Source organism: Polypterus senegalus, chromosome 3, assembly GCF_016835505.1.
Source record: "Polypterus senegalus isolate Bchr_013 chromosome 3, ASM1683550v1, whole genome shotgun sequence".
Taxonomy (NCBI): Eukaryota; Metazoa; Chordata; class Cladistia; order Polypteriformes; family Polypteridae; genus Polypterus; species Polypterus senegalus.
In genome coordinates, this window is record NC_053156.1 from 218,056,266 (window position 1) to 218,344,623 (window position 288,358).

Below are 288,358 nucleotides of genomic sequence, written 5' to 3' on the forward strand. Positions count from 1 at the left end.
ATAACTTCCTCTGGAGTTTTAAGGCAGGACCACTATAGACCTGCAGTTGGCTGAATTGTCAACAATAAATTGGTCTCTGTGTCTTTTTGGTGTGCTTGTGTTTGTGTTCACCCTGTCATGGACTAGTGCCCTATAAAGAGTTTGTTTATGCCTTGTGTCCTATGCTGGCTGGGACAAGCTTGAGCCATCCCCCAGACTCTGTTCTGCATTACGTTGGTTTAGAAAATATGACATATTATGTTATAGAGTTCTAGCATATTATGGAGCACACCTCACACTCACACTCTCACACTAACCACACTCACTAGCACTTGGCCAACATACAGTTACCAATAAACCTAAAATACATGTCTTTAGGGAAAAAAAGAATACTTGGAGAAAATTGCTGGTACACACTTACTTGGCTGAGATTTATACCCTGGGTATATTATAAATCTGTTAATCTGTGCATTTAATAAACAGATTTTTCTTTAGTAAAAGATTATCGGGATAATATAATATATAATATAATATAATATAATAAATTTCCGTGCCATTCATTCCTGTTCTAAGCACTCCATAATATCGTATCAAATCAGTCTCTTAAAGAACATATTACTTGTGTATTCCAGTTTCAGTTCTCGACAGTTTCCTACTTTTTAGAGACCTTTTAAACTAATGAAACCCAGTGGAGAGCGATCGCACCGACGAGCGGGCCGCGGAGATGCCCCTTTAAGTCGCTTGTTTACATTTCTGTCGCTTGCCCCTTTAAGGGGAGGTGGACGGAGACGGTCTGGAGAGTCAGCGAGCGAGCTGAAGCTTCACGATCCCGAACGCTTGTTGTGAGTGGCGCATCGGCGGTGACCGCACGCGAAGCTTTCCTACTGGATAATTCCCTTTGAACCCGTGCGCTAACCAGGAAGCACGAGAAGCGCACTACTTAGAAAGTAAACAGAGGCGGGTGCCATCAACTGTCTGGAGACTCGGGGAAGAGCCGCCTATCAGTGGTTGCAGAGCTCAGGAAAAAAAAAAACAAGAGAAGAAGGGAAGGTTGCCAGCTGAAGAAGAAGCAAAGCCGACAAGAGTTGTTTTCCGAGTCGTGGTGAGTGGACAGTGTTGGTTTAAACTTCATCCAAGCGGCAGTTTAGAGTTACGTTTTGTGCTTTCCTACTTTGAATGCCGTAGAAAGTGAAGAAATAACCAAAAACGACTTATTTCTGGCACTGCCCCCGCTTTTCCTTTAGATATTTGTTTTCGTTTTTGTGACTCTACTTTAAACCGGGCGCGCTGGCATTTACTGCGATTACCGGCCGGCGATCACTGGGAACCAATTTGGCAACGCAGACTGTGTGCCTGGGTTTCCCTGTGACCGGAATGTCGCTCTTGAGACTTGAACGAGTCGCGCGTGTGGGCACTCGCACCTTTCCGTCTCTTCCACTCACACACGTGTGATGCTTATGTGAGGCGATGGTTTCTCGTCTGCGCTTGGGCTTTTACAGTATCCACGTCAGTGCCGAAACACTGCCTGCCTAGCAGTGTGAAACGTGCACTTTATAACGACATTGCCCTGAAGGTCTGTCACACCTTTTATGAAGGTGAGAGCTAATCATCTGGGATACTAAAAATGTAATACAGTATTTTAAACTTTTCATCATAAGTATTTTGTCGTGGTTCTGTATCAATATAGCGCTGAAGTTTCTTTATGCATTTCCTTCCATTGGCACTATGTAAACCATGATCAACTCCAGCTCCTTAAGCAGCAGTACGCGAGGCTGCCTAGTGAATTTTCCGAAGACTCACTAACTTTGAGGTATTTATTTGCCTTTCTAACTTGTAGGCTTAAACAAATTAACACTTACATAAGTAGAACATACCTTTTATTATCATCACCATGTCAAATGCTTTTTATGTGAGAAGTCATGCATGATTTAAGAAACCTTTATTTATTTTCCTTTGCGAATAGTACTGCATGTCACAGAAGTGAGCCTATGATGAGATTTCATCTTTGTCATTTCTACCTCCGCTCCTTTAACGCAGCCTTTGTATGTATACCCATCTGAAAGATCCAAACAAACTGGACAATTGTTAAACAGGTCTATTGATATGAGGACATGTGCTTGTTCTCTGCTAATGCCTGCATAAACTACACTCGTTTTTTTAACATACTGTACATTTCAGTGAAGAACACAAAGCATCCCTGAAGTTCAAGAATTAGAAGAGCTCTATTTACTGGAATATTTCCAACTTTAGCACAAATCCCTTCAGTTGAATGACCATGTCATAAAGATTGCACACATTGTTCCCATTTTAATATTAATGCTCTTTTATAGATAATCAGCCTGATTAGCTTTTTTTTTTTCAATTTTTCATGTATTACAACAGAACATTCATGATAGGCTTTAATTTGTAATGTAAATAAAAGTGCAGGCCATTTTACAAGTGGTACCACGTCAGTCCTTTCAATGATGTTGGAGAGACCTTGATGTTACGGGTGGATGTGATTCAGCATATTCTGTCTCTTTGATTCCTGATTAATGTGCTGTCTAGTTCTCCATTCACTGGGTGGTGCATCGTTCATCACATACTGTAAAAGTATTGTACATCAGATGATACACTCTTGCTCAAGCTCTGGCTTTCCATGCTTTTATATTCTAAACACTGTTTGTAGCTTTCTCATCTTTCAAAGTGCCTGCTTTTATTTTGTCTAGCTTGTCTGGCAACACAGCCAACCTGTCAAATAAGGCTTTGGTGTAGATGGCAATGTCAGCCGCAGTACTGCTTTTGTTTTTATCTGGAGGACTGCATAACAATAGACATGTTTATGCTATGGGTAACCCCGGATTTTATATTGCTGAGTAACTGCGGAATGAGTGCTGCTGGATAATCCCAAATTGAATACTGCAAGGTAACTCTGGACTGAGTGCTGCTGGGTAAATCTGGACTCAATGCTGCTGTTGAACTGTAATCTGAAGTGCATCCACATCTGGTGGCTTGATTTGTACTTGCACGTTCTGGCATAGAGCAGGGGTTGATAAAGTGAAGCGTATGCTACAGCAGACATCAGTGAGGATGGATGTAAAGTCGTTGAGGTTTATTGGGTCATTATTGTAACATGTACAGAGTATCGTGAAATTCTTACTCGTATGTAATAATTAGTGTGCAACGTGTCACCTCTCCCATATTTAGTGAGCATAACACCTTTAAATTGAAACTACTACTGTCTTGGCCACTTTTTTCAGCTATTATATTGAATTTATTCTATTCATTCTTTCCCTAAAGGGGACTGTTTAACCTGTATTTGGGCTGTATTGTCATATCTCAATTTGTAACCCTTTCTATCTTTTTGTTTTGGATGTGTTCTGTCTCTGGGAATGTCAGAGGAGTGGGACTTTTGTGAAGCATGGTCTAGCCTCACTTGGGGAGGCAAATTGGGGAGGGCTGGTAGAGATAAAAAGAGCATGTTTTTTATTTATTTTTTACATCAACAACTGTAAGTGCCAAAATAATGATAGGTTCCTTAGCCTTGCAATAATATGATACCAAGGTTGAAGCTATTGTATGAAACAATGTACTACTACCTTTATATGAGATTACAACATGTCCTCAGAAACTGTGTCTCTCTGATCAAACCGTTAACTTTGTAAGCTGGAATGTCAAAGGTCTCAATCATGATATAAAGAGAAAATAAATATTTTCTCACAAAACAGGCCTAAATGTCAAGATAGTATTTTTACAGAAAACTCACTTAATAAGTAAAGACCAGTTTTGGTTGCAAAGTGATTAGATTGGCCAAATCTTTCACTCCATCTATACAAAGAAAAATAGAGGTTTAGGAATCTTAATACATAAAACAATCTCCTTTAGTATCAGAGGTAGTATCTGATCCTGAAGGGTGATATGTCATGGTGATGGGTAATTTATATTAAATCTAAAATCATTTTGATAAATATCTATGCACCTAATGTGGATGATAGAGATTTCATCCAAAATGTATTTGCATTTATTCCTAATGTAAACACTCATACAATTTATAATGGCTGGAAACTTTAATTGTGTTTTAAATCCAGACATGGATAGGTCTTCAACTACGGTGGTGATAACATCTAATACTGCAAAAATAATCAAACAATTTGTAATGGATCATAACTTATCAGACCCATGGAGATTTTTATTGGGTGGGTTGAATTCTGGTTTATTAAGTTTGACTTGATTTTATGTAATGTTATTTTCTTTGTTGTTTAAGTTAGACCTGATCATATGGGGGGGGTTGGGGGAATAGGAACTCCTGCCTTCCTTACCTGAATAATCTCGGAAAAATGTATATTACATATATTACGTTTTACTTCTTTTTGCATTTTTTAGCATAACACTTTTTGTAATCCAATTACTGTGCCTGTATATGGTGTAAACCAGTGGTGACCAACTCCAATCATGAAGGGTCATAATGGCTACAGGTTTTCATTTTAACCAGTTTCTGAATTAGTGACCAGTTTCTGCAGCTAATTGATTTGCTATTTAAGACTCAGACCCTTTAGGGGTGATCAATATTGGTCCTGCATGGCCACATTGGCTACAGGTTTTTAGTCTAAACCAATTACTTCATGAGAAGTCATTTATTGCTGATGAAGCACTTATTGCTCAAGCGAAATTATGCTTCATATTAGTTGTCTTGCTTGTTAAGATTATGACCCCTTAACTATTTATTTTAGCTGTAAACAGCTGCATTCATTGTTTTTAATTGCTCATCATTAGCAATAAGTTGCAAATGACAAAGAAACCATTTCTCCGTCTAGCTTATTTCCATTTTCACCTATGTGAATTTATCTTGAACCATTAGGTTTAATAAAATACTTAGAAGGAAATGGAAGACAAAGTGAAGAACTTAAAATTAGTCTTCTGTTTTAGGCTTTATATCATTTGGATGGTGATATTACAAAAAAAATTATATAAATATAATAAAATCCGTGATTTAAGAATGACTTGCCTTTGCAGAGTTAAAATGCTAAAAAGACATGAAATTAAAGAAGACCTGTTTCTAATTAAGCAACTGGTTTGGAACAAAAACCTACAGCCACTGTGGCTTTCCAGGACTGATGTTTATCATCCTTGGTGTAGACGTTTTGTGGTGACAATCCTTTAACTTGTGGTATTACTACTGACCGTTCCTCTAAATATTTAAAATACAGTGACCATTAATGCACACCCAGCTTACCTTTAAGGTCAGTTCATTTTATGCAATACCAAACATTGCTACAACCATACCTTTGTTGCCAATCCAGATGACCACACTCATCAGGAGATCTGTCTGCTCAACCCCTAATTTCTGCGTCTGTGAGTTCATCTTGAAAGTGACACATATAGTAAGCTCCAAACAGAAATGTCTGGCTGCTGTAGGAAATAATTGAGATCTGTGGCCAGTACCCTAAGGGCTCCCACACATATCAACTGACATGAATTACATGTAAAACAGATGGTTATCTTTTCATACAACATTTTTGAGTCTGCGGCACACATTGTATGTACTTGTTTCTCTCCTTGTTATGTGCATCCTTTTATAGGAGATGTGCAGTCAAAGTGCAAAAGTTTATACTAACACTAAAATATGGTGATGTACAGATTATTGAAAATAAGTAGACTCTGTCTGCGTGCACAAATGCATATTTGTGCACATGCAGGATATGAATTGTGGTTTATTTGATGTGAACAGTCTCTAGCATATTAGAAGAATATGGACAGGACAAATCACAGCAAGCCAGAATAGTAGCATCAGTTTGAGAATGGATGGCCAGTTCTGGAAATAAAACAAGGAATGGAAATACTGTAGCAACTCTATATACTTTCTGTGTTCTTTCAACTTTTTTCAAAATGTCTTGAAATCAAAACAGCATGTAATTTTCCTAATCCTTGTTCAAAAACTACTAAATGTACTTTATTTTCTTTCACAGAAATCTGCAAAAAAAAAAAACACTTCTTCAGTCTTCTCTAGTGCAGGTTTTTCTTTCCCACCAAACCACGTTGGCCTTGCTAAAAGTCTCTGATATCATATTTGAACTGTGGCCAAGTTTTTTTCAATTGGTCAAAGGGACTTGGATCGTCTTATCTGCTATTTAAACCTGCCCTTACCAGAGTGAGATTTTCCAAAATGTCATCGCGGTACCTAGTTTCAGTATCAGGAAGACTTCCTGAGAAGTACATCACTGCTTTCCATCAATGCTGGTGGCACCAGACCAGACCACTACATCTTCTAGCCTATAGTAACTCTTGCTACCTTTCCTACTCGGAGTCTTAGACGGTCAAGATGGATGATTGGTTATAGCTCTGGAGAGCTTTCTATCTCTCTGTCTCCTGTGACAAGATACATATCCATTCAGTTTTTGAGTTGAGGAGGGTACTCGGTGGTTCTCTGTGTGTTGCCAGGTTTGGCATTCCCAGGAAATTTTTACTTCAGCTACATTTGTGAGTGTTGAGACTTCGGCTGTTGCTCTTACCTTTTTGGAACTTTCACTTCCATGCCCAAGAGCGGCAACTAACAGTACATAATTTCCATAAAATTGGATTACACAACTTTCACAAACCCCAACAGTTAATTTCGGTTCATTCCAGAAGGTGGGTGGTCTCGGCAGCATTTATAGCAAAGCAGAAACAAACTGTGAAAAGGGAGCTAAACCATTGCATGGCCCACTCACCTAATACCAATAGTCAATTTAAACTAACATGCAAGTCATGCAAAGAAGTTCTGAGTGTCTGGAGGAAAACCTTACAGACACAAAGATAATGTAGAAAATCCATAAAGACAATAACCAGGGCACTGACTTTGAACCTAAGATGCAGGATGCATCACCAGTCACCATTCCATAATGCTATTGATTTCCTCAGTAAAAATTACATGCATAACAGGAATAAACTAGAGTACTATTGAGTAACATCAAAGACATTAAACAATTCTTGGGTACACAGAATGAATTAATAATATTCCACAGCTAAGGATGTTGGCAAAAGAGATCCATCTGGTATTTCAGATGCTTCTGGAGCAAACCTTATTCCAAATGGCATTTGCCTCCAACAATATTCTCCTTAGAATGTAATAAAAGTCGCAAAGTTTTATATATATATATATAAAATACCGTATATATAATATTTCCATTTAGTTTTATCACCTGCTGCATCAGTCTAAACCAGTCTGTGGGTTTTGTAACTTTTTCTGTTGCGCCATATTCTTTCATTCTGTATAATTCTCCTTTTGGTAAAAATAGAAAGGCTGCTTACTTTACATTCAGAGGAAATCGGAGTGTTTTATTTTCATTTAAAAGAATCTTGACCAGTTCAGTTTTTGCTATTCTAAGCTCTTCAAAATCTGCACAAACTTCCTTTGTTGTCAGTAAGAAGCTAATGCCTCATGTCATTGCTCTTTTGAACAACTACTAACCGTAAGGCTGATTACTACATTTATAGGAAATCAGTAGTCACTCTCTTTGTACTGTTTTTTCACCATAAAGAAAAGCTAACAATTTAATTGGCCTCTAGACTGTTTAACAATTAACCCATTTTGTCTACACTTGAGTGCGATAAAACATTTCTCAGTCATTACAGTAGTGTCAGCACCAGTGTCTTTACTCCATTGTTTTGGTAACCACACTGTGCTAGTTTGTCATGTCATGAATGGCTTTAGCATGGCAAATCTATTCTCTACATCCCTTCTTTCTGCAGTAAAAGGCACCTACCAGATCTTCCACAACGGCTGCCAAGTAAAACTTTATCTTTCTATGAATCACTCAGCTGCCCCCTTTGCTCTTCTTGCCCGTCTGGCTTCTTTCACTGTGCTGTGCTTGGATCACTTGAGTTACCTGCTGCACACTGTAGACTGCCTCCTCCTGCTGAGTGATCTGCTGTGTGAAGCTCATGTCTTGTCGCACCATCTGTGCTGCCTCTTGTTAGGTAAAGTCTGTTATCACATGCGCTCTTTTAGGCAGCTCTTTATCCCTAATTATCACAACAAAAACTTTCGGAATGTGTTCATTCCTCTACATTCGAAGGTGCACTTTTCTGACATTTGGAAGATTGTATGTTTAGGCCTGCTTATTAGGTGTTTGGATGAACATGTTTAGTCAAATATGATGATAGCAAAAAATATATTTTGGATGATAATACTCCAAGTTGAACTTGTTCAACCTTTTCTCCTAATTTTGGAGCAAACAGGTACCTCTCAAAACATTGATGGCATGTTTACAGTTTAAGGAGACTTTACTAGGTGAATGTATTCATATCAGGGATATGTATACCAATATGCAAAATGACAAAAGTAATCAATTAAATCAATAAACAAGATAATGTATAGTGATACATACATTTAATAATGTCTGAATTAGAAATGGTGAAGAAATCCAGTCTAATGTTGGTGGTATTAGCATTGCATGGTCTAGTTGTGGCCTGAGCATTTACATGCACATTCAGATTATGTGGAAGGTACAGTGGTGTGACAAACTATTTGCCCCCTTCCTGATTTCTTATTCTTTTGCATGTTTGTCACACAAAATGTTTCTGATCATCAAACACATTTAACCATTAGTCAAATATAACACAAGTAAGCACAAAATGCAGTTTTTAAATGATGGTTTGTATTATTTAGAGAGAAAAAAAATTCCAAACCTACATGGCCCTGTGTGAAAAAGTAATTGCCCCCTGAACCTAATAACTGGTTGGGCCACCCTTAGCAGCAATAACTGCAATCAAGCGTTTGCGATAACTTGCAATGAGTCTTTTACAGCGCTCTGGAGGAATTTTGCCCCACTCATCTTTGCAGAATTGTTGTAATTCAGCATTATTTGAGGGGTTTCTAGCATGAACCGCCTTTTTAAGGTCATGCCATAGCATCTCAATTAGATTCAGGTCAGGACTTTGACTAGGCAACTCCAAAGTCTTCATTTTGTTTTTCTTCAGCCATTCAGAGGCGGATTTGCTGGTGTGTTTTGGGTCATTGTCCTGTTGCAGCATCCAAGATCGCTTCAGCTTGAGTTGACGAACAGATGGCCGGACATTCTCCTTCAGGATTTTTTGGTAGACAGTAGAATTCATGGTTCCATCTATCACAGCAAGCCTTCCAGGTCCTGAAGCAGCAAAACAACCCCAGACCATCACACTACCACCACCATATTTTACTGTTGGTATGATGTTCTTTTTCTGAAATGCTGTGTTCCTTTTACGCCAGATGTAACGGGACAATTGCCTTCCAAAAAGTTCAACTTTTGTCTCATCAGTCCACAAGGTATTTTCCTAAAAGTCTTGGCAATCATTGAGATGTTTCTTAGCAAAATTGAGACGAGCCCTAATGTTCTTTTTGCTTAACAGTGGTTTGCGTCTTGGAAATCTGCCATGCAGGCGTTTTTGCCCAGTCTCTTTCTTATGGTGGAGTCGTGAACACTGACCTTAATTGAGGCAAGTGAGGCCTGCAGTTCTTTAGACATTGTCCTGGGGTCTTTTGTGACCTCTCGGATGAGTCGTCTCTGCGCTCTTGGGGTAATTTTGGTCGGCCGGCCACTCCTGGGAAGGTTCACCACTGTTCCATGTTTTTGCCATTTGTGGATATTGGCTCTCACTGTGGTTTGCTGGAGTCCCAAGGCTTTAGAAATGGCTTTATAACCTTTACCAGACTGATAGATCTCAATTACTTCTGTTCTCATTTGTTCCTGAATTTCTTTGGATCTTGGCATGATGTCTAGATTTTGATGTGCTTTTGGTCTACTTCTCTGTGTCAGGCAGCTCCTATTTAAGTGATTTCTTGATTGAAACAGGTGTGGCAGTAATCAGGCCTGGGGGTGGCTACGGAAATTGAACTCAGGTGTGATACACCACAGTTAGGTTATTTTTTAACAAGGGGCAATTACTTTTTCACACAGGGCCATGTAGGTTTGGATTTTTTCTCCCTAAATAATAAAAACCATCATTTAAAAACTGCATTTTGTGTTTACTTGTGTTATATTTGACTAATGGTTAAATGTGTTTGATGATCAGAAACATTTTGTGTGACAAACATGCAAAAGAATAAGAAATCAGGAAGGGGGCAAATAGTTTTTCACACCACTGTATGTTGTTGTTGCTTTTTTTTTTTTGCTGATGCTCTTCAGTTTTCTATTTTAGATGCAGAGCTAAATTTCTAAATGTGCATTAAGGCATTATATGTTTTCTGCCATGGTTTTCATTCAGAGAACAATTTGGAAACACAACGGGAGTCAAGAGTGGTGGGACTGCATTTTTAGCTGCTTTGATGACTCCTGGTGGCTGAACGACTTTTGAATGAAACAAACAGCATTCAAATATCTGTGCAGTTGTCTCTTGCCACATCCTTGAGTGAAAATGTGCTCTGACTGTTTAAACTCGGATTGGGTGATCAGAATTTAATCGGAATTCAGTAAAAAAATATAAAAGAACCCTATAGTCAGCTCCGAAATCATATACAGTGTGGTTGTTGGATGGTTAAACTAAAATCGGATCTGTGTCAGATATGTGGGATAAATAGGAATCTGGTCACACAAGTATTTTTATTTATGTTTTTGGACATATTTTTATCTGGTGTTTCATTTAATTTCCCTTTTACCAGTGTTCTTCTTTTTCTTGTCCTGAACTATTGTTCTTTTTGTTCAGTCGGAATTTCTTTCCATTATAGCAGTTACATACGTTTTCATTTATTTATTTATTGTGATGTTGCTCATATTGCTGTGGTTGGATGTGAAAATGGACAACCTCTGCTGAAGCAGATTGGTTACAGCAAAAAACTGCCCACAACATGATCTCAAATGGGACTGAATGCTGTGCAGAGTGGAGTCAGGACCTCTTTGTTTTTCCCAGTTGATTCTGGGGTTCATCAGGGGTGTGTTCTTGCTCCTACTCTGTTAATGGACTGGGTGTTGGGCAGGGTCATGAGGTTCAGTGGCTATGGGTCATCTGTTGGTGAAGAAAGATTCACTGATCTTGACATTGCTATTAATGCTGTGATCTTCGCTGAGTCAATGGAGGCTGTGATCAGGTCATGAGGTTGCCAAACAGGGTCCCGATTTGTTTTGTCGTGTGGTGGGTGTGGCAACGAGCTGTACCAGTGCATGCTCCTCAACCTGAACCTACCCGTTCTTTATTGGTAATGATATAATCTGAACGTTTTCATTTCAAAATAAACACTGCTGCAAAATAAGTTTATACATTTTTTCTTCATATCTATAGGAAAGCATTTATACTTGGGGTTAAGTCCAGCTTTATTCTTGTATGTCAAAAATGCTTTGGAATCTTTACTCTCATTAAAGAAAATAATAACAAAAATATCCACCAAAACAGCCTGGCTGCTTGCAAGAAATGTTTGAATGTTTTACACATAGGGCATAATAAAATAAGTAGTCAGCCAAAGGGACAAACCAAGTATTAGTAGTGTGTTTTGTGTTTCATCAATCAGTTTCTAACACAAAACTTCTTTTGCCTGTGTTGAACGTTGTAGAAGCCCCTTTTGGATTCTTTTTACAAGTATGAGGTTGAAAGTCAATAGGTGCTACCTAACCTTGACTGATGTTTTTTTTTTTTTTTTTCTCTCCATAATCGTTGGTGCTTTGTAAGCATTTGTACCCCAAATTAATGCGTTGGACAATAAGAAGCAACTGTGGTGTAATTTCATACATGGGCTCAAAATTGCAGACAGGCAACAAAATAAGAGGAAGTCATTAGAGGTCCATACACACAGAAAGAGAAATCTAGTCTTCAAGGGTTAAGACAAAATTATAACCTTCGGCCAAGTGAAGATGTTAGGAAGATGAGGCGTTTAGAAGTTCTGTGTGCTTGATCACTATCCATCCATCCATCCATCCATTATCAAAATGTGCTTGTGAAGTGTGGCTAATTCTAATACTTGGGCTGGTATGTTCAAAATGAATTGTTTTATCAAAGAGCAAGTGCATAACTAGAAAAAAGCATGAGATAAAGAGAACATGCAAGGGACGTTCAAAAAGTTTCCTCACTTTTTTTAACTCTATTTATTAAGAATTTCAAAAACAAATTACATCACTATTCTACATCGTCACCTTTGTTTGTGATGCAATTTTCCCAGTGATGTACAAAAGTTTTTTTAATGCTCAATTACTACTTCTCCCACCTTCACTGTTTCCAACGAAAATATAAAGGTGCAGAAACATTTTGAATGTTCCTCATACATTAGTGAAGAAAAATAAACTTGCCACCCCTCCTACTCCTTTAAAGCATAACTTCTGTGAGCAACCTTCTTATTTATTTGACAAATGACACTTCTAGCTGAAGAACTCCGATTATTCAGGAGACCTAATTTGTCATGGTCATCAGAGCTTGCTTTCTTTTGATGTTCAAAATTTGTTTATTTGGCCATATTTTGCCATAGAACACTAATTTTGCATATAAAAAGTATTCACCCCTTGGTAGTTTCCACATTTTATTTTAGTACAACATTAAATCAGTGTGGATTTAATTTGACATTTTCTGTTGATCAATGTCAAAAAAGCCAAAATGAAAACAGATCTCTTCCAAGTGTTCTAAATGAATTACAAATATAAAACACAAAATAATTGATTATATGCATTCAATCACAGATCAAAGGCCTAAAATGCCCCAAAAATGAACACTTACAAAAGTATTCTCATTTGCTACATCACAGTATTTTCTCATTCACACATATTAAGTAAGGGAATGGAGATCCTGAAGGTCACATAAAAGGAGCATGTCCACCATCATCTTTTTTTTTCTAAAAAAATATTAGACAGAAGGAAACATTTTACTAAGTGCTTTGCTAATTTTTGTAGACGGATAATAGTATTTGCATAGTTTACTTGAACTACAATGGTGCATTCAGGATTTAAAGAAAGCTATTGTTGAGAAACTAAGAAACAGCAGAGCCCAATACAAAGCAACAAGGATCTGAAGATATGTGCTACTGAATCTTTAACAATACCCAGATAGTGATATAAAAACACTATTGCCAGATGCTGTCCGTTTCATTCCTGTTCCACTTCTTTGGCTTATAGAAGAGGGTTTCATTTTCTGTCATGCATCTGTGATGCAGACTACCCATTGCTTGTCTGGTAGGAATGGCTTCACAGTTATCTCCTTGGCTTACAGAAGAGTGGCCCTTATACTGTATCTTAGAATGTGTCTGTTATCCGGCATTTTAAATAGCTAGTCAAGCCTCAGTCAAAATAAAAAAAAAGAAACTTTTATTTGTGAAAAGCATGAATTCAGTTCAGTTCAGTTTATTTTTGTATAGCACTCTTCCTGGAGTGCAGACGCAGAGCTCTGTGACAAGTTTACAAATGTAAACTTTAGTAATTATATACTGAAGACACATATTTGTTTAAACAGATAGTAAAAGGATATACTCTGAAAATGATTAACTTAAGTTGAGCCCAGCAATATCTGTCCATTAATTAATTCTTGAAATATAGCCAGTCGACAATGGAGGAAAGGAATACAAAAAATCCATTCATCAGCATTCCCAAAAGAAACTCAACCTCTGGGGGTACACTTTCAGTTATATCAGAGAAAGTCAAAAACAGAGGCAGACTCAGCCACGGTCCTGGAGATTTCAGCCAACTGTCTGTCCACACTGTCCTAGACATTTTCCTGTAAAATTGCTGCTGGGCTGTCTAATCTGGCCACAGAATCTGTAAATTCTCTTGATTCCAATGTTCCCAGTATCTCAGTTCTCTTTAACAAAGGCAAGTGCCCCAACAGGATACTGGGAAGAGAAACAGATAGAGGAATGTTTGTTGCAGTTCATAATGATTGTATTACTTACTGTAAACTTTTATACAAATGAGCAATAAACAGAGTTTCAGTATGCCTTGAAAATCAAAGGCCCCAATTGGGATATACTAGACTAAAGTAGTGTCCTGAACCTGCATTTAAACGCTAGACTGAAGTGGCATCCATTAAGCTGATGTCACACTGTGCCTCCCTCTAGTCATGGGGTATGTCTGGTTTTCTGACTGCAGTTGCTGATATCATCACCGGAGCATGTCAATTTATGTTACTGAAAATTGCTGCCCATATCACATTAAATGAATGAATGCTGAACTGTCAGCACAGTCGTGCTCGCACCTTTTTATGACAGCCAATATTGTGACGGAGCTGGTGCCATAAAGAGAGTTAACAGGTTTGTAGGTACAGTAAGTTCAGCAGATGTCTTTGCACTTTTTTTTCCTTATTCTGTTTTAGTACATAAAACACAAGACATTAGAAAGACAATCCTTTCTTCTTTTGCTAGGTTCAAAACTAAATATTTTTGATTCCCCATCACTACATTCTTTGCATTGTACTTCCAGATAAGCCTTCATTGATTGACCGCTTTCATGCACACAGAGCCCACCCCTATGATTAAAGATAATTAAATAGTTGCATAATGTGACATGAGCTTTACGTAAACAGGCAGATCATTCCAAAGCTTTGGAACCCAGTACCGAAAAGCTTGAGCTCGCCTTCTTATTTTGTTAATCTTTGAAATATTTAGTAGGCAGACATCTTGAGATCTTGATGCACACTCTGGTTTGAAAGTAATGATAAGTTCAATTAGGTATGCAGAGCTTTGTCCATTGAAGGCTTTAGATGTAAGAAGAAATGTTTTGAAATCGGCTCTAGGCTTACCTGGAAGCAAGTGTAATGATTTAAGAACTGGAAGTATGTGGTTGTCCTTTCTAGTTCTTATAATAATAATTCTTACTGCAGCATTTTGAAGCAACATAAGCTGCATATTGACCGATTTGAGTAGCATTACAGTAGTCAATCCTACTAGATATAAATATATTAACATCTTCCATTTTAAGAATCCTAATTTTCCTGTATTTTTTAAAATGGGGAAGAGACAGGTTTTAGTTAGCTTTATAATGCGTGATTTAGAAACATACTGATATTAAAGACAATAACTTGGGTGTTGATTCAATAAAAATAATGGTTAGTCTAACTGACTTAAAGTGAGATAATATTGTTGCAGCCTACATCACTTTGGGTCCTAATGTGCGATCCTGAGGTAGTTTGTCATGTGGTGGGTGCGCCACCATCACCTACATCATTCCTGCAAATAATCACTGCTTTTTCTGCATTCACATGCCAGAAGTTCCCATCCATCCACACTTTTGATTTACTTACACAATTAATTAATGATGACAAAATGTTATTTGGCCTTAAAGTAAGATATAGCAGGGTATTTTCTTCATTCAGCACCACTGCTTGTCTCTTTTATGTCTTAAAAGCAGAGCAAGATTGCCTTGAATTATTGTGAGGTCCCATAGCAGGAGACAAAATAAAGGTATTTTAAGCTGCTGGAGTGAATTGTCTTTTTGCAGGCAAAAACCAAAGAAATAAATTTAGGAAAAATCAATTTCCAGGGCCAAAAAAAAGGCAAAAGAAAACTTGTCAGGTCAGGTTGGGGAGCATGCATTAGTACAGCATGTTGCTGCACCCACCACATGATGAAACAGAACAAGATCCCAGTTGGCAACCCTCTCAGGCAGACATACTGTCCAGTCTCACCCTCTGGAAGTGACCATCTATCTGCTGCAGCCACGTGTTATGCGGCAGTCCTCTTGGTCTGGTCCAGCTGCTCGGGTCCTCAGCAATGAGGATCCTGCAAGCCAGATCACCCTTGGGAAATTGCGCCTCATGGCCTTAATGTCGTAAGTGACGCTCCCACACAAGGCAGGTAGTGTGCCTCATTTGGGACCTGAATCTTGCTGCTGATTTAAGTAAACCTCTTGACAAGGTCGATACTCTCTCCACAGACAGACTTACTGCTTGTGGCTGTGCCCAAATGGTCATTAAAGTTCTGGATCTTGGTTTTTATCCAGGAGACTTGCAGGCCCAGACACTCTAGTCTCCTCGCTGTGTCTTTCGAAAGCCCCCGAGCAGATCCTCCATTGACTTCACCAAGATCACAGCATCTTTGGCAAAGTCAAGATCAGTGAATCTCTCTTCACCAACAGATGCCCCACAGCCGCTGGACCCCACGACTCTGCCCAGCCCCCAGTGTATGCAAGAATTGAACAGAGAAGGAGCAAGAATAAACCCCTGGCAAACCCCAGAGTCAACTGGGAAAAACTCAGAGGTTCTGCCTCCACTCTGCACAGGTACTGGTACTGCGAGTGCTGTGCAGAGTGCAAAACAAAGCATGAAGTCCAAAAGACAAAACTAAGTTGAAAAATCAACAGCTTCAGATAAGAACTGTTTACTTTAACTAATTTTAGAGTCTTTTTTTTTTTTTTTAATGTATTTGTGATACACAAAAGAACACCTACAATGCTACATATCACCATTTTATAGAAGAAAGTCCACTGATCTGCTATTTAAACACATGTTAGCAACAGACCTCGCAAGTCAAAACAGCATGGCGGTGTTGCACAACAAGTGGACTTCAAAATGGCAGCCAAAACATAATGATAAAATATTTATGCAATATCAAATATAATATTAATTGCACAAATTCATAAGAATAAGAAAGTATAAATATCACTATGATGTGTTCATTTGAATTAACAATGTATTAAGCAATGTCAGTAAATTCCTTGAAATTATACGATTTTAGATATAAGATTTTCTTTTTCTTTGGAAATTACCAGGGTGGGTGTCCTGGGACACCTCACTTCCTCTTTGTTCATACATGCCTCAGGCTGAGCAATTCCTAGGAAAGCCTGCATGTGTGAAAGAGGCTCATGTGATGAGTTTGGTGACTTCCGTCTGACCTAGACAAGCATCGTATCACCATGGTTATCTGCAAATCTTATCGTAGAACAATGCTTATTGTTCTGTGCTTGGATCACTGACATACAAGGTAAACAATAAAGGAGACAGAGTATAGGATTGAGGGACCCCTATGTTTGATTGTATGCCAATTGACTTTGACAAACAGCATATGGCTAACTGAATATTGATATGGCCTTTCTTCTGTCAAAGTTTGTCTTTCTCTATGCACACAACATGAATTACAGTGTCTGTCATTGGAAAAAAGAGCACTTTGTACTGACTTTTACATTATTGTTTACCTTGGTGTTTTCAGTTGATCCTATGGGGAAAGCTGGATTAGTTTGTCACTTGGTAATGGTTTCATTCAAAGCATATGATTTTATTTAAGTCCACACCAGCCTGGATTGGAGAAAAGCCTTCACATAGCTTCACGCTGTGGGATAAAACATAGTTTAGAATGCAGAAACACAATGCTTGTGTTATTTGAAAAGCAAACAAAGAGAGCTGAATGTTCAAAGTTCAGAACAGAGAACAATATAACAATAAGACCATAAAACAGAAAGAAGACAGACATGACTGTCAGGTATTTGAACAGTAAACGAATACAATAGGGAAACAAAGCCTACCATTTTCAGTGTAGCTTGCAACAGGCTTAGAAATAGTTGGGATTCCAGGGCTGTCCAGCATGAGAGATGGAAAGAGTTAACTATTTCCAAGTTTTTCACAGGCGGCTGTTAATGTCTGTTAATTTTACGCTCTTGAACAGCAACAAATTAGCAAAAACAGTACATGCTAATTTATGACATTTTGGAATAAACTCATGCAGTGTCTACAAAATTGAAGAACTATCTGACTCATGCCAGTTTATCTGATGCTGTCCTGATTATAACTTTGTTCATTTGTAGTACAGGCAACAGAAAAAATAAGCAGAAATAGAATGTATTACACTTACTATAGCTTTGAGGAGGTTATAATGAAAAAAATTCTGATTTTTAGATTTGTAATACTGCAAATTTCTAAAAATGCCAAATGTTTCACTTACTGCACTTGTTTGCTCAATTAATTGAAGAAGTTAATGAACATTTGTGGGAAGAAGTTCTTCTTCTTCTCCATCTTGATTCTTCCTTCCATGTTCTTACCATTACTGCCTTTGTGATTTTCTGTATGACTTAAAATAACTTTCTTTTTGTTTCCAGCAATTATGCAATTTTCTTTGAAATGTATTTCTTTCTGTTCACTTTTCCCCTGTAACAATCCCCCTAAACTTGAGGTGCGTATACTACATTGTCAGTTTAGTCTCACATGAAGTTCTTTTTATAACAGTGGCCATAGATTGTTTCTGACGTTCACCTCTCAAAGCTTGCAGTCACGTAAAGAAAAAACAAAATGTCAGCAATTGCATTGCAATATCCAAAAATACAAAAGAGAATGTTAACTGATCATTTTATGTATAGCCTCCATAAAAATAACATACAGAAAATTTTGCATACTTTCAAACACTGTATAAATTTTACACATAGTACAAACTGTAAAACATTACATTTAGCCTCCACACCAATATGTTTTTCCCACCCATATATACATAAACAAACCATAAAAACACTCAATACAAATTTACTTACAAAAGATACCTGTACAGTTTACCCCACATATACTGTATACATACTGTACATATGCACAAAACATTCAGTATGAACTTAGTGTGCGAAAGACTCATCTGATCAGTTAAACCCACATATATATCCATAAATATACACAAAAAACATTCAATTCAAATGTTATCTACATGGAACTCCAGGCATAATAATTCAAGATTAAATGGCGTATTGTCCAGGTAGGGTTGAGGAGGATGTAGGAAGATGACAAGGTGAAAGTTGCAAAGGAATGATGATAGGAAGACGGCACTATCCCAAAGATGAAAAACGTTCAGATCTCACCTCTCATTATCAGGTAGCCAGGGCGCAAGGACAGTCCTAAAAAGGTGTGCAGGTGGCCACTTTACCAACATTGTCCACGACAACAGCAGGCCAGTTGTTTAAACTTTTTTGGTTCAGCATTGATTGTATGTTTAATTCTTCCCTTAACAGAAAATGATGCCTGGATGTAGATTGGCCATCCTCTCTCCTTCTCCTCTTTTGAGTTTGAGACAGTCAATATTTGTCACATACAGTCTGTGTAGTATACTCCTATAAAATTTATGTGGTGGTGCTACACCACAAAGTGTTTGGTTTCAAAAGTTCTTGCAACTTTTTGTCTTCAAAATAGTTTGAGACCTAGAGAGATAGAGATCCTGCTGCTATGTAATTTGACAGCCTTTTCTTTGCAATACATGTTAAGAAACAGAGTGCCAGGGCCCTGAGCAATTTATTGCCAGTGACAACTTTTAAGGCAATAATTGAGTTGTTATTCCTTACTATGATTAAGACTATGTCCACACTAATATGTTTTTGTTTAAAAACACAGGTATTCGTCTCCATTTTGGCCTTTTGGCCACACCATCCGATGTTTTTAACCCCTGGAAAACAAGACTTTTGAAAGCACTCTTGAGAGGTTTAATATTTCTGAAAATGGAGGCTCAGTGTTATTATGTGAACAGGATAAAATGCAGGATTTTGAAAACACAAACTCTAATCGTGCTCTGGTTGATTCATCCTTATTACATGGTCAGTCCCTTGATTAGATTCTGCTCATTACAATATTCCATTCCCTAGCTGGAGTTGCATTAGTTTTGTTCTAATTTGGTTGGTATGTAGTTTTAGTGCTTCTGTCCTTTATCATATTTTTTGCCAGATTGTCAGTGGCTTGACCTTGTTCATGTTAATTGTAAGCCTTGACCATGCGTATTCTTCAAACCTGAGTGCAACTGCTTTATTAGCCAACTAAATTTATACATTCAAGGAATTTCACTTGATGCTTACTTATATTGACACATTAAATATAGGCAAATGAAACAAACTAAGGGCATTTTAATTAGAAATTATGATTATAGTTCAAGTACCAAATGCCAACAACACACAATCTAGTATAACTTGATATGAACTTTTAGAAATAGATCATAGGTTAATGAACCTTTGAGTGGAAATAAAAAGCAGTTTTTATGCTGTGTTGTTTTAACCTTCAGTGCCCTGTATAGTTTCCCAGAAGGGAGGGCTTGAAAGATGTGATGTCCAGGATGGAAGAGTCAGCAAAAACCTTGTTTGCACACTTCCTGGATCTGGAGTTCTATAGATCTTAGAGTTTGGGCAAATCTGCTAACCAAAATATATGTTGAAGCCTGACCTTGTCCTCAACACTTCTTGTTCCAAGCCAAATGGTTATTGAGGATGTAAATATGGAGTTAATGACTGCAGGTTTTAACATTCACAAAATAGAAGCGGAAATGAGTTAAATCTACTTCTCATTCATTAATTTGAAAGTGCTGTTATTTTCCCAAAACACTTAAGAACTATCTGATAAAGATCAAGCAAAACAGTTGATTTTATTTAGATTTTTGCTTTATAATGTGGATTGAACTAAAATGCAAAAATTCTAAATTATCTATTAGAGTATGCATTCTTTTATAAGTCTACACTGAGTGAATTCATTATGTTTACTGCATTGTTGCTTGAGTGATTGCAATTGACTACACAAATAGACAATATATGTTTTCAAAAAAAGTAAAAAAAAAAGTTGTCAGCAAGTTGATGGTTTCTGTGCAGTAGGCAGCAGAACATCAAGTTGACCCCCAAATCTTAATTCTTGTGATCAATGATTTCATGACTATCTGATGCTGTAACGTTTGACCTGGCATTGACTACAGAGTAACTGCTCCAGTGATTTAATTCCAGTAGGCTTTGTAGAGCAAGTCCAAACTGTTTTAATTTTGTTTCATTTTTAAAAGAATGTTGTTTTTTTTTTGTTTTTTTTTTTTTGTTTTCCAAGTTGAAGTTGCAACAGCATTAATCTGAATGACAGTTTATTCTTTCTTATGCAATAGAACAAAATATACGCACAAATATACAAAACTACGTGTTGTTCTACTGTTCTTTCTTTTTTTTGATTTTGGTAAAAATTTTTGTTGACTACATTTTATATTTTATTAATCTTATGTATTTGCATTTTCTTTTATTTTCATGTCGTCAGTTCGCACACTTCTCGAAGGTCTGGGATTTTTTGGGTGATTTCCTATGTAGTAAACTTAAGTTATAGCATAATGAAAATTACATAATTAGATTTGGTTCATGCGTATTGCTGTAGCGATGTTACAAAGCTTACAATATATTAGACTTTCACTGTGCAGGTGGAGCCAAAGCTTGGAATTATTCTAATGAAGGCCGATAGCTTTGTGATATTTGTTGAGATAAAAAGAGCCCATTTTTTTTCTAAAACATTTGATTTGTATATTCCCAAATCATCTTTCAATATAATTTACTCACTTTCCTGAAGATAATGCTGTTAATCTGCCATGTTTCTATTTGCCGAGGGTTTATATAGAAATTAAAACCCTTAAATATTATATTTTTTTAAAAATTCAGTTTAATCATTGCTGGTAAACCAAGGAGTGAGTACAATTGTTTTCCCTGAAAAGCACTGATACTAACCTTTACATACTATTCTTGTTTTTACATTTAAGTTTCTCTCTCTCTCTTTTTATAAAATATGCACACACAAAGTCCACTCACTCACCAACAAACATACCATTTCTAGTTTAGTTGAAAATTTGCCAGAACACTTCATCTGGGGCATTAGGTATTTGCTAAGAATGGACATTTGAATATTTTATTAGGGGTAAAAAAAAAATCTAACAAATTCTTTGATTGATCTAATTGAAATTTGGTGGCATTATAGAAAAAGAAAAACAGCTAACACTTTTTTTTTGTATCAGGCAATAATAATACTGTACTGAGTAGACTAACCGCGCGCTGTGTCCTTTTTCAACTCGGTGGTGAGACAAAGTCAGACAGTCAAAGTGTCACATATACGACGTGATTAGCAAATGTGCTGTAAAGCTCGAGTCTGGGTACCAACAGCTGTGGTTGTGAATAAAAGTGTTGTGAAGAGGACGCTACAATACATTTACAGGGACAAATAACCCCAAAATTAAAAATCTTCAACTCATTTCATAGGCCATCGTTTCTCAACCTTTAAGTATTTGCGACCCGAGTTTTCGTAACAGTTTTAATCGTGCCTCCCTAACGTTTTTTTGAAAGGAGCCCACTAATACCAATTTGTTCTTTTTTAATTAATGATAAATCATAGATGAATATTTTATTATACCTACTTAACGTTTATCGACATTTATCTAACTCTATATTTATTTTTCTAGTATCAGAATGTAGTTTAAGTTAATTTGTTTTGGCTTCAATAGATGTATTTTTCATATTTTTGATTCTTGTTTTCTTTTTTTCACATCTTTGTGCCCGCCTTTTTGTTACTTTGCGACCCCCCTAGGGGGGCCCGCCCCACAGTTTGAGAACCATTGTAAAAGGCCATGTAAATCTCCAACCTGTAAACTTTATTACTGTTTATAATAAGATAAGGTAAAACACGATTCAGTGTTAGAAGTTTATTGTCTGGCTAAGATTTTCTGGGTAAAGCCACATTCAGAATATTAAAAATAAAAAAGTAGGAGCTTTAAACATACAACTGATGAAAAACACAAAAATAAATGCATGAGTGAACATTGTAAAGAAATGAAAATCATAATTATCTAATCATAATAATAAAGGTAACTCTATAGTACTTCATCCCCAAGTTAATACACGACTGGTGATAAACTCAGAAACAAATCCTTGAGTGAACAAAGTAAACACCCACATCAGGAGCGGAGTTTGGTTCATTTGGCTTGATACCGTTGTCTAATAGGTACGTAGTACATAGTTAGATTTGTACTTTTTTATTTGACTTCTCATCATTTTCGATGTAATTTTCGTTGGAGTTTATTTTAGTTCTTGTTGTTTGCAATTTCTAGTTGCCCACTTATGTCAAAGTAAGCTGCTGTGCGCATACACTAGGCCTGTTTCAATTTTTATATTTTCATCTAAGCCCTAAAAAAAAAACTTTGTAATAGCACAAGGTTACAGATCAAATTATTATTTACATTAAAATCCAATTGAAGCTGCCATTTTACAAGATGCCCTGTAAATTTTTACCTAAAATTCCCATTATTCCTACTAATTAATAGTTTCAATTATAAAAAATGCAGCTTCCTGTAAAACTTGAGTTTTGCAATGACTATCAACAGAACACAAGATCAGTCACTACAATAAGTAGTGGAGAATTGTATGTAGCATGTTCAAAAGTGAGGAGCTCCAGGGAACTAATTATATTAGGCTCTGACTTAAAAAAAAACCAAAAAAAAAACTACAAATATTGTATACAAAAAAGAACTTGGGTAGGTACATAGTAATTCTGATACATCTGATTAACTGATGACACTAGAACTGAGACCCATTGTCTTAGAAAACTCCCTGGTAGATAACAGCTAGTTTTTTTAAAAAAATGCTCTCTTGGTGAAATCATCATAACAACTAGTTTTGTAATGAGGGATGCAAAAACTGGACTTTAGAAGCATAACCCTAATAATAAAAGAATGCTAAAGAAAAACAATACACATAAAAAACACTATCACAACATGTATTTTCAATAAAGTAGCTGGTTTGAGGGAAGAGTCATAGTTATGTTTCAAAGAATGTTAAGCAGAATTGGTGTATTTATTATTTTTATTATTTTAGTTCAAATGTATTAATGTGGGATGTGTACATAGTAATTAAAATTTCAAATGTGCTAAACTAGTTATGGTTTTGAAACAAGAAAATTAAATTCACTTTAGCATCTGGCAGAGTTTTTTAAAAATTTATAATAATTAAATATATTCAAATCTATATGCATATGTTCAGATTCATTCCGATTGTTAACAAGAGAAATTATGAAGGAAAATGGAAAACTGGAGAACCTGTAGAGGGCTTCAGTGCTGTGCACCATATGTCAGGTCCCAACACGTGCCCAATTAATTAAGAAACCATTCAGAAATGCACTTTGCAAGCTGCTATGCACCCAAGATGATGATGATAAATTCATCACAAATAAAATCATTAGAGCATGTGGGGATTTAGGCAGGTGTACAGAAAATGCTGCTTGACTTTTTCAGTATTAATGTTTCATCACATTAGACATGAAAATACTCACAAATCCCAAGTCAAGGGTTCGAACACTGAGCCTGCTTGTTGTCCGTGTAGAGTCTGCACGTTCTGCCCATGTCTGTGTGGGTTTTCCTTCCACACCGTCAAATATGTCTGCATTAGGTGCCCTGTATGAGTTCGGTGTGCCAACGAGGAGCTGATATCCTGTCCACAGGTATTTCATCCTGTGTACCCGATGTTGCCTTAATACTCTAAACTCTCCTGCAGTCCTAAATTGTAAATGGGAGTGTTATGCTATATTGTGTTATGCTTTTTGAAATAACATCAGTCAAACAGCACTTTTAATAAAACACGTCCACTGCTCTTGAATTTCATTGTATGCATGGGAACAAATAAAACATTTTTGGATTACCGCATGTTTTAATTTTTAAATGCCATTCAGTTATTTTCCCCCTTAGTGGTTGATGTTGAGATATGTGCTGTGTATTAAATATTTAAAATGAAAAATGATAGCATTGAAGTGCTAGCATTGGCCAGTTATACAAAGTAGATACCAGCATGCCTCCTTTAATGCCAAACTTTCAAATGCTGGTATTTAACCAGATGTTCCATTAGGACATGCAATATAATGGCAGATTTTCAGATTTTTTCAGATTTTCTAAATGGATGAATTCAAAAGAATGCATGCTTTATATAGTTTACATTTGGCCTCCACACAAACTCAAAATGAATTAAATGTAATTTCTAGTGAACACATTTGAACAGAGATAACTGTCTAAAAGTCATGCTTTTTTTTAATTCTATTTATATAAACTTTGTCTATAAATTTGAGGGAGTCTTCCAATCCCAATTGTTAGATACAAGTTCTTCATCCTGGAGTCAGCAGTTAAATGGTAACCACACAAGCTTGATTTGCGATGTGACAAAATGATTGTAATCCGTAAAGTACAGAATTACTGAATTGTAAAGTGCTAAAGTGAGTGAAAATTGTGAATGATTGCAACAAACACTTTTTCAGTAGTCAGAATTTGAACAACACACTGATATGGTAAAGTACTGTAAATACGTCGAATCAAATTACGACATAAAGGTTACTTCAGAAATTAACATTTTTAAAACAGTATTTTGGATTGTAAGCTGATGGTCCTAGTGACAAAATATTGGACTTCATTTGGCAAGGCTGCTCACTCACTCCTTGCCATTTACTCACGGTATAAGCAAAGCTGACACTCACTGATTGCGACCAGTCACAGAGGCTTATTCTCTTTTCTTCTCTCCTGGTCCTGAGACTGTCTTTTTTTTTTTAATGGGATGTCTTCAATCTTCTGACGAGAAGAACACCAGGAACTCTGCGACTATTACTGAACTTGATACAGATAGCTCAGTGACATGCAGAGACTGCTTACTTTTCTGTGGAACCTCCTTGTGTTAGTACTTTTGGTTAGAGGAAGAAAAGCCTAGCATGAGGCCAGTTAACTTGCTTAGATTTTTTTTATATACCTCAAAGATATTAATCTTATCTTCTGAATGGCTTGTGCTGGTGTTTGTTTGTTTTGCAACATGGGGAGCACATATCACATTGATCTGTGGTTTACAGAGTTTACTGTAGGTATGATGTAGTTTACACTTCAAAGAGCTCAATTAAATATGGACTTGTATTAAGTTTTATACATGGGCAAAAGGAACATTGCAGAGACAATGAGAGACACTGAGCTACTGGAAGTATATTATGAAAAAAAAAACCATTTGCTGAAAAAATTATTTAATGTAATATATTGTTATTGTACATCTGTGTTCATTTAATATAACTCAAACTCAACAGTGTTCGTAGGCTCTCTGCATCTATTTCTTTAAATAACTAACATAACATTGCTTGAGTGTGACATGAATTTGTTAATGCTGAAACAAAGTTAATAGATATTTATAGCAGTGTTTCTAAACCACCAGGTCATGGGCTGCGGCCGGTGGGTCATGAGTTGTCATTGTTGGGTACGGTAATGAGTTACGGTGGGTCACAGTTGGTTGCTAAAAGAATATACTGTAGCTTGTATTTGAATATCTTTTATTATGTATTACTAAATTGCAATTTCTTTTTGAATTACTACAGTCATTTGCAAGGGTCTTATTGACACATGTTGATTAACTAACTTTTTAGTATTTTAGTTTTTTAAATGAATGAACCTGAAGAAATACTCCATTCAAAAATTATACAGGTGGTCATTGACTTACAACCACGTTCGTTTCTGACAGACTAGTCGTAAATCGATCTGGATGCAAGATAAACCAGTGTTTGTACAGTATTGAATCTTGACCATATGTATAGTACTGTACAATAAGTCTTTCGCATAAAGTGGTACATCGTGAGTCAAAATGTAGAGCTCTCGGAGGTTAATAGTATTCAATGCTAAAGCGCAGCATTATAATGTGTGCAGTGAACACCAGTTACAATGAGATAACTGAAAGTCACATGCGATTGAATTTGCTTTCTTTAGTCCCTCATACAGCTTGATCACCTTCATTTTTGTGTCGAGATCAAGTGCCTTTTTTCCTGTAATTGTAATTGTACCTGAATGTAGACAACACCACTGCAGATGATAAACTGTGATTGAGATGAATGAATCATGACATATGGAACTGGTGTGGCGAAAACTATCGTTTGCCCGTGAGACACGGTAGCGGCCGTAAGTCGAACAGTTGTAAGATGCATAGGTCATAAGTCAATGACTACCTATATTCTTTTTTTTATCTGATAACTAACCGATGTAATTTGTAATTTTATCCGAGAACAATTTTTAATGTCATGTTTTAATGGAGAAAGGAGGTAATGAAGTTTCTGATAGAATGGGTGTCTATGGAGATCAATGCTGGACTGCAGCAAACGATATGAAAATGTCAGTGAAAAAAATCTCATGTTTTTCATCTCACTTAATGCACAAGACTAGTTATCCTGTCTTATGCTCACAGTGGGTAAAATATGCTAAAGTATTGTTAAATAAATACTTCCACAAAATCAGAGCAGTACACATAGAGGAAACCTGTTCACACTAGAATAACCTTTTGAATTAAAGACGGGAATCTTGACCAACGAATAGTGGGGATGGTGGGTCTTCTAAAGCTCAATCCTGAGTGAACACGTTTTAATTAACTCCTTTGCCTTAATTTTAATTAACTTGCTACTGAAGCCTTGGACCTTTAATTATTTATTTCTTCCTTAATTAGCAGCCAAACAATATTAAGATACAAAATGAGCCAGTATCCTATGTCGTTCATTCAATGTCCGAAAATAAAGAAAGGTGAAGGACTCCATGATGATGATCTACTCAGATCCACAATACATTTTGGCAATGCTCTTAGAAAACATAATATTAATAGTTTTAGAAATGTCTCCTGTGGCAGAATGAGAGCACTAACAAGTCATGGAATTAAATAACAGGTTTAATTAACAACAAGAACCAATTTTCTAATTAAGAAAATGGTTGAAGTGAAATTGGATGGAGTTTGAGGCCCCAACTTAACTGGTCATTTGCTGGCCTACTACATATTTCATTTCTGTTTGGGTGCAGTTTAAGGGAAAAAAAAGCAATTCAGAGTACTGAATCTTAAAAAACAAATTAATTAAAATGAGGGGAAATAAGTTATTTAGCTGGAGAAATTGGTCATTAATTAAGAAAAATGTTACAATGAAAACCTGGGCCACAGTACCACACCAGGACCAAAGTTGGAGCCCTTTGCTTTAGGGTATTCACTATTCCACTTAGTGTAGTGTCATCTGCATACTTTACCAGCTGGCTAGTTATATTTTTGTTACGATTTTTATTCAGTAATCTTGACAGAAGGATGCTCATCTCTTCCTTGAAAGTAGACTTTATCTATGAGATAATCAAGTGGAGACATTTCTCCAAATTGTTTGTTCTCCAAGTTATTGCCCATCCATTAAAAAAGGATGGACAGGAAGTTTTGATGAAATGAGTATAATAATGGTGTATGGATGGAAAAAATTGCTAAGGTAAATTATATATATTTTTGGTTAGCATAGTAAACATCTTTTGATGTCATTGCCTGGGTATATATTCCGTTACCATTGCGCATATTGGTTTGTGCTGCTTGCTGTGATGCACTGCAAGGAGATTCTAGATACCCATGATATGCCTGCTTATGATGGCTGGCTTTCAGATTCTAACATTTAACTTTTAAAGATGTGCTTTTTTTCTTCCTTTGGATGCCCAAAGCTTTTAAAGTTGCCGTATGCTTAAACCTAGCAGGTTATGCATTAAACCCCCACTGCAATGTGAGCTGGAAACCAGAGTCTTTCTGCAGTTCTAAAGAAATAATACAAAACAGTAGTGGAGGTGTCTTACCAGGCATGTATTTTTTTTTCCTTTTTACACTTAATCATCTATGTAATCTCTGTATAATATCCCACACACTAGTGTGATCAGAGTTTTTTGCTAATTGTGATCTTAGTTGTACACTACACCACACTAAGTCAAGCTGACCTATACTTTTGCAAAGCAATTCAGTCTCCAAAGCGGAAAACAGTATTTAATGAGTAGCTGTATGAATTCAGAAATTATAATGCTGGATTTGGTAGTTCCCTGGCATTCAGGAGTTCCTGCTCCGTTTCAGTGAACATTGTTCTTAATCACATTGTAAATAAGTAGAATCTATGGCACCTTTTATTTCTATGCAACAATGTGTAAATAGTTCCAGGTATTGTGGTAATTGTTTCCTCTCCACTGTGGATTTAAATTAAAATGTCACAGAACTTGCCACATTTTAGACCAAATGGACTAAATTTGCTGTATTTTAATCATGCAAAGTTAAAATTATTTTTGCATTTGAGCATTTTTAGAAATTTTGACACAGATTAGGTGAAAATATATTTTCATGATTGATAGTTTCATTGTAACTGAAAAATGTAGATATATACAATAGAATACTGTGCAAATATGTTTAATATACTGAGCATTAGAAAATACTACATAATGTACAATGAACGGAGTGCCTCAAGTTCCTTTTAAATTCTTCTGAAATGTACTTGCATTCAAATATAATTTAAGTATTAATCCAGCATTACTTAATTTATAACTCTTGGCTTTTATATGTGAATCACAACTTAATTTCTGTAAATGTTACCCAAATATCACTATTTAACAATGCCGTGATTAAATAGTAGAGGTACTTTTATTCTACGTATTTGATAACATTTCCCCTATACGTTAGGCCATTTTATGACTATTCTGATAAATGCAGAAAGAGTTGCAGTTTCTAGAAATGGTGTGCTTGTGCAGTTTCCTTTACATTTAAAGGCTATCAACCTTTATAGACAGATAGATAGAACTTTATCCCAGGGGGAAATCTGTCTTTTTACAGAATCTCTTTAAATAAATAAATACATAAATAGGTAGGTACTAAATATGCACACATGCTTTGGTCTGAACAAAGAAATTAAAAAGAAAGAAAACTTCTGACTTGGCAGTCACACTCCTAGTGAGGCATTATGTAGACATATTTTTGTTGAAATAAAGGAACACAATGAGTATTTCTTGACTCACTTCTGCTGGATAATTTGCTGGTTGAAAGTCCTCAGTGTTGGTGGGTCAGAGAGAGGATGTGCAGAATTGTTCATAATGGCACTCGGTTTGCTTTCATTCTCTCCTTTGCTACCTCCAAGAGTGCTTCTAACGGAACCATAGCTTGTTAATTCAGTGGAACTCTCTTGTAGTAATTTTACTGGCCCGGCATGCCACAGTGTAGAAAATTGCATCTGGCTATAACGGAGTTGTAGATGTGAAGGATGTCACTTGCCAGATTAAAGGAATGCAGTCTCCTATGGAATAAGAGCCTACTCTGCCCTTTCTTAAATAGCTCCTTTGTGTTCTGATCAATGTGGACCCCAAGTACTTGTAGTACTCCTTGAATAGTGAATGGACATAGAGACTCTTTGATGTGGCGGAAGTCGATAATCAGTTCCTTAGTTTTGCTGATGTTAAGATGAAGGCAATACTTTACACTAAGAAACAAAATTCTCCACCTGACTCCTATACTCTGTCTCATCCCCTTTATCAATACACCCCATAAATGCAGAACCATCTTTGAATTTCTGCAAGTGACATGACCTGGTGTTGTATTTATAGTCTGAAGTGTACAGAGTAAAGACAAAAAGAGACGGTACTGTTCCTTGTGGTGCTCCAGTGTTGCTCACATCCACAACAGAGAGACAGTTCTTGAGTCTCATAAACTGCAGTCTGCCTGACAGAAAGTCCATCATCCAGGAAACCATAGGCTCATCCACCTATATATCTCTGAGTTTACCCCTTAACAGGGATGGCTGGATGGTATTGAAGGTGTTGGAGTCAAAAAGCTTAATCCTTACAGTACTCTCATCTTTTTCAAGTGAGAATAAACCATAAGGAGCAGATAGGTAATATCCTAATTTCTTAATGTCCTCGCTTTGTGGCAGTACTTATTTTGCCAAAACCTTAAGCTGTTCCTGTAATAGAAGTGAGACCACAGCCACCAAACCAATTCTGCTATAAATTCTAGTTTAAATGATTATTAAATGTATCAGATCATGGTAGATATTTCGGGGGGGAAAAAAATCACGTATTGTTTTGAAGGTTTAGTTTTAAATTAGGAATCAGCAATTTGCTTGAGGAAAAGATCTGTAATATAGAAGTAAATTAGTTAAAATATTGTTACTTAATGCAAAATTACTTTCTAATACAACAACAATTTATTTCTTGTGTAGCCCAAAATCATACAAGGAATGGCTGAATGGGATTTAATAGGTCCTGTTTTTGACAGCCCTCCAGCCTTGACTCCCTAAGAAGACATAAAATCTAATTAATCTAAAGATTAAACATCATTTATCTAAATTAGCGTGCCTGCTATTTTGTTTTGTTTCCAGGATGCCATGTTCATTTTTTACAAAATCCTTTATTTTGTCTTTTGGTTTTGTTTCATGAGAGTTGTGATTTTATTTACAGTTTTTCGAGATGATGATGAGTATGTGGGCATTCCCTATAAAAGATGGCAGCACCTGTGCTTCCAAGATTTTAGATAAAAATAAAATCAAAAGTGATTTTCAATTTTGGCTGGGGATATTTTGCTTCTAGTTTTGATGCTTATGGTGAGTTTGCAGTCAGATTGGTCTTCTCTCACACGCTAAGCTTAATACAGCTAGAAAGACCCCCACAACACCGACCCTGTCCACTTAGGAATGGTTTATGAGTGATGTGTGCAATGCGTTTCACTCCTGAGTATTCCACATATGGACTGAATGTCTTCAGCATGGACAGTTTATAGGAGTCACCGGATATAACAGAGACTTAAATGCCACTTTTTTTTATCTTCAAGAATATCCTAGACACATGCAGGCTCATGCACCTTTTAGTTATATGCCACTTACCAACCATCAATGTGCTATTTACCACACTTTTCTTTTGGAAATTTTTTGGAAATTTCAGCCCGATAACCCTGCAGGAAAAGAAAAGCAGCAATCACCCCTATACTGGGCATCCTGTATTTACTTTATTACTTCAGTCGCTCTAGATATTAAGACAAAGTTGAGAAATTTTAAAATAAAATAATAAAAAAAGAAAATATAAATAGATAAAAAGAAAATATAAATAGAGAGCAAAGTCTGGAAGTAAATAATCTTGGAAAGCCTGCTGAATATTAACAGCAATGGCAAAAGAGGATGCTCTCATTTCTGGTTTTTAGATTTAGCAGTCTGGCTGATGCATGGATTGTGTGGCTGCATTTGTCCCAAATTACCAAAGTTGTGCTTCATAGAACAGTCCAGGCAATAGTGTGATGTACGTTCAAATAACTCATCACACCAAATATCTTTGCTTTACATGTTTTAGTAAAAATTTAATCCAAAACCGTTCACACAAAAATAGCGAAAAAAATCGAAGGAAAGAAAGGAAAAGTTCTTGTTCAAAGAAAGTTCTGCTTAAGGCTTTTTATCTTGATTCATTTATCTGTAAGTTTGATCTTACAGTTGTACTTTTAAATGTTCATATCAAAAACAGTAAGCATGTTACGCATGGTCTGAAAACTGTATGCCAATCTCCTATTTGCAAACTTATGTAATAGTCTATGCTAGCAGTGAGACTATTTCCTAACAGGCTTAATTAACACTCGGTTATACAGGTATAACTAAGAAAGTTATATTTTGTGTTAACTTAAAGGGGGTAAAAGACATACCATAATGTAAGTAACTATGAGAAACTGATATTCTATTGAAATTAAATGTGAATTTAACATTAACACTGTCTTTGTAAGATTGGCTTGTACAGGTTGTGTTTTCCAATGTCCAGTTGAAATGGTATCTCTTTCTCTGACACATCCCTGCTTCTGATGCTGCTATTTGGTCTCTTGGATGGGCTGCTGTTTGCATTAAAAATTCACGTGGTGTTATGCACATATGATTGGCTATCTAACCTGATGGTGAGTGACTCTACCTAAAACTGTCGATTCTTGTACTTTATCTGTGCAATTTCTTGCCATCTCCAGTTCTTTTACTGTTAAGTTATAAATTGTCTGATCATTTTAAACATAGAATACCATAAATTATTTAGATAACAATAATGAATGTACAAATGTATTTGAGTCATAAATGATTGGCTGTAAGAAAGAAAGATAAAGAGGTAGCTAAATTACTTTTAAAAGTCACTTAAAGTTCATTGCTGTCTGAAGAAAAACTTGTAATTAATGCATGTTTAGCTAGTTTCTAATATAGCATGTGTATTTCCAAAATTTATGTTTTTATCCGTCCAGCACATATGAATTAGGCTTTTTGGCCTTCCTTTTGACTCTTGGACTTTTTTTTTCTAACCTTTTGATTTTAGTAACCGCCTTTTCTTAACTACTGATAATGACCTTTAAGCATTTATTTAGCAACTATCCTTTAGCCTAGCCCTCTCATTCTGTCATATTTCCAGTATTATTCTTTTTTCGTCTTTTGGGGTGTGCCTGCCATCACATAAAGTACATTCCTTAGGGAGAACAAGCCAGCTCTGCATAATGATCAGGCTAAAATTTAAATCTAGAACTCTGTAGCTTACAGCTGGATCACTGAAGATATGTAACTGAAAAGTCCTATTTAAATATGTTTTTCTTTCAGTTTAGTACATAACAAATCACAAGTCCGAATACTTTCTGATGTTTCTCAATATATACTTGTTATTCTGTCCATTTTCATGCAGTCTTTGTAATTTTCCTAATTGGTGAATTTTTTTTTTTCTTCAGAATTTTGCAGAGGTTGAATTCTTGTAGTGGTCTTTAATGTTCAAATCAAAATCAATTTATTATCGCACTTCCGTAAATCTCACTAAATAAAGTTTATTAAGTGACTGCCTGCAAATATTCTGTCCCTGTAAATAATCTTTTAAAAATGAGCTTTTTAGTGACCAGCACACTGTTAAGTGTAGATCTTGTGTTTCTCATTTTTTCATTGCACAACACCCATCAGAAGGGAAAAAAACAACAAATAGTAGTAATAGTCAAGAATATCGGTCTTTAAGGACATACTAGAGTCTAAATGCTGGGAGAAGTCAAAATATTGATTGTCAAGAAAAGGATAGAGTCAATAATGAAAGAAGTCAAAAATATTGATCATTGAGGAAGGGCTAGAGTCTAAATGCTGGAAGAAGTAAAATATATTAATCGTCAAGGCAGGCTAGAATGTAAATATTGGGAGATGTCAAAAATATTGACTGTCAAGGATTGGCTACAGTGTAAAAACGGGACAGAAATATTGATTGTCATGTACAGGGCAAGCAAAAGGTTCTGAAACTAATTTGTTTTAATTTTAACTAATTTACTAAGAATGAATTTCCATGTATTTTGTAGTAAATCCAGTCTTCTAATGACAGAAGCTGTACACCACTACCTTTTACAGGTGCAGTGAAATGACATAGTATGTCATGTGATTTCCACTTCATATTTCAGGCAATGGGCTTATCCGCTCCAAACAATATTGCCACAGCTATGCAATGTTCTCATAATGGCAGTGACCGTAACAAACAATTCCATTTCCGGAATGTATTTTAAAATTTTTAAAAACAAAATTTGCAAACATAAGATGTATGTTCTAGCCACACTAACATTTCAATTCTCGGGTGATTCTGTATCACTGAGCTCCTAACCCTAAACCCATTAACTTGACTTTGAACTTCATTTCATCAGCTTGTGCTTGCAGTTTCATTCATTGGGTCACAACCCAGATCTTGGGATCATGTGGGCCCACCATCTGCAAGGTGATGGGTGATTGCTAGGCAAAATGCCATTTGAGGGAGACAGATCTACTGAACTTTATTAAAGAAAGCTTATCCCTCCTTATGATAAAAAATCCAAAACAAATAATCTAATAGATTTGAAGACTTCTGTTTTTTAATTTGACATTTAGTCCTTTTTTTCTGAGTACATATACTTTAAACAAAAATAATCAAATCTTCTCTGTGTTAACTCTGTGCCATTTAAATTATCCTAATTTCTGTTTCCCATGGCAGTTTAAAACAGGAACTATGGGCTATATTTTTATTGCTGAGGCCTGTGGGTTTTGCTGGCTGCTTCGGACTATTGATTCTGGTTCATCTCACACAGCTTTGTCTTGCTGTTTATCAGTGTGCTCACTGCCTTTGATCAGTATATTGCTTTACTCGATCAATTAATTAAGCAGCCTGTCTCTTTGCCTTCAGAGACCACCCGCGGAGCTTACTGCTGTGACTAGGTATATAAATGCAAAAGTGGTGTTAGCCATGTATGACTGTCACTGTTGCCTTAATCATTTCAAATAATCTTTTTTTTTTGTTTGTTTTGTTGGTTGCATACTTGGAAAGATCAGATATTTATCTAATTTCTGAAGAGCTGAGCTGACTGCTGTTAATTCAGTCCGTTGTGTTAATTACTTCTGTTTAGATTGCTTAGTTTTCGTGGATTAAAGGTGGGAGAACATGAGCAGAGGGTGGTAAGCTTTTGTATTTAAGTGCAAACAGCATACCAGGCAGCCACGTCTCCTCCTCTAAAGATTGTTTTACTACCTGAGGCCTTTCACTTTTGATGTTCCCTAACTTGTTTCTGGGTTATTGTAGGAGGATTTACAAAGTGACTCAAATGGAGGTTTCACAATGCCTGACTTAGACAATAGTGCTGGCCAGCGGGGAGTGCCTGACCTCTCTCTGCCTTCTGCCAGCTTTCCCTCTCTCTTCCTGTCACCTCTCCTCATTTGGGTCTTCTGGCTCATCAAACGGATGTTCTAGAGAAAAATGCGAGCATGAAGCACAGCATCTTTGGATTTATAAACCTAATCTGCATTTCCACTAAGTCTTAGCTGTCAACGCACTGAAACAATAGGTGGAAATGAAGCCTTTGTTTTTTTTTTTTGGAATTTATATTTTGGACAGGCAGTTTCAGTTCAGCATGTTGAAGTATAAATGCCATGTTGTTTACTTAGAGGTAAAACTTACAAGTTTATTTATAAATTTACCAAAAATAAAATGTACAACAATATAGACTCAATCAGCACTTTTGATCCATCCATGTCTCCTGAAGATGAAGAGGACAAAATAATCAAAAATAATAAGACAAAATTGTCATATAAATGAAGGAGTGTGGTACACAGAGTGTATCAATAAAAGAGAGCCCTGTTGCATGTTGGGGCTATCTATATGGTTCTGAAGCCACACCGTTTCCTCTCAATAACCTGCTACGTTAATTGACTTTTAGTCAGAGGGCATGTAAAACTTAATGACTGCAGTTTCTTGTGTTTGTGGCTTTGAGCGTATCAGATTGCATTGCTAGGAGTCCAAGGGAATGACAAACTACACATCTCCTTGCAGACTTTTCAACACAATTTCAAATTTTCAAAATATTTCGACCTTGCCACATGCTGATGAGCAATTAATGTACTAACCTGATAGGACTGTTGCCTGTATGAAGGCTGTCCAGCTACAAACTTTGCCCCTTTTTCTATTCTGTTGTAGTGTGACAAACTTGATAACCTGAGAGGCAAGCCTCTCTTCTGTTTACATGGTCCAAAACCACCGTGTTCCTTTGCTCATTATACTTCTTTATGAGAGCCCATTAGTCGTCGGCTCTCACACACATCTGACCCCACCCTATAACTTAAGACAAAGTCGGGCTTAGTTGCAGACTGAACTGAGTTAAACTATACGACTGGAAATGTCAGTTTTTCTTTATCATGGAGAGTGACAGACTGGTTGGAGTTTGTCATCTTATGCGACTAGGTTCACAGGTGCACAATACCGACTGCCTCTGGCTCAATAAGATTAAGTAAATGAAGGCTATGTCTGAAAATTGATAGAAAAGTGTCACATGGCCTTTAGATACTATAAATAAAAGAAATCTGTGACTGAAAATTGTTGAAAAGTGAAGTGTGATGTAGGCTTAACATATCTTTTTATTTTCTGGTTTGGTCACCCTTCTTCCCATCAGATCAGTCCTTGGCTACTGCTCAGCCCCCAACTCCAGGCTCATTTTACTGGAGCTCGGATGGTCCTTCAAACCCTGGCCTGTCTTCACTTCCACTTCCTGGTGCTGTACTACTAGAGGTCCCAGGTGTTCCTATACCTTCATAGCACCGTAGAAACTTACTGATGAGAGCTTAGCAAGCTGTTCTCCTCAGTATGCCTGATGCATCATAATATATTGTGCTGGTTCTATATAGCACCTTCTGGTGGTTCATGGGTATCTTTTACACCAATTTATCGTCTCAGAGTTTTGCATAAGCAGTTCCTTGTGGGAATTGCAACATGCTGGCAATAAAAACTGATGCCTACACAGCAGAAAAAAAAAACAAAGCACGGAAGTATAAAAGTAGTCTCAGTACATACCTAGATAGATGTTAGACTAAGATATTAATAACAATAACGCAATAAAAATATAACACTAAAATTGCCTCATAGTCCCGCGTGCTGAAACTTGAGAAATAAGTGATTGACTGTTGATTCCTGCTAATGCTTTAACAATTTTGCATGCTGTATCGGCCAAATGGTTTAGGCTTGCAGTGCTTGTTTCTATTCTTACTTCTAGATTGAGTTCTTTATTGACTTTCAATTATTCTGTCAAATTATTTTCTTAATTGCATAAATGTTAAGTGTCTCACACATTTTTTGGTACTGTGCAATTAAACTACAATTAACGCTTTTTTTTTTTTAAAGTGACTGTCATTCCCTTCTTTGTACTTTGTTATATTTGATAAAATTTCAGTGAAGTTCAAGTCATTGAATGCTGAATGACTGCTATCCATAGAAGATCTTGTTACTTAAGAATTACATGGCTGACAAAAGACTACAGACTATGATATTGTGTTGTCATATGGAATGGGAATTTTTAGAATATCCAAATTTAATTTATTAAATGTTGCTGTTTTAATTGAGGATATAATAATAGTACTAGTACATGTGTGTAGCACCTCAGTCTAACTGACTAATAATTAATTGTGCCCAGAGAGGATGAAAGTTGCACAACCAGGCAGGGAGGGCACCACCCAAATGATGATATGTTGAATAAAGGCAAAGTTTGCATATTTGACTGAAACACAGTGAAGTGGACAAATGTTAGTTGAAGCATTTGATGTGAAGTGATATCATTGGTGGATCATAAATCTTACAAATGAATGTTAGCAAAGGATCTGCTAGCCTGTAATTGGGTTGGGGGTTTCTGTTATATGACCTTTGTACTGTTTGTGCACGTTGGAGATGTGTGGGGAAAAAACAATCACTGCTTACATATATAATGATACATGATAATGCAAGCTTTGAAATTTCAGTGAATATGAAGCCCGTGTTTTGAGAGTATTTTCCACTTCTGAATCAACAATGGCCATACACTTTAGGCTATGTCCGCACTACCCTGGGATTTTTAAGCCCCAAAAAACATTTCAAAAGTTTTCTCTAGAGCCATCTACTTTTGAAAATGACAGCTCAGTATTTTACCACAAACATCACCAAATTCCATTTCTCTCTCCATACTGCTGCTTCCTAGTGTGGTCAGTACAGCAGTATTGTGTGGTAAAGTTGCATGGTGTACCGGAACTGAAAAAGTACCAAAAAGTCACATTTTGAAATGGCACATTACCAGCATTTTGGTAATTTCAGTACCAGAAGTTAATAGTAATTTTGAAGCACCTTCGGCTTAGTTGTTTCTTTGTGCAATCGCAACTGCAGACAATATACAGTATATTAATAAAAAATATGCTTAAGACTCCAAGGGCAACCAACACCATGTATTGATTTATGGAGTGTAGCAAGGAATTGAGGAACATGATTTTGTGGTTGAGAAGGGAGGCAGCAGTGAGATTTTGGAGTTTAAGGAGCTTTCTATTATTTGCTTTGACACCGAATTGTTACCAGTACCGAGTTCCAAAAGCTGGTATCGATGGAGAAGTTAATTTTCTCACTGATCCAAGAATATTGCAGTGTCACAGTCTTCTTTTTATTACATTTACATTTATTTGCTTAGCAGACGCCATTGTCCAAAGTAACTTCCAAAATATGGCAAACATAATCGAGTAAATGTCTACAGAAACAGATTTTAAAACTATTATAGGCGAGTGGTGTGTGGTATTTTCTTCATGCTAGCCTCCAGCTGAATAACTCCCTAAAAATTACCTCAGTGTTATAAAAAGTATTTTAATTTCTGAGTTCCTCTTATAGACAACTGTTACAGGAAAGAGTGAGAGCCACTTCACTCACATTCATCTCTGTTGCCAATCCCCAGAATTCCTTTGGGAGTCCCTGTGTTCAGTGTCTGTCCTGATTAAACTCTCACTGGTGCCAGTTGGCCATTGACTTCCCCTCAGGAGGTCGAATGACTGATCTAAATGCTCTAAGGAAGTCACCAAGATTATAGCTGATAGAGTGGCTGCTGAATGATTTCAGAGTGGAACTTTAGGAATGGATTAATTTAAATGAATAAAATTTGTAATGCCAAGATTTAAAAACATGGATCAGGGATATCAAGTAGAGGAGCAGATGAGAAGGTGGCAAGAGGCACAGAATGGGATAAAATATGTATGGGAGAAACAGTGTAGAGAGATGTATGAAGATTTTTACAGAGAAAGAAGGGGGCAAAATCCTAAATGAGATTTGAACTTGGCACTCTCTACTGCTATGAGACAGCAATGCCATCTGGCACTTCACCATCCTTTCCTGTCTTTTATTTTTCAGAGCCACATTTCTCTTGATCACAGGGCCACACTGCAAACGTAACAATTTACTGTTGTCCGAACTTTCTGTTACTGGCTTTCTTGGTTGTGACAGATTGTGAGCATTCGATTGTCTGTCGGTGAGCAAAATGTCCTTTCTGTATATTTTGTACATTTCTAAAAGAATCATGTGAGCTTTCTTTCCAAATAAATAGTACTTACATGTCCAACCAACATACAAGATGTTGCCTGTCTCACACACTTTGATTATTATATTGTTCTACTTGGGAGGGATTTGAGATTGTCTGTCATTTTACTTTTAATTTCTCTTAAGACTTCCTTGCAGAATACACATTGTCATGTTTGGGTCACAGATTTGCACAGAAACACAGGAGGTTGTAGAGACAGGAACTTTATTCAAACACTGCAAACAAACATATGCCTCTTTTTTTTTTTTTTAAGATTTAAATGGACTCCTTGATAAGATGGAGATGAGAGTTCCGTCTCACAATTTAAAAGAATGCAAACATATCTTCCTCTTCAAAGGAGTGCGCGTCAGGAGCAGGGAAGGTCTGAGAGAGAGAGAACAGCGACAATCAAATCAAAATCTGACAGGTGCTGTTTGGAGTTTTAAGTCTGCGAAGTACCGCGCAGATCGCGTGATAGATCAGCCACAAGTAAGCCCAGCAAGCAAGGGAGCAACGTGAAGGTAGCCTTACAGCATCTTTTTTTTTAAACCTGTAGGGGTGCGATCAACCCCCCAGCTCATATTTTTACAACATGGCGACATCCTGGCAATGCTGTTTTGGAAAAAAGTTTCTATATTACATAGCTCAGTTTGTCACCACATTAATATTCATGCATACACAGAAAGCTGTGCATTTTAAGTATTTACAAAGTTCATAGAATGGAGAAATATTTTATTGAACTGAGATTATTTAAGTGAAATCAATTTTATTTTGTCTTCGCTTATCAAACAGAGGACATGACAGTGATCGTTTTATCAGCACCACTGCCTCTCAGGATCAGTGTTGGTTCTGAATTGTGAGGAATTTTCACATTTTCTGGTTGGATATATTTTGTAATGCTCCACTTTTCCTTCCTCAACCCAAATACGTGTGTATTACACAAACTGATGACTTAAAATTTGTCCACTTAGACTGCCTATGGGTGTGTGCAAGAGTGTGCCCTGTGGGTGACTTGCATTTGCATAATACTCCAGGATTCAGCCTCCACAGCTCTTAAACTGAGTTAAACAGTGTGAATTCAAAAATAGGTAGATGATTGAATAATTCAGTGTTAATAAAAATGTATTCGGTTTTTTTATATCAGTCTCCACAGATAATACCTGAACACAAATGGATGATTTTAAAGAGTATTTTATTCACTTGACAAATTCTTCTTCACAGATTAAGTTCAATTAAAATGATGGACATCCGTATTACTAGCAACAGAATAACATTTACAATTTTAACATAAAATAAATATTGTCAGTTTATTAGCTTTAGAAGAAACAGGAACATAGGGAAAAATTCACCCCCACTAACGAGTTGTATACATTTTCTACAGCTATAATTGAGTAAAAGTACAGATTCCTGAGAAGTTCCAGAAGTAAAAGTAAAATTTGCCCACTGCCTTAATTAACTCTTAGCACTTTGAATTGTATTACTGTCACCAAAGTATGAGCCAAGTAACTGCAACTTGAAACAGTGACATTCAGTCTGAGTGTGTATTTTAATGAGTTTATGCTAATTTGGTGACAAATAGAAGAGGAGTAATGTAGTGTAACATGAACACCTGACTACAATGCATTTAAATGGAAAACAGTGCTACCTGGCCCAAAAAATGACTCGCGCTTTTGTTCAAATAACACTGAACTGCATGAAATTTGACAGAATTAATTTATTGGCAGCATTTGTCATCAGAACAAATCCTAACAATATTAAATAATGTGCTTCATCTAGTCTTCAGCACTTCTGGTTCAAAGCATTCAAATGAATGGCTTTTAGGTTTTCCTTGGACCTTTCCAACTATCTCACGATCTGCTTTGAAGCTGGGAGGCCCAGGATAATGTGGGAAGATATGTGAGCAACACATATGTGACAAGGTGAGTGTAGCACAGCACGTAAATGCACAAGTACATCTCACTGCAACATGCGTATCAGACCTGTTCTGCAGGCTGCCATGGGGACAGGGCCTGAACAGAGCAGCATATGCTGTGGAAATAAATTACACTGGAATTACACATCACTGACACTGAAACCCAAGAGGGCAATGGTCAACTCTGCTTCAGCTTTGTGAATGACAGAGACTGAGACTGCACCGTAGCATCTAGCTCCACTCCAAATATCTAGATCCATCCTGTTTGGAGGCAGCCATGAGAACAGTATCTGAACTTTGCATCAGCTTTGCGAATAAATGAGACTAAGACAGATGCTGCACCTCACTATCATCCAGCTCCACCCCCAAACATCCAAACCCATCCTGTTTTGGAGGCTGCCAAGAAGATAGTGTCTGAACTTGGCATCAGTTCTGTGAATGACTGAGACTGTATCACACTAACTTCCACCCCCACCCCAACACCCAGCCCTGTCCTGTTCTGTGGACTGTAGTGTGGACAGTGTCTGAACTCATCATCAGCTTTGTAAATGGCAGAGACTGAGACTGCACCTCACCAACATCCAGCCTCACCAAAACATCCAGTCTTGCCCTGTTCTGTGGACTGTAGCAAGGTGTATTTAATGATTTTGTACATGACCAAGTGTAAACGCCAGTGGTTCACAGTTGAAAACTGGCACAAATTCTTTATGTACTGTACACACATTTTCTCAAAGTGGAGAAGCCTGTATTTTAAATAATTGATTGAGCAAAGTATTGTGCCTATTTGTGTAGCCTGTCTCTGGATATAGTGTAACAGTACTTTTTCTTCATTACTGTACATCACTGACTTCTGTACAAGCATGTCATAATACCTAAGCAATCCATAATGTTTAAAAGCAGTGTGTTGAAAGTGCATGACATGCTATCATAAAAGGTAATTTATTTTCAAAACAATGCCAACGATTTTTGCCAGTTTTTAAAGTATACAGCGAGACAAGACAGTTAAATGAAGGCTCCACCCATGAACAATATTTTGTTTTAATTTTAGTAACACCATGTGCATTCAAGTGATTTTTAATCTCATGTTTTCATGCCAAAAGAGAAAATATAGTTTTTCATATAATGCAGCCTATTGTTGACCAGTGCTAGACAACAGCAAACAATTAGAAAAACATCCAAGGGGAAAAAAAAAGATTTCTCACATTACTCATGTCACATAATCCATATATCTGTTATCCAGTCAAATGCTTAAAATATTCAAAATGTGTGTTTTTTTTTTTTTTTTCTAAAATACTATTACCATTTAGCACCAGAGAAAGCTGCATGCTGTTTAAACAGTTCAACACATTTCCACGATTCTGTGCTTTTGAATTGAATGCAGGACTTTTGACCAATGAATGAGGGGGAGAGGTGGGTCTTCAGTTCAGGCGCTCATTTGGATATGTGTTTGTGCATTCATTCTTTGTTCAAAAGGGTGTTTTTTGGGAGTGGTTTATATAAACATATTTTAGTAAAAATACATGTTTGGGATGTTGTGGGCAAATTAGATAGATGTCTTTGCATATAGATTATGTGATATGAGTAACATGAGATTTTTCCATGGGCCTTTTACTGTTGCGGCCATTGAATAATAAACTTTTTTACTTCCATTCTGAATGAAAACATGAGATTAAACATTTTCTTGGCTGTCACTATAAAGCACATAGGGCAAGTGGTATTTAAACAAAGTATCATCTTTGGGTGGAGTATTCCTTTAAAGTGTTGTGGTTTAGTTGTGATACTGGATAATTTAAGTTCGGTAGTGAGTGTTCACCAGTTTTCCATCTGGGTGGCTTCAAATTTGATCCAGTTCAGGGCCGCATGGGCGGTAACCTATCAAGGCAGCATTGTATGGGCAGGACCCCAAATCACAGTTTTCATAATAAAGAAAATTGCTCACGTAGCAGTTGAAAATTTATTATGTATTTAGCTAATGTTTTAATCCCATGTGATTTTATAATTTTTCAGGGTTAAACTGTGACGTATGTTAACTGAACCAGCAGTACGCCACATGGCTCAGTTAAAAGAAAAAGACTGAGTAAAACAAAAAAAACAATCATTATGGTGCTTTCTTTATATATGGCGAATTTTAGATAAAAAAATTGATGTACAATGACTTTTGTTACCATTCACTCCTTTTCCTTGCGTAGGTGCTTTTCATTATATAATTAAATACAGCCAGGGCCTGATCTGACAGCTTTGGGGCACTGAGATGGAAATCCATCTGTACATACACTGACACCAATTTTCTAATCACTCATGTTTTTGTAATGAAGAAGGACACTCAAATATCCATTGAAAATTCACATGGACATTGACAGAACATCCATGCTCGGCAGGGAGCTGGTAATCGGATCATGGTTCTTGTTCTTTTGTTATTTTTTTTTTTAAATATAGCAGAACACGATTATCCGAGGTAATGTGGACCAATGTCACCTCAGATAGCTAAAACTTTAGTGCCAATACTGTGCAGAGATGGTGGGCTCTGATACAAATGAGTGAGAGATAGCTGACATCAACTAGAAAAGTGCACCGCTCACAGTGGTCAGAGACGGGGCTCTGCATGGCTGTCTTATGGAACGCTCCAATTAGCTCATGCCACAAAGTGCACATCTCTGAGCAAGAGACCACGGTTTCACAGCTCACCACAGCACACATGTTTGAAATTACATGCTTTGTGGTGTAAGACTACAGCAGTTCAATTGGCTATAATGGGATTTGCCCTGCGGATCAGTGGAGTGTAGTGATGACACATTGTAGAGAAAATGGGGGCTGACACAGATAGAAATCAGCAGGCATCACCAGGGAAGTGTACTGGCCACATTGGTCAGAGTTAGGCTGTGTGTGGCTGATGGATAGAACTCTCAATTTAGCTCACGCTGCAAAGCACTTGCCTCTGAGCCAGAGAACGTGGGTTTATAGTTCCCATCTGCAGTTCAAAACAGTGGTTTGAAATGTATAAACACAAAAATCATAAATAAGCAAAACAGTACAGCTTGTTGGCACACGGTCCGCGCTGGTGGCACAACGACAGTGGCTGAAGGAGAAGTGAATGAGTCATGCCCACATTCCCACAGTTAACAGCTCCTCAATCACTCGCTCTGTACCATCCTGTTTAAAAGAATTTACAACAAAGCTTTTATGAATTCTAAGAAAATTTAGTGTATTACACTTACAGGTTTGTTTCGGATTACACATTGGTAAATCGAGGTATGGATAATTGGGGTTCAGCTGTGTGAACAATTGTGACTGGGTTACTCAATTAGGGTGGATTTTCCAGGGCAACGTCAGGACAGAAAAGACAGAAAAAAGCAGTGCAAAGTTCTACACCAGATATCCAGGAAAAAACGGCGACTCCGATAGTAGAAAGAGAAAACCTGTACGTGCCATTTTGGAGGCACTAAGGTGAAGTACATTCTGTATGAATATAGCATGTCCTGGGAGAGCATAATATCTGTGTATGCAAGAGAAAGAGAGTAAGAGAATGGGTGGAAACAAGCAGTTCAACTCATGATAAATGAGAACAGGCAAGCCAGGAGTGGTCAGGGTTGCCTAACTGTCTGATGTAAGTGAAAATTAGGCAACACCTCATGCCTGGTAAATGGCTTACAGTCCCTGAAGGGAAACTATGGGATTGTGCAGTTCTAACTAAGAAATCGGCAGCTAGAGAACTGCCTTGCAGATCCAGGACACTAAGGGCAACTGAAACTGAGGAGTGCAGAGACCCCAGAAGTCACCAAGAGAGCTCTGGTATTTTTTCCACAGAGAAAATTAAGAGCTGGCCCTTACCCCTGAATTAATTTTGGGGCTTTGCCAAAGGTGACCCCACAATGGGATATAAAGTTGACTTACAGCCAAAGTGATGAAGAGAGTCTGTGGCAAAGACCCAGCTAACCGGAAACACAAAGGTCAGGGTCTACAGAGAAATATTGAGACAAAGAGAGTTGTGTAGTACTTTGTGGTGGGAAAGCGGAGCAGCCAAGTGATAGACAGTGGTTCAGAGGCCCTTTGGCCCATCCAGAAAGGCTGTGCCTTTGTTGCTTTACCTCTGTCTGTTTCTATTGTCCACTCACTTGAATGTTTTAGTTTAATTAAGGCACCATTTTTGTTTCTTTGTCTCTTATGTTTGTCGGAGTGTGGAGGGCTTTTATGAGACAGCCCCTCCTCACATACTTGTCCACAATATTGTGTGCTACTATTTAGTATGCAGCTGACCAACATCTTCCTCTGGGTGTTACTCTGCCTTTATCTCACTAATAATCTCTGGCCCTACTGACCCCAATCGCCAAAATTCAAGACTGCAACATGTTTATTTATATTATAAAGGATAGTTCTAAAATACCACTTTAAGATCCCTAACTGCTGTAACACTGAGCCACAAAGCTACTTCAGCTTTTTCATATAGTGTGTTTCTCAACCTGCCTTTCATGTCATAATCTCTGCTTTTGTTTGTGTTTTTCCCAATTCTGTAGTTATCTGGAAATCTGGCTTAAGGTGGGGTAGAAGACTTAGATCTTCATGCAACCTGCCTTTTATTGTTTGGTAAGCAGTCCTATTCTGTTAGGTCACATTGTATTTAAATAATGCTTAAAAACTCACCTTATGTTATTGTGTCCAACATGTAATCTGTCAAGTCCAAAGACTAAAGAAAAACAAAGACCAGGAGGTGAACAGACCCTTTAAAGGCTACGTCACATTACATGACTATTTACATTTTTGACATTTTAGTTTCTAGTAGCTTTCATTTGCATAATAGTGAGTTGGAGCAGTTGGCGGTGTGCTCCCATGGAGCCAGTAGCACAGTGCAACATCCTCTATGACTTTTTTCAGGTAATCTATAACTCTCTCAGATAAAATCAGACCTTTATGATTTTGTGTTTAAATCGTATGGGCAAGCTCTGTGGACATGAGTACTGTCAGCCAATGAATGCTCATCCAGAAGTACAATGCATAGAATGTAGTGATGAGGAACTAAGGAACATGCGTGTTTTGAACCTGATGTTTCATGTTTTACATACTAAAACAGAATTTAAAGCGAAAACAACTGAGACGGTGACTGACTTTGTCTATTAACCTTTGGCACAGCACTGGCTCCTCTAGGCACCATGTTCTTGGCTGTCACAAAAAGAACCAAATAGGACTGTGCTTGAAGGTCGTCACTCAGTTGGTGAATTAGTCATGTAAACTGACATGGGCCATTGATAATATCAACAACTGCAGTGATGGCCATTCTTTTCAGTTGTTTAAATGTCTAAATTGACATGGGCTGGTCACAGGATCAGGGACTATAGTTGGCACATCTGACATACCTCATGACTAGAAAATACATAATGTGACATCAGCTTAAGGAAAAATCAACAGGAGAATATATACAGTAAACCGAACACAAAGTCTAATGACACGTGTGTCAATCCAAAATGCTGAGTCAAAAGTTGGAATGAAAATATAAGTGCATGTAACTAAGTAAGCATCCTTTTCATAACTAAACTAGAGTCGCTTTAAGATTCGCTGTAGATTTTTGTTATTTACCCAAAAACTTGGATATTGAAAGAAGTATGACATGATGTTGTGTCTCATAACATTTTAGTCATTTGACAGCATCCAGCATGCCAATGAAAATAATGTGAAACAGAAAGGCATTATGATACCATTTACAGAATTAAGTTAATAATTAATAGGAACATCAGGAATATCATAGAGTTGTATTTTAATAAATCACAATGATTGTAATACTTGCATTTTAACTGATTAACTGCTGTATAATTTGAATCATCTGTACTGATCCCAATTCTGCATTGTTATTTCATACCATCCATCTATTCCCATTTATTATCAGTTCATGATTTCTGATGTAGACACTCCAAAGTTATTTTGCTTGCAGTTTCATATTGTTACTTTTAATTTTAAACGTGTGTTTGATTTATTAACTTCCAAGTGTTGTGACACTCTGCCAAGCATGCTAAATAAAATAAAGTCTGATTAAGTTCTGATTAGCTGGGTGTGAACTTCAGTTACACATTCTGAATGCAAGACGTTTGACGGAATTAACCAGCCTAGGACTGAAGTGTTGTTCTCTCTTACAGAGGCACATGGTAGATTATTTCTTTTTCTCAGTTTATGTTAGAGTATGCCAATAAGTGTTATAATTTATTTGTTTATTTCCTCAGTTTATCTTAAAGAGTATATCGGCCTTTATTATCCTTTACCCAATCAGCACTACAGACGTATGTGCACAGCAACTTTTAGTTTCCATTTTACAGTATAGCCTTTCATTTTCTTATTTAAGAATATTATGTTAGAAGTCTTGCCTCTCGCCCAGTTTTCCTGAGAGATGTTTATATTTTAATTAGCCCTGTGTTCAATTAGCCCATTGTGCTTTTGAGTTGCAGGTGCCAGAGTGATCTGAAAGTGATTTACACCTGGGCACTTTACTGTGCCAAGTTTAGTGAATACACCTGGTTATCAGCATTCTTTAATTTTTAAAACCTGCATTAGATGTGTTTTCTTTCTGCTGCATTATGTGGATCTTTATTTTGCAAATATTGGGCATAAAGAGCATGCAGAATTGGGGCTCAATACTGAATCCTACGGAGTTTGGATTCCCATCAATAATGTCTATTCAACATCATTGTCAATGAGACTACGTTTAATTTATGTGTTGTTATGTATTTTTTAACAACAACAACAACAACATTTATTTATATACCACATTTTCATACAAACAGTAGCTCAAAGTGCTTTACATAATAAAGAATAGAAAAATAAAAAACTATTTCTTTTTAAATCTACAAATGTTCACACTCACTGGCTACAGACAAGTAGACAGCTTTAATTTTACATAGAACTATCGGAAATAACCAGGGTTGCCTGGGAGTATTTGTAGAATGGGTTAGGCTCAGGTTCAGGTTCCTTTATTTGTACCCATATATAGATTTGGTTTTTAGTAGACCGTTACAGATGGTCACACATTTCACAAACAATGCAAACAATTGACATACATAATAAAAGTACTCAAAGTTCCAATCCACTAAAAACAAAACAAATAAATAAATAAAACTGGCTTGCATTAAGGAAGGATAGCAAAGGTTTGTGTGTTTTTTAAATGGTGACCCTGTTGATATTGCTGCCTATCCACTCGGTCAACCACACTGCCGCTCAATGGCTCCGCCCTTGTGACTCGAGAATTTGTTAATTCTGGGTTCAATTGGATTACAGAATTGTGGTGACCTCATGCTGGGATATAACCATAAACACTATCATGTCTGACTTGTGCTATTAGTTCAAGGTGTACAGTTTGTAGTGCTTCAATTATGAAGAAAGGGTGACAAAGCATGAGATAAAAAACAACCATTTCCTTTTTGTTACATTACACTTCCATCACACCTCTGCAAAACCTAAAATGTTGGGATCTTCCATTCAGCACTTTTCGCTCAATAATTAAGTACCTGAGGCTTCACCTTATTGCCCAGACACTACCCTCAAATGGATGACCTAACTGAGCAGAAATCATCCTGAAAGTCTTTCTGAGTTTAGTGGAAACTAATGGAGTAAATGGGCAACAGTCAATTATAGCAAGAGCTCTGCATACAGTGGTCTGGATGGAAGAGGTACAAGAAAGAAGCTATTAGGCACAAAGAAAAATCTGAATGCCTATATTGTGATGGCCATAGTAAGCCAATTCAATTTTGGGCAATTGTCTTGTGGTCTGATCAGACCATACTTGATCTTTTTTAGGGAAAATTTAAGGCACAAACCTAATTTGTCCATTTCCCACAGAAACAATATATAGTGACGGCAGCACCATGTGTTGAAAATCCTTTTCATTTGCAGGACTTAGACATGTTAAACTAGTCCTTCAACTCTTTTTCCCTTGTTATAGCTGATGGAAAATAACTGGAGAAAAGTACCAGAAAATATTGCAAGATAACTTCTTTCACTTTTCAAAAATAAAGATCTGAGGTTTAGAAAAAGATTACATTTTCTGTAGCGCAATGACGCCAGACTCAGAACCAAAGCTGCATATCATTGACTGAAGAGCAAAAAGCTTCACATACTTTGTAAGATCCACTCAAAGTGCCTACCAGAACCCATTCAGAAAACTGTGGCATTATTTAAAAATATTGGTCCGTAAGTATTGTCTCTGTTAATGCAGTTAAAAACTGCTTGACTGCCAGTGGTGCAATTACAAGTTCAGAGACTCACCACGTAATGTGTCTGTCTCCCAATGGTTGATGTGGAGAACATTTTAAAACCGGCTGCTGACTTCGCCGTGTGCTCACTGCTTGTCGTCTCACTTGTGTTTAAAAGTCTGTCTGCACTTTAAATCTGAGAAGATAGTGAATACAGGATAACATCAGTGTCATTGCATATGTGCTGGGTTTCTGTGTGTGCTCCTGCTTGGAAAACTTTAAGACAACAATAAAGCTGATTTTGCCAGAGATACACATATATATATATATATATATATATATATATATATATATATATATATATATATATATATATATATATATATATATATTATAGAGAGAGATATATTAGTGCTGGGCAGTGATTAATTGCAAACAATCTCATTATGTGCAAAATTCAATAGTGAACTCAAAAGTAGTATATTGTGTGTATTTGGTTAGAAAACACTTTAAACAAATAAGGTGCTTTTTAACAGCAGTATTCCCTTTACATAGTAGCAGTTAAAATATTTCTTGTAAATCTCAAGTTAAACATTAATGTAATCAAATCAAATATAAAACCAAAGCTATTTGCCCCTGCCAGGGCATTAACGTTTTATCTAGTTTGTTATAGAAAAACAACTTATCCTCAGAGTCCAGAGCCATGATCATAACATTATAACGGGCACCTTCAGAGCAAAAGCAAGTAAACATTTCAAAATCTGTTTTCTTTTTCATCTGAACAGATACTAGCAGAAACATTTTCCTTTATCAGGGAGCAGCATAAACAGTCTATGTTCAGTAGCAACTCATTTAGGGCTAATATTTTTTTCCAAAAAGCTCAGTTTTCTGAAAAGCACACAAAGCAATGGTTTCACACATAAATCAACATAAAACGTCTGTTGCTGCCTGTTGTGCCTGCTATCGGCGCCTGTTTGCAGTTTGCGGCAGCAACTGCAGCACAGAGGGTTGCTCGACGGCCAGCAGGAATGCATGATGGGCTGGCTGCCAGGCTGTCTTTGTGAAACAGGTGCGTGGGGGTAGTAGTTGCAGTGAGACACAATATTGTTTGTGCTTCCTGTCATCGTAAGTGTCTGTCGTCCTAGGCGATCATTGCCACAGGTGCATCAGCTACATGAACGTGTTCAGCAACGTGATCAGCTGATGCTGGTACCTCACTTTCATTTTTGATCTACATCTCCAGATCAGTTGCATCAAAATCGGAGTCTGACAAATAGCGATAATATATAAAAAAAAATCATCCACGGATTATTTTACTTTCAGCACTCACTTTGGTATCTCTCCACATGCCATTTTAGAAGCTGTTTGCTCTTCGCTGCTCATACATACACAGAGAATCAAGGTCAAATCAACAAAGCTAACTTTCCTTCTAGCAAAAGTGTATTGAATAACACTGTAACAAGAACATCACTGGTCTCTATCGATTGCTAGCAAGATTTGAAGCTTTCGAAACAATAATAGTAATAACAAAAACTGTGTTAACGCACAATAAAATGATTGTTGGCATTAATTAATATGTTAATGCAATTATTTATATATATATATATATATATATATATATATATAGTAGAAATTAGGGGTGCCAAACAGACAGGCAGAGACATGAGGTCCAGCACAGTACACAGAGAACCAAATACAGTATACAGTTCCTTTTCCTTCTACTTCTCTCCTTCATGGTCAAGCTTTGTCCCCCTTCCTCCCGACTCTGGCTAATTGAATGGAGTCAGGCGGCTCCTTTTATGTTGGCCCTGGGAGTGTTCCAGGTGGCTTGTTAATCAGGCCTGGAATCACTCCCAGGTGTGGTGAAAACCCAATGTAGGGTTCTGTAGCTTCCCCTGGTATCCCCCACAGAACTAAACAGAGCTGTGCCAAATTCCAACTCCTAGAAGGGGAGGTAGTGTCTTGTAGATGTTCTCTCCCCTGGGTCTTCCATCCAGCTGGTTGTCACAATATATATACACTCTGTGTGTGTGTATGTATGTATATATATATATAAGTATAATATTTATAATTTTATATATATATATATATATATATATATATATATATATATATATATATATATATATATATATATATATGGATATATATATATATATGGATATATATATATATATGGATAGATAGATATAGTGGGTAGTCCAATGGTAGCACCGCTGCATTGCAGTAAGGTTACCAGGGTTCACATTCTGGGTCTTCCCTGCATTTACTTTGCATGTTCTAACCCAAGTCTGCATGGGTTTTCTCTGGGTGCTCCAGTTTCTTTTCACAGTTCAAACACATGCAGGTTAGGTGGATTTGTGACGCTAAATTTGTCACAATGTGTGTGTTCACCTTGTGATGGGCTGGAACCTTGCCCAGAGCCTGTTTCTGCATTGTGCCCTTTACTTGCTGGGTTAAGCTTTAGTTCTCCCGTCCCCCAATCAGGATTAAATGGGCTTAGAAAATGATATGGTATGGTATATACTTTGTGTGTGTGTGTGTGTTCCCTCAGCTGATAAAAGACAAAAAAAAATAAAATTGATTGTTTTGAATGTTTCATTTCAACAATAAGTTGATATGCCTGTGGTACTGTTAAAAACCCATCAGTTCCTAAAATTATTCCGTTATTAAAATATCTTGTTTTCTGACATTTCTGACATATCTGGTTTTGACCAACAAAATGCTTTCTGGGAACGGCAGCACTGCAACACAATATTGCACATCTGTTATTTATTTTTCTTAAATAAATGTAAAGCAGTCATCAATCCCACCAGTTACTGAACCTTTCTTCTTGTCTTTTCTTTTCTGTACCTGCTGTGGCGCATGATGCCATATCCTAGCTACTGTTCCTAATCATAGAATGTCACAGGTGACTGATCTGCCAGCAGTCTGCCATATTATACAACAGTTACAACACCATAACAACAGTTATGGACTTCAGCATGTGCTGAATAAGTATTACTGTTATTATTATTATTTTAGATTTCCCTGACTCTTTAATACAAAGTAGCACACAGGATCAGAATGCAGCATGACTGTTTAGATGCTATATATATATTTTAAATTTTAGAACATGTGGGTTAAGTGACTGGCAGAGGGTCAAATGGTAAGTGAAAGACAAGAATCAAACAACAGTCCTGTCTCAAGTATGAGATGTTTTACAAACAAGACCAGGCCATTTAGTCCATTTGGTTAGCTGCTGCTAAAGTTGTTCCAACACCTCATCCAGATACTCAGTTGTCAGTGTCTACTTCATTTTCATGACTTGGTAGGGTGCCCAGAGAGTGAGAGACACTCAGCTGTCCAAGGTCAGTCGAACTCTGGCATAGCTTGTCAAAGGACCCAACAGATTTACTTTGTTCAGGAACACCATAAATAAAGTTTTTATTGTTCACTCTGAAATTGTCAATTGGCCAGATCTTCTATTAGCATGATTTCTATTACATTTCAGCAACACTTTAAGGCTGCTTTAACTATTATTGTTCTTTTAAACAGACCAATGGTATAGATGGCGAGGGCACTGGACCTCTGCACTTCTAATTCAGTGCGACGAGAGGATAGGATTAAGTGGGTCTGAAGGATGGATGGCATATAAAAGCAGCAGAAGTTGGTTTTGTCCTCTGTTTCATAATAAACTTATTAAATAACACTTTGTGAATAACACATACAAAAATGTATTTATGTGTTAATGGGCAAAAAAATTAAATAATAACTTTAATAAGAGTAGAATGTATATGTGTTTCCTTACAAAAGGATTCTTTCATTTTACTGAGGAACACATTATTCAGTGTAATTTTATTCTCACGATATTTTTATTTTAAAGCGTTGAAACTCAGTTATTAAATTACTTTCCCTGTATTTCATATATGGAGGAAGTGTGTTTTTTACATTAAACTGACTTGGATTTTACAAAAGAAAAACACATTTTCTTATTCCTATAGCATGTTTTATGCATTTTTGGAAAATGAGTGAACATGGTGTCCGTGTATAGGTAAAATTTTGAAGAGAAACAATGTAACACGAGGACAAATGGACCGATTCTTTTGAAATATTTTGGACAACTTGAGCTTGTTATTCTTATATGCTGATTAGATTTTGGGTGAATTGCAGCTATTCATTTTTGAGTTTACATTCTTAAAGCCACTGGAAAGAAGTTCACAAAATTAGACAAACACGTTTAGGATTTTGGAAAAAAAAATGGCTTCTGGGACTTTGAAGTTCAATCCATAGCTCAAACTTTGAGCTTTTTAAGTTCAAGATTTTCAAATATGGTAGACACAGCAGATAAACTTTAAAATTAAAGAAGAAACATTGTTCAGATTTTATGCCTGTATTAGATTGCCATCAGTCTGTTTGTGGCAGGCACTTAATGACTTTAGAAGCCTAAGTTTACAGAGGTACAAACATTTGACCTCCACCAGTGAAGAATTAAAATAACTGGCACAATTTCTGACTCTAAACACCCCAATTAAGGGGTTATTATTCCAGTTGTGAATCTGAAGGAGCATTACCAAAGAAGTCAGAGGTAAAATAATACAAATAAATAAATTAGGAAAAAGTGTGCAATACAAAGTCTCAAAGTCCCTCTGCTAGGTCAGCTATCAGGCAGTGGAAGCCATGTCAAACCACCTACCTAGATTTTGCCTTGAAAATATTAAAACTCTGAGGACAAACAGAAAGACGTATAAGAGAATTCACAAAGTGGTCAAGAATTACTTTGAAAGAGCTGCAGTGTTCAGTAGCTGAGACCGGAGTAAAACTGCACCAGCCAACCATATCAAAACCTCTGCATAATTCTAGCCTATATGTGAGTGTGGCATTAGAAAGCCATCACTCAAAAAGAGCCATGTGAAAGCACAGCTGGAGTTTGCCAAAAAGCATGAGCATGACCCAATTGCAGTGTGGGAAAGGGTTTTGTGGTTGGATGAAACCAAGATAGAGCATTTTGGCCAAAGTTCAAAGAGATATGTGTGGTGCAAATGTAACAATGCAGACACCTCAGAAAAACACCACACCTACAGTAATGGTGGCAGCTTTAGGGTACGGGCCGGGAAAGTCCTGTAATTGCCCTGATGTAAGACCGACTGAGAATCTTTGGCACTATTTAAAAATTGCAGTGTGTAAGAGTCATCCCACTAATATGAACAGCCTGCAGAATCCACCTGTAAGACTGAGCCAAAATTATTTCTGAACAGCATGCAGAGCTGGTATCTGTTACAGTGTGGGGATTGAATAATTATGCTAAAACATTTTTTTTGTCATCTTTGGATTATTTTCTAAATGAAAACAATTTTACAATTTAAAAAATGAGAACATTGTAATAAATGAGAAAATTGTATTAGTGGGACACTCTCTTTTTTTTTTCAGCATAATCTATACAGTACCAAAAAAGTAATGTCCCATTATGTTTGTTCTTTGCATTTTCAAAATGATATACTTTGTCAGTATGTGACGAAAGTCTCGCCAAGTACTTTGCACGTGGTGTTTTTGTAATTTTTTTTGGTCTACCTCATGTCACAAATTCTTTTAAACTCATATTTCTTTTTCAACTGAAATTTTAGCAAAAGTTATTATAGCATTCATTATCTAATTATATATTTTTTTTGTATTTCCTGCCCTGCAAAGAAGTAGAAAAAAAGTGGGTTAATCTTAACATCTCTTTTGGTTTATTGTAAGTGCTGATAATGTGGAATAAAGTGGTGTAAAGATTTTGGATTTGATTAAAAAAGTTAACGATCAGCCCCACTCCACTACCTCCTGTCACCCCTCCCCAGCTCATGTAGTTTACCGGATGTTTAAGGCAGCAGCAGTGCATTAATAGTACCTGATGTGTTGATACTACACAAGCAAACAGAGGAGAAGAAAAAAACAACAACCACCCCAAAAAAATAGACTTCATCTTATTGTTGAGGAGACAGCATCTCATTCTTCCCTGTTGTTATTGGGTAAGCTGAAAGCAGCAGCTATTAATTGTTTCTGTGGATTTAGTGATTGCAAAAAAAATCTGCCAGAAAAGCTGTTTATTAACTAATGCATTTACTCAAACACAGTGTAAACATTAGTTCTTCTAATTTTAACCTTATACACTTAAGAGGAAAATACAGTGTATTTCTGTGTGTGTATGTGTGTGTGTGTGTGTCAGTATGTATTTGTATTTAGGTCACACACACTTTTTACATTTTTTGTACATATGTGTAAGTGTATGTGTTTATGTGTATCTATCTATCTATCTATCTATCTATCTATCTATCTATCTATCTATCTATCTATCTATCTATCTATCTGTATATATATATATATATATATATGTATATATATATATATATATATATATATATAGATACATACTTACACACTTACATAAATGTGTATATAATACTAGCAGTTTTAAACAATTTCTTGTAAAACAACTTTAAGATTCACAAGTAGTAAACTCATATTATACCTATCTATCTATATATAAAATGTGCGTGTGTATATGTATTATATGTGATTGATAAACAAAAACAGGATTAATTCTGATGAATCTTAAAGTTGTTTTACAAGAAAATTTTTAAAAACTCCACTAGTACGTCTTACTTGTGAAAGGAAAAATAAACTGAAAATAGTAACTTAAAATAAAAAAATTACTGTTCCTGCCTGTTTAAAATGGTAACAGTTATTAAAGATTTTATTAGCATTTCTTGCTTTCAAATATGTCATGATTCCATTCTAATTAAGCTGTAATGTAAAATAGGACCTGAAGTATACTGAGCGTTTCTTGCGGTTTTTGCCTTTTCTTTAACATTAAACTGTAGTTTTTTTAGTAAATGCCCATCAATAAAATACCACCTGTAAAGTCTGCAAGGTCTGAGATGTTTATGTCCAATGATATTTTTTTTTATTTAATATAAAGTAAAATATTTGAAGAGGTCACCATCAGGTATTTTTTTTTTATTTCTTATTTCTAAGGAGTTCTTCTTTTTTCCTTGATTAACTTTTGAAGCACAAGACAGCCCATACACATAATACCAATTGAAAGTTAAAAAAATACAGTTCATAATTAGAAAGTGAAATACTGCCTACAAAAACCTTTGTTTTCTTGTGTGAATTCAGTTTGAAGATTTGTTTAATTTCATACATTTGTTGAAATCTGTTACCTCTGATTGAAAATTTGCCAAATTCTAAAGTTGACGTTTTTTGTAAGACATTTTCAAATCCTATTATATTCAGGTTTTTTTTATATTTGATATTGTTTTTTTGAAATTTGCTTATGCAACAAAAATCATTTTGTTAATATGTGCATGTATATTTAACATATAGTATTTACTAGCTTAATGCTCAGAGCCTTTATTGTTAAATAATTATACAGGATACATACAATTCAAATAATTTTTTATTTTGTTTTTTAGATGTATTTTTTCACCTCACATGGTAATCTATTGTTAAGAAACATGCATGTTTTTATTTGGTTTCACTCATATTTAAACAAAATAAAAAGGAACACGCTTCATTTTAGAGTGGATAATTAATTTGCTTTATTTTTTGTTCATTTATATAATTTCATCAAGGCACCAATCTGTATATCAATTTATACCCCATCTTTTTAAGTGAGTAAACCAGATCTAAATCAATTATTATTTCAATATGAATAAAAATGTTCCGTAAAATAGTTGATATCGGATACAACACTGCATTAGTCTACGAGAAGAAGTGAAAGCAATAATGAGTGTGTGGATAGGAATGTCTGTAAATAGAAATAGGTTGACAAAACTAACTCAACTAACTTTATCATCACATAAAGGAAATTAATTTGGTTTGTGTATCAACAAAGGTTACTTAGACACCGGTTTTGAATATAAAAAGACAAGGAAGGAGAAATACAATATAAGAAACCCAAACATGCATACCTAAATTAAACATACATGCATACATATGCAATTACATGGACTAAAAAACTTTACACCCATCTATACAGTGGCACTTAAGAATCTTTCAAGTCAGTGATAGTCGTGTATTCAAGTTACCTGTTCTCATTAAACAGCCTTATTGGCACAAATGATTTTTTATATATAAATGTTTTTGTTCGACATTGTAAGAATTGAATATTACGTCTGAGTTTTGATAAAGACAAAAATAATTAGTTAAGAAATGGTAACATTTTCCTTATTTGCACCACAAATGTTAATGCACACATTAGAAAATACCCATCTTTCTGCTTTCCCTTTTAGAGGCCATTTGAACTTGTAACCTACAGCTTTCTGTGCTGGATTTTCAATATTTAGCAGCAGGATAGACCTCAAGCACCCCCACCCAGGTGATTTAGCATAAGCAGTCAACCTGACAATATGCCTTTACACTGTGATAGGAATCCATTGTGAACAAAGACGGAGACGTGCAAGAAACACACAGGCTGCATGACAGACCAGATTACATTCTGGGGTTGTTTTACTGCCCTATTACTTCTACAAACCTTTAAATGTGACTTGGAATGTTACTTTCCTTTTATTACCCACCCTGCTGTTTAATAAGATGTAATTTTTATTAGGCATCTACAAATTATTATATTTTTGAAATGCACCCCTTGTGCCAGTGGATTTTATAAAAAACTGGGTGTATATGGGAATGTCTGTAGGAATTCATTATTATTCCAAATAATTTAGTCCAGTTGACACATTACTAACAAATATACTTTAATATTTGCTGTAAGCAAATATACATAAAACTTAATCGCAGTTGTTTACATTTTTCAATTTTTAGAAACAATCAATCATATCAGTATTTTTAAATTGGTAGAATATTAATTTAGTACACTCCTATGGTATTTTGTCCTTGGATTCCTCTCATGTCTTATGTTAATTACTCATTAGAGTGAGTCTGTCCCAAGTGATGGATCTTGAGGGGGTTTCCTACTTTGTGCCTGAGGATACCAGGAGAAAATCTGCTCCCCTTAAACCTTAACTGGATTAAACATGGTCGAAAAAATGAATGAAGAGATGTATACAATTTTCTGACATTCTATCTAATTGCATGCTGGCTATGTAGTTTGTATGGTACAAAGAAAGTTTCATTTATTTAAAAAGTATGTTTAGTGCCAGTGGTTTGTAACAGTATATAATGAGAGTTTGTGTGTTTACACATACCATATTTTACTCTTAAGTGTTCTGAATTTAACAGAGAAATCTTTAACATTTTATTGTATCAGCTTCCGATATGACATTACATGCTGCTTATTAATTTCGTTTCACTTCCTTTTGCTTTGCCTAAATATAAATGAACGTACAATGACACAATTGCTTACTTTTAACGCTATAATTTTTTTTGTACAACTCTTAATCCACTTTCTAAATCACACCAGGTCTTTTACTATAATGTGTAAAGCCCCCACTGTGCAGGGTCAAATATCTTGCAAGCATTTGCTGCTGGAATTTTCACTCCTCCAGTTGAAAGCGATTTCATCGTTTGCAGGGCATGTTACGGCCTTTGTCTTGAAGTAGCGGGTTATTGTAGTCTTCCGTTTTATGTCTTATAATTTTCCATCAGTGTACACTCTGTACACCACATTAACTCAAAATCAAAGTCAAATAGACATGAAGGATTTCAAACAAAGAAGCAGCCCCGGGGTGTTTTGTTTTTGCGTATGGCAACAGTGAGTGTACCATAGAACAAAAAGAAATGTGACTAGGAGGAACATGATAGGATATAAAAATATTTTTCGTTTTTTTGGAATTAAAGTACAGTTGGGAAGTTTTCTAGCTCCTGTCACAACTTCTTAAGCTGTAATTATGACTTTTAGCTTTCTTGGTGTTCTGTATTTCTTCATATAGAAGTAATATTTAATAAAGTAGTTAAAAAAGCAGGAACTAAGCCCGTCCTTTTATTACCTTTAAATACACATACATGTTGTTTTTGGTTATCTTTAACATATGGGAAGTGTTAGTAAAGATACTGCTTTGCAGGTTTGCATATATTCTGCTAATGATATAATTTGTGCTATGGCACAAAAGAAATCACTATTCAGTTATACATATATGTTTCCTTCATGCACAAATATGAATATTTAAAACAAAATATTTCCAGTATATGAAGAAGTTGCTATCTTAATATTAGGGTGTCTGAGATTCAGAAAATGTACAGCTTAACAAATTTGTGAAATCCACTTAATGATTCCAAGAAAATAGCAAAGTGTATCACTGTGCTGTGCCGCAGAACTTCAGGATTTAACTTGCTGCCCTGGTCGTGGTCTGTTCTGGAGTCTGCATGGCCTCTCTGGGATCCTGATACCCTCGATGTACTTTTATTTACCTTATAAATTCTAATATGTTTGCATTTAAATGATTGGGCTTTTGTGAATAGGTGTGTGTGATGAACTAGACATCTGTGTCCAGTGCTGCTGGAGTTGGCTGTAGCGTACTAAAACCCCATAACAGATAAGGAAGGATTGGAGAAGATAGATTTGGTAAAATTTGTAATATGTGTTCTTCTTAAATATAAATTTAATTGACAATGCTCAACAAGGCATGTTTTGGATGAGGGTCCTGTCTTGTTATTGCTGCTTGCCTTGTGTCCATTGATGCCAGGATAGATTTTGGCACTTCACAGTTCTATAGTGAATGAAGTGGACTGAAAATGGATGTCTACATTTCTTACTCTTTAAGGCAGATTTGTATTTCCCCAACTCTATACACGATATGACCTAATTCAGGTAAGTGAGTTTTGACAGTGGATTAATGGGAAGGCATTATAAGCTTTTTAGGAAATATATTTTTATAAACCAGCCTTCTGTGGTTTTGCACTTAATAATTTGATTCTGCCTTTTGTTGACACTGCTGGAATAGATTTGGCTTGAGGTTTAAACAGGTGTAGCAATATTTTGGTAGAAACCCACTAAGGATGAATTTTGCATAAATGATGGGAAGTTTTTTTTTTTCTTACCGAGAACTAAAGATATATTGCATAAGTTAGCAATGAGTTTTGTAGAGACCTTCAAAGCTGAACTGGATGTTATTTTTGGTGGAAGTAGGTGAATGGAATGGTGAGATTTGATGGACTTTATGGCCTGTTCTTATGAAACTTGTTCTAATATTATTTATTCATGGCAAGAAATGCATGACCTTTTACTTCAGTTGCATGTGAATGCATTGTAGGATTTTTACCACACACTTAACTAATTGGACCCTCAAGATATTTATGGTTTTTGAAAATGCTAATCATGCACTCACCCATACAAAAGTTGGGTTGTTTTTATACATGTTTGCTTTCTTGTGATATTACATTTAATGGGTCCTCCTCCATAAGCTTTAGAAAGTGGGGTTTAAGATCAAAATGTTTTTTTTATAACTACCATGATCTATCTTAATTTGGAATTTCTTACATGCGGTCATTTAAAACTTAATTGGTATCACGTGATTTTAGGATTTTTTTTTGCTTCTTTAACCATCTAGATTTTTCATAGCCCCTGAGCTAATATAAAAAACTTGGATTATTTGCATCAGTTTAGGAAAAAAAATGTTTAAATATGGAGATGCATGCATTTATAATGCAATTATAATTTATTAATATGAAACAATAAAGCAAAAGATTCTACAAGGTTTTAGGCTTCAGATTAAAGAATGATATCCCACCCATAGCCCCTTCACCATTTTGTGCTTCAGAGGAGACCATGCCGTTTCTAGCGGTTCCAGTCCCATCTCAAGCAGTACACCACTGCATGACTGGAGGTATTTTAACTCCTTGGGTTTCAGTGGCTACTGGGACACCATCATGCTCCAGTCCCAGTTCAGCTGCATCCTCTAGTTTTCCTCCTGAGTCCCCCTTGTGTAAACTGGGGGTTTAAAGAGATTGGGTGACACCAGGCTGGTCCTCCACGAGATCAGCACTGAATGTCTTTAATCCATCCTAGGTCGAGACAAGTCTCATAGAGTACATCTCACGTGGCAGCCGCAAATTGGTAATCTCTGTGAGATGTTGTAATGTATTATTTCAAAACTGTTAAGGATATGTCATGTTTCAAAATACTCATGGGAAATATATGTGTGCTAAATTGATTGGTAGCGCTGAATTGGCCTGTCTTTGAGCTGATGTTGGCTCCCCATGTTCTTCAAGTTGAATTCACAAAATGGTGGGGTGATTGTAAAGTTGGTCTAAGATGTAACTCAGTTTATTCCAGATTGGCTTGTGTTTCCATTAAGCTTTGCAATAATGCAAACATATGGTTTTTCTGTAATGTGAAATCATAAATAGAATCATTTTTCAAAGTTGAATGAAATCATGAGATTGAGTCTGTCTGAAATTCACAAGTTGTTAAAAGAATGAGACCCTCTTACTCATGGCTGGAGAGTGATGTGTGAAATCTGTTTATTAGTTGCTTCTATTTTTGTTTTTGCTATGAAAATTAGATGGCTAATTCTGAGAGATCATTGTTAGTGTTTTAGGGCTTTTATTTAATTTTGTATCATTCTTCTCCTTAAAAAAAGCTTGCAGTAAACAGAACAGGTGCATATGTTTTTTGATTGCTGCCTGGTTTCTTTCCGTTTTCTTATTTTCTTTTCTAAAGGTTATTGAAGTTATAAGATTACCCAGATATGAAACAATAATTTTGAGTGGAAATGCAAGCCATAATCTTAGATTTGATATAGTGACCTGACCTGTGATGTGTTGATTACTACAAAAATAAAACTCTCTCTTAAGTAGAGTTCTCACACAAATACTGAAGCTTGGGTTTCAGCACTGTTTTGGTTCAGAACTGTATTCACTGCCGCCCACTCTCAAGATGGATTATCAAAAGAAAAAACCCTGGAGAACCATTTCATGTCACTGAAGTGGTTGATGGTAGAGAAGGAACAATGTTACTTAATTTTAATGAGCTCTATTTGTCCGCTGGATAATGATCAATTTGCACAGTATTTGGAAGAGTCTGCTTGCAGGTGCTTCTTAGACATAAGAGCAGGCTGTCTCTTTTGATATTGCATTTATGCCCAATTTGAATGTAGAGTGTACAGTATTATATATATATATAGTCCATATTGTACACTATATTTTATATATATATATATATATATATAATATATATTAAAATATTTTTTTTACTTTTAGGTCAGCATCACATCTTCTTTGCAGTGTATAGCCATTCATATCTGTGCACAAAATGCATCTTTTTACTAAAATTATTTTGTATTCTTCATATTCACTCCTGCTTGAATAATTGTTTGGTAGGTTGGTAGTTGGTAAATTAATTCAGCATACCCTCAATTCGAGTAAGCAAGTTGGATTGAAAAAAAAGTATTGACTGGTAAAGTCATTCATGTAATTTTGTTGTTTATAGTTTATATATTTATTTCACTGTGTTTAGATGTTTTGTGTGCATATGTTTAACTTATTTAGATAACTTTTTAACATATTGCTGTTTTGCCAGCATTGATTATGCACAGTGTAGTATGTGAACCTTAACTGTGTACGTAATCTCTGTCTCAATCTGATCTAGTTTATAGATTTTTTTAGAATATATCTTAGTGTAATGACTACCAAGTAAGATTTATCTACTGGAGCATAATGTGTGTCTCCTAGAAATGAGGCTTGGGGCAGGGGAGTCTTCTTTTTGTTTTCTATGACGTTTACCTGCGGTTTTTTGGTGAAAATTGGGTTATCATTTCGGTGGCCAGTGTGTTGATTTGTAGCCCTTAAATTATCCCGATATTTGTGAGTGATGTTAAGCATGGTATGGAATGGACTGGGACCCCAGCAAGTGAGTATTTGTGTTTTCTTTGTGACCATTTTCTTCCCATTCAGGCAGGTGCAATATACATTCTTTTATATGCTCTCTTCTAATTGAAGGCCTAAAACCTTTTAAAATCCTGGTTAAGCATTTTATTTCTAAGAACAACACTCTTAGTAATATGTAACAATATAGAAATGAGGCACGCCAGCTGTATTTTTAAAAAAATTATGGATTGAAAATAAGCGTGTGTGTGTATTTCAAGTATGCTTAACAGATTAGTATTATTTTTATAAAGTTGTTTTTTCTTATTTTATAAATGCTAATGTGATCTAAACTTAAAATATTTTCTAAACCTTGTCTCAGCAAAAATTTGTTTTGAGTTTAAACAAAAGCTTCTGTTTTCTCATTATACTGCAGTAGTCACCGTTTTACTATTACAAAGTGTAATTTATAAAATGCATTTTTAGAAGAAACTCCAAGCTAGGGCACAAAGGAAAGGCTAAGTTAATTATTTAGTTATGAGTTTAGCTAAAAACCCTTACTTTCCTGATAATAAAAATAACAATTTAAGAAAAATATTTAATTCATTTTCTTTAATTGGTTAAAGTATTTATACTGTAATTTTCCTGAACTGGAATTACTACTAGTTTTGTTTGCAACATACAAAGTTTCCAAAGCGTGTACGTATGATGGTCATTGCCATCTGGTGCTGTACATTTAATTTGTTCTACAAAAGCCTTTATTTTCACCTACACAACTAATGAATAGTTGAGAACTTTAAAAATGCTGCCTTAACCACTTTAACTCATCTTCCTTGTTCCTGCTATCCCGTTTCTTGTAATGAGGGAGTAGCCACAGCAGTGCATTGAAGCTGTATACTAACATTCTAGAAGCCAAGAAGTGAGTATGTAACACATTTATTGATGGTTATACGTGAATATCTGATTCAACTAGTCATAAGGCTTTGTAAAAGATTTTATTTCTGTGCAATTATTTGCATGATTTATTGTGTGCTTAAATATATGATTGAAAAATTGCTGGTCATTTTCAGGTTTGCCGGCATATCTCTTTGCCATGCTCTATTGAGTTGCACAATTTTCCTTTTACAAGAGCATATTCATTAATGACATGTTACATTCTTGTAATCATAACTAAACTGGCAGATCAGCAGATGTTAATCTTTTCAAAAACATTTTAAAAAATGGAAATGTCCTTTTTTTATCTCAATTCGAACAACTAATCTGCTCTGCAGATTGAGGTTGCGTTCGAATTGTTGATAAGTGGATGATCAGGCAACACTAACTATTTTGAATTTGAAATACACTGTTGTAAACTTGCCTTCTCATATTGTCTTTTGAAAGAATTTTACCTTTGCACGTGTTGCCAAGCTGTAAGTGTATTTTTAAAGGCACTGGCTTATACGCTTATTGCCTGCAACACCCCTGAATTATCTGTGAGCAGTTCTGGAAAGCAAGAGGAAAAGAATGGAGAGTGAATGTGAGGCAAAATTACACAATGCATCCTGCAACTTTTGTTTGTACAGTTAGAAATTAATTAAAATAGCTCTGTGATTGAAAGTCTCAGGTCCTAGCCTGCAATTCTCAGACGCTGCAGTGAACTGGCAGCCAGAATGTGTTACTCAGCACTGAGCATTATAGAAGTATAAATATGTTTACTAGAGCAGCGCAGTGGCTCAGTGCTGATACTTTAAACTTTCCGAAGCACTCTTTTTGTGTGCTTATTTTTTCCCAAAGAAATCATGACAAGATCTGGTAGCATTGGTGCTCATTTGTGATTTGGTGCCGTTGCTGCGATTTTGTCCTGTTTATTTGTTCACTTTCCTTGGTTTGTGCAAAATCACAAATTGCTTTGCCATAAATTTTGTAAACAATGCAACATCATAGGCATTATGTTTATTGAAGAACTTACTCTTGTGTGCTTTGTTTCTTGAAAATAAGGAACTTTTATTTTATGGCAAGTCAAGAGGCAAAAAGACGCATGATCTAGATTTAAGATTTGGGGAATGAAGTACCTTTAGGTGGGTGAAATTACAAAGGAAAAATGTAATGCATAGTGGGGGGGTGTCAAGTAGAATTAGTGTTTGGTGGCATAAAGAATGGATGAAGATGTTTTAATTTGCAGGAAAGAAAAACAAAAAATGTTTCTTATACAAGAAGAACCAATAAACTCTACATTTTTCTTTTCCTCAATCTCCTACAAATAGTCAATTTTTCTTTTAGTGGGAGTAAATGAATTTTAGAGAAAAAGAGTGGGCAAAATCAATATAATGACAAATATATTTTTTTAGGAAGGGTGAAGAACATACTAGCACCTGTAAACCCAGGTGTTTTGTGTCAAGAGGTAGATGCAAGTATGAAAAGAATGGGGAAACTGCGGGAACTTTAGTGATTTGCATGTGTGAAAAAACACAGTGGGAATGGAGTGCATCAGATTGTATAAAGTTTCGATGTATAAAGAATTAGGAAACTCTGGTGTATTAAACTTCAGGTTTACGATAGTAGTAGCATTATGGTAGGTGACCATGGTGTTTAGAGCATTAGAAAGGTTTAGACAAGATCAGACCATTCAGTTCAACAGTCCTATCCAACTATTTTCTCCAAAATAACAGCAAGTCTAGTTTTGAAGGTCCACTACTTGGTAGCTTATTCCATGTGCCTGTGGTTCTCAGTGTGAACAAAAAACTTCCTAATGTTTGTGTGAAATTTACCCTTAGTATATTTAGTATTTAATGTATCCCTGTGGTCTGTCTACTCAAAAAGCTTTGCAGTCCTATAATCTGCTTGTGAAATAAGTTATTACTCTTTCTTGTACTTTTCCTGCTTATTATTATTATGTTACATTGCTTGCTTTTCCTTTTATTTATCCTTTTTTGCTGTCAGTAATTTTTTTTTATATTGAAGAAATACTGCATTGGGGGATGTAGTGAGGGATTTTGGTGATCCAATTGGGTTTTTGTACCAAAACAGTATTAATCTTTAAACTACAAAAAGTGTTGCTGCATACTGGCATTTCGAAACCTCACAACCGCTGAACCCAGGCCACACTGGAGCACCATAACCACTGACCTGCTTAATCCCGGGATTTTCGAATTGTAGCCCTCCATTACCTTCCCTCCTTGAAACATCTGCAGGCTCCATCACCACATGGAAATGAGCTGCGAACACCTCAGTTAACTGCTGCATTCATCTCTGTTGATGTTTTCGCAGATTTTCGGCATGGCCTGAGTGTGGATTTTTGAGCTGAATGATTCTTTAATACAGGTTAAGTATAAAATGATTATTTGTGTTGCGATTGATTTGTGTTGTCATGTTTGTAGGTATTTTGTTGCCATTGAGATTGTGAGACAGCATGGCGAGCACGTCCACCGTGCAGTTCTGAGCATTGAACCTCATCCATCTGTTTGGCCAACACTCCCTGCTGGACTCAACTATTGTCACTTAAACAGAGTGCAGTGAAATTCTTACATGCTTGTCCGACCAAGAATGCGTGAAATACTTGGCTTCACCTTTAACAGAAAACACAAATCAGCTTATCTGATTTAATCCTTACTCCTATTTCCATATCACTTGTTCAGTTATATTCACAGTTCTCTTTACCTTGTGAAAAACCCTGAGAAAAACCTCAGGATAGTTAGCATAGTAAAATACAAAGTATAGTGCTTTGAAGATTAACCTAAATGTATGGGAGACAAAGAAACATTTTTTTTCTTGTAAGAACTATCTAAGAGCATGTCACTTAAGTGTAGAGAGAAAGATGGAATTTTAACTTTTTTTAGAACACTTGATTTAGCGAGACAAAAAAAAAAGCCCAGGGTTTTGTTACCTGACTTTGACTCTTGTCCATGCCCTTTAATGAGCATTGGTTATTTCTCTGTCAGATTAATATAGAAAGATTTACTATAGCTGATGTCCACTTGCATGTGATTTAGACTTTATCTGTTCCTCACAGAGTTGTCAGAATTTACAGATTTGCTGGTTATGGAGTTTGTTTTACAATTAGACTTTGACATTTTCTGTTGTATCCAGAGAACTTGAGCTGCCTGAAGAGGTTTGGTAAGGGATGGGTGGATGGATTTCTATAGTAGTACTTAAATCTCAGACACTCCAAAAACAATACCAAGTATGGTCTGTTTATGAAAGATCTCAACTTCAATTAGAAGCCTCTACAGTTGTTCAACAGTCTCACCACTTTGCTTTGTTTTAAATACACTTTCCCTCGGCTTCCACCAGGTATGATTACATGAGAGTATCAGTTGCTTCTCTGTTTGTGAACGTCTTTGGGGATTTGGAGCACACTGATGAAGATATTATGAAAAATCAGTTATTTAGTAGGGGAACAATGGCGCTCCATTTGTTAAAGTAGGACACGGCCTTTGTATGGAGACATGCTGCTCGTTTTTTTATTCTGATGATTTTAGTAAATCTTTATTTGGGTTTCATCTTACCATGACCAGATTATTTCACACAATAATCGAAATGTGCTTACTGAATATTGGGACTTTTTTTTCAGTTAGAAAATAAAATGTTCCATAAACATGGTTAGCAATACCTTAATACATCCATCCATCCATTATCCAACCTGCTATATCCTAACTACAAGGTCACGGGGGTCTGCTGGAGTCAATCCCAGCCAGTACAGGGCACAAGGCAGGAAATAACCCTGGGCAGGGCGCCAGCCCACCGCAGGACACACACACACACACAAGGAACAATTTCGAATCGTCAATGCACCTAACTTTCATGTCTTTGGACTGTGGGAAGAAACCGGAGCACCTGGAGGAAACCCATGCAGACATGGGGAGAACATGCAAACTCCACGCAAGGAGGACCTACCTGCATACATTTTAAGTAAAATGCATAGAAAATATTGAGTTACATTCTGGCATAAATTTTTTTAATTGAATGCTTTTTTATAGGTGATATCAGTTATATCTTTATTATTTATTTAAATCAAAATGCATTATCTTATGTGCAGTGCTGCACATCCTCTTTCTGACACACTAAAACTGAGTACTTTTAGGCAATGAATTACTCAGCAGAAGGGTGTCGGGAAACAATATTTGGGCTCCATTACACCAACAGCAATACTTCTGCATAATGCCTTACTGTGACTGCCAAGTCTTTCTTTTTAAAATGTTATTCCTTTTCAGCGATTCTAGTGTGTTTTCAAATCATAGTATGTGTGTATATATTCTCTCTATTAATGTATTTAAAGAGCTTTTGTAAAAAGCAAAATATGCTCCCTGGAGATAAAGATCTATCCATCTATCCATCCATCCATCCATAGTCAGGTGGACAGTGACACAGTCTTTATAATTTTGGCTCTGTATGCTACTACAATGGATTTGAAATTAAGCAAAAATTGTGATTGAAGTGTAGAATTTCAGCTTTAATTTAAAGTGTATATCAAATATATTGTGTGAGCCATTTAAGAATGACAGCTGTTTTTATACATGGTCCCCCTATTTTCAAGGTGTCAAAAGTATTTGGACATTTAACTGACAAGCTGCTCCATAGCCAGGTGTAAGTAAGTCCCTCATTATTTCATTAGCTATTAAGCAGGTAGAAGGTCTGGAGTTCCAAGTATGGAATTTGCACTTGGAAGTTGTCACTGTGAATTCTAAATATGAGGTCCAAAGAGCTGTCCATGCAAGTAAAAACAGGCCATAATTAGGCTGAGAAAACAAACTCTTTAGAGGGATAGCAGAAACACAGAGTGGTCAAATCAACCATTTGCAACATTCTTTAAAGGAAGGAACACACTTTGTGAACTCAGCAACACCTGGACATCTGGAAAACCACAGAAGACAACTGTTCTGGTTGATTGTAGAATTCTTTCCTTGGTGAAGAAAACCCCCTTCACAACATTTAGCCCAAACCAAGAATACTCTCTGGGAGGTACGCCCATCATTGTCTAAAGTCTACAATCAAGAGATGACTTCATGAAGACACAGGGTTTACCACAAGGTGCAAACCACTAGTAAACCTCAAGCATAGGAAGGACAGATTAGACTTTGTCAGAAAACATTTTTAAAAACCTGTCCAGTTCTGAAACAGTTTTCTTTGGACAAAGGAAACTAATATCAATATGTACCAGCATGATGGGAAGAGAAGATTATAGAGTAGAAAAGGAATGGCTCATGATCTGTAGTATACCATATCATCTGTAAAACATGGTGGAGGCAGTGTTATTGCATGGGCATTCCTGACTGCAATGGAAGTGGGTCACTGGTGTTTATTGATGATATGACAGTTGGCAGAAGTAGCAGGATGAATTCTCAAGTGTACAGAGCTATACTATCTACTCAGATTCTGCCAAATGTCGTACAGACGAACAATGAGCCAAAATAAAACTGTGACAGCAAACCAAGTATTTTTCAATGCAAAGTAGTGGAATTTTCTTCAATGGCCAAGTAAATAAACTGACCTCAACCCAACTGGACATGCATTTCACTTGCTGAAGACAGAACTGATGGCAGAAAGTCCAATGAACGAGCAGCACCTGAAGACAGCTGCAGTGAAGTCATGGCAAAGTATCATTAGGGTGGAAAGCCAGCACATGGAAATGGCCAATCTCTTCAAGACTTCAGGCAGTTATTGACTGTAAAGTATTTTCAACCAAATATTGAAAATGGTCATTATATGTATGATTATGTTCATTTATCCAAATACTTTTCAACTCCTGCAAATAGGGGGCCCATGTATCAAAATGTCTGTCATTCCTAAACAGCTCAAACGATATTTTGGGTAAACCCCTTAAATTAAAGCTGAAAGTCTACACTTCAATCACATAATGATTGTTTTATTTCAAATCATTATTGTGCCGTGCAAAGTCATAATTGTAAAAATTGTGTCACTGTCCAAATACTTATGGAACTGACTGTATCTATTTATCTGTCTATCAGTTAAATACTTTGTTCATCCAGTATTATGAAAAATCGATGTACCACATTCGCCTGCAGTTTTCCCTTTCTTTTCAAGTGTTTCGTCTACAGCTTTCTGTCTGACTTGAATGTGCCATAATATGTACGCAGATGCATTAAAGCTTGAATTGTGGATAGCTTGACCTGACAACCTGTGTGGTGAATTTAAGATTCCCCGTCATTTTATTATCTGCCCAATCCAGTAGATCTTCAATATCACTCATGGAGAGAAGTGTTTTTTTATTGTTTCTTATTTTCAATCAATAAGGTATAGCATCCAATCCACTATTTGTACAAACTGGTTTGTTTTTGTTGTTTCATCGAGCTGCTAGAAATTGCTTTCATTTACTGATTTTTAACATCATTTTCTGCTTTTCAGTAGTAAACAGGACAGGTTGTTCCATCTATTTACTATGATGCCTAGATATTACTTTTATTACATAGGAGGGAGAGAAGTTAACTGCTATGTTATTGCATTGAGAATGAGCTACCAACCATATTTTGGTTGTTTAATCATTACGATGCCCCATTAGTTGTGTTTAAATTTCACTGTTCAAAAATCATTCAATTTCACTAAAATCATTTATTATCCAATGCAACAGTTTCTATATTACCATGAAACTGTCCACATTAATGAAAGGATAAGTGCCTATCCCTCTGGTTGCTATGTCTCTGTCATTCCAACAGCTGGTGCATCATAAACATTAACACTGCTTTTACAAATTCTATACCAAATGGCATATACCAGAGGCAAAAACAGAGGGAGATTTTATTACTGCAAACGTTTCTAATGCGCCATGTTTTGGAATGAGAAATACAGTGAATTTTATTACTACATGCCTTACAAAATACATTTCAATAGATGGTGCATTGTGAATGTTAATGCGGAGTTCAGTGTTATAAAATGGTAATGACTGTCCACCTGTCACATGATTGCTTATGAGGTAATGGAATTAGTTATGGAAATTTTAAAAAATGTAAGTAACAACAAACTGGTGAACACTTTACTGATGGGCAGAGAAGTTTGTTCTGATTAAAGCACAGTACCAGCAAGCCCATTTATATTGATAATCCCCCAGGACAAGGTACATACGTGTTCAAAAATCATAATCAACTGTAAGTTCTTAGGCTTGAAAACAATAGGCAGAGTTTAATGTTGTTTATACTTAGCCTTTTTGTAGCATTGTATTTTAGGAGCAAATGTCTGAATGTTTCACTAGAGTTCTGCTTCAGTATCTTCTATTAAGTTTATTTTTTGTTCTTTACCATTTAAAGTAATTTGGCCACTTGTGGGAAGAATGACGCTCTGAAGTACTTGAAACCTTTATTCAGTGTGTACTGTATTGTTCAAATGCCACGTGTGATATTAGTGATAGTAACACATTTCTGAAAATTACATGACATACCTACAAAGGCTTTATTTGTTCACACAGGATGAATAACCATAAACCTATGTGCTAACACTTATGAACTCACAGCAGCAAAATACTGTCAAAATCTGTATAGCACATTGAGGTCTTTAGAAGCCCCGTATGCATTTTGGCAATGACCTATAAACAGCAGCTGTCAGCTTGATGGGTTCTTGGTATTCTAACCGAGTCAGGCAGAGGTAGGCATTGTGTGATGCCAGGAGGTTTCCAGGTTAGGCTGTCAGTTAGTCTGTGCTGCCACATTTTTTTTAACATATTTCAATGTAAACTATGCTTCTAGTGTGTGGAAACCACAGTCAGGTTAAGAAGTGCCTTGAAAAATAAATGATTAAAGCAAGTCCAGTCACACAGATGGGCCATATAGCCAAGCTTGATCTACATTATTGGCATTTGGCACCTTGTGGGATGCAGTTTGAAAGCTACCATATTGCGACAGGGCACTGAGCAGTGCAATGAGTGTAAGGACATTGTTCATTCAACTAGACATGCACCAAGCACATGAGAATATCTGTGCATTTTTTTTAACCTGTTGTAGCCAATAATGGCAAATCACAGTAATGCAGCTTTTTATTCTACTGAAAGATAACAGAGTTTCAGTAGTGTGTACTTTGATAGGTGCTACTGAACGTAAACATTTAAAAAATATGGATGATCAAACTGAAATTGGCAGCAGCTTCCTGCATTCCACATCACACAGTGCCCAAGAGAAGATGAAAAAAATTAGAAAACTGCTGGCCAACGAGGATTTATCTTTCTAAATCTCTGAACCATATTTGCCACAACAAAGTAAGAAGAAACAAAAGAAAAGCATTTTGCCGCATATCACAGTGACTTGGAATTTACTGATATCTGAGGTCTGTTTTGTTGGTAAGTATCTTCAGCGCTTGACATGGGTCTAGTAATTGCAGTTTGAGATTTACAATAAGCATTAAACACCCATCCTGCTCCATCTTCTCTGGCTCCCTATGTCTTACAGGACTGAATATAAAATTCTGTTACTAACCTACGAAGCTTTAATGGCCTTGTACCAGACTACATCAGTAACCTCCTCCATTAATGTGCTTCTGCCCGCCCACTGAAGTTCTACTGATTCTGGCCACCTTGTTGTGCCACACACTAACCTACGTGCTATGAGTGACAGAGCCTTCAACTCTGTAATGCCCAGAATTAGGAACAACCTCCCTAAATTAATGAAATTAGCCAACTCAATACATTATTTTAATAAACAGCTTAAAACTCATTTGTTCTGGAAGGCATTCAACTTACTCTGTCATTCTTAATCCTCCTTTTAGTTTACTCTCTTTGTCCAGATATCCAGGATGATTTGCACGTATATCACAAATTATGTTATTTATTCAGGGTTTTCTTGCCGCATTTTGTATTTTTATTCTGGTTTATTGTCCCTTACTGTAATTCAAAGCTTTGTGTTTTCTGTATTTATGTTAATTTAGTGTTTTATACGGATATTATTTGTATCAAGTGTTGTTCATTTTAAATTGTGTGTAACACTTTGAGCATTGAAGTTTGCTAAATGAATTAAACATATTATTAGAATTATTATTATATGAAGAAAACTGCAGACTGTTTTGTGGTTTGCTCTGTAGGTGGTGTGTGATGTCTTTTGCCTACAGGTTAACTTTTGATTGGCATTAAACTAGGCCCCACATGAAGAAAACTTGTTAAAGCCCCCAAATGTTTCTTTTCCTTGGTGGAAGAGCTGAATGTAGGTGGTGAGCAGGCTTCAAGTCCCCCACATGTCTCAAAAAATAAAAAAACCACAAACTTTGCTGATGTCTTCCATTCATTTAAATTATTTGTGCTCTTGGAGAAACTGAACCACAGAAAATAAACATGAACCACACAACGGTGGAGTTGGGGGGGGGGGTAGCAGGGGTTTGTTGGGGAGCTCCCTTTTTTGCCATTTACATGTTTTTCATTTTACCCAGTGCCAAAGTCTAGATGGGAAATTATAACTTTTTAAAATCAAGATTATTGAAGTGACTGAAATTTCCTCTTTAAATAATGCAAATCCGGAGAACTAGAAGTTGCAAATGATTATAATGATAATAACAGAAAAGAAAGTTTTGACTAAACAACCTAGTCAGCCTATCTGTATACAGTATAGATCACAGACTTCAGCTTGGCGTGTTAAACTGAAAGGAGCTTGTATGAGAATTATTTAGCATAATTTTGTTTCTTTGAAGCTATCTCCACGATTGCATTCAAATCCATGCTTAAAGCCAATCTATCCTCTGTTGCTTTATAAAAATGGAAACTCCTATTTGACCCGTGTCACTAATGAATTACTCACACAGCTTTTGATTCCCATCCAGATGCCTGTTGTCATAATTATAGATGTTGCACAGTGGAGCAGTGCTTGGAGCTTTTGCCTCCTAGCATCAGACAGGGTTCAGATCCCGGCCCTGGGTCTGTTTGTTCTAAAATAAGTAAATTACAAATTGCTACTGCTTGTGGTTTATAGTGTATGTTTCTTGGTTCAGAATCAAGTCAACATGGACGCTGAAAACCACAAAATCAAGTATTCTGCTATCATTTCTGTTGCAAAGGTACAATACAATACAACTGATTTTTTGTATAGCGCTCTTCACTGAGTGCAAGCTCAGAATGCCAAGAACAATTCTCAGTTAAAATACAAGTAGAGATTATGTTAATTACTAAATATGTAACTGGTACACATTTATTAAAACACATAGAAAACAAGGTAAACCAGCAATATGTGTCCATTATTTAATTGATGAACTATGGCTAGTTGACAATGGGGGACATTAAAACTGTAAAAGAGAAAGTCAAAGCTAAAGTCACAGTCCTGGAGACCATAAGTGAAATGGCCACCTACCTGCTCCTGAGTTTTCTATGGTAGAATCAGTATAGCCATCCAATCTATTGAGAATTGTTCCATCTGATGATTCCAATGCTCTTTTATCCAAGATGAATTTTACATATTCAGGACCATGGCCTGGAAGTAGAGCTTGGCACCAAGTGCCACATTCAGATACCAAGAAGAGAAGCAGAATAAAGGAGGGTTAGCAATGGTTTAAAATATTGTGATATTTATATTTCTGTACAACTGACTAACAAGCAGAAATATGTATTAGATTAATGCATACCTAGTCAGTGTCTACCAGGATCAGGCACCTTCATTTGCCACTGTGAAGACACTGACTGCAGAATTCTTTCATGACAGAGTGTCTCTTGAATATGACCCAGGGTCTGATGAGCCTTTATTCTTAACTGAAAGAAGAAAATGTTGAATGAATTGTAATGGAGATTCAAAAAGTGATGGTGTGTGAGACAGATCTGTCAGATGAATCCATTTGTTATGAACAAATAAACATGAGCAAGGTTTGTGGCTTCTGATTCCTGAAATGATGCATTGACATATCTGAAATTCCAAAGAGAATCTCTAATACACACTGGGAGAAAGTTAAGAAGCACTAAACATCTAGGGATGGCACTTGGATACATCACTCTGACTTTGAGTCCAAATCGTCACTAAAACACCAGAAACATGTCATTTACCCAACACAAAAGCAATTCATTTTCCAAATCAGTGCTCAGATCATGTGCACAATCATTTGTGGTGATGAGGTTGTACTCCATATTGATTGTAGTCCTCATAACTACTCAATATTATGATTTACAAAAAGTATTGACCATGTTGCTTACGTTTAATGACAGTAGAATTGCTCACACTCTATAGGTTTGCAAAGGCTGCTCTGAAAAATTATGGCTCTGAAGAAATGGTAAACTCACCCAGTTCTCCAAACCTGGCCTTGTGTGACTGCCACCAGATCCAAATATGAAACAACTGTATTAATATTGAAAGGGACTGTGTGTTCATTCCTGTCATAGGCTGGCAACCTATCCAGGTGTTGGTCCTGCCTTGCACCCTGTGATTGCAAAGATGGGCTCTCTCAGCCCAGCAACCCTGTCTTGGATAAGTGGGTTAAGAAAACTGACGAATGGATTATTGGTGACTTTTACTGGTATTTATCAAATTAGGTCAGGCTCAGAACCATTTGATCACACCTTACATATAATACATGTGCCTTAGAAGGGTATTATTAAAGATCTTGACCATTCTGCTGTGTAACTTCTACTTCATCCATTCTGGCAAAAAACACAGGACCATAAGTTTTCGCTTAACTATGTAGAATTTTTATCCTAAGCTTATAAGGCTACCAAACACTCACCTGACTATTGCTTAATGCCACCTAATGAATATTCTAATATAAATTGTCTGAAGGTATATTTAATGTATGGATTTGCGTTGATTTTCATTTGTATAAACTGTACTGCTGTCTCTAATTTTTAAGAGACATGCAAATAAGAATTTCATTGTACATACAACAATGAACTTGAATTTTACTTTTAAAGGAGATTGATAGTTGTTATTTAGGCAACTTATAAATTTAAGATAAGTTTTTAGAAATATTTTTAGTTAATGTGGAACACTGGCAGATTAAATAGTTTGCTCAGGGCCACACAGTTACATTGAAGTAGGAAGTGAACTGACAACTTTGGGGTTTTAAACACAGTGCTGTAGTCACTACACCAAACTGAACTGATAGACAAAACGGTTGAATTCAGCAAATTATTATAGATGAATGCTGAAGATTAAGAAGCTTCAATTACTTTTTTATGTAAAATGTGGTAAATCAATTCTGTTTTCATCATTAACTCTATGCAGTGTTTTACATTAAAATATATTCAGTACAGACAAAAATGGAGAGATACAGTGCATCCAGAAAGTATTCACAGAGCATCAGTTTTTCCACATTTTGTTATGTTATAGCCTTATTCCAAAATGGATTAAATTCATTTTTTCCTCAGAATTCTACACACAACACCCTATAATGACAATGTGAAAAAAGTTTACTTGAGATTTTTTCAAATTTATTAAAAATAAAAAAATTGAGAAAGCACATGTACATAAGTATTCACAGCCTTTGCCATGAAGCTCAAAATTGAGCTCCGGTGCATCCTGTTTCCCCTGATCATCCTTGAGATGTTTCTGCAGCTTCATTGGAGTTCACCTGTGGTAAACTCAGTTGATTGGACATGATTTGGAAAGGCACACACCTGTCTATATAAGGTCCCACAGCTGACAGTTCATGTCAGAGCACAAACCAAGCATGAAGTCAAAGGAATTGTCTGTAGATCTCTGAGACAGGATTGTCTCGAGGCACAAATCTGGGGAAGGTTACAGAAAAACTTCTGCTGCTTTGAAGGTCCCAATGAGCACAGTGGCCTCCATCATCCGTAAGTGGAAGAAGTTCAAAACCACCAGGACTCTTCCTAGAGTCGGCCAGCCATGTAAACTGAGCAATCAGGGTAGAAGGGCCTTAGTCAGGGAGGTGACCAAGAACCCAATGATCATTCTGTCAGAGCTCCAGAGGTCCTCTGTGGAGAGAGGAGAACCTTCCAGAAGGAAAACCATCTCTGCAGCAATCCACCAATCAGGCCTGTATGGTAGAGTGGCCAGACGGAAGCCACTCCTTAGTAAAAGGCACATGGCAGCCCACCTGGAGTTGGCCAAAAGGCACCTGAAGGACTCTTAGACCGTGAGAAACAAAATTCTCTGATCTGATGAGACAAAGATTGAACTCTTTGGTGTGAATGCCAGGCATCACGTTTGGTGGAAACCAGGTACCGCTCATCACCAGGCCAATACCATCCCTAAAGTGAAGCATGGTGGTGGCAGGATCATGCTATGGGAATGTTTTTCAGTGGCAGGAACTGGGAGACTAGTCAGGATAAAGGGAAAGATGACTGCAGCAATGTACAGAGACATCCTGGATGAAAACCTGCTCCAGAGCGCTCTTGACCTCAGACTGGGCGACGGTTCATCTTTCAGCAGGACAACGACCCTAAGCACACAGCCAAGATATCAAAGGAGTGGCTTCAGGACAACTCTATTGAATGTCCTTGAGTGGCCCAGCCAGAGCCCAGACTTGAATCCGATTGAGCATCTCTGGAGAGATCTTAAAATGGCTGTGCACTGACGCTTCCCATCCAACCTGATGGAGCTTGAGAGGTGCTGCAAAGAGGAATGGGTGAAACTGGCCAAGGGTAGGTGTGCCAAGCTTGTGGCATCATATTCAAAAAGACTTGAGGTTGTAACTGCTGCCAAAGGTGCATCGACAAAGTATTGAGCAAAGGCTGTGAATACTTATGTACATGTGATTTCTCAGTTTTTTTATTTTTAATAAATTTTCAAAAACCTCAAGTAAACTTTTTTCATGTTGTCATTATGGTGTGTTGTATGTAGAATTCTGAGGAAAAAAATGAATTTAATCCATTTTGGAATAAGGCTGTGACATAAAATGTGGAAAAAGTGATGCGCTGTGAATACTTTCCGGATGCACTGTATGTACATGCTTTGTATGAATATTTTAAATAGTAACAGTTTTCTGCTGAACTACTTACTTAGTGTAAACTCTAATTTTCCTGTATTTGATTTTTTTAATAGCATAGTAGTTCATATTGTTATATCACAGCTCCGGGATATAACTTTCATTTGCCATGTTGCCACCATCCTGTTCAAATGAGTGTCCTCCAGGAACGCTGGTTTCTCCTCTTATTCCTTCCAAATTATGCAAATTACAAGTTAATTGTGCTTCACTCACTCAGAACATGGAACCAATGTAGAAAGTATTTTAAGATAGAGAAGCTTTTATTTGTGGCACCTCTACATGAGAACCACCTTTTTCCACCCTCTCAAACGTAAACGTATGCAGTTTTTAATGTCTGGAAAAACATCAGGATTAAATCAATTAGAGATCTGTACATAGACGTCTTTGCATCCTACGAACAATTACACTCCAAAATTAACTTTCTAGCAACACATTTCTGTCACTTGGCTCAAATTTGAAACTTTGTTAAACAAAACCTGCCCAGTTTTCCACACCTCCTACTTACCTCTATTCTGGAAAAATATTTGATCAGTCTTGAGGACTCGGACAGCATCTCTGTAATATATAAAAACATTTTAAAGTCCCTCCCTTTCAAAGATCCAAGAGTACAGTGGAGAAGAAGGATCTCTCACTCATCATGTCAGAAAAGGAGCGGAAAGTAGCAATGCACAGAATTCACTCGAGCTCCATATGCGGAAAGCATACAATTATTCAAATTAAAATTATATATTGAGCACATATGTCCAAAATGTTTCCTGGGCAAGATCTAACCTGCAAACATTGCAATCGAGCTCCAGCCTCACTGGGCACCAAATTTAACATCATTCTGGACCAAAATCTTTAAATGCCTTTCAGATAGCCTTGGTGTAACAATCCCTCCAAACCCATTTACAGCTGTGTTTTGTGTACTTCCAGATGGGCTAAAGGTGGAGAAGGACAAGCAAACTGTATTGCCTTTACTACACTATTGGCACGTAGACTTATCTTGCTCAATTGGTAGAAACCTAACTTACCTTTTTAAGTCAGTGGGTAACTGATGTTATATATTATCTATAATTGGAAAAAATGAAATTCTCACTTAGAGGATCTGTACAAAACTTTTTCCAAACCTGGCAGGATCTAATCATTTATATTTTAGAATAAGCATTTATATTGAGAAAGCGGATTCTTTCACCTCTTTTTGAATTTTATTTATTTTGATTCATTTATTAATTTATCTATTTGGCCTAGCTCCCTTTCTCATGCATGGGAGTTGATTTATTTTGAAACTAGTTTGTTAAACTTGACTTGCTTGTATGGAATGTTATTTGATTTTAATAAAATCAATAACATTTTTTTTAAAAATTACAAGCTAATAGTCAACCCCGGAATTAGCCTACTGAGTTGTTCACATTTTGGTCTCCTCATGACAGACTTCAGCTCGCTAGACTACCAGGCATGTCCTACTCTGACAGAGTAAATCTGTTGTGCAGAAAAGGCTATGTGTGGACCTAAACTAGGTATCAAAGTTTGAGATTACATTTTGGGACAGCTTAGTTTTTGTCACGCTAAATGAGAGTGTTGGGTGGAATTGCCTTCTCTCATTTGACACATTTTTTATGTTCTTTGACATTGAAATGGTACCAACATGATTTTCTTTAATTTTGTTCTTTGAAAATGTTGGATGTACTGTTACTGTGGAATTGATTATCATCTTCCATTTAACTGCATAAAGTTCTTGCCAGAATAGTTAATATTGTGCTATTTTCATTTTCTATTCTGTCTGACTATCTGTTTAATGTGTGGTATTTTACTCATTGTCTGTTATTTGATTATATTAGTCTTTGGGAGACTTGCAAGTAAGAATTTCATTATACTGCATGTTCATGGCATTGAACTTGTTCTTTGGTCTTCAGGATATCTTTTAAAGAGTTTATTACTCATAACTTACAATATTTGTCTGTTAAAGCAGACCTTGAAAGATAGTTTGTGTTATGCTTGCCCTATTATTCTAAAGAAAACTAATTTACATTTATGTAAGAACATATTTTAAAGCATTTTTTATGTTAAGACAAAGTTTAAGAAGCTATTTCTTTAGTGTTTAAGAAAGCTGCACAATGGCTCCCTAGCTAGCTCTTGTTCTGCATCAGCTTTTAGGATAATGAGCCTATCCTGTTTATATCCCAAATTTGCAAGCAGGCACCCGACTGGTCAAATTTTGCAAGATGAAAACAAGTGGAGCCTTCCAAGAGTGAAAACATGCAGATTTTAGGAAGTCAAGTCAACTTCCTTTGGCCAAATACCAGCTATCGGTTATGCACAATTTCCATTCCCCCACCCATATACAAATATGCAGCTTGTTGAAAGGCATTTTCTGGGTAGAACAAAGCTTCCGATGTGGCAAATTGATGATCATTGTCATTAGAAAGAGCATTTTACCTCATTAGATTCTACCCATATTTCACAGCATATGGTAAGTTGGTGGTGTTGACATCTGTGCGACATTTTCAGGTAACTTCCTGTCTTGTGCCTCTTGTTGTCACGATGGACTTGGGGTCTCCATAGTTTAAAATTGCACAGTGGCATTTTTAAAAAATGCAGGGTGTTTTCTGAGTGTTTCAAAGGTAATAACGTGGCTCGGAAAGCCGACTGGGGTAAGCAGGCAAAGGGCTGGAATACCACCCCTTTTCATTATAACAAAAATCAAAAGAAAATATGGCTACTGTCAGCCTATTAATTACTAGTGGGAGCAACGGAGTTGGAGCTCTGTCCTTGTATTCGAGTAAAAATACTGATGCCACCTTCCCTGGGAGGTCCCTCGTTAATAATGTCGAAGCTGGAAGGGGTGGGGTGTTCTCAAAGCATTGAGGGTGTCATCCTTGAGCAGCCTTTCAATGCTATGGGGCAAAGAGAAGATGCTGTTAGTGTCTGCGCCCCCTTTCATTCCGAAGTGGAACTACTTACCTCTCCAAAGCCGAGGAGGTTGTCTCCAGTTGCACATGCGCGCCAAGGTGTTATAGATTTATTAATCTAACAGGCATTTGTTAACCTTTAATGCATCCAATTCTTGGAGAAAGGCAGAAGCTAGGCCTGGATAGTGTGTTTTAGGATGCTGCAAATATAGTGTCTCGCATATACCCACTCAGTGACAGGGGGCAAATTTAGAGATGCTGATTAACCAGACAGCTCGTCTTTAAAACTGTGGCATGAATAGGATCCTCTGAAGAAGACCACTACAAACAAATGAGCCCAAGTGATGTGAGCAGACGGTACTACCTGCTGCAGTACCTTATCATACGCTGGTCAGTATCATTAAGTAATTTCTGTTTAAACTTGATCTTTTGTGAGAATGGCACAAGCCTCACTTTTAATTTGAATACTGAAGTGGATTATGCTTATTAGTCCAGTGATTTAACAAAAATAGACTGCTAGGCATGCACAGCTGGGAAAAAAAATATACAGTAAATAGACATAAAAAAGTTTACATTGTGTAAAACATGTTGCTTTTTACGTCGATTGCTTCATTATTTAAGAAACCCCCTGTTTATGTTTCAAACAGCAGGGCACACTGCAAATTCACTTTCGTTTTTCTTTAAGTGTGCACCACTGTACCACAAGATGACATGATCTGCACAGGGCCATGGAGAGGCTCCTTCTGTTAAAGCCTAACTGAAGGGAGAACTTTCTGATTGCACTTCTGTGCTTGCTAGCCTTGGTATACACCATTAAGCAATTATTATTATTTTTTTTTAATTAGAAGTAATATTGCAGCATTAAGTTAATTGTATTGTATCGCTTGAATGTCATTATGTAGACTTCTCAGGGCTTTAATTTGATAATTATTACCAGGGCTCATAACCAGAAAATATATTTTATGCTGTAATTTGAATTTTGTTGATAGCATGCTGTTACAGTTTTTAGGGAGTGGATTATTGTGTGTGCTCACCTTTGTGCACAGACACAGGATACTTCCAGTACACAAATTTCCAAACGCTTGATCCCCTCCTGATCTTCACAGTATGGCGGGTCCCTATTCTACTATATCAAGCAGCTTGCAGCATTTCAGAGTCTCTTCTGCGGCGAGCTCCCTTGAAGGCAGTGAATAATTGAAAAATTGTTTCTGCTCGAAAATGAAAATCACAAGGAATAATAAGAGTTATGAAAATGGTTTTCTTCTGTAATGACTGAATTACAGTACGGGGTGCTTAATTCTCCCTTTTTCAAAGTACTAAAGCACTTTACTTTGGCAATCTGGCCCTAATTCTCCATTCACAATACCCTTCTGTTCTCATCGAACATGGGCTCTAATTATGCAGCTCTAATAAGGTTTAACTATTGTACTTTAAACCCCCTTCCATTACGAGCACAATACTGGGACCAGCAGGCTCCATTAAGTACCTGTTGCGCTCTCGTTTGCCCCGCACAATACATAGGCCCGGTCACCATGGAGACAAACAGCTGCAGTGCTGTTTTTCTAAAACCTTCCATTTTACTCAAGTCCAATTGTGTGAGTGGTGCTGGCGTGGGGGCGAGCCAGGCTGCTTGCTTTGTCGTAAATCCTTGCCGATTTCACTCATCTTCTCTAGTAGAAAAAAAAAATATGTGCACTCACACACTTTCAATTGTGTACAAGGAGAGAGGCTGCACTCATTAATGTACAAATGCTTGATGGTCTCTTCTACATACGATTGTTTGAAATGCTGTAAGATATATTGATCTTTCTAGCGCCCCCATTAACTTGTATGCAACTCTCGTTGGGTTCATATACACCCTTTTTTTTTTTTACTTTGTTCTTCTTGTGGAAGACAAGATTAGGCTGAAGAATAAAAATGAAGTATGAGGGGTCAGCTGTTACAGAGTAAACATAAGATCAATGAAGTTGAACTAAGAAAACAGACAAAGACATTAAGGTCTGATTCTGTATTTGATACATACTGGGTATTAAATCATTTTGGCTAAATTAGGTTCTAAATTAGAATTAGCCTCAGAAAGCATTCTTGTGTTCTAATGAATAACAAGAAACTTTGCATGAATTCCTCCACTAATGTTAAAATATCAATAATAAAGGGTATGACAGGTTCCTTTGTAAAGCATTACTTGAAATCGGAGCAAATGGAGGATTAGATGACTTCCTGAGGGTTATGCAGGTAAGGAGTAGCTCCTCTGGATTAGAACTTGAATCATTTAGTTTTAAAACATAAATGTTGCCCGGTACCATGCTCTACTGAGGTCCTATCAGTAGTGCTGGTTCATTGCAGTTTTCATGGTCAGATAATCTTCAACACTCTGCTGTCCATAAGCAGTTAATAGAAAGATTAGTGAAGCTTTGGTTCCACAGTTTTATTCTTGGACTTGGAAAAGATCTTACACACAATTGAAAGAGAACAATTGATCATTTTTATCACACTATTAATTGCATGATGGATCCATCAAATAACTCACTTACTGAGTTCATAGTTCCAAGGATTCGGTGTCCATTCCCGTAGCATCAAGCTCAAGGCACTAATCTACCTTGGATGGTTTGCCATCTCACCCATGCACACCAAGCCAAATTTTGGTTGCCACTTAACCTAACAAACATGTTCAAGTTTCAGTTCAGCTTTATTAAAATTATTATTTATTATTAGCAGTTAATTCATGCATTTATTTCTAGTAGGATTGACTACTGCAATGCGGTGTTGACTGGATGTTCAAACTGTTCTTTATACAGCCTCCAGTTAATCCAACATGCTGCTACAAGAATTATTACAAGAATAAGAAAGTATGAACATATAACTCCAGTTCTTAAATCCTTACACTGGCTCCCAGTTAAGTTTAGGGCAGATTTCAAAATCCTCCTGTTAACATATAAAGCATTAAATGACCAAGGTCCAGCTTACTTGTCTGAACTTATCATGACTTACAAACCAGAGCGCACGTTAAGATCTCAAGATGCTGGTCTGCTTATGATTCCAAGGATTAATAAAATAACAGTGGGAGGTTGAACTTTTAGTTACAGGGCCCTTAAACTGTGTAATGGCCTGCCTGCTACTATAAGAGATGCCCCTTCGGTCTCAGCTTTTTAATCCCAGCTGAAGACTCACTACTTCAGTTTAGCTTATCCTGACTAGAGCTGCTGATTAACTGTACAGATTGCATCTCTGTTGTTAGTCATTAGCGCATTACACAACTAACATGATAGTTATAATTTGTTACTAACCCTCACCTATTCTATTTCTCTTCTCGGTACTGCCAAGTAGTTTTGCCTGCCTAAGGTAAAGTCATCCCTGATGGAGGATTGCAGGAATCATGGGGTAGAGAGGTCCTTTCATTGGATTGGCTGGCCAAGCAATGTTTCAGCTGTGGAGGGTCCAAATGGGGGAGGTGGCTTGATGGCTGAGGTCTCCAGGACTCTAAACAAATCCAAATCATATTATGTGATATCACCTACTGTTAAATTCTGGTCCGTGCTTGTAAAATTTTTATTTTTATACTGTGCTGCATGCCCAGCCTACCTGGAAAGGGGTCTCTCTTTAAACTGCCTTTCCCAAGGTTTCATCCATTTTTTACCTACAAGGGTGTTTTTTGGGAGTTTTTCCTTGTCTTTTTAGAGTCAAGGCTGAGGGCTGTCAAGAGGCAGGGCCTGTTAAAGCCCATTACGGCACTTCTTGTGTGATTATACAAAAATAAATTGTATTGTGTATTAGACATGGGAGGAAAAGTCTTCAGAATCACAGCCGTGATAGGAGTTTGCAAGTTCTGTGTGTGTGTTTAGGGTCAGTTCATGTGTAAATCGAATGAGAGTCGAATAAGAACATTTTTTGTAATAAACCTGACACACAAATGTTGTGCTTTAAGATTCTGTACAGCACACGGGCAATAGGTCAGTAAGTTATATGCAGTTATTGTGTGAGAGTTCAATTCCATAGTCATAATTGCCACCAAATTACTAAGTGTCTAGGTTAGAAGTAGTCAAAAAGAATCAAATGGCGACAGCAATAAATCATGTTGAACAATTACACTGCAAAGTCCTAGCTGAGGATGGCATTGATGAAGGGCGGCTGTGTATTGAATACTTTTTTTAATTGTTCTCGTTCAGTGCTTTTAATTTTCTTTAGTTTTAAGTGGGACAAGATCTAATTTCACCAATGTGCTATAGTTGGTGGTTTAAGATTCATCTAGTAGGGCAATATAACATGTATGTTATAGGGATCCATATAGATCAGTCTTGATTTGATATCCAAACTTGGTGTTACTAGGTTCTGAATATGACGACCCTGCACGCCTCTAATCTTTATTGCACTTCTTTAAAATAGGAATTGTTGGGGTGAACCATGTTTCAGTGGTTGGTGTTGCAGCCTCACAATTCTAGATGCTTACATTCAAATCCAAGCTTGGTTCCCAGTCCACATCACTATGTTTTTGTTTAAAGATGCAGACTTTAGTTCCTGTTTTCACATTTCATCCATAGTCCGTTGGTGTTTTCAATTCACCAGAAACAAAGACTTTTGAAAATGCACTCCATTGCTGTAAATTTGTGACAATGCAGCCTTTGTGCTGTGGTGCAGACAGGTGAAAATACAGTTTTTCGAAAACTCAAACTTTTATTGCATTCTGATTTATTTGTGCTTATTATGTGGCCCTTCCTTGATTGGATTGTGCTTGTTGCAACATCTTATGCCTGGTTTCTCTTCATTAAAAAAAAAAACATTCCAACTTAGTGGACATAGAACAGTTGCTTTCCATGGCGCTTGTTGTGCTGCAGGCATCTGAATTGCGTTATGCACAGTTTAAATGCTGCATACATGCCAAGTATAGTCAAATGTCTACGTCATATGTGTTTTCGGTTATTTTTAGTGTGAACAGAGATACTTTTGTAAACAATATATAAACGCTAGTGTGTATGGAGATCATTTACTGTACATTTAAAAATGCTGTTTTTAAAGAAAATGTAATGTGGACGTAGCCTAAGTAAGTTTGCGGTCTTACCATGTTGGCATGACGTTTTTCCAGCTAGTTTAATTGGTGCCTCTGTTTAGACATAGTGACAAGGAGTGTGGGGAGGTATGCATTTTCACCTGATGAATAATGCCACCAGCATATGCTGTGGAGGGTCGTCTTACCAGCATCATAGGCCTCCAGGCAAAGTAGTGCACTAGGACACCTGTTTTGATAGCAAAACAAAAACATTGTGGGTTCCTATGCTCCTGGGACCCTCAACCAGTGCCCATACATTAAGACCGGCCTCATGGTGTGACTCCCAGTTAATGGAAAAAGTTGGGGTTCAGAAAGTGGAAGGGCAAATTCCAGCATCATTTTAGAACGTGATTATGTTATTGTATCATCACTGCCTTTATTTCATATTCTTTCAAAAGTGACTTGAAGAGAAGTGCCATTTAAAAGAAATGACATATTCAGACACGAACCTGGGCCACTGGATTTCAGGTTTTTTTACACAAACGGCAGCTGCGTGTTCTGATCAACTGAACATCGCATGTGCACGTTCAGGGATGTAATGGAGAGCAACAAACTTAAAGGTAGGCTTTAACTATTTGTGTCATATTTTCCCACCATGTTTTATCATGAAAGACAGCGTACTGTAGAAGGAATGCAGCTAATGCTAAGCAGTGCCATATTATTCAAACATTAATGATGTGATCACATCAGAATTACAAGTAATATTTACATTTTGAATCTTAACATAATATTTGAATATTTGGCCAACACCTTTATCCAAAGCAACGTAACAACATTTGAGATAGAATTGGTTATGTTTCTTTTTCCAGTTGGAGCACGAGCTGGTGAAGCAATTTGCTCAGGGTCACAGTGTCAGTGGCAGGATTTGAACCCACAGACTCAGGGTTTGAAGTCCAAAGCTTTAACTACTGTGCCTTACTGCCTAATATAACTAACTGACATGCTTAGTGCATTGCAGGCTTTTTTTGAGCAGTTTTATCCTTAGTGTATTGGGGAGGCGGTTCTGGGCAGGGTGTTAGCCAATCACAGGATTCTGAAGTATATTTAAAGCAAATCTGTCTGTCTGCCTGTCAATCACAGGATTCTGAAGTATATTTAAAGCATATCTATCTATCTATCTCTCTATCAACACTTTTCAAGTGTTCCGTCTGCACTTTTCTGTCTGACTTGATAACATGCAAGCAGGTATTCATTCAAACTTGAATTGTAGATGGCTTGACACCTGAAACCCTTTGTGGTGAATTTAAGATACCCCACCATTTTCCACTCTGCCCACTCCATGACATCTTCAATATCACTCATGGAGAGCAGTGTACTAACTTTAGATGTACGTAGTTAGTCATAACTTAACAAAAAAAAAGAAAAAAGTGTGATTTTTATTTTTTTAATAGAAGTAAAAGAAATGAATTCATGGAGCCTATGGCTCCTTTTCTTTGCACATGAAGGAATTCTTTCTAATTGTCAGTATGTTAGACAAAAAAAAAATGAATAAAATAAAAACCTTCAGCCTTGCCAAAAATAAAAAGAGGAGAAACTTGGTAAAAGGCAGGTTTTATTTTCTCAATGTTGTCACATGTTCAGTGACCTTTCATTTGAAGGGAGCCTCATAAAATATGACAGAAATGCCTGCTGGTACAAACCTGACATGGACAAGATGGTGAGTTTTGTTCCTTGTATGTAAATTTAGAAGACAACAGGGGGAATACCAGGAAACAAAAAGCTTTATATATTTTAGTTGTCCTTATCTTGTTGATTTTTCAGATATGTAGTTTTGCATGCTTACAATAATCATTACTTGTTTGTTTTAAGAGATTTAAACCTTTTTTTTTTATAAAATATAAAAAAGCTCTGTCATTCGCATTTAAGAGGTGGCTTGTTCTTGCATAAAGGGTTGCTTTGTTGGTACATCCATACATTTTCTAACCTTCATGGTCATGTGGTGCTCAGGCCTGTGGTGGCAGTATTGACAACAGGACAGAAGCCAAGACAGATTTGGCATCCTCATAATTCCAGTTTAAGTTTCTAAATTAATCCTTTTGGTGTATTTGTTAGACCATCCACAAATCAGAGGAGAATGTGCAGACTCCACACTGGATGTGTCTGGGCTGAGATTTGAATCCTAGACTCTATAACTTTGATGGTGGAATGCTAAATGCTGCACCACCATGCAGCCAACTGCCAGTGATTTACCATAAGTCAATAACAGACATGGAAACTACATAGCCAGAGAGAAAAAAAGCCGACGATTATGATGGAAAGATAAAAGCATGTAAGACATTTATTTAGATAAGGTGAATTCTACATGAAAGCACAGAAGTGATAAATGAAAGCTTCTGACTTGTGAGAGTTTTAAATTGGTTAATGTTACTTTCTTTACATACTTTATACTCTAGGTGTGTATTTATTGAACTATAATGTGATGTTGTTAGATTTTCAGGTTCTTATTCCGTTTTTAAATTCTAAACTAAAAAATATCAAGAACTCGCGTCCTGCAAGACGAGACTTTGTGCCAAAAGATTTAACCATGCCTGGGGCTGGAAATAAAAGACTAAGAGCAGGACAGCTGCTGTACAGCATTTTAAATGTTCGAAGCGCCGTGCAAGATGCAGATCACACAGCACAGCAGCAGCTGATCGAGCAAAGAGGAGGTAAAAAAAAACTATTTGTTTCCAATTGTAACACCGTTTAAGAGGAGGTTTTGGAGGAGCGACTGCGTCTCCTTGGGGTGCATTCAGCCCCCCTCTTCACAGCACAAGCGGCAGAGGCGCGAAGGACAGGGGGGTTGGTGAGCTGGGGGGAATCCCCTAGTATACACACACACACACAATAGGTTTATACAATCATTATTGTTGCATACATCATATAAAGTATACACATAATGTGCCTTACAAAAGTATTTACACATTATCCAATGGCTTATTCTGTTATTTTCATGAATAACAAAGCCACACCATTGTTTTTTTGCTGTAATATTTTTATTTCAAACCACTGAAAGTCAAATTTATTTATTTATTTATTTATTTTCTTAATGTGTCATTACTTTGTTTTGGAAAAAAAAACATTTCAACAAGAAGACATGGAAATCTGCTGTTCGCACAAGTATTGCATCCCACACTTTAATATTTTGTGATTCCACTCATATATATTTTTAATGGATAGCAGGGGTAAACTAGGAGGGTGGCAGAAGATGCCAGTACAGAACTGGCCATGCTGGCATCTTCTCAGACTGAAGAACAGTATCCGGCTGGGAGGCCAGTGTGTTAGAAGGATAGGGGTTGATAGCTTGTAGTCCTTACAGGGTCCCTCTAAAACGCAGGATGGCAGTATCCCTGGGTCAGGATTCCCACACCTGCAGGGAATGCTGGGACCTTTAGTCCATTTGGGCAGCCTGGTTGGGTTCTGTGGGGGCCGCCGGGTTGAGCTGATAGGATTAATGATCCCTACTCTGTGGGACTTTGATTGACCAAGCCGTACTTCCAGTTGGCTGTGATGTAACACTGGAAATACTCCCGGGTCCAAGATAAAAGAAGCCTCTCAACCACACCCTGGAGGGTTGAAGTCGGGTGGAAGATGACAAAGCTTCCTTGGAGGAGTGGAAGGAGAAAAAGAGAGAAGAAATTCTGACACAGTGAGATAAATGGACATCACTCTAATTGTGGTGAAATTGTATTTATGGAGTGTCAAGTCATTATTTGGTAGATGCATGCTTTGGCAGCCATGACACCCTTGTGTCTTTGTGCACAGGTCTCTATCAGTTTTGCACGTCTAAACACTGCCAATTTTCTCAATTTCTCCACTGCTCGGTTTCATGGGAATTTTGTGACTGAACAGCCTTTTTGCAAGTCATTTCTCAACTGGATTGGGACCTGGGTTCTGAATCTACCACCCCAGGACATGAACATTGTTTTTTAAGACATACCTTTATAGTTTTGGCTTTATGCTTGGGGTTGTTGTCTTGTTAGAAAACAAATATTCTCCCAGGTTGCAGGTGTCTTGTGGACTGCATCAGGTTTTCTTTAAAATGTACTCCTGTTTTGCTTCATTCATTCACCCTATACCCTCACAAGCCTTGCAGGAGCTGCAGAGAAACATCCCCACAGCATGATGCTGGCATATATTTGCTTTGCAATGAAAATGGTGCATTTTTGATAATGTGCAGTGTTGAGGTTATGCCATGCATGACATTTATTCTGATGGCCAAAAAAGACAGACCACAGAATCCTCTTCTACCTGACTGTAGAGTCTCCTATGTGCTTTCTGGCAGCCTGTAGCTAAGACGTGCCTTTTTTACTTTTTTTTTCCTACTTTCACATAAAGCTGTGACTGGTGAAGCACCCAGTCAAATTTTCTTTTTTGTGCAGTCTTTCCAATATAAGTCAATGTAACTTGTAACTCCTTTAGTATTATCATGAGTCTCTTGGTGGCCTTTCTCATTACTCTTCTGGAACAGTCACTCTGTTTTTTCTGGATGGCCTGCTGTAGGCAGATGTATAGCTATGTTGTACTCTTTTCATGTCTTAATGATTAATTTTAACTGTTCTGCAAGGGGATCACTGTCTGTAAAGTTCACGTGTTCTTGTGTGTAGGGCCACAATTTCAATATTGATATTTTCTTGTCTGAATCCCCTTGTGCTTTTAGTCACCTTTTCATGTAATTGCTTGGAGTATTCCTTTGTCTTCATTTTGTAGGTTAGGCAACAATACTGACACACCCCAAGTTGGACCTTCCAAAGAAAGGTGAAGTTTTAATGGAAGCCTCTTGACTACAGGCAGGTGATCTTCACTGAACTAATTCTGTGACTTCTAAAACTGGCTACATCAGTGAGGATTTAAGTTCTTCATATTAAAAGGAGTGAATACCTACACAATCAATTATTTTGTGTTTTTTATATGTAATTAATTCACAGAGATCCATTTTCACTTTTGACATTAAGGAGTCATTCTCTTTTTATCATTGTCAAAAAAAAAAACAAATTAAACCCACTGTGATTCAAAGTTGTATAACAATAAAATGTGAAAACTTCAAGGGGTGAATAAATTTTTTTAGGCACAATGTGTATGTATGTATGTATGTATGTATGTATGTATGTATGTATGTATGTATGTATGTATGAATGTATGCATTAATCTATCCATCCATTTTCCAACCCGCTGAATCTGAACACAGGGTCACGGTGGTCTGCTGGAGCCAATCCCAGCCAACACAGGGCACAAGGCAGGAACCAATCCTGGGCAGGGTGCCAACCCACTACAGGACACACACAAACACACCCACACACCAAGCACACACTACGGCCAATTTAGAATCGCCAATCCACCTAACCGGCATGTATTTGGACTGTGGGAGGAAACCGGAGTGCCCGGAGGAAACCCAATTTAGATACGGGGAGAACATGCAAACTCCACGCAGGGAGGACCCGGGAAGTGAACCCGGGTCTCCTAACTGCGAGGCAGCAGCGCTACCACTGCGTCACCATGTCGCCCTGTATGTATTAATATAAATTCAAAAGTTTCTCGAATAACCAGTAAGCATTTTGAAACATGATTAATTAACAATAAGGTAAAGGGGTTTACCATTAAGACTCTGAAGTAATGGTAGCTGAAAAATGGGCTTTACAGTTATATGTGAATGATGAATTGGTCAATTTAAGAATTAACAGCCATTAGTAACACTTACAGTGTTTTGACAGTATTTAATCTACTTCATGATGTTGAAAAAAATTAACATTGTGGGTGATTCTAATCTTTTCAATGCCATTATGTGTGTGTATATATGAACAAGGGGTCACCTGGAGTGATGGAGGACTAAGTCCAGGAGAAGACCAACATCAAGCGGTTCCATTTCCATCATTCCAGTTGAGCCCTTGCCACTGCTCTTCATCTGACTGTGGAACTGTCTTTACTCTTAAAGTGTGGCTCAACACCCACCTGACTGGCAAGTGGTTCTGGGTCATCTCTGACTCTTAGAAGGCATGTACTGTAGTTGTCCTCCTAAAGGACCTTGGGTGCATATCCACAATCTCCAGGAGGACTAATTGCTAGCCCAATGCCCTTCTCCAGTATCCTTTAATTCCTTTAACATCCGTTTTGGAGTTTGGCCTCCTGCAATCCATAGTCGGATGTCTTTTCTTCCTTCCAGGTAGGGATTCAGACCCCATTTCTCAGGAAGGCAGTGTATCCCCACATCCTGGAATCCTAAACACACACATTTTCATTTGGGCTAGCATTAATCTTTTGATGATCATCTACCCCTTACAAAATACCATGAAGGGGGCAGAATTTCATTTTCACAGCTAGACAGATTCATGTCTTGAAGCTTCAGAAAATTGGGTTTAAATTCCAGCCTTGTCATAAAGTATGAAGTTTGCATGTTCTGCCTATGTCTGTGTGGAATGTTCTCTGGGTACTTTATCTTCTCTTCTGCATCTTAAAACGATGCAGGTCATCACTGAGGCATTCATATCTGTGAGTGTTATGATGTGTTAGTTCAGGGTTTGCCCCTTATGTTGCTGGGTCAGGCTCTGGCCCCGTTATAATTTTTTTTTTAAATCAAATTTTAGTGAATTTATTAAAATCAAAAAACAAGTCCAATTTTACAAAAATAGGTTTGAATCAAATCAACCCCCACCCTTGAGAAAGAGAGCTAGACTATCAGAGTAAAACTTTGATAGTAGGAAAATTAAGTAAACAAACAAACAAACAAACCAAATAAATAAATAGAATAAAAAATACTATTATAATTATAGTACTTTCCCAGTGGAAACTGATGGGTTTCACTATCTATAAAGTTCACATGCTTTCCTTGTAGTGTGGGGTCTCAATTTCAATACCACACCTGTAGTGTGTGCTTGGTGTGTGTGTTTGTGTGTGTGCCCTGCAGTGGGATGGTGCCCTTCCCGGGGTTTGTTTCCTGCCTTGCACCCTGTGTTGGCTGGGATTGGCTCCAGCAGACCCCCATGACCCTGTAGTTAGGATATAGCAGGTGGGATAATGGATGGATGGATGATGCTTTATATTGTTAAGGTAATGAATAGATATAATATTTTTATAAATATTTGGTCATGACATCTTTTCAAATGCAGTGACTGTGTTAACCCTAAAAGTACGCCTGTTTTCTTTTTAATCCTTAAAAGGGCTCTATCCATCCTTCTAATATGTCATTAGAACCCCCTTAATACCAACCTGTGCTGTATACAATGAAGATCTTCTGATTCTGCTTTTCCTTTATCCCAAAGTCTTGCTTCATAATTGATGGGAATGCTAATTACCACTTTCTTTCTCTCTTAATATTCAGTGTCACTTTTTCTTTGTAGTATTCCTGCCTTTAATCTTTCAATTTTATTTCCTGTTTTTTTGTTCTCGTATGTGTATTCAATTCTTCCGTATCTAGTGTTTTGATAGTGCTAATTACACCGTAAAGCACTTTTACAACAGTGTTCACTATAAAATGTCTTTTAGTTCACTCTGATCCACTCTTCATTAGAAACTGTTTGCTGCCACTAACCTGTTCTGTCAGCTCCTGCCAGGTGTTTTCTTTCCTTTGTCAAATGTGCACTTGCTAACTCATTTGATGTCCGCTTGAAATTGCCAGAGAGATGCGATGATGACCTTGGTCATTGCTGTTGTCTGGTTGTAGTCAAAGGGTTTGCCGCCCCCAGCTAGTGAACCCGATGTGCATGAAACGGTTTGCTCATAGATTTAAAAAGAGACACCAGCCTTCTGTCAGGCATTTACAGCAAGGTCAGTCACCAGCATCCATCAGCCCAGGTGGTTTCCGTCTCTTCTACCGTTGCCATAGAGTGCCTTGGCTGTCAGATAATGAGTGACACAGCCTAGCAGCAGGACGCATATGTTTTCTTTCCACTGTGAAATAAGCTGCAGGTGGCATCAACACAGGTTTCTTTCTATTTAAGTATTTAGTTTATGTGTTTTTAAAGCAGTAATATCGATGGAAACAAATATGTACCTTTTTTTTTTCTTTGGGTGAAGTAATAATATAATAAATTATTTTTAGCGTTGTACATTTCCTTTGGTTTACTATCGCAGTAAATATCTCGCAATTGTTGATCTTTAGGTTGTGTCTTTATCTTATCAAGGATACAGCATTTGCTGACTACTCTGTTTTTGCATTTGGAGAAGACAGATTCAGGCTTTGAGGCTTCAGAAAACCGGGTTTGAATTCCAACCTTGTTCAAGAAAGAAAAGAAATTCAAGAGTATTTATTGTCATTTCATCCATATACTGTAATACAGCATCCAGTGAAATGAAACAATGTTCCTCCAGGACCATGGTGCTACATAGAACACAGGAAAACAAAGAATCCATGACACACAACATAAAGATGTGCAAACGTGCAACCATGTGCAACATTGCAGAGCAGAACACATATATCAGATATCAGATCGGTCCATGAGTGCTAAGGAATCTGACTTCTTTGGTTTGGGGAAACTGTTACACATTCTGGTGGTAAGGGCCTGAATGCTTTGGTACCTTTTTCCCAATGGCAGAAGTGTAAACAGTGAGTGTGAAGGGTGTGTTGGGTCATTCACAATGCTGGTGGCTTTGCGGATGCAGCATGTGGTGTAAATGTCCATGATGGAAGGAAGAGAGACACCAATGATCTTCTCAGCTGTCTTCACTATCTGTTGTAGGGCTTTACGATCCCTGACCGTGCAATTTCCAATCCAGACAGTGATGCAGTTTCTCAGGATGCTCTCTATGGTTCCTCTGTAGAATGTTGTTAAGAGTAGCTGGTAGAAGATGGGCTTTTCTCAGCCTACGGAGGAAGTAGAGCTGTCATCTATGTAAGGTTTACGTGTTCTATCTTTGTCTTTGTGGGGTCTTTTTTTCTGGGTACTCCAGCTTCCCTTCTGCATCTCAGAAAGGTACAGGTCATCACTGAGGTGTTCATATTTGTGAGTGTTATGATGGTTAGTTCTGGGTTTGCACACTATGTTTCTTGGACAGGCTTTGGACCCAGTGATAATAATTATAACAATTTCCCAGTGATGCAGTATCTAATGGTTCTAGGGTTCAAATTCTGACCAGGTCACTGTCTATAAAGTTAACATGTTTTCCTTGTATATATGTGGGTTTTACTCTGTGTATTCTGGTTTCTGCCCAGCACCAGATGCTGTAGGGATTGTCTCTGGTATCCCAGTGAAACCCACAAATGGATTAGGGAAGTTTCTAAAATGAATGCATAATTGGATGATAATTTTATAGGCAATTCCACTTTCCATTGCCAGAGTCCTGGTATCAAATCCTTCTCCAGTCACTGACTATGCGGAGTTTACACATTCTTCTGTGTCAATATATTTTTTTCCCCAGTTTTTCTTCCACAACTTAAAGATGCATTTGTTTAATTTGTGACTCTAAACTGACCCCATATAAGAGAAAAAGAAAGCAAGAGTGGGTGTACATAAGCGTAGCCTATGGAAGACAGCCGCTAAGTCCAGGGTTAATTTTTGTGTTTAGCTGCCGATAACGGTATTTTCAATATCAAGTCTCTCCTATAGGTATGGCAGTGACTCTTTGTATCTTATAGTACCTTATTTAGAGCAAGGAGTAAACTTTTCCAAATTTCTTCCTCACTGATCTGCCTTCTCCTTCTGTAATCTCTTGGCACGGACATCATACCATCTATGCTAGAACATGTCTGTTTAAATGAAATTGCATACCTGCACTGACCGTGACTTCCCTGCTGCCCTAATCCTACATAAAATACAATTCATTCATTGCCTTTGGACCTAAGCTGCAGACCGATGTCATGAATTTTTCTAAAACCAACCTGCTGCTTTTTTCCTTTTGTAATACACTTTTACATCTTTTGTATTGTGGCACGTATTTGCCTGTTGTTGCTTTTGTTGATGTCATAATTAAACAGTAGATTATTATGTGCCTTGGGCTGGTTTTGAAATTCTATCTTCTCTTTTATTTTGTTTTTATTCATATTGCATTCAGAGTGTCCTTGAGCTCTGGAAATGTGCTTTACTACAAAGTATTGAATTCTTACTGTTTAACCATAAGTTTCCATTTCTGCTGAGAAAACCAATATTTTGTCTAAGCTGCTTTTATATTACTGTTACAATATTTCTTTCTGATTTCCATGCTTATATTTTTTTCATATCTTTCATTCTTATTAAAAGGTAAAGGTTCAACATGTCTAAGTTGATTGAAAACATCTTCCAGTCCTCCTTGTTTAAGGGGTTTCATCCATTGAGACATTCTGCTCAGGCTTGGTTTTTGCTCTGCACTCAATGCCACCCCTGATCGCTCTTATCTTTAAGTGGTATCTGGCTGAGACATTGGGACAACTTAGCTATTAGCTAAACAGATAAGCTTGATGGATAGAATGGTCTTCTCTCGTTTGTCAGATTTCTTTTGTTCTGATGTTGTTATGATTGGGTTAGGTGTGTTGTTTGGATATTGCATTTGCCAACTTTTTAAGTGTATAATTTTTAAACGTCCTCAGCATGGTGGCACTGCCTACTTTCAGCTTAAAAGACCTGAGTTCAGATTCCTGAGGAGGTTCTACCCCTGTGCTGTTTTCACTGTTTGTGCTTTTTTTCACATCTCAAAGAAATGTGTGTGTGTGTAAGATTAATTCACATCTTTGAGTGTGAGTGAGAATGCCCTGCAATTGATTTGTGCCCCTTTTAAGGTTGATTCCTACCTTATGCTGACTGCCACTGAGATAGACATCACCTCAAAAATAGAAAAACAGCCTAGAAAGGGATCTTTAAATTTTAACCTTGATCTAATCAAAACTTCTGATTAATTCTTCTCGTTTCTGCCAGCTTACTTAGAATTAAAAGGGTTTACTTCTCTTTTTTAAGTAGATGTTTCTTCTGACCCCATTCTTCCCTTACTTACCTTAGGTCTCTTCATTTACCAAACCCTGGTCTTGTAATCTATTTAGTTAGCCAATAAAAGGTGTCATTTCACCCTACTTTCTCCTGTATCTTATCTTTATTGTCACAGTCAGGATTGGCCGCCTCCTTCTTATTTATTTATTTTTTCTTAAAACCTTTCAGTCAGGATTTGTCCTTTCATTTCTACTCTGCATCTTCTTGGTTTACGCTGCACATTTCATCGTGTCCTACTGTAGTTAGTTTATCAGTACCAGCACGCTTCTTTCTACGTAATCCGTAACTCTCTTAAATTTGTTGCTTTCGCGTTGTACTAAAATCTTTGTTCATTTTTGTGATTCAGTTCTCTTCTGCAGTCATTTTTAATTTATTTTTTTAATCGCCCTCCTCCAGTAAGTAGTTCATCGTCTCTGTTCATTTATTGTTCCCGCGAGGAAATAACAAGCTCTTTTCAGGATCGTTGGCACCCTGCTCTTCTACTCTGGTTGTGGTTTTTATTGTTGTTGGTATTTGTTTCCAGAGGCCAGCCCTCCCTGGCTGGCTCGGGTACAGTAGCCAGCTTTGTTGCACGTTTCATGCAAATACAGTGATTGTGGAGCAGCTGTTTGTTGCTTTATCCACTCCACATGTATATCCTGAGCTCAGAGGACTGGATGAAGAGCTGGCAGCAACTCTGGAAAGTGAGAGTGACAATTAGAAAGGAAAGGAGAGCGAGAGCGAGAGAAGTATTTTCATATTGGATTCTGTAGCACATGCAGTGCTCATTAGGTTCCTGATGTAAGGACGGCCATTCCTTTTCTGAGAGTGGAGGCCCAAATCTCCAGAAGTTTGACCAAAGAGCAGGTAAAGTGAGAGGATTGTATAAATTTCCTTTGCTTAGTCTGTTAATCTTGTATTTTCTCTTTCAGATACTTATTGACTCTGGGGTTTTAATAAATTTGTCTTTTCATCATTTTCCATAGTTAGTAGAATGACACACATTTTAATTTGCTAGTGTCCAGCTTTAATGAAATTAAGTGGATGGATATTGTTACATTTTTTTACATGCACGAGGACCTCCTTTGGTCTTATCTGGAAGATTAAATGTGCCATTGAATGTTCCCCTTTGTTCTTGTTTTTCATTTTTCCTTTCAAAACATTGGCAGGACAAACTCAGGCACTTCATGTCCGTGCTTAGTATGAATACCTGCCACCCTGTCCTGTACGTCATGTTCATCTTCATATTGCTGCTTCCATTTTCTCTGTTGAAGTCAGGCTATTAAAACTGAAGTTTATAGTTTCTATTCATGTCACCTGTCAACTGTTTTGTGATAGGTTACTGCAGTTCTAAACTAAAAAGGTCCACAGCTTAACCGAGAAAGCTGTTTATTGCATTCTTGTTTAACAGCCTGCCATACAGAAGACTCTGTGCTTCTGTGCCACCCAAGGCCAAATTCCTGGAACAGAGCATAGGAAGGCAATGTAAACAGATCAGATCACTTGCAGCAAATGCTGCAAAATTTTCGGAAAGTGTAAAAAAATAAAAACAACACATTCATAGACCATTTTTCAAGCCGACATTGTCTACATCTATTGGCCGCCTTCCAGTTTTGTGAATGAAACTCCACTCCTTCTACAGCTGTCTATGAGAGGGGTGGGTCACCCCCACTTCTGTCACTTTAGAAAACAGCTGAAAGGAAACAAGGATTTGCTCCTTCTACCGAATGTACCATTCTGGTCAGCAAAACTGGAGGGGATCACAATTTTGTGGGCAGCAACCCCAAAGCTTTTGGGTTCTTCAAATTATCCAACAGAAGGAAGAAGAAAATTGACAAGGGGCAGTGTGCATCCTACAATTAATGAGATCAAAGCAATGATCACTTTCATAATTCAGCTTGCTCTTCTTTTTGGAGGCAAAATTGTGTCTAAGTCCCTGTGTAGTGCCATGAAATGTCATACACTAGCTTCTTGATGCCCTAGTCTTGTCGCTTCTTAATAAATAACCATGTCCACTTCTTTCTCCCAATTATTTGCTATCTAGCAGCCCTTGACCACTTTCTGTTCTGTTTTTCTAGTCTTCTTATTTATAGTTTTACTTTAGTGTGATGTGAGCAGATCTGCCAGGGTGTATCAATCGGGCACAGCAGTTTATTTTTGTTACCTTTGGCCATTATACTTCCTTCCTCTGTTTCAAGCTCTGTTGCACTTGGAGGTGTGATTGCGTCTCCAAAGGCTGCGAGAGAAATTCCACAAGTGTGCACTTTCTGAGAGTTGTAGTGTCGCTCTGTTTCTCTCTCTTTCTCTCTTTATTTTTGTGGTCATCTTTAGTCCTTAGAACTCATCTTAGCATAGAATGAACGACCACAAGAATGTATTTTAGAAACCAGTCATACCTGAATTGACTTGGCAGTATCCATTTAAATATCGCAGATAAGATTGGGCCAGATAATGGTTGTGAATAAAGCTGATAAATAAAAAAAATAGAAAAAAAGTGTTCTGCAAACTTTGAGAGTGGGTGGCATGGTAATGCAGTGGTTAATCGTTTTGTCTCAACACTTCATTATTTTGGTTTGGAATCTCAGGTGTCTCCACTACCTGTATGGAGTTTCCACATTCTGCCAGTCTGTGTGCCTTTTTCTCCCAATGAGGTGTTTGCTTCAGGTTGATTGGGTTCTCTAAATTGACTTCTTATTGTTATGTTTCCCAAAGAAAGAGGGACAAACTAGAAATAATGGAGGTGACCAGTAGAAGAAATGTCAGAAAACTAGAAACCGAGTTGATGCTGAGTATTCAACCCAATGGGGTGCGAGATGGCATTTCAAGGAGTGCAACAAAGTGGAAGGCTACACCACAATTCGCCAAAATCGAGTTAGGTGCATTGTCCTACCTTATTGTGGTGCAATCGATGTCTTGCAGGGTGCCGTCATTTGTAGGTCATTTATTAGTTAGCACTATGAATGAGCTGCAGAAATGGCCGTTCTCACAGGTTCTTTGCTGAGGCTGAGTGTTCGTAAAGGCGTTTAACTTTTTTTAAGAGAATGAAATTTGGATGTTGAAATGAACTGTAGAGAAGGGTTAGGTCTAGTATTGATTTCTGTGCAAGCCTTGATCATGTAGTGTCACTGATTTCAAAGTTTGATAAACATTTTTGCTGTGTGGGGAGGGGGGGTTATGTTCTTTGCTGAATTGGATGCAACGCCTGCTGCTTACACTCGGCCTGTCTCTCCTACTGGGAGTCCTGGCAGTAGCACAGCAATTTTAACTTTGTGGTGCATCTGTTTTTGAACTGCAGTGCAGGTGTTATCAAAGGATAAATCTCGTCAACTGTGTGCCATTTCTTCACAGTGCTTGATGCTTTCACAGGATAAAGCAATCCCTGTATTGTTTAAAACAGGCACCAAAGATGGCTCCTGAAAAAATATTAAACCATTAGAAAACATAGTTTAATCCAACATCTGAAGCCGAAATTGACTTTTGCATCCATTTAAAACCTATATACTGATGTATAATGTAATAAGAGATAATAGATTAATTTAAAACAAACATAAATTGTAATATATACAAGTGAGTGTAGGTGTGCAAATGTGCCCTGTGATACATGGGCACCACATCCAGAGTTGTTTTACCAGGGTAGACTTCAGCCTCTTACCCTCTGAACTGGTTTGAGTAGGTTCAATAGTAGAACATTTTATTTGCTGCAAAGTGTTAGAGCTTTACTTAACTTTGAAGAGAATGCGATGGAATTAGTTTTTTTTAACATTTAATAAGTGTAATATTAATTTGTTAATGTAATATTTAATATTATATTAATAAAAAATATGTGTAATATTGTATGTGTTATCCATTTTATGAACATAATATAATATTTTGTCATAGTATGTGTGCTTTTGTGATGCTTTCACATCAAATCGATGGTATTAGCTTAACTTTGATAAGGATAAAAGTAAAGAAGAGAATCTTTAACTAATGTATAGGGCCTTTCAAAGATGCACGTGTCTAGTTATCGCGAGGCACCATGGCATGTAGCATTACTGTTTTAATTTTGCCATTTGGTGGGGCGTATGTGAGTGTGCTCTGTGGTGGATTTATGTCTGGTGTTGTCTGCATAGTCTATGGGATTGTGCTGGGATTAGTTAATGGATGGACCAGTTTAGATAATTTAAGTCATTTGCTTGGAATTTCACTGTGAAGGCGATAATATTGACCAGCAAGCTTACAAACTAACATTTACTAGGAAACATGCAGACTTCTGGCCTTCCCAAGATTAAGGTACCAAACCGAGCAGTTTGTGAGTACCATCATGTTGCAATGCTGCATGTGCTTGACATGTAATTGGCTTTTGCAATTTACTTCATGCTCGGCAGATGTCGCTGCCATTCCTTTTTGCTGCCTCACTTTCTCAATCAGTTTGCCGTAAGAAAGATGTGAATTCAACGACTTTCCAGAAGATGTTGCTAGCTGCATTTTTTGCTTCACCTGCATTTTTTTTTTTTGCTTCACCAAGATCCCTAGCCCTAGTGGTGACAGACATACAGCCCTTGCCATTATATATATATATATATATATATATATATATATATATATATATATATATATATATATATATATATATATATATATATATATATATATACACTCACCTAAAGGATTATTATTAACACCTGTTCAATTTCTCATTAATGCAATTATCTAATTAACCAATCACATGGCAGTTGCTTCAATGCATTTAGGGGTGTGGTCCTGGTCAAGACAATCTCCTGAACTCCAAACTGAATGTCAGAATGGGAAAGAAAGGTGATTTAAGCAATTTTGAGCGTGGCATGGTTGTTGGTGCCAGACGGGCCAGTCTGAGTATTTCACAATCTGCTCAGTTACTGGGATTTTCACGCACAACCATTTCTAGGGTTTACAAAGAATGGTGTGAAAAGGGAAAAACATCCAGTATGTATCTTTGGGATGTAGTGGAACGGGAGCTTCGTGCCCTGGATATGCATCCCACAAATCTCCACCAACTGCAAGATGCTATCCTATCAATATGGGCCAACATTTCTAAAGAATGCTTTCAGCACCTTGTTGAATCAATGCCACGTAGAATTAAGGCAGTTCTGAAGGCGAAAGGGGGTCAAACACCGTATTAGTATGGTGTTCCTAATAATCCTTTAGGTGAGTGTATATACACACACAGTGCATCCAGAAAGTATTCACAGCGTATCAGTTTTTCCACATTTTGTTATGTTACAGCCTTATTCCAAAATGGATCAAATTCATTATTTTCCTCAGAATTCTACACACAACACCCCATAATGACAATGTGAAAAAATTTTACTTGAGGTTTTTGCAAATTTATTAAAAATAAAAAAACTGAGAATGCACATGTACATAAGTATTCACAGCCTTTGCCATGAAGCTCAAAATTGAGCTCAGGTGCATCCTGTTTCCCCTGATCATCCTTGAGATGTCTCTGCAGCTTATTTGGAGTCCACCTGTGGTAAATTCAGTTGATTGGACAGGATTTGGAAAGGCACACACCTGTCTATATAAGGTCCCACAGTTGACCGTTCATGTCAGAGCACAAACCAAGCATGAAGTCAAAGGAATTGTCTGTAGACCTCAGAGACAGGATTGTCTCAAGGCAAAAAATCTGGGGAAGGTTACAGAAACATTTCTGCTGCTTTGAAGGTCTCAATGAGCACAGTGGCCTCCATCATCCGTAGCTAGAAGAAGTTCAAAACCACCAGGACTCTTTCTAGAGCTGGCCAGCCATCTAAACTGCGCGATCGGGAGAGAAGGGCGTTAGTCAGGGAGGTGACCAAGAACCCGATTGTCACTCTGTCAGAGCTCCAGAGGTCCTCTGTGGAGAGAGGAGAACCTTCCAGAAGGACAACCATCTCTGCAGCAATCCACCAGTCAGGTCTGTATGGTAGAGTGGCCAGACGGAAGCCAATCCTTAGTAAAAGGCACATGGCAGGCCGCTTAGAGTTTGCCAAAAGGTACCTGAAGGACTCTCAGACCATGAGAAACAAAATTCTCTGGTCTGATGAGACAAAGATTGAACTCTTTGGTGTGAATGCCAGGCGTCACGTTTGGAGGAAACCAGGCACCGCTCATCACCAGGCCAATACCATCCCTACAGTGAAGCATGGTGGTGGCAGCATCATGCTGTGGGAATATTTTTCAGTGGCAGGAACTGGGAGACTATTTAGGATAAAGGGAAAGATGACTGCAGCAATGTACAGAGACATCCTGGATGAAAACCTGCTCCAGAGTGCTCTTGACCTCAGACTGGGGTGACAGTTCATCTTTCAGCAGGACAACAGCCCTCAGCACACAGCCAAGATATCAAAGGAGTGGCTTCAGGACAACTCTGTGAATGTGAATGTCCTTGCGTGGCCCAGCCAGAGCCCAGACTTGAATTCGATTGAACATCTCTGGAGAAATCTTAAGATGGTTGTGCACTGACGCTTCCCATCCATCCTGATGGAGCTTGAGAGGTGCTGCAAAGAGGAATGGGCGAAACTGGCCAAGTATAGGTGTGCCAAGCTTGTGGCATCATATTCAAAAAGACTTGAGGCTGTAATTGCTGCCAAAGGTGCATTGACAAAGTATTGAGCAATGGCTGTGAATACTTATGCACATGTGATTTCTCATTTTTTTTATTTTTCATAAATTTGCAAGAACCTCAAGTAAACTTTTTTATGTTGTCATTATGGGGTGTTGTGTGTAGAATTCTGAGGAAAAAAATGAATTTAATCCATTTTAGAATAAGGCTGTAACACAACAAAATGTGGAAAAAGTGATGCGCTGTGAATACTTTCCAGATGCATTATATGTATGTGTGTGTGTGTGTGTGTATATATATATATATATAAATATATATAAAAATATAAAAAGCCAAATACCACCGACTCACTCATCACGAAGTCTCCTGAACCATGAGGGCTTGGGACGTGAAATTTGGAGTGTAGGTTAGACTTGGCCCATAGGTGCTCGCTAAGCAACGGTTTTAAAAATTTCATGGTCCAAGTGTGTTCTATCTGTATGTCTGTCCGCTTTATGTCTGTTTACTTTTGACAAGAGAATTACTCAATGGATTTAGATCTGGTTGTTTTTTTTTAATTTGCTTAAACTTTCTGGTTGATTTTGCAACTTCTCATCGCTCTAAGTACCATAGTTCGCTTGCGGCACCAATGTATTTATGCAAATCCAAGAAAGTGGCTGTGGGCCCAGAGAAGGGGAGCGTGGCCTTCCTCATTCACTCGCCAGCCTCTGTTTGAGTTGATCTACGTCTCGCCACTTGTTGGAGTGCACCTTGCCTCCGCTTAGCTAGCGATACCTGTTTGGTCAGCAGACCTTATCATCTACAAATTGTTAAGGAGTAACGTTTGATGTTTTTGAGAGAGAGATCAGTGCTTGTTTTAGAGATATCACAGCCATGTGCTTTTCTCCCCCACATGGGGAAAGCTCTCCCATCAGAGCTGAACAGATGATCAGATATAGTGCCAAAGTCTACTGATTTTTAAAGTTTGTCCTGTTTCATTACTACAGTATGTGGGCGAAGCCACAGGGTACAGCTAGTGTGTATGTGTATGTGTATGTGTGTGTGTATGTGTATGTGTATGTGTGTATGTGTATGTGTATGTGTGTGTGTATAGTGCTAGATATATAATGCTATATATATATATATATGTGACAAATTGGGGCCGCTATCGCTCCCTTGAACCCTTGTCCATGACTCCAGACATGTGGTAAAAGTCCAATAATCTTCTTTATTTGGACAAATACAGTGCACAAGCACTCTCCTCTCCACAGTACTCCTTTAATAATCAACAATCACTACAATAACAATCCTCCACCACTCCCAGATGCATTGCCACCATTCCACCCACCTCAGCTCCCCGTCTGGGAGTTCCCAGAATCCTTTTATAAAACCCTGACCTGGAAGTGTTCCATTCCCCAGTCCATGTGATCTCCTATCACTTCCTGGTCAGATCAAAAGTCCTTTTCTTCACTCCGGAAGCACGTCACTTCTCCTGTTGCTTTGTCTATGACGCACTTCCGGGTTATAGGGCACATGTGACTCTATGGGCCTCCCTGCAGCGTCCTCTGTTCGCCCCTGAGGTATCCAGCAGGTTTGTAGGGGAAAACTCCATAATTTATGATTCCCTGCTGGTATCTCGGGCACCTCCATGCTGCAGAGAGAGCTCCATCTGGCGGCCTGGGGGTACTGGCCATATAGATATATATAGATATATCTATATATATCTATATCTCACAGAGAGAGAGATTTGTTTCTTGCATTCATTTTAAGCCTAGTGCTTTAGTTATTCAGATTGTAATTAAACGAGTTAATGCAGGCTCTTGCTTAAAGTGGTGCATATCCTTTTAAGAATTTGTTCTGGAAATTTCAAACCATCTCTGTTCAGGAGGTGCTGGGACCAGAATGAAATTAAATACTGTAATGGAGAAGAGAAAATTTCATTGTGGCGGATTAATTAAGGTAACAGTTGTTATTTGGGAATAATAATTCATCACTCATTTGTCTGGATTGCTTTGTACTCCACTTGGTCTCATGGATTTAGAATCTATCAATCTAGCACTGGATTCAAAGCAGGAACTAACCATAGATGGTAGCCCAGTCCATCATAAGACAAAACCAGAAACGACACTCACTCATCAGGCAGATTCATAGCTGCCAGTTCATCTGAAATGTCCATCTTTTTCAATGTGGGAGGACACTAAAATACCCATATAGCATCCATGCAGACAACAGCAGAACATGTAATCTGTGCAAATGTTGAAAGCAGGTTGACTGTCCAGCATAGGAGTTACAAGGCATTTTAAACAAGTTTAAGTTAAACAGGATTTACCACGCATGATGAGGAAAAGGCTCAGTGGTCATTTCATTTGGGTTATGGTTTATCCCATAGCCCCAAGAGCCCAGAGATATGATGTTTCCATTTTTTGCCCCTCAATATGAAGTCAAGTTAAGGCTAATATGAAGCTGTTTTTTGACTGAATGGTCTTCCTTCACTTGTCTTATTTTTTACTTCTTAATATACTCCATTATTAGCAGTGATAGTGGTGGACATAATGTGTTTAAACAACATCAGCAACTATATTTTAGTTTCATTTCAAATTCATTTTTTAGTCATTGTTTTGGAGGACCACTTTGTTGCTGGCTTTCGCTGTGGCAGCTTTGTTAGTGAACAGCAGATTTGTTTCTTTCTCGTGCACCACCTTGCTTTATAAGCCATGCCAGTTTTCTTTCCTAACTTGAGCACCTATTTATTTTTTAAATTTTTTTAGTGCTCAGTTAGCCTGGGTGGTGGTTATAAATGTTTATTCACAGAAGTTTATTTTCTCATTTGGACATAATTGGTGAAATCTGCTTGTTAAAATTGTTTGAATTGAGAGTCTCAATCCAATCAGCAAACATCATGTCCTGACAAGTAGCAGCTTGTTCTTTGTCACTCCCAAGCACATCTCATCAGTTTAATAGTCATGTTTGAATGCCTAACAGAAAAATATTAGTGACTTGGTGAGCTCCACCTGTCCATCCCTTTACTTACCTGATTTTGTCCTTACAGGACTTTAAGGAGTCAGAGCCAGCCTTTGCAGTTGTAAGTTTAAGGCAGAAACAAACCTTGTCCATCACAGGGCAGATTTCCACATTTTGCTCATATTAGGTCATAATATTTGTACTAGTGCTGCATTTCATTTGAAGTGGGAATTCGGTATTTCCGAGTTCCTATTTGAAATTTTCAGTTGCAACGTCCCCATAAGTTAGATTTTCAACTCAGAAACTTAGGGCTGGCGTGTCAAGTCTGGGTTTGTCCAACTTCAAATCATAACATCTATCCAAAATGGTGACGTACACTGTGAACTTTAGTGAAAGCTTTAGTGTTATTCTTTTTTCTTTAGCACTTCTATTTGTGTCTCTATACATCAGTCGTACACACAGTACTGTCCAACGTCTTATCTGTGGACATGCGACTATGGTGTTTCGATAAGCAAAATGCTGCATAATGTGTTGTTACCAAATACTGTTTATTCCAATGGTGCAAGCACAACAAAGGTCTTCCTGGGCACGTCCATTTTGGGTGAGACATCATTCCCAACTCTGATTTCCGAGGTAAATGAAATGCAGCCGGCACAGTGGTAGCACTGCTGCCTCTCTGTGTGGAGTTTGCATGTTCTCCCTGTGTCTGCATGGGTTTATTCCCACAGTCCAAAGACATGCAGGTTCAGTGCATTGGCGATTCTAAATTGTCCCTAGTGTGTGCTTGGTATGTGGGGGTGTGTGTGCCCTGCGGTGGGCTGGCGCCCTGCCTGGGGTTTGTTTCCTGCCTTGCAATCTATAGTTAGGATATAGTGGATTGGATAATGGATGGATGGATGAAACGCAGCATAATTAACCTAACATGCATGTCCTTGTCATGTGGGATAAAACCAAAGTAGCTAAAGATGGCTAATTAGTATGAGTGGAGAATTCACCAGCTCTCCATAGACAATGCCCTATAGCAGTGAGGTAGTGCAACTAACCACCTTGTCCTCATGCCATCATGTTAATGAACTCTTGTGAAGAACGACTATTATGTAGTTTTGTAAGGTTTCACATTAAAGGAAAAGTTTGGTATTTTTCAAGTCAAACTTATTTCCTCACCTTAATTATATATATATATATATATATATATATATATATATATATATATATATATATATATATATATATATATATATATATATATATATATATATATATATATATATATATATATATATATATATTATTGTGCTTTAAATGGAAGTATTCTTATACATTTTAAAATTACTTTGTTTTTAAAGTTTACATTGGGGCTCTGTGAAACCCAGCATCATTGTGTGATAGAAAAAGCCTTAAAACTTACCATATACATCTATTTTTTAAGCCAGAAATGTTATAAAGTATTGATTATGTCTTCAGATTACACACATATTACAAAACCGCGTAACCATGTCATCTTAACAAGGGAAAAGGCAAACCATTGTTGTGGGATTTATCCATTTTAAAAGGAGACTGGCTGTGAGTCTCATGCCTTTGCCAACCTACCCGTTCATCTTACCCTGTGGTTCCCTTGCTCACTCTGCTCTGTAGACAGCTAGACAATAACAATGGAAAAAAAATGCTGCACTTCTGATCTCATGTTATCTTTCAATATATGGGAGATGCTGCCTGTTCTGGCTGGATTGATATTCACGTGTGTGCTTCACTGAGAGAAATTACTGAGCATGTGCAACAGGCAATGAAGTAACAAGAACTGGATGTTATAGCCATACACCCAGTGCTTGAAATGGAGGAAGCCAGTATGGCGTATCTGTGCACATACTGCTCCAGTTAAAGTCCTGCATACAGCTATACATTCATCCATCCATCCATTCATCTTCCTAACACTCCTATCCAGGGTAGGGATGTGATTCAGCTGCAGTCTATCCCAGTAAGCATCTGACACAAGGTAGGAACAATACCTGGAAAGTCCATTGCAGGTTGAAAACACACACACACACACACACACACACACACACATACACAAAGGCCAAATTAACAATGCCAATTCTCCAAAATGTAATCAGGCTGAAGTTTAGTGAGTTCATAGGCAGAGGTAAGGTGAGGTTGGGAGCATGTATTGATTACAGCGTGTTGGGATCTGAGTGTAACCGTACAACAGGTGACACCTTAGCACCACACTAAACTTTTATGGTATTTTTTGCAGTGGCTGGAGTGCCAATTCTGCCACCAAACTCCTGGGTTTTCCCTACAAGTTGGAGGACCTGCTTGCAGGGCTGGATGCAGATTAGCATCATACCCAGGACAGAGAAGTTGCAGGTTAAGGATCTTGCTCAAGGGCCCAATAGAGAAGAGTCACTTCTGGCGTTTTACGGGATTCGACTAGGATGTCATTCCTACCTCACATAGCCAGGTTCTACATGGAGTCTGCAGATTGATGTTTACAGATTGAGTGACATCGTGGTCAGTGAATTTTTGCACTCAAAAACATAGTGTTCAATTCTTTTATGATTATATCATGAATAACAGTAACTCATAACGCATTAAAAAAAATGGCAATGGGTTTATGGCATTTCAATATGCTCTGTCGTACACTCTGCCTTTTTCAGAGGTTACTTGATCATTCATGTGCAAGACATGACATGGTAAAAGTAGTTTGGCTCTGTAAAAAAATCTTAAGCCTTTTATTAAAAATACAATGCAGTGTAATTGGTTCAGACTTCTTGTTATGTGTATAAACTATAATGAAACTCCTCTTTTCAGCATGATACCACTCAGTATGCATCTCACTTTGTACCCTATGTAAAATAACTGCAGATTGTAATGAGGGGGTTTGTCATTACATTGTCATAACTCCTCGGCCTCTGCAAGAACACAAACACGCAAGATATATATCTTTACCTCGAGAAAACAGGTACGGAACTGTGGTGGGCTGGCGCCCTGCCTGGAGTTTGTTTCCTGCCTTGTGCCCTGTGTTGGCTGGGATTGGCTCCAGCAGACCCCTGTGACCCTGTAGTTAGGATCTAGCGGGTTGTATAATGGATGGATGGAAACAGGTATGGAAGCCGAGAGAGGAATGTGCAATATCGTTATTTTTTTTTAATTGTTTCCTCGAGATAACGGGATAATTTTATCGAGATCTCAAAATGATGAAATAATTGTATCTAATGTTTAATGTTTAGCTTATTGAAGCCACGTCCAGTTTGAAATGGCAGAAGAGCAGAACTGTATTGATCAGCACGTCACATTTTTGTTCAATCAAAGGCTGACGCAGGCTGAAATATGTTTATGCCTTAGTTTAGAAAATAGTAACGTTAGTGTCCGTTGTTTAAGAAGGCGGTTAGCAAGACTTCAGCTGTATAGACGTTGCAGTCTAAGCAAGCCTGATGCCAGGAGCAAAGGTTAAGTTTTGTTTTCTCAACATCTTGATAAAATGAGTCTGTTATCTTGAGGAGACAATTTAAAAAAAATAATGATATTGCATGTTCTCTTTCAGTTTCCGTAAACAGGACCAAGAAACTAATAAAATAATTGCTTCTAATTTCCTTCCATTTACATAAGGATGCTTTATAAACGCAGAAGGCACATTTACTTGAATTGAAACCTTTGCCACTTTAAAGTGGACATATTTGGCAAGTTTTAAGGCTTTTTCTAACATGTATGGATGCTGGGTTAAATAGATCCCCCATTGTAAATTGCAGGGACAGACACAGTATTTTTCAAATTTATAAAAATGCTTCACTTTAGAACAATATTTTATGTGACAAATTAATATATGCCATGATTGTGAAGAAATAACCTTGACTTGAAAAATGCCAGTTATCCTTTAATTAATTCTAAAAATCAAAACCATAAAACAAGTCACCTAATTATACCTGACATTGAGTTTCAAAGAGTGATTGATGAACATATTGATTACAGTGAAAGCATGTGAACCTCCGATAACAAAGCTGAGTAGCCTGGCTTGTTTCTTTTGTTAAAAACAAGCCTCAGACTCACAAAGCAAATACTGTACATTCATAAAAATCCTTTCACATGAGTTATATATATTGTAGTAAAAAATCAGGCAGCAGACAGAAAAAGGTTTTAGGATGGCCACCCCGTATACTGAAAAAAGAGAAATACGTCTTTACATAAGCAAAGTTCACAACTGAACTGACTTAACAGGTTGAGTCTGCTCTATGAATATTGTGGGTAGGAGGAAGAGTGTGGAGTCAGGGCGGCTGGAACAGGAACTGATGTGGCAGAAAGGTGGATTCTGGGTACTGGAAATGATGACATCACTTCTGGCAAACCCTGATGACAACAGTGGGTGGACCTGTGGTGATGTCATTGAGACTCGGGGCCTTCGGCTGATATGCAGAGGAACAAGAGGAGTGAGGATCAGGTGAGAGTGACAACCCCTGGTCTGGCTGACCAATAACACTGTTTGAGCCTGTAAACTGTCCCCTTTGTGCATGTGTGTGACTATATATTTTACCATTGCACATACGAAACTAGAATAATATTGTAGGAGAAATGTGAGTAAGAGAGCAATGCTGACTACCACATATCATGCATAGTCGGAAAAGGAGCGAGCACGCAGTACATTGTAAAGGAAAACTGTCCTCACATGTTGTCACCGAGTCATTGAGTTTATCTTTCCCTGTGATTTTTAGTTGTGTAATCTGACATCTTCAGGCAAAGAGATTAGCAAGTACAGTCGTCATCTTTGACATCTCTTCCTATTAGAAGTCATGTAATGTCACATCTCCTTTACTTGGAACAAAATTTGAGTGAATGTGTTGTGTGTGACACATGCTTCACCTAAGACGACATCCAAGACTCCTCAATCTCTAGAAATAAAAGGTTTGTAGGTGCATAAAATTAAACATTTGCATCTCAAAAGAAACTTTGCTATTTAAGTACAAGTTTGCATAAGTCACACACAAAATAACGTAGGATCTAAATGTACATCTAGCACTCACAACATGTATACTGTATATAGATCAGATCTTACCAAAATCTCAAGTTGTACTTGAAACAGGTGGGCAGTGTTAAACCATTATAGCTTCAATTGATGGTTCCAAACTATTATGTTTAATTTGTTCTGAGTATGTGACATTGCATAAAAAGGTACAGCATGTGATTATTTTTATCAGATGCTCTCCCTTCAAACTTTCATTAAGTAACTATATGTTCTCAAGATTCACCTGCACCTTGCTCTTCAATCGTCTCCGATGTGAGAAAACAAGAAGCTGTCAAATGCCTGCTCTGCCTTTTTAGTGGGCGGAGGGTGGGTGCTGTTAGTCTTGTCAGGGTGTGAAGGCTGCAAAGCCAAAAATATCCCCCCTGTTCCTTCCTGGCACAGGTGCCAGTCGGCTGCTGCTGCTGTTATTTTATTTTTAAACCCATTGTGGCAGGCACGACATGCCAGCTGCCAGAGCATGAAACTGAAAAGAAAAGTCAGATAGCATCGGGGGTCGCGACCTTGGCAGGAAAGGGTGGTCATGCCTGGAGCGGTACAGGGGGTACCGTCTGGCCGCTAAGAATAGCAGGATGCTGGCTTTGTTGGTAGTGGGGGTTTGTCTGGGAAAGAGTAGTTAGCACTCATACAATCAACTTGCGCTGGGAGAGCTGGCCACACGCAAACAACAATGCTTCATTTGTGTCCACAAGGTGTCGGCAAACCTGTCTTGTTGAACATTTTATTTAAAAAGAATGACATAAATGCCAGATGCTTTGAATACACCAGGGAATACAATGCAATCATATTTTCATTAACAGAGAATCTTTCAGTCTGACAGTCTGTTGTTTTTTGACAATTTGATATTTTCCGGCATGCCTTGAAAAAGTCGTACGTAAAGCAAGCAGCATGTGGAATGAGGAAACCAGCTCAGGTGCCTCAGGGAACTTGGGCAGCCACTGACTTGCCTCCAGTCAGTCATTGTTTAACTGCAGTTTAGTTTAAAACAAAACACAAAAACAGTTCATCTATGCTTTGTTATTCCTTTTTTTTCTTTGTAATCTGCTGTATCAGCCCAGTTTGTTTGTCATGCATTTTATCCTTCCTCTTCCTCTTTTAGTGGGAGATGCTGGCATTCTGTAATCTGGTATGGTATTGTTCTCTTGACACGCTTCCTGAGTTTTATTGCTTTTGTCTGTCTCGAGACCTATTGTTCCCATTTCCTTTGTTCCTCTTCAGTTACAAAGCATTCTTTTCCCCTCCTTTTTCCATTAAGGTCTCTCATTTGTTTGTTTGTTTTATGTTCTTGAAATCTGCAATGGAGAGAAATAAGGCCGACTGGCTGCCGTGTTCATGCTTTATCAGGACTGGAAAATCCAGTGTCGTTAAAAACGGCTGCGGCGACGTGTCAAGTCTTATGTAGAAGTATGTTTAGTGCAGAGTGCCACCTGGTGGAAAGTGCTATAATTATGAGACCTTTTCAATGTGGTCAGTTAAGCAAACTGGATCTATCCAGCAAGTCTTTCTCAACATGAAGCTGTGATTTCAAAAATTTTATTCCATTATGGTGTCTCGTAGGGGGCAGAGGCTCCCTGACAACTAGACGGCTTGTTTATCACAAGCCTAATGCTAGCCTACAAATACAGTGCCCTTCATAATCTTTGGGACAAAGACACATTTTTCCTTGATTTACCCCTCTGCTTCATAATTTAAATTACAAATTAAACAATTCAGATGTGATTAAGAGGCTTTCATTTAAGGATATTTGTATAGATTTTGGTCACACCATGTAGAGATGACACTTTTTATACATGGTCCCCCTATTTCAGGGACAATTGCCGTCACAGATGTTTGTGATTGTTTAGGTGTGTTTCATTACTTCATTAATGCAGGCATAAGATACCTACTGTAGGCTTGATTCTACCCTTTGGAGTTTATGGTTGCCATTTTTCAACATGAGAACAAGAGCTGTACCAATGAAAGTCAAAGAAGCCATTTTGATGTTGACAAACAAGAATAAAACCATTAGAGACATATGTAAAGGCTTAGGATTACCTAAATCAACTGAAATATTATTACGAAGAAAGAACACACTGGTGAGTTCAGTAATTGGAAAGAGACTGGTAGGCCAAGAAAGCCCTCCACAGCTGATGACAGAAGAATCCGCACAATGGTAAAGTAAAAGCCTGTCTGACCAATCAGAAACAGCCTTCAGGAGGCAGATGTGTATGTGTCAGAGACTAGTATCCACATAAATCTACACTGCAAAATAACTAGTTAGCCTCAAAACAGGATGGCCATATTGCATTTTGCAAAAAAGTACTCATAAGTACTCAAAGTACTCAAAAAAAGTCATATGGACAGATGAGCCAAAGATGGTAAGAGAAAAAGTGTGGAGACGTAAAGGAACTGTCCAAGATCCAAAGCATGCTGCATCATCTGATAAACATGCTGCTGGGGTTTATTAAGGCTTGGGCATGTAAGGCTGCCACAGGTACTGGCACACTTATCTTCATCGATGATGTAACTGCAGACAGGCAGTTGCATCATATATTCTGAGGTTTATAGAAACCTGTTATCTGCTTAAGTTCCAGTAAATGCCTCCAAACACATTGGAAAGCTCTTTATCCTACAACAAGATATTGACCCCAAACATACTGCTAAGGAAACACAGGAGTTTTTCAAAGCTAAAAAATGGAAAAATCTTGAATGGCCAAGCCAGTCACACGATTTAAGTCCAGTTGAGCATTTGTTGCCTTCCATATGCTGAAGAGAAAACCTACAGGGACAAGCCCCCAAAACCCAGCAGGAGCTGAAGATGGTGCATCAGAAGCTCTGCAAAGCATCACCAGAGAAGATACTACTCACCTGGTGATGTCTATAAATCTCAGACTTCAAGCAGTCATTGCATGGAAGAGATAAGCAACAAAGTACTAAACATGGCTGCTTTAATATACAATATCTGCCATTGTTATGTACCGAAGAATTTTGGTGCGCTGAAATGGGGTTGGGGTGTGGGAAGCATACAGTAAAAGTGTTGTTATTTCTACATGCTGTGATTTAAATGTATGCAAATGCCCTTAAGTTAAAGTCTGTAATGTGCATTTTAATCACTTCTGAATTATTTGATTTGTAATTTTAAACTTAGGAGCAGAAGGATAAATTAAGGGAAATTGTGCCTTTGTCCCAAGCATTATGGAGGGCACGCACCTCAAAGCAGGCAATGGATGAGAAAAACAACACTTGGCTTAGCTCTGAATGCTGATTCAACTCCTTCAGACTTTTTATTGTGTGTGTAACTCACAGTCTTTCCTTTACTCCTCATCTTAATCTTCTTCCTCCTCCAGACCAACCTTCCCACAGTACATCAGGTTTTGGACTATCAAAAGTTGTTTTATCCCAGTTGCGGATGAATTTGGGTTCCCCTACTTTATTTTTAACACAGGCATGTGGATGTGCCGATCATATACTCCGCCCATGTTTTATAACTGTCGTTATTGTTAACAAAGGGGTACTGAAGTAGAAACAGAAATAGTGTGCCCTTTCTGATTTCAGCCTCCTGTCGTCACCTTAAAATAATATGTGTTATAGCTACACTGGAAAGTAATGAAACGTAATGGGATGACCAGTAAAAGAGTCATAAAAACAAGCCAGGGGTCATTACCAAAAGACTAATTTAGAATGTGTTAAACCCAAAATTGTATCTCAAAGAACCAGAAACAAAATACTAATGCAGAAGTCAGGAACTGAACGATCTTAGAGAATAATAAGAAATCAAATAGCACATTGTTTTTTTTTTTTTTAATATGAACCTGCAAAATTCAGATAACAATAGGTACAATAAACTAATGTTTATACTATTGCATAGATAATATAATTTGTATGACATTGCTCCATGGCAACAAAAACAACCAAAATGATTAGGAGCTGTTTTAAAATAAATAATGTGAAAATAACAAATAAGGGAAAATATGATTCTGGAATAAGAATCATGGTAACATACAAGAGAAAATTGTGTAATGTAACATGGCCCTTTAAATTGATTGATGACTGATTTGTCCCTTGGATAAATTGGTGGGCCAATTGGTGGGTTGGTTTTCTCATCGCACTTCTAAGAGGTGTAGCCTGAAATTTCAAAGCCTGAAAACAATTGGGTGGGCATGTCATAATTCTAAAAAAGTTTATCATTGAAAACACATTATGAATATAGGGAATTATCTCTTATTAATTAGTATGAATAAGCTGTCAAAAATTAATTAGCTTTCAAGAATTTCTCAACACAATTTTATACTAGAGAAATTAACAGCAACATATTTATATATGAAGAATGCAGATATTATACAGGCAGCTGCAGGCATAACTATCAGGTGTAAGAGAGACGGACGACAACAGTAAAGAGTTGGGGTACCAGTCTGGTCACACTGTATAATTGGTTTTGGAAGGATAATAAAAATAAAGGTAATTATTGTCTTTGCAGATCAGAACAAAATTGTCCCAAGATGGTGGAGTTTCCAGTTTTGGGTCCTTCCAACAGGAAGAGGCACTTCCTGGTGGATATACACCAGATGTGACGTCAGAGGCGTTATAGCCATTAATCATCCTGCCTGCACAGGGAGGAAAAGAGAAAGGAATTAGGACACAGTGTCAACCCTTGGAGAGGCAGTAGAATTACAGTAGCTGCAACCATCTAGTTGCCCCTTAAATATTCTGGCTTGGATATCAGAGAGCTGCTGCTGTCATTGGCAGGGTTGTTGGTGGTAGTAAACTGAGGTCAGACCTGCTCAGATTGTACCACAGGTTTATACTTTTAAGTCATTAATATTTGCATAGTGCAGGTCTAGCTTTCAGTATCCATGAATGCCTAATAGAAAATTGATTCCTTGATTTACGTCACGAGCATTCAGAATGATTCATCATTAAGATATTGGTACAGAGTGAATCATCTCTGTGGCTGAGTCAGCCAGGATGTTGCAATTTACTTTTCTGGGCAGTGACATGGACAAATTCAGTCCGCATTTCAATGTCTTGATCACATATTTTAGTTTTAATTCTACTCTGCTCCCTTTCCCATTTGCACATTCATAAAAATCTCCAGTCCCCCTCCTGCATTTTCTGCTCATTCTAATGAGCGTAGTTTAATGTAGTTACTGAAGTCAAGCATTTTTGCCAACATCCCACCAAAAAAACAAAGTAGTTGTACAAAACCTAACAGTAGTCTAGGATCAACACAAAGCCATGTCTGCTTTTGAAAACTCAAACATAGCCTTGTAACCCAATGCTAGCAACAACAGTAGAAGATGAGAAACTCTTTAGGTTTCTCATTGAATGACATCTGACAGTTTACATGATGAGTTACAGATAAAATTACTTACTGTTCAATATCGAGATGATCTCATCATAATCAAGCGATTCACATAACCCATGTTCAATGATAAATGATTTAGGCAGACAGTAAGCATTGTAGATCTTAGCCATGTTTAAACCCTTTTTGTAGTGGAGAACAGTTTCTCAATACAATAGGAGGTCATCAGGAGAGTGATGAAAACCCAGTCAAACTTGTTGATATTAGAAATGCATCTTCAGAAAAGTTAGTACCTCCATAAGGGATGATATACCCAATTCCTTATTCATTTTTAGTTTCAGCTGCTGAAAGAATACTGAGAATTCTGTTTCACAAACAAATATACCATAATATTCACATGCATGTTTTCAGTGAGTTTCTGTTTCCAAAAGTGACTGAACTAGGTAAGGAGGACACGGAAGCATGCACATAGGAGTCATTGCGAAAACGTCAAGTCAGCTCCATCTAAAATGTTATTCCATAGCTGTCTCAAATCATTTTTACTTTGGGTAGTGGTAGGTATGCTTGTAACAAAAAGAAGCACAAAGTTTTGTTGAAAGTTTCCTCTCATAGGAAACGCACCTTTAGTTGATCCCATTTTTTCCATTAGGTCTACATCTTACTTTAGTACTGTAGATTCCGGAATATAAGCCGAAAATTTCGTCCTAGATTTTTGGCTTGGAGTTTTGGGGTCGGCTTATACAATGAGTATCATTTCAGATTCAAGATTTCCAGTGCAATGCGGTTTTTTTTTTTGATTTACGACCAACATCTTGCGTTACGACCCGAATGCGGTCACGTGTATCCACTTGCGCGATTGTAAACAAACAACCGAGAGCGTTAGTAAGCGTCAGTCGGAGCCCAGATACATGTGTTTGTGGATGTAATTTCGGTCATTGCAGTGATTTACCTATATATATAATTCACTAAGACCATGCAAACAAGACACATAATTGCTAAGGAAGGAAGAGAAGGTAACAAAGGTAAAGAAAGCAATCACAATCGAAACGAAGATTGAAATTGTGTGAAAATATGAGAGTTCTGTTCATGTGACCGATCTCACTAATATGTACAGCATGTCGAAATCCACCATCTCGACAATTTTACAAAGAAAAGATTTGCATAAGGAGGCTCCTTCTAAACAATAACCACCTTCCGTTTAATTCTCCTGCAGCCCAAAGATGTCAAATTAAATGGTGAGTACAGTAAGAAATTGTCGTTTCTAGAATAGAATAGAATAGAATGCCTTTTATTGTCACTATACACATGTACAATGAGATTAAAAGCAGCTCCTTCAGTGCAGACATATGTGTAGAACACAACAAGTAAATGAACAAATGGTGCGAAAAGATGCAAAGAACTTGCAAAAAAAAAGTTCTGTATAGGGCTTGTATGGTTGTTTGTTTACACTTAGCATAACGCCGGATCTGCGGCCCCGCTTCTGCTTCCTTTCCCTCCTCCGTCTGCGTCGTCTCCTAGACCTGACAACAATCCACGAGAGACCCTGCTGGTCTCGCGATGTTGTCTGGGATGTTGTGCGTGTGATGAAAAACACTCAAAACAGATGTCTGGCTCTGGACACTGATGTCTATAAAGTTCTGACGGGTGTAGCGGATGTTCGCTGAACCGATCGTGCACAAACAAGCAAAAAAAAAGTACAAAAACAACAAAAAAGTGCACTGAAAAAGAGAGCCCTGAGCTGCTGCGACCATGCGCACCACCATGCTCCTAGCTTAATCTAGCCTACTTCTGGTAGGCTAGGCACTTTTTATAACTTTTTGGTTAGTACATTAGAAAAATTATTGGTTTTTTGGTAAATTATGCACATTATACAACCCTTTTTTATTATGAAAAGGTTAAGTAAGTGTTGCAGTGGGAGGTTCGGAACGCATTATGGGTATTTCCATTATTTCTTATGGGAAAAATAGTTTTGACTTACAACCAACTTGAGTTACAACCAGCCCTCGCGAACGAATTAAGTCAAGGGTCCACTGTATTGCGTATTTAAGTTAATTAAATTTATAACGAATCTCTGGAAATCCACCCGCCGATGTACCATATTTGCGTATATAGTTTCAACACAAAGGTTTCATTTTACCAAACTTCTCCGCAATAACTTCCTGGTTTCCATCAAAAATGCCAGCAGTCTCAAATTCTTGCCGATAAACATGATAAATATACCTGAAGAGACACTTTTAAGGAAATTTAGAAAATTTAGCTTGGAGAAGGGGGTCAGCTTAAATACCGGTCATCGGCAAATACATGTAATTTAGTAGGTAGAAAGGGGGTCGGCTTATATACCGAGTCGGCTTATATTCCGGGATCTACGGTACTTGAATTAAAGTAGTTTTGATGTGTTTTCTCTAAAATGTCTGAAATTTTCTTTCAGGTAATTCTGTCTGTGACAGATACAGAAGGTGACTGAAGTCTTTCGGTTTTAAAATCACTTATCTTGAAACTTCTTTGCTTGAATCTGTTGCCATCTTTATGTTCACTGCTCTCAGAGAATTCATCAAGTGTATCAAATCAAGAAAGTCACTGAGCCTGACTTTGAGCATCAACGTGGGTCTGTCAGGCATTCCAATTCCAACAATTGGCAGTATGGATGTAGGTCCTTTTGGGTCTCCTTAAATTGTGCAGGTTGATTATTTCCTGACATAAATATGTGTAAAGATTTCAGCATTTCAGTAAAAGACTCAGGGAAACCTATGCTTCACCTGCACTCCTCCTTTATTCCACAACATTACTGAAGCTCCGTCAAAACAAAATGCCATGGACAGTGAAAAGTCCAGATTTAGTGTCCCTAACACTTGCTGTCAACTGCTATTCTGTGTATATCCACAAACCCAGTAGCTCTTTAATAATTCCTCCTTGAATATAGCAAATGCACACATCCACAAGCTCTCTTTTTGAAACAACTTTACATTCATCAACAATAATAATATAACAGGTATTAGGACATGCATGCAAATCTTGTTTTTTATTTTTCGGAGGAGTAGTGAAGAAGCAGACTCAAGCAAATTGTTTTATATATCAGACCTCATCTTTCTGAATTTCTTGGCAGTTTGTCAAGGTGATTCTTAATTTCAGGATTATACTTAGCCAGCAATTTAAACCATTCCAAAACATTTCCATCATTTAGAGCCTCATCAGTTTCTCTGTGCCCACGCAATGGGATATTTTGTTTGGCACAGAACATTACAATGTCAAGAACTACTTTAATATGCTTACAGTTTCTTACTACAAACAGTTTCTCTATTTAGTTGATTAAAATTGAGCCTTTTCGTGATTTTTATGCATGTACCTGTACACCTCACATGTTGCTTGTGCATTTTATATTCTGTTTACTAACCTGGTGCTTAAAATAGGCTCAGATGAGACGCTCCCAATCTCTGAATCCATCTGTCACAAGTGTAATTTGCTCACTGCTGTGTAGCACATACTAGAAAACACTGCATGTCTAACTGTGATGTACAAAAGCCAGTTATACCAGCTTGAGGAAAAACTTTTTTCCGAATATTATTCTAACAGGAAATTTTACCAGCCGTAGTGGAGTAGCTTGCTCATTCAGCCCTGACAAATCGAATGGCGGATTTGAACTGACTGCTTTTTGTGAAGATTCACATTGAGTTTATGATATTTATGTCGATGAGGTGTCACACTCACAGTACCTTAAACTCCTGATAAATGATACGGTTTTCTTCATCAAAGTTAGGTTTCTTTATGAGGAATTTAATTGTGATTTGCTTTGCAATTAATGGTTGGTTTCTTAAATTCAAGAAGCATGCGTTAGATTCAACTCCAGCTTTGAACTTTATTGCCAGGCCACATAGTTACCAGGAGTTTCACTTGATGTTAGATACGGTGTGTATACAGTACACCCCCAAAATTCGCTGGGGTTACGTTCCTAGAGCACCCGTGAATTGTGAAACACCACGACTTTTGGATGTGGTTAAAAAATGCCTTTTAAATGCCTATTTTTATAGTTTAAACCCTAAATACAGTATGCCTCCAAAGCACTTTAATTTCGTTGCAAACTCAGCTTAATACATTACCTAAAAAATTACCTTATTACATTAAAGGTAAACTTGTATACTGTACAGTACTGTACTGCTATGTCTCCCGCAGTGCTAGAATCTAAAATGCCAATGTTACCGTTATACGTACTGTGATTCATGCAGCGCGTTATTCTTTGGTATGCGCTGTGTTTTCTTTGTTTTAAGTAGAGTAAATACATAATAATTTAATTGAAATACAGTAAAATGTACGGGTACTCGCCAATGATGAATGATATTGATGATGATGATGATGAAGTAGCTGTGCAGTACGATGCAGAGGATTTAAAACTCCTCGGGTGGCGCCTCTTCTTCAGGTGCATCAGGAAGAGTCGTATCTTTGGACGGGTCTTCTTCTGTGCTGGCTTTTCTTTATAGGTTTTAGGAACATTTGTGATGGGAAGCTGCCACATTGTCTCCTGAAGCGAACAGCTGGTACAATTTCCGCAGATGATGTTACCGTCCAAAGGGATGTTCTTCCTGCAGTCGGTGATCCACAATGCCAAGGCAGATTCCATCCTGACGATATTTTTATTCCTTATGGTCATTACCTTTTTGGCACTATCACAGAAACTTACAGATACGGTACTCCAGATTGCTGCTTTGTTCTTCTTTATGTAACATACGGTGCTTTCATTAATGCCATAGTGGCGCGCTACTGCAGCAACTTTTTAGTTCCCAGAGTAAATCCGATAATTCAACCTTCTCCTGGAGAGTTTTAAACTTATTCTAACGCTTAGACTCAGTGCCAGAAGCCTTGGAAGGTGCAGAGCGATTCGGCAACATCGTGTGCGTTTAAGAATAACAAAATGAATACAATAACAAAATGGGACACACGAGGGAACTCAGCTGGAGTCGCGTTACAAGGCTGCGATCAGTCAGCAGCAAGGAGAGATGAATAACGCTCTCGGATTGGCTACTTTCACCATCCCAAAACGTGTTTCCTTCAGTGATGGTAAACCCACTCAGATGGAGACATATCACAGGACTGCAGTCAATCAGCAGCAAGAAGAAATGAATAACACTCTCGGATTGGCTACTTTCACCATCCCAAATCACATTTCTCTCAGCAGTTGCTTCCTGTTATCTCTACAGCACAGTATTCACATGAAAAAGGCCTTAAAAAATTGGGGAGGATATTTGCGCTTTTCCCTAACAATTAATACTTTGGTTGTAAGGAAAAATCTGCGAATGACTGAGTCTGCGAACCCTGAACTGCGACTTTGCGGGGGTCTACTGTATATGTGTGTATGTATGTATAATATGTATATATATATATATATATATATATATATATATATATATATATATATATATTTTATAAATACATACATACATAATTATAAAATATATAATATATTATATATATATATATATATACACACACACACACACACACACATAATGCATGACGTCATCTCAACATTACATACAGAAATAGGGAATCAAGGGGCAGGAATAAAACAATACCACCTATCGCTCGACTTTACTAGCACTTTCCAGAATTGTTCACCTACATGAATTTAGTATTCACTCATCATTGACTGCAACGTCTAATCATTTAAGCAGGTGCAAAATAAAGTTTCATGATCTGGGTGGCTTCTGAATGGGGGGCCTGGGTGGTCCCCCGTAGCTTCAGTCCTGGCAACCAATACTTCTAGGATAGACTTCAGCTCCAGAGTGACATGACTGAAATGGACAAAACAGCTTTGAAAATGAATAATGAATTAAGAATCAACCAATCAGTCATGAGCTGTCACCTCTAATTTCTAATGACTCAAATAGTTGATCTAGTTAGTGCGATTAAGAGGCTGTATAACGAATTACCAATGCAGTGGGTGTTCTCTCATTTCTCTGCATTATCCATGTCATATGGGAATATGGATACTCTCAGGAAACATGTTTTCTATACACTTTTGTGGTTTTTGGTTAGAGAAAGCCTTCTTGTGGTGCTACAAAATATGTCTGACTGACAGTCGTGAAAAGTGTCTGTTGTGCGGTCTGGACTCATTCCCAGAACACTAAGCTTATTGACTGCCTCTAAATTTGGTAAGATGGAGTAGTAATTATGATGATGCAAATACTATAAACATGGCAGTACACTTGCACATTGTGAGCGATCCATCAGTTTGGTGACATTTTTTTTTCCTTCTAGTCTGCGTTTATAAGGGTCTGAACTCATCCTGATAGCACTGGGTTCAAGGAAACAATCACGTTTGGACAGGAAATCAGTGCATTGCAGGTCACATTCACATTGTCTTATGACCTGTAGGACTCACAAAACCCAAAAAGCAGACCACAACTTCAACATAATGCCTGAAAACCAAAGGAAGACTTAAAAGCTCAGTGTTGGCCTTGCATTGAAACCCAAGAACAGGCTTTATGTCATACAAACCCAAAAAAGTGCCAATGCCTAAAAATGGAAGAGGGGAATCATAAAAATTCCATGCCCAAATAATAGAATCATCCTTATTATAGTAATAATAATTCAGATTTGGAAAGGCAAAATACAAATAAGTTCCTCAAAGAGACAATTTCATGCCCAAATAATTGAATCATCCTTGTTATAGTAATAGTAAATAATTTAGATTTGGAAAGACAAAATACAAAAAAGGTTCTTTAAAGAGACAAATCAATAAAGAGAAAAATAAATAAGAGAATCCAAAGTACAAAAGTCTTTAAAAATCAGAGAATCTAAAAAACAGTAAATCAAGAACAGGTCCCTATGACATCCAAATCCAAAGTCATTATTCAAAATCCTAGAGAGAGTGAGACAGCATTGTGGCGTCCCAGGCAACTGAGGGTTCTACTGCGACTATTGTCTTTGGAGGCTCTACCCCCTTTGGCTCAATATTCAAAAGGCTAGGATGCTTTTGTTGTTCATGTACTGGTGTGGAATTCCACATTTGTTTCTGTTTACATTATGCTTATTTATTTATTTTTTTAATTTAGGAAGCTATGATGTATGATATCTGCAAAATTCCTGCCTCTCTGTCATATACTCAGGTGTTATTCTCATTTCTGGCTTGTGTTTTCTACAAATTTGATATGTCCTTACTATGAAACCTTTTGAAAAGATCTTCACTTTTGCGTATCTTCTCAACTAGTTGGTTATTACTGTTTTTTGTCATCCTAACTTGGCGGTAACCCTGAGTGTGTCTCAGGCTCAGAATTCTATGTAAAAATGTGTTTAAGGATAAGCTTTGCAAGGTTTCACATTATTAAAGGATGTTTAGTATTTATTGAGTCAAAGTTATTTCTTTAAAAACGTGGTATATATGCATTTGCCTTGTGAAATTGTGTTCTCAAGTTCAGTGTGTTCTATAAATTTTAAAAAGTATCTTGCCTTCTCTAGTGTTTTATAATGAAAGCTATTGGTCACAGAGCACCACCAGAAAATAAAAGCTTCAAAACTTACCAAATGCATTCATTTTTCAAGCCAAGAGTGTAGTGAGTATTGACCCACATCTTGAGATTACATACACATTGTAAAATAGCATATACATATCATTTTCAACCAAAGAAAATACCAATATTATGAGTTTCAGGTATTTTAAAAGAAGACCAACTGTGTGTGCTCCTTCAGTGTTTGTCTTCCTCTGCAATAACCTTTCATCCCTATGAACATGGTTTCCTCTCAAAGGACAAAATCACAGTAAACTTCACCTGTCATATGCTTGGTATCTTTACTTCCACATTTATGTGAGCAATCCTTTTAACATACAAGCCAATAGAAAACACATCCTTACTTAAAGAAAAACAGTGCCAGGAATATGTGATGAAATGTTTATTTCCAGATCCCTTTTGTTGTCACAATCATGCAGTGGAAACATGAAAGGTATGTTTTCTTATACCAAATGTTTTGCCACTTTAAGTGAATATATTTGTTAAGTTTTTAGACTTTGTTTCATGGTGGTGCTCTATGCCCACAACCTTCCATTATAGAATACAAAATATTTTAAAAAATGTGTTCAAAAGTTAAGTGTTTTCTATACAATTTCCCAAGGTAACTGCAAAGAATTGTGAAGAAATAACTTTGACTTGAAGAATGCCAAATGTATCCTTTAAGCCCAAACCATTCTCAGATTAGGGTAATGCTCAAGACAGTATCCTGTTACCATCTAGTTATGCATATCACTATGAGTTTTGCCGCATTGAGGTAGCTCATGAGTGGGACAGAGCTTTCAGGTAAAGCACAAAGGTGTGTAATTGAGAAGCTGTAAAGCCACTTTTAAAACAAACTGAACCTGAATCACCAGTTCAATCGAGTGATAGTGATGACGATGTGAATTGGTCGTCAGACATTGACATGGATAGTGAAACTGATACACACTGCACTATGTGACCAATCTGCCTTGATATGCCTGGTCACTTGATATTCCTGGTCACTTAATTTGGTGTAACACTGCAGCAGGGTGCAGTATGTGTGTGGCAAAAAGGTGAAATGATTATGATCAAGTGGACGGACAAGAAAGGCATTAGCCCAGTAAGCACTATTCATAATACAACAACTGTCAATGTTCGTGTCAGGGGAAATATGGAAGTCACTAAGCCTTGATCTGTGTGCCTACAGTAACACAGTGGGCATGACCATCATTCAGACCAGGTACTAGCATTGTACCCTGTTATACACAGACAACTGAAAAATTATTATAGGAATATAAGAAACATGCTGAGACCCATCACTGTCTGTGTGGTGCTTGCATGGTTTCCCTGTGTATGAGTAATTTTAATGCGTACTCGGGTGTTCTCTCCATAATTCAGAAATGAGCAAGTTGGGTTAACTAGTGATGCTAAGTTGTAGAACTATAAATGTATGTATGCATTAGCAAGCCAGCAGTGGGCTGGCATCCAGTCTAAAGTTGGTACCTGCCTTGCATTAAATTAACTTGCTTATGATGAGAGAGAAGTGGACTTTTTACTAAAGGGAATTTAACTTGAGGAGAAAAGACTCTGGAATGAAAACAAAGAAGTGAAATCTGTGCCAATGAGATACTTTTTACTTCATCAGTGCATGGATTTATGAAGAGGGCACTTCCTGCATCATAGTTATATAGCAGACTAAAAGCAGTGCACATTACAGAATGAACAAGATAAGTTGATGCCAGCAGTCTACATAGTGCAATAATTACTGTTCTAGGACCTTATTAATAATTTAATGTCTTTTTATTTTGCTTCTGTCACAGGATGTGTGATTCAGCCCCCGTCCACTTGTGTCTCCAAGGTGCTGGGGATGTAACAATGGTAGGAACTGGAGTGAAGCTGGAGGAGATTGAAGGAGAAACAGGCAGAGTTCCAAATCAAATGACTGGGCAGGTTTCTCCATGTAGAACACCCTGCTCGACACATACACCTCAGGTGAGATCTTTTGTTCTGTCAATCCCTTTGGACCTTAAAGAAAATCCAACTGAAGCCAAACAAGCAATTGCTTCCCATCACTTTAATGCTGCTGTTTCACACCTACGATATCTATTTATGTCTTTCAAAAGTATGTGTCATGTATGGCACTATTGGTTTATGTGTTGTTTTATATAGCCTCTTTCATATCTATTTACGATTAGTTCATCCTATTCAATTTCATTTTTTTTTTGTTTTTGTGTAGTTCTTTTCACTGAGTGCAGACTTGGAGAGCAGAAAAAAATCCAGTGGTGAAATGCAATTACAGGTGGACTAAAGATCACTTTTTTCAACATCAGAATAAAGCATAACTGCTGAAGGGATGACAGCAGGGAGCTTTGTTAATTGTTTGTTACATTTAAAATTTGTGATACATAGCAATGTGCTGACCAATTCGTATGAAATTGAATTTGCAGTGCAACTTTACAAAAACATTCAAGAAACAAAATGAAACGGTGCTTTGCCACATTAGCACATACACCACGTTCCAAATTATTATGCAAATGATATTTTTCTCTGATTTTCCTAAATAGGCGATGCAAGTGGCAGTCAGCATAATTTTTGAGTCATCAACCATTAGAGTATAATGCAAATGTTACTGAACAAAGCTCCTAATGATAACGGTATGTTTTTCAAAAATAAAAAAGTTAAAATGCACCGTTCTAAATTATTACACACAACAGAGTTAAGGTTGTAAAGAACTGAAAATGATCATATGTTGAATTTGCAGCATTAGGAGGTCATATTTACTGGAATCAAAAGCTATTTCAATCAAAAACATCTTAACAGGTCAAGTTACATATTAACATAGGACCTCTTATTTGATAGCAGCTTCACAATTCTTGCATCTATTGAACTTGTGAGTTTTTGGAGAGTTTCTGCTTGAATTTCTTTTCAGGATTTCAGAATAGCCTCCCAGAGCTGCTGTTTGGATGTAAACTGCCTCCCACCCTCATAGATCTTTTGCTTGAGGATGCTCCAAAGGTTCTCAATAGGATTGAGGTCAGAGGAGGATGGAGGCCACACCATGAGTTTCTCTCCTTTTATGCCAATAGCAGCCAATGATGCAGAGGTATTCCTTGCAGTATGAGTTGGTGCATTGTCATGCATGAAGATGGTTTTGTTATGGAAAGCACGGTTCTTCTTTGTGTACCATGGAAGAAAGTGGTCAGTCAGAAACTCCACATAATTTTCAGAGGTCATTTTCACACCTTCAGGGACTGACCAGCCCTCTCCCCATGATTCTGGCCCAAAACATGACTCCGCCATCTCCTTGCTGACCATGCAGCCTTGTTGGGACATGGTGGCCGTCCACCAACCATCCACCACTCCATCCATCTGGACCATCCAGGGTTGCACGGAACTCATCTGTAAACAAGACTGTTTGAAAATTAGTCTTCATGTAGTTCTGGGCCCACTGCAGCCATTTCTGCTTGTGAGCATTGGTTAGGGATGGCCGAATAGAAGATTTATGCATAACTGCAGTCCTCTGGAGAATCCTGCTCCTTGATGTTTGCAGGACTCCAGAGGCACCAGCAGCTTCAAATACCTGTTTGCTGCTTTGTAATGGCATTTTAGCAGCTGCTCTCATAATCCGATGTATTTGTCTGGCAGAAACCTTCCTCATTTGCCTTTATCTGCACAAAACCGTGTGTGCTCTGAGTCAGCCACAAATCTTTTAACAGTACGATGATCATGCTTAAGTTTTCGTGAAATTTCTAAGGTTTTCATACCATGTCCAAAGCATTCAATTATTTCATGCTTTTCGGCAGCAGAGAGATCCTTTTTCTTTCCCATATTGCTTGAAAATGGTGGTCTGCTTAATAATGTGGAATGTCCTTCTTCACTAGTTTTTCCTTTAATTGGGCTCACCTGGCAAACTAATTATCACAGGCATCCGAGATTGATTTCAGTGATCAAAAGAGCCCTGAGACCCAATACCATCCATGAGTTTAATTGAAAACAAAATATTTAATCTTTATGACACATAAATACAATTTGCATAATAATTTGGAACGCGGTGTACATTTTAATCTAATCTGCAACTTTTCCTCAATGTACAAAATCATGGCAAAATTTATTCTACTAAAGAATGTGAAAAGGAGGAAGCAGATAGAGCACACATAATTGTAAGTAGTATAGAGATGCTTCTCCAAACTGGTAAAATCCATTGGCCTGGGTAGGTGACCATGAGTGAGCCTCCAGTTGGATCCTGGCTTGGATCAGCTTATATAGTTGGAAAAAATTAGTGCAGATGATGTTACCTCTGAATTTAAATGAGTGGTGCAAGGTAGAACTGGTGGTTTGAATGTCTAGGCAGGCAATGCATGAGGTTGATGAAAGTATGAAGAGGCACATGGAAAGAGCTATAGAAGGTTGGGTCAGCTGTAGGAGACAGCGAATTTGGCTGCAGAATAACCCTTAGGGTACACTGTTCCAAAAAAATTCAAACCCCTCCAAAAACCAAAATTTGTAATTTTTGGGTTTCATAAATGAAATTGCATGCAAAACAAATTTTAGGGATAATTTTATAAAACTAATGTAAAATGAAAATCTGCTGTTTCATTTATCTCTATTGGTATATGTTGGAAATGTTCTTTATCAATGCTCAATGCCTAATTTTATTGTCAGCGGCTTTTGGCACCCCGGACTGTTTTTACTCTGAGAAATGGAGTCACTCTGCTCCCCTTCAATGCTTTCTGCCATGAATAACTGATTTAATATGAATTAGGTTTTCATGTTAAAAGTTACAGGTTTTTCAGGCAAAAAAAAAAATGAAATCATTTTAATAATTAAAAAAAAAATTATATATTTTTGGCTATGTTCTTATTTTAAATTGTATTTTTGTCTTGTTTTTTAGGAAAGTTCACCTAGCAGGGAAAAGGTGAATGTATCTACATCACTGAGTCCTGAAATATCCCAAAAGCATCACGAGAGGCTTGAATTCAACAGAAATATCCATGAGGGTGAGTGGCACAGTTAAAGTACAAGTCAAAATATTTTTTCATCATTTCCTAAGAAAAATTACTTTTTAAATTAATCATAATTTTTAAATAAAAAAAATGTATCCACTTCAAAGCTGAGAATATCTCTTCTTGGCGTTACACATATATCAGCACAGTTTGTATCAAATTGTTTTCTCAAAAGTATAATTTATTTCTGTGGGACTCCCAACATTTGTAAAGCTTTCTGATTGTTTACTTCACTTCATTTTCATCTTAATTATGTGACAACCTTGCATGCCTAGGACTGGGATTATTTGTAGCTGGTTTCATCAATGGTGTAGTTGTAATTATACTCTGAAGGGACTGCTGCTCTCATTTTACCATATGTCTTTATTATATTTGACTAAATAAATGACAAAACATTTAGCCTTATGTGTATGAAACAGAGTAAACCAATGAGGAACTGCAACAGAAACATTAAAGACAGAGAAAAAAAGAGAGTATTGGAGAAACAGACAGAGTAAAGTGCATAGTTTGTACTGATAATGAGATTCAGGTCAACTTGTGATTGGTAGAAAATGTAACTAATGCCTACTGAAGAGTAAAGTCTGCAGTCATAGTCTGAAAACTCCATGTCTATTGGCATGTCCCCTTTGTCATATAAGAGTGTAAGCGGGGAGAAGCAATGAAAGACAAAAGAACTAAGCAGTCATCTGCCCTTAGCGGAGATTTGTCTATTGGTTTTATTAACTGCAGTCACACTTTGCTTAGCAAGTGACTGTGTATGTTATGACTGTATTTTCCCCCAAGGCAAAAACAAGCTAGGGAGTAGGCCAGAAAGCTTACCCAGCAGGGGTAACCATAACTTAAGCCTGGCACCCAAGGCAACCTGCTGGCTTCATTTGGAACAGGCTCAAAATTGAGGAGCTTGCAAAACAACTATAAATATCTCAAAATGAAGTTTTAGAATTTTTAATTCCTTATTAAGGTGTGCTATTGTACTTAACATTAAAAAATAATTCATTAAAAAATTGATGTATATAAAAAGAGCTAAAAGACATACACAACCACAAAAAAAACCCTCTGCAATCATTTGTTAAAATCCACAAATGTAATATTGGGGAGGTTTGGGAATTAAGAAATACAGCTATTAGTTGTGCCTTGTATAAGATCACGGTCTGTGTGTGATATTTGCGTGTTCTACCTGTGTCAGTGTACATTTTCCTTTTAATGCTTGAGTTTTCCTCCCACATCACGAACACATACTGGTTAGGTTAACTGACAACTCTAAACTGGCACTGCATAGGTGCGTGCGTGTGTGTGTGTGTGTGTATGCATGCTGTGCAGGTGATTGGTGCCCCATCCAGGATGAATTCCCAACTTATGCCTTTTGCTGCCTAGATTTACAGGTAAGGAAATGAATGGTTGCCTAGAAAGTCATTTTGCACACTAGATTACCTGATACTTTCTCTTTGCTTCACAGTCATGCCAACCATTGAGAAACTACTGAACAGTGACTGGAAAGATAAACTGTTGGGAAAAGGATCTGTTAACAGCAAGGAGCTCAAAGGTGAGAGCACAGATGGAATATCTTACTTGAGTCACTTGAGTGAACAAAAAGCTGTTGGCAATATGCAGTTTGGTTATTCTGGCAAATATGGATGACTGCTTTTATCGTGAAATCTCTTTCTCAAACCTCAGCTACATAAATAAAAAGACCTACGGCACATTTTCAAAACTGATATGCTTCCTTTTTTATCCAGTCAAAAGAATGGGGTCTATCAATTTATTATTATTATGTTTTTACTTTTTATTATATTATTATATACTGGGTGGCACAGTAGTGCAATTGATTAATTTTGCTGCCTCACAACTAGAACGTCCTGGATTCACAAGTGGAGTTTTGATCTTCTTCATGGTTTTTGTGGGTTTTTCTCTCACGTCTTTTCATCCTGAAGATGTGCAGGTTAGGTTAATTGACAAATCACAGACTGTCCCACTGTGGTGGTTTGTGTGGAATAAGATGGCTCTGTCATAAACTGACCCTCTGTCTTGGGTTGGCTCTTGACTTGTGCCCAGTTTTGCTAGGATGGGCTCCAGCCGCCTGCAACCTAGAACTGAATTAAGAAGATTTGAGAATGTATTGGAATTTTATTATTTATTTGGAAAATGTCAAATGTACAAGATTAGGATATTATTCGTTTGATTAGATGTGCCTTTTATTATTTTTAAATAATATTTTTTATTTGAACATGACCCAGTCACATAACTTCACAATATTTGCAAATGTGCAGTATTCTTGGCCATTCTATACCACCCCAAGACACACAAGGCGTAAACCTTGTACTTAGCCATGCAAGCATTTCATTTTACTGTGTACACCATATGTGACAGTAAATCTGAGATAAAGTGATTACACTACGTTTTTTAATCAGTGCATAGTCTTGCATTTTTTGAAAAAGGCAACACTGTTTTCTACCTGTATATTATCATTAAGTTCACAACATCTATCAATGCATTAAACGCTTTTTGAAATTAAAAATAAAAAAAACAAACACACACCACAAATTAACTGATGGAGCCATGTTACAGTTGAACAGAATGAAGCGTGATTTTTTTTCCAATAGCTGAAGAAGATGCTGTTTTTCAGAATGTGATAAGGATGGTGCTTTTAAATGAGTAATAGTAATTAGTGACTTGAGGGTTTTTGTTCATAGACATGCATTCAAACCTGCCATATATGAGTCAGTACTAATTGTATGTTTTTATGCTAATGGAAAGTTGGGATTTTTTTCAGTTTTTAGCTTTAAATGATTCAGCTTTAAATCACCTTTGTAACATTAATGAATACTGCAATTACTGGTGTCCTTTAATAAAGAGATCTGCTGCAATCTCTTTTAGCCAGCTCCACCAAAGGACCCCCACTACCACCACCACCACCATTGCCTCTTTGGACCCCCATTGTAAATGCTTTGTACATTCCCTGCTGTTTATATTTTACTTTTTTTCACCTGTTGTTTTCTGTACCAAATTTAAAACATTCAATTCATTACATGGGTTGTGTAACAATGTAGCCTGTAAACGTCATTTGTGTTTGTTAAACATAATTCATTATTAGAACCTTATTGTCTGGCTAAAGAAGGTTGAACATACAACTGATGAAAAAAGGTAATGAAATGCTTGAGTGAACAATGTGAAAATGTAAACATGTGATAATGATAATATATCCTCAAAATTCACATTATTCCTATTAGTGGTTTCAATTGAAAAGAATACACTTTCCTGTAAAATTCTGTTTCACAGTGATGAAAAGCCAAGTCAATAGGAAAAGCAGGAATTGGTCTATGGCAGAAATGCTTCACTCATGGGCAATTGCATGTAGCATATTCAGTAGTAAGCATCTCAAGTGAACTGATAATATTAGCCATTCTAAAAAATAATACAATTACTGTACAAAGAAAAATACTTAGTTACATACTACTTATCTAATCTAATCTAGTTAACATACAATGTCCTGGATAACACAGCTAATCATGTTAAAAAATGAGACTGATATATTCTTTATGGCTATTAGGAACTCCAGAAAGTCTGGCAGAGAAGGAACTCCAGCTTCTTGTGATGATCAACCAGCTGTCCAATTTGAGGGAGCAGCTCCTCTGTGCTCACTCCGAACAAAGAAACATGGCGGCCATGTTGTTTGAGAAGCAGCAGCAGCAAATGGAGCTGGCCAGGCAGCAGCAAGAACAGGTGCAACAGCGGGGCAATGGCATGTGGGAGTTCTAAGTGTTTTTGATTTGAACAGCCCATTACAGGGCTCAGTTTACAGGTGTTCCTTTTCAGGCTACTCATCCCAGTGTTCCTATTTCAGATTGCCAAGCAGCAGCAGCAACTAATTCAACAACAACATAAAATTAACCTCCTCCAACAACAAATTCAGGTAAGAGGAGTAGGGGAACAATTATGTCAGAACTCGCCGTACCTGTCTGATATTGTATTGTTTGATTTGAGCTCATTTCTGAATAAAAATAATGTTTTCTTGGTACCACACATTTTCACTCCAGTGTTTCCACCATCTTAATTAGTTTATTGGGTCATTTAATCACAGAGTACAGTCAAATTCTCCCTTGCATGTACCAATCAACATGCAACATTTTGCCATTCTCTGGCATTGTGATTTGTAAGTGTAATTACTTTACCTTTAATCTTAGAACGCATGTCCACCATCTTTTATGGACTAAATTTACCTACAAAAATAAAAACATACAGCAATGCACCAGAAATCATAGGGTGAAAAGGATGAACCAAGTGAACTAGAAAGACAGATGTCTATGGCTCATAGTCATGTCTAGTGTTCACTGATGAACAGAATTTTTCAAGGTAGACCAATAAAGAAAGTTGTGTCCCAAAAAAATGGTCTGTTATTGTGTTTGCTTCTCTCTTTGAGACTTAATATTTTGATTTGTTACAGCAGGTGAACATGCCCTATGTCATGATACCAGCCTTCCATCCCAATGCTCAGCCTCTTCCCGTCCCTTCTGATGCGCAGATAGGGCTGCCAATTCAGCCCATTCCTTGTAAACCAGGTAAGAGGTGTTTCTTTAGCTCTCAATATTCTGACAAACTCCATTTATCTCTTCTGTCAGTGTTGAGTTACTTTAAAACAGTTCAGCACTAATCCATTACATGAAGGATTTCACAAATTCACTGGCTTACTGTCCATAGCGGTCACACTACTTTGTTTTATGGTGAGAGTCGATAGAGAACAAAACATGTGCATTTGTCCGGCAGGAAGACCGCAGCATGCAAATGTGGTATGCCGCTTTTTTTTTTTTTTGCGAGAGTAGTAATTTAAAAACAAGTACACAAAATGAGAGTCAATTGTCCACTGAAACTCAAAAGGTCTTTTATAAGATTTATTTTAATTTTGCCAGGCGGCAGCCGTGATGCAAATTAGGATTTGAATATGGTAAAAGCCAAAGCTCTTCTTTGTTTGAGCAAGCAAGGTTTTTGAGGAACTGCGCAGCTTGATCCAGCTCTGCATTATGCTCAGCTCTTGTTATTGCCTATCTAACGTGGAGACGAAGGCACTTTGTGAGATTAAGTGAAAAAAGCGTAAAGCACAGACTCATCAGCAATTAAGTCTTTTACGCACATAATTGAATTTGCTGTTTTTTTGTTATCTAATTTATGCTAAGCCCTGATGTCAGTGTATCTATATATGGTTACATTTTGGGTGCAATTTCTGCAGAATGGTTTCTTTTCAGTATGAATCGCTTGCTTCTTCCCATTGCTACAGGGTTAAGTTTTCGTGGCCCAGACTTGGGTGGGACTGATATGAAAATTGGATGGATCATATAGGAAAAAGTGACACAAAAGATTGTATGCTAAAACAGAAAGTTGTATGGAAATATAATGTAAAAATTCTAATTCAGCATATCAACATCATAACAAAACAAGGAAATCATAGCAATGTATTAAAAACAAAGACCTAAAGAAGAAGTAGTAGTAGTTGTAATAGTGGTAGTATTGTCATGTGTGCAAGGTACTGTGATGCGTGAGTCACTGTCATGCATCCAAAGGAAGATGCTGAGTTCAAAGGCTTCAGGAAAACCAACTTTATTTCAATTAAAACAGGAACAGTCTGGGTCTTTATTCAAACGGGAGCTACCACTTTAGTACACATAGACACAGCAGACAAGCAGTGATTGGGCCAAGTTAGTGGCTGGGTTAGACTGTTCCCTGCATCAGCTATTGGGCGACAGGCATATTACACAGCGAGGCTGTGAACTTGCGGTTGCATCGATGACTGGCAAGTTAACCCTGACTGTGTTAACAGAGTTTCAGCGCGTTTCAGCGAGTTTGGACTTATACCAAACAGGATGTATACCAAACAATTTTTTCCCATAAGAAATACAGGGAAAATGATTAACCCATTCCCATGAAAAAAAAAATCCTGTGGTTATTGGCATATTAATAATAATAATAATAATAAATTTTATTTGTACTGCACTTTATATAAACAATCTCAAAGTGCTACAGAGTAAAATAAAGTAATAAAACAAAAAGACCTAAAAAAAAAAAAATACTTCAATAATAAAATATCTTTCTAAAAAGATACGTTTTTAAATCTCATTTAAAAATATCAATCGACTGTGGAACTCTCAGGTAATCTGGGAGGGCGTTCCACAGTCTCGGCACCACAGAAGAAAAGGCCCTGTCACCCATGCTGCTAAGCTTAGTTCTGGGAACTTGAAGTGTAATGTGTACAGAGTGGAGGGTACATGAAGAAGTATGACGGGTAAGGAGTTCCTGTGAATAATGGGGGGCATGCCCATAAATACACTGATGAGTAAGGAGGGAAACCTTATACTCTATTCTAAGTGAAACAGGGAGCCAATGAAGGGTTTTCAAAATAGGAGTGATGTGGTCATACTTTATCACCCTCATCAGAATTGTGGCAGCACAGTTCTGAATATACTGGAGTCTCTGGATACTCTTACCAGGAATCCCGATAAAAAGCGCATTACAATAGTCCAACCTGGAGGAGACAAAGGCATGAACAAGTCTCTCTGCATCTGCCAGGGTAAGTATAGGGCGGAGTTTAGCAATGCTCTTGAGATGATAAAAAGAAGATTTACAAAGATATTTAACATGGGTGTCAAAAGTGAGTTGAGAATCCATTTTAACACCCAAATTAGTGACAGATATAGAAAGAGGAATGTTTTGACCAGAGAATGTAATACCAGTAATGACAGAAGAACGAAGATGATGTGGTGTGCCAACTAAGATGGCATCTGTTTTGGATCTGTTCAACTGAAGAAAGTTAAGCCTCATCCATGCCTCTATCACCTCAAAGTAGATATTGGCAGAGAAGCATTAACGGAGGTAGGAGTAGTCCTGAGGTAAAGCTCAGTGTCATTAGCATAACAATGGAAGGATAAACCATGTCTGCCAATGACAGTTCCAAGGGGAAGCATATAGATGTTGGAGAGAATAGGGCCCAAAACAGAGCTCCGTGGGACACCACAGGTAACATTGTGGGTGTAAGATTTTGCGCTACCCAAGGCAACATACTCAGTTCTACCAGTCAGGTACGATGTAAACCAGTTAAGAACACTATTGGACTTTCTGGAAATGTATTGCAGGCGATGAAGGAGAATGTTATGGTCTATCGTGTCAAAAGCAGCTGTCAGACCAAGAAGGATAAGTAGAGAAGGAGAACCAGTATCTGCTGTCATTAGAAGGTCATTAGTAACCCTGACCAGGGCTGTTTCAGTACTATGGCCAGGGCGAAAACCAGACTTAAACTTCTCAAACAAGTTATTCAGTTTGAGGTGATCATGAAGTTGAGCTGCAACTATTTTCTCCAGAACTTTAGAAAGAAATGGAAGATTGGAGATGGGCCTAATGTTAGAGAGAACTTCAGGATCAAGGGTGGATTTTTTCAATAGAGGTCTGATGACAGCAGTTTTTAATACAGAAGGAATATAACAAGTCAAAAGAGAATGATTTATAATCATAGTGATAAGTGGAGAAACAGCAGAGATGTTGGCTGAAGGGAAAGGGTCCAGGGCACTAGTAGACGATTTCATTTTCCTGATAATGGCCTCCACCTCTTCCCATGTGGTAACAGAGAAAGAGCAAAGGGGCTGAACAATCTCAGACAATGAATCGACAGTTGGAAATGGCAGGGTGTCCATGGTAGAAAGATGCAAGCGGATGTTATCAACCTTTTGTTTAAAAAAATTGATATGCATGTTGCACCTCTTATTGGTAATCTCAGAGTAAACAAATGAAGGAGGTTTTAGGTGATTTGTAGTTGAGAAAAGTTTTTTGGGATTCCTGGCACTATTACTAATAATAGTGGAATAGAACCTGGACCGTGCAACCTTCAAAGCTTCTGCATACGCCCTCTTATGTTCCCTATAAGCCTGTTTATGAACAGTCAATCCAGAAGCCGCTCAAGGACACGCCCGGCCGCCTTCATTTTTCGCAGCTCACAGGTATACCAGGGAGCTGAGCACGAAAATGAGACGGACCTAGATGTTGAAAGGGACGTGAAGGTCCAGGAGATTGCTTAGGGTCTGGTTGTAGAAATCCACAAGGTCATCAACAGTGTAGGAGCTGGTAAAATCAGAGGAGAATCTAACAGCTCAAGGAAATCAGCAGTGAGATAACCTGTGGGATTGTCAACTTGAATATTTATATCTCCAAGGATTATGATGTTAGCAGAAGTAGCACAAAGTGTTGTGAAAAGATCAGTCATTTCAGGGATGAAGGCAGAATTTGGTTGTGGAGGTCGATAAATAAGGAGAACAGTCATGGGAGTAGGGGGCTTACATTTAAATGCAAGGCACTCGCAGGAAGATATTGCGGGTAGCAAGATAGGGGACAACCCCAGATCCTGACGGTGGATGATAGCTAAGCCACCACCACGCCCAGTACTGCGTGCTGCCTCCAAGTAGCTGTAGCCAGAAGGACAGGCTTCATTTAGAGCAGAGTAAACCTCTGACTGATGCCAGGTTTCTGTTAGACACATGAAGTCAAGTCCTTTCTCCCTAATATGTTCTTCAATCAATGCAGATTTATTACCAATGGATTGAGAATTAAAGAATTAAAATTTGACCAATAACAGAAGTAAATCTCTGTACAGGTCGTAAGACATTAAATTCCACTCCACGCTGCTTAAAATCCGCTCCATAACACAATTCCAACCGAGGATGTAGGGATATCGCAGCGTTTTTTACAATGGCTCAGGTATTTCCTATGCTAGAGTGCAGAGATCTCACGGTATTTCCAATGTTAATAGCAGTTGGGGCAACGGTGCTCTGATGACGTGTCGAATGTGCGACGAGTGACCAGAAAGATGGAATGCCGGTAGCAGAGGACTTTTGCTGATTATGAAAGACAAACTTTTGACCAGAGCCTCTATGAATGTAACGAGGACAGCGAAGAAGTCCAAGTTCTTCAACAGTAGGGATAACAACATCAGGAGTGGTTCCAGGATTAAAGTTGTAAGCTGGAATACCTGAACACCATTCTGACCAAAAAGGAAGGAAGGCCATCCAGACAGCGCCGTATAATCCAAAACAGATGACAACACCGTATATCCAGGCACCAGGTGAGTAAACAATAAAAAAAAACTTGATAAAATCCATAGCAGACGGCCAAACAGTGTATACGGGCGTCAGGCAAATAAACAACAACAACTTTAACTTAAACTCAGAGTCCAAACAAAGTCAGAGTCAGAGGGAGAAGCGGCGAGCATTCAACGCCAGCGTCCTGTCCTCTCTGTAACCATTGATGGGGTTGTATAAAATAATTTAAACACTGCTTAATACTAAGATACATAAATACAAAAACAATTAGATGAAATAAATGAAAATTTAACCTCACTTTACTTTTTAATAACGTCTTTGTTTGTCACAATCGTAGATACCGTTTTTCTCAGCATACGGTATGCAGCAGCCAAGTCCTGGATATGCATGCCACCTTCATACTTTTCAACAATCAATTCAAATATATGCAAAAAAGCACAAAATCACGTGAAAATTCAAAGACAGTTAAAGCGCGGGTTGTTCACTAAAAGCTAGAAACTGCCGTACTGACGCTCATGGGCAGTCGTGGCTTTGTCTCAAGAGAAGTAAACAAGGGTAGCGCGCAGGTTGTTCACTGAATGCTTGCAACTGGCATACTGACGCTCGTGGGCAGTCATGGCTTTGTCTCGAGAGAAGTAAACAAGGGTAGCGCGCTGTGTTCTAGCACACGAGTCGTATTCCAAACATAGGTCGTATACCAAGCAAAATTTTTCAAGTCCAAATAGGTTGGACTTATTCTGTATTAAAAACAAGGGCCTAGGAAGTAGAAGTAGTAATAGTGATAGAATTGTCATCTGTACAAGATACACTGAAATACTTTGTAGCATGTCTGACCAACATGCAACACAACCTCACTCTCCAATGGCAAGATTGTTCTCTAGTGTTAGAAATTCAGTGATAGCACAATCCTTGATTTTGCTGTTCTTGACACCCTTGTTAACTTGGTTTGAAAACAAAAAAACTACTAATTGTTTTTATAAACTTCCCAACAGCCATACTTTTTTAAAATTAGATGCATTCTTCTGAAAAGCAACTTAAGAAAACTTTGCACCTGAGAAAGCTACTCAAGTACAAGTATTAAAGTGTACTTAAGTATCAAAAGTAAACATAAGATCTATCTCTGTGTTATATATATATATATATATATATATATATATATATATATATATATATATATATATATATGTAAAAGAGTGAGGAGGAGACAGCAAAAAGGTTTGTGGTTTTCCGGCCCCGTATATTGTCGATAATCCACAATATATTCAAAAAATAAACGGTCAAAAATACAAAACTGTTCATATGTGCGACGCCTTAGCATGGCGTCGGCGGCCATTTTAAAGAGGAGGAGCCGGAAGTGGAGGAATGCTGGGAAGGAACCGTGAGGGAGGATGGGATCGATGACGTCAGGAAAGATGGCGGAGGAAGGGCGGAAGTAGACGTGGTGCGGGCAATACCCGGTCTTATGGTGGTGGAGTGTCTTTTTTTCTGTAAGGAAGCATAGGGAGAAAGTTAGTACCCCGCCATTCCCTGCCGGCGAATGTCTTCCCAGGTGTGTCAAGATCCTTCCGCGGTCTCCGACTCGTGCGGGGGACATGATCCCCCCCCCCCTTAGCCCAAGACCGTCAGGTCGGGCGGACCTAACCGAGAGGTCGTGGATACGAGAGAGAGCATCGGCGTTGGCCTGAAGGGTGCCCCGACGATAAGTGACGGTGAATATATAGGGTTGCAAATCCAGAAACCACCTGGTGACCCGCGGATTCGACTCTTTATGTAGGGACATCCACTGAAGTGCAGCGTGATCAGTCACCAGAGTGAATTCACGGCCCAACAGGTAATAACGGAGATGGGTCACCGCCCACTTAATGGCCAAGGCCTCCCGTTGCACTGCCACATACCGGGTCTCCCGGTCCATCAGTTTCCGGCTCAGGTACATTACGGGGTGCTCGACACCATCGACGCTTTGGCACAACACGGCGCCCAGGCCTGTGTCCGAAGCGTCGGTCTGGAGAATAAACAGGAGCCCAAAATCGGGCGTCCTCAATACAGGTGCCGACTTTCGGGCCTTCTTTAGGTCACTGAATGCGTGGTCCGCTTTGTCGTTCCACACCACGTATAAGGGAGCACCCTTCTTTGTCATATTGGTCAAGGGTGCTGCTCTTTCGGAGAAAAGGGGCATTGACCGGCGGTAATACCCTGCTAACCCCAAGAAAGTCTGCACCTGTCTCTTGGTATTCCAACGGGGCCATTCCAAGATGTCTTTAATTTTCGAACACTGTGGTCTCATCTGTCCCCGTCCCACGAGTTAGCCTAAATTCTTGGCCTCCTTTAAACACTTTCGAGGATTTATGTGGAGGCCGGCTTTAGTTAGTGTTGTGAGGACAGCAGAGACCTGCAATAAATGTTCCTCCCAGATGCCGGAATAGATGACGACGTCATCCAGGTAGGTGGCACTATAGGACTGGTGGGGCTTCAGCACTCTATCCACCAGACGCTGAAAGGTCGCTGGGGCCCCGTGCAGCCCAAATGGGAGGACCTTGTATTGCCAGTGCCCGCTAGGGGTGCTAAAGGCTGTTTTCTCTTTTGCGGATGCCGTTAAGGGAATTTGCCAGTACCCTTTCGTCATGTCAAGAGTAGTCAAGTATCGAGCCGTACCTAGCCGCTGAAGCAAGTTGTCAATGCGGGGCATTGGGTAGGCATCGAATTTGGAGACTTGATTCAGACGTCTAAAGTCATTACAAAACCTCCAGGAGCCGTCCGGCTTGGACACGAGGACGATAGGACTGGACCAGGGGCTATGGCTCTCCTCAATGATGTCCATGTCCAACATTCGTTGCACCTCTAATTCCACTTCTGCGCGTTTTGCCTCCGGGAGTCTATAGGGTCTCTCCCGGACGTCTGTGACTATATCATGCGCAATCAGCAAAGTCCTGCCAGGTGACTCGCTCACTACTTCGGGGATGGCTCAGATCACCTGGGTTAACTCCTGCCGTTGTTTGGGCGTTAGCTCTTCACAGAGGTTAAGGGCAGACGTGCATGAGAAAAGGGAGAGGGACCTACGGGAGCTGGGAAGCTCCTCCCTGTCTTTCCAAGGTTTCAGTAAGTTTATATGGTAGATCCTCTCGCTCGGTTGACGATTGGGTTGTTTCACCAAATAGTCGACGAGTCCCTTTCTTTCCTTAATCTCGTATGGTCCCTGCCAGTGAGCGAGCAGCTTAGAATGTGAGGTAGGAACGAGCACCATTACTCGATCCCCCGGGCGGAACTCCCGGAGGACGGAGTTGCGATTGTAACACCGGGCCTGCGCTGCCTGCGCACAAGTCACGTGGTCTTTCAGGAGGGGTCTGATTTTTGTGAGCCTGTCGCGCAGTTGCGCCGCGTACTCCAATATGTTAGAGGAGGGCAGGGCCTCAGCCTCCCAGCCCTCTTTTAGTATGTCCAAAATGCCTCGGGGTTGTCGCCCATATAACAATTCAAAGGGGGAGAAGCCCGTAGAGGCCTGAGGTACCTCCCGGTAGGCAAAAAGCCCCAGCGGGAGGAGCTGGTCCCAGTTCCTGCCGTCCGCGTCGACTACCTTGCGGAGCATCTGCTTAAGCGTCTGGTTAAACCGCTCCACCAACCTGTCTGTTTGCGGGTGGTAGACAGACGCTTTCAGGTGTGACCCCTATTCTATCAAAGAGAACATCGATTAGGGGTATAGGGACGAGAGGAGCACGGTCCCTTCTGGGAATCTGGCGGATTTGACATTCCGGACAGGATTGGCAGAAGCGCCGGACCTCCTCATTAATCCCAGGCCAATAAAATCGGAGCTTAATCCTCTCCAAGGTCTTTTCGGCACCGAGGTGGGCGCCTAGGAGGTGGGCGTGAGCTAGCTCGCATATCTCCCGCCGGAAGGTACACGGAACTAGTAACAACTTCCGCACCTCGCCCTCGTGGGTTGCCACCCGATACAGCAGATCGTTTTCAAGAACAAAGAAGGGCTCGCGTGGTGTGGAACCGTCGGCCTGTGAGCTGTTTGGCAGAACCACGGCATTCCGGGCAAAGCGCAGGGAATCATCGTTCCACTGCTCCCTCTTAAATGAAGCTGGCGTGGATCGAAACTGGTGATCCAAGCTACCCAGAGGGTCTTGTGGCCTGGACCCCGGAAGAGTTCCCTGGCTTGTCCCTTCCCCAGCGGAGTCTTTCGGGTCTGGGTCCCTAGCTGAGGAAGCGTCCCCCGAGGTGCCAGCGCCACTAGGGCCTGCCCCAGAGCACGGCGTGGAGACCGCGGGAGGGGCGCCATGCCCCCTCATTACCAGATCCAACGAGGCCCCAGGAGTGGTAAGTGTCTTTTTTTCCAACCAGTCATGTCCCAATATCACAGGATAGGGGGGTTCGGGCAACACAGCGATCATCAATTTGGTTAACTCTCCCTTCCAGGTGATGTAACACTGTGCGGAACGATACGACTTGGTCCCTCCATGTACACAAGTGACTTGCAAGTGTTGCTTCAGCCACTGTTGCGGTAACACGTAACGGCGAGCGACAATGGTTATGTTGCTGCCAGAGTCGAACAAAGCCACCACCGCGTGCCCATTCAATAAAACTGTCTGACAGTAATACAGTGGAACCTCGGTTCATGACCATAATTCGTTCCAAAACTCTGGCTGTAACCCGATTTGTTTGTGAACCGAAGTTATTTCCCCCATAGGATTGTATGTAAATACAATTAATCCGTTCCAGACTGTATGAACTGTATGTAAATATATATTTTTTTAAATTTTTAAGCACAAATATAGTTAATTATACCATTGAATGCACAGTGTAATAGTAAACTAAATGTAAAAACATTGAATAACACTAAGAAAACCTTGAACAACAGAGAAAACTAACACTGCAAGAGTTTGCACTATAGCCTTATGACCTGCTTGCTAAAAACACTTTTTTAATGAGTTTTAAGCACAGGGAAAAAAATGAACATTTGAAAAATCCGTAATTTAATAAACAACCAAGAAAAGTAACATTGCAACAATGTACGCGCATGCCTGTGTATGTGTGTGTGTCTCTCTCGCGGGCCTGCGTGTGTGTGTGTGACTGTCTCTCACGTGTGTGTCTCTCTTAAGCACGCGCCTGTGTGTGAGTGTGTGTGTGTGTGTCTGTCTGTCTCGCGCGCGCCTGTGTGTGTCTGTCTGTCTCGCGCCTGTGTGTGTCTGTCTGTCTGTCTGGTGAGTGAGTGTGAGTGTGTGTGTGTGTGTCTCGCGCGGTCCTGTGTGCGTGTGTGTGTGTGTCTGTCTCTCACGTGTGTGTCTCTCTTAAGCGCGCGCCTGTGTGTGTGTCTGTCTGTCTGTCTGTCTCGCGCGCGCCTGTGTGTGTGTGTCTGTCTCGCGCGAGCCTGTGTGTGTGTGTCTGTCTGTTTGGTGAGTGAGTGTGTGTGTGTGTGTCTCGCATGCGCCTGTGTGTGTGTCTGTCTCGCATGCGCCTGTGTGTGTGTCTGTCTCGCCACCTTCTTTTTGTGTGTGAATCATATTGAAATCACTGAAGTATGAGCCTCGACACTGCATCTTGAAGCCGTGATATTTAGTATGAGAAGACAACTTAATGATTGTATTCTAATTCACTGGGCAGGTTGTTAATAGGAAAGGTCCACAGGCTTCTCCCCTTTAAGAAGAAGCTAATTCGTTCCTGAAAAACCACTTCATGAAATTAATTTTCAAAACCTAATTACAAGTAATTTTAAATAGAAAACATTTTTAAACATTCCATGGCACCCAAAATGGCCCAGATTTTTGTTCACATAACACAAACTACATAAAAATTCATGGAATTAGTTTAATAAGAATATTAGTTATTAAAATTTAAATTCTGTTGTCTGAATAATAATAATACTGCCTAGCTAGAACTTGCCCTGGGTAGACATAAGTAACACACATGAAAAAAGTGAGGGAACCACAGCACATGATGCACAAACATCCTCTCTGTAGTTTGCAGATCAAGCCCTACCTTATTTGGTAGGCCACCATGAAGACACTGTCTGAACACAGTGTCCGCACAGAGAAGAACTGAGACTGGGTTTGCGGGTGACCTACATCCAGCCCTGTCCTTTAGCACAGACTGCATCAGGGTGTACTTGGGATGACTGCATAGATGATCAGGTGTTAGCACCAGTGGCACACATTTGATTTTTCATATACACAAACTTTCATTAACCCAGTTGTTCCTAAAGCTGGGCAAGCCCTTGTTTTAGATAATTGACAAAGCAAGGCATTGTACATACTTTATTTGCATAGCCTATTTGTTTCCTGGTTTAATTATTGCAGTAACGAATGTGTCTAGCAAAATATATTGGAGTAAAAACACCTATTTGCATATGAAAATATAGTGAAGTAGAAGTAAAAAAAGAAGACAGAAAGCTTTATACTCAAGTGAAGCAGACATTTTTCCAAACAAACTCAAGTACAGTAAGTATTTGTACTTTGTTACTATACAACACTGACATCTACACTAATAAAAACAAATGCTGAATGCTTGTGATTCACATATTTTAGCTCATGGGAGATAATCTTTGGCTGCTTACAAAATCAGCACTGTAAAATGTCCCTGTGACGTTACGCTTGTAAATCATCTATTGGGCAGATTGACGATCTCACCTATCCATGTTCGCTTGTACAAAAAAAAAAGGTCTGTCAAGGCAGCACTGGTCATAAAGCTGAAACCAACCCTGGATAAGTTTGAATTTCTGAATTGAAATGCCCTGGGTGGTGAACAGTTACAGTATTTTGGCAATTGAAATGTCTGATGACAGCAAGCTACATTTCTAGGAAAAATACATTTATGAGAAAGGTGCTAAAAATACTTATAAAACACCTGTGAACTGTAAATGAGAGGTGAATAATGAGAGGACCAAAGTGGCTTTAGGGTTTTGGTCCAACCTGCTCCTTAACATGAGAACAATGCTTTTGGTTTGTCAAACATGCCATTTTATTAAATGTTCTTTTGGTTTGTGGAACATGTCATTCTATTAAATATTCTACTGTGTTTATTCATTATCATTCTGCTCTATCAGAATGACTCATACACATTCATTTTATTCTTAAAAATCAACAAAACAGACTGGTGGAATTAGAAGCTCTAAGTCCCTTAACTTTTTGTTTGCATAGTCGTAAATCTTGTCGCTTCACATTTCCAGCATGCTTGGCTTGAATCCCAAACCTGGCCATTATCTGTTGTCACAATAATAAGACAAAAAGAGTCACAAAAAGGTTTGGGTATCCCACCCCGTATATTGAAGTGGATTCCAAACAAGGTAAAGCAACAAATTTCACTGAGTTCAAAACAGAACTGGTGCATAAGTGGAAAAATGACAGTTTTAAAGGGAGGCAGAAGAAATGACGTCGTCGGGGCCGGAACCAGAAGTGGCATTATTAGGGCCAGGCAGAATCTCCCAAGAGTGGTCTGCAGGAGAAAAAGAAAAAGGGTTAATGCACTCCTTCCTCCCTCCTCTGGTCCAACATGAAATTTCCGTCATTCAAGCCCTTTAGCTGCCTCTCATGCGGACGTGTGTGACACTGTATAGAGTCTGTTTCTTGGCACTGTGGTTTTCCTTTCAAATCTCAAAGATGAATAAGTTGCATTACTTGGTAATGGAAACAAACACTCCATACAGGGCTGACTTCTTGCTTATGTTAGCCGTGCAAGTCTGACTTTGATTAAATGGGGGGATATGAGGGTTGGGGGTGGTTGAGAATGTTATAGTATGCATGTTACGTTGATTATTTGTATTTAATTGTTACTCTGGTAAATATGTAAAAACATTTTTTTTAATCATAATATTTACCAGTTGTTACTATAATTAATAATCAAAATGCTCATTAATTTGCATTTAACTCCATCTTTTGGCTAATCCTAGCCCTGCCATTGCATTGTTCCTTGTATTTCTCCTCCTACTAACTTTATTTCACTTTACCTCTTTTCATTTGTGGCAGAGTTTCCTACTGTTGAGCTCTTTATCCTTTCCTAATGATGCCTCCCTTCTGTTGTCCAGTAGATTATCCAATCCAGATGCTTCCCAATCCCCACTCTGCTCCTGTGAAGAGGTCAAATGGACCCGTCCACATGCAGGTATTGTATATATCTTGGCTTAACTTGGGTTGCTGGGTTTACAATTTGACCCGTTGATTTGTCCAGTAGGATAGGGAGTTCTTCAAAGATGTGGGAATTACTGGATTCAAATAGACACTGGGCAAAGATACTACAGGGCGCTCAAATGTCAAAATCGTATGAAAACAGTAATCTTATGGAATTAAGTAATGTGTCCACATAGATGTGAGTAAATGCGGACTTCTGACAACAGGGCTGAGAGCTGCCAAAGCAAGTGCTGCTCTCTATGTAGAGTGAAACTTGAGTGTATAAGTTGCCATCTTGAACAGTAGCTCTGAATTCGTTTTGGGGAGTCTTCATTTCATTCACTCTGTGACCCATTGTATTTGTCTTCACTGGTTTTGAAATTCACACATTTAGCTGTGTGTATTAGAATATAAAAAAAAATTATTTAGATATTACTTTTCCTGTTTGGTTGGCAGTTTTGAACCAATGAGCATGTGATGAAGTTAAAGAATTTCAGTTATCATCTAAATACTTTTATACTTCACTGAATCCAGGAGGCATCTCAACCACTTAACCTTACGTCCAAACAAAAAGGCCTGGAGCCACGGAAATCCTCCAGCCCCCAGTGCCTGGATGTGGGCTTCGGACAATCATTGGATCTTCAAAACAGCCCTACTAGACCAAGCCTTCCACTGGGTAAGTGCAAGAATCCCAAATGTCATTGCACATTATTGTGTTTTAACATTCAGATGAAGACAAAAATGACCATATGGATAAAGATATTCAAATAGATCATTCAATGGGTTTATCGGTATAGAACATATGCAATGACTAAGCAGCACTCGCTGCAAAAGGACTTATCCATCCATAAATTACTCATTAATTTGGAAATTGTAGACAGAATTGATTATTACTTATTTGGTTGATGCATTTATCCAACATACACTATGAAATACAATTGGTACATTTCTTTTGGCTTTCCTGTTGGAGGCAGGTCAAGTGACTTGCACATGGTCACACAGTGTCAATAGCAGGATTTGAACCCACAACCTTAGGACTTGAAGTCCATAGCCTTAACTACGCAGCCACACTGCCTGTCTAGATATACAGTACTTTATTTTATTATAACAAAAAACAACAGACCCCTTTAAATTCACACCAAAATTACCTAAAAGGAAAAAAAAGAAAAACTTCTGACTTGACTAAGGATAAAATAAATAGTCACAGTGAGGCATTATAAAAGTGTATTGTCATAGGTATAAAGGAGCCCCAGTAGCATTTCTCGACAAATTTCTGCTGAATAATTAATTGGCTAAAAGCATTCAATGTTAGGGTTCGTTTATACTTCACGCTCAGAACGCGTAAGCACTCGTGTCATGGCCACCACGCCTTCCCAGTGTTCATTTGATGCGTTGTTTGAGCACGTCCTTAGAAATTAATGCAATGCGTCTGCAAGTTGCAGTACCAGCAAAAAGTCAGGGGACGCAGTGTGATAAAAGTCGAACTATGACGTCAGAGTCTCTGTTTACTATCTACATGTGACAGAAAGCCGCTTTGGGAATCCTAAAGGATCGATGTGCCTGCTTTGATGTTCGATAAATGTTTCGATGTGGTGAAGCAAAATGCCAATATATAAATGCATTCGTGGTGCTTTGATATTCAAGCATGGCATATTCCCGATTGTAATGACACGATACATTTTAAAGTCTCACATACCATCTGCTGTGCCGTCTTTATTTTTTTTTTCTTTTTGCACCATCACAACAGCATCAGAATGTATGACTGCATATTTGAACCACAAAGAAAAAAATTCAGGGCATGGTGAAAACGTCTATTATGTGATTGAAGTGGAAATTTCGGCTTTAATCTCGAGATGTCCAGTTTAACCTCGTAGTTTACTTTATCATTAAAGTAGACTGTTGTAAACGTCATCTTAAAATCAACCCAGTTGTTAATCGCCATGTGCTTTTGGGGCTTCCTCCTGAACTGAAAGCAGCAATCGCCACACATTCAGAATCCTTAGATTTATACTTCATATCATTTTCATGATGAAATGCATTAAAGTATATATGTTACATTTTACAAATAAGTCATTAACTTCATTTAAATAATGAATACTGATAATAATTACACATTTTGTGACTGCACAATCTGCTTCACAGGTATTCACATCCTTTCTGTTCCCTGCCTGGTGTTTGCATGTTTTCCTGATGGGTTTCCATAGTGTGCTCCGGTTTCCTTCCAAAGACATAAAGTTTTGGAGTTCTGGTGATGCTAAAATGATGCTAGTGTATGTGTGTATGTGCACGTGTCCACCTTGTGATGAGCTGATGTCTTGTCCAGGGATTTTGTTTCTTTCTCGTGCCTGATGCTTGCTGGAATGGGCACATTCCCGTATTGATGGATGTAATCATTAAACATCCTTTTCAGTGATAGTGTGGTAATTCACAAAACAGCGAATCCGAACGTTTTCTCACCGTGATGATATCTTGCACTGCCATCTGGTGAAATCTTCCAGATTTGTGTAAGGTACACGCGCAAGTATAAACAGTAAAACCCTTCTGTAGCAGTATCATGTGTTGCATTGTGTGAAATATAAACCTGGCCTAAGTGTGTCACAGAGAGGATGTGCAGTATTGTTCATAATGGCCTGTAGGCGGCATTTACCCCATGGCCTGTGTGTGGATAACTATGCCTTATCTAAGTGACAGGAACACTGTGCTGTAAAACTTGGCACTGTCCTTCGGTTGAAGATGTAAAACTGTGGTCCTGACTGACTGTGGTCATAAAAGATTCATGGTATGGCTGTTCACACTGAAAGCAAAGGTTGGTGGTGCAAGAAACAGTTTTTGAATTAGGGGTATTAAAATGACTTCTCCTCAGAAACCAGTCCTAGAGCCCCTACTTTTTCTAATATACAGTATATAAATAATCTAAATGGGAATATAAATAGCAAGCTTGTTACATTTACAGATGATACCAAACAAGGAAAAAACCAGAAGATCACCAAAAATTAGGCACATCATTACAGAAAGATCAGGGCAGAGTCCAAGCTTAAGCAAATGTAATTTAATATTAGTACACACACAGTAGGAGGTGTAAAACCATACAGAAGCCATTAGGAGAGCTAAGGAAATGTTAGGTTATATACACACAATGTGTGGAGTAGAAGTCAAAGTAGGTTATGCTTGAGCTTTATGACACACTGATGAGACCTCATCTGCTGTACTGTATGCAATTTTGGTTCCCATGGTGCAAAGAACCAAGGTAGATTCCAGATCTTCAAGGTATGAGTTATAAGAAAGGGGTTTATGCAAATGGAGCTTAAAAGGTTACATGCTTGACATGTTTTTACTTTATCATTATGGGTTATTTGATGTAGATTGATGGGCAAAAATGGCAAATTTATCCATTTATAAATTAATGTGTGCAGAAGGCATCTGAGTACTTTCTAAATCTGATGTAAATAAAAAAGTATGGAGACAGCTGATCCTGTAAACAACCTTGGATAAGGACATCAACTAGATATAAAATATAAAAGTCTGATTTAACAAAAAAAAATCTGAAGTTAATATATGAATGTTGTGAAAGGAATAGCATTTTCTGAGGGTTTATTAACACGTTTTAGATGCCCTGCGTATGCTTCTTGTTTTCACAGGATTTCTTGGTGAAGGAGATGCCGTGACAAAGGCTATTCATGATGCTAGACAACTGCTACGTAGCCATGGGATTGATGGACGTGACAGGGACAGCTCTGATCGAAAGGTAAAGTCTACTTAAACGAAGCCTGACCTCTGAATTGAGTTTTTATAAAAGAACCCTAGAATCAGCTGTTATGTTTTAAGAAACAACATTTTTTATTGGCTCAGATAAGCTTTGTCATCCTCTGGAATTCACTAGTCCAACTCACGGTCACTTGTCTGTAAATATTAGTAAACAAACCAATATTATAGCAAATCCCCCATGCTTTTGCAGTTCTTATTATGTGATTAGCACTGGTTGGGTTTCATCAAGACAGTTTATTGTTCTTATAAAAACATACCAGAGAAGAGAGTAAAGCTACAACTGCTGAAAGAGCTGCATGCTTGGCAGCTGAGCGGACGTCTTTATCCAACATTTACAACTGTTTGCACAAATTCTTTACAGAGGGAGCACAGTCAGGTTAAGTCAGTTGCTCAGGATGACCTAGTGAGTTACTGAGGGGAATTGAATGGGCAATCTTGGGGTTTAGGTACTAGTGTCTTAACTGCTCCACCAAACCCACATAGCAGTGGATGGTTTAGATCAATGTATCTCTGCGTTATGAGCCAAGCACACTTCCACTGTGCTACACTGTACAACATATCGATGAACTGATTGATCATCCTGAATCCATTAATGCTGACATGTCAACAGAGGCATTTTAAGGAGAAAATGTAGTATAATGGAGTCCTGAGCAAATTATGACCGACCATATTATACAAGGATTAAAGGAGTGTGTTGCCTAAAGATTTTTGACTGAGCACATTATGCATGAATTAAGGGTGTTCTCTGCCTAAAGTGTTTTGACCGATCATATTATACAGGGATTAGGGGTGTTTGATGTCTAAAGACTTTGATCCTAACTCTGGAGGCAGCTAAAGGAAAAGGGTAGATACAGCGTTAGCATTTAATGAGAGGAATGGGTAACTAGCCACCCTCCTTCTCCATGTGCCAATTATGCTGGTCTTCAGTAATACTGAAAATTGCTAAATTTCTATATTTGATGCTGAATTAGGGTCATCCTTGACAGCCCTCTATCTTTCAAAGCATACATTAATAGCATTACCCTGTCTACATATTTTCACCTTCGTAATATAAACCATCTTCATCCATTTCTTATCTAATAGTACTGGTATCCTTGTACATGCTGTGGTAACATCTTGCATTGATTACTGAAATTCTATGCTGGATGGTCTTCCTCACAAGCTTTGGCATAAGCTTCAGCTGGTTCAGAATACTGCTGCTCATTATTATTACCTGAACCGCCATAACAATTTGAATGCCTCTGAATCCCTGTTAAATATCGCATTGATTTCAAGATTTTGCTATTGACATTCAAAGCTCTTCGTAATCTGGCACCCCAGTATCTCTCAGATCTGTTACACATTTATACACTTGCTAATACTCTTAGATCTTTTTATTCAAACCTCCTTGTTACACACTCTGTTCATTTATTTAATATGGGCTTTAGATATTTTAGCTTCATTGCTCTTAGTCTTTGGAACTCCCTCCTTCAAGATATCTGCAGCATTGATTCAGTTCCCAATTTCAAATCCAGACTTAAAACTTATCTTTTTATACTTGCCCACTTCCCTGATTTTGCTCCTCGACTATATGGTTTTATATACTTTTATTACATTTACATAATGATACTTTATTTTAATTGTTTTTATTGTATTGTTTTACTTTTGTTAGGTGTACTTAGGTGCCATGAAAGGCACCTTCAAATAAAACAAATTATTGTTATTATTATGTTTGTGTATGGGCCTACTGTGATAGGACCTACATTAAATAATTTGTTTTTTTTTATATGCCATGCTATTAATAATTAGAATGTGTATTTCATGATGTAGTCTGTTTGGGGATGTCGTTAAATATTTTTGACATATGTTGACTTTTCTAAAGCCAAAGCAACTAGCCAGTATGCAAGTGGTCTAAACATACTGACAGTGATCAGTAGCCATTAGACTGGCAGCTGAAGACAGTTGCAAGCACCTATTTGAGTGGCCCTTGGCTATTCTAAACTGTGTAGTAGGCTGCCGCAGCAAGCCTTTGGTCTGGAAAAGACTTTGCAGTATAAAGCCATTTTTTATGTTAGAATTTTTATGTCAAAACTAAATGCATTCCAACATGTTAACTACATTGCAATGCAATGCATATGCACATGATGGGTTTTCATTTTGACACGTGGTTTTCGTGTCAGTTTAAAATACAATACAAAACTGTATTGCATTTAAATTCATGTCTAAAGATTGCATGTGTTAACTAAAAGCAAAGTTAAATGCACTGCATTTTGCTTAGTGGCTGCTCTAAGTGTAATGCAATTTGATTCAAGAACATGCATTATTCAAGCCAAAACTGAATATACTTGTAATGAAATGATTACAGAGTCAAAAGATGGGGCAGCAGGCATCAACAGTTGGGGTAAGTGGCATTCCTTTCACAAATGTATACACCCACTGCTAAAGATCGCTAACACGGAGTTGATAAGGCAAGGGATCCATCGTCTTATTGAAGAGTTGGAAGGTGTAATTCCATTCTCTTCCATATCAATTGGCTGGTGGGAAGGGCTGGTAAATCAGAAGCAGCAACAGGAGAAATATTTCCAACTACTACACTAACATCCTTAGAACACAATTGAAAAGCTAATGCCCTGAGGAGCTGCAGCATACGATTATGTACATCCATACTCCATTATTCCCCCAAATATGCTTGACTTTCAGTAGAAGAATGAAACCATATGATATAAGGCGGTGATTCCCAACGTGAGCTGCACTCCCTACTAGGGGTCAATTTGATTTTTTAGGGGGACAATTTGAGAATTTAGGTATGCTAAATTTATGAAATGAAAAAACAGAAATTCACTGTTAAAAATGATAGAAAAAAATAAACAAATAATTTTTATTTTTTACAGAAACATTTATATTTTTATATAAAAATAGAAGGGATGGTGAAGAACCCTTTAATTTATGATTGTACAACTGGTTTAGGTTTTTCTACTTAGAAATTGTTTTTACCATTAAAATAATATAAATTGCAACAATGATTATAAAATTTTGCAATATAACCAAAATATAAAATGATCAAAATATTACAGAAAAAGCTGTCATTAAAGTTATTTTATATTTATTAAATATCACGTCGCTTATTATTTTTTTTCAAAACTGTATTTGTTGTTTTTTCATATTACCTCATATTATATATATACAGGAGATATATATACTAGCAAAACACCCGCGCTTCGCAGCGCCGAAGTACTGCATTAAAATTTTTATTAAGAAGAAAATTTAACTTTTTTAAACTGAGGGAAAATATGCCAACAATTATTTGTTAAGGATCTCTTTGTATACCATGTTGTCAGTTCGGCCCTCCGGTTGTAACATGACCAAGCTGTGCGCTGAGCTTACTCTTGAGCATGCAACTTACAGTTGGCCATGTGAACAGTAATCTTGTCTCAAATCTCACAGCTTGGATTGCTGCTGTCATAATCGGTTTGAGTTTCATGGTTTGTTTCAATTATTCATTTGCATGATTTGTTGTATTGAAGTGACATTCGGCATCTGTCAAGCGTTGCAAGTGTCCACTACTGAAATCGTCACCTGTGAATCTAAGATGTTTAAGAGGCATTGGCGGTTGTCGAAAGGTATAAAATATTTGGCCATTTCGGTACACTTGAAAGCGACAACCGAACATTTCAGCGGCAGCGATCAACTCACATGCAGAACCATAGGTGAAGGGCTTAAGCATTTCACTCTTATAGTGCTCCTGTGTAGAATAATTATCTCCTGTACCGTCATCAGTCCACACCTTGAACCTGTCCCAGTCATTCAATACATAAGACACAATGTTCCTCCGGATATCAAGAGTGTGAGAGAATGGAAAAGGTAGGTGGTATCTCCGGGCATGGAAACCACTCGGTAAGTGATAGTTCTTTGATCGATAGTGATCATCTCGATAGACATGGTAATGGGGGCTGGAATGATAAAGGAAATTGGTACCTGAGCAATGTAAAGTAAGTGTAAAATACCTATACAATAACTATAATTGTAATAAACAAACAATAAAACAGCGGAGAAGCTGTGGATTAAACAAAAAGGCTGTAGTTATCAGTAGGGAGACGTGAATCCCCGTGGCGAAGCAAGGAAGGGAATGTAGAGACTGGAGCGACGGACAGCCTTATATAGGCAGGCAGGCAGCCAACAACGTGGGAGGCGTTGGAATAGGGGACCCAACGCCGCCTCACACGGTGACCGAGCTGCAGGCTATGGGCGTATATATGTACGTAAGTAGGATTCAGTTAGCGTTGGGAGCCTGTGTACCAAATTTCTTGAAGATGGGCCCATAAGTAACAAAGACTGTTGAAAAGTTCAATATGGCGGCCAACAGTGGCATCATACCACCGAAATAAGTACCAAATTTCAGCCTGCTACCTACATGGGAAGTTGGAGAATTAGTGACATTGGAAAGTTCAATATGGCGGCTGACAGTGGCGTCATACCACCGACATAAGTATGTACATTGGTTTCCATTAAAAGTTCAATATGGCGGCTGACAGTGGCATCATACCACCGAAATAAGTATGTACATTGGTTTCGGTTAGTGCAGGGAAGCCGCCTACCAAATTTCGAGAAGATGGGGCCATAAATAAGAAAGTTCAACTTGGCGGACGTTGTTGACCGTTATGACCGTTACGCGTAGAATTTCGAAATGAAACCTGCTTAATTGCTGTAAGTAAGCTGTAAGGAATTGGCCTGCCAAATTTCAGCCTTCTACCTACACGGGAAGTTGGAGAATAAGTGACGTTGGAAAGTTCAATATGGCGGACGTTGTTGACCGTTATGACCATTACGCGTAGAAATTCGAAATGAAACCTGCTTAACTTTTGTAAGAAAATTCAATATGGCGGCTGACAGTGGCGTCATACCACCGAAATAAGTATGCGTACATTGGTTTCGGTTAGCTCAGGAAGCCACCTACCAAATTTAGTGAAGATGGGGCGTAAATAAGAAAGTTCAACTTGGCGGACGTTGTTGACCGTTATGACCGTTACGTGCAGAATTTCGAAATGAAACCTGCTTAATTGTAGTAAGTAAGCTGTAAGGAATGAGCCTGCCAAATTTCAGCCTTCTACCTACACGGAAGTTGGAGAATTAGTGATGTTGGAAAATTCAATATGGCGGCTGACAGTGGCGTCATACCACCAAAATAAGTATGTACATTGGTTTCGGTTAGCGCAGGGAAGCCGCCTACCAAATTTAGTGAAGATGGGGCCATGAATAAGAAAGTTCAATATGGCGGTCGTTGTTGATCTTTATGACCGTTACACCTAGAATTTCGAAATGAAACCTGCTTAACTTTTGTAAGTACGCTGTAAGGAATAAGCCTGCCAAATTTCAGCTTTCTACCTACATGGGAAGCTGGAGAATTAGTGATGAGTCAGTGAGTCAGCCAGTCAGTCAGTCAGTGAGGGCTTTGCCTTTTATTATTTTTATATATATATATATATATATATATATATATATATTAAGGGTGCAACGATACATGTATCGATATTGAACCGTTCGATACAGTGCTTTCGGTTGATGCGCATATGTATTGAGCGATACAAAATTATATACAGTAATCCCTCCTCGATCGCGGGGTTGCGTTCCAGAACCCCGCGATAGGTGAAAATCAGAAGTAGAAACCATATGTTTGTATGATTATTTTTATATATTTTAAGCCCTTAGAAACTCTCCCACACTGTTTGTAAATATTCTCCGCACAGTTATACAGTAAACCCTTGTTTATCGCGGTTAATCCGCTCCAGACAGATAAATGAATTTCCACGAAGTAGGATTCTTTATTTATAAATCTAATATTTTCGCAGTTAGAGCATAGAAAACCTGTTTACGACCTTCTAAATACGTTTTTTAACATTATTAGAGCCCTCTAGACATGAAATATAACACCCTTTAGTCAAAAGTTTAAACTGTGCTCCATGACAAGACAGAGATGACAGTTCTTTCTCACAATTAAAAGAATGCAAACATATCTTCCTCTTCAAAGTGCGCGTAAGGAGCGGAGAATGTCAGAGAAGAGAGTAAAGTAAACAATGAAAAATCAATAGGGCTGTTGGCTTTTAAGTATGCAAGCACCGCGATAAAGCAGTGGCAATGAAGGGATCAATGCGAAGGTAGCCTTTCAGCATTTTTTACAGGAGCATCCCTATCTTCTAAGCAAACAGCCTCTGTGCAAAAGCCCTCTGCTCACATCTCCTCCGTCAAGCGCAGAGAGCGTCAGAGAGAGAGAGAGCGCGAGATTAAAGCAAACAATCAAAAAATCAATAAGTGAGCTTTTGGACGCACCTCGATAAAGCGGCATTTCTTAGAGGAGCATCCGTATCCACTAGGCAAAAAGCTTCTGTGCAAACAACACCTCAGCACACACCCTCTCCGTCAGGCAGAGAATGTCAGAGAGGGTGAGATAGAGGCAGAGACAAGCAAACAATCGAGCACCGCGCAGGAGGCATATCTAATAGCATTGAGGAGTTTTAGTTAATATGTAATACGTGCTCTGATTGGGTAGCTTCTAAGCCATCCGCCAATAGCGTCCCTTGTATGAAATCAACTGGGCAAACAAACTGAGGAAGCATGTACCATTGGGTGTGTTTGTTTTATATTCTACCAAGTATAGAAAATACAGTCAGGGATCCCCAAATAATGCAGAACTGTATGTGGTTGATACCTTATTTTTAGAACATTTCAAATGTTTCAAAATATATTTAGGAAGGCATTTCTGTGCAATACATATTTTTATTTAAGTTGTTTTGTTGTATATGCAGCTAAGTGCTAGCACTCCAGAAGATGAGTGTGAGGGGAGGTCCATCAGAGAGTGGTTCATTTTATGGGGACATGATATGTTCAATATGCACCTGAGAATATACCCCAGAAGAAGGGTATAGCATAGCTTTTATTTTGGAAAGGGACCTTTCTCTGTAATAAACTCGTTTCCAAACTCTTTTATTTTTTTATTATTTTGTTTTTTCAGCAACATTTAATTTAAAAACTGTATTTTTGAGTTAAAAGAAATATATATAATTTTAATAAATTACAAATTAAAAAGGCATGAAAATTTTTTGTATCGAAAAATATCGAACCGTGACACCAAAGTACCGAACCGAACCGTAAATTTTGTGTATCGTTGCACCCCTAATATATATATATATATATATATATATATATATATATATATATATATATCTCCTGTATATATATCCACATATATATAGTTTATATATATTTATATATATATATATATATAGTATATACATATATATATATATATATATATATAATTTGATACTATCCGTATGTATGATGTTTGTGTCAATACCTCAACTCAATGCAAGTTAGAACCATGCAATGGGACTCTGCCTCTGTAGTTAGAACATAACGTGGCAAACATGGATGCAGTATTGAATGATTGGCTAAGAATGTTAGAGTGCTTCAGTGATGCCACTGGACGGCCGAGTATAGTAAGTCGATGTTGGTTTGAGCAGATAACAGTAAGTTCGGTTGGCTTTTGGAACGTTGGTTTGGTGGGGTGTACTTTCCAGGACGAACATCGTCAACTGACTTAAACCCTTCGACAGCTCCAGAACCTTAGTAATTTATAACGTATCGCCATTTGCTTGGTACATCAAAATCTATCTTTGGGTAGTTCGGTTTTGGCATCCGTCCTTCTAACATCTAATGGAAAACTGAGTAATGACAGCTGGGAATTAATAACGGTCATTGTTTAAATTTTAGCCGATCTCAGATCTAAAATGACCACGCCAACATAATTATTACTCTGACTTTGATTAGAGCCATAAAATACGGTTTGTTTTAAAAATTTGTTTGCCGGAAAAAATCAAATGAGGTCCGCCGAAGAGCTGAGTTCACATCTCGCAACCCCGTTTAAACAGGAAGCTCTTTGTTACATCGGCCGAAAAGGTCTATTTTAAGCACAAATCAGTGCCATGATAACAAAACCATTTCAAGGACTTAAAAAAACAAATAATTATTTGCAGAGAAAGTATGGATTTCACAAATGTAGAATTTGTAGCCCGACTCGATTGGGCTCCCAGTCGCTCGAATATATATATATATAATATATATATATATATATATATATTTACCAATTTCTTAGTGATTTCTTTGTCAGTACTTCAACTATCCTTTCCCTCTTTTATGTCCATGTTCTTTGGAAGCTTGTGTAGACCAAATTAATGACATTATGGGCTTCATCCACGTGAGTAGGAGTTCACCTTTTGAATAGGTAATAATAAGAATAAGGTATATGTTACAGTGGGGGACAAAGGCCTAGTGGGGTATGGCCAAAAAAGGTTGGGAACCACTGAAATAAGGTAATACATTATTTAGGCAACTAAACATAACAATAAACTTTATCAGCAAGACCTAAAACATACTTGTCACTGTTTCAGTTAATCACTCCAAATTGATGAAAATTATGCTTTCTGCCAGAGCACAAAATACTGTTACCTCAGCTGTTGACACCCCTTGCTCCAACTTTTGATGCTGATTGGTCATTTGATTACATTCAGTTTTGGCATGATTAATGACCACTCTTGAATTGAAATACACTACACTTGGAGCAGCCTCTAAGTGAAATGCATTATACTTGTTTTACTTTTAGTTATCATATACAATATATGGACAGGAATTAAAATGCAATATGCTTTTTATTGCATTTTAAAATGACACAAAAATTCCATACCATATTAAAAAGCAATCAATCATTTGGTTGATGTTTTTAACTATGACACGATAAAACTGTGTCAAAATGTGTATATACATGGCATTATGAAATGCATGTTGGATTGCGTTTCATTTTGTCATGAATAATCTTTCATAATTTAAAGGTGAGTATGATCTTTGTAGGTAGCTGAATCTTTTTCAGATCGGAACAGCTTCACACCATCAGAGATATAGCTTGCAAAACCTTTGTCCAGAACTTTGTGCGGCCCAATGATTTAAGGAATTAATAAACAAAAAGCTGCCAGTTCAGTTCTTACAGTGGACATACTGTGTCATCCTGAGTGAGTCCCTGCCAGCACTCCAAATGAAAAATATACGTACAGTATTTGAACAATGGTAATCATAACCTTATACTTGTAAGGCACCTTACTGTGTTGCCCATTACAATAATACAATAATATTAAACTGTATATATTAATAAAGTTTTTTTCTTTGCTAGAGTCCCTTAATGTCTCTTGTTACAGTGTAACACAAACAAAGCCTCTGTTAAGGTCTTGTTACACAACAGTAACTGACGCACCATAGGTAGTTCCAGTATTAAGGCGTTGTCATCAGTGCTTTGCAAGTCTGACTAAAACTAAACATCATGCTTGTTAAGTCATGCTGTACAGAAGTAACTGACTACTAGATACTCTTCGCCTTATTCTAAAGTGTTATCCATTTGTTATGCAAAGTGAATCAGCACCACAGCATGAGTAAACTGAAAGTGTTCCCATTCATAGAAACATAAAACCAATTGTACTATTCGGTTGCTGGAAAGTCATTTTGTATTAGAGAATTGTTATGTATGAGCTTAGGTAAAACTGAACTGGTATGGCTAAGGTAATTCATTACCTTTCAGCAAGCCATCTGCTTGTGCTCTAGTTGTACAAACTTGTTACCATTTTGATAATGAAAAAAAGTGCTTTGGGAAGACTAAAAGGTGCTATAAACATTGACGCCTTTTGCCCTTATTAATGAATATTGTAATCAACAAGCAGAGACAGTAAGAAGTATTTGGGCACCCAATTGAAATCTCAAAAAGATAAAAAAAGCACAAGTAAGTGCATTAAGATGTGTTGTTTCAGACAACAGTTCTTCCAACCGTGAGATATTTCTGCAGGAAGAGGCAGGTCCAGGTGGACAGACACGAAAAGTAGTGTCAGCGGTGTAAAAGCCATCAATTGCCAGTCAGCAGAAGGAAGAACAGAGACGGTGTTATCACAGAACACCAACCCCTGGGTCATCAGAGAATTCCCATCACCAGAGTCCTTCACTGTCCCCTATGCGCATATGTATGACTCTATATATCTGCCTGTTTAGTAAAATTCTGAAATACCATGTAATTCCAGAAACAGTATGCAAGATGTGGGTTAATTGTGGTTTGATCAACCATTCTGGATGCCATGATGCCATGGCTGTAGGCATATAAAAGATGGTGGCACAGCACTCCAGTTATCCAAGCATTATGATAATTCTAGTGACTTGCTGTTGCCTTGTTTCTTTACTTTTTTATTTCTGACCCTTGCTTTTTATATTTAGGCCACAACTTTTCACTTAACATCTTACTCTAGACCTCCTGGTTGTCCTTTTGTGTTGCCCCTTTTCAGGACAAGCTTTTGCCAACTATTCTTTTAAGGAAAAGCCATCTTGTGAAGCAGAAAAGTACATATCTATTCCCTATAGTGTCAGCGATGAGTGTGCAGCCTTAGATGTTGGGGAAGAAACCCTAATGTATGTGTATTATGATCGCTGGACACGTGACCAGAACTATTAATTAGGTGTAAAGAAACCAGGCAATGACAAGACTGCTCAAAGATGTATATTAGTTAGGGATCTAACCAATGTCAAAGTCAGAAAATAGACAGGACCAAATAACCAAAACCAATAGGGAAAGCAAACACGTGTGTTGTGAATGGCACAAGGTTGAAAGCCAAACATTAAAACTGCACACTAAGGCTTATTTATAAAAAAAGATAAGTATTGCTAAGATTTAGAAATGTTTGAGGGATACTGAACCTACTGCATGGCGCAGTGTTCATTACCGTAAATACCAGTTATGTCACTAATCCCCTTTCCTACGTCAGTGTGAAAAGAAAGTAACACATTACCAAAATGTCATCAAGTAAATAAATAAGACAAGATGGTAATGAAAAATAATATCCTTAAAATGAAAATTAAAGTTAAGAACTAATGTCAAAAATGAAATCCCCACTAGTGATGAGCAAACTCTATGATTGCCTCGAGTTCAGAGAAATTATAGAAGTGTCCACAAATATCGCCAAACACAGCAAAATGCATTGAAGTCAATAGGGAAGGATTAAAGATGATTGCACCATTATAATTTAGTCAAGTCAGCTAAAGTTTTCCTGAAGGCTAGCAAAATGTGTGCTAACTATACAGGACCGATTATTGTGGCCAGAAAGGCAATCGCAGCTGTGCAGCATCAGTACCAACTATTGCACCATCATGCCTCCGTGAGATCAATGAAGAAAGATCACAGTCAGAGACGTGCGATCATATATTTTATCATCACAAAGTGGAAATACCGAAATCATAGTCGAAAGTCAGAAAAAATACATAGCTCTTTTAAAGACAGAAAATTCAAAGTGTCGTGTCATGATAGAAGCGGTATAGCAGGGAGGCAGAAATTCCAATTATAAACTTAATTACCAGAAATACATAAAACAGAAGGCTAAATGGATTAGCTGCCCCTTCTAATGTCAAGAGTTGTTAAGAGCAGCTTTATAGGTGTTTTCATTTTTTACGTTATGATTTCCTGCACATGTTTCTGTTGTTCTTTAAACATGCTGATGTTTGAAGAATGCAACAGCAGCTGTTGTCATTATTATTACGGTTTTATAAATGAGGCTATCAGTAACTCAGTTTAGATTAGATTTTAAATTCTATGAAGTTGAATTAAGCCTCATTGTAATTTGGGTCCCACACCCACGGTCATCACCTTAGCATGGTGAGGCTTGTGCTCCTTTTGACCGGTCAGAGCTAGGTCGTCTGCAGCTTTGTGCTCCTAGTGGGGTCTCCTGTAGTGAGCAAGTTTGGACTGAAAGGTCAGACAAGGAATGGTTCACAATTACCCTCAGTACAAACTAAAGAATAGTGTACCCTGCCTGGGATAGGTTTATCTGGAGTCAGGCCCAGGGGTGCTGTTCACTAATGAGCTCCAAGTGGTTGGGCAACCCACATAACCCAGGTGAGTGTCAGGTGCTGTGCTGATTTAGTTTCAGGCATAGGCTGGAAAGACCTACATGGACTAGGCCTTTGGCAATGGAGATATTGTAATCAAGTTTTGCTCATTGCCACATCTGATGGTGACCTTCCTGACAAACTCAAGCGATTTGCAGTCAAGTGTGAAGGAGCTGGGGTGAGGATCACCACCTCTAAGTCTGAGGTCATGGTTCCCTCTTAGAAGTGATTGGAGTGATCTCTCCATGTAAGGAGGGAACAGCTGTCCTTAGTGGGGGAGTTCAATTATCTCAGGATCTTGTTCACGAGTGATGGAAAAACGAAATGTGAGATTGACAAGTGGATTGGAGTGGCAGCAGCTGTTCTGCGGGTATGCTGTACCAGTCAGTGGTAGTGAAGCAGATGCCGAGTCTAAAGACAAAATTTTCGATTCAAAGGTCTATCTAAGTCCCTGCCCTCGCTTATGGTCATGTGCTGTGCATAATGACCGAAAGGATGAGGGCATGAGTTCTTGATAGGGTGGCAGGGCTAACACTCTATGATAGGCTGAGAAGCTAAATGGTTTGGAAGAGCCTTAGAGTAGAATCAATGCTCCTCCAGACCAAGAGGAGCTAGTTGAGGTGGTTTTGTCATTTCATAAACATTCCCCTTGGGCAGCTTACCCTAGTGCTGTTCTGGGTACATCATACTGGGTAGAGACAATGTGGCATTCCCAAAGGGAATCCTTATGCTGAAGAGATTAAACCTCTTGACTGACCTGAGAATATCTGGGAATATTCCAGGAAAAATTGGAATCTGTAGCTGGAGACAGGGAAGTCTGGGCTGACCTACTTGACTTGGCTTGCTGCCATGACCTTCACCAGGAAATGTGGTTTTACAAAATGAGATAAGATGTAATTTGGGTGACAGCATGGTGCAGTAGTACTGACTGATCACTGTGTATAGGGTGGTTCAGTTTTAATTATGCAGTTTTCATTATGCTGTAACTTATTAAGTTTATTACATAGACAACCACCTAAAAAATCCTGGACCATCGAGAAGTGTGCAAACTGAAGACATGAAGAATCATCTTTGCACCGAATTAGAATTGTCCCCGCATATATCAAAGTCATCCAGACGATCCGGATCTGCATAATTAGATTTGAACCACCCTATATGTGGAGTTTCTACATTCTCCTCTTGTGGGTTTGGGTGTTGCTCATTTTGGATATTTGCATATGTGTCAGGCGTGTGATATCTGTGTGATAGGGTAAGCCAAATTTTTATTTTAACATGTTGTTGCAACGTTTTGATCAATTTCAGGAGGATATAAGAGGGGAACCTCTTCGTACAAGAGAGCGGACAGAAGATGGGCACCCCCGACAAGAAGACAACAGTAGTGACTCTGAAGGTTGGTGCAGGGATGGACAGGGTTATATTGATTGGGACACACCCCTGGTGTCCTGGTGGTACTTCTCCTTACATTTAATTTTGTGTATTTTTGAAACTTACAGTCTTTAACACAAACACTTACTGTATTAATGTAGGCTATATAATGAAAATCTCAGCATCAAGGAAAGAGTGGATGAGGCAGTGAATGATTGCCAAGCATAGCTTGTAATGGTTCTTTGGTCTCTCAGCAGGTGGACTCTCGGGCATAGGGTCAAGAGGCTTTCCGGATTCCAGACCACCATCTGCTGAGCATATCAAGCGGCCTATGAATGCCTTTATGGTGTGGGCTAAAGATGAACGACGTCGCATTTTACAGGCCTTCCCAGACATGCACAATTCTAGCATCAGCAAGATACTAGGTGAGTTAGGACAATATATTTTTCAACTACATCCTTGTATAATAATGATGTAAGTCCTTATGGACAATTTTCAGTTCCTTCGAGGTTTTATTCTTTATTGAATGCCTTTGGTGGCAGAGAAAGAGAGTGCATGTAACAAACAGCAGCAACTTTGCAAAGCTTATTTTAGCTGTTGCACCTGCTGCTCTTTCATGATCTCCTGGGGACCCAGGGAGATGACACCAGCTGAATGCAGACTCATGTCGCCTGTGCTGTCACTGCTACTGTTCTTCATCCTGCATAGCTACTGTTTGCCAACAATGAAGGAAGAATGAATTGTTATCTGACTGTATCACATACCATATCTGACGTCAGGATTAATGTAGGTCAAGTTGAAGTATTTAACAATTGTTGGTAAGTGGAGCAGAAGGAAATGTATGTATTAGGTGCTCTTATTTGCAGACTTGCTTATTATTTGAAAATTCTTTACAGTATGTTTATGTTCCTTTGCATTACATATGTTGTTAGATTGTTTTTAAATTTGATTTAAGTGGTTGAGCACCTGCTGAAATCAGAATGACCCTCACTGGCTATGTTAAAAATAAATTCACAATTGAAGTGATGTACAAATGATTCTGCTTTCCTATAATTTCTGCAAGTTAAAAGGTCCTTTAAAGTGGCTTGCTGAACAAGTTGTTTTCATTTTCTGTTACTTACATTGACTTGATTTTCAGGGTCTCGCTGGAAGGCAATGTCAAATCAGGAGAAGCAGCCCTATTATGAGGAGCAGGCACGACTGAGCAGGCAGCACCTGGAACGCTACCCTGATTACAAGTACAAGCCCCGTCCCAAACGCACCTGCATTGTGGAGGGCCGGCGGCTGCGGGTTGGCGAATACAAGGCAATGATGAAAAACCGTCGTCAGGAAGCTCGTTCCAGCTTCAGTGGCAGGTGGGCTTTTCAGTTCAAAGTGCTTTCAGTTCTGACGGAGCATATTTCTGTTCGGTCAGGTTACATGTGCTTAGGAAACAGTGGCTCTCTAACCAAAAGTTTTGAGTGAAATGTTCAGAGAAAGTTTTCACTTATTTTAGAAGGTAGAAAAGCCTTCTTATATTAACATCATTAGAGCAAATCCATCGACTCCTGTGTTTGCTGCTATATAATGCATAAACATTAAAAAAATAAGCCAAACACTTTTTAGTCCAGGTGAAAACTTATTCAGTCAATAATTGAAAAGTTAATACAGGATCCCCATTTTATACAATTTTACATGCTTGTTTTTGATTCTCACAACTGCTGCCCTGTGAGCTTTCATGTGTGCAGTCTGACTATGTGCAGTTTAGGGCTGTCAAATTATACAAAATTGAAATTTTTTATACTCATGTTAAAAGTAAGTAAATATTTAAATATATTTCAAAAATAGGTTAAAAGTTCTAAGTGCTACTATATGTTTGTGTCTTTTCATGCTCCATTGTAATTAACATTTTTGCTTTTTTTCGCTCATGGTGCATCTGCAAAGCAAGCAGCATTTAACGACTCATGTACTGACATAGGCTTCACTTTGAAAATGTTCCCTTCACAAAATGGGATTTTCTGTACACGGAAAGCGGCATGATCAAAGAGAAAAGTGGAATCAAGACCATTTACATGCCTGTAGTGCATATATGAAACCCATTTGAAATGGCACCTGATTACTTAAACATGTTAAATGCACTTGTTTCTTTAGTCCTCTGCACCTTGTCCTCTCGTCCAGCCATTCACTCTGCTTTATGCCTTTCTGGTCCTTGAGTGCAAAATACATAAAACAAGTCAGTGCCCATCCGTATTTTTTTTATGTAAGCTGAAGCATGGTGAGTCAATTTGTGTTTCACAAATGGAGTTACTGAATGTACTAAATGTTGCATTGTAATAATCTTTAAGTATTTCATTATACTTTTGATATGCAAAAACATTCATTAAAAACAAAATAAAAATTCAGCTATTTTTTAAGCCAAGGTTGTAATTTCAAAAAAAAACTTGTGGAAGGTAAATTAAATGTGGACAATAGCCCTGTAGAGTGGGGATCTGGTCAAGTCCTGTGGCAGTAGGGAATCCATTCCCGGGCTCCGGATTCCCGGACATGCAACCGGGAACAGCCAAGCTTGCATATATAGAGTGTAAAATTGTAAAAATCGATCAAGAAATAACAGTTGTAGTAGAAAATAATTAAGTGGCATGGTTTTTTGGCCCACAGTGTAGTGTCTTGCCGATTAATTCAGTCAACAACAGACCAGCAGTCTCCCGGCTCCGACTAAGACTGAGCACAGTGGACTGGGAGGAGTCTGCACTCTGCAGCTGAATGCCGGGACGGGGCAGACTTCATTGATGTCTGTCAGACAACGGCTTTGAACAGCAACTTGAAATTGCAATGCGTCAGTCTGTTGCGTCCGCATTATCTGTGCCAAGAAACTTGCCATCACAGAATGATGACAAGAAACTGGATGCATCAATAAAAAATGAAATGGCGGTGTTTCAGAGCAACGGCAAGCGCGGGCGTTGTTTAGAACAAGTGTATTAGTATCTGATGACTGTGCTGCCTACTTCAGTGAAGGCAGAGCGTGCTTTCTGAGCGTCTGGCATACTCTGCAGGAAGGTGCGCTCTCACCCGGACACGTTGTGCTTTCTACACTCTTATTACCGCAACTAACTAGATACATGTATTTATATGACAGCATGAACTGCTTATACTGTAGATAAGGTTAGTCTTTTATTGGTGTCAACATATTGCAGTAGTTTTATTAAAAATAAGCGGCGGTCATTCTAAGACCATTCACATGCGAGATGCCCATGCATCCCGGGAGCCCGGGATTCCTGGGAATGACATGCGGGATTCCAGAATTCCCGGGAATGGATTCCCTATGTGGCAGGTGTTAAGTGGTCAAAGAATATCGTAAATGGGATTCTTTTACTCCTTTATAGATTCAGCAAAACTATAACACATGTAATCTTAAATATTTATTTTTCATTACAACTTTGTTTTAGGAATCATGTTTTAAACCATAACCCTCCAGAAGACATGCATCGGCTGACATAGCTAAGCAGGGGATAATACCACATGATGCAATTTGCATTTTTGCTACCCTTTAACTGCAAACCCCTGTATACGAGATTTATCTTTACTAGGCATGGAAATGATACTCTTAATTCACATATATTACGTATTGCTATACGGACTTCACGATAAAGTGCATTCTCTGAACAATGGATATAAAAAATTACTTTTGGAAAAAATATAAAATAATAAGATTAGTTTAAAGCAGCAAAAAGAAAAATATGAATTAATAACAATGCAATTGTTTAATGTGAATACTTGTCAGAACACTTTTGTTCGTTTTAAACTCCGTCCTGCCAACTAAAAACTGTGAGGCAAACTTATGAGACTCTTAACAGACATTAGTTGTGAGTGACGCCTTAAACAGATTCCAGAAATTCACAAAATTTTATAAAATTGTATTATCAGAATATATACAATGTGATATGTATGCGCACCAACCTGTCATAAACACTGAGAGGAGGAGTGCAAACAACATGTAGAGAATAACCTAGAAATAATAATGAAAATAATAATCTTCAAATTAGCATAGAAGCCTAGACACAAACATAGCAAATTCAGATTTACCAGGACTGTAAATGTGGACTATAAATGCACTGTTAAAGATGGATTTAATTCAAAGAAAAACATCTCTCAAATAGGCTTACATTAAAACTCCACAAATCCAGTCCTATGTTGTTTAGCACCTCCAGTGACGTGATGATTGTACTCTTCACATTCACTCCTGCTCCTGTCATGCCGAAAATGTTCTCTATAGCTAGAAAAACTGAAGTTCTCCCATTTATTGGATAAAAACATTGACTAGTTTGCAGATGTCCTGGGCTATAAAGACTTTGAAGCTAGCATGTAGCTGCTGTACTTGTTTATAAGGCTGCAGCTGTCTGATGAATTAATTTTTATTAATTTTGCAGATTTGGGGTAGATTCAGGAAAATGAACACCAATACCATGGACTGACATGTGACTTTGAAATACACATGCAACATTTTAATTCTCGGATTCTTGCCATGTGTTGAGGTGCTGCAAAATACGTTATGCCAAATTTAAAAAATTAAATATTTCTCACCATTTTTAAAGGAAGTGTATAGATAAGGCACTGAATGTATGTGTAATTCTTAAGGTTCATGCCTAACATTTTCGTTTTGTAAATGCTTACATTAAAATGTCACACTGACTAAAGTGCCACTTGAGATGATCGCCTCGTTGCCTTACCCTATGCACTGGCCCTGTAGTGAACTATGCTTTCCTGACACTGACAATTTCCTTTAAAAAGGTGATTTTTAAGGCTGCTATAATAACAAAAAAATCATAAATATGGCAGTTATTTCCTATTATGTTTAACAAGAGAAGAAACCGTTTCTGTTTGTTACAGTGAATGCTTAACCATTTTAACGCAAAAAAAACAGCAAATCAGGGATCTCTGGTTCAAGAGTTAAACAGACCAAATTAAGGAGCAACACAACATGTTTAGGGAGTGGGAGAAGTGTTTAAAATCTGATGTTAGTACACCTGTTCACCAAAAAGCAGAGCAGTGTGGTAGAAAAATCTGCTAGTTTTATAAATTGATGGTAAAAACTAACAATTAAAAAAAATTTAAAAATGCTGATCATGGAAGTGTTTTGCAAAACACAATTGTATCGGTGTAATATGATACCAGTATTACTGTAAGGTAAAATAAAAGAACACTTAAATGGCAGCATTTGCCTTTAAATAAGGCTTTCTTCATATAGGTTCAAATTACATCTAAAGAGTGGTGTTCGGCCTGCCCTAGTGCAGGTTTCTGCACAGTATGCAGATTTGCTACCACAACTTAAAGAAGTGCATTTTAGGTTCATCGGTGATGTATGTGTGAGCTAGCAATGCGATGGACTGGTGCTTTGTCCTGGTTCCTGCCCTGTGCCTGATGCAGCAGGGATTTAAGAATATTATGTTCGGATTCAGCGGGTTAGAAAATGGATGGATGGATGGATGGATGTTTTTGATGTTAATGCAAACAAACTTAACAGCCACAGTCTAAGTGACCTCATGTACAAACAAAGAAGTTCAGTTTTCAATTTAGGTTCAGAGCCACAGTGACACCAGATGCCTCCTTACTCAGGCTGTAAACAAATTAAATGAAGTGCAGTCAGATTTTTATAAATGTCCTTATGGCAAGTTCTTATAGTATTAAGACAGCACTAGTATGATATCATTAGAGATTAAATCTATTTCCATGAATGACTTTTCATATTATACAAAGTTATTGTCTGTTTTACTTGCATTTTTATCACTCTTTAATTTAATATTGTTTTTTATCAGTATGCCGCTGCTGGAGTATGTGAATTTCTCCTTGGGATTAATTAAGTATCTACCTATCTAGATCAAATGAAATTTTGTGTAGCCTAGTAGTATTCATAACTGTTTCCTGATAGCTGTTTTACAGAATAACTGTATGCAAAATTTGAAACAGTTCAAAGAATGCAAATAAAGCACACCAAACAAAGCAAACACATTTCATTTTTGTTCTGTGTTCTTAAACACAGAGAAGCCAGTAAAAAAATCATAATGGAAACATGACCTACTGGTAACCTGTTGGTTTCTCCTTGAGAATGTTGGTTCATTACACTTATTGGGTATCTGGCTGGTATAACACGAGGCTGTTATTAGGAAATTATGCTTATTAGGATGAAAGTGAATGACACTGAAGTAGCTGCTCCATTTTGCCATTTGCACTTTTGTCTGCACTGCTTGTCACTAATTGTCATTATATATAGTAGATACAGTTGCTGGAGAAGACTTTGCTTGAGAAAGTAAATGATAAAGAAAACTGTACAAAAATGTGCCTAAAGTTATGAGAAAAATTATCCATGCATTCATCCATTATCCAACCCGCTATATTCTATCTACAGGGTCACGGGGGTCTGCTGGAGCCAATCCCAGTCAACACAGGGCACAAGGCAGGAACCAATCCTGGGCAGGGTGCCAACCCACCTCAGGAGAAAAAATATAAATTTCATCTAAATGTAAATGTACATTTTCTGAACATAGAAGACAAAGGCCAGTGAATTAGATCAGTTAAAATTAAAACTTACTTGTTGATTTGTAAAGCAATTTGTAGTGGTAGGAGCCATGCCAGGACTGAACTTGAGAACCACTAAATACTGCAGGTTCCAATTTATCCCATTTTAGTGAAACAAGAAACACACACAGGTTATAAAAAAAAAAAAAGATATACATTATCTGTTGTGATAGGTGAGCACAGATTCACATATAATACAGTCCAGTTTAAAATCTGTTGATTCTTAATAAATGCATCAATGTTATGAACACAGGAATGTCAAGTGTCAGAAAATGACCAGAAGGTGGAGGAAATGAACAGGAACAGAGAGAATCGTTTTGGGTTTTTTTTGTTTTCTTGATACAGGCGAAAGTCAGTAAACCAAAAGAAGCCATTAGAACCAAGCATCAAAGCCAAACTACAAAACCAAAATCATAGTCAAAAGTAACATTGCAAAATCATCCAACGTCCGTAACCCACCAAGTATCTGTAATATTTATCATTTGTTAAATAAATGAATCTAATGCTTAGTTTTACTTGTAGTTTGGATTCCTGATTGGCTTTTTAATGGACAGAAATCAGAGTGAAAGTCAATGGTTGTCTGTCTGACATGCTCGTCTCCTCCACAGGATCCCATCAGGGCTGCGTTCTTTCACCTCATTTGCACTTCCTCTATACAAAGGGTTGTTGGAGTAACTTTGAAAAGAGGTTCATGTTAAAATTTGCTGACTACTCAGTGATTGTTAGCCTGTTAAATGACTACAGTGGTAGAGGATTTTGTTAACTGGTGTGAGGAGTCTTTTCTACATCTACATGTTACAAAAACTAAAAAACTTACAATCAGTTTAGAAGAAACAGCATTTTTCCACAGTAAACAATAATCAAAAACCAAGCAGTGGAGATTATCCATCCATCCAGTTTCTAACCCGCTGAATCCGAATAGGGTCACGGGGGTCTGCTGGAGCCAATCCCAGCCAACACAGGGCACAAGACAGGAACCAATCCTGGGCAGGGTGCCAACCCACTGCAGGCAGTGGAGATTATAAAAGTTATAAATATCTGAGGATAAGTATAGAATTAAAACTGACTTTTAAATGAAAATACAGAAGCCATCTATATAAAGGAACAGCAGTGTCTCTACTGTCTAAGAAAGCCAAGTCTTTTTAATGTGAGTCCTATACCACTATGTCACTCTTTTATAAACCTTATACTGTATTGTATTATGATCTACTGGCCAGATTTGAAAACCTTAATTTCATACACAAAAAGAGAGTAAATCAAATTGTAAAGTAGAGCTGTAAAATAACAAGTTCTCAAATGTGCAATCTCACAGACCCGTTTAACAAGCAAGTATTACTAGAAGCCGAGTGTATTCTGTCAGACAGGACTTACCTGCTAACATTCTCAAATTCAGTTGTTGCCATCTGGTCACAGACTCAAGGCTCTAAGGGTAAAAAGCAACTAATTCAAATACTCTTCCATTCAACTGCTGTTAATCATCTACATAAGATTAATTTTCATAAACATCCACAGGTTTAAATTATAGGCTGAATATTTAGCATTTGCATCAGTTATCAGTTAAGTCTAAATATTGTTTTAATTATTATTTCTAACACGTCTGATCCAATGTTTCACTGAAGGTATTATGCTCACTGCTATATTTCATTTATTTGTACTAAGTTTATTTGGTGGCTGTGTACTTTTAACATTATGCCTTGGGCTCTCTGTAAAATCTGTTTACAAAGTAAATTTCCCTATTGGGACAATAAAACTGACTTGAATTGAATTAAATGCCAGAAATGTGTGCTGCTGTCATATATTGGCAAGATAGATTAACATAATACATCATGTGAATTTCATGTCATATGACCAGCAGTGGTGTAGCAACTGTAAACAACAGTGTGGCTGCCATGCACAGAGTGACACAAACTGGTTGTGACCATAATAAACAAGAAACAAAATTATATTACCAGAATAATGTTTATAAACAATCTGAAAAATTCTATTGTAATTCAAAATACTACAATCTAGGCCTAGGCTTTCCTGAGTCTTAGTGTTCAGAATGGACTTTCCAGAAAATTTAAGTAGGCTTTGGATGAAGACCCGGCAACAGAATAATTCTTAAATCTTATGCACCAAAACAATAACTAAGCATGAAAGAAAATAGTGAAAACAAGAATTTATAATCAAAAGTAAACAGGAATCTTTAAACATAGAAAAAGGGCAAAAATCCACCTAAGTATTTACAAATAAAATGCCCTCAAATAATCTCCCCTGCCTCTTGCAACTCAATCTTATGAGGACAGGGCACATAACTAAACACTTTTAACAAAATAAAAAAATGTAACAAACAAAATCAATATTAACAAAAATTACAAAAAGAGGAAATAATATATGAAAAATAATGGTACAGAAATAGCAAAATAAAGATGAATATACTTAATCCAGTGTTTAGACCTTGGCTGAATCATAATAAATATGCCTAATAGTGAGACAAACAGAGTCCTGAGATGCCCAAAACTCACATTTATTACAGTTATGGTATGGAGATAAACCATTTTTTAACAGGAAGGGAGAACCAAGAAGCTGTGCATGGCATGCTGATGGTACAATTTGGTAGTGCATTTACACTCTTGAGAGTGATCAAGTGCTACCATGTCAAATGAATTTAAATCCAAAATACTATGCGAGAAGGAATATTTTTTCCAGATCTTCAGCATTTACACTATGACTGAATTAAGATGAAATGGCATTTGATCCATATTTGATTTTAACATTAAAACACTTCTGTTTTGCTTTCTTTTGGAAACTGTCTTTTGCAAAATATTCAAAATCTGCACAGAGACCTGTTAAAAAGCATTTTTCACTTATTTATTGCCAATCTACATAGCACTGAAAGAGTAAATATCTTCACTTTTAATTTTTCTAACATTATTTGATGATAGAGCCAGTTAAACTGCGCTCAGATTAGCATGCTTCAATATCAAGGTCTGCTTGGCCATTCCAACTGATGTCCTATGTTGTTGAGGAGCCAAAGAGTAGCTGTCACCTCTGGGCTTAATGAGGAAGTGATATATATCCAACTAAAGACAAAGTAGATTAAAAATAGATATATCCATTAAAATTACTTAAGCAATATAATCTCTACAGAGCTTTGTACATGGTGGTCATGACACAGAGGAGAACAGGGTGAATATGATACTAGTCTCAGATTACTTAAATCCATGGAGAAAGAACTGCATGGACATGGGCTTTCTTAAGGTCAATGATTACTATCAGAAATTCCTTTTCTTTAATACAAAAGGGTATGTTTAGCTTGGTCAAAATGTAAGGTAAAAAGTGATATTCCATCAATAGCCAGGCAGAATACTTAATGATAGTTGACAACATTAAGAAAAATATTGTTGCTGGAAATAAAAATATGCAATATCAAATATTCAAAAAAATAATTATATTTAAGAATTAGATATAATAAATATGTATCTAATGTATCGAGTATCGTGTCTGGTTCCCAGAGATGACATTTTACTGTTCTCACTTAACATACGGGTTTCACTTTGATATGGACTACGGTAGAAATGCTTTAATGCACTTTGTAGTCGAGTGCAGGAACTGCTAGTCGCCACTGGAAATTATTGGGATGCCAACCAGGTCTCCTCTGTTTAATTCCAAGCAACATGCTGTATTTCTTTTAAAACAAACAAAAATTAGGATTGCTATGCGTACCAACATAAAGGTTTCAAAAGAGGATTGCTGTCAGGCTAGGTAGCTGCAAAGTTACCAGGAAGGAACTCCATCCTGTGTTGGGTTCAGTGCAAGACTTAAGACCTTCTCCTGTCCATATCAGGACCGTAAGGGGCATAATCAGTTGCCCTCACTGGGCTTCTTCTCTGTGCTGCAGTTGAAACAAGAGAGGAGAATGTTAGCATCAGCTCCCGCTCTCAACCTGAAGTGGTATTGCATACTTCTGAGTGCAGGGAGTGGTACACAGACGTGCATGTGTGACAACCTATGTCTGTAAACAACACTTCATGTACTTGTATTTTTTGAGTTTCCTTACCAACACAACATTAAAGAATATTCCCCAAAAATGATCAATTTTTATATGTTTCCTACCCCCATGTTGTTTATAGTGACAGGCAGGAAAAATTTTTAATCTCATGTTTTTATGGAGAACGGAGATAATAAACTTCCTGACATAATAGGCCATATTTATGGGACCAATGCTAAGCAAAATGCAAATAATTTCAAAACATACATAAAAAAAAATCTGCTAACTTGTTTTGCATAATCCATATTATCCAGTCGCATTCTTGCAATGTCCCAAACACATGTACTTTTGTTAAAATATTGTTAAATAAACCATTTTCAGAAAATCCTCTAGTTAATAGTTGGATGAGATCCAACTTTTGACATGAAGACTTTCCTCTTCCCTCATTCACTGGTTGTTAAATCACAATTCCATCATCTGCAGTTCTTTAAAATAAATATTGTAGAGATTATGCCCCTCCTCGAACCGCCACCCCTCCTCGAACCACCACCTTATCGTGGTTGTGGGGTTTGCGTGTCCCAATGATCCTAGGAGGTCTGTTGTCCAGGGCTTTAGGCCCCTGATAGGGTCACCCAAGACAAACTGGTCGTTGGCGAGGGATGAGACAAAGAGTAGTTCAGTAAACCTCCTACGAAGAATAAAAACTTTGGACGGCGTTTTCCATCGCCCGGACACGGGTCACAGGGGCCCCCCACTGGAGCCAGTCATAGAATTAGGGCTCGTTGGCGAGCGCCTGGTGGCCAGGCCTGCACCCATGGGGCTCAGCTGGGCACAGCCCGAAGAGGCAATGTGGGTTCCCCTTCCCATGGGCTCACCACCTCTAGGAAGGGCCAAGGAGGTTGGGTGCAGTGTGAGTTGGGTGGTGGCCGAAGGCAGGGACCTTGGCAGTCTGATCCTCGGCTACAGAAGCTGGCTCTTGGGACGTGGAATGTCACCTCTCTGAAGGGGAAGGAGCCTGAGCTAGTGTGTGAGGTCGAGAGGTTCCGGCTAGATATAGTCAGGCTCACCTTGACGCATAGCTTGGACTCTGGAACGAATCTCCTTGAGAGGGGCTGAACTCTCTACCACTCTGGAGTTGCCCCCGGTGAGAGGCGCCAAGCGGGTGTGGGCATACTTATTGCCTCCCAACTTGGAGCCTGTTCATTGGGGTTCACCCCAGTAGACAAGAGGGTAGCCTCCCTCTGCCTTCGGGTTGGGGGACAGGTCCTAACTGTTGTTTACGCGTATGCGCCGAACAGCAGTTTGGAGTACCCACCCTTTTTAGAGTCCCTGGAGAGGGTCCTAGAGGGTATACCTTCTGGGGACTCCCTTGTTCTGCTGGGATACTTCAATGCTCACTTGGGCAATGACAGTGAAACTTGGAAGGGCGTGATTGGTAGGAATGCCCCCCACCCCCCCAATGTGAACCCGAGCTGTGTTTTGTTATTGGACTTCTGTGCTCGTCACGGATTGTCCATAATGAACACCATGTTCAAGCATAGGGGTGTTCATATGTGTACTTGGCAGCAGGACACCCTAGGCCTCAGTTCAGTGATTGACTTTATGGTTGTGTCGTCGGACTTGCGGCCACATGTCTTGGACACTCTGGTGAAGAGAGGGGCAGAGCTGTCAACTGATCACCACCTGGTGGTGAGCTGGCTTTGATGGTGTGGGAGGATGCTGGTCAGGCCTGGTAGGCCCAAATGTTTTGTGAGGGTCTGCTGGGAACGCCTAGCAGAGTCCCCTGTCAGAAGTAGGTTCAACTCCCACCTCCGGCAGAACTTCGACCACATCCTGGGGGAGGTCGGGGACATTGAGTCTGAATGGGCAATGTTCCGTATCTCTATTGTTGAGGCGGCTGACCGGAGCTTTGGCCGGATGGTGGTCATGCCTGTTGTGGCGGCAATCCCCAAACCCGTTGGTGGACACTGTCAAGCTGAAGAAGGAGTCCTACAGGACCCTTTTTGTCCTGTGGGACTCTGGAGGCAGCTAATAGGTACCGGCAGGCCAAGCGAAATGTGGCTTTGGTGGTTACTAAGGCAAAACTCGGGCGTGGGAGGAGTTTGGGGAGGCCATGGAGAACAAGTTTGGGGAGGCCATGGAGAACAACTTCCAGACGGCTTTGAGGAGATTCTGGCCCACCATCCGGCGTCTCAGGAGGGGGAAGCAGTTCAGTGTCAATGCTGCTGACCTCGACTTGTGACATTGTGGGTCGGTGGTGGCAGTACTCCTCAATCCTACTAACATGCCTTCTAAAGAGGAAGCAGAGCCTGGGGACTTGGAGGTGGGCTCCCCCTTCTCTGGGACTGAGGTCACCGAGGTGGTCAAAAAACTCCTTTGTGGCAGGGCCCCGGGTGGGGAATGAGATATGCTTCAAATTGCAAGTTCCTCAAGGCTCTGGATGTTGTAGGACTTTTTGGTTGACACGCCTCTGCAACATCACATGGACATCAGGGACAGTGCCTCTGGATTGGCAGACTGGGGTGGTGGTCCACCTCTTTAAGAAAGGGGACCGGATAGTGTGTTCCAACTACAGAGGGATCACACTCCTCAGCCTCCCTGGAAAAGTCTAGTCAGGGGTCATGGAGAAGAAGGTCCGTCAGATAGTCGAACCTCAGATTCAGGAGGAACAGTGTGGTTTTCGTCCTGGTCGCGGAACAGTGGACCAGCTCTATACCCTTAGCAGGGTCCTGGAGGGTTCATGGGAGTTTGCCCAACCAGTCTACATGTGTTTTGTGGACTTGGAAAAGGCATTTGACCGTGTCCCTCGGGAAATCCTGTTGGGGGGTGCTCCTAGAGTATGGGGTACTGGACCCCCTGATAAGGTCTGTTCAGTCCCTGTACAACCGGTGTCAGAGCTTGGTCCGCATTGCGGACTCCTCCAGGGCTGCCCTTTGTCACCAATTCTGTTCATAACTTTTATGGACAGAATTTCTAGGCGCAGCCAGGGCGTTGAAGGGGTCTGGATTGGTGGGCTCAGGATTGGGTCACTGCTTTTTGCAGATGATGTTGTCCTGTTTGCTTCATCAGGCTGTGATCTTCAGCTCTCGCTGGACTGGTTTGCAGCCAAGTGTGAAGCGGCTGGGATGGGAATCAGCACCTTCAAATCCAAGACCATGGTCCTCAGCCGGAAAAGGTTGGAGTGCCCTCTCAGGATTGGAAGCGATATCCTGCCCTAAGTGGAGGAGTTCATGTGTCTTGGGGTTTTGTTCACAAGTGAGGGAAGAATGGTGCGGGAGATTGACAGGCAGATCGGTGCGGCATCCGCAGGGATGTGGGCTCTGCATCAGTCTGTCTTGCTGAAAAAGGAGCTGAGCCGTAAGGCAGAGCACTCAATTTACCAGTTGATCTATGTTCCTACCCTCACCTATGGTAATGAGTTGTGGGTAGTGACCAAAAGAACAAGATCGCGAATACAAGCGGCTAAAATGAGTTTCCTCTGCATGGTGTCTGGGCTTTCCCTTAAAGATAGGGTGAGAAGCTCAATCATCCGGGAGGGGCTCAGAGTAGAGCCGCTGCTCCTCCGCATCGAGAGGAGTCAGATGAGGTGGCTCGGGCATCTGATCAGGATGCCTCCTGGACGCCTCCCTGGTGAGGTGTTCCGAGCACGTCTAACCAGGAGAAGGCCCCGGGGAAGACCCAGGACACGCTGGAGGGACTATGTCTCTCATCTGGCCTGGGAACACCTCGGGATTCCCCCGGAAGAGCTAGAAGAAGTGGCCAGGTGAATAATAAACGTTTTTCACGTTGTCATTATGGGGTGTTGTGTGTAGAATTCTGATGAAAAAAATTAATTTAATCCATTTTGGAATAAGGCTGTCACATAACAAAATGCGTAAAAAGTGATGCGCTGTGAATACTTTCCGGATGCACTGTATATATATCTATGTATGTGTATATATGTATGTGTATATATGTACTGTATGTATGTATGTGTGTGTGTATATAAATATATACATATATATATATAAAATGTATGTATGTATGTGTGTATATACAGTAATCCCTCCTCAATCGTGGGGGTTGCATTCCAGAACCCCCCGCTATAGGTCAAAATCTGCGAAGTAGAAACCATATGTTTGTATTGTTATTTTTATATATTTTAAGCCCTTATAAACTTTCCCACACTGTTTATAAATATTCCCGCACAGTTATACAGCATAAACCCTTTGTATTCTCTTAGATATTAGGTAAGATTCTTTGAAATTATGTATGTAAACACACTGTTTATATACAGTAAAACCTAAATATTATTTTAAAGATATCGAGTGTCTCCGATATCATATATGTTACAGCCATTACGATAGACAGGCCACCAGCAGTAAATACGTACAATGCAAGAAAAATTGTATACAGTAAATGTGTGTACAGTGACACTAAATGTACGTACATGTACAAAGTACTGTAAGTAGAAAATTAATTATGGTTACTCACCAACAATGACACGATGACTTGTCTGATAATGATGAGTTTAGTTTTACTGCACAACAAAGGAGAGCGTTACAGCTCTTCTAAAGGAGTCTCTTCAGGCAACTGTGTAGCACTGCCATTGTTCTTCTTCTGGCAGATTCCATCCAGACTACTGCCTTATTACATCCACTTACATTCCTTTCCTACTGTTTAAATAAAAAGAATCGTTGCCTCATTGATGCCATAATGGCGTCCTACAGCGGTGTATCTTTTCCCTTCCTTCAGCATATCCAAAACTTCTACCTTTTCGGCAATTGTTAATATCTTCCGTTGGCGCTTGGGCATGGCCCCTGAAGCAGTAGCAGGAGCAGATCATTTTGGAGCCATAATGAAGGGCTTGACTATGCACAAAGATAAAGACAAAAGAGCACAAAAGTTAACACTTTACACAGCGAAACACGTTGATGCTGAATGAGCGAGACGAGACTTCCTGGTTAACGCCGCGGAATCGAATTTGGCACTCTGTCGCTGAGCCATTCAGCATGCAGGACCTTAACTGCATGCTCTGATTGGTTAGCTTTTCAGCCATCCGCCAATAGCGTCCCTTGTATGAAATCAACTGGGCAAACCAACTGAGGAAGCATGTATAGGAAGTAAAAAGACCCATTGTCCGCAGAACCCATGAAGCAGCGAAAAATCCGCATTTAGATATTTAGATATGCTTACATATAAAATCCGCGATAGAGTAAAGCCGCGAAAGTCGAACGAGGGATTACTGTGTGTGTGTGTGTATATATATATATATATATATATATATATATATATATATATATATATATACATATAGATATATATATATATATATATATATATGGGCTTCTTTTATCCAGCACCTGGGAGTACTTCTGGTGGCCTATTAGCATGGTCTGGAAGCACTTCTGGGTGAGGCAGAAGATCAATCCACCGTTTCTGCAGCACCTCCTGGTGGCACCCACAGAACCCCAGAGGGCTGTGCCGAAGTCCAACTCACATGGAGCTCTGTGGGGAACCCAAGCACCACTGCAACCCAGAGCCATCTAGCATTCTGGGGGATGTAGTACCCTGAACATGTTCTCTCCCCCGGTCTTTCCACTGTGAAGATATCCCAGCCATCCACCACAATGTATATATTCAATCATGTGATAAGAATGAGCATGCTGTGTAATGTTAGCTTGTAGCTCCTGTCCGATAATGCCTTCACTTCAAAACCTCTGGTGTTAAATTAACACTTAAAGTATACATATGGGAACACCCTCTTCATATATACAGCTTTAAGGGTTACTTTAACACTATAAGATCCTTTTAAACCCTGATTTATTGTAGTTTTGAAGCCTCCTGTAGAAAGCACAGATTTTCTAAAATTAGGTTTCATCCTCAATTCCCGTAACCTGACTCCAGCCTTCTTGGCTCTTTTTATGTGTCGCCTTTTTATTTATGTTCACCTTTTCAGACATAATAAATAAACAGCTGACTTGTCTTTATTTAGTTTCAGAGCGTTACTGTCACACTACACACACTTGCTTCTGCACATTTATAAACTGAGAATCAGTTGAACATCACCCACCACTCAAAGTTCAAATGCACTGCAGTCGAAGCCTTTTGGCCATCTGTAGCAGAAGGAAGTCATTCATACAGAATGTGTCCAGTGCACCAGTGTAATATGACAAACTGTTACCTGAGGGTTACAACACAAGGCCAAACTTTGGTAATCATGAGTAATAAAGTAAATTTAACTAAATATGTGCACTGCACTTTTACTTATTAACTTGCCCAATACTTATAATATTTTAAATTATAAATGATATTAATATTTTGGGCACGGTGGCGCAGTGGTAGCGCTGCTTCGCAGTTAGGAGACCCGGGTTCGCTTTCCGGGTCCTCCCTGAGTGGAGTTTGCATGTTCTCCTCGTGTCTGCGTGGGTTTCCTTCGGTTTCCTCACACAATCCAAAGACATGCAGGTTAGGTGCATTGGCGATTCTAAATTGGCCCTAGTGTGTGCTTGGTGTGTGGGTGTGTTAGTAATGCGGTGGGTTGGCACCCTGCCCAGGATTGGTTCCTGCCTTGTGCCCTGTGTTGGCTGGGATTGGCTCCAGCAGACCCCGTGACCCTGTAGATTCAGCGGGTTAGAAAATGGATGGATGGATATTAATATTTTCAAATTGTAAGCTCTTTTGTTGTGTTTTGTTCATTTTACTTTACTGGATAATTGTTGACTATAAGAGCATTTAGACATGGTTTGATCTGTTTTATTCACTTTAGGAAACAATTTTAAATTAACTTTGAATCAAAACAATACAGATTGCTGTCACACTGCATTTTGATAACCGTAATAAAATCACAGCATCGCAGTTCACACCCATTACTAACAGCTGTGTAATATGACGTTCCCAGCAACTCGGTCTTAGCGCTCTCAATAGCTCCTACAAGTCTCTATATCATGCTACTGTGAAATCAGATTGGTTGAATTTTATTGTAGTAGGTCTTAAGTTGTAGCGGTGAGCCCTTGTGTGTATCTGAGAGACTTCTCAGCCGATGAGAGCTAAAGCATAAAATCAGTGAAGAAAAATGATTGTTTCAAGAAATATAAATGGTGTCAGAATAATGAGACAAAGCCATTATGAAGGTTTGGGGCAGCCACCCGTATAGTATGCCCTGGCTGAAAAAGGTATTAAATAATTGTGATATACTCACAAGTCGGAGTCCAAAACAGAACTGAAGTCATAGAGCTAAGATGGTGGCTTTAAAGGCTGGTTAAGGAAGTCACGTCATCTTTAGGGCCAGAACCGGAAGTGATGTCCTCTCTTGACTGGAACTGGAAGTGACATCATCTCTAGGTCCAGAACCGAAAGTGACGTCATCAGTGGTGCCGGAACCTGATGGAATATCCCAAGAGTTGTCAGCAAGAAATCAAGAGAGATGGTCGGTGCACCCCGCCTCCTCCTGGTCTGTCGTGGAATTACCATTACTTGGGCCCTTTAGCTGTCTCCTACTCGCACATGTGCGACAGTGGCTTGGACTATGCAAATCTGACTCGTCGAACTTTGAAGCCATTACATTCTATTAGTTGTTTCTCATACTACAGGCTACAGTGACTTTCCGCTTGTTCTTCGTGTTTGTTTATTTTGTGTACTTTTCTTATTCTGGTGTGCTTCATTGGCATTGGCTGTCAAAATGAGGCAAATTGGCAGTACTTTTGCAGCATAATATGAGGGTAACTCAAAATGTAAAGGCAGCTTGAAAATTACATAGGAGCTGGCACAATACAGCGCATTTGTGATGGCTTATGGGCAGTTCAAACATGCACAACACATCACTCTCTCAGTAGTCTAGTTGAAGTCAAGGTCAAATGAACATGGATGCCTTCTGTGAGATTGCACCAGGTTTGATATTTCATATAGTTTGTATGTTTTGAATATTTGCAACAGTTATTTTTAGTTGTTAATATGTTACTAATTAATATGAAATATTGTTTACAAACACTACAATGGGAGTGGCATCTTCAGAATTGGTTCCCTATTTGTGTCAAATGCTTCTTGAATAGGCTTTGGCATCTGTGACACTGAATTGGATTAAGTTATTAGAGGATATTGTTTTTTTTAAATAAATGTGTAAAGTTTAGTGGTATTAGCAATATGTTCTTTATAATGGTCTTACTTCTCTGCAAAGAGCAAGTAAAATGCAATTTTTGTATTTTGCCATGTTCATGTTCTATGAGACAGACAACTGGCAATTCTCACTTTGAAGGGCTGTTGAGGTGAAACTTCCCACTGGGACAATTTATAGAGAACAGTACACCCCGAATTAGCAAAGTTGTGACTTTTCATTTGATTTTCTCACTTAAAAAATAAGTGGCTCTGCCAGAAAAGGTACAGTATGTATTTAGAGCAGTCATGAAAAGAAAAATCTTATGGCTTTTAGTGTAGACCAAGTAGTAAATCAACAGCGGCCTTTTTTTGCAGCATTTTTTATAACTAACATTTTTGATCAAGAATGTGTTAGTGTAACAATTATAAACATGTAATATAAAGTTTATTTAGATTTATATTTGGGGGGTTAAGGTGGTCTTCCTTTTATTCAGTAAAATTGTTTTTTTTTATTATTCTTCAGTAGAGGTAATTTTATTATGCTCTTTGAAGTTGTGAACCTTAGCTAAAGCTGGAAGGTTTATTGTTAGTGTATCCACTGTAAAGAATATTGGTGAACAGGTTATCACTCCCATGTTTTTGTTCTTTATTTGGGTCAGAACTGAATTTTAATTTCAAAGAGCAAACTAGTTGTTGTCGCCTTGTTATCAGATTTCAGTGATTACTGTTTTTCTTATCATGTTTTTATACAGTAGTATCATTTTCCCCTTGCAAACTTTAGCATTCATTTATGGAAGATCATTCATGTCAAAATGAAATGCAATCCATTGTATTAACTATATTGCAATGCAATGAAGCTGCATGTAGTAAATTTAATTTTGACACTGTTTTATTGTGTCAAACTGAAAAACATAATCGTTTGCTTTTCACTTCAATCGTTTTCAGTTGTCTTATCAGTTTAAAATGCAATACAGAAGCGTATTGTATTTTAATTCATGTCCATAGATCATAAATCATAACCAAAATCTAAGTAAATGTATCGCATTTCACTTGGCGGCTGCTCTGAGTGCATTGCTTTTCGATTCGTGAGCAGGCATTAATCAAACTGAAACTGTCAGTCAGTCAGCCCGCTATATCTTAACACAGGAATGTAATGAAATGACCAATCAGCACTAATGGGTAAGGCATTGGTTATCAGCAGTTGGGGTAAATGGCATTCCACTTCTAAACATTCCTGTGTTCTGCCAGCAAGTGTAAGTTTCATTAACATGCAGTGATTAACCGAAATGGTGAGAAGTATGTTTTACATCTCGCTGGGAACATTTGCTCTTATGTTAAGATGTTTAAAAGATATGTTATGCTTGCCTCATATCATATTGTGTCATGAAACGCTGTCTTTGGTCAGTGTCCGCTAGTAGTTCATAGCCAGACGGTGCTCAAGTTACCCCAAAGCTCAGATAAAGTACAAATTGTTTTGAAAGTAATGTCACCAATGTTAAATGATAAACCAGTATTGGTTGGAGAGACGAAGGACAAAATCCACAACAAGAAAAATTTAAAAATATATATACAGGACGAATTCAATAAATTACTGAAAAAATTTGTGTATAGCACTTATAGGCAGGGGCTCAAAAATGTTTGTAGTCCAAAGCTGCCAAAAAAAAAATAAAACTATAGAAAGAAAAAGGTCAAAGACATGTGCCAATGGCTGTGTTGCAGCCAAAACCTACCTCTCCCCAAAATCTAGGAGGCTTACTTGCTTAAAAAGGTTGGAAAAATACCTTTAAGACAACCTTGAGCTCGGGGAAAACAGAACCTTTATAATACGCAGAATAGTGACACCTATCCTCAACCCCCATCCTAATGGCACTGAGCCTTCGAGGTATTTCCTACCCAGTCACTTAAAAGCAATGGGCTTCTACCATTCAGATAGACAGAGAGGAACACCGCCTTATCCATGCTTTATTCCTACATACAGTGGTGTGAAAAACTATTTGCCCCTTCCTGATTTCTTATTCTTTTGCATGTTTGTCACACAAAATGTTTCTGATCATCAAACACATTTAACCATTAGTCAAATATAACACAAGTAAACACAAAATGCAGTTTTTAAATGATGGTTTTTATTATTTAGGGAGAAAAAAAAATCCAAACCTATATGGCCCTGTGTGAAAAAGTAATTGCCCCCTGAATCTAATAACAGGTTGGGCCACCCTTAGCAGCAATAACTGCAATCAAGCATTTTGATAACTTACAATGAGTCTTTTACAGCACTCTGGAGGAATTTTGGCCCACTCATCTTTGCAGAATTGTTGTAATTCAGCTTTATTTGAGGGTTTTCTAGCATGAACCACCTTTTAAGGTCATGCCATAGCATCTCAATTGATTCAGGTCAGGACTTTGACTAGGCCACTCCAAAGTCTTCATTTTGTTTTTCTTCAGCCATTCAGAGGTGGATTTGCTGGTGAGTTTTGGGTCATTGTCCTGTTGCAGCACCCAAGATCGCTTCAGCTTGAGTTGACGAACAGATGGCTGGATATTCTCCTTCAGGATTTTTTGGTAGACAGTAGAATTCATGGTTCCATCTATCACAGCAAGCCTTCCAGGTCCTGAAGCAGCAAAACAACTCCAGACCATCACACTACCACCACCATATTTTACTGTTGGTATGATGTTCTTTTTCTGAAATGCTGTGTTCCTTTTACACCAGATGTAACGGGACATTTGCCTTCCAAAAAGTTCAACTTTTGTCTCATCAGTCCACAAGGTATTTTCCCAAAAGTCTTGGCAATCATTGAGATGTTTCTTAGCAAAATTGAGACGAGCCTAATGTTCTTTTGCTTAACAGTGGTTTGCGTCTTGGAAATCTGCCATGCAGGCCATTTTTGCCCAGTCTCTTTCTTATGGTGGAGTTGTGAACACTGACCATAATTGAGGCAAGTGAAGCCTGCAGTTCTTTAGACGTTGTCCTGGGGTCTTTTGTGACCTCTCAGATGAGTCGTCTCTGCGCTCTTGGGGTAATTTTGGTCGGCCGGCCACTCCTGGGAAGGTTCACCACTGTTCCATGTTTTTGCCATTTGTGGATAATGGCTCTCACTGTGGTTCGCTGGAGTCCCAAAGTTTTAGAAATGGCTTTATAACCTTTACCAGACTGATAGATCTCAATTACTTCTGTTTTCATTTGTTCCTGAATTTCTTTGGATCTTGGCATGATGTCTAGCTTTTGAGGTGCTTTTGGTCTACTTCTCTGTGTCAGGCAGCTCCTATTTAAGTGATTTCTTGATTGAAACAGGTGTGGCAGTAATCAGGCCTGGGGTGGCTACGGAAATTGAACTCAGGTGTGATACACCACAGTTAGGTTATTTTTTTAACAAGGGGGCAATTACTTTTTCACACAGGGCCATGTAGGTTTGGATTTTTTCTCCTAAATAATGAAAACCATTATTTAAAAACTGCATTTTGTGTTTACTTGTGTTATATTTGACTAATGGTTAAATGTGTTTGATGATCAGAAACATTTTGTGTGACAAACATGCAAAAGAATAAGAAATCAGGAAGGGGGCAAATAGTTTTTCACACCACTGTATATACCATCTTACATACATCTCACACATCCCCGGGGATTACATCTAAATTCTTAAACGACAATAAGACATAATATACGTGAACAAATGAAATAAAACTGTTACCATACCCATACTGTGTTTGCTTTCCCATTTCGTATATTTCCTGAATGTTGCAAATTCAGCTGCTTGCCGCTTTTTAGCAGCATGAAGGGAGTATGTAGCCACGCGCGTGTAGAGTGAAAACTGCTTGTCAAGTGACCACTAAAAAAGATGACTCCACCAAGCCAGTAAGTGAAGGCCTTATCTAACATTAAAAAAAATCTGATATTTATCGGAATGATGTGCCAACATTAAGTATCTTAGGGGAGATCTTCACTTTATGAACCTTTCAGCATTGCACCTGTCAACTCTTTACCGTACTTATTAAATAGCAACTGCTGCTGGTTCTTCCGGCTCCCCTCACCGACAAAAGACCCGGTGACGGTTTTGCTACCATCACATATTGTTCCACTCTTCTGTTAGTCATGACTGATACGTCAAGAAGGATAGTCGGTATTGTCATATTTAGTCATCACCTTGGGTGTTGGTGTATATGATCATATGCTGCAGCTTGTTGGGATTTTAGCTCCTGAAAGCATTCAAAGTATGTTACCGTAGCAGTTGGAAATTCTTCTGTTGTTGCTTCTTTTACACCTACATGGAGGAGAATGAAACAGTCATTTACATCACCATCTTCAACCTCTTCATTGAGACGGTGGTTCCCCGTCCTTATTAACCCCCTGTTAGTCATCTTTAGCACACTCATCATTGATTTGTCTCTTACCGAATTGTTGATGCCCCTTGCTCCAGCTTTTGAGGCTGATCGGTCATTTGATTACATTCAGCTTTGGCATTATTAACGTGTGCTCTTGAATTCAGAATTCAGTACACTCGAAGCAGCCGCTAAGTGAAATGCAGTGTGTCTGCTTTGCTTTTAATTAAAGCACACAACCTATGGGCAGGAGTTAAAATGCTGTACGCTATTGGGTTGCATTTTAAGCTGACGCGAAAATTGCATGCCATAGTGAAAAACAATTGTTTATTTGGTTGAAATGTTTTTAATTATGACTCATTTAAACTGCCAAAGTGAAATGCACCATGTGCACATTCAATGTTAACACGTTGGATTGCATTTCATTTTGGCGTGAAGAATCTTCTATATTTGTTTCAAATTTACATTATGTAATTTTTTTTTTTTTTTTTAACTTCATTGATTCAATCTATGAGTAACCCATTAAATTCTTTTCTTTTTTGTAGCCAATCAGAACAGCTCCATTATTCCGCCCCGGAATCAGTCCAATACCAAGGTCAGCTGTCCGTCCCCCTCAGCTCATTGCCTATGCATCCATCTATTCTGGAGCGTTACCTTCCACGTGTCCTCGACTCGCACAACCAGAACCCAGAGGCAGTAGGAGGAGAGGCTGATGGGAGAGGCCAAGGTAGCCATGACCCTTCCTCATCTAAAAGACACCCGTACAGCGAGGGCGAAGAAAGCGACATAGAAGACCGAAGTGAAGGGGAACTTGTAGTCCTCACAGACTGAGGGGCAAGGAAAGCAGTGACGCTTGTCAAAAGAGAGACTGAGCCGAGAGGGAGGGGACTCAAGATTTGGATCTTGTTTTTAAATAAGAAAGTCTTCCAAGTGTGCGTTCTTACTGGCCATGTACATAGACGCTTTGAGAAATCTAGAAAGTTTTCAAGCAGCAGACTGCACAGTGGGCTTCTGAACTGGGATCTCGAAATTAACTTTATGCGAAAACTGTAATGACTATCAAGTAAGTGGGGCTTTTGTTCAGTAATTGCCAAATATATAGAGAGAGAGAGAGAGAGAGAGAGAGAGAGAGAGAGAGAGAGAGAGAGAGAGGCTCACAAGTTATCGGAACTTGTCTTTCAGTTTCAAAATTATTGCCCTCTTTGTTGTTTGGCACTTTTATTTCTTGGCTACATTTCATTTTACTGGCACACTTTCTGTTTTGAAACAAGATTTCTAATGCTTGAGTAGGTCATTAAACTTCAACTACTATTGCAAATGGACTGGAGTCTGGGAAATGGGGCATTTGCAAGAAAGTTTTGTCTTTCTTAATTTACTTAATATATTTATTATTTAGCAACAAATAATGTTATCTTAATTTCTGTGGGTTTTTGGTAAAACTTCCTATATCTTAAGGCCTGTGTTTTGCTATTATTGAAAAGAAAAAAAATATCCTACAAGATCTTTTGAATGGTTGACAATTTTAACTGTGTCCAACAAAAACTGAAGTCCCGTTTAAGGTTAATGTGGCTTTCCTGCATCCAGCACGGGGAATACACGTGTGCAGAACTTTGATGGGATGGCCCGCTGTACTCGCACCTCTCTAGTCCACACCATTGTCCACATTTTCAGTCAAGCTGCAGTTTTCACGTCTTGCGCGTTTTCCATTCATTGGGTGCTTCGTTTAAATTGGCTGTTGAAAAAGATCTAAATGGTCTTGCGACAAACACCCACAGCCAATATTTGAAATGAATTACCAATTAGTTCAATAATTTGAGATTAAAAACAAATGAAAGAGTGAAACGTTTAAAGCAATTTTTCAAACTTTCTGAACTTTAAAAGCACTGCTACCGACTATTCCTGTAATAAATATCCAAATGCACAACAGCTTTTCTGGGAGAATAACAGCACTTGTGTCTGTCTTTTAAACTGAACTCCTTAGCTTCTCACGCAAACCAAGCTGACATTAATCTGATTTATTTTAATTGAAAAGATTTTTTTAAGAAAAGATAATCAATATTACCTCATTAGGTGAACCTTTTAAGCAAAAAAAGATTAAAATACAGGGATCTGTGTGTAAGAAAATCAATTTGTTTATACATACAAGCTCAAATTTTACAAAACTGACGAAGGATGTAAACCTCCACGAATGTCTTTTGTTTTTTGTGTACAGAAGCGGTGTTTTATCTTGCATTTTTAACTGGCATAAATAAAAATATTTTCTACTCTTCTAAGCACTACTAACAGCGCCAACCAACATCAAAATGAACATTGTGCAAAAGCTGCGGTAGCTGTATCGTCTGCGGTTTGCGTTAAGGATGTCATTTACCTCTTGTTATATCAACCAACTGCATGATGGGAGACTGATGTGCGTTCTGCTATAAGGGCATCGTGAAGCATTAACAGGTTATAAATAACAGGATGGCCCCGGTAGTTACACAGTTGGTTGCGTAGTATCTTGAAGATAATCCGTTCATCATCTGTGCTAGATTCTTACCTTTAGACACATCAGATAGAAATCATTTTGTACTTTTTGTACTTTCTTTGAGTCACTGTGCTCATCTAGAAATGTTTTTTTTTTTTTACTCAGATCTTGAGCTCATTCTGCAGCAAGTTAATAGTACAAAGGCCTTACCCACCATCTTTATATTTAAGAGATGAACTGAGCTTTTGAGAGATTAAAGGGGACAGATTAGCGTTAATGACACATCCGGTGCAAGCCCTTGAATTTGATTCTGTCGCTCACAGACCATGACGTACAGTAGTTACCACTCCTACCTCACGTTAACAAAGCGTCATTCATTTATAGTCTTTTCTAAAGAAATGTTATTCTTCACTCAGTTTATTGTGAGATGCCTGTGAGTTTGCAGCATCCCATAATAATAACCTGAGGAAAATAATCTTTAAAAAAAATACAACAAAGTGGCTGGCAATTTCACCCTCAGTTCTGGGGCTCCTCTCTTTACAGTTCCACCTTTTATTACCAAGACATTAATGATCGACACACACACACAACCCTGTAATGGACTGGCATCCCATCCAACGTTTCCACAACTGCCTGGTGAATTTGAATTTGGTGTTGATGAAAATTGTCATTGCTCGTGTTTTAATGTGAATCTTCATAAGAGAAAAGCTACAGACTGTGTTCCCTTGAATCGATTATAACGAAACAAAAAATAAATAAAAACCTTTAGTTAAATGTGGTGGGAAAGCACAGTTTCTCAGTTTGAATTGCATGTGATATCTAGGGGGTGAAAAATGCTGGAAAATGATATACCGGGAATGGTATTTAAATTTTTTGTTTGGCAAAAAAAAAAAAAATACACATGGTTCAGCTATGTAACTCTTCTTGTAAATATAGATATAGAATTTATTTTGTTTAAAAGACTCTTTATAATTTAAGATGTATATTTCATGTTCTTATTTACATGTGTTATGTGTTTTATTTTTTTGACGCGATTAAAGAGAACCCCACTCTTTGCCGTCTGATTTGTTTCTTTGTTTAATTAAAAATGCAATGATTGAAAATCAGGCGAGAGTCATCTGAGTGTACTTGGAAAAATGGAATTGTAAAATTCAATTGAGAAAACCGCACATCCATAGTGACCATTAAAGATACTCAGTGCGGCATCTGTCGCCCTCTGTAGGCTGTGTGCAGTATTACAGCCTCCATCTCCATAACAACTCAGCTTAACACACAATTTGTCATTAGATTCCAACTGCGGACGTCCTGAGCTCCACTTCATTGGTTAGATTGTCGCTTTATATTATACATTGGTGATAATGCCTGGTTACACTATGGGTTGCTGGCAGGTTATCTGACTCCAGTCAAGTAAAGCAAGTGACAAAAACCTGAAATTCAACTGGCTGTTCAACGGAGCTACTGAATCGCAGAGCTGCGGAGGTCTGCAGCTGAAGCCCATCTCCAATTTTTTAGTCAAAGCAGTGAATATCAAACAACAAATTTAGCCATAATAGACCTGTTCTAAAATATTATTATTTGCTTTTCTCTAATGATGCTGTTTAAAAATTAAGTAAGGTAAGGTCAGAGGCGTAGCTAGGGTTTTCAGTGCCCGGGGACAACTGAAGATTTCGCGCCCCCTCCTGTTTGCCAAAATGCAATGGGGAAGGGAAAGAAAATTTTAAAAAATGTATTTAAAATAATAGTATTTTATCATATAAGTCTCCGAAAATGATAACGCCGCCTCGTGTTCTTTAAAATCTAAATCCGTCATTAGTTTTTGTACGAAAAAATTTGCTTTCTGCATTTACGTAAAAATGCATTTAAAGAAAGTATATAGCTAATTATAAAGCAAAATAATTATATGTTTATAAAAACTGCATTACTTAAAATTTATTCGTACGAAAATATGATGGGAAAACTTCTAGACTTTTGCAGCCATGTACTAGAATATTTCAACGCAGCCCAATCAATTTTCTATCAAACACATAAACACAAATCACTTGGCACACAGAAATGGCGTTTGCAACAACTTAGGCAATGATACACTAATGCCTCATGTCAGTCGAGCGACCTGTTTAATAACATCAAAAATGTTTCTGGGTGGAAGTCAAGCATGTTAGAGTAGTGGAGGGCATAAATTATTGTCTGTTGGGCATATACAGTGGAAGTAATACGTGCTTCGAAATCAGAAAGGAAAAAGATATCCTCATACTGAGTATGCAAATGTTTTTTATTTACTTTTTAGTGCATTTAAGAATGGAAAACATTTAATTGTAAAATTTCATAACATCAATTTGGTGCCCCCTGGATGCTGCGCTCAGGGACAGATGGTAAACCCTTGCACCCCTTGGCTATGCCACTGGGTAAGGTGAGTCTCGGCCATTGCTTTTCATTTTTGCCATTGCTTGGTGTAGCCGCCGGAGTGTAAGGCGAGTTCAAGCACGGGTAAAACGTGTGCCGAAGGAAATCTCTCAGTCCAAAAGATTAGCTTTAAAAATATTTGGTGAAAATTCAAAGCAAAATATCCACACAAGAATAAAGAAAAAAGTTGTTACTTATAATAAAATGCAAAAAAGAAGAATAAAATGTATCTTCTCTAAAGTTAGCTTTTCTTACTTGTAAAACTTTAGTTATTACTATACTTAAAGATTCTTAACTTCTTCTGTGCGCTTTAAATGTACGGCGCTGAACTTTTAAATAAGTGCTTTGTCTTACATGTTACTTGTCACACAAAACATGCACACAAGATACGCAAGGCTCAAAAAGCCCGGTTTAAAATCATGTGCCACCCTCTACACCTTACACATGGCAAGGCTGATCACTAACTGAGAATAAGGTTACATACAGTAGATAGATAGATACTTTATTAATCCCAAGGGGAAATTCACATCAGCAGCATACTGATAAAGAACAACCTATATATATATAATTCACTAAGGGCATGCAAGACAGGGCCCCGCCCACCAACTCTAAGACCATGGGATACGCTCGACAGAGCCCCTCCCACCAACTCTAACCCTCCTACCATGTCATGGGATACGCACGACAGAGCTATGCACACCAACTGTAACCATCCTCCCGAGTCCAGCGTCGCTCTCGAGGCACGCAACAACTCACCAAACACAGCCTCAGTCGCTTTCGTCTGTGCACCTCTGTGCCACGTTGACTTTACACTACACGCAAGACAGAGAGCCACGATCGCCAACTCACAGAGCCCCCGCATGCCAACTCTAACTAAGGGCAAGCAAGACAAAGAGCCATGCCCGCCATCTCATAGAGCCTTGGCCACCAACTCTAAGATCATGGGATACGCACGCATTTAGTGTATAAATGGTGTCACACACGCGCGCATGGGAGGCAGCTAAAGGGCTCGAGTGAAGGCAGTTCTGAGCCATGCCGGGATGTGGCAGAGCGCACTAACTCTCTTTCTCACTTCCCTGTAGACCTAACCCGGGAGGTTCCACCTGTCTCTCTGGACGTCACTTCTGGGACCGAGCCAATGGAGACAGACCTTGCCAGCTCCGGCCCCCCTGATGTCACATCCGGGACTAAACCAATGAACGATGAACACGTGCCTGACCCTTATGACCTCACTTCCTGTCTCCCCCTTTAAAAGCCTTCCCTTTTCCCTTCTGTGTCAGTCTTGTTTTGGACTCTGTTGTAAGCACTTCAGTGCTGGTATTTAAAGAAAAACGATTGCAGCCAGGATACCAAATTACATGGGTGGCTGCCCCAAACCTTTTCTGTCTTTGTCTCGTTTTGTGACAGTGGCGTAGTCGGCAGGATGGAGAAGTCCCAGAAGAGAAGGGGACAGGACCTGCAAAACACCCAGGTGGGAGCGTACCGGGCCGAGTATTCAGGCGGGGAGGGTGCCCCGTGGTTCGGCGAGACCCGGTGCGGGCTCCGCTCCCAGCACGCAGAACTAGGCCATCTAGAGAGGCCAGGGAGTGTGCGGGTGGGGCTAACCGAATTGGGCTGCCCTGGAGGGAGACAAGAGGGACTCAGTATGCTCTCTTGGGGAGAGTGCCTGCCCCCAGTGAAACCACAGCCCCTTTACCACCTTGGGGTGCCCCAGACTGGCAGGTGAGTAAAATAACAAGTGGAGGTTGGACCCTGAGAGGCCGACCAGTAAACAAGCCTGGTCCTTATGGGCAAAAGTATGGCAGTGGCTACGGCCCTTGGAAAACAAGCCCTACCAGGTCATTGAGCAGGTAGCGTGCTATCTGCTCCTGAAAGCACTTCCCCAGGGCTTCACCCAGCCGGTCTGGGGCGTGCAGTTTAGAACATGTCAGGGCTCATAGAGCTTCTGGAAACACAGAGGGCGGCCTCACACTCTGGGAGAGCAGAACCGCCCTTCTGCCAAACTCAGCCGGGTATGTCCCAAGACCTAGCCCCTCCCTGTATAACCCGGAGCTTGCATCGGCGTCCGCGGCGCTGGCACGCAAAACCGCTTGGAGGCGAGGAGGAATGCAGGTGGAGGGGAGGAGGGCTTGGTGTGCTCTGACAAACCCGCTGACGGTCCCGCATACAGACGTGGTGATCGTTAACGGTTTAAAACTTCCGCTCTGCTCGATTCCGCAGCAACATTTCCATTGTTGCCCGCCGCTTTGTGCTACCGCGACAATGGCTAAAATTCAAGACCAGTATAACCTGTGTCCACGGGAAACCCGCTGGTACAGCACCGCCGCTTGTGTCATTAGCTACGGAGGATCAGTCCAGAAAGTAACCGTGGCAATCCTTCCTGATCCTCCACACCGGTGATACTAGGGCGGACTGGTCTGACATTAAAAGCGGTGAGACACATACCACTCCCGGGTTAAGTTGGGCCTCGTTATGGACGGAGATGAACCGTCTCAAGCTGCCTCCACGCCGTGTAATCAGCCGGCAGAGAGGTGAAGCAGCCGCCCTGGCTGACGTGGCAACTCCGGCCGCCGCAGGCTGACACGCCATCCACCAACGCCGGCGGAGCGGGAGGAAACCACGCCCATTGAGGTCGGCGCTGACCCTCTCTCCGTGTTGCGGTTTCAATTTAAAAGACGCCGGCTTCTTTCAAAGGGAGCAATGGAATGACGACTCCCTGAAGTTTGTAAAAATGCAGTGGTCCTTGTCAATGGCCAGCGACTAGTCAGTCGATGCCACAGGGCCCCTACTTTGTGTTAGATAATGACCTCCTTTACCGTGTAGCAATGCATGACGGGCAGGAGACGAGGCTGCTGCTAGTGCCGCGTACCTTCCGGCGGCAGGTCTGCGAGCTAGCACACGCCCACCTCCTAGGTGGCCACCTGGGCACCGAAAAAACTCTGGAGCGGATCAAGCCCGTTTTACTGGCCAGGAATTAATGAGGAGGTTCGCCGCTTTGGCGCTTCCTGCCCGGAGTGTCAACTGCGACAGATTCCTAGGAGGGACCGTGCTCCTCTTGTTCCTATTCCCTTGATTGACGCTCCCTTCCACAGAATCGGGTCGACCTGGTGGGACCTCTAGAGCCCTCAGCCCGAGGACACAAGTACATTTTAGTCCTCGTGGATTATGCTACACGATACCCGAAGCTGTTCCGCTGCGCTCAGCTACCTCTAAAGCCATCGCACGGGAATTACTAGGGGTACGCGTGGGGATCCCCAAAGAAGTCTTGACAGACCAGGGGACCCCTTCACCTCGGAGACGTTCAAGGAGACTGCCAGATTACTGAAAATAAAGCATTTAAAACCTCGTGTATCATCCTCAAACCGACGGATTAGTAGAGAGGTTTAATCAAACTCTCAAGCAAATGCTACGTAAGGTGGTCAGCGAGGATGGAAGGAACTGGGATCAGCTCCTCCCCTCGTCCTTTTGCCTATCGGAAGTCCCACAAGCCTCCACGGGTTCTCCCCTTTGAACTACTGTATGGGCGACAACCTCGGGCATATTGGATATTTTGAAAGAAGGCTGGGAAGAAGAGGCTCTTCCCACCACTAACATACTGGAGTATATCGCGAGTTACGCGATAGATTTGGAAAGATTCGCCTGTCCTTAAAAGTCACATGGAGGAGGCTCAAGCAGCACAGGTTCGCTACTACAACGCGGCACGCCTCTTCGGGAGTTCCACCCGGAGATCGGGTCATGGTCCTAGTGCCTACCTCCCACTCTAAGTTGCTTGCCCACTGGCAGGGCCCCTACGGTTAAGGAGAGGAAGGGACTGGTCGACTATTTGGTGAGTCAACCCAATCGCCGGCCAAAGGAGCGGTATATCATGTGAACCTGCTGAAACCGTGGAAGGACAGGGACCCGATCCCTCCTCCGGCCAGCCCCGCCACTCTTCGCCACACACACGACCTTAACTTTGGCGCAGACTTGAGACCCAGGCAACGGCAGGAGCTGGAAACAGTTATCCGGACCGCTCGAGAGGTAGTCAGTGAACACCCGGAAGGACCTCTCTGATTGAGCACAACATTGTGACAGAGCCCGGGTTGTTGTCCGAGAACGCCCGCACGCCTTCCCGAGGCAAAAAAGGCTGAAGTGGAGCTTGAGATCAAGCGCATGCTGGAACTAGGTGTAATTGAGGAGAGTTATAGTCCCTGGTCCAGCCCCATTGTGCTCGTCGGTAAGCCTGACGGGAGTTGGAGGTTCTGCAATGACTTCCGCCGGCTTAACCAAGTCTCCCAATTTGATGCCTATCCAATGCCACGTGGGCGACCTCCTCGAGAGGCTTGGACAGGCTCAATACCTGACCACACTTGACATGACAAAGGGTACTGGCAGGTTCCTTTAACGGACTCCGAAGGAAAAACCGCTTAGTACCCCTAGCGGACACTGGCAGTATCGTGTCCTTCCATTTGGGTTACACGGGCTCCAGCAACCTTTCAGCGCCTGGTGGACAAAGTGCTTCGGCCTCATAACTCATACAGTGCTGCCTACCTAGATGACGTGGTCATCTATTCCAGCACATGGAAGGAACACCTACAGCATGTCCAAGCGGTATTACGGACACTTGGTGAGGCCGGGCTCGGATTAATCCCAAGAAATGTTTCTTTGGATTAAGCGAGGCCAAATATTTAGGCTACCTGGTGGGTCGGGGTACCGTAAGGCCACAGTGCTCCAAAATTGATGCCATTCTGAAATGGCCCCGTCCGCGAACCAAGCGGCAGGTCCAAGCCTTTCTCGGGTTAGCCGGGTACTACCGCCGGTTTGTACCCCGGTTTTCGGAGAAAGCGGCGCCCTTGACTGATTTAACAAAGAAGAGGGCCCCGAACATTGTGGTATGGACTGCAAAAACAGACACTGCATTTGGTGACTTGAAGAAGGCCCTTACGTCCGCACCTATTTTGATGGCACCTAACTTTTCTTTGCCTTTCATCCTCCAGACGGACGCCGGACACAGGCCTGGGAGCCGTGCTGAGCCAAAGTGTCGATGGTGTCAACACCCGTCATGTTCCTGAGCCGGAAACTGTTGGACCGGGAGACCAGGTATGCGGCGGTGGAGAGGGAGGCTCTGGCGATTAAATGGGCGATCACTCAGCTGAGGTACTACCTGTTGGGCCGTGAGTTCACCCTTGTCACGGACCATGCACCTCTACAGTGGATGGCCCTGCACAAGGAGTCGAATCCGCGGGTCACCCGGGGTTTCTTGAACTGCAGCCGCACACAAGTTTTCGCCGCTCATCGCCGGGTGCTCTCCATGCCAACGCCGATGCTCTCTCTCGGGTTTACGACCTCTCGGTTAGGGTCGCCCGACCCGACGGGTCTGGGCTGAGGGGGGGGCCTTGTCACACACGCGCGCATGGGAGGCAGCTAAAGGGCTCGAGTGAAGGCAGTTCTGAGCCATGCCGGGATGTGGCAGAGCGCACTAACTCTCTTTCTCACTTCCCTGTAGACCTAACCCGGGAGGTTCCACCTGTCTCTCTGGACGTCACTTCTGGGACCGAGCCAATGGGGACAGACCTTGCCAGCTCCGGCCCCCCTGATGTCACATCCGGGACTAAACCAATGAACGATGAACACGTGCCCGACCCTTATGACCTCACTTCCTGTCTCCCCCTTTAAAAGCCTTCCCTTTTCCCTTCTGTGTCAGTCTTGTTTTGGACTCTGTTGTAAGCACTTCAGTGCTGTATTTCTATAAGAAAACGATTTTGCAGCCAGGATACCATAATATACGGGTGGCTGCCCCAACTCTTTATCTGTTCATGTCTCGTTCTTGTGACAATGGATATAAATAATTGCATGTAAATGAATCGCCAAAATCTCTTGTATGTAAATGGTACTGTTTGAAACGTTATTGTTTTTTCATCAGAAAACCCGGTTTCCACGTCTACCTGTATTGGTTTAAATGGCACTTTTACCACTCGCAATAGGGTGGATGCACTGACTTATCGTGTCGACTGGGCAACACGGTGAATGCGGCGTCTATCTATATATGTCTATGTTTTCCGTAGTCTGCTACAGGAAGGTACTCTCTCGACCATTGGCATTGGTTTCGCTCCTTGCTATTTTCGTTATACTGCGACGGTGGTTTCCTAAGCCTTTGTTATACTGAATTCCTTTCTCACCATTTTCCGTTTCTATTCTTACACTGCCGTATGCTACGGCAGGCTTTGGTTAGTATTAAATTCAAGAGTGATAACAATGAAGGTATAACAAACAGACAATAATTTTGTATAATAACGTTTACACACAATTGAAGAGTCGCATAGTGTGGGGGAGGAACGATCTCCTCAGTCTGTCACTGAAGCTACACCTCTGCCTGGAGATGATCCTGTTCAGTGGATGCAGTGGATTCTTCATGATTGACAGGAGCCTACTCGGCGCCCGTCGCTCTGCCACGGATGTCAAACTGTTCAGCTCCGTGCCAACAATAGAGCCTGCCTTCCTCACCAGTTTGTCCAGGCGTGAGGCATCCTTCTTCTTTATGCTGCCGCCCCAGCACACCACCGTGTAGAAGAGGGCGCTCGTTTAGTCAGAGAAGTTAGAAATAGCTAGAATATACCAATTCAATTCAACCTATGGGGGTTATAGGAACCTCCCATAGATTATGCACTAACATTTAGTAAAACATTTATGAATCTTATGTAACTAGGAAATGACTCTTGTACTTGGGATAGGTCCCAGCTTCCATGATCCTGCCCTGGATGAGAAGGTTAAGAAAATGGATGACTGGATTAAAGCTCAAGTGTTTTGGCTTTAAACCATAAGGTGGTCAGGCCGCTAACATCTCCCCACTCAGTATGTGACCCTAAAAGTAAAGTGTGAAACCTATACTGCATATACGAATAATTCTTTTAGGTCTTGTAAAAGATGCCCCGGACACAGACAGACACAGAGACAGCCAAATGTCCGCAATACACACATTTATTTCTATTTTCTGCAACACAGAACTGACAGTGCACAAACCAGTACAATAATAGCTCAGTCCTTATCTCTGTCTTTTCTTCACCGCCTCCACTCCTCTCCTGAAAGCTCCGTCCTCTTTCACCTGACTCCGGCTCCTCAAGTGGAGTGAGGCAGCCTCTTTTATAGTTCACCCCAGATGTGCTTCCTGGGGCCTCATGTATAAACGGTGCGTATACACAGAAATGTTGCGTAAGAACGTTTCCACATTCAAATCGCAATGTATAAAACCTAAACTTGGCGTAAAGCAACGCACTTTTCCACGGTACCTCATACCCTGTCGTACGCAAGTTCTCTGCTCGGTTTTGCAGACTGGGGGCACCCAGCTTCAAAGCAGTGCTATTGTTCCTGTGTGGTTATCCTTTCTTTTCCTGACGCGGCTTTATAAATACACTGAAATTAATTAACCGCATATTGTTTATTAGTGTAATGCATCTGATTGTAATTAACCAGTAACAATATAATGGTCCACGGAATGGTCAAACCATTCTAAATACCATAGCTGCTTTAGCGTTGTTACTCTCACAGCACCTTCTTCTTTCAACTGCTTCCATTAGGGGTTGCCACAGCAGACCATCTTTTTCCATATTACTTTCACTGCACCACTCAAAGCAGCTGATCGAAAAGAGAATTATCGGTATACAACATCAGGCACACGCCATGCTGCCTATATGAACTGCTCTCACATGGCAAATGCTTCAAAACCTTTAATGTATGGACTTCACGGTTCAGAAAGAGTTTCATCCCAAGAACTCTAAATGCACTCAATCAGTCCATCAACTGCTCCTTGTAGAACTGTTAGTACTTATTAGTACAGTTACCTCACTGTAAACTTGCAGTACAGTTATAATATTGCACAGCCTGAGCCACTTTATAAACAGTGTATTTACATATGATGACAATATAATTTTTAAGATGAAATTCAGCAAAATATGTTTATTATATTATACAGATAAAACTTTAACTTCATTTAAATAATCTATATTGTTAATAGTTAAAGGTTGTTCCTGTATGCTTCACTGGGACTGGCGTGAAGGATAGAATAATTAAACATGTACTACGAAGATATTTCAGTGCTCCTTTAAAGGCTTTGAAGAATCGGCGTTATAAGCTTACAGATGGCTTAACGTCTATTACAGAGCTGATTGTGTGGCGATCAGATACTTGGAGAAGCAAAACGAAGGACAGGAATTGGAGGTTAGTACGTTTGAAAGAAACAGTACTGCCGGGGCGGCCCTGTGCAGGTGCACAGTTTGCACCTGCCCAGGGTCACCAAATCCCAGGGGCGGCCACGCCAATATATATTGAATATAAAACAGAAAGAGAAAATAACGACACAGCTAAAAACACAGCGGCAAATTTCGACAAAAGTTAAACGCTTATGTCATGAGCACGAGGCGGCTATGCAGTGTCTGCAACGGACGTGGCCATCTGCCATGCATAAGATAACATATTGACATTGGCGAGCGAAGGGGCCACCGATTCTTTCTCTGCCCAGGGCTGCCACAAGCCTAGAGCCACCCATGAGTACTGCTACAATAAATTATTTCATCGAAGGTCGCGCACAATCACTGTGCCACTGTGTTTCCATGTTTAATAACGTGCTTTAACTCCTATCATCATGAAAATTATATCACATATACACCTCAGTATTTTAGTTATTCAGAGAGCTATAATATCACAAATGTAATATTTGGCCTGATTACTGCCACACCTGTTTCAATCAAGAAATCACTTAAATTAGGAGCTGCCTGACACAGAGAAGTAGACCAAAAGCACCTCAAAAGCTAGACATCATGCCAAGATCCAAAGAAATTCAGGAACAAATGAGAACAGAAGTAACTGAGATCTATCAGTCTGGTAAAGGTTATAAAGCCATTTCTAAAGCTTTGGGACTCCAGCGAACCACAGTGAGAGCCATTATCCACAAATGGCAAAACATGGAACAGTGGTGAACCTTCCCAGGAGTGGCGGCCGACCAAAATTACCCCAAGGCGCAGAGGCGACTCATCGAGAGGTCACAAAGACCCCAGGACAACGTCTAAAGAACTGCAGGCCTCACTTGCCTCAATTAAGGTCAGTGTTCACGACTCCACCATAAGAAAGAGACTGGGCAAAAACGGCCTGCATGGCAGATTTCCAAGACGCAAACCACTGTTAAGCAAAAAGAACATTAGGGCTCGTCTCAGTTTTGCTAAGAAACATCTCAATGATTGCCAAGACTTTTAGGAAAATACCTTGTGGACTGATGAGACAAAGGTTGAACTTTTTGGAAGGCAAATGTCCCGTTACATCTGGCGTAAAAGGAACACAGCATTTCAGGAAAAGAACATCATACCAACAGTAAAATATGGTGGTGGTAGTGTGATGGTCTGGGGTTGTTTTGCTGCTTCAGGACCTGGAAGGCTTGCTGTGATAGATGGAACCATGAATTCTACTGTCTACCAAAAAATCCTGAAGGAGAATGTCCAGCCATCTGTTCGTCAACTCAAGCTGAAGCGATCTTGGGTGCTGCAACAGGACAATGACCCAAAACACACCAGCAAATCCATTTCTGAATGGCTGAAGAAAAACAAAATGAAGACTTTGGAGTGGCCTAGTCAAAGTCCTGACCTGAATCCAATTTAGATGCTATGGCATGACCTTAAAAAGGCGCTTCATGCTAGAAAACCCTCAAATAAAGCTGAATTACAACAATTCTGCAAAGATGAGTGGGCCAAAATTCCTCCAGAGCTGTAAAGACTCATTGCAAGTTATCATAAGCGCTTGATTGCAGTTATTGCTGCTAAGGGTGGCCCAACCAGTTATTAGGTTCAGGGGCAATTACTTTTCACACAGGGCCATGTAGGTTTGGATTTTTTCTCCCTAAATAATAAAACCATCATTTAAAAACTGCATTTTGTGTTTACTTGTGTTATATTTGACTAATGGTTAAATGTGTTTGATGATCAGAAACATTTTGTGTGACAAACATGCAAAAGAATAAAAAATCAGGAAGGGGGCAAATAGTTTTTCACACCACTGTATAGCATTTAACGTGCTACTTTAGTTTAGTTTAGTTTGAGAAAATAGTAGATTAAACGATTTTAAGTTGAAGTTTATGATGTTCTACTTTAATGACAAAATAAACTACGTGATTAAAGTGGAAATTTCAAGATTGAAGTTGACATTTTGTGCTTTTTCCCCACTGTGTGCCTTTTTTTCCTCTGTACCCTAATAAGCTTTCATATGACACTCAGACGGTGGGATACAACTCGACTTTTCATGGCGACTTTGATATCTGACAACTTCTTTTTTATTTCGAGCACTGTGCGAGTTTGTGAAGTGCGAGTTTCTCCGACACTCTGTCACTCGATCAACTTCCTTTTGTTTTTATTCCACTGTTTAAACCAACAAATAGTATGTTTTTCCTTTGCCTCCACTTGGTATTCACTGAAATTCTTCCATTTTCCCCTCTTGCTTTTCCCATTGTCTTTTCACAGAACGCTGAGCTTAAGGGCTATTTATATTGTTTTGCATATTCAAAGAGGCGTAATTCTGGGAGGATTTGGGGCGTTACAAAATCTTGGCGTGCAGCGTTACTTTTCACGCTGACCGGGATTTATGTAACGGAAGAACGTGGAAGTTGGAGTACGCACAGATTCCTGCATCTGGATTTTTCTGTGTGTAAGCACATTTTGGCTTTTGTGCTTACGTCATGTTATAGTGTGAGTTCTACGCACGGCGTTATACATGAGACCCCGATGATCTTCCTGGTGTGGCGGAAGTGCTGCCTTCCAGGGCTCCATAATTATCTGTGCCCCCCTGGTGGTGACCACAGGCCCCAACAGGGATGAGCTTCCAAGCTCTGTTCCCGTGGCCACCACGCAGACCAGGGTGGCTGCCCTCTCGTGGCCCGGGGGAGGTATTGTTCCTCTCCTGGTCCTTCCAGGCATCCCGGCTGGGTTGAATCCCCAGCCGTCCGCCACAGTCAAGTACCTTGGGATAATGTTCACAATAGAAAGATACTGTAATACAATGTAACATCTGTGGACTGGATCTTTTCAGGCTGCAGAGCCATACGGAGAAGTCTGACATATATGGAGAAGTCATAGTTTGGAGGATAAGCGGTGCTTGTAAAGAACACTTACCTGTTAGACAGAAATAGTTAAGAAGTGCTTCTCCGCCACGAAAAATCACCCATCTTGACATGAGGTTATTAGGGGAGTTTTACTTCAAGTTTGAACCATTTTATAGTGGTGAACATTAGAACAAACTAGACGAGAACAGGCCATTCAGCCCAACAATGTTCAACACTCCTATCCACTTATTTCCCAGACCCACCACCTTGCTAGCTTGCTACAGTGCATCCAGAAAGTATTCACAGCGCATCACTTTTTCCACATTTTGTTATGTTACAGTCTTATTACAAAATTGATAAAATTCATTTTTTTCCTCAGAATTCTACACACAACACCCCATAATGACAATGTGAAAACGTTTACTTGAGATTTTTGCAAATTTATTAAAAATAAAAAAATTGAGAAAACACATGTACATAAGTATTCTCAGCCTTTGCCATGAAGCTCAAAATTGAACTCAGGTGCATCCTGTTTCTCCTGATCATCCTTGAGATGTTTCTGCAGCTTATTTGGAGTCCACCTGTGGTAAATTCAGTTGATTGGACATGATTTGTAAAGGCACACACCCGTCTATATAAGGTCCCACAGCTGACAGTTCATGTCAGAGCACAAACCAAGCATGAAGTCAAAGGAATTGTCTGTAGACTTCCGAGACAGGATTGTCTTGAGGCACAAATCTGGGGAAGGTTACAGAAAATTTTCTGCTGCTTTGAAGGTCCCAACGAGCACAGTTGTCTCCATCATCCGTAAGTGGAAGAAGTTCAAAACCACCCGGACTCTTCCTAGAACTAAACTGAGCGATCGTGGGAGAAGAGCCTTAGTCAGGGAGGTGACCAAGAACCCGATGGTCACTCTGTCAGAGCTCCAGAGGTCCTCTGTGGAGAGAGGAGAACCTTCCAGAAGGACAACCATCTCTGCAGCAATCCACCAATCAGGCCAGTATGGTAAAGCGGCCAGACGGAAACCACTCCTTAGTAAAAGGCACATGGAAGCCCGCCTGGAGTTTGCCAAAAGGCACCTGAAGGACTCTCAGACCATGAGAAACAAAATTCTCTGGTCTGATGAGACAAAGATTGAACTCTCTGGTGTGAATGCCAGGCGTCACATTTGGAGGAAACCAGGCACCGATCTTCACCAGGCCAATACCATCCCTACAGTGAAGCATGGTGGTGGCAGCATCATACTGTGCAGACGTTTTTCAGAGGCAGGAACCGGGAGACTAGTCAGGATAAAGGGAATGATGACTGCAGCAATGTACAGAGACATCCTGGATGAAAACCTGCTCCAGAGCGCTCTTGACCTCAGACTGGGGTGACAGTTCATCTTTCAGCAGGACAACGACCCTAAGCACACAGCCAAGATATCAAAGGAGTGGTTTCAGGACAACTCTGTGAATGTCATTGAGTGGCCCAGCCAGAGCCCAGACTTGAATCCGATTGAACATCTCTGGAGAGATCTTAACATGGCTGTGCACCGACGCTTCCCATCCAACCTGATGGAGCTTGAGAGGTGCTGCAAAGAGGAATGGGCGAAACTGGCCAAGGATAGGTGTGCCAAACTTGTGGCATCATATTCAAAATGACTTGAGGCTGTAATTGCTGCCAAAGGTGCATCGACAAAGTACTGAGCAAAGGCTGTGAATACTTATGTACATGTGATTTCTCAGTTTTTTTATTTTTATTAAATTTGCCTCAAGTAAACTTTTTTCACATTGTCATTATGGGGTGTTGTGTGTAGAATTCTGAGGAAAAAAATAATTTAATCCATTTTGGAATAAGGCTGTAACAACGAAATGTGGAAAAAGTGACGCACTGTGAATACTTTCCGGATGCACTGTAAAATAACATTCTCTATCCACTGTACTAATTCCCTTCATAATTTTAAACACTTCAATCATGTCACCTCTTAATCTTCTTTTGCTTAAACTGTAAAGGCTCAGCTCTTTTAATCTTTCCTCATAATTCAACCCCTGTAGCCCTGGAATCAGCCTAGTCGCTCTTCTCTGGACCTTTTCTAGCACTGCTATGTCCTTTTTGTAGCCTGGAGACCAAACTGCACACAGTACTACAGATGAGGCCTCACCAGTGCATTATAAAGGTTGAGCATAACCTCCTTGGACTTGTACTCCACACATCAGGGCGCTATATAATCTAACATTCTGTTTGACTCCTTAATGGCTTCTGAACACTGTCTGAACATGAGGCAGCTGTTGTAGCAGAGAGTTGTCTTTGGTATTACCGTCTCCCCTTATTGTTTATTTGTCTGACTGTACTGACTTATCGTAAAACAGAGGTAAGGAAAGGAAGAAGGGGTACTGTGGACTGGCCAATTGCAAGGGGAAGATGTTGGATAAAAGGGACAGGAAGGCACTTGCATGGAGGGACCTTCAAAGCCAGCAAGAACAAGAAGAGATCCAACTTTTATGGCAAGGAAAATACCATCTACCTGGGACGAGAGCCTGTTTTGCACCATCCACAGAGGAATGGTGTTTCATGCTTGTCTTATGTTTGTAAACTGTTCGATTGTGCATCATTCTTGTATTTTATTTGATTTCTACTTAATACAGTAATAATAATAATAATGATAGGTTTTAGTACACTCAAGGACACTTTACAATTCAATTAACACATTAACAAGACAATAGAAATTACATACAAGAAAATGAATAATACTCATTGAAGAAATGTGTTTTTTAAACAGAAGTTTGAAATGAATAATAGAAAATTAGCAACCATCTAGATCTGGCCAGTCGTATGTGGGCTGAGGGAGACTTCAGATCAGGCAGGACTGCTAAATAACCAACTGTCCTCTTAAGAGCCACTTCCTGCCAATGTCATCTGAGTACTAAGCCATTTTTGCTGTCTCTCACTCCCTTGGAAAACACTGAATCACAATGGACTTCACTTGGCTTTTCTAACACTTATCAGCAGAAAAAGACTTTAATGTCCGATCTCTACAAAGTGATCTAAATTAGTGGCATAAAAAAAAAAAGAATCACAGAAGTGTTCACCTCCTTTAATACAACACATTGCTTTCTAAAGTCCCAGAATTAGTTCAATGGAGATTAGCTGTCTATAGTCAAGGGGCTTCAGTTGATTGTAATATAAATGCTCTTCCATCTTGAAGGGCCAGCTTGCGAGTCAGTATGGTAGTCTAAACTACACAATGAAGACAAAAGAACACTCCAAGCAACTTGGTGTAGAGGTGATAAAAAAAAAAACACAAGTCAGGGGATGGAGACAAGATACCTCAATCCATCCATTATCCAACCTGCTGTATCCTAACTACAGAGTCAAGGGGGTCTGCTGGAGCCAATCCTAGCCAACACAGGGCGCAAGGCAGGAAACAAACCCTGGGCAGGGCGCCAGCCCACCGCCGACAAGATACCTGTAATTAACCAAATACTTTATTTACCTGTCTCTGTTGTAAGAAGTGATCCTTAGACTTGTATATCTCCTCCATGATTTTTAAGACAGTAAACCTCCTTACGACAGCATGTATGGATGTGCATTCCTGGAGTAGCTGGACTGCCTGTGCAACCTGAATCAGCTGCAGGTATCCCCTTATGTTACCATTTGAGACAAGGACATTAGTAAAACATAAAACTAGAGCAGAATCAGTCAGGAAGGATAAGGAGAGAGCGACTGTCTGTGACCACCACCTATATGTCTATTCCCCTTTTTGAGAGACGTCTTGCTGTTGCCTCTCCAGTGCACCTCTTGTCCCTTTAATTTGCACCAAAGTAGATGAAGTTGATTCACAGTCGCTTACACTTCCTAGCTGGTGTGATTGATATCCCTGAAGGTTTTTTAAATGTTAATTGTTTTAAGCAGTATACATCAAGGCTACTGAGTTGCACTCATTTTAAAAAAACAGAATAGCACAATTTATTAATAAACTCAAGGATTATAGAAAATGTTGACATATAAGACTCAACACAGACGGACAAACATATGACATGTAGGCTGGCTTTTACTGGTATTTAGAGTTCTGTTTTACCTTGGCACAGATAGTTATTTGATATCAAATATTTATGGATGATATCTGACGTCGTGTGGTGTTATTGCTTTGTTGTTGATCCGGGTTCTAGTGGAGGATTGGAGTGCACGCTTTTCTCTTTGCTTCATGATCCCTTGGCCATGGTAAGCTTTGCCTTCCCCGCTCACCTTCTGCTTTCTTCCCTGCCACTTCACAGAGAAAAGCATCAGTCTTTCTGGCATAAGACTTCTGATTCTGAAGTTCCCTTCTTGAAGTAATGGGTGCTCCTCAACAGACAGGGCTCATTGCTTTGCTTGGCCCACTGGAACTCGGCTTTTATGCTAACAAAATGGCAAAAATGGGTCACCTTTCCAGCTCTCCAGGGAGAGAGCAGCTCACAGCTTGTTAGTTTCTGACAAAGATTTTAGAATATAATTTTGGAAAATGTGCACAGAGTGGGCCTGGGATGAATCCCAGAGTACTTTCAGAATCCCTCTAGGGGATTACATTGAGTGCGTATTGAGAGAATTCCTGAACTACTTTTAACTTGCCATTCTGTGCAACTAATCTTTCTAAAGGAAGGTTGAACCCTCTCCTGTTTGGATTAAATTTACAAAATCAGTGTCTTCTAATAGGAGAGTTATTCTGACCAGCTTAGTTGTCATCCCTTAAATTATAGGTCTTTGTTCTTCCTTAAACCCATTTCACGCCTTCTGGCTCAAGTAGTCTGCAGAAGGATCTCTGGAAAGAGGTTACTGCAATTCTGGTTTACACCTTTATTTTTGGATGAAGTCCAGGCTTGTGATGATGCTCCATGCTACCTGTTCCATCCAGGATCCTTTTGAACCTGGGTAACTGAGATGAGCCTGGCAGATGAGGACAATACATTTCAAACAAGGGGTTGGTGCAAAAGTGCTAAAGGGCTTTTATTAAAATCCAAACAAAAAAGTTTTAAAAATAAATAGTGCAGTGGGTCATAAAGTTCTCAAATAAATAATCCAATAAAACGGTGTTTGTGGAGATTAAAATCCAGTATAGATAAATATCCATAAAAGATGAAGTTAAAACACAGCAGGGATCTTCTCCAAATATCTCAGTCCCTGGTGCTTCCCTTTAAAACTGATGTTTCCCCGGCTTACCCTACTCAGGTCTCGCAACATCCAACAGGTGCTGACAACCTTCTGATCTGCTTCCTGCCCTTGCCAACCATCCCATCGTGATCCACAGGGTGCCACCAAGCCTCCTCCCCTTCGACTTCTGCTCTGGAGTATTTTTGGTTGCTCCTGCTCCCTGGCTGCTCAGTTGGAGCAACTTTCAGCCCCCTTGCACGCCGGTCACACTTTCCTGTCCCGGGGCTCATATTTCCATCCACCTGCTTGCCCCCATCGCACCAGCTCTCACTCACTCCTGCCCTTCTCTTTCGTCCTTTCACCTCTACTCTCTTGAACCTCTTTCTTTTCATCCACTTTTTTCCCCCTCTCTCTGCTGTACAGGCTCCCTATATGCTACTAGTGGGGCACATGGACTGATCCTTACACTTACCCATACATAGTCAACCTGCCAGTCGCCTCCATCATCTCCAGAGGGGAGCGCAATCACGTACACCTGACCCCAGATTGAAGTCTGCACGTTATGGGCTGCGATTATTTATTTAAAATGGCCCTGAAGCCACAAACCATCAAGTCTCAAGTCTGATCTTGTTACAAGCTGGAGTTCAGTGAAATGCAAGTAGGGAAGGGCAGAGCTGAATGCCTGCATCTCTGTTAAATCTACTTTCTTAACATGGTGTGCCACTAAAGCCTTGAAGAATTGGCAATGCCTACTTTGTCTTACACATTACATTAATTCAACTGAGCTAAAAATGTTTTGTTGCTGATTTTCACATCGGCAAATACTAATGGATTCCGTTGCTTTTCCATCATTACAATGTCCTGAAGAAACCCACTACTGACTTCACCAATGATTAGCAGGGACGAAGCCCAAATGTGAATCGAGAAAAAAGAAACTTTAGTGACCTGAAGCACGTCATGGTTTTGGGATCTTGAAGAACATTGCCAACCAGCTGGATGTAGTTTGGGGCTCTGTACTTGCCAAAAAAACTGTCAACCACATTCTTTAATGCCTCCCATGTGATATCCTCCAGACCCACTAGCAGGTTTTCAAAACATTTGTCACTAATTTGTGGACCAACAAAAATCCACATCTTAATCTTGGCATCAGTTATATGTGGAAACTTCTGTCTTCCCATCCTCTTAGATCTGAGTGCTGCATTTGATACCATTGATCACAATATTCTTATAGATCGCTTTAGTCAGTGGGTGGGCCTCTGTATCTTAAATTGGTTTGAGTCTAACTTGACAGGTAAAAAATTCTTTGTTAGTTGTGGTAATTATACTTCAAAGACACATGATATTCTGTATGCTGTTCCACAAGCTTCTATCCTGGGTCAGCTGCTCTTATCGATTTACATGCCTCCATTAGGTCAGATTATCTCAGGGCAAAACGTGAACTACCATAGCTATGCTGGTGACACACAACTGTATTTACAGTGTCAATAGCGCCTGATGACCCCGGCTCTCTGATTCACAGACACAATGTCTTACTTGTGTTTCTGAATGGATGAGTAGTAATTTTCCCAAACTAAATAAGGAGAAATTGTAAATCTTAGTGATTGGCAAAAATGGATATAATGAGAGTATTAGAAATAAACTTGATCCATTAGGCTTAAAAGTGAAGACAGAGGTAAAGAATTTAGGGGTAATTATTGACTCTGACCTGAATTTTAAATCACATATTAATCAGATTAAGTTACTTTTTTCACTTAAGAAATATAGCAAAAGTTAGACTTCTTATAACTTTGCAAGATGCTGAGAAATTAGTTCACGTTTTTGTTTTCAGTCGACTAGATTACTGTAATGCACTCCTCTCAGGACTACCCAAAAAAGACATCAATCGATTGCAACGAGTGCAGAATGCAGCTGCTAGAATCTTAACTCGGAAATGAAAATCCGAGCACATTTCTCCAGTTTTGATGTCACTACACTGGTTACCTGTGTCATTTAGAATTGACTTTAAAATACTGCTTATGGTTTATAAAGCCTTAAATAATCTCGCTCCATCTTATATTTCAGAATGTCTTTCACCTTACATTTCAAATTGTAACCTTAGATCTTCAAATGAGTGTCTGCTTAGAATTCCAAGAGCTAAACATGTAATGCAGGACAGGTACATACCTAAATTTGGAATTAATAGGAAACTAAAAAAATCTCCACGGTGGATTAATAAAGATTTAAAAAAGAAGTTGCAAAGGAAAAAGCTGCTTTATAAGGCATATAAGACTAATGACTGCAAAGTGAATCGTAGAGCATATGAGAACATGAGAGCAACCATTAAGAAGGATATCAGGGAGGCCAAAAGACAGTTGGAGAGGAATATAGCAGATAAGGCAAAAGAAGACCCCAAGAGATTCTTTCAGTATTTTAGTAGTAAAAGAATAGTCAAGGAGGAGGTCAAGTGCATCAGAAATAGTAAAGGGGAATTAAAAGATACAGACAGTGAAATAGCGGATGCCCTAAACTTACATTTTTCTGAGGTGTTTACAAGTGAACAAGTGGATAACCTCCCAGAGGTAAACGCAACTACTAAGGAGGTACTGAGTGATCTGGAAATTGTAGAGGGAGAAGTGCTGCTCAGATTAAATAAGCTGAAATCAAACAAATCACCAGGCCCAGATAATATTTATCCTCGTGTTCTTAAGGAGGCTAGTGAGTGCATATATAAACCCTTGACACATATTTTTAGGAAGTCACTGTGCACTGGAGAGATTCCGAAGGACTGGAAAATGGCAAATATCATCCCATTATATAAAAAGGGTGACAGGGCAGATCCAAACAACTATAGGCCAGTAAGCTTAACATGAACCACAGGAAAATTAATGGAAGGAATTATTAAGGATAAGATTGAGCAACACATGGCAAGGACAGGAGTTATTCTGAACAGTCAGCATGGGTTCAGAAGAGGGAGGTCATGTTTTACTAACATGCTGGAATTCTATGAGGAGGCAACAAAAGGATACGATCAAAGTGGAGCTTATGATATTATTTATCTGGACTTTCAGAAAGCATTTGATAAGGTGCCACATGAGAGGTTGGGCATCAAATTAAAAGTAGTGGGAGTCCAGGGTGATGTTTTTAGATGGGTGCAGGATTGGCTCAGACACAGGAAGCAGAGGGTGATGGTGCGAGGAACTTCATCAGAACTGGCCGATTTTAAGAGTGGTGTTCCACAGGAGTCAGTGCTAGTGCTGCAGCTATTTTTAATATACAGTATATAAATGATTTAGATAGGAATATAAGTAACAAACTGGTTAAGTTTGCAGATTATACCAAGATAGGTGGATTAGCAGATAATTTGGAATCCATTATATCATTACAGAACGACTTGGATAGCATACAGGCTTGGGCAGATTTGTGGCAGATGAAATTTAATGTCAGTAAATGTAAAGTATTACATATAGGAAGTAAAAATATTAGGTTTGAATACACAATGGGTGGTGGGAAAATCAAGAGTACACCTTATGAGAAGGATTTAGGAGTCATAGTGGACTCTAAGCTATCGACTTCCCAACAGTGTTCAGAAGCCATTAAGAAGGCTAACAGAATGTTAGGTTATATAGCACGATGTGTGGAGTACAAGTCCAAGGAGGTTATGCTCAACCTTTATAATGCACTGGTGAGGCCTCATCTTGAGTACTGTGTGCAGTTTTGGTCTCCAGGCTACAAAAAGGACATAGCAGCACTAGAAAAGGTCCAGAGAAGAGCGACTAGGCTGATTCCAGGGCTACAGGGGTTGAATTATGAGGAAAGATTAAAAGAGCTGAGCCTATACAGTTTAAACAAAAGAAGATTAAGAGGTGACATGATTGAAGTGTTTAAAATTATGAAGGGAATTAGTACAGTGGATCAAAACTGTTATTTTAAAATGAGTTCATGAAGAACACTGGGACACAGTTGGAAACTTGTTAAGGGTAAATTTCACACAAACATTAGGAAGTTTTTCTTTACACAAAGAACGATAGACACTTGGAATAAGCTGCCAAGTAGTGTGGTAGACAGTAAGATGTTAGGGATAGGACTGGCGAGCTTTTTTGGGCTGAATGGCCTGTTCTTGTCTAGATTGTTCTAATGTTCTAAACTTAAAAGAAGTGGTGAGGCAGCCTTCTGATGTTATGCACCTAAAATATGGAATAGCTTATTGATAGAAATTCATCGGGGCTAATACAGTGGAGCATTTTAAGAAACTGCTTAAAACTCATTATTTTAACATGTATTCTGTATATGCATTTAATTATCTTTTTTTTTCATGGCTCCACAATCCATACTAACTCCTACTTTTTCTGCTGTTCTTTTTCCAGTTTTCTGTGGTGGCAATCTGCGCCACCACCACCCGGTCAAAGCACCATGATGTCCCTACATTGATGGATTGAAGGCCAGAGTCCACAGGACTATCATCTACTAATTCTTCCACATGAAGCCTGAAAACCATGAGGACTGATTGAGATCATTTATGTTAGGTAGCCTACAGGGGGCTGGGTGGTCTTGTGGCCTTGGAACCCCTGCAGATTTTATTTTTTTCTCCAGCCGCCTGGAGTTTTTTTATTTTGTTTTTTCTGTCCTCCCTTTTTTCTTTGATAATAATATATATATTTTCTTTCTTCATCATGTTAAGCACTTTGAGCTACATCATTTGTAAGAAAATGTGCTATATAAATAAATGTTATTGTCTCAAATATCAATGTCCTTCACCTTCCTTGTTCATCAGTTTCATGAAAATTTTCACCTGCCCAAGTTTTATATAAAGAGGTTGGAAAAATATCTTTGTTGGGTTGACGACAAGTGGTTAATGTGCCACACTGTTCTGTCCTGAAACCAAATGCCTATGGAGAGGCCAGTTCTTTTTAATTTAATGAGACTCTTAGCACAGCTCTCCCGCTGATAGTACTTTGTATATCCGAGCTGCAGTCCTAGTAGCAGTGCCACTACGTTCAGATCACCACAGATGTTCCAGATGTAGCTGTTGTGCTGTAGAACCTGCTTGCAGAAAAGTTTGGAACCTGTGTAAAATGTAAATAAAAACAGAATGTGATGATTTGCAAATCATGTAAACCCTACATTTACTTGAAAATAGTATAAATTCAACATGTCAGATGCTAAAACTGAGAAATTGTGACAAATATATGCTGATTTTGAATCTGATGCCAGCAACACTTTTCAGTGTGCAGTTGTAATATGTGCAGAATACAGTCTGGCATTGTCTTGCTGAGATAAGTAAGACTGTGCCTGAAAAAGATGTCATCTGTATGTGTACCTGGAAATCACACTAGATCATATCATTAACATGAAGATATTTAAAACCCGTGTAGCAGCGGTACTTAAAATTGCCTTCAACTCTCAGCAACTCTGGCAGTATTACACCACTGGGCAGATTCAGAGGATGCAGGGGTTGCTGGGAAGCAGGATAATTAATCGAACTCTTTAAAAAGGAGCCAAAAAGACATATCCAGAGAGAATGTGATCAACTGTCTATATGTGACACACACACAGATATATATACAGTAATCCCTCCTCGATCGCAGGGTTTGCGTTCCAGATCCCCCCCGTGATAGGTGAAAATCCGCGAAGTAGAAACCATATGTTTGTATGGTTATTTTTATAGATTTTAAGCCCTTATAAACTCTCCCACACTGTTTATAAATATTCCCCGCACAGTTATACAGCATAAACTCTTTGTATTCTCTTAGATATTAGGTAAGATTCATTAAAATTATGTATGTAAACACACTGTTTATATACAGTAAAACCTAAATATTATTTTAAAGATATCAAATGTCTCCAATATCACATAAGTTACAGCCATTACGATAGACAGGCCACCAGCAGTAAATACATACAAGAAAAATTGTATACAGTAAATGTGTGTACAGTGACACTAAACATACGTACATGTACTAAATACTGTAAGTAGAAAATTAATTATGGTTACTCACCAACAGTGACACGGTGACTTGTCCAATAACGATGAGTTTAATTTTACTGCACAACAAAGTAGAGCGTTACAGCTCTTCTAAAGGAGCCTCTTCAGGCAACTGAGTAGCACCGTCGTTGTTCTTCTTCCGGCAGTCTTCAATCCAAATCCCTAAAGCAGATTCCATCCAGACTACTGCCTTATTACATCCACTTACAACTTGTTTTGCACCCTGGTTAAAAGGACACTGCGGCCATAGATCTTATATTCCTTTCCTACTGTTTAAATAAAAAGAATCATAGCCTCATTTATGCTGTAATGGCGTCCTACAGCGGTGTAGCTTTTCACTTCCTTCAACATATCCAAAACGTTTACCTTTTCGGCAATTGTTAACATCTTCCGTTAGCGCTTGGGCACAGACCCTGAAGCAGTAGCAGGAGCAGATCGTTTTGGAGCCATAATGAAGGGTTTGACTACGCACAAAGATAAACACAAAAGAGCACAAAAGTTGACTCTTTACACAGCGAAACATGTTGATGCTGAATGAACGAGACGAGACTTCCTGGTTAACACAGCGGAATCAAATTCGGCGCTCCGTCGCTGAGCCATTCAGCACACAGGAACTTAACTGCATGCTCTGATTGGTTAGCTTCTCAGCCATCCGCCAATAGCATCCCTTGTATGAAATCAACTGTGCAAACCAACTTAGGAAGCATGTACAGGAAGTAAATTGTCCGCAGAACCCGCGAAGCAGCGAAAAATCTGCGTTCTATATTTAGATATGCTTACATATAAAATCCGCAATGGAGTGAAGCCACGAAATTCGAAGTGCGATATAGCGAGGGATTACTGTATATCTTCTTATATAATACGCTACCGTGGCTGTTCGTTTGTCTGTCCAGTATCTTAAATCGCCTGTAGTTCGCAAACCGTTTTTACCTATTGACTTGAAATTTGGTACACATATACTACATGACGTCTACTATATGCCTTTGGGGTGATGATTTTTATTACTCTTTTTTTTTTATTCTATTTTATTGTAGAATCAACTCTCGGCAGCATGCAGCAGGGCAGCCGTGTGGCGCATGCATATGGGTGCCGTTCTCATTCCCTACGACCTTCGCTAATCATTCTTGAGGCAGAGTGAAGACTTAAGTGCCAGCTTAAGTGAAACATTAAAGAAAATGTACTAAGTAATTGCAACACAAAAACTAACTTAATCAGTTTTAACGTGAAAAGATGCCGACAAAAGAAGAGAAGCAGCGGGCCACTAGGGTGGAGAAAAGAAGAGCTGCTCAGGAAGAACCAAGCACATCAACCTCTGAGAAAGAGTCTGAAAACTAGGAATGGTCAAGTCAAGTGTATTCACTGCACGTTATCGTGCAGTACGCCGTTACTTGTATGTACATGCAGCGGGGAATATAAGTTTTGAACGTATCAACATTTTTGTCAGTAGATATATTTCTATTGGGGCTACTAATATGAAATGTACACCAGATGTCGGCAATAACCCAAGTAATCCACACATACAAAGAAATTAAAAAATAACAAGTCCATAAATTATGTGTAATAAAGTGGAATGACACAGGGAAAAAGTATTGAACACATGAAGAAAAGGAAGTGTAAAAACGCATGGAAAGCCAAGAAACAAACTGAATTCTGTCAGTATTTAGAAAGCAATCCTGCCTCCTATCAGTGGAAATTAATGTCAGCTGGTTTAGTCCTAATTGATGGCCTATAAAGAAGGTTTCTCATTACCAAGGTGTCACATGATAGGTAAAAGCAAAGCGCTCTCTCAAGACCTCTGCGACCTTATTGTTGCAAAACATTCTGATGGCATTGGTTACAGACGTATTTCTAAACTTCTGAATGTTCCAGTGAGCACTGTTAGGCCAATAATCCAGAACTGGAAAGAACATCATTTCACCATAAACCAACCACAACCAGGTGGTCCTCACAAGATTTCTGTCAAAAGAATAATCAGAAGAGTTCCCCAAGAGCCAAAGACCACTCGCGGAGAGCTTCAGAAAGACCTGGAGTTAGCAGGTATAGTTGTTTCAAAGAAAACAAAAAGTGGTACACTCAACCACCATGGCCTCTATGCACACTCACCAGTGAAGAAAAAGCACATTGAAGCTTGTTTATTGTTTTCTGCACAACATTCAGACAAGCCAATGAAATACAGGGAGAATACATTCTGGTCAGATGAGACCAGAATTGAACTCTTTAGATGTCATTGCACACACCATGTTTGGAGGAGAAATGGCACTATATATCACCCCAAAAACACCATACCAACAGTGAAGTTTGGAGGTGGGAACATCATGGTATGGGGCTGTTTTCCAGCATATGGTATTGGCAGACTTCAGATAATTGAAGGAAGGATGAATGGAGAAATGTTCCAGGACATTCTTGATAAGAATCTGCTGCCATCTACCAGGATGCTGAAGATGAAACAAGGGTGGACATTTCACCAAGGCAATGATCCCAAACACACAGCCAAGGAAACTCTCAATTGGTTTCAGAGAAAGAAAATAAAGCTGGTAGAAAGGCCCAGTCAACCACCTGACTTGAATCTACTTGAAAATCTATGGAAAGAACTGAAGATCAGAGTTCATAGAAAAGGCCCCAGAACCTTCAAGATTTGAAGACAGTTTGTATGGAGGAATGGGCTAAAATCACACCTGAGCAATGCAGGCGACTAGTTTCTCCAAACAAGAGGCGTCTTGAAGCTGTCGTTACCAACAAAGGCTTTTCTACTAAGCATTAAATAAATTTCAGTAAGTGTGTTCAATACATATTCCCTGAGTCATTCCACTTTATTACACATAATGTATGGACATATTTGTTTTGATTTTTTGTATGTGTGGATCCACTTGGGTTGTTACCAACATCTGGTGTAATTTCATGTGAATAGCCACATTAGAAATATATTTACTGCGAAAAATGTTGATCGTTTAATACTTATTTTTCCCATTGTGTGCGAGTGTGTGTGTAAGGTTGTGCTGCTTTCTGCAAGGTCCTTTGGACATCTGCTGAGAGTGCATTCAAGGAATTCTTTCCCAGAACAAAGGGTACAGGATGGTGTTTTGCTCTTTCCCCAAAAATAGAGGATTAGACCATTATATACAGCCATAATCAGAAAGCAGGCATGGTGATATTCTACCCTTCAAGATATTTTCCCATATAACCTTAAACTGCAATGCATTTTCCCATCCCAACCAAACTCCTGCTGTCTCAGACCCACCACCTTCCTAGCTCGCTACAGTACATCCAGAAAGTATTCACAGCGCATCACTTTTTCCACATTTTGTTATGTTACAGCCTTATTCCAAAATGGATTAAATTCATTTTTTTCCTCAGAATTCTACACACAAACACCCCATAATGACAACGTGAAAAAGGTTTACTTGAGGTTTTTGCAAATTTATTAAAAATAAAATAACTGAGAAAGCACATATACATAAGTATTCACAGCTTTTGCTCAATACTTTGTCGATGCACCTTTGGCAGCAATTACAGCCTCAAATCTTTTTGAATACGATGCCACAAGTTTGGCACACCTATCCTTGGCCAGTTTCGCCCATTCCTCTTTGCAGCACCTCTCAAGCTCCATCAGGTTGGATGGGAAGCGTCGGTGCACAGCCATTTTAAGATCTCTCCAGAGATGTTCAAGTCTGGGCTCTGGCTGGGCCACTCAAGGACATTCACAGAGTTGTCCTGAAGCCACTCCTTTGATATCTTGGCTGTGTGCTTAGGGTCGTTGTCCTGCTGAAAGATGAACTGTCGCCCCAGTCTGAGGTCAAAAGCGCTCTGGAGCAGGTTTTCATCCAGGATGTCTCTGTACATTGCTGCAGTCATCTTTCCTTTATCCGATTAGTCTCCCAGTTCCTGCCGCTGAAAACATCCCCACAGCATGATGCTGCCACCACCATGCTTCACTGTAGGGATGGTATTGGCCAGATGATGAGCGGTGCCTGGTTTCCTCCAAACGTGACGCCTGGCATTCACACCAAAGAGTTCAATCTTTATCTCATCAGACCAGAGAATTTTGTTTCTCATGGTCTAAGAGTCCTTCAGGTACCTTTTGGCAAACTCAAGGCGGGCTGCCATGTGCCTTTTACTAAGGAGTGGCTTCCAGCTGGCCACTCTACCATACAGGCCTGATTGGTGGATTGCTGCAGAGATGGTTGTCCTTCTGGAAGGTTCTCCTCTCTCCACAGAGGACCTCTGGTGCTCTGATGGAGTGACCATCGGGTTCTTGGTCACCTCCCTGACTAAGGCCCTTCTCCCCTGATTGCTCAGTTTAGATGGCTGGCCAACTCTAGGAAGAGTCCTGGGGCCTCATGTATAACGCTGTGCGTAGAACTCACACTATAACATAGCGTAAGCACAAAAGCCGAAATGTTCTTATGCACAGAAAAATCCAGATGCAGGAATCTGTGCGTAGTCCAACTTCCACGTTCTTCCGCTACATAAATCCCGATCAGTGTGAAAACTAATGCTCGTGCACGCGCTTTATGTAACACCCCAAATCCTCCCAGAATTACGCCTCTTTGAATATGCAAAATAATATAAATCGCCCTTAAGCGCAGTCTTCTGTGAAAAGACAATGGGAAAAGCACGGGGAAAATATAAGAATTTCAGCGAATACCAAGTGGAGGCAAAGGAAAAACATACTATTTGTTCAAATAAACCGTGGTATAATCAACAAAAGCAAGTTGATCGAGTGACATAGCGTGTTGGAGAAACTTGAAAGCTCACATTCACAAAATCGCACAGTGCCGGAAATAAAAAGAAGTCACATATCAAAGTCACCGTGAAAAGCCGAGTTGTAGCCCACTGTCTGAGTGTCATATGAAAGTTTATTAGGGTACAGAGAAAAAAGGCACACAGTGGGGGAAAAGCACGAAATGTCAACTTCAATCTTGACATTTCCACTTTAATCACGTAGTTTATTTTGTCATTAAAGTAGAACATCATAAACTTCATCTTAAAATCGTTTAATTAACCAGTTTCTCAAATCACATCGTAATTAAAGTAGCACGTTAAATGCTTTGTTTTGTATTTGATCTTCTACTCGTATGTGCTCTATGTGTGTGAATCACTACTTGCTTCTTAAACCGGCTCTCTTCCTCCAACTGGACACAGAATCCATTACATTTGTGATATTACAGCTCTCTGAATAACTAAAATACTGAGATGTATACGTGATGTCATTTTCATGATGATAGGAGTTAAAGCACGTTATTAAATATGTGTTTCACTTCGATGAAATAATTTATTGCAGCAGTACTCAGGGGCGGCTCTAGGCTTGTGGTGGCACTGGGCAGAGGAAGAATCGGTGGCTCCTTCGCCTGCCAATGTCAATATGTTATCTTATGCACGGTGGAGGGCCACGTCCGTTGAGGACACTGCATAGCCGCCTTGTGCTCATGACACAAGCATTTAACTTTTGCCGAAATTTGTCGCTGCGTTTTTTGCTGTGTTATTTTCTCTTTCTGTTTTATATTCAATATATATTGGCGTAGCTGTCACTGCAGTCAGTGCTTTTCTTTCCCCAAGTAACCCATCGCCATACAATCAGCTCTGTAATAGAAGTTAAGCCATCTGTAAGCTTAGCGCCGATTCTTCAAAATGTTTAAAGAACATTGAAATATCTTTGTAGTACATGTTTAATTATTCTATCCTTAACGACACTCCCAGTGAAGAATATAGATTATTTAAATGAAGTTAAAGTTTTATCTGTATAATTTAACAAACATATTTTGCTGCATTTCACCTTAAAATGATATCGTCATCATATGTAAATACGCGCTTTATAAAGTGGCTCAGGTTGTGCGATATTATAACTGTAGTGCAAGTTTACAGTGGGGTGATTGTACTTATAACTACAAACAGTTCTACAAGGAGCACTTGATTGACTGCATTTAAAGTTCTTGGGATTAAACTGTTTTGAACCGCGTTATGCAGTGGCTGAGACAGCGTGTCCATGAAACTGTATACCGATAATTCTCTTTCCGATCAGCTGCTGCGATTCACACTCAGATACAGTGATATAAATACTCCAAGTGGTGCAGTGAGAGTAATATGGAAAAAGATGATCCGCTGTGGCCACTCCTAATGGGAGGTGCTGAAAGAAGAAGAAGAAAAATAAGAAGAAGAGGAAGGTGCAGTGAGACTAACAACGCTAAAGCAGTTATGGTATTTAAAATAATATGGCTGTTCCCTGGACCATTATATTGTTACGAGTTAATTACAATCAGATGCATTACACTAATAAACAATATGCGGTTAGTTTCAGTGTATTTATAAAGCCGCGTCATGAAAATAATGAGTAATCACACAGGAACAGTACCATTGCTTTGACGCTGGGTGCCGCCAGTCTGCAAAACCGAGCGGAGAACTTGCGTACGACAAGGTATGAGGTACCGTGGAAAAGTGCGTGGCTTTATGCCAAGTGTAGGTTTTATACATCGCGATTTGAACGCGGAAAAGTTCTTACGCAACATTTCTGTGCATACGCACCGTTTATACATGAGGCCCCTGGTGATTTCAAACTTCTTCCACTTACGGATGATGGAGGCCACTGTGCTCATTGGGACCTTCAAAGCAGCAGAAATTTTTCTGTAACCTTCCCCAGATTTGTGCCTTGAGACAATCCTGTCTCGGAGGTCTACAGACAATTCCTTTGACTTCATGCTTGGTTTGTGGTCTGACATGAACTGTCAACTGTGTGACCTTATATAGACAGGTGTGTGCCTTTCCAAATCTTGTCCAATCAACCGAATTTACCACAGGTGGACTGCAATTAAGCTGCAGAAACATCTCAAGGATGATCAGGGGAAACAGGATGCACCAGACCTCAATTTTGAGCTTCATGGCAAAGGCTGTGAATACTTATGTACATGTGATTTCTCAATTTTTTTATTTTTAATACATTTGCAAAAATCTCAAGTAAACATTTTTCACATTGTTATTATGGGGTGTTGTGTGTAGAATTCTGAGGAAAAAATGAATTTAATCCATTTTGGAATAAGGCTGTCACATAACAAAATGTGGAAAAACTGATGCGCTGTGAATACTTTCTGGATGCACTGCATCTCTCTCCATGCACGCTCGTACCTCATCCTGGATCAGATCACAACTCTCCTTGCCCTGGGCTTCCTCAAATTGCCTCCTGTGGACGTAGCCCAGACCAGACATTCAAAGGTGTTTTAACAAGGAGACATGGCATGTCTAATAGATAGGAAATATAAAACCAGACAATAACATAGAGAGAAGGTCTTTCTTCTTTACATCTGAGAATAACATAAGCCAATGTGTGCCTCTAGTGAGGTTCTGTAATGAAGAATTGCAGTACCTGGGGTGAAAGACCATCTTCAACGCACTGCAGCCTGTGGTTTCTCCAGCTGTTATATAAGTAATATAGTTTGAAGTATATGCTCCCACATAACAAAGAACCTAAGGTTTAGGGTCAGTGTCTTCTTTTATTACAAGAATTTGATGTAGTTTTAGTTCAACTTCAAAGTCCAGGAATATGCTCTTCCAACTAAAATGTTCTAGTCAGGGGAGGTTTCACTCCAACATCACTTTAGATACTCTTCTTAGGCAGCATCCACAAGTTCAGGATTTTTCTTTTCCATGGTTCCTATTAAATGTGGCCAAGTGTGCATTCCTCTGTTGTAGCGAAAAACAGGCAACTGGTTCTGCCAGCAAACTTGTGTTATATTCAACCTGAGAATCCAGGAGTATTCATTATTTCTTCAACTTACTTGAGAGCACAGACCTACTCTCATTACAGTTTGTACACTTCATTCACACAAGAGCCTCAGTGTTTTTGGCCACTGCCTGTATAGCGTGTGTATGTTTCACAGTAAGGAAGCAAAAGTTTCAATCCTATTCATTTCTATTGCACAGTTATCTTATCCAAAGATCTTGGCCATACATTGTTCTTCTCTCTTGTTAAATGAATCTTAGCCTGAAGACGTCTATTAATTTTATACATTTAAGATGTCTCACTTAAAGAGTTACCAATGTTGTTTCTTGTCCTAGTGTGTATATAAACACAGGGAACTCCAGTTTCTGTATTACATCTTGTCTGAAGAAGGGGCCCGAGTTGCCTTGAGAGCTTGCATATTGTAATCTTTTTAGTTAGCCAATAAAAGGTGTCATTTTGCTCAACTTCTCACTACATTCATAATCAATTCTATTAATCAAAACCTTGGTCAACTCGTAATTGCTGGCTCTCCTGGTTTTGGGTTACAAATGCATGTTGACTTCTAATCCTTCATTGGCCCGGATGTCTGGAAGTTTAGATATACTAGAAAGTGTGTCCTGCAATGGACTGGGCTAGTATTCTAGTCAGAATTGGCTCCTGAACTGCAACCACTGCCAAAATTCACTCTGACTTCCATCTGGAAAAAAATAGTTTATAATTGGGATGGGCATATTAAACATTATAAAAATGAATGAGACAGATATCAATGAAATGTGTAAAGGTTAAAAAAAAAGAACAAAAAGAACACAGTGTTCTGGTAACACATTTATTTACATATTCTCTCAAGTAAGCAAATTCAGGAACTCCTGCTTTCACATTGCATACACAGTGATGCTTGAAAGATTGTAATCCAGACTGCTGTCAGTCAGCAGTGCAAATAGAGGATTCAACAGAGGAATATAAAGAAAGTCACTGTAGGTTAACCGTTAGGCCACATCTGCCGACAGACACGTCAACAGCTTTACAGACTGACACCATACAGGAACTAGGAAACTGCACATTTCACAGAATGCCCACTCAACATGGCGGCTCCAGCTCTCTGCTGCAGCACAGACCAGGTTGTTTTTGAAAGCACAGCAGGTTTGTTTTCTCATAAAATTTGCTTTAACTTCAGTCATTACCCCAAAATTGAATACAATTAAAAACAACTAAATGCACCAGTAATAAATAAAATCACAGTTTTTTTTGTATGTACATTTTTCTTAGGTCTAGAACTTTCAGAAAGCAATTCCTTCTTTTTGTTAGAATTGGGACTTCTTTGCAAGGTTATTTTAAGAAGGCAGATCTGAACTGCAATGTTATAAAAAAAGTAATGATAGTAATTTAAAAAAAAAATGTTTTCACTAAGAACTGTTGTTGCCTGTTTGACTTGTTGAAATGCTCAACCTCATCGGTAAGAGTGGGGACTGAATCTTGAAGGGGGGGAAATGACACACAGAATTCCACTATTTACACCTTCCTGTGCAAAGTGATGCTTAGTAGAACCTTACACCCCCGAAAATTTACAATTAATATGAAAGTAGTTTTTGGAGAGAAAAAAGTACATTTCAACCATTCCTGTTAAACATAACACTGTATGCTAAAATTACTGCTGAAATATCAGGTTAGACAATGAATGAATGAATGAATGAATGAATGAATGAATGAATGAATGAATATACAAATAAGTGGGACGTAGCTCCCGGGGTCCCACGACCCTGCTCTGGGTTAGGAAGATGGATGGATAATTGATCAAGATGCATTTTAACCATTCACAGTACTGGTCCAGTACATCTTTCTAATGGTTAAAATTAAATTCTGCTCGGGTAGTAAAACCAACAACCTCTTTTCAAACTGGTGAACAATTTGTAATGTGGCCGTAGATAAAACTGCACTCTACACAATGCCAGTTGACACTTCTTCTTAAAGTATTAAAGCCTGACACTACAGAAACATAACAAGGTGTTTTCATCTTGTATGATCAATACTCTTAATAATACAGATATAACAAGAACAGAGGTAACAGATCACAGCTCTGGTCAGTTGCTGGGAACTCAAAACCTCCTCCAAGTCCTAACCACCAGCTGACACGCCTATTGATCCCATCTATTTTTTTCTTTTAAGCAGAGAGGTTTGTGAAACAGCAAAAGCCACCATCACCATAACAAAATGTGGAAAAGAGAAAGCTTTGACTGCTCCTGCAACCAAAATATCCAATTAAAAACAAAGAAAAAAGGAAAAAGCAACTCAAGGACTCAAGGAGATCAAGGAAGCCTTTCTTCTGGGGATATATGTACTGTACGACATTTGATGTATATCAGTGAGGCATAAGGGAATGTTCCTTGGCTGCGGAATGCAGGAAAATATAAAATGCTAGTTTACAGCCATTGCAAAACAAAGCAGAGATGTCAGTAATCAGACGTTTCACTGAACTGAACACATTTTTTTTTTAACAAAGACAGAGTAGAACTTGTAGAAGCTGCCTCACCCAGATCAAGTTTTCATGTTTTTCAAAATTCCGGGAACAATATTTCTTTCAGATGCCCCAATTTGCAATTAAAGTCTCAGATGAAAAGTGCTGTTGCTTCTTGGTATGAAATTGTCCAAGGCGCAAAATATATATATATAAATAAAAATATATTTATATTTTTTATACTTAAATAAGTAAGCATATCATTCTGGAATGTCCAGCTGCATCACTTGTGGCTTCATTTTAAAGTACTGGTTAAATCTCAGTACAGCATACCTGCAAGGAAGATGGGAAATAAAAACAAAAAATTAGTATGGGTAGACTGCCCTCTAGTGGCAGCATTGAATAAACAAAGTTGCAAACCACAAGAAAATTATGATTACATGCTGTGCTGGGATTTTCAAAGTGTTTACCATTTCTATATTTATTATACCATACGAGTAGTTTCAATAATTTCTTAAGGGTCCTACAATGGGCCCTTATAAGGCAGACATTAAGGTCAAAGCTGTGGCTTTTGATTCAGCAACCTTGATATTTACCGTTCTGTTGCCGAGGTCTTCCTATTGCTGCAAGTGGCCAGAAGACGAATGAGCAAAATAGACACCCATTCTGCCTACAACACACCTCATAAGGCAATGAAGCCCACTACTCTCCCTCTACCAGAAAGGATGGTGAGATGCACAAATTGCAGATACATTTATTTACTCACAACACATACAACACTTTGTCTCAGCCATTCAGAATTTAAGATTTACTGCAATTAAAGAGTCTAGAATTTCAGTGTTGCCTCCCATTCATCAAGAGACTTCCAGAGATACATTTGTGCTTTTACTATAAGCTGCAGGGAGATTGGAATAATTCTTTGTCCATAGCACAAGAAGTCACGAATATGCCGCACTTTCAGGATGTGTTCAGTACAATTAACTAAACTGAATCTAAGGGTCTGCACGGGCAATCGGAAGGTTGCCGGTCCGAATCCCGTAAATACCAAAAAGAATTATTATTATTATTATTAATTGCATATTTTATTGTGTCAAAATGTATTTCCCTTGGATTCAAAAGCACTAAATAGGTTAAAGAATCAAATATTTTCATTCTGCTAAAACACAACTTGAAATGCTGTATTATAGCCAATTCCTCACATTTTGCAGCTTTCCCATCTCCTGTTTTCTTGGGTGTGCTTACACAAGTTTTACTTTTGGGGATTTTCTGCCCAGTGTTACTCTTTTATTTTCTCACAATTTGTCAAGCTGCCCTGAAGTCAATCCAGCAGATCCAATAACCAACTTTTCTGTGTAGCTCTTGCTATGAACTAGCTATCCCACTGGTTTGCTCCTGTGCAACCATATTCCAAATTCCAATAGACTTTTGAATTTTCTCAATGAGGTTCTATGTGTATTCCAAATCCTTAAGATGGAATTTTGGGTATATCTGGAAGCTTTAAAACAACAGAATCTTTATACGTCTTCAGAAATCAGTGTTTACTCAGCACTGCATAACAGGATTATACAAAGAGCTCCTTGGTTTTCATAGTAGAGCTTTAGCACTGACACGCACCTTGAATTGCACATGTTTATTAAAAAAACAACATTTGGAGTACACACAAATGATAATGAAAAAAGCAATGAGTTTTGCAGTATTGATTTTTTCTGACAGTGATCTTCAAGCAAGTACTGTGTCTTCAATAATGTACATGGAACTATTGATGGAAATAAAAAAACAAAGCTTAACAGCTGGTAGCTCCATTTTTCTAACTGGCTTCATCCATTCACAAGGTACAGTTGTAAGTAGATAAAGCCTACCCTGACAGAATACAATTTAAATATGACAAACAACCCAATAGTATATCTTCACACTCTGAGATTAAATTAAAATCCCAGAAAAAAATTCACAGAGGTTGTTTTTTTTTTTGTGGTAACATATTTTTGATTGAAAGTACAAATGTACAGGGGATGCAGTGGTATATTGCATTGTCAATATTATTGTGTTAACATAACCAACACCAACTACTTTTAACACTGCAGACATTACCTGAGAGTAATTGTTTAGATATATAAAAAATATAGAAAAATATAAAAATCAGATAAATGAGATACTAAGACAAGACTTCTTAGAATTAAAGCATGGTTAAAGAAGCAAAGCAATAATAACTGCCGCCAACATGCACCAACTGAAAATACAGAGACAATTTTAGATTGTGGATTGTTATCATTTAAAAACAATTACTTGCAAAATTATTATTTGTTCTGCAGATGCCAAAACCAAATATCCACCCTACCTGATCTTGTTACTTTGTCATAGCTGGTACCACCCATTTAACATAAATGCGGTCTGTCTCAAAGGAAAATAGGATGACTAAATATTAAACAGGCATCATCTGATATTCTGGAGCACGAATTCCCTTATTTGGATTTTTTTTTTTTTTAAGACTTACAGCTTGACAACTATCAAAATGTATCACTAATAAAAAAGTGTTTTAAGAGTGTGACTAATAGATATCAAATAAGGGTGACAGAATTTTACTGAGCATTTCTACACTTTATCATAGTATTAAACATGGACATCAAATGATTTATCTCCATGTAATATATCCAAGACTTTTAGCAGAAAGACCAAAAAGGTAACTTTTTCTCAAATTAAAATTTGCAGATTTTCACAATAAACTCTCTCAATAAAAGGATAACTGCTGCTTAGTCCAGCATAATTTCTCTAAGTGTAATAACTTTAGAATGAACTTGTACTGTGAAACATAGCATAGCTATATGCCAAGTTTGTGACATTAACTGTTGGACCCCACAGTTTCAGTGTCTCTGTGAGGGGTTCATAAGAATGTTCCTGTTTTTTTTGGTCCTAAATTAGTCCTCAAGTGAATGGGCTCTGTCCTGAGATGCAACAAATTAAACGGAACTCTGCAGGGTTTCTAACCTGTACCCAAGTTTTTTTCTGGAATTACAGATCCTCTGTGCAGTTTACATGGGAAGTGTATTTTATGATAAAGGGCTGAAATGCATTCCAATGAATAATACTTAATTAAAACGAGTCAGATACTAAATATCTATGAAAATCAAGTACAAAGTTCAATATCAAACAGTCTTCATTCTAAACACAAATGTGGGAATCAAACTTAATTAAATAACAGATTTCAATAAGAGATGATGTAATATGGTGGCATAGCTTGACAACTCTTGGACCACAAATTTCTAACCCCATTGACTGGTAGAAGCTCATGAAGGAAAGGCAACTACTTACCCAAGAAAATCAAATTCAATGGTTGAGTATTTGGCTTGGATAAGTGCCCAGAAACCCCAGAAGAAATGAGATGCCTAGAAACAACACAAAAATAAGCATGCAAAGAAGATACAAATATACAATGCAAATAAATTTATTACACACACCCCCAATAGCAAAAATGTTCCTCCTAATTTCTAAATACTTGTATGTGCATCCTGTATTGACTGTTATATCTAAACTGGCCCCATGTAAGTGTGTGTATAGGTGTGTGTGAATGAGCCTCATGATGGACTAGCTACTGTCTTGTGTTCGATTTTGCCAGCACAGCCTCTAATCCCATGTGACACTGAGTTGGGTTAGGTGGGTTTGGGAAATTTTAATCATTATGTTCTTCAGTAATATTTTTTTTAATTTATAAAGCATTTTACGGTCGACCCTTGACATACGACCGGCCTTACATGCGAACAACTTGATTTACAACCAAAAGTTTTGTTTTGATTTACGACCAACATCTTGCGTTACGACCCGAATGCGGTCAAGTGTATCCGCTTGTGCGATTGTAAACAAACAGCCGAGAGCGTTCGTAAGCGTCAGTCGGAGCCCAGATACATGTGTTTGTGGATGTAATTTCGGTCAGTGCAGTGATTTATCTATATATATAATTCACTAACAGCATGGCAAGCAAGACGCATAATTGCTAAGGAAGGAAGAGAAGGTAACGAAGGTAAAGCGATTGTTAAGGGATGTTAGCTAGCGGGCTGGCGCGGCACATGATGATGTCATCAGGCTCAGTCAGCACCGGCTTGCTTTGGAGTGTATTATTACAGCAGTTCACAACACGGCCAGCTTTGAACTGAGTGCTCGACTACTGTCATTATTAACTTGAGAAACAGCGATCACAATCGAAACGAAGAAGGAAATTGTGAGGAAATGAGAGTGGCGTTCGTGACTGATCTCGCTAATATGTACAGCATGTCGAAATCCACCATCTCGACAATTTTACAAAGAAAAGATTTGCATAAGGAGGCTCCTTCTAAACAATAACCACCTTCCATTTCATTCTCCTCCTCCTCCCTTCCTGCAGCCCAAAGATGTCAAATTAAATGGTGAGTACAGTATGAAATTGTTGTTTCTGGTAGGCTAGGCACTTTTTAGAACTTTTTGGTTAGTACATTAGAAAAAATATTGGTGTTTTGGTAAATTATGCGCATTATACAACCCTTTTTTATTATGAAAAGGTTAAGTAAGTGTTGCTGTGGGAGGTTAGGAGTGCATTATGGGTATTTCCATTATTTCTTATGGGAAAAATAGTCTTGACTTACAACCAACTTGAGTTACAACCAGCCCTCGCGAAAGAATTGAGTTCTTAAGACAAGGGTCCACTGTAACTCCAATTAAATGAAACTGAATTAAATAGAAGGGACCGATCATCTGGACAGTGTCCAAAATTTATTTTCATTCTCAATTATACATTGACAGGTCAGATTATAACTGCACTATATATTTTCTTAAACATTGGAAAGTTTTCATTTAGAGAGAGATACAATAATACTGTAGAAACTCGAGAAACATAAACATAGCATGTTTTTAACTACAATAAGGTTCTTGGCATTCTTTGTCACTTTTGATATACAGTGGTGTGAAAAACTATTTGCCCCCTTCCTGATTTCTTATTCTTTTGCATGTTTGTCACACAAAATGTTTCTGATCATCAAACACATTTAACCATTAGTCAAATATAACACAAGTAAACACAAAATGCAGTTTTTAAATGAAGGTTTTTATTATTTAGGGAGAAAAAAAATCCAAACCTACATGGCCCTGTGTGAAAAAGTAATTGTCCCTTGTTAAAAAATAACCTAACTGTGGTGTATCACACCTGAGTTCAATTTCCGTAGCCACCCCCAGGCCTGATTACTGCCACACCTGTTTCAATCAAGAAATCACTTAAATAGGAGCTGCCTGACACAGAGAAGTAGACCAAAAGCACCTCAAAAGCTAGACATCATGCCAAGATCCAAAGAAATTCAGGAACAAATGAGAACAGAAGTAATTGAGATCTATCAGTCTAGTAAAGGTTATAAAGCCATTTCTAAAGTTTTGGGACTCCAGCGAACCACAGTGAGAGCCATTATCCACAAATGGCAAAAACATGGAACAGTGGTGAACCTTCCCAGGAGTGGCCGGCCGACCAAAATTACCCCAAGAGCGCAGAGGCGACTCATCTGAGAGGTCACAAAAGACCCCGGGACAACGTCTAAAGAACTGCAGGCCTCACTTGCCTCAATTAAGGTCAGTGTTCACGACTCCACCATAAGAAAGAGACTGGGCAAAAACGGCCTGCATGGCAGATTTCCAAGACGCAAACCACTATTAAGCAAAAAGAACATTAGGGCTCGTCTCAATTTTGCTAAGAAACATCTCAATGATTGCCAAGACTTTTGGGAAAATACCTTGTGGACTGATGAGACAAAAGTTGAACTTTTTGGAAGGCAAATGTCCCGTTACATCTGGCGTAAAAGGAACACAGCATTTCAGAAAAAGAACATCATACCAACAGTAAAATATGGTGGTGGTAGTGTGATGGTCTGGGGTTGTTTTGATGCTTCAGGACCTGGAAGGCTTGCTGTGATAGATCGAACCATGAATTCTACTGTCTACCAAAAAATCCTGAAGGAGAATGTCCGGCCATCTGTTCATCAACTCAAGCTGAAGCAATCTTGGGTGCTGCAACAGGACAATGACCCAAAACACACCAGCAAATCCACCTCTGAATGGCTGAAGAAAAACAAAATGAAGACTTTGGAGTGGCCTAGTCAAAGTCCTGACCTGAATCCAATTGAGATGCTATGGCATGACCTTAAAAAGGCGGTTCATGCTAGAAAACCCTCCAATAAAGCTGAATTACAACAATTACAACAATGAGTGGGCCAAAATTCCTCCAGAGCGCTTGATTGCAGTTATTGCTGCTAAGGGTGGCCCAACCAGTTATTAGGTTCAGGGGGCAATTACTTTTTCACACAGGTTTGGATTTTTTTTTCTCACTAAATAATAAAACCATCATTTAAAAACTGCATTTTGTGTTTACTTGTGTTATATTTGACTAATGGTTAAATGTGTTTGATGATCAGAAACATTTTGTGTGACAAACATGCAAAAGAATAAGAAATCAGGAAGGGGGCAAATCGTTTTTCACACCACTGTATCACAATGTTTAAAGATGATGATTACGGACAGCAGGCTAAAAGAAGAACCATTGGAACTCTGTCCTTAGATAACAGCATCTTTACAAACAAGCCAGAAATATAAATCAAGACAAATCAAAATCTAAAAGCACTGCAAATTCACTCTGCTGTTTCTGTATCACAGGAACATAAGAGACCCCTTAATTAACATGCAGTTAGTGTGCTGTATCATAATACACTTTGAGGTGAACACCCTTACAACAATGTAAATAAAAGAAGTCGACAAACTAGATTTATGACTTCAGGATAAGGATTAGCTTCAAGGTCAGGGACACAAAGTGGGGTTGAGCACATAGCACAGTTGAAAGACACAGATTCCTCTACTCCCTATAGGCACTGTTTATGACTTTTTTGTGAATTGCACAGCTGAGATTAAAAACGTGGCATGTTAAGTATGGCCAGCTACTTTCAACACAGGGTTTGCTGCAGTTCAGAAGGTTACCCTGGGATATTAATATATGCCAGTTGGCAGTTACATCTCATCTTAAAGTATTGCTTTGCTTGCACTCTTATCTACTGTTTCACATTTGAATCTAATACAACATATATTTAACAGGGCTGCTAAACACTTGGATTCAGAGCATCACTGTCAAGCAAGCAATTAACAAAAACCACATGTATGTTACGTCATTGCATTAAACATTTCTCTTATGAAGTTTTCAGAAAGAAAATAATGTGTTAAATAAAGAAATCGTGAATCAATAGAAGAGGAATCATGTGTCCAGTAGTCAGGAACAGCTGAAAAGGTATAGAGTAGTATGAAATATAAAATAAAATTATCACGACAAAAAAAAAAAATCCATCCATCCATCCATTATCCAACCCGCTATATCCTAACTACAGGGTTACAGGGGTCTGCTGCAGCCAACCCCAGCCAACACAGGGCACAAGGCAGGAAACAAATCCCCGGACAAGGCGCCAGCCCACCGCAGGGCATGCACACACAAACACACACACCAGGGACAATTTCTGATCGCCAATGCACCTAACCTGCATGTCTTTGGACTGTGGGAGGAAACCAGAGTACCCGGAGGAAACCCACACAGACATGGGGAGAACATGCAAACTCCACACAGGAAGGACCCAGGAAGCGAACCCAGGTCTCCTAACTGCGAGGCGGCAGTGCTACCCACTGCGCCACCGTGCCGCCCAACAAAAAACATAGGTGTGCCTTTTTCATATTTTTGGGTAGCATGATGGCCAAATTGTCTGCCTACACCGCTCACCTTTTTCAAAAGATTAACATCAACTGAAAAGGAAGTCCTTTCAAGTCAGCTTTACTATACTGGAGGACAGCCCTAACATAGCACTTTTTGTGGCATCTGTCATTGGCCTGCTTTTCATTTTTTCTCCTTTTGTGCAAGCCCAGGTGGGAATGATACAGTTAAAAAAAGTAGAAAGACTAAGATCCAGCAATGCTCCTTTTGTGATTCAAGCCCACCTTGACCTGTTTGTCAATGTCTCATAGGCTGCCTTTGATAAGTGTGAGTCAGTGCCATGGCTCTGCCTCCACTGAACATGGCTCTAGGAATCATCCCTGAAGTACAGATTGTTTTTCTTCAAATTGGGTCTGGTCCTAATTTTTCTGCTAGTTGGATTCATTACAGATGCAGGTTTGAATATACTTAAAAAATAAAACAAAAGGGATTTTTTTTTTGTATAAGCTGGTGCATTTTACCTTTTCCCATACATTTACTAAGTAAATTCTTGTTTGATTTTTACATACTGCAGATTTATAAATGTCTACACAAGCACAGCAAATTCATTAAACCAAACTGCTTTAGATATTCCCCACTGTTGATTTCAATCTTAGTCTTACCAGAGCAAACTTGTTGACTTGCACATAGAGGGTATCAATCTCATACTTGGAAACATCTTCGCCTTTCTTGGTGAGCTGCTTGTATGCTGTCAGATAAGTATGAAGCCACTGTAGCTGGAATTCTCTGCTTGGGTAGAGTGTGTAGTCAACTTCGCTGACTCCTACATGTAACCATCCAAAAGGCCATTAAATGAAAAAACAAAAACAAATCACAGATCACCTCGATTCAAGGTAGAACATGGAGAATGGAGAGACAAAACAAAAAATAAAAACAGATTACACACAAACTAAAAAATTACCATAATGAAATAGCAGCAAACAAAACACAAAAATTTATATGGCTGACTGAGACTGATGTTTTTCAATACTTTTTAGCATTGTCTAGTAATGACAGTAGAGCACAAATGTCAAATGAAAATAAAATTAAAATTAAACAATAGGTAAAGCTCCCGAATCTCATTTATCAGATGAATTCTGTGGGTTTAGTGACACATACATTTCAGCTTGCAATTGCAGAGGAAAAAAAACATAACCATTTATTCTTTTTATGTTAGTGGAATCTCATTATAAGTCCATGCTTATTCTAACAAAAACTGGGTATAACCTTATTTAACCTTACTGGGATACCAACCCAGTATAGGATGGTATGGTAGAATACTTTGACCAGCATTAAATAAATAAAAAGTACTGTGAAATGTAATAATAAACACATAACATCATGAAATGTGAGCATAAATACTTAAATGTGTTGCAAAATATATTTAGTTGCTTATTTGTTTAAGTATTTTTCCTTTTATTATTTCAGTGACACACACACACACACACACACACACACACACACACACACACACACAAACAATATGAAAATATGGCCTGAAACGAAAACTGTCACTTTAACTTGTCAAAGTTGGGAGGGCGGGATCTTAAGTTTTTATCTTTTATTGAATTTATTAACAGCAAATAACCTTTGATACAACCAAATCAAACTTCACAAAACTTAATTCAATTCAACCCCCACCCATGAAAATGGGAGGAAGGCCAACAGCCGGAGTAAAACTCTGAGAGAGCTGATCTGACATATTGTGATCACGACTGAAAGTGGGGAAAAAAAAAGGCTAACTTTTTCAAGTGCTATAAATTTACACCGGCTGTTACAGACACAAATCTAATGTATGCTTTTATTGTGTAATATTAACAATAAGAGCAGCTCGCTACTCAAAACGGTAAATTTGCCGGGGAGCTGGTTTCGAACTCAAGACCTCCGATTATAAGTCGGCAGTTCTAACCACAGCACCACAGAAGCTGTCGTATTGTACTTGCAACTTTTGTAAAAGTGTTTATTTGATATTTGGCCATCAGCCTTCACACATTATACAATTCATGTGTACATTTTTTCATTTATTACTAAAACAAGAAAAATGTTTCCGTTTTACCGATGTGTTTACATAGATTGTTGTAGACACAAAACACACATCAAATTATTTCCCCTTACAATTCTGGGTAGCTCACTTCCAGATAATCAATCAAGGAAGAAACTGGGAGAACTTTTTGCCCGTTCTGAGGTGGTGGGGGGGATGATATAGCAGGCTGCTTGGGCTTATTGACACATTTAGAAGACAAAAGACGCTGACGGAGAGGTGCAAAGGGATTTAAGGTGGGCCGGATTTACGAGTTTCTTTGATGGCTCTGGTAATTCTAGTGTTAAGTATTTCCAAGCAGACAACAAAATTTTGTTGAAAAAAATCTTTATATTTACTTGTGGTGTTTACCCCTAAGTATTTAAACCGATCTGCAATGATAAAAGGGATGGTGTCTAGTCTAATGTTATTTGCTAGAACATTTACTAGAAAAAGCACACTTTTGTTCGAATTAATTTTCAGTCCAGTCCTAATGCAGTTAGGGCTGCAGGCACAGACTTTTGTGGGTCTGATATATACAGTACCATATTATCTGCTTACAGCGATATATTCTGTTCAAGTCCTTCTCTAAAAATCCCCTTTACCTCTGATGCATTTCCAAAGTGAACAACCAATGGCTCAATAGTTATTGCAAATAGCAGTGGTGACAAGGGGCATCCTTGTCTAGTAGCACATTCTAGTTGGAAGAAGTCTGAAATAATGTTGTTAATACAAACTGAAGCTTCTGGACTGGCATACAGTAATTAGAGTCTTGCACATATATTTGGGCCAAACCCAAATGTATGCAATGTGGTGAATAGGTAGCCCCATTCAACCACATCAAATGCTTTTTCTGCATCCAAATATTATAAGATCTCCGGAGTGTGAGACTTTATGGGTAAATATATTACATTAAATAGGCTGTGACACGAGAGTCACTGTCTTGCACTTCAGAACATGAGGCAGAGTCTCAGTACTTTAGCAAAATCAGCTTTATTCAACTTGAAACAGGAACAGCAGGGTTATTTATTGCAGTGGGAGCTACGACTCTGTTATACACAGACACAACAACCGGGCACAGTCGTGGCCAGGTGGGTGGCCTAGTTATACTGGTCACTGCATTTATAATGTTCCTTGCATCACCCATCAGCAACAGGTGTGTATAACGTGATCTCGACCAGTGATGGTTTTCTCTGTGGCGCTCTACTGTGAACCTGTGGTAGCCTCAACAATGGACAAGTGGCAGACGCGCTTCAGTGTGCCGTTCTAGGGGGGTGGGGAGTCCTAAAAGGGTTAAGAAACCTCACAAAGCGTTGAGGATTGGAAGCTAATTGTCTACATTTAAATAAATCTAGTTTAGTCTTGTGACATTACCAAAGAGAGCACATTCTCAGTCCTTCTAGCTAGATTTTTAGAGAGTATCGTAACATCATTATTCAGAAGTGAGATTGATCTATATGATGCATATTGTAATAAGTCCTTATTTTTCTTAGGAAAAACGGTGATTAATGTTTAGCAAAAAGCTTAAGGTACAATTGTATTGTCTCTGGCTTCTAGAAATGTTGCTAATAAAAGGGGAGCTAACTTAACTGAATTTTTTTTTTATAAAATTCATCAGGGTAGCCATCAGGACCAGGTGCTTTTCCACTCTGAAGTGGGTTTATAGCATAAAGTAATTCTGATAGTGTCAGAGGTTTATCCAATTCCTCTGCACTGAAAATATCTAGCTGTGGTATCTGTATATATAAAAAACACATTCTATTGTATCTTGTATTCTTTAAACGGAGTAGAATATAAGGACTTATAGCAATCTCTAAATGTGTGCATTATATTTTTATAGTCAAGGATTCTGTCTCAGTCTGTGCTGGTAATTACTGGTATTTCATTGCAAACTTCCCATTTGTGGATTTGTTGAGCTAAGATCTTATTAGCCTTCCCTTCATGTTCATAATACTGATGTCGCAATTTAAAAATGAGTTGTTCCGTTTCTTTTGTTGTCAGGAGGTTGTGTTCTAATTGCAAAGCCATAAGTATTAACACAACAACAAGCTCCAAAGCCATAACTCCTGGCAATATTAGAAATTAATGTAAAGCTATCATATGTAATAATGTACTACCTTAATTTAAGACTATAAAATGGCAACAAAAGTTCAGAAGCAACCTCTCTATGACCAAACAGTGAACTTTGCGAACAGGAATGTCAAAGGTCTCAATCACGAATTAAAAAAAGAAGACAGTATTCTCTCAGCTAACAGTTCTAAACACTAAGATAGTATTTTTACAGGAGACTTAATCAGCAAGGATCGATTTCGGTTGCAAAGAGACTTGACTGGCCAAATATTCCACTCCAGCTATACAAAGAAAACTAGAGATGTGGGAATATTTATTCACAGAACAATTTCATTTACAGTATCAGATGTAGTATCTGATCCTGAAGGGTGATATATGATGGTGATTTGTAATCTATTTAATTGTAAAGTGATTTTGATAAATATCTAGGCACCCAATGTGAATGACAGAGACTTCATCCAAAACATATTTGCCTCTATTCCCAACTTGAATGCTCATAAAATTATAATGGCCAAAGACTTTGTGTTTTAAATTCAGACCTGGATAGGTCTTCAACTACAGGGGCGGTAACATCTAATACTGCAAAAATAATCGCACAGTTTTTAATTGAAAACTTATCAGACCCAAATCCATACGTAAGAGCATATTCCTTCTTCTCACCAGTACATCATTGCTACTCAAGAATTGATTATATCTTTATAGATAACAATTTCTTGCCACGATTAAATCTTGCAAGTACAATGTTATTGTTATCTCCGACCATGCCCCTCTGATCACATAGCTCAAATCACAATGTCCCATTTACTCAACTCGCAGCTGGCATCTTAATCCCTGTTATTAGCTGACGAGAACTGTACAGAATTCATATCTAAGCAAATTGATTCTTTTTTAGAGACAAATACATCTTCAGAGATTTCTGCAGGAATACTCTGGGAAATTCTGAAGACATGTTTAAGAGGTCAGATTATCTCATATCTCTCCCACAAAAATAAACTGAAAACCAAGAAGTCCTCAGAGTTAATCAGTGAAATTACCAGAACAGATCAAGAACACGTCAGGTCTCCAGATGAGGTACCTTTTAGGAAAAGACAGGTTTGCAATCAGAACTAACCTCTTGACAGCAAAAGAAACGTAACACCTAATTTTTAAATTGCAACATCATTACTATGAACATGGAGAAAGTCTAATAAGATCTTAGCTCAACAAATCCACAAAGCAGGAAGTTTGCAATGCAATATCAGTAATCACCAACATAGAAGAAGGGCAGGTTCTACCCTGTACTCTCTTTAGACTGGTGAATCATCAGTAGAGCAGATGTAAACTTTTGGCCATCAAATGACACATTTACAACAGACACTTCAGATGCAAACGATATTCACTCATGGGCAGTTATACATTGCACTGTCACAATATAAGTCCAAGCACTGAATCAAAATTCAGTGCGATATTGACGCAAAAGTTTATTAAAAAAATAGTTTGTACTGAAGTTTTACAGTAAAAGTGTAAGATTAAAATGTATTTGCGTGTTAATTAAGCCAAAAAGAACGAAAATGTATAACGCAACGAACACCTGTAATGCAACATGAAACAATTTTCTTTCAACTTATTACTTTTTACTATGGTTAACTACTCGCTGTAATGTAAAATAGTTCTCTTATGCATATGTAACAATTCCCATGAAAATAACATTCTGTTTAAATGGTACATCCGCTTCCCCATATGTGAGTGGCAGTTCCGTGAAGTGGCTAGCTCATAGCGCCTGTCTGGAGGTTGGCGAGCGAAGTGAGCAGGGGGCAGAGCCCTCTAGTTTATATATAAGAAACAAAAAATATATTTTGTGATAATTTCATTATTTACACTCACATTTCATGTTATTATTCATTTATTGTCAAATTTTACTGTACTTCTCTTTATTTGAGCATTTATTTTTTATTCCTACATAATATTGCAACTATTTAATGTAATACAAATCTTATAGGGTTTGTAGGAAGTGGGAACAAACAGGAATATCAGGAGAAATCTTTTTTTTTTTATTTTTATTTTAATCCATACCAAAGCAATCAAGTTTTTACAAAAAGAAACATTGAGTTAAGAACAGATCGATCCCCACCCCTGAGAGAGAGAGCAAGCCAAGTGGCGTAAAATTTAAGGCTTGTAAACATACCTAAATTAAAAAATTCTCTGTGCTTCATGAACTTATTTTAAAATATTACTGATTAGATCCTGCCATGTTTTGAAAAAAGTCTGTACGGATCCTCTGAGTATTTGAAATATACTGAAACTGAAATCTAATGCAATCACAGGAAGAATGTGAAAATTCCACAGAGAAAGTGACGTATCACAAGATCTGAACCCATTACTTTAGTGCAATGAATGAGCAGTACTATACATAGTGCAACAAAACAAGTGACATTAAAGTATAATGCTGGCTCCCACACTGTATCTGATAATGCAACAATAGTCTTAATCTCACCATGTGCCCCTGGAAAATGTGCTTTGCCTAAGCTTGTATACTAAATGGGATTTAAAAAATGGATGGACATTGATTTGAACCTCATAAGAATCCCATTCTCTTCAGGTTCTTTTATAAGCGTACTCACCTGCAAACTCATTGAAGTGGTTCCCAATGTCAAATGCCTGGTAACTGTAACTAGCATATTCATAATCAATAAAACGGACACTACCTGAAAAGAAAATTCTTTTGTGAGCCAAAAATCAATATAGTCCAGACTCCATTTAAGCTGATACATAAATAAACAAGTACAATTAGAAAGAAAGGCAAAGAATTAGAGATGAATATCTGAACTACTGCTCTTTAGCTGAACTTCTTAAAACAACTGGTAATGTAGTAGTAGTCGTTGTCATATTGTCATACAGTGCATCCGGAAAGTATTCACAGCGCATCACTTTTACCACATTTTGTTATGTTACAGCCTTATTCCAAAATGGATTAAATTCATTTTTTCCTCAGAATTCTACACACAACACCCCATAATGACAATGTGAAAAAGTTTACTTGAGGTTTTTGCAAATTTATTACAAATAAAAAAAAACTGAGAAATCACATGTACATAAGTATTCACAGCCTTTGCTCAGTACTTTGTCAATGCACCTTTGGCAGCAATTACAGCCTCAAGTCTTTTTGAATATGATGCCACAAGCTTGGCACACCTATCCTTGGCCAGTTTCGCCCATTCCTCTTTGCAGCACCTCTCAAGCTCCATCAGGTTGGATGGGAAGCATCGGTGCACAGCCATTTTTAAATCTCTCCAGAGATGTTCAATTGGATTCAAGTCTGGGCTCTGGCTGGGCCACTCAATGACATTCACATCCTGTCTCAGAGGTCTACAGACAATTCCTTTGACTTCATGCTTGGTTTGAGCTCTGACATGAACAGTCAACTGTGGGACCCTATATAGACGGGTGTGTGCCTTTCCAAATCATGTTCAATCAACTGAATTTACCACAGGTGGACTCCAATTAAGCTGCAGAAACATCTCAAGGATGATCAGGGGAAACAGGATGCACCTGAGCTCAATTTTGGATGGAAGGAATGGGTGAAACTGGCCAAGGATAGGTGTGCCAAGCTTGTGGCATCATATTCAAAAAAACTTGGGGCTGTAATTGCTGCCAAAGGTGCATCAACGAAGTATTGAGCAAAGGCTGTGAATACTTATATACATGTGCTTTCTCAATTTTTTTATTTTTAATAAATTTGCAAAAACCTCAAGTAAACTTTTTCACATTGTCATTATGGGGTGTTGTGTGTAGAATTCTGAGGAAAAAAATGAATTTAATCCATTTTGGAATAAGGCTGTAACATAACAAAATGTGGAAAAAGTGATGCGCTGTGAATACTTTCCGGATGCACCGTATGTGCAGAATACAGTTCAGTTTTTACTGCAACTCCCAGGGCCCATAAAATGTTTTTTAAAATGTATGTAATCTAGGCTAGAGTGTTAGTGTGCAATGGATTTACGTTTTCAAAACACAGTGGATGCATCATTCTGGATCAGAAAATGCAAATTTATTCAGCTTTAAGAGAGTTTTCTTAAGAAAACCGAGGTATTGTTTTCTTATATACGAGACACAATGTGACAGAGAAGACTCCTGACTCGAAGCACTACTCAAACATAAACTTATTGTGGCACTAATAAATAAGTAAGAATAATGCAGTGAACAGTAGTAAAAATTGTCATTGGCTTGATTAAATTAGAAAGATATTGTAATTTATGATTCAGGGTAATGTATTGTACTTAATTCAGTTAAAATGGCATTGTAATTTGGAACACGTTCATGAAGCAGTATTTTACTAGGAATGGTACCATGAGACATATTGAACTCTTAACTATGTAAGCTTAAAATACAGAACTGAGAGATGGAGAAAAACTAGCATTTTGACATGTGGTTCTTGTTTCTGTTTTGAGAAACACCAGCAGTAAATGAGTGACTAGTTATGAACTTTTAAATATCCAGTGAACTGCTGCTCCACAAGGGGGCACCATAAGCCTCAAATCTTTGCCGTTAAGTGAAAATAGGAACTCTCAGACATGGTTTGCTGAAAAATCTGCCAGGATGTACAGGCAACTATGAGAGACCCCTGGATGTATAACATCTTAAACCAGTTTAAAGGAAATGTGGTTGTAGCACAAGGATGTGTGAATATCTCAAACTACTTCTGCATGTTATTGCCTGGAACAACTTTGTCACATGCACAACATTTAATATTTGGAAGTCACTCTAAAACATACAAATTTAAGAGATGAACTAACTAGGGCTGTGGGTGGCATAAGGGATACAGTCTTGACAAAATTTTAAAGCTGACCTATAGCCATATGACCCTCAAATAAGAGCTAAGGGATCACTATGTTATTAAGAAAAGCTATAGCTTTTACTATTTAATAAAAAATAAAAAAATAAATTCTATTTTGGTAGAACTTTATTTACCTAGATAAAAAGAAAAGGGGATACAATGGTGAAAATTCAAACTTCTGTACTTGAACTGGGCAGCCCATTTAGGTTATAAATAGTGTACTTTTCTAAGTATACATAAAAAGGAACTAAAACTGAAATAGAAAAATACAGCAAACCAACTTCTGATTTGAGTAATTCATTTGAAAAATGCCCACCTTCTTTCTCATTGTAGATGATGTTTTTGCAAAGCAAGTCATTGTGGCAAAGTACTATGGGAGACCCAAGCTTAGAGAGGTGATCCTTCATCCACACCATTTCTTGTTCAAGTGCCTCCAGGCTAGGCACCTCCTGCCGGAATCTGAAAAGGAAGCCATACCGACTTATATGTTAGTCTAATCCCATAATGATAAATCTCATTATGTTTAAATGAAAGGACAAAGGGCTTAAAAAAGAAATATTAAGTGAAAGCAATCAGGGAGCTGGGAAGGTGGGGGATTAAAAAACAGTGTTCTATTCTTCGGAACATCTACCCAGGCTGTATGGCACATTTTGTATTATCCACCTGTCTCCCTCCTTATCTGAACACAACAAAGAACTAGAAGGACATTGGGTCACCAGCACAATCCAGGCTCATCTGATTAATAAAGCTCAAAATCCACTATTGGAAGACTGGTGTCTATGTGAACAGGTGCTGGAAGCCACAATAAACTGCTTTGCTCAAGTGAAAAGCAAACTCATGAATATGAAGATACAGTATTTTCTTTTCTTTTTAAAAAGGTAATAAGGCAATTTATACTGTATAATACTAAGCACCTGACCAATGTGCCAAAATGTGGAAAATTGTTTGTAATAGCTAGTGATTACATTAACCTATCTTAGTATCTCAGTTGCCATACAATTAATGTATGTTAGTAAAAATATTAATAATTATAAAACCATTCTGAAAGAAACTATTTTTTTCTTTTGTTTGTAACAATATTGGAATTATATTAAAAGTTCCTAACTCTCCACTTTTTCCATGGTGTGAATTTATAAATCTTGTTACATGTTATAACAATGACAAGCTGAAACTGTGGGAGCCTGAAGTGTAAAAGTTATGTGCTTCAATACATAAGTCCACAGACTTTCACTGCAAAGCCAACAAAACTGTTTAACAGCAGCTTTCAACAAACATTCAATTTTCATTTTCCTGGGAAACTGATTGTACTTGTGGTCAAATTTCTACTTGTGCAATGTTGTTTGTGAATACGCCAGTTCAAACATGGCATTCAGTGTTAAGGTGTGCTTCTGCAGATTGCACATTGCTAACAACTCTACCAACACATCTATTTAAAACCTGCTTAATCAAATTTTATAGCCACAGGTAGCAGCATAGAGCACATGTCAGGAGCCAATTTAGGACAGCATATCACTTCACTGCAGGGCATATTATTGTGGATTTATTTTAAATAATTTTTGTGAGATTACTCTGCACAAGGCTCAGCACATGAATGTATATTTATTTGTTTGTTTGTTTGTTCATTTATTTATTTATTCAATGGATCTCCACTGTTTAGTGTGCCAGTGAGTGTGTGAGTGTGTGTGTGTGTAAAAATATGCCCTAATATAGTCCGCCATCCGATCCTGGGTTACATTCCTCTTTGTACCAGAAGTTCCCAGTCCAAATTATTTTGCAGTTCAAAAATAAAAATTTCCATCCAGTTTGTGAACTCTTCTATGTTAACAGTTCACCTTACAGTATTAATAATACACACTCATTTGATTCTCTATAATTTTTTGTGAAAACCAAATTGTGGAGACCTGTAAACTATTGGCCTACATGGTGGAAATGCTTAATAAAAGGCGTTCCATTTTATAAAAAAAAAATTCCACATGTCTCCTGCAAACCAATGCTCTTATCTATCTAATTTTAATAATTACACTGCAGATTCAAAACAAGCATAAACTTTCAGTTCAGACAAACCTTTAATTCCTTTAAAAGTTTAATTTAAAGTAACTCCAAAACATAGCCCTATGGAACTGTAAAAAAAAAATTAAAAAAAATCATGGGTCAATGTCTATATAGATCTTCAAATGTATGTCTACTTGGAATTCCATGAGCTAAACTTAAAAGAAGTGGTGAGGCGGCCTTCTGCTGTTATGTACCTAAAATCTGGAATAGCTTACCAATAGGAATTTGCCAGGCTAATACAGTGGAGCACTTTAAAACACTGCTGAAAACACATTACTTTACCATGGCTTTCTCTTAGCTTCATCTTAGTTAAATCCTGATGCTCTGTATATTCAATTAATTATCATTATTATTCATTGTGGCTCCAAAATCCGTACTAACCCCTACTTTCTCTTCTGTTCTTTCTCCGGTTTCCTGTGGTGGCAATCTGTGCCACCACCACCCGATCAAAGCACCGTGATGTCCTTACATTGATGGATTAAAGTCCACATGACCATCATCATCAAATTCTTCCATGAGAACCCTGACTACAATGAGGACTGATTGAGGTCATTTATGTTACCTAGAATGCCTAGAGGGGGCTGGGTGGTCTCGTGGCCTTGAACCCCTGCAGATTTTATTTTTTTCTCCAGCTGTCTGGAGTTTTTTTTTGCTTTTTCTGTCCTCCCTGGCCATTGCACCTTACTTTTATTCTATGTTAATTAGTGTTCCCTAATTTTAATTATTTATTTTGTCTTTTTTCTCTTTCTTCATCATGTACTTTGAGCTACATTGTTTGTATGAAAATGTGCTATATAAAAAAATGTTGTTATATGCCAGATGGACCACAAAGATTTTATCTGCCTCAGAGAAATCTACTAAAGTGGAGATCAGAGAAATCTGCCAAAGTGGAGATCAGAGAAATCTGCCAAAGTGGAGATGGTGGCCCTGTGGAACATACATAACAGAGGCTACTGTCATGCGGGATGTCATGGAAAAAAGGTAGGCTACTTAGATGAGAGGCAAGCTTACACCTTAAGAAGAGCCTAGAAGATTATAATTTCTTTATTTAACAAATATAGCTATAATTAATAAAAAGCCGATTCTTTAGCTTGTTTCAGTGAGCCAATGAGCTGGTCCCTGCATCACCCTCTCAGGCCAATTAATGGGTTTATTCTTCTCTTCTAATCCTTTTGCACAGCAAGGCAAGTACAAATCCACAGTCTTGCCATATCCATCACACAATTGCACTTCCTGCACCTTCACTCCCTCTTTCCCATTCGTTTTAGATTATATCATTTGCCTGTATTCCAAGTGTCTTGAAATAGAAAACATGAACTAAAATGGATAGAAAAGTATTAAAAAAAATAAAAAAGTGTGGTAGGTAAGATCTTCTAAAGCATTTATGAAGCACAATTTAAAGAACAAAGCTGTCACATCTTACCTGCTGTTGGCTTCCTCTTCTGTAAACTCACTTACAACTAGGGCAAAGTATTTGCGGAGCTTGATCCAGAGGTTGGGCTTAGGGACACAGCCATTATGCGCATGGATAGCATGAATTCGAGCCATTTCCCTGGCAATCAGCCTGCAGTTTGAAACATGGGTCATACATTACTGTCATCAATCTGAACAGTTTTTCATGTTTCCATGTTACCATTTTTCTGTACCAAACTACTGAAGGCCACTGAAATCACTAGCTATTTCGAACAAAAAACTGCCAGAAGGAATAAATAGTTAATGGCGCTTAAAAATTTTTTCATGCAGGTGTGGCACTGTGCCCTGCTGAGCCACAATGGGGATTCTGCACCAAAGGAAAAGTTATTTACAGTGTATCACATTTTCCACATTTTGTTATGTTACAGCCTTATTCCAAAATTGATTAAATTCATTTTTTTCCTCAGAATTCTACACACAACACCCCATAATGACAACATGAAAAAAGTTTACTTGAGGTTTTTGCAAATTTATTAAAAATACAAAAATTTGAGAAAGCACATGTACATAAGTATTCACAGCCTTTGCCATGAAGCTCAAAATTGAGCTCAGGTGCATCCTGTTTCTCCTGATCATCCTTGAGATGTTTCTGCAGCTTAATTGGAATCCACCTGTGGTAAATTCAGTTGATTGGACATGATTTGGAAAGGCACACACCCGTCTATATAAGGTCACACAGTTGACAGCTCATGTCAGAGCACAAACCAAGCATGAAGTCAAAGGAATTGTCTGTAGACCTCTGAGACAGGATTGTCTCGAGGCACAAATCTGGGGAAGGTTACAGAAAAATTCCTGCTGCTTTGAAGGTCCCAATGAGCACAGTGGCCTCCATCATCCATAAGTGGAAGAAGTTCAAAACCACCAGGACTCTTCCTAAAGCTGGCTGGCCATCTAAACTTAGCCATCGGGGGAGAAGGGCCGTAGTCAGGGAAGTGACCAAGAACACGATGGTCACTCTGTCAGAGCTCCAGAGGTCCTCTGTGGAGAGAGGAGAACCTTCCAGAAGGACAACCATCTCTACAGCAATCCACCAATCAGGCCTGTATGGTAGAGTAGCCAGACGGAAGCCACTGCTTAGTAAAAGGCATGTGGCAGCCCACCTGGAGTTTGCCAAAAGGCACCTGAAGGACTTTCAGACCGTGAGAAACAAAATTCTCTGGTCTGATGAGACAAAGGTTGAACTCTTTGGTGTGAATGCCAGGCGTTGCATTTGGAGGAAACCAGGCACCGATCTTCACCAGGCCAATACCATCCCTACAGTGAAGCATGGTGGTGGCAGCATCATGCTGTGGGGATGTTTTTCAGAGGCAGGAACCGGGAGACTAGTCAGGATAAAGGGAAAGATGACTGCAAGAATGTACAGAGACATCCTGGATGAAAACCTGCTCCAGAGCGCTCTTGACCTCAGACTGGGGCGACGGTTCATCTTTCAACAGGACAACGACCCTAAGCACACAGCCAAGATATCAAAGGAGTGGTTTCAGGACAACTCTGTGAATGTCATTGAGTGGCCCAGCCAGAGCCCAGACTTGAATCCGATTGAACATCTCTGGAGAGATCTTAAAATGGCTGTGCACCGACACTTCCCATCCAACCTGATGGAGCTTGAGAGGTGCTGCAAAGAGGAATGGGTGAAACTGGCCAAGGATAGGTGTGCCAAGCTTGTGGCATCATATTCAAAAAGACTTGGGGCTGTAATTGCTGCCAAAGGTGCATCGACGAAGTATTGAGCAAAGGCTGTGAATACCTATGTACATGTGATTTCTCAGTTTTTTTATTTTTAATAAATTTGCAAAAACCTCAAGTACACTTTTTTCACGTTGTCATTATGGGGTGTTGTGTGTAGAATTCTGAGGAAAAAAATGAATTTAATGTAACATAACAAAATGTGGAAAAAGTGATAAGTCGTGAATACTTTCCGGATGCACTGTATGTATACCCTCGAATGTTTGCATATCGACTAGTGGGTGTTTACTTATGCATTTCTATAAAATACAGAAAAAATGTTTTAGTACTTGGAAAATAATAAAACATACACCTGAGGGCACCCTGTGATAGCAAATATTAAACCAAAAATCAAGAAATATATGTTTGCACAGAGTTAAGATGAATAGTAACATATGATAGCAGGAAATTTGCTTATATGCCAAAAGAGAATTTAAATACAGACCATTAAGGTACAAATGAAAACTGTATTTGTCTGCCTGGGACTGTAGTATGAGGAGTAAACGTTGTACTCTAAACCTCCATTAACCTCCTAGTAACATGGCTGAATCAGAAGAAATAAATTATGGGAAAAGATATAAATTCCACTCCAACAACTTAAGAGAGATATAAAGCAAATCCCAATATCCAAGAGTTTATGCAAATCAAACTTAATGAGAGTTCAGATTTTTTCCAAACAAAACATGACACTCATATAATATAATGACCTTATTAGTTACCTGAAAAGAACCGGGTCTCGCACAAGCTGTGGTCCCAGAGCTTCACCCTCCATAAATTCATAGCAGAGGCCATTCTGAAAAGTACAGTATAGATGTGGTGCACAACCATTGGCATGGAGGACCTGAAAACTCTTCAGCTCATTGTCACGATCCACAAACAGTTCTGTCTTATTTCCATACACCCGAACAAGTACCGTGTCTCCAGGTTCATCTTCCAGGTAACAGCCAACAAGCTTGTTAGTGATGCCATCAGTGAACAGCTGCAAAGGGTGAAAATGCACATCAGCAACAGCAAAATCCAAAAAGCATCTCTTCAGAAATTATATGGATTAAAATGGATATTATTGTGCGACTTTATTTCTTCTGTGTGTATTTTGACATGAAAATTTGAAGTGGAACTTATTTTAAGATCCAGTGTGGCTACCCATCAAAACATAATACTATAAAGTAATTTCAAAGATCACATTTTTATTAGCTTCATTTTTTCAAACCTGCCTTTTATTTGAATGCTTATAACCACTAGTCACACATTTTAGCACACTACACTGCCTTTTACTATGGTGTATTGAACATGAGGAGTTTGGCGAAAAGCAACATGATTAAATAAGGTTTGTCAGATTATAGTACATATCAGTCAAAAACATTAAAACACCACTATAAGCAGTTCAAGTCCAGTGAATAACCTGAAATGGTATAGAGGTATTCAGTATACTGTACTGTCAGAATTTAAAAAAAAGTTAAAAGCCAAGCAAAATGACACCTTTTATTGGCTAACTAAAAAGATTACAATATGCAAGCTTTTGAGGCAACTCAGGCCCCTTCTTCAGGCAAGGGACCCGAGTTGCCTCGAAAACTTGCATATTGTAATCTTTTTAGTTAGCCAATAAATGGTGTAATTTTGCTTGATTTCTCACTACATTCATAATGGCTAACACGGTACAACACCCTAGTACTACAAGAATGATAATATAAATTTAAACCATTTTAAAGCAACTACTTAAATTATATTTGCTATCCCAATTTAAATGCTTATATATATTTACTGCAAATTACATTCTTAATCACTTTAGTATTTGGTTAATACCAAGGCACAGTCTATTATGACTTGTTACAAGCCTCTGTATGCAATAAATTATTTAATCAAACAGACTCTGACAACACCAATAGCCCCTATTCATGCCCCTATTCATATTTGACAAAGACTGGCTGTTGATTAGCTCATTTACCGTCCTGCTTACAGATTAAACTTTCAAAAGTTTTGCACTTATTTCTCATAATTGTTTTCATTAGGAACACATTTCTTGTGCAGTGTTTAGCTTTCAGGATTGAGTGCAAATTAACTTATTCATTTAATACATCTTCCATGATCTTTTCCTTTTTTGCCATTTAACCCCCTACTCCCCAAACCTGTATTCTCTGCTCAGCTATTGAACTACATGTAATGACAGCTATTGTCTCATAAGGGTATATAAAAAAAAAAAAAAATGAAATGAAAAAATAAAACAAAAAACAATTTAAAAAAAATTGAGAAAATGCTTAACACCAGTTTTTTGCTGAGGTGCTGCAGCTAAAGGGAGAAAAACTTGAACAGACAAGCTTCAGCAAATACAGATGTATTCACAAACAACACAAGATTAATGCATAGGGTGTGTATGGACTACAAGCTATCAACAAAACTTCAAAATATTGAAGACTTTTAATCCTATATTTTTCTTCCTGCATACTACAGGACTTTCTATTGTGTAACCAGATGAAAAGAGTAGGTGATTCGCACTTGCTTCTACTGCGCTGACTGCTTATAATAATACAGTAATTGTGCTGATTTAGACGTTTTATTTCTCAGTTCCTCACAATGTGTATTTAGAATGCTTTGATTATTTTGGTTGTGTTTAATACTCATTACATCTTAAAATAGAGAGCAAAAGTTTTACTCTTTATGCCATCTGCCAGATAAGCTGCCACCTCATTTCTGTTTGGGCCCTTTAGTTTAGAAAGAAATACTGACAATTTTCGAAAAGGGGAGACACAGGAAAGCAAGGCAAATGATTCTGGTAAGCAGATGACACACAGAATGGTATTGTAGTGAAGTGGGTAGCATTTGCTCCACACCCATATGTTGTCTGGGTGGAGTCTCAATGGTTTCCCTGTAACTATGCAGGTTTTCCTCTAGGTCACGGGTGTCAAACTCCAGTCCTAGAGGGCCACAATGGCTGCAGGTTTGCATTCTAACACTCTTCTTCAATAGTGACTGGTTTTTGCTGCTAATTAACTCCTTTTCCTTTCACTCAAATGGACTTGTTTTCTAAGATTTGTTCCCCCGAATTTCTTCATCATTCCCCTGAATTGTTCTATTTCTTTCCTTAAATGGCACCCAAACAGAAATGAAATGTGAAGTGAGTGAGTCAACAGAAGACCAACTAAGTCAGGGCCTCAAACTCCAACCAATTGCTTCATTAGGCGCTGATTCTTGTTGTTAAATAAACCCGTTCTTTAATTCCAAGGCTTGTTGCTGCTCTCAATGTGCAATTGCAGACATTTCTGAAATTGTTCATTTTCTCTTTTATTTATTTTGCCTTAGTATTAATTAACTTGACTCAGGCCCCTTAGTTTTCTCTTTTTCTTTAATTAGTAGCCAAACAATAATGAGACACAAAACAAGCTACCACTTTGTGTGCCCATTACACAATATCTGAAAATAAAGAAAGGTGAAGGTCTCAATAAGGTTGGTCTCTCAGGTCACCCAAACATTTTGATGGTGGTCTTAGAAAAAACAGAAAATCAACAGTTTTGGAAATGTCTGCTGTAGCAGAATGAGAGCAGCAACAGGCCAGAGAATTAAATAACAGGTTTAATTAACAGCAAGAATCTGCTTTTCATTAAGAGATTGGTTGGAGTTTGAAATCCCAATTTAGCTGGTCATCTGTTGGATCGTTTCACATCTCATTTCTGTTTGCTGTCATTTAATGAAAAAAAAGGAATAAATTCAAAGCACTGAATCCTTATAAGCACGGCTATTAAAATTAAGGGAAAAGGAGTTAACGTGTGTGAAAATGGGTCACTGATTAGGAAAAGAGGAAAAGAATAAAAACCTGCAGCCCCTGTGGCCCTCCAGGCCCGGAGTTTGACACCCCTGCTCTAGGTACTCCAGCTTCCTTTCCACATCCCCTAAGATATGCTGGATATGTTGACTGGGGATTCCAAACTGGTCTTCTTTGAATATTAGTGGGGGTTTATGCAAGTTTGCCCTGTGATAGACAGGCACTTTGTCCAGAGCCATTTCCTGCCTTCTGCCTAGTGCTCTCAGCTGCCAATATCTCTAATAAGTATGTCTTGACAAACTTTCTATTAATATTTAATGAGGAAAATACCCAACACCCACAAGAAATCAAATCTAGCATTCCACTTCTTCGGTTCTCCAAAAAGTGACACTTTCACACAATGTACTGCGAATGAAGCACTTGAAAGTATTTTTGGATCCTTTAAAATGTGGGAGAAGGAAAAAATGAAAAGCGTAAAAGTGACACTCTGAATCACTGTGTCTAGAATAAAATTTTACAGAAACTTTGACCCCCCACATACAAACACACCAGCACTATATTCACATTCACCTCAGACAGCTTATATTTTTTTAGAATTCCTCAAAGTGTCAGAAGGAATTGTTTCTGTCCGAAGTTCTCTCTAGCTCCAGTATGATTGTCAAAATATCAATAAAGCGTTGCTTCATTCATGTCTATGAAACTAATTGTTAAGGGCCTTCAAATGGTGGAAAACTTAAAGGATGTAATTGTGGAACAAGAAATTCAACTTAAATATCAGAACATTAAAAAAATAAATGAAAAAATCTCAGATTGGATTATTAAATCAGATTATCTTTATGTTGCAATGACACTTGAGTAATGATTTTATTCAAACCAGATCAACATTATATTGTTTTATTGCCAACTGTAAATAATGCTTTTAATTCAAAAAGGCATTTCTGCTCCTCTGAGACAATGGACAAAGGTTTCTTTTTGTTCAGTGAGTAGAAAACATATTGCCAACAATTGTGGGCCTGTAAATTCTTACAAACCTATACATTATTCTAAACATGGAATGTACTGTAAAGCTTCACTCATTCTTTTCATAGTTTGCATTGCTGAATTATCAAAAGTTATCCACAGCCCACAAGTTACCAGTGAGATTAAGTAATTTTGTTTGGCTCAAGTTGCGGATACAGACATCTTGCAGAACAGGCCTGAAAAGCATGGAGGACAAAGTAATTTCACAAAGAAATAACCAATTACATTTTTATTAAAATGATCAATAATGTGGTTCCTGCCTTGATCACAGTGCTATTGGGTTTGGCAAAGCACACTGTTACTTTTTCCAAGCACAAGGGCTTGTTTTTTTTCTTGTGCCTACCACCCTGGGATGGGTTCATTCATTTAACACACCATATAGCCTACATTCTAAGCTGGACTAGCAATTTCTGTTTTTAATTTTGAGTGATGCTGGAACAAAAATGAATATATACAGACACCAGCTTGAGAAACAATCCACATCTTGAGTTGCACTTGTGACAATTAAGCTTGGAGAAATGTTATCTTTATCATAGTATTTATAATAAAGTATATATGAAACTTTCATTTTAAAATTTTCCAAGACTTTGCTGAGATGTAGCAGCATTTTCTGAGGAGATTCAAGGTAACAGGTCATCATCTATACTTATGCACAAGACCACCATATTTCAAGGTTGTTTGTGTATGTTGCAATAAACCAACAAATCTAAATGGTATTTTAACATTTCCAGGGGTGTCATCTTTCAAATAAATCATACATTTCCATGTTTTCTGATCTCTATCATTATTAATAAATGAGATTTGCACCCATGTATATACTAAGACAAAAAGCGTATTAGCTGACAGAATCTGCTTTTATCAAAGATCCCACCGACATTCAGCCACATACAGTGAAAGTTATTGCCAGTGCATAGCTGAAGTTCACAGCATTCCAATGATGTATAGTTATTTACGATTGTTTATTCATATTCCATGTCACAGCTATGTGACAGATCATCTTTACACACCTAAACCATGAATCAGATTCTGATCACAGTAATGAGAATAACGCAATGCTACGCTTGATTTTTAAAATCTGCTAATAGAGCATCATATTCAATTAGGATATCCAGATGATGTCTGCTGCATGTTCTACTTATGTGAGTTTCTTGAGCAGTGTTCTTTCAATTTCAAGTTAAGACTATCTGTAACATTTCTTAGTGTACCAGTGAATACTCTTTTGTGTTACCTGCGCCTCTCAGAACTTTCACATAAGGCCCCCCACCCCCCCCTAACCCCCGTCAATTGAATGTCACTATATCGTGCCGCTTATGACAAAAAAGTCTTTTCAGCTTGTGACTTCTTCATGGTATAATCCCCATCTACCCTGCCCCAACTGACATGCAGGGATCAATAATGCCATGTGATATTTTTAAATCATGTTTCTAATCGTGTTTGCTTTACCCCCACCATGCAGAAGTAAACATGATTAACACAGGGAAATAAAATCGAAGAGTGGCCTTGGTGTGGGGGTGGTTGAGGGAGGTTGAAGCAAGCATGATCAGAAATAGGATAAATAATATTACACAGCTTTGTCAACCCCTAAACTGTTAATAAATCTCATGTGCTCATAACCCAGCAACGGCCACCTGCACCCCAAAAGTGGCTGAGAAACACTGCTTTATGAGCGAGTGTATGGTGTGTGCGCGACTAGCTATGGGGCCCTGTCCAGGATAGTTTCCTGCTCCGCACACATGGCCTCCAGCAAAGGCTTTTATCCCCACCTCCATAACCCATCAATGGAAAAAGCTAATAATGAAAATGTATGTATGTACTTAGTTTATTATAGATGTGAAATACAAGAAAAAAGCAGCAGCAAAAAAATAAATAACTAACAACACACTAAACACACTTTGTGGGGCAACAGCAATAGAAAACAGTAGAAGATGTGTAATTTGCAGCACAAAAACCTCTATCTACTGTACAAAATGTAATGTTTCTATATGTCTAGCAGTAAACAGAAATTGTTTCAAAGACTGGCATGGAAAATAATTTTGAAAGAAAAGTTTTGGATGAGTACATAATTGAATGTACATAGTTAAAAATAGTTCATTTGTAGCTTTAGAGTGATATATAGTGTGCTAAATAGTATGATTTTGCAGTGCTATGATAGGACATCTAAACTTGGAACAATGACAGCTGATATATTGGGGAACAAAAGAAAATTGGTTCCATGATGGTAAATTATAAAATGTCTTAGTTATGTATAGTAAAATCCAGTTTTATGAAAACAAATACATAAAGCACCTATTTTTGTGTTTATTTAGTTGATATTGCTGTAAACAAAGATTTTAATACAGTGGGATGCAAAAGTTTGGGCAACCTTGTTAATAGTCATTATTTTTCTGTTTAAATCATTGGTTGTTACGATAAAAAATGTCAGTTAAATATATCATATAGGAGACACACACAGTGATATTTGAGAAGTGAAATGAAGTTTATTGGATTTACAGAAAGTGTGCAATAATTGTTTAAACAAAATCAGGCAGGTGCATAAATTTGGGCACCGTTGTCATTTTATTGATTCCAAAACTTTTAGAACTAATTATTGGAACTCAAATTGGCTTGGTAAGCTCAGTGACCCCTGACCTACATACACAGGTGAATCCTATAATGAGAAAGAGTATTTAAGGGGGTCAATTGTAAGTTTCCCTCCTCCTTTAATTTTCTCTGAAGAGTAGCAACATGGGGTCACAAAACAACTCTCAAATGACCTGAAGACAAAGATTGTTCACCATCATGGTTTAGGGGAAGGATACAGAAAGCTGTCCCAGAGATTTAAGCTGTCTGTTTCCACAGTCAGGAATATATTGAGGAAATGGAAGACCACAGGCTCAGTTCAAGTTAAGGCTTGAAGTGGCAGACCAAGAAAGATTTCGGATAGACAGAAGCGATGAATGGTGAGAACAGTCAGAGTCAACCCACAGACCAGCACCAAAGACCTACAACATCATCTTGCAGCAGATGGAGTCACTGTGCATCGTTCAACCATTCGCACTTTACACAAGGAGATGCTGTATGCAGAGTGATGCAGAGGAAGCCTTTTCTCCACCCACAGCACAAACAGAGCCGCTTGAGGTATGCTCAAGCACATTTGGACAAGCCAGCTTCATTTTGGAATAAGGTGCTGTGGACTGATGAAACTAAAATTGAGTTATTTGGGCATAACAAGGGGCGTTATGCATGGAGGAAAAAGAACACAGCATTCCAAGAAAAACACCTGCTACCTACAGTAAAATATGGTGGTGGTTCCATCATGCTGTGGGGCTGTGTGGCCAGTGCAGGGACTGGGAATCTTGTCAAAGTTGAGGGACACATGGATTCCACTCAGTATCAGCAGATTCTGGAGACCAATGTCCAGGAATCAGTGACAAAGCTGAAGCTGCGCCGGGGCTGGATCTTTCAACAAGACAACGACCAAACACTGCTCAAAATCCACTAAGGCATTCATGCAGAGGAACAAGTACAACGTTCTGGAATGGCCATCTCAGTCCCCAGACCTGAATATAATTGAAAATCTGTGGTGTGAGTTAAAGAGAGCTGTCCATGCTCGGAAGCCATCAAACCTGAATGAACTAGAGATGTTTTGAAAGAGGAATGGTCCAAAATACCTTCAACCACAATCCAGACTCTCATTGGAACCTACAGGAAGCGTTTAGAGGCTGTAATTTCTGCAAAAGGCGGATCTACTAAATATTGATTTAATTTCTTTTTTGAGGTGCCCAAATTTATGCACCTGCCTGATTTTGTTTGAACAATTATTGCACACTTTCTGTAAATCCAATAAACTTCATTTCACTGTGTGTGTCTCCTATATGATATATTTAACTGACATTTTTTATCGTAACAACCAACGATTTATACAGGAAAATAATGACTATTAACAAGGTTGCCCAAACTTTTGCATCCCACTGTAAATACTTTACAAATTTTGGAGTGTTACGCTCACTACTGTTCACAATTTGCAGCTCCTTTATTACATAAGCAAAATAAAAGCCACTTGAACACAAGTATTTATAACAGTCAAAAATAGCAAACTTACTATGCCGTCCTCAGCAGTCTTATCTTTGATTCCCAAAACATATTCTGTTATTTACGGTCCATTTTAATGGTTATGCATTAACTGCAATGCTTGTTTGACAGATCTTGCAATGCTGTTTGTGGAAAATATTTAATCTATCCATTCATCCATTTTTAACTTACTAATCTTACAATGCTGTGGGGAGCCAAAGCACAAGGCAGCAACCAATCCAGGCAGGCAGTGTGGCTTTGAGTACTAGACTTTTAATCACAAGGTTTCAAGTTCAGTCCATTTAATTAGTTGACTCTGAGCAAGTAATATTATACTGACTGTGCTCCAAAAGTAAAACTGACATACAATTCACATGTAATTATAAAGAGTCTTAAGAATGGAACAGGTGCTCAATAAATAAAATTATTAAAACTCCACAGAGGGTGCTATGCCATGTCAGGGCACATACTTAGCTACTAATAAATAAATAATAATAATAATTTTTATAGCACCTTTCCCATGCTCAAGGCGCTTCACAGAGTCTCATAAAGAAACAACAGGTATATGTAACATTGGATACTGATGTTTCCTGAATAGAACATTACAACAGATAGACACAGGATATACAAAGGCATTAAATAGAATAAAAGATAATAAACCAGAGTAAAATACTAAATTCAATACTAAAAGAAAGCCTAGCAAATAACATCATATGTGATGTAACACACACACAAATTATACTGTGCATCTAGACAGAGAGGAAGACTGAAAGAGGAGGACAGAATGTCAGGTTAAGTTAAACACCTTCCTGAACAGATGAGTTTTAAGTTGTTTTTTAAAAAGAATGAATGGAGTCAGCTGATCTCATTAATTTAGGGAGATCACTCCAAAGTCTGGGTGCTATACAGCTAAAAGCCCAGTCACCCATTGAGTGCAAATTAGTATGGGGCAAAACAAGATTGCCAGAACTAAAAGGACTTCAGTGGGCGAACAGGAGCATAGTGATGGAGAAGGTCAATGATGTAGTCCAATGCGAGGCCATTTAAAGCTTTGTAGGTTAATAATAGAATTATATATTCAATTCTGTAAGACACAAGGAGCCAAAGTGGAGGCAAAGCAGGACGGGTGTTATGTGCTTGCTGTTGCTGGTCCGTGTTAGGGCTGTTGGAGCAGAATTTGGAATCAACCACATCTGTAATATAAGATTAGAATTGGCACCTGCCAGTAGAGAGTTACAATAATCGATAAGGGATGTAATAAAAGCATGGACAAGTCTTTCAGCATTAGAAAAGGAGAGGAATGAGTGAACACAGGATATGTTACAGAGGTGAATGTAGGAAAGTTTCTTAATGTGGTTTATGTGAGCGAAATAAGAAAGGGAGTAATCAAAAATGACATCATGATTCCTTGCATTAGAAGGAGGTCTGATGAGAGCATCGCCCAGAGTGACTAGGAGCTCATTTTCTAAAGTTGCGCTTTAGTGCCAATTTGCAGAAGTTCAGTTATTTTTGCAATTTCATTTTAAATAGTTCTGTTCCAATCAAAGTTTTAATTTCACTGTGACAAGTTGTGAGCTAAGGAAGCCCTGATGAAGTTTCACTTTTAATATTAAAATAGAGTTGAATATCATCTATATAAAAATGATAACTCAGTCCATTGCTAGAAATGATTTGGCCAACGGGGATGCAAATTGATACTGAAGAGCAGAGGGCTGAGGACAGAGCCCCGAGGAGCCCCTTGTGTGACCAGTGCTGAACCGGATCTGCTGTTGCCATGTCTAACAAACTCTTGCCTGTCAGTCAGATAGGATTTAAAACCACTGGAAGGCTTTGCCAGAGATACCCAGAATACTCTCTATTCTGGACAGTAGAATGTTATGTCTGACTGTCAAATGCTGCATGAAGATCTAACAGAATTAATATGCTGATTTGTCCAGAATCTGTTGCCATAAGCAAATCATTAGATACCCAAAGCAGAGCTGTTTCACAGCTGTGCTGTGCCCTGAAACCAGAATTAGCCAAAGTTGTATATCTTGAAGAAAGTGGAAGAAGACTAGAATACACACTGTAAAAATCTGAAAACCCCATACAGTCAAAACACCAGAAAACATGCTAATCCAAGTTAAAAAAGCAACTTTAAGGAAATGAAAGAAATGGCTTATTTGTGGTCAAGCTATGGAAAAGAAACCACAAAAAGTACGCAATAGTGCACAACATATACATGGCTTACCTCTGATAACTACCAGTGTACGAGTCAAATAATACCAAGGTGACCAGCCAATACACAATACAACAAAGCAAATATATAATATTTTTCAACTGATAAACAACACACATGGTTCTTGTCTGGAGGCTGAATCCTAGTGCTATATTCCCTCTGCTCTAGTACAATTGTGTTATGTCAATAGGTTCTGAAAAATAACAACTCCTGAGGCTTATCTACAGCACCTGCTGTAATAGATGTAATTATAGACTGCCACATGTTGAAAATAAGTTGCTGCTAGGCCTTTATTATATCATGCAGCACATATGACCGATATAGCATCCCTGGGGCCCACCTCCTCCACCAGTTTGACATAACAGTGTACAGCACACAAGTGTTCTTAAACACAAAACACATGTTCTGAGGCAATCACTCTTTTATGGATGTGGTAAGTACTTGGGTCAAAAAAAAAAAAATCAATGTTACAAAAAAGAAGAAAAACACAGATTCTTTTATAATAATCTATTCATCCAGCTCACCTAGTCCAAAACAGGGTAATCTATCATGACAATTAGGTATCTTTGGGACAATACATACTCACAGTTACACTCATTCAGACACACCATGGGTGAGTTTAGGGCAAGCATTAACTTAATGCATGGATGGTCTAAATCAAAGGAAACCAATGTAAACATGTGGTGGAAAAGAAACCCCCACATAAAAGCAATCCCTACAGAAAATTGAACTGGTTTTCTAAGAGCTGAAGCAATGTCATTTTGCTGTTAAAAAAATAAATTAATAAATAAAAATGAGGCTTGCTAAATGAGAATGAATCTTTACAAACTATACTCTGTTACAACAAAAAAGAAAAAACAAGTATTTCTGTCTATCGTACTCTTATTAACTACACTCCTACTATCCCAGTATTGCAATCACACTCTACAACCAACACAATTTAATTTTAAATGTGTTATGTGCATATTCTCAGTATGGGAAAAATGATATAGTACTCATGGCAGCACAAGTCCTGGACTAAAGTTTGGTACAGTCACGGTGTGTGTGTATTTGTGTGTAGGATTTTCCCCAGGTACTCTAGATTGTCACCAGTATCACAAGGACATATGTGCTAGGTTAACCAACAGCTCTAAACTGGCCCTGCCCTGGATGAAGTCTGGTTCAGGGTGTGTGCACTCCTAGCAGGACTACCTAAGAAAGATATCAATCAGCTGCAGTTAGAATAGACTGCAGCAGCAAGAATCTTAAGTAGAAAAAAGAAACCTAAGCGCATCTCACAAGTTTTAGTATTGTTACATTGGTTACCCATGTCATTTAGAATTGATTTTAAAATACTACTCATAGTGTATAAAGCCTTTAAATAATCATGCCCCATCCTATATTTTGGACTGCCTATCCCCCTACACTCCAAGTTGTAACCTTAGATCTTCCAGTGGTGTTCTGCTTATAATTCCAAGAACCAAGCTTAAAGGAAGACATTATGCAACAAAAATACAGAACACTTTACCAATATAGACACATCAGGCTAATACTGTGGAACATTTGAAAAAAATACTAAAAAAAACATTCTTTATCTGGCTTTTTTGTAGCTACCTTTTAGTTGTACACTTAATGAACTATATATTCATAGAATTATCATCTTTTTCAGGGATTTGCAATCTTTACTAATCTCTACTTCTCTCTACTTTCTTTTCCAGTTCTTCTGTAGTGGTGTTTTGGGCCACCACCACCTGACCTGTGATGCTGGAATGAAGGCAGGTGCCCCGGCTGTCCACAAGACTGACTGCATCGAATCCTCTGACACGAAGCCTGGAAACAATGAGAAATGATTTAAGCACATTTATGTTAGGTAGAGTGCCCAAAGTGGCTGTGTGGTCTTTTGTCCTGGAACCCCTGCATATTTTTTTTTCTTCCAGCTTAACAGGAGCTTTTCAGTTGTTTTTCTGTCCTCCAGGCCATCTGACCTTATCACAAGAGTTATTGTAAGAGACTTAAAATACAATATTTTATATAAGGACAATACTCTTCTACTAATTATTTATCTCTCTTATAGGGAAATTATGGATTTATTTATTTTTAATTATGTATTTTTGTTGTTGCTTATTCATTATTATTCTTACCTAATCTCATTTCTTATTTTCTTTTCTTGTAACTTTATCTTTGATATTTGGTAAAGCACTTTGAGCTACATTCTTTTGTATGACAATATACAAAATACATAAATGTTGTTGAAAGTTTGTGCTCCTAAATGAACTAGCAACCCATTCTAGGTTGATTCCTGCCCTGTGTTCAGTGCTTCCAAAAGCTCGGGTTCAATGCCCCTAACCTGGATAAACATTTTTAAGAAAGTATTCATTCAGGAAAGCTGAACCAGGAACACATGAGCACAGGATCTATTTAAGAATAAAAAAAGATAAGTTGCCACACATCTTGTTTGTTTTCTTTCCACGCATTTGTGGTTAAAATGTGACATGTTGCAGAGAGACAAACTATTTTGATAAAATTTGCCTTCTATGATGGTGATTAACCTGTGTCTCTACTACATCCATGGCTTGGGCACAGGATAGGGGCCAATCAGGTGTGGAAGTCACATAATACCTGTATAAGGCCACACTTTTAAATACCATGGTACCTTAAAGAATCCAAATTAAGAGGTCCTGTATTTGCATTTTTGGGTTGAGAAGGAAATTGGAGGAAAATTTTACAAGCAAGGTAGCTATTACCATGTTTATGAGAATATCATTGTATATTTAAAAATTGTAAGCTAGGTACTGGTGGGGAGAAGTGGAGGCTCTGAGGCTAGGGACCTGTGCTGGCAATAGGAAGGTTACCGTTTCAAATCGTGTAAGTTTCAGAAGTGATTTCACTCTGTGGGTCCTTGACCAAGACCTTAACCTGCAATTTCTCTGTCCTGAGAATGATGTTGACCTGCATACAGCACTGCAAGCAGATCCTACAACTTCCAGGGAAAACCTGGGTGGCTGGTGGCTTGATTGGTAACCCAGTCACTGTAAAAATCCTCATTCAAGCCAGTGTGGTGCTCAGGTGTCCCCTGTTCCAAGGCTGTGCTCAGGTCTTAATTGGGGATAACAAGGTGTTTTTTTGATTGGAGCCCAGCTAGTATCATTTTCTATGAGTAAGATCATATTGGAAGGCTCTGTTTAGAATCCTATTACTGGTCCACTGCTTCAACTATCCAATTATACGTGGGAAAGAATTAAAGTTCTCTACTGCTGCAAGAGTTATAAATTGCACTTTCAATGTTTGCCTTTGTTTAACAATGTGATCTCCAAATATCAAGGACTTTTCAGTACAGTTAAAGCAGAATCATTATACATGCTACTGTTCATCCATTTCAGGTTTATGTGAATGTTGCCATAATGTGCTTTAAACATCATGATTTTGGGTGAGATGAGCTAAGATGGATGAATGGACAACATACAAGCTTAGATTGGTTTCTTTTTTCTTTTAATACCTAAAATAAGTCATCTGTGTTTAACAGTGGAATTCTTTCTAGCTAAAAAACACTCTTTGCCCTCTGTTTTACGCTTAAAAAGGCAGGTCATGTAAACCCAGCTCTGAGAGTTCCCATTGCCATGCAAAGAATATGCACAACGTGGCCATGTAAACAAGCTGTTTTCCACTTCACAGCACATTTCCAGGGCAATGACTTAGCATGCGGTGATGGAAAAGTGCACTTCAATTGAAATTATCAACATGATCTACAGAGATATTTTGCCCTGTTTATTTTCAGTAGGTTTAAAATAAAAGGGACATAATTTCATGCCAAGAATGTTTAAATGTGCAGACAGGCAGTCTCATTATTGTACATAAGTAATGTTAGCACAAAGACTTTATGAGCCCTTACTAAAAACTAACAAATAGCTACATCACATCTTAACAAAGGATTCTTAATCTCTATTTCAGAACATAAAAACAAGAAAAAAAAAGAAGCACTTGTTCTCTGTTTCACTCTGTCATGATTAAAAGATGAAATACTAGATCACAAAATAGAAAAAAAAATGGGAGTTATCTGCAAACCCTTTGTCTCCTTTCCACTAAACAATCTGAAATCCAGTTTCAGATTTTAATGCCAATACAAATAACTTCCAGTTTTAGGATCCCTAGTGCCAGTCATATCCAAGTCTTTTTCAAAGTCTAAGTAAATAATATTGTAAGGTATCCATCCATTATTCAACCTGCTATATCCTAACACAGGGTGACGGGGGGTCTGCTGGAGCCAATCCCAGCCAACACAGGGTGCAAGGCAGGAACAAACCCTGGGCAGGGCGCCAGCCCACCGCAGGGCACACACACACACCAAGCACAAACCAGGGACAACTTAGGATCGCCAATGCACCTAACCTGCATGTCTTTGGACTGTGGGAGGAAACCGGAGCACCCTGAGGAAACCCATGCAGACACGGGGAGAACATGCAAACTCCATGCAGGGAGGACCCGGGAAGCGAACCCAGGTCTCCTTACTGCGATACACTAGCACTACCACTGCACCACCTTGCCGCCCTATTGCAAGTTATGCTTTTGTCTAATATTTCAATATTCTGTTAAAAAAAGTCAAATTGGACTGACAGAATGTTTTAATGCTACTTCCATACTGGCTGTGAGAGTGTTGCTTTCATAGAAATAGTCTTCTTGTTTGTGGTTCATTTCAGTTTTTGTCATTTTACAGAAGCATTATTTATGGGAGCTTTTTTGTCTCCCTCCTGTTAACAAGCAACAGTTTTCTTAAAATTTCAGGCATCTTAATAAATCCAACATTTGAAATTATTACAGGACTCTTTTTCCAAAGGTTTATAAATAATGTCTTTACATTTTTAGGCATTACTAATGTAACTCCACAAAGGACAGGGGTTTTCAATCTTACACCTGTCACCTGAAGCATATTAGACTACTCTTATTTTTAAATCCTTAAATATGGAGCTCATTTTAGATTGGTCTAATTTAAATTTACTTTAACTTTACATAATTTTAAAATGTTATTTTCTACCTTTTTTAATCTTGTGCAATCCCGTGGCTTTCCAAATTTTCATTTGCTGAACTGGAAGAACCACTTGCTATTTTATCTTCAATTTCAAGTCTTTTTCCAGTCTCTACTAAACCGATGAATGCCTTTTTTTTTTAACCTTTACTTACATGATCCAATACACGTTTTTGATTGGTACAAACCTTTAATCTTATCTTTTCAGAAACCACTATACACTTTGAAAATTCCAATCGAACAGAGACAACCAAATATTACTCACTTTACAAAAAAGGGATTAAATAAAACATACTGAAAACAAGAGGACCAATCAAAATTTCAAAACTCAATGTAATTAACAAAAAAAAAGGAACAATATAATTTTAAGTATAGTAATTTGTGATATTTAATAGTTTAGAAGATTTCAATTAATAATCACCATTTAGACACTCAAACTTTCGTATACTGCTGAACCTTACGTGTATTACACAATGCACTAATCATCTAAACTCATTATGCACTTAGATCTTATAACTTAAATGGTTGTACTAATTTAGCCGTGGAATTTTTTATTTTAAATAAATAAATAACCATGCACGTACTTAAGTGCAAGCCTTTAAAAAGGAACCTGTCACTTTCAGTTGTGACTGAAGACAATAGCCTTTTACTCCCATCAAATCCTTCCTGCTTAGGAGCAGACGTCACATGACATTTAAGCCTGTCGGCAATTAGTAAAGACCTGACAGACGCACATGTATATACATTATTTTGTATCCTGTGTAACATCTTCCTTTCTCCAAATACTAACATATCCACTCGCTAGTATTTCTCCTCTCTTATATTCATATACATTATACACACACAGAACACTTAAGTCCACCTTTTGGGATTCTTTTCTCTATCTATTCATTATATGCTCTTGGGAACACGAAAATATCTTGAACGAGATAAATAAACCTCGTACATTGGACCAAAACGGATTCCATGCTTCACTAAAATATGAGTGGGTGTTTCCGGATTCGTTTACTGTAAATTTTGTTGAAAAGATTAACTGAAGGCTCAACCTTTTAGTCTTCCCTTTTAAGTAAGCAACGATGCCTTACACTTCGCTTTACTTTAGGATCTTCAGCAAGGTGCTGAAAATGCCATGTTTAACTTACGCAGTCTTTCTCACTTTCTATTGCTAAGCCGGTGTTTTTAAAAATGTATTTCAAAGGTCAGCAATAACAGCTTTCTGTCACTGTGCGTCATCAGAGCTTTACAGTTGCCATAGTAACGGGAGGCCGTCAACAGCCTGCTCGTCTTGCAGACGCGGGGTGTCGACGACTGCGTTATCAGCACATAAATAATAAAGTAAGCTGTCAAGTCAAGGCCGTAGAATCCACGTGTTTTATTATTACCCCATTCTTCTTGCCAAGCCTCATTTGGCATTTTTATCAACCCTGCTCACGTCTATTTGTCCATACTCATGCACAACTTGATTAAGAAACATTAAAGCAAGCAGTTCAGGTCAGGTAGTTGCAAGTATAATTATATAGTAGTAATAGTAGTAGTCCATCTTGCTCGTTTTTTTGTCTTGTTTTCTGTTGCCTTTGATGTTTGCAGCTACTTATCATTCCTATATGCATTACAACTTTCTTTGTAAGTTGCCTTGGATAAAGGTGTCTGCCAAATACATCCATCCATCCATCATCCAACCGGCTGCTAAATAAGTAAATAATAATATAAACTCAGTGCATTCACATATAACATATTTTATAGTATGTTTTTCATTTCCATTACAGGGTTGAAATGAGATACAACTCCTGTCCAGATGTGGTTCTTGTCTTGCAAATGCTGTAGGCTTTGACTTTAGATGACCCTGGGCTTTAAAATACAGGTTCTTGAATGGGAAAGTTAGGAATAGCAGCTGAAGTATTCAATAAGATTAGCATTTTAGGATGTTCAAAATGGAAAACATATACAAATGATTAAACACCTACAGTAAGTTCAAAGTTGCCTTATATAGTGGTGTGAAAAACTATTTGCCCCCTTCCTGATTTCTTATTCTTTTGCATGTTTGTCACACAAAATGTTTCTGATCATCAAACACATTTAACCATTAGTCAAATATAACACAAGTAAACACAAAATGCAGTTTTTAAATTATGGTTTTTACTATTTAGGGAGAAAAAAAATCCAAACCTGCATGGCCCTGTGTGAAAAAGTAATTGCCCCTTGTTAAAAAATAACCTAACTGTGGTGTATCACACCTGAGTTCAATTTCTGTAGCCACCCCCAGGCCTGATTACTGCCACACCTGTTTCAATCAAGAAATCACTTAAATAGGAGCTGCCCGACACAGAGAAGTAGACCAAAAGCACCTCAAAAGCTAGACATCATGCCAAGATCCAAAGAAATTCAGGAACAAATGAGAACAGAAGTAATTGAGATCTATCAGTCTGGTAAAGGTTATAAAGCCATTTCTAAAGCTTTGGCACTCCAGCGAACTACAGTGAGAGCCATTATCCACAAATGGCAAAAACATGGAACAGTGGTGAACCTTCCCAGGAGTGGCGGCCGACCAAAATTACCCCAAGAGCGCAGAGACGACTCATCCGAGAGGTCACAAAAGACCCCAGGACAACGTCTAAAGAACTGCAGGCCTCACTTGCCTCAATTAAGGTCAGTGTTTCACGATTCCACCATAAGAAAGAGACTGGGCAAAAACGGCCTGCATGGCAGATTTCCAAGACGCAAACCACTGTTAAACAAAAGAACATTAGGGCTCGTCTCAATTTTGCTAAGAAACATCTCAATGATTGCCAAGACTTTTGGGAAAATACCTTGTGGACTGATGAGACAAAAGTTGAACTTTTGGAAGGCAAATGTCCCGTTACATCTGGCGTAAAAGGAACACAGCATTTCAGAAAAAGAACATCATACCAACAGTAAAATATGGTGGTGGTAGTGTGATGGTCTGGGGTTGTTTTGCTGCTTCAGGACCTGGAAGGCTTGCTGTGATAGATGGAACCATGAATTCTACTGTCTACCAAAAATCCTGAAGGAGAATGTCCAGCCATCTGTTCGTCAACTCAAGCTAAAGCGATCTTGGGTGCTGCAACAGGACAATGACCCAAAACACACCAGCAAATCCACCTCTGAATGGCTGAAGAAAAACAAAATGAAGACTTTGGAGTGGCCTAGTCAAAGTCCTGACCTGAGTCCAATTGAGATGCTATGGCATGACCTTAAAAAGGCGGTTCATGCTAGAAAACCCTCAAATAAAGCTGAATTACAACAATTCTGCAAAGATGAGTGGGCCAAAATTCCTCCAGAGCGCCGTAAAAGACTCATTGCAAGTTATTGCAAACGCTTGATTGCAGTTATTGCTGCTAAGAGGCCCAACCAGTTATTAGGTTCAGGGGGCAATTACTTTTTCACACAGGGCCATGTAGGTTTGGATTTTTTTTTCTCCCTAAATAATAAAAACCATCATTTAAAAACTGCATTTTGTGTTTACTTGTGTTATATCTGACTAATGGTTAAATGTGTTTGATGATCAGAAACATTTTGTGTGGCAAACATGCAAAAGAATAAAAAATCAGGAAGGGGGCAAATAGTTTTTCACACCACTGTAGCTTCTATACAAATTGATGGTGGAAAAAAAAAATGTGTTACGATTTGTATATGAATCTTTTAAACACTGTCTGAGTGTATCCATTCATTTCACATCCCCTTATTCATTTCACAGTCATAGACGGACAAAGTCTGTATTGGCATCTTCGGGGAAGGCAGGAAAATGTGTTAAGCCATCCGAGGGCACTCTCTTTCTCTCACACAAATAAACACACTCATATGTCAAGTAAAAGTTACCTAGTAACCTTACTCAATGTTGACAATCTTCAGGTGTTGCCAAGAAAACTAAAGCATACAGAGAAAAACTCCACACATACCACAGGGAGAACATACAAAATCCATATGAGAAAGTGAAGTTCTAATAAGGTGATGTATGAATGTCTGCAAAGTCCTCGTGTGTACAATAAAATAAAGGAAATCTCTTGATGTGTCTTTTCTACATAATAATGAAATTTCCAACTCCACATCCCATATTTTACACAGGTGGAGGCAACAATTAATCATTCTGGAGGGAAAGAAAGAGAAAGTGCTAGGGATCTAGAAAGAGCATGTGATGACGAGTGTTTACAGATTGGTATTGCTCACTTGTGACAGCTGGTGCTGGTGGAAATAAAGACTGCTGTGTGACCTTTTACAGTGTTCCCATTGATGTTTGCTGCATAATAAAATTATTCATGTACTAACAGCCACTTATATGTACTTTGTTGGTAAGTATTTCTAAATTTATATATCTACTCAGGTTGACTTATTGGAACAGGATGTGAAATTAAATATCTAAGGAATAGAGTGTTTCTTCTACTCGTAGAATGTTTCATACAGCGTTTCTACTCATAGAGTGTTTCATAACTCATTCAATCCCATTACACAGATGCTCAACTGGATTGAAATCTGATGACTGGTGAAGCAAATGCATTAAGAAGAACCCTTACAGCTTAGAGCATTATTCTGCTGAAAAAACAATTTACATACTGGTACACTGCTGCCATAAATGATGTTGAGATAACAGATGGGATTTAAAATATTGCTCTACGGACGTCAAAGGACCCAATGTGTGCCTTGAAAACAGATTTAACAACATTATGATGACATCACTATCCTTAGTAGCTAACAACAAGAAGGATGCATTCAATGACAAGATATTCTGCCTATCCTAGACCCATCAGCATGATTTAGCTGTAGAGACAAGGATTCTTCAGAGCAGGAAACAAATGTATAATACTCTAGTATCTAGCTCTTGTATTTGTTAGTCCACCAGAGCCACACCTTCTTTTCACTGTCAGAAGTGGAGCTTGATTGGGCTGTCAACAGTCATAACTTGATTGTAACACAGTACAATTATCATTAGTTTATGAATATTGTTCTTTCTGCACAGCTTTTGTACTTAGCGGTTAGTTGACTAGCACTTGCTTGTCTGTTATTCTGCACAAGTTGTGCTAGGCTCTGTTGGTTCCCTTGTATCAATAATGGTAAAATTCCTAACACAGGACTGCTGTTGACGGAATATATTTTAGATGATGGCCAAATCTTAATACATACTTGACAGTGTTCTGCACGACAACTTCTGGAGAACTGCTGTTCCATTAATATATATGCTGATGTATTTGGTGCCCACTACCTTGACATTTTCAACACATCAGTCTTTACTCTGGTCTACTCTTCCTCTGAATCTCACAAACACATACAAAATGTGATTACATCCAAACATATCAGAAAAGAAGGTACATCAAAAAATGTACTTCTCAGCATATCACATGTGATGTACACTTCAGTTCAAATTCACTATAATGAAACTTAAAACCATCACTAGATTTTAATAATAAGCCCACGATGTGAACATGTCTAGGATGTATACTCATCATAGTGCTTTTAATATTCAAAAATTTTTGTAAAATACTTATTCTAGTAAAGGAAATCAAAACAGAGAAACTTAGTCTAACAGCATACATAAAAAATACCAATTTCTGGTTGCCACTTAAGGTAACCTACATGTTTTGGGGATTTGGAAGAAAATCAGTATACCCACAGGAGAAATACAGCATTCAAACTCTGCACCTAATGTCAAGATCTGGATTTGAACCCAGGAATCTGAAACTGTAAGGGCAGAATTATTGACCAATGAGACACAGTGGCACGCCCATTTTGAATAACATTTTTTACATTTATTCCAGATGCAACACATATTTTGGTAAGAGTAGTGTTTTTTTCTGTCCATCATTTTTTTTTTTTTTTTTTTACAATTTAACTGCAATTTTAAAAAAACATTGTAAAGCAACTGAAAAATTGAGAAACCACAGGCCGTTTAAGGATGGGAAGCTTGAAGAAGTGAAGTCCGTTAGTATTCTGAGCGGTTAACTGAGGTTACTACCAATCATAACAATAATGATGTGGTGAGAATACAGTGGGATGTAAAAGTTTGGGCAACCTTGTTAATAGTCATTATTTTCCTGTATAAATCGTTGGTTGTTACGATAAAAAATGTCAGTTAAATATATCATATATGAGACACACACAGTGATATTTGAGAAGTGAAATGAAGTTTATTGGATTTACAGAAAGTGTGCACTAATTGTTCAAACAAAATCAGGCAGGTGCATAAATTTGGGCACCGTTGTCATTTTATTGATTCCAAAACTTTTAGAACTAATTATTGGAACTCAAATTGGCTTGGTAAGCTCAGTGACCCCTGACCTATATACACAGGTGAATCCTATAATGAGAAAGTATTTAAGGGGGGCAATTGTAAGTTTCCCTCCTCCTTTAATTTTTTCTGAAGAGTAGCAACATAGGGGTCACAAAACAACTCTTAAAATGACCTGAAGACAAAGATTGTTCACCATCATGGTTTAGGGGAAGGATATAGAAAGCTGCCCCAGAGATTTAAGCTGTCTGTTTCCACAGTTAGGAACATATTGAGGAAATGGAAGACCACAGGCTCATTTCAAGTTGAGGCTCGAAGTGGCAGACCAAGAAAGATTTTGGATAGACAGAAGCGACGAATGGTGAGAACAGTCAGAGTCAACCCACAGACCAGCACCAAAGACCTACAACATCATCTTGCAGCAGATGGAGTCACTGTGCATCGTTCAACCATTCGCGACTTTACACAAGGAGATGCTGTATGCGAGAGTGATGCAGAGGAAGCCTTTTCTCCGCCCACAGCACAAACAGAGCCGCTTGAGGTATGCTCAAGCACATTTGGACAAGCCAGCTTCATTTTGGAATAAGGTGCTGTGGACTGATGAAACTAAAATTGAGTTATTTGGGCATAACAAGGGGCGTTATGCATGGAGGAAAAAGAACACAGCATTCCAAGAAAAACACCTGCTACCTACAGTAAAATATGGTGGTGGTTCCATCATGCTGTGGGGCTGTGTGGCCAGTGCAGGGACTGGGAATCTTGTCAAAGTTGAGGGACGCATGGATTCCACTCAGTATCAGCAGATTCTGGAGACCAATGTCCAGGAATCAGTGACAATGCTGAAGCTGCGACGGGGCTGGATCTTTCAACAAGACAACGACCAAACACTGCTCAAAATCCACTAAGGCATTCATGCAGAGGAACAAGTACAACGTTCTGGAATGGCCATCTCAGTCCCCAGACCTGAATATAATTGAAAATCTGTGGTGTGAGTTAAAGAGAGCTGTCCATGCTCGGAAGCCATCAAACCTGAATGAACTAGAGATGTTTTGTAAAGAGGAATGGTCCAAAATACCTTCAACCACAATCCAGACTCTCATTGGAACCTACAGGAAGCGTTTAGAGGCTGAAATTTCTGCAAAAGGCGGATCTACTAAATATTGATTTCATTTCTTTTTTGTGGTGCCCAAATTTATGCACCTGCCTGATTTTGTTTGAACAATTATTGCACACTTTCTGTAAATCCAATAAACTTCATTTCACTTCTCAAATATCACTGCGTGTGTCTCCTATATGATATATTCAACTGACATTTTTTATAATAACAACCAATGATTTATATAGGAAAATAATGACTATTAACAAGGTTGCCCAAACTTTTGCATCCCACTGTAAATTAAATGTAAATAACATTCTCAAATCTGCTTGATTCAATGTTTCAATGATTCAAAGTTCATTAATGGGCACAAACACACATACCAGTCATACTTGGAATTCCCAATCATATATCCATCCATTTTCTAACCCGCTGAATCCGAATACAGGGTCACGGGGGTCTGCTGGAGCCAATCCCAGCCAACACAGGGCACAAGGCAGGAACCAATCCTGGGCAGGGTGCCAACCCACCGCAGGACACACACAAACACACCCACACACCAAGCACACACTAGGGCCAATTTAGCATTGCCAATCCACCTAACCGGTATGTCTTTGGACTGTGGGAGGAAACCGGAGCGCCCGGAGGAAACCCACGCAGACACGGGAGAACACGCAAACTCGACGCAGGGAGGACCCGGGAAGCGAACCCAGGTCTCCTAACTGCGAGGCAGCAGCGCTACCACTGCGCCACCGGGCCGCCCTCCCTTATTCTAAGTTTTATTTATTTTGTCTTTTTTCTCTGTCTTCATCATGTAAAGCACTTTGAGCTGCATAATTTGCTTGAAAATGTGCTATATAAATAAATGTTGTTGTTGTGCGAGGAAAAGTCATATAGACACAAGGAGAACATATAAACTCCATGCAATCAAGAACTAGGTGTGGTGCACCTTAGTGCCCTTAAATAAAAATATACATTTTTTATCAATGTCTGTAGAATTTTCTAGATTTTTCTTTGCTTTAGATCAAGTTTAATAAATTCCTCATTTGTTCCTGAACCCCTGAGTTAACGTGCTCGGATAAAAAAACATTTCTAGCAGTTTTGTTGTATTTTATGCAACTTAAACCGCTTGTACATTCAAAAGAACAAACAATGCAACAAAAAAATAATTTCAGAGAAAGCCATCTTGTCAGCAAATGCTGTGGCCGCATATGAAAGGACTTAAAAGAATATTTGTAAAAAAATTGTCCATATAAATAGGATAGGTTTTGCTGATGACTTTATTTTTACTAGACTGCATTTTCTGGGCAAAGTGTAAAAAACAAGTGTTTAAAAACATGCGCAAGTACCCTGATGGGGGGAATACAGTATACAATAATAAGTTTCCACAGGCATTACAAAATTAACAAATGTTTGAAAAATTGATCATATAAACAAGATAGTATTATAAATTTGTTTTACTCTGTGCTGTTACTTTTGTTCTGCATTTTTATTTTCTTAACTGTTTAGTGAAGACTTTTGTTTAATCTATGGTTGATTTTTTATAAATGTATATTTCATTCACAAAAAATCTTCTTTCGGTTGCTCCCACAGCGCATCATCCCTCTCATAATTTTTTGCCACACCAACTGCCTTCATGTCCACCCTCACCACATCCATAAACCTCTTCTTTGTCTTTCCTCTTTTCCTCTTGCCTGGTGGATTAATCCTTGACATTATTTTCCTGATGTACACCTCATCTCTCCTCTGCATATGCCCAAACCAACTCAATCTAGTCTCTTTCACTTGGTCACCAAACTGTCGTACCTGTGTTGTCCTCGCTAATACTCATTTTTAATCCTGTCTACCCTCGTTACTCCAAGCGAAAATCTTACCATCTTCAACTATGCCTCCTGTCTATGTCAGTGCCACAGTCTACAAACCACACAACACTGCTGATCTCACTACCGTTTTAAAGAACTTCACTTTCATTCCTGCAGTTAGTCTTCTATCACAAATCACTCCCATCACACTTCTCCACCCAGTCCACCTTACCTACACTTTCTTTGTTACTCCTTTGCCACACACTCTGTTGCTTAGACTAATTTAATTACTTGTGTTCAACAGTCCTACCTTCACCACCACCTTCTTTCTCATTTATGCACATGTACACTGTCTTACTGCTACTGACTCTCATTCCCCTTCTCATTCTTCAACCTCTCGAAGTTCACCTCAATTTGCGGTCTACTCTCACTACAGATCATGTCATCCGTGAACATCACAATCCATGAAGACTCTTGTCTGACCTCATCTGTCAACCAGTTCATCACCACTGCAAACAGAAAAGGACTCAGAACCGTTTCTTGATGTAATAAAACTCTCTCACCTTGAACTAGGCTGTCATTCCAACCACACACCTCATCACAGTCACACTGTCCTCACAAATATCAATGTACCAACTTCTTATATTTTTCTGCTACTCCTGACTTACTCATACAGTACCATAACTCCACTCTTGGCACACTGTCATATGCTTTCTCTAAGTCCACAAACACGCAATTAAATTCCTTTTGACTTTCTGTGTACTTCTCCATCAACACTCTTAAAGCAAACATTGCATCTATAGTACTATTTCCTGACATGGAACCATATTGCTGCTGACAGATCACTACCTCTCTTCTTAGCCTAGCACCTATCATTCTTTCCCATATCTTCATGGTGTGGCTGATCAAGTTTATATCCCTGTAGTTACTGCAGAACTGAACATCTCCCTTATTCTTGAAAATTGGTACTAATATACTTATTCTCCACTCCTCAGGCATTTTCTTCCTTTTTGAGATTTTGTTAAACAATCGAGTTAGAAACTCTTATTTCCATCTCACCTAAACATCTCTATGCCTCCACAGGTATATTATCTGGGCCAAATGCTTTTCCACTTTTCGTTCTCTTAATAGCTTCCCTCACTTCAGCCTAGCAGATGATCCCCGGTACTTTGTGATTTACTCTATCCACGTCATCCAACCTACACACACTCTCTCTCTCTCTTTAATTTTCCATATTCATAAGTCCTTCAAAGTACTTCTTCCGCCTTTTCAACACACTCTCCCCACTTGTCAGCAAAGTTCCATCTGCATCCTTTAATCACCCTGACCCGCAACACGTCCTTCCCCCTCTGTCCTTCTGACTGGACAATCAGTACAAGAGCTTTTCTCAAATAAGAAAATAAGACTTTTGGAAAAAAAAAAAGCATTCATTAAGGGCAGAATGCATTTATTCAGTAAGCACACTCACTTATTTTATACCACAATATATGTTAATTCCTCCCTTTTATGTTCTTTTTTTGCAACAACAAAATATTCATTCTTACCCATTATATAAGTAAGAGCAACATTAAAAAAGATGGTGGTATTTTACAGTTTTTAACAATTCATAACATGTATTTTAATTATTACATCTTCTGTTATGCTCAGACAACAAAGAATAGAGTAGCAGTCCACCACAAGGTGTGCATACACAAACAATGTCAAAAAAATTACAAAAATACACCACAAAACCTGGCAAAAAGCAGGATACTCAACAGACATAGTATGATGGTGCACTTCTCATGTCAATAATATCTGATATCAATGTCAGCAGTTTTGAGCTATAACTTTTTTGTAGCAATTTAAGATTAAATAATTTATCAAATATAATGTTAAAAGACTACATGTTTAATATTTATGTTTAGATTGCATTTCCTTTGTTAATATCTAATAATATGTTGCACTGCAGACAACAAATTCCTGCATTACAGGGATTCATGGCTAAAACTAACAGTAGTGAAGTTTAGAAGGTCAGACACAAAACTGAAAAATGCAGACCCTCATTATGCAGTAAGGAATTGAACAGATTTTTCCTTCCCTAATCAAGCTCCCTCATAATTTTTTTTTAAGCTTCAAAGACACCAACTAAAGAGGCCAAGAACACCCAAAAGAGATCTCATTAGAAGGTTTACACACACACAAAAAACTTTAGTGATTTTACAGTGCAGCACAGGAGAGTGATGGTTGCTGCAATTAAGAAAGTGAGATATGCATGTCAGCAGTAAAACATCAGGACTCTCTAATCCATGAATACTGCTGCTAAGCTTTCATCCAAAGTCCTTGCTCTTTGGCTGCAGAAAGTTATTCATAAAGTGAACAGCCAGATTCATTTACTCACAATTAGTTTTGGCTAATGTTAAAAGACTCCTTCATGTTGCTGACATTATTTCAACTCTCAAAAGACCACTTCCACAATTCTCACTTTTGACCTTATGAACGGACCATTCTTGAGGTAGGTGATGGAACGATTGGGATTCTGTGTAAGATATAAACCTTGGTTAAAATGTTATTTTCTCCTTCATCAATTATCCTGTTGAATTTCTCAATCTTTCATCCCTTTCTCTTCAAAAACAAGACACTGTTTTCATTTTGATCTGTCCTCGGACAGTGATCCTCAGCAATTAACCACCCATATTGAGTCATTGTTCCTTTCATGAGCCCCTCTTCTTGCAGAAGATGTTCTCCTTTAGCCGGTGAATACTTTTCTGGAAATCCCCATTATTCTAAACATATTCAATACTAATACTACTGGTTATAAAATCCACTGAACCAAATCTTTCTTAATAATTGGCTCATTTATCTTCACCCACCCCTGTCACTGAAACCTTCAGTTACCTTGGAGTGGACATGTTTGGATTAACAGTGAGATGTTCTTCTCTAAAGATGGCCATATATCTACTAAGGGCAGTGTTTGTACTTGTTTGTGGTCTAATCTCCCCTTTCTTTCCACTCACAACTGGCATTAAAATTAATTTACACTACACTCCCTTGTAATTATTGGTTGAAAATCTGATCCTTATCACAAAATTCTTATGAAATGCGAAACAAGAATACCTTAAACAATTAACACTTATTTGTTTCACCACTTAGACTGTCTGGTCTTGGGTATCTTCTCCATCTTCACCTTCATCTTCATCTTGAGTACTTCCTGAATCATCCCTTGCTTTTCGTCTTTCACTGGTGGGTATTCTTTTTGTCTCACTGACACATGAATCCTAGAGCTTTTCCTTGGGCCCAGTTCTGTCACTTACAATCACCACATTTGGCATACTGTGGAAAGATATATTGGCTCTCCCAAGAAATGACACACTCGCAAACATATTTTTTACAATACCATCCTTAACATTGCTGGCTGACATTGTGTTTATCGTCTTTCGCAGCCTGCAGGGACCACCACCCTTTGTGACAAGTTTAATATTTCTAGGCTCCACATATTCTAAACCATTGTGTCTCATTTTATTGTTTATTGGCTATTCCACCTAGCCTTGCCCTGAACAGTGATAAACTGTACATTACATGTCTTAAAAAAATAAAAACAAGATCTGACACTTATAAACTACTCATCGAAACAGAAAGAGATATATTTTTGTTATGATTTAGCATCTAATGCTTTTGAAATAGAAGTCACATCGAAGCAAAAAACAATTCATAAAACAGTAATAATGATTATCTCAATAGCTCGGGCGGCATGGTGGCGCAGTGGGTAACGCTGCTGCCTCGCAGTTAGGAGACCCATGGGTTCACTTCCTGGGTCCACCCTGTGTGGAGTTTGCATGTTCTCCCCGTGTCTGCGTGGGTTTCCTCCGGGTATTCCGGTTTCCTCCCACAGTCCAAAGACATGCAGGTTAGGTGCATTGGCAATTCTAAATTGTCCCTAGTGTGTGTGTCCTGCGGTGGGCTGGCGCTCTGCCCGGGGTTTATTTCCTACCTTGTGCCCTTTGTTGGCTGGGATTGGCTCCAGCAGACCCCCGTGACCATGTAGTTAGGATATAGCAGGATGGATGGATGGATGGATCTCAATAGATCAGTAACAATATTGAAATGTAAAAGAGCACGTAGAATCCACCATACTTATAACATACAACTCCTGTGCAGTACAGGAACCCTCCTCCTCACTACATAGTGTCCATCCCTCTTAGCCCCCCACTCTCAAAAGACAGATCTTGTCACAAATGGGTCATTTGCTAGCTTACTATTTGCCAAGGTGAAAAACTGAATATGGCCTTTTTTGTTTGTCATAAAATGAGAATTTAGAAAAGTAGGAGGACATTTTCAATATGGCCAATCATTAAAGAGTAATTAAGTAGCAAACATATCAGTCTTGTTCTTTTTCAGAGTACTTGAATATTTTAAAATTGTCACCAATTAGTATGGTCAACATAAACACCTTGCATTGCTGTTATTTGACTTTACTGTTGTTATGCAATTATTTCATATTCTTTTGAATTAAAAATAATGTCAATATCAGGGTGTGTAAAAAAAATATTTTATATATACAGTACATATATAGATTTCCTTAATCTAAAATTTCAGTCATTGCTGAGAACATGTGGAATTTCACTCCTTCATTTGGCCTACTCAGCTTCCTGTTTCCTGCACTTTCCTCCACATGACCATTTTTTACTTCTGAACTTATGCTTTCTGCAGTTTATCCTCTTCTCTCTTTGTGGATATTTCCATTGTTATCTCAGAGTTTCATCCAATTGGACCTGTCTACTCTGCATCTCACTTTAGACTAGCAAAAGATTGTGTGTCTAGGCAGTCATGCTGTCAGACTCCTTTATGCTTCATGCCCAAAATCTTCTGATCATGTTAGAGATGATAACCAGTTATCTACATTTTGCATTCAGTTACATACACAGCTGTCCTTGTCATGGACCTTCAAATCATCCATTTAAACCAATGGGCACTTAACTACTTCTATCAGTGTTTCAGATCTTAAATGTTTGCAGTCCTTTGATACTGCCCTTTCTCCTCTCTTTAGTTTGTCTTGTACCTTTATACTTTCTCATTTCCTGGCAAGGTTTACGTATTATTCTTAGCCACTCGACATCTTATTCTCCAGTTCAGGAATATGGTAGGGATTTAGAGTTGGGTGAGTGGGCTTGCTGAAAGAATATGGAGTGGTTACATCTGCACTGCACTGTACTATGTATTGTTCAATTTGTTATATATTAAAATTATTCAAAAAACAAATTATCAAAAAAGCAGTATGTTTAGGGAATCTCCCCATCCCACAATTCAGTCTAATTTTCCTCTAGTGGCTAATACTATAATCCTGAAATAAAACATGCATGTATGGTCTAAATGGCCTTCTATCATCATTACTTTAGACTCATTTTGCACAGATTAGCTAACATGCACATTGAACTGTTTCTGGTGACAAAAAGCACAATCACCAGTTGATTACAGTTTTCAAAAAGGATAACTCAATCCATCCATTTATTGAACATGCATTTCTACTACATCGTCACAAAAGCCTACGCCTCTCCTACTAACCAGTCCTGCACAGGATGCCTGACCATTATACAAATGTTAAATAGATGAATAAATACAAAATGCATTTTGAATTATTCTTATTCATGCTTAAGGAAATACTATGTTTAATACACTAAAAGCTTCAGCTGAAAAATAAGGAGATAGTTATGCTTAATACACTAAAAGTTCCACTAATATTACAAGACGCAACTTGGACACCGTCTCATATGTGCTACGATCAATGACATTTATGAATAAATATACTGCAATACACCGTGACCCTGTAGTTGGGATATAGCGGGTTGGATAATGGATGGATGGATATACTGCAATAAATTATTCCTAATTGCAAGCAAAAACTACAAATATAATTTCTTCCCAGCTAAAAAGCTTTCCAATGGTCCTGCAAAACAAACAGACTTGCAGGTTTCTTAGCTGTACTTGAGAGTTAGCACCACAAGAACTAAAGTCAGTAAATGACATAAGGCAAGGATTAAACCTGCAGAGAATGCAATTGCACATACTAAGTGGGCTTGTGTACTCCCTGCCAACTTAAAACTGCTATTTCATCAAGCTGCATACCTTTGATATGCAATAGGACATTTCAATCCATCTGGCCATCCATTCTTTATGTGAAACAGTACAATCCATCACTTTATGGCGGCCAAACATGGCAGGCACAAAAGTAACCATAAATGATGCACCAGTGCATTACAAGGCAAACTCCTACAAACTTAGTGCTACTCATAAATCTAATGCTCACGCTTTTGAGATGCAAAGGAAAAAACAAGAGAGCTCCCATGAGAACACAGTGAACAATCAAACTGCACACTAAATGCACTTCAGATTAAAATTGTATCAGGAGCCAAGCCCTGTGAAGATTCTTTCCTGTGCCTTGCAAGTCATTTTGTCTCATAGAAGACTCACATACTGTATATGATCATTTTCAGTTTCCATGGTATTAAATCAAGACTGTTGTTGGCGATCAGCTAACAGCTAAATCTACTGTCAAAGCATGCACTTTCATCCGTTAACGAAGAATGAAATTTAAAAATCTGTATGATTTTATTTTAGATGCTTGGACGATTTCTTTACCCACTGTATTCTATTTTTCATTGCTCAGTATTACTGTACTTTATAAAGGATGTCTGCACGGTCCTACGGATTTTAGGTCAACTTGTTCAACAGTCTGACATTTTCCATGTGTATAAATTAATAATTTGACTCTTCAGTAGGATTCTTGCAAAAAAAGAAAATAAATAATAATAATTAATAAGGGAAGATGAATATTAGTAATTGCTTTCTCTTTACACCAAGAAGCTGGACCAAAAACTGATTTCTTGAATGTACATTTGAAGCAGAATTTCTTCCTTTGATTACTCTTACATGATGGCACAAGATAAAAAAAAGAACAATGTTGTATAGTGATGAGATATTCATTTACAGTCACATTTGCTACCACACACTATACACCAGGAGGAAATCACAGGCGTTTACCTTGGTCCTGACTCGGCGAAGGTCCCAACACGGCCGTAGCACCTCGATCAGCTTCATAGCACCGGGAATCACGTTATTCTCGTCCACGAAAATTGACAGCTTTTGAATAGCCGGCGACCCGACAGGCACATGTATTTCGGTTTCCATATCGTTTACTTCTTAATATTTCTCTCCCGTAAACTGATGTACAACCTGTACGTGGATTTAAAATTGTGAAAAAGGCGTTAATTCAAAATGATGCTGGTGATGATGGGGTGCATTTTATAAAAGGAACATGTCTTTTTTTTTTTTTTTCCCAAGTCCACCTCGGCACCGCCCTCTTTTAGCCTCTCCCTGCAGGCGTAGGCCTAAAATAAGCCGGTCGGCTTTCTATGATAGGCGCCGTTTAAACATCCGAGTTACGCCCCCTCCCGCCACTGAACAAAACTCAGTTACAGTAATGGAAGAAGGTCTAGTCGACAGTAAAGCCAACGCTACAAGAGCTCTCGCGCCATCTGCTGGAAGGAGGATCTTGAGTGAAGTTTTAAAGTATCGGAGACTTAATTGATTTCGGCGTTGCAGTTCCTACCAAGTCTGTGCACTATCTGTGCTGTGTGTGTGCCTGTACATGCTTCCCGAGTAAAGATCAGTTTTTTTTTTCCTGGTAAGCCGGTTCCAAAATATACGTGTTGGGTTATGTGTTGATTCTAAATCAACCGTTTCCTCTGGATGCCCCAGTTTCCTCCCACAATCTGAAGACTAGCGTGGACTGGCGATGCTACACTGGCCCCTGAGGTGTGTTTGTGTTCCCCTTACGATGGGTTGACACCCTTTCCAGCGATTTTTCCTGCCATGAGTCCAGTACTTCCTGGGATTGTCTTCAACTACCCCTCAACACTGCTCTGGATAAGCGAGTTTAGACAATGGACAGATGGATGGATGAGTGGACAGGTTTATATATAAATGAGCATTATGATGGATTTGTGTCCTATGCAAGGTTTTGTCCTGAACAAAAGAGCTGCAAGTGTGTAGCATTTGCTTTTTCATTTAGTGTCTGATGTTGAAGTCTAAACCCATATTGTGATCAGACAAATGTCCATGAAAATAAGATAAGGACGATGAAAAAAAAAAACTCAACCACAACCATATTTCAGAGCCTTAAGAAAAAGCTGTATGCCAAGTCTGTGCATCGTGTTTCTGAATAAATTCTTTGTTTTTTCATCATGCAAGTTATTTGCTTTTTATTCAGCTATTTTGTTTGTGTACATTCGCTAGAAGAGGGACCAATAAAATAGCAGGCAGTTGTCGCAATACTTAAACTCATGTGAAGCTGGGTTGAACACAAAAAATTCTATTGTAAAAGATTCAAGCATACATGTGCAGAATTTCTCAGATAGTAATATGTTTATCTTCTATATACTTGTACAGGATTATCATTATCATTCAGCCCTGGATTGGCGCTTCTAAATTGGCCCTAGTGTGTGCTTGGTGTGTGGGTGTTTTTGTGTGTGTCCTGCGGTGGGTTGGCACCCTGCCCAGGATTGGTTCCTGCCTTGTGCCCTGTGTTGGCTGGGATTGGCTCCGGCAGACCCCCGTGACCCTGTATTCGGATTCAGCGGGTTAGCAAATGGATGGATGGATGGATTCAGCCCTGGATGAAAAAGCAGTCCTTTGTAGGGCACACAAACCCACAATCACTTATATGGGGTGAGGTTATAGTTTCCAAGTAATGTAAGTTGCAAGTCTTTGTTATGTGAGAAAAAAAAACTAGAGTAACCAGAAAAATACAAAAGCAGGCACAGAAAGAATATGTAATCTTCACAGATGGTCACTTGGCAGGTTTTAGACCTAAGACCCTAGAACTGGAAGATAGCAGTGCTAACCTCTGTAACATTGCACAGCTCTATATATTATATTATATTATATTATATTATATTATATTATATTATATTATATTATATTATATTATATTTTATATGGGAAACACACATTGACAGTCATCCAAAGTTGAATTTGGCAACGCTAATTATCTTAACATGCATGTCTTTGGGAATAAAAAAAAACGAGTACTTGGAGGAAAACACAAAAAGACATGGGGAGAACATGCAGACTTCATATGGAAAACATCTTGGCCAGAATTCAAAACCAAAATGCAGGATACATGAGGCAGCAATGCTACCCACTACACTACCATGTGGCCAATGTATTATATTATATTATATTATATTATATTATATTATATTATATTATATTATATTATATTATATTATATTATATTATCATCTAAAATCTGTGTCCTAGTACAAATGGAAGCCAATGTATATATATATATATATACTGTATAGTGACACGTGAGTCACTGTCTTGTACCACAAAACACGAGGCTGAGTCTCAGTACTGTAGCAAAACTAGCTTTTTTCCACTTGGAACAGGAACAGCAGGGTTATTTATTGTAGCAGGAGTTACCCCTTTTCCTCTACTCACACACAGCAAATGGGCATAGTCGGGGCCAGGTCAGTGGCCAAGTTATAATGCGCCCTGCATCACCCATATGCGACAGGCGCTTATAGCACAGCAGTGATTGGCCCATAATTGTTCCTGTGAGGTTGTGCTGTGATGCTCTGAACCTGCGGTTGCCTCGACAACGGACAAGCAGTTCCCCCACTAACACAGCAATCGCTTTTTGGTATGTTGCCCCATTGGGGGGGGTCTCAAAAGAGTTCAGAAACCTCACATCCTCCCCCCAGCTTTGTGTATCACCTTCCTCGTTGCCTCTGGCAGGCGATATGGGGGCACCTGTACAGTAACACCAGGTAGAGTTACGAACTTAGTTCTGCAATGTCTGTCCAGCCAGGCGTGGGTGAAAAGACATCGGAGTTCCACTCAATCAGGGATAGCAATTCTGCAGTTAAATAATCCTCAATAGCGACTTTGGCCTGTTGGACTGCTGTGGATATGACCAGGACTTTGTGGTGGTCGTGCCACTGCTTTAAAAGGTTAATATGCAAAAGCTGAATCCTGACTTTATAATTCACTGGGGACATACATTCCTCTATTACTGCCAGCCCCTGCCAGTCAGCCTGAAATTTATGTGGATTGGATGGAATCAACACCAGTACACAATCCCCCTTCTTAAATTAACGGCCAAATAATAATAGTTCGAAAGGACTCAACCCGGTAGATGCTTGTGGACACTCTCGGACAGCAAAAAGGGGGAAAGGCACTACTATATCCCAGGAGGTCAGGTCGTCAACGGCTACCCGCCGAATCATCTGTTTTAGGGATTTATTAAATCATTCAGTAAGGCCATTTGTTTGCAGATGATAAAACCAGGAAGTGTCTGTGTAATTGCAAAACTTTTGCATAGTTGCTTCATGATGTGAAACATAAAGGGCGTGCCCTGATCAGTCAAAATTTCACGAGGGATACCAATATGCGTGAACATTTCTGAGAGTGCTTTTGCAGTAGTCTGGTCTGCAGCACAGCGACTTCTGGGTATCTTGTGGCATAATTGACTTACACGAGCATATACTGAAAGCCACTTTTACTCCTGGGAAGTGGGCCAACAATATCTAATCCCACCCTCTCAAAAGGGACATCTAAAACAGACATCAGTACAAGTACGTGTCAGAGTGTAGAGTTCAGAAACCTGTACTGCATGATAACGTGCAGTGAATACACTTGACTTATAGTTTTCATACTCTTTCTCTGTACGTTTAGCATTCGTTTGCTCAGAAGTTCATGAGCAGCTCTTATTTTCTCCACTCTAGCGGTCCGCTTCTCTTCTTCCATCAGCATCTTTTCGTGTTAAAACTGATTAAGTCAGTTTTTGTGTTGCAATTACTTAATACATTTTTCTTAATATTTCAGTTAAGCGGGCACTGAAGTGTTCAATTTGCCTGAAGAATGATTTAAGATATGAAGAGGTAGAGGAAGTGATGGCGGAGGTGGTAGAAATGAGAACGGTGCCTGTACGCATGTGCCACACGGCCACCCTGCTGCGCGCTGCTGAGAGTTGATTTTACAATACAATGAAATAAAACTAAAAAGAGTAATAAAAATCATCACCCTGAAAGCAGACAGTAGAGGTCACATAGTATATGTGTACCAAATTTCAGGTCAGTAGGTCAAATGGTTTGCGAGCTACAGGTGATTTAAAATCCTGGACAGACAAACGGACAACCATGGTAGCGTATTATATAAAAAAGTTGTATGTGTGTGTATGTGTGTATATATACATACATATATACTAGCAAATCATGCTTGTGAAAATTTCACAAGAATATAAGCATTAATGTAATGATGATGAGGGAGAGAGTAACATCATACGTTACACAGTAAGAAAGGAGATTAATTTAATAAGTAGTGACTTGTGAGAGGATTCAGTATTAGAATAGTTACATAATTAGTATGGTGTGTTATTATAGTCACTTACAACAGCATGAATATTTACAATATAAAGTGTAACATGAACAGGTTAAAAGAACATATTGGATTAAAAGGGAAATGCAAGGAACATGTAAATCAGTATGTGTGAAGTGTGACCGTCATGTAATGTAGTATACCGATTTCTATAATAATTGTTGGAAAACGTAATTTGTTGCATAAACCTTATTGTCAGCGAAAATATTCCTCTTTGTGTAACTAACAACTACTTGTACGTTTAACCCGGGTTTCGATGCAACTCTGGAAAATGTAGTGTACAACTGACCCTGGGTAAAAACAGGGCCTGGCAAATAAACTCCAACGTTATTAAACATTTGTTGTTGTGACTTAGTAATTATCATACAATACGCTAAACGAACGTGGAATTGCCCACGCCATAATATAAAGGGAATATCTTGTTTTGAGTTGTCAGTGTTATAAAATCCCTGTAGTTTTTCTGTCATAATGCTTCTTGTTGTCTGTTAGTTTGTCTCTGCTCTTCAGAAAGGTTGTTTGTGTAATTTGGTTTTCATTCACTGTCTAGGTGCAAGACTTGCTGCCGCTGATCTTCAGATAATGTCACCCTGTGGTTTGCCATACATTGTCTTTGTTGTTCTAAGACATCTTGCCTGAGCTGGTTGGTCTGGCATGATGTAGATTTTTCTACTTCTGTGTGTTGGTGTGAGTATGTAGGCCAGTGAGACCGTTTCTGTTGGTTGCAGCTAGGCTGTATATGCCATTTCATTTTATTGGGAGGCTTACGTTGAAGTGAAGGAAAAGGAGATATAAAATGGTAGTGTCATAATGCAGTTTCAGTGAGTAACAAAGGTGGGAGGCTTACCTTGAAGTGAAGGAAAGAGGAGGTGTAAAATGGTAGTATCATAATGCAGTTTCGATCAGTAACAAAGTATGCACCAAATAAACAGTCAAATACCACAATCGATAACTGGTCACATTGAAGAACTGAAGACTTGAAGATAAGCCTAAGACAAAAACTCTGCCAGAAACACGGATTCCTAACTATTGTTGTGGAGGGATATAGTACTTATGGCAACCATTGTTTATATCGAGTGTGAATGGACACAAGCAAAATTATATAAGGATAATTGCTCAAAAAATTAAAGGAACACTTTGAAAACACATCAGATCTCAATGGGAAACAAAAATCATATTGATATCTATACTGATATGGACTGGGTAATGTTTTAGGAACAAAAGGATGCCACATCATTTGATGGAAATGAAAATTATCAACCTACAGAGGGCTGAATTGAAAGATTCCCCAAAAATCAAAATGAAAAAATGATGCGGCAGGTTAGTCCATTTTGCCAAAATTTCATTGCAGCAATTCAAAATCGTAATTAGTAGTTTGTATGGCCCCCACATGCTTGTATGCATGCCTATCATCATCGGGCATGCTCCTAATGAGTGTCCTGAGGAATCTCCTCCCAGATCTGGACCAGGGCATCACTGAGCTCCTGGACAGTATGAGGTGCAACCTAGCTGCGTCGGATGGACCAAAACATAATGTCTCAGAGGTGTTCTATTGGATTTAGGTCAAGTGAGTGTGGGAGCCAGTCAATGGTATCAATTCCTTCATCCTCCAGGAACTGCCTGCATACTCTCGCCACATGAGGCCGGGCATTGTTGTGCACCAGGAGGAACCCAGGACCCACTGCACCAGCATAGGGTCTGACAAATTGGTCCAAGGATTTCATCCAGAGGCCTAATGGCAGTCAAGGTGCTGTTGTCTATCCTGTAGAGATCTGTGCGTCCCTTCATGGATATTTCTCCACCATCACTGACCCACCACCAAACCGGTCATGCTGAATAATGTTACAGGTAGCATAACGTTCTCCATGGCTCCTCCAGATTCTTTCAAGTCTGTCACATGTGCTCAGGGTGAACCTTCTAACATCTGTGAAAAGCACAGAGCACCAGTGGTGGACCTGCCAATTCTATTAATTTATGGCAAATGCCAATCGAGCTCTACGGTGCCGGGCATTGAGCACAGGGCCCACTAGAGGATGTCGTGCCCTCATGCCACCCTCATGAAATCTGCTTCTGATTGTCTAGTCAAAGACATTCACAACAATGGCTTGCTGGAGGTCATTTTATAGGGCACAGGCAGCGCTCATCCTGGACCTTCTACAGCCCTGTCCAGCTCTCCTAGAGTAACAGCCTGTCTCCTGCAGTCTCCTCCATGCCCTTGAAACTATGTTGGGAGACACAGCAAACCTTCTGGCAATGGCACGTATTGATGTGCCATCCTGGAGAACTTGGACTACCTGTGCAAAACTAGTGAAAAAACAGTCAGAAAAGATGAGGAGGGGAAAAATGTCAGTGGCCTCCACTTTTTAAACTATTCCTGTTTTGGGGGTCATCTCATTGTTGCCCCTCTAGTTCACCTATTGTTAATTTCACCAAAGCAGCTGAAACTGATTAACAACCCCCTCTGCTACTTAACTGACCAGACCAATATCCCAGAAGTTTAATTGACTTGAATCTATACTCTGATTAAAAAGTGTTCCAATAGGGTCTAGCCCACAAATTCTATGTCCCAGCATGTCCTGTGGGAGTCCGGGGCCCTGTAGCAACCCAGGGGAATTTGAGTGAGATAATGCTATGTGCACGCTCTCTCCTGGTCCTTCCACTACGAAGATGTCCTGGCCAGACAAGGGCGCCGGCCGTCCACCACTAATATATATATACAGTATATATATATATATATATATATATTGTGGACACGACCCGGACACAGACAGGCGGACATGTTGTTTCTCAACCACCACACGTTTATTCACAATATTTACAATGGTCACACAGACCCAATTCAGTGCACAATCCCCAAAACACAGTCCTGGCCACAATGCCTCTCTTCGGGCCGCCTCCACACCTTCTCTGTGCTTCGTCCTGCCTCTTCCCGACTCCAGCGCTGAATGAACGGAGACGGCCCCTTTTATACAGTCCCCGGATGAGCCCCAGGTGTTCCCGGCATTCCTCCCTTGGCCACGCCCCAGCGTGGTGGAAGTGCCGGCTGTTCTCCCGGCAGCTCTCTGGGTGCCGTCCTAAGTCTTCACCCCAGCACTTCCTGGTGTGGCGGAAGTGCTGGGGTAACAGGTCCCCAAGGCATTGGGGCGCCTCCTGGCGGTGACCACGGGCCCCTACAGGGTGGAGCTTCCATGCCCTGTACCCGTGGCCCCAGAGCAACCAGGAAGGCGGCCCCACGTGATCCAGGGTGGGCTCTGACCCTCTTCCGGTCCCTCACGGCGTCCCGGCCGGGTCGTTGCCCCTGGCATCCCTGACAATATATATATATATATATATATATATATATATATATATATATATATATATATATATATATATATATATATATATATATATATATATATATATCTACCTTTTTAGTGGTGTTGATAGAATCCGTCTTTTATATCTTTTCCTTAAATGTAACTGCTATGTAGGTCAGTTATTCCTCCAGATTACTTCCTTCACCCCTTTTTAAGTTTTGGCAGTGAGACCTGTTATTGGTTCAGACAGAAACTTGGAGATCCCAACAACGAAGAGCGATGCCGTCAATCACTCCCAAGGGGCTCATACTCCTTTCCCAAGAAAAACTCCTGCAACTGAATTAAAATATGTTAAAGCAGAAGGCAATGACAAGCAGAACACAAAAAATAGACAGTGTATAATACAAGGCACACAGATATAATATACTACAGTATTATTATTACATTATACTACTTTATGTGGCAGTGCTACAACAAAACACATAATCATCACAGTCTAACACCAAGTCAGTCTGTCCAGTTAGATAGCATAAGTGATTGTGAATCAACTTCACCTACTTTTCTGTAAATTAAAGTGACAAGAGGTGCACTGGAGAGGCAACCTCCCAGGGAATGGCTTTGCAGGTGGTGACCATAGACAGTTGCTCTGTCCTTATCATTCCTGACTGATTCTTCTCTAGTTTTGTATTTTGCTAATGTCCTTGTCACTACTGGTAACACGAGGGAGCCCCTCCAGCCAGTTCAGGTTGCACAGGTAGCTCCTCCAGGATGGCACATCTATATGTGCCATGGCATGAAGGTTTGCTGTGTCTCCCAGCACAGTCTTGAGAGCATGGAGGAGATACCAGGAGATGGGTCGTTACACAAGGAGACTTGGACAGAGCCGTGGAAGGGAATCAGTCCAGCAGCAGGACCGGTATCTGCTCCTTTGTGTGAGGAGGAACTGGAGGAGCACTGCCTGAGTCCTACAAAATGACCTCCACCTGGCTACTGGTAGATAGATAGATAGATAGATAGATAGATAGATAGATAGATAGATAGATACTTTATTAATCCCAAGGGGAAATCACATAATCCAGCAGCAGCAACAATCTTAAATTAAAAAGTAATAAAAATGCAGGTAAAAACAGACAATATTTTTTTTTAATTTTAATGATTTTATTACATTCATTCCATACAAATCAATCAATTTTTATAAAAAATAAAATTAAGAACAAGTCAACCACCACCCCTTAAAACAAACAATAATTTTGAATAATGTTAGCATTTACCCCCCCGGGTGGAATTGAAGAGTTGCATAGTGTGGGGGAGGAACGATCTCCTCAGTCTGTCACTGGAGCAGGACAGTGACAACAGTCTGTCGCTGAAGCTGCTCCTCTGCCTGGAGATGACACTGTTCAGTGGATGCAGTGGATTCTCCATAATTGACAGGAGAAACTGTCAAAAATAGACTCCATGGGGGTGGTATGAGGGCCTGACATCATCAAGTGGGACCTATGCTCACAGTCCATCACAGTGCAGCTCAATTGGCATTCACCAGAGAATGCACTATATACACAATACACAATATATACATAGTGCAAACAGCCGTGGCACCTGCCCAGCAGGGAAGCCTCCACACTGGAAGGAGTGGGAAAGAAAACATGGCATTACCTTCCCCAGAGCTCTAGATGGTAGTCTCCCAAGGTTTTCCCCCTGGTGGCCACAATATACTGTATGTATGTCAGAGTGCAAAACCATTTAAAAAGGATCAGTTCACACTTAGTAAACTTATCGTGAATTTGGCAAATAATCCCACTTGTGTACCTCAAATGTGGATGGAATTTCCTCCATGAGTTTTAGGACTTTCCTACAGTGACTTCTTTTTGGCCTGATAGTTGAAACTGTTTGTCCTTTATTCCCTATTTTAATATTTCACTGGAAATTTTTTTTTCACTGGACATTTCCTAATTCTCCCTCTATAAAGTTCTGGCAATCATCTTTCTTTAATCTAGTTTTGCTTAAACTTTTTACTTTATGGGTCAACAGATTATCTTGTTCCAATTTACAGAAATGGCAAATTGCTGTGTATTTCATAGGAAGCTGGTTGACCGGTGGCCAATATCCTGGTTTGCATTAATTTTTACATAACATACTAAAACAACACTGAGAAGAATAGTTAATATAACCACTTAAATGACTTAAATTATGTAAAGTATCTTAATTATAAATCATTGCATTAAAAACATACTACACTGTATATCAATTCATCATATTAGAGAAGTCAGCCTTACAATGAAAAATCAAAATGTACTATATACTACCACTTTCTGGAAATATATATTGTACAAGGAAAGTGATTTGGAATTAAAATAAAACTACCTAGTATAAAGTATAAAAAAATAGCATTAAGAAGTCAACTTTACACAACAACACTGGGTTTTCTTTTATTGCAGGGTAATTTGCTATGTTGGATGCATTCTGTGTCACATCCTTGTCTTCCTTTCTTCATAAGAAAATAAGTACTAGGAGTTCTTCATTGCCTTTTCAGTAATTTACTGTCACCAGATTTTACCCAGGGAATCAGTGAACTGTAACAGTACTTGGAAAGAGAGGGAGTGGAGATTCTGTAGGTCACATAGACAACAAGTACATCTCATTGCATTTATTTTAGACTGTGTAGCAGGAATATAGGATGAAATACAGTTAAGAGGCACCCTGGTAATCGGAGCTGAATCCTGATATTTTATGTATCACCCAAGAACATATATAATGGGCCAGCACTCAGCTATGGACACAAAAAAAAATCAAGATTTAATCTTTTTTTTAAACAGTACCTGCAGATAAAGATGATGTGTGATGATCAAGGAGGTATTTCCTGTAACGTATTTCAGTCTCTGACATTGATTGGGAGAAAGTGTTTCTGACTCTTTTATGAAGAATTTTAAAGGTGTGCAATGTTTGAGAAATGTCTTGTGTGGTCAGCGTGTTTCAAATCCTTACAAAGCATCTCGAAGGGTTTCAAATCCAGGCTTTGACTTAGCCATTCCAGAACCCTCCATTTCTTTCTTTTCAGCCATTCTTTGGTGGCTTTACTGGTATGTTTAGGATCATTTTCATGTTCACTGATGGTTGAGTTTCAATTTTCTGACAGATAGTTTCACATTATCCTCGTGTACCTTCTGATGCAATGAAGAATTTAGAAGTGGATTCTATGATGGTAAGCTGCCCCACCCATGATGCCGCAAAGCAGCACCAAACCATAACATTTCTGCCATTGTCCTTTATAGTTGGTATCATATTTGTCTGGTCAGATTTTCCTGAAGTCTTGGTCTTTCTTTAGGTGTTTATGGGCAAACTTTAGTCTTGCCCTGACATCTTTTCTCTGGAGAGCAAAGACCTTCCATAGAGTGTAGTTACTTTTTTACATGACTGT

The 288,358-nt window shown here is 38.7% G+C and overlaps 2 protein-coding genes across 8 annotated transcripts; one reads left to right on the forward strand and one right to left on the reverse strand.

Moving 5' to 3' along the window:
- Positions 1 to 761: 761 nt before the first annotated feature.
- On the forward strand, positions 762 to 187,150 carry LOC120525853 (transcription factor SOX-13-like). Of its 7 annotated transcripts, none has more exons than XM_039748486.1 (14): positions 762 to 1,081; positions 125,682 to 125,853; positions 128,753 to 128,858; positions 130,321 to 130,407; positions 132,412 to 132,584; positions 132,706 to 132,774; positions 133,306 to 133,420; positions 145,956 to 146,029; positions 146,569 to 146,710; positions 149,673 to 149,779; positions 163,042 to 163,129; positions 163,359 to 163,529; positions 164,243 to 164,459; positions 186,562 to 187,150. In XM_039748486.1, exons 2-14 carry the CDS (start codon positions 125,683 to 125,685, stop codon positions 186,845 to 186,847), a joined length of 1,806 nt encoding a protein of 601 aa, XP_039604420.1. In that variant the 5' UTR covers positions 762 to 1,081; position 125,682; the 3' UTR covers positions 186,848 to 187,150. The 7 variants fall into 7 exon arrangements, with proteins under 7 accessions (XP_039604420.1, XP_039604421.1, XP_039604415.1 ...); XM_039748487.1 differs by having other exon boundaries at positions 133,309 to 133,420; positions 145,953 to 146,029; XM_039748481.1 differs by having other exon boundaries at positions 763 to 1,081; positions 145,953 to 146,029.
- Positions 187,151 to 221,530: 34,380 nt separating this feature from the next.
- Positions 221,531 to 277,621, reverse strand: etnk2 (ethanolamine kinase 2). The gene is made up of 8 exons (XM_039748489.1): positions 277,247 to 277,621; positions 245,772 to 246,031; positions 243,278 to 243,418; positions 240,119 to 240,261; positions 237,590 to 237,673; positions 231,523 to 231,683; positions 226,477 to 226,550; positions 221,531 to 223,503 (listed from the first exon to the last, which is right to left on the reverse strand). The coding sequence occupies exons 1-8, from the start codon at positions 277,391 to 277,393 to the stop codon at positions 223,431 to 223,433; spliced, it is 1,083 nt and encodes a 360-aa protein (XP_039604423.1). The 5' UTR covers positions 277,394 to 277,621; the 3' UTR covers positions 221,531 to 223,430.
- Positions 277,622 to 288,358: the final 10,737 nt, after the last annotated feature.

Excerpts from the sequence above, each read along its gene's own strand:
- LOC120525853 (XM_039748481.1), top strand. The coding sequence starts at position 125,683 with ATGTGTGATTCAGCCCCCGTCCACTTGTGTCTCCAAGGTGCTGGGGAT. Across the intron at positions 132,585-132,705 it reads CCAGGCAGCAGCAAGAACAG|ATTGCCAAGCAGCAGCAGCA; the intron begins GTGCAACAGCGG and ends TTCCTATTTCAG. Across the intron at positions 133,421-145,952 it reads GCCCATTCCTTGTAAACCAG|TAGATTATCCAATCCAGATG; the intron begins GTAAGAGGTGTT and ends TCTGTTGTCCAG.
- etnk2 (XM_039748489.1), bottom strand. The coding sequence starts at position 277,393 with ATGGAAACCGAAATACATGTGCCTGTCGGGTCGCCGGCTATTCAAAAG. Across the intron at positions 246,032-277,246 it reads TTCGCCGAGTCAGGACCAAG|CTGTTCACTGATGGCATCAC; the intron begins GTAAACGCCTGT and ends CACCCTTTGCAG. Across the intron at positions 226,551-231,522 it reads AAGTCAACAAGTTTGCTCTG|GCATCTCATTTCTTCTGGGG; the intron begins GTAAGACTAAGA and ends TGTTGTTTCTAG.